This window comes from Colletotrichum orchidophilum (assembly GCF_001831195.1).
Source record: "Colletotrichum orchidophilum strain IMI 309357 chromosome Unknown Scaffold_79.1, whole genome shotgun sequence".
Classification (NCBI taxonomy): domain Eukaryota; kingdom Fungi; phylum Ascomycota; class Sordariomycetes; order Glomerellales; family Glomerellaceae; genus Colletotrichum; species Colletotrichum orchidophilum.
The window spans coordinates 1-236298 of NW_019173035.1; the positions used below are offsets into that span (position 1 = coordinate 1).

Below are 236298 nucleotides of genomic sequence, written 5' to 3' on the forward strand. Positions count from 1 at the left end.
TGGGGGGGGTGCGCATATTGAAACCATTGTGATCATTTTCCCCTTCCGCTGGTTTTTTTTTTTTTTTTTCTTTTCCCGTTTGGAACCAAAACTTTGAGAGAGTTCGTCGGGACACTGTTTGTCATGTTTCGCCTCGGGAAGTCTGCGGCAAGTCGGGAAGAGAGGGCTGGCGTGGTTGCGGCTCTCTATTACTCCGCACTTCCAACGGAGCTTCAGCAACCTTACGTCAGTCCCTTTTGCTGGGGGTGTCTTTTCAGTATCATCACATGTCAACTCAATTGCATTTTTTGCTGATTGCTGTTCCCCCTCCCTCCGCCCCCTCCGCTTGCCCCGCAAAATTAGAGCTGGCTCATGCTCATTGCTGCTCATGCTTCCTAGAGGTGTGCTGATGCCGCATAAAGAACAAAGTAACAGATTTCCCGACGAAGGAAACGTGAAAAACCCTCTCCCGTGTTTCCTCATTGGACTTGGTTCTCGGCAAGTCGATTGCATGATCGATCGCTTTGCTTGCAATTGGAAAGATTGCCATGTGTTGAGGAGAAGCTTGGCCCTTGGATATGACGGCGTTTGTTCGTTTCGGCCTCGGCGTTGAGATTGCAACCTAGAGAGCAATCATGTGAGGAAGTTCCGGGTATGGATCATTGTCAAAATCAATGGTACTCGTCTCATTATTCTGCAAGCACATTCCCAAGCCAAATTATAACCAGAACGGCCTCAATTCTTATTCATCAGAATACTCACTTTTGAGATCAGGGTTGTCCAACTCATTCCAAGAGATAGAGGCTTAGTGGGGCAACCCAAACGTCACGGCCTCAAACTGGCTCCGGACCAAATGCCGGGCTGTTCAGGCCGACATAGGGCCGTATCGGAATGGAATCTGGGAAATTCCTTTTGATGCAAGACGGAAGTAACACGTGCTTCAGCCAAGAGAACGTGGAGGAGCCCTAAACTTTACATCAAAATCGAACGTTGACATGAGAAGGTTATCAACCAATGATGTGTTCTGCATGTGAATGTCTCTCGAAACACTTTTGTTTGTAGATATGATGTACCCAAAACAGGACGCCCGCGATTGGCCGAACCCTCTCATGAACCCAAATCGCTCCCAATACTTGCTGGGAAAGAACAGAGGCCAGGTGCCAGGTAACCGAAAAGACGCCGTTACAACGCAGTAAGAAAACGCCGTCACTGTTTGAACAACGGTTGTAGCCCCCATTCAACAATTTCGCAAACACCACACTCACCCCCCCGCCCGCTAATGCAAAAGGGAGAGACAAAAAAAAAATCCCAACAAGAAGAGTACATATTGATGAAACCGGGCGTCATGCCGAGTAACTGGGCGGGTTCGGGTCCGCGTACACCATGGTGGCCTTGAGGAAGACAAGCACCTCGTACGCCGCCTTGGCGATGTCGAGCCCCTTCTTCTTCCACTCGGACTCGTACCACAGGTTCTGCAGCATGTTGTCCGCGACGAGCGTGACAATGAAGCGCACATGGTGGTCTTCAGCCGTCCACGCGCTCTTGTCAGGGCGGTAGACGATAAACTTGGCTTTCCTGGCGTTGAGCGCCTCCCGCGCCGCCTGGGCCGTGCGGACCTTTTCCGGCTCCGGCACGGCGCTGGGACCCGTGACACCCGTAGGCCCCACTACGCCCGCCGCGGCGGCGTTGGCGATGGCGCGGGAGAGGAAGTCTGCGTTGAACTCGTTCCACGGTCCGCGGACAAAGTTGCTGTCTAGCCAGTCGTGGAACTTGGCGGCGTCTTTGAAAGGGAGGAGCTCGAGGAGGAGGCGCTCGTGCTGGGAGGATACGCGGGAGGAGAGTGGGGGGTTGGGGGCCGGAGCCGCGATCCGGGTCGGCGATGTGGGCATGGCGGCGACGGTGCCGACAGCGGGGGGATTAGGGACCATACGGGGCGTTGCAGGAGGCGAGTCGAGGCGCTGGTACGGAAGTTTTGTGATGGGTGAGGTGGATTGGGTTGTGTGCCTGCGTGGGCGTGGGATACACATTGATGAAGATAAGTTTGACTGGCGGCACCAAGGGCTTCAAAGCTAAAAGAGGTAGATGATACGGGTTAGGAAAATAGCAAGCGACTACATGCAGATTGTGGCTGTACAGAGATGGGCCAAAGTCTGCCTGGCTATGCTCGGGATGGCCCCATGACATATATGTCTCTCTTTCAGCCATACCTTACGTTGGGGGCAGTCGTTGTCCACCGAATATGCCTCGTTTCCGGGGTCCTTTTGTTTTGATGTCAATGCAGTATACCAGTCCCGTTTCGTTCCATTTCAAGTTGCTGCCTGAGAGGCTTTCTTTGGTACGAACGAGCGCTGCATCGGAGAATGGATGGAGGGATGGTAAGGGGGGATTTGCAAAGTTGTTTTTTGGACTTTTTGGAGGGGCTTGCCTCTAGGCAACAGAGCTGAGGTGCAGCGCTGGCGAATCAGGAGTGCCTGTTCCAGGTGCGCTGCTCACGGCGCTTACGCGGCCATGAGGGAGCCAAGCAGTGAGATGCGCAGCGTTTGTCTGACCATTTGCATCAAGGCTGGCTGGTATGTGATACTATCGAGCGCGAGAAATGTAGCATGGCATACGCTCCGGGCTTTGATGCAAGTGATCCTGGGTTGGATTTGGTATTTCAGGCGGCAGTAATTCTTCAGCCGCCGAACTGGAGCCTTGGCACCCAGACACCAAGGCAAGCCACCTTCACTCCATGAGAAAGTCAGTAGACTAATTGCAAGCGAGAAGAGGTTGGATGGTAGCTCCTCTCGTTTAGATCTACGGCTATCCAAATTCACTCGAATCTCGTAGTCAGCTGTGAAAGCAACCGCAGCATTTGTCATTCTCCGCGAGTGATGTTGGTCTAATCCTGTATGCCCGCGTCGAATATCAACTCCTATGATACAGCATTATACTGGAGGTTCTAACCTACCAAACAATCGTTATAAAGACCTTCCAAACATGAACCAGGATTGGAGCAGATAATTAAATGGTGAAGCAGAGTAGCTGTTGGATGAAACTGTCTCTCACGGATATAAACTTTGTTGGACATTCAGGTGGACTAAAGTTATAAGTCGGAGTGGTCGCTGCGGACGCTAGTACAGGGATCAAGAACGGGAAGCAAGCGTCATGATAAACGAGGCCATGATTGAGTTGAATGTTGAATTGCTCCAGAATAGCAGTTTTACCCACTCAACAAGTTATTTTCGGCCTTGAGAATTAGTCCATTTTGGGTTGCAGTCCTGGATTAGGGATGCAACGACATCTCCAAAACGCCGAGCACGAAGTGTCATGGGTTTGTGTTTGGCAACTATCGACTCTCAAAAATATTTCTGTTATCTCTGTTCAAGCTGAATCGGCTCTTCTTCTCAGCAATGAGTGAGGTGGTTGGTCAATTTGGCGGCTTCGGTTGGCATTCACGCCCATTGGGCATCCGATTTTGAGACCTAGAAAGATCCCGAGCACACGGCAGTACATGATGACAGCCGGAAATAAAGCTATAAGAACTAGATTAACTCGAGTGAGATTCATAGCGAATAATCACCAAGCAGTCATATGTCGGTTCTGGCAGATGGCAGAGCCTTGACATTCTTCAAGCAATGGAGAATTATGGGGGCTGGGTAGCGAGGTTGAGGTTGTCACCGATGACTCACCGCCTTTGGCAGAATCAATGGACCCACTGAAATTTCTCTCGCCGACCAGCGACGAGCTGCAACTCTAATGAGCCAAATCGACAACGGGCCCAAAGTATCATTCCATTGTCGCATGACTGTATGTTGAAGCCATACCTTCGAGGAGCTATACGCCAAGGCACACGCTCTGCGAGCCGGCAATCCTGCATAAAGCCCTTATCTTCACGCCTCCAATCACTCCAATTGACGGATCCTTCAGTCGTCCCTCTCATTCACACGGCCTACAGAAGCAGTGCGCCGCCACTCATCGGATTTTACAGCAACTCAGCTACCAATCGTGATACCACCACCTACACCATGAGTGGAGAGGAGCAGATTTTCACCTACGATGGCAAGGACTACAAGGGCGTGACCGAAGGCAAGGCCACCATCCTGGTCCCCGCGGAAGTCAGCGACAAAAAGGGCCAGCAGGTGTTTTACAACCCTATCCAGCAGTTCAACCGAGATCTTTCTGCGCTGGCCATCAGAGTATACGGCGAGGAGGTCGTCGAGAGGAAGGCTGCGCAGGCCGCGAAGGCTGCTGAGGCCGCAGCCAAGCGCAAGGACAAGAAGAGACGACGTGCGGCTGCAGATGAGGGCACTAACCGGCCGGCCAAGGTGCAGGTTACAGACGACGGCAAGGCCGCTGAGGTTACCAACGGCGGCGAGACGCAACTCGAGAATGGAGTCAATGCCACCGGCACTGAGGCTCAGGCTTCTGAGGCAACTTTAACCGTCGCCGAGGTGCCGGCAGGAGCCACGGAAGCCAAGGATGGGCAGGCCGAGGGTGACGACGCAAAGCCTGTGCCTGAGAAGGAGTCGGCGCCCCCTCGCTTTACCATTCTGGACGCCTTGTCGGCCTCTGGTCTTCGCGCGTTGCGCTACTCCCACGAGTTGCCCTTCGTGACGTCGGTGACCGCCAACGATCTGACCAAGAGTGCGATTGAGTCAATCAAGTTGAACATTAAGCACAACGGACTGGAAGATAAGATTGTGACGAGCCACGACGATGCAATCGCCCACATGTACCGGCGCATCGCCGATGACCTGTCGAACAGAGACCGGTTCGGCAACCCCAGCAAGGAGAACAGGTATGACGCGATTGACCTGGACCCTTACGGAACCGCCGCGCCCTTCCTAGACGCTGCCATCCAGGCCGTTAGAGACGACGGTGGCCTGCTTGCCGTCACCTGCACCGACGGCAGTCACTGGGCTGGACACTGCTACGCCGAAAAGTGCTTCTCCCTGTACGGAGGTGCTCCCGTGAAGGGTCTTCACTCGCACGAAGTGGGCATTCGTCTGATCCTCCACGCCTTGGCAAGCGCCGGATCAAAGTACGGGTTGACCATTGAGCCGCAGCTGTCCCTCTCCATCGACTTTTACTGCCGAGTTTTTGTCAAGGTCCGCAAGTCCAAGGACGCCGTCAACTACCAGGGCGGCAAGACGATGATCATGTACAACTGCCCCGGGTGCTCGGCCTGGGAGACGCAGCCCATGGTCCGGACGCGCGCTGCGCCCAAGAAGAGGGAGGGATACTTTTACAAGCACGGCCTGTCCCAAGGACCCCCAACCGACTCACACTGCAGACACTGCGGTTCGAAGATGCACATCGCCGGCCCCATGTACAGCGGCCCCTTGCACAACGCCGAGTTCATCCAGCGTATTCTTGACATCTTGCCGACGGTCGACAAGAATGTGTACCAGACGACTTCCAGAATCGAGGGCATGCTCCAGACGGCTCTCGAGGAGTACCTCCCGGGCCCGGAACCAGCAGAGGACCTTGACCCCAAGGACAAAGAGCTGGCGAGAGTGGACCACTACCCCTTCTTCGTCATGCCTTCGAGGTTGGCCGGTACGCTAAGCACGCAGCAGCCGCCGGATGACATGTTTAGGGGTGCGCTCAAGCATCTCGGCTATCGCGTCACCCGCAGCCATTGCCGTCCCGGAAGCGTCAAGACAGACGCGCCATGGGACACGATTTGGTTTGTGATGCAGGAATGGGTTCGCCAGAAGGCGCCGGTGCGCACAGAAAAGATCAACTCGCACATGCCGGCGTACAAGCTGCTGGGCCTGGACAAGGCGGACAAGGCAGACAAGGCAGACACCAACGGAAACGCCACGGAGGTAAAGGAGGCCGATGCTGATACCGCGGTGGAGGCGGCGGCGGAGCAGGAAGAGAAGACTGCTGACGTCGAGATGAAGGACGGGTCAGGGGTGGAGAAGACAGAGCACAAGGGCGAAGAAAAGGTGTCGGAAGAGGCGTTGCGCAAGACGCTCGTGTTCGACGAGAACCTCGCCAAGCTCGGCAAGCGTAGGGAGCAGAGAAAGTTGGTTAGATACCAGATGAACCCGCGGGAGAACTGGGGCCCCATGACGAGAGCGAAGGGCGCGTGATGAGCGGACAGGAAGAGAAGCACAAAAGCATGTCGGTTTAGTCAAGATGAAGCATTACGGAATACCACCAGTCGAGGCCGCGCAGTTCGAGGTAACCCCGTCCTTTGCATTCGCCTCTTTCTAGAATCGGTGACTGACGGGAAGTCGTGTCAGAGATGCACTGGACGTCTCCGCTGTGCCTGCCTCGACCTCACTCTCGGCGGGTAGGTACCTCCATCCGCACCTGCCTGAACAAACGACACAATAGGCACACCTGACGGCCACTCCCGCCTTCCCGCCGTCTCGTACCAAGCGGGCACACCTGAGCAATTGGAATTGTTGTCAACCACCACTTCGGCGACGAAATATAGCCCTCAAACCGCGCTTCCTCTATCCCAAGTTGGAACCCTTGCGGTGGGATGGCCGAGTGGTCCAAGGCGACAGATTTAAGCTGACTAAGCATCAGTACTCTGTTACTCGTGAGAGTGCGCGGGTTCGAACCCCGCTCCCATCATTTTGACGGTAGTGTTTTGGTTCAGCAGGGTGTGGGTGAGCTGAGTCAGTAGCAGTCCTCTGTTACTCGTGAGAGTGCTTGACGTTCGTGTTTTGGGTCGGCAGGGTGTGGGTACTTCTTTTGCGCCAATTTAGATTTTGTGCGACAATGCCAAGTCGCACAGAGTCGCTGCGTACGTTGGCTGCGTAGGTAGCCGGCCTTGCCCTGTGGCATCATTGTTAGGTACGGGCGGCGTTCCGGCGGTCGATTGGTCGGTGTCCCGGGCGGTGGCAGCGGAAGGGCGGTCATCCGGCCCCGGCTGACGAGGGCAGGTTGCTGGCTGCTGGTTGCTGGCGCTCGCTACAGGCGGGCGCTGTTTCTGGGGCTTTGGTGCTCCCCACCCCCCTTCCCCCCACGCCGGCGTGACTCCGAATCCCTCGGGTGCGCTTGCCGTTCGCTTGGTGCGCACTATCTTACGAAATAACGCAATCGCTGGCTGTATGGCACATTTCCCCGGCAATCTCATCCACAGCACCAGCCACAGGCATTCAAGAGACGATTTGTGAGTGAGGTACCTCGGGGTTAAGGTGGCAGGCACGACTTTGGGATAGGATTGCAGCAACGCTCTCGCTTTCTGTGCATCCGGGCTTACTCTTAAGACCACGCAATCTCACTGGGTTGGAATAAGGGACTGTAAGGTAGCTTACGGCCACCTGCCCGAAGAGGCCTCGCCTCGTCTTGGTCAGCCAGCACTATCCCGAGTTCCAGGTGACCGGCTGCCTGCCTGTGGTTGCACCTCCAAAAAGTCGATAAACCTCGAATCAAACGTCAGCCCGTATATCACCGTGTTGAGACAGCTGGCAAAGAAATCTAGATGAGATAGATTGCGTATCTTCGGCAGGCTGTAATTACTTGTTCCTTTTTCCTTCTGGATTCACACGCCAACATGGTCGTCGTGGACACCGCAGGGCCTCTGGGTGAGCCCCGCGCCCACGGCCTTGTACCCCGCCACGCTCGCGATGCCGCCTTCATCGATGGCAAACTGGTCTTCACCTCTCAACGCGGCAGCGAGTCCCTCCGCGCCGAGGAGATCCTTTTTATCATTCCCGCGAGCAGCCGACCGGCGTCGGGTCCCATCATCTGCGCCCTGAGGGAAGACCCCGAGGCCAAGGAATCCCCTTATCAGCTCGACATCCTGCTCGTCGAGGGCGAGCTGCCCGCGGGGCTCACCAGCAGCGGCCTTCTGCTCCCGCAATTCCCGGACCATCTCGCCCCCAAATCGGGAGCCCACGATGTACACTTTATCGTCTCTACCATGGCGGGGCTGGGACACGCGCCCACGTTCTGGGATGGCGTTGTTCAGCCTCTGCTGCTGCTTGCGGGTCAAAAGACATCGTCTGGAGACCTTGCAAACACTTTCGCCGCCTCGGAGGGGCTGCCTGCTTCTTCCCAGAACGGCTCTCGACTCCCTGCCAACTTCAACGTCCTGGTGACGGAGAATGCCGACAGCGTTCGCACCTTTGCAAAGGAGAGGTGGGCCGCCAGACAAGCCGCCTCGAGCGAGGCCTCACCCCGAACCGAGACGATCATCCTTCTCAGCGGCGACGGCGGCGTCGTCGACCTCCTAAACGGGTGCGAGGAAGTAGAATCCGCCACCGCCCTGTCGACCATCGCCCTTCTACCGCTCGGCACAGGCAACGCCTGCTTCCACTCCCTCCACCAACCCCTCTATACCGAGACGGGCCCCTCGCACATGGTCCTCGGCATACGCACACTCTTCTTTGGCACCCCAGCCCCGCTGCCCAGCTTTCGCGCTTCCTTCTCTCCGGGCGCCCGGCTAATCTCCTACACGGCCGACCCGGGCCCGCATGCGCCGGGCGATGCGGCGCTCTCCCGGCACGACACGAGCGTCGACCACCTGTTCGGCGCCATCGTCGCCAGCTACGGCTTCCACGCCCAGCTGGTCTGGGAGAGCGACACGCCCGAGTACCGCAAGCACGGCAACAAGCGCTTCGGCATGGTCGCGCAGGAGCTGCTAAAGGAGAGCCACGCGTACGTCGCCGCGGTCGAGGTGCGGGGCCCCGGTGGCAACGAGCGGAGGCGCGTGGAGCGCGAGAGGTTCGGGTACGCGCTCGCGGCCATAGTATCGAACCTGGAGAAGACGTTCACCATTGCGCCTGACAGCGGGCCGTTGCAGGGGCGGCTGAAGCTGGTGCACTTTGGGGCCGTCGGCGGGGACAAGACGATGGAGATCATGATGGCCGCCTACAAGCAGGGGTCACATGTGGGCATGAGGTGGACGAATGCGGAGGGGAAGGAGGACTATGTCGGGTACGAGGATGCCGAGGAGATTAGGGTGACGATTGGTGAAAAGGATCCGCGTTGGCGGAAGGTGTGCATCGACGGGACCATTGTCGAGATCCCCGAGGGCGGGTGGATGGCTGTCGAGACGCTGGAGAGGCCGCTTTTCAGGATCCTTGCTGATCGGTCGGTGTTGTAGGCTTATAGATGGGCATGAGAGGCGTGTGCGGAAGAGTGCTAGAATTATTGGACGAGTGGCGATGGGATGGCGGGCAATGGATCTTGACAGTAATGACTCAATACTTTCCTGCTGATAATACAAGACGACAGATTGGCTTTCATTAGTCTTCTCGCTATCGAAACCTGTCTTCATGACAGTGACTCTACGGTGTAGATAAGAAAGCGTTTAGGTCTCGTTGCAATGACTGAAGGACCTGACCGAGACGCAGAATTGTCAACTGTCCTAAGGTGCAGCATGCCGTTGATCGCCTCGAGCGAAGGCAATTGCGGTTTGAGATGCAGGGGATAAGAGATGTGACCAGCCAGGGACATGAAGACGACAGACAGGTGCGAAGCGTTGGATTCAATGTCACTCCCTCCACGACCAGGAGTTCGACAAGTACAAGTGATTCAAAACGTCAATCCCCATGTACGAGAGCTGCCCAATTACCTTGGCAGAATCCACTTTCCTAGGCCCAACGCCCCGTCGGCGGGATCCTCTCACGAAGCAATGGCTTATATGGCTCCGACAGCGGGCCCAGTGGCGCGGTAGCGTTTGCGAAATGCTATCCGCTCGTGTATGAAATCGTACGTCGAGCCCCAGGTGCAGGGCCATGACTACGATCCTCAAAGAATGAAGAACAAGTTTTGACTTTTGTTGGCCTGGGTCCTTGAGAAACTGGGTCCTCGAGAAACATCGGGACAGTGTCCGCATACCGGGCTCCCGGGCGGTGTGAATGCTGATCCAACTTGGAGGCAGAACATTGCGAAAGCCAGTCTATCGAATGTTGGTGAACGGCTCAATATAACTTTTCCTTCGTTACTTAGTTTCGTCTTTGCTCACCGAGCTACCTCGTGATCTCGAATCGGAGGCCAGCAACACCAACAATCGCGGTCGAGCATGTAAGCATACACGGCACTTTTCCAAGGCTATCAATAAATCAAGAAAGCATTGCATAGGGGATTCAGACAGTGACACAAAGCTGTCAAGGATCGAGGCTGCCATGGGTCCTTTGCTAGAGTAAAAGCTCCAACATACTCAACTAGATGACATGGGCCAGAAAGTAAATCAAGCGATAGTTTATAGCATGACACCAACGTCCTAGAATTTGTGCTCCATCGCCCTCGAGACATCCTATAAACGTCCTCCAGGTCAGTGGGAGAGACCATGTAGCTCGCTGATATACTCAGAATGTCAGACAAATGCGAGCTCATCTGACCTTCGAGTGGTGAAGGTACAAGTGAACAGAGCCCGCTCCAGAAGACGAGCCTGCTGGTTTGCGAATAGCATACTGATTGAGTCGACTCTCTATAAAGAACAACTCTATTATCATAATCTTTGAGCCCAATTCTTCAGGTGAGAATAATAAAAAAGAGACAAATGTAGTACGTATTAGGTTTATGAGCGCTCGACGTTTGTGTATAGAAAGTTGCCATGCCATTGTGTTACTTTGCAGGAAGGGCTTATAACATGAACGACTAGAAAAAGGAAAAAAAAAAAAAAACCTTTCAATCATTGAATTCATGTCATTTCGTGCCCGCCACTACACCAAATAAACATGCTTCGATGATGATCTTTGACTTGACGGGTGTCTTATGGGTCACAAACAATACTGTGTATGTTGGTCGTGGGTAACGTCTACATGTCAAGTGATAAAGAGTCTTCTCAGCTTCCTAACGGTCCGTTAAGCCCAGTTCATCGATGATTCCAAGCTCAAGATACTCTGAGATGTTGGGTAAGAGGGCATGGGAAGCGGTGGATAGAGTGTTTGCTGGTCTGGCACTCGCGGCCAGCCTTTATAGGACTCGAATGCGCCACTGGATCTATAGGACTGACTTGCAGCTCCGCGAAACATGGTCAGCCCGTTTCTTTGTTGGTATATTACATTTCATGATCCAAAACATAACCGCTTACGAAAAGTAGAGATAACCGTGCGGTACCCTATGATATTGTCCCCAGAGTTTGAGAGGCTGGCTGCAAGGCTATCGTCAACGAGAAGTCCTTGACCGTCCGCGAGGTCCCTATTGACCTGAAACGTCTTGGATTCTATGACCTTCTGGCTTACGGTTCGATTTCTTGTCTTTTCAGGATGATGATGCGATACGAGTGTATATCGAGTAGTATAGTGACACCTCAGTAGGTTCTCGTGTCCTTGCGTTATGGATAATTCAATTCGCTAATCCTGTATACAGTCAGACTCTCAAGATGAGGCTCAATACCTGATTCGACACAAAGTTCGAGAGATTTATGAGTAGCTGTACTTAAGTTTTGGACAATAAAACTAATGACCAAGCCATCCGGACAAAATGCAGCATCGAAACACCCTCTGTTGAACGCGCCAGTCCCTCACTTCGTAAACATGTCTTTCCTGTCTTGCTAATTCAGAGTGACCACAACGTATACAGAGTTATAACGAGTGAAAAAGAAACGGAAAGCACTAAGGAGCTCTTGGTAGCCTTGATCGTAAGAACTTGTTTCGTCAGAAGAGTTCCGACGTTGTCTAGTTTCTTACCAGGATGACCGATTTTTGGGGAAGATACATGTAAACATGATATGGGGTAACCGGGTCTTTTTATATTGATCGGATGAGCAACCGTGATGAAATACTCGCTCGCGGCGAGGTGAAAAGGCATACAGAGCTGGAAGGGAAGCTAGCTGTTTGCCTCTGTGTGTGTGTGTGTGTGTGTGTGTGTGTGTGTGTGTGTGTTCAATACCTCAAACTACACGGTTGCCACATTAGGGCCGGAGTTTTACACTTGCGACTTTTGCACTGCTACGAAATGGCTGGGATGGGTTGTGATGATGATACTGTCTACCTTCTGGCGCGGATGTATTTTACTTTATAAATCTGCCTCCTTTCCGGAGGAAGAGGAAGGGCAATTGTCTTCAAAAGGCACAGGGCGGCGAAGCTCGTCATCGAGGCATATATCCATCGAGCATAGTGATGAGAAGCCGCAAAGCAACGTGGATTCAACGATGGCTTGGGGCATGGCACGATTTACTTCTTCCCGTTGTACTTGTCCCGGTATTTTCTCGAGAATAGCCCCCAAAACGGTAGTCAATATGAAATGCAGATAGTAAGAAGCCTGAAAAGTTCAAGATGCAAAATCCGGGAGAGCCCAATCTCCTTCTCAAGCGAGTGCGATCCATACCAGTAAACAAGCTTTAAAGAAGCTTTCCGCCACCTTCCGAGCCCCATCAAAACTTCAGCAAAAACTCAACGACATGGTAACGCTTGTGGAGCCGAGACAAGACCGCTCATGGAAACGACTGAAAGGCCTAGCGGGTTCGAAACGCTAAACATCACAACGCTTCCCCTTCCCATACCATTGGTGGCGGCAATGTGGAGATTGGGACCGATGTTCGGCCTTGATATTTCCTCACATCAACCCCCCCCCCCCGGTCGAGTAGCAACCGTGCAAAATTCAGATCTCGTACGGAAAGTTCTAGCAGCCGAAGTCGGGTTTCTTGAGGTATCTGATAACATTCCCACAGCGGACGCAAAGACGTCTTCGAACCCCCTTTTCGGGTCCCCTGATTTCACTCGAGACACAAGACGAAGGAAGGATGTTTTACTCCCAATGCCAGGGAAAAGGGATGGGCATTAAGACACGACGATCAAGACCCATGCCGTCGCGTGCCGGCGCCCGTAGACGGCATTGGGACATTCATGCCATTATGATGGGGGAATCTCTGATCACATACAGCTGCCCAAAACCTTCAAAACAGGGAGCCGGCACCCGCAAGCTGTTTCGCGCTATTCCCTTCGTCGCCAATCTCCCAGCCACAGCAGAAACGTTGCATTCCTCGGCAAGAGGACTGGAGGCGAATGGGGGCAAAATCTCCGTCCTCGGGCTTGGGTCAGCCCGTGAAGGAAAAAGCAAAGGGGATGGGGTTAGCAAACCCAAAGTGGTAATTCGTGACGCTGCACGCAGGCTGTAAATGCCCGCTGCTGTGCACCCCTCGGGCCGACGATATCATCGTCAGCCACCATCCCTGTCGCCCCCTTTGAACAGGCCTGGATCGTGAGAGTGGCTGTCCACTTGAGTGACTGCATGGCCACTCTTCGAAAACGATGAACAGCGACTCTATATCGTATATAGATGCCATAAGGTCGCTCGTATCTTTGGTGGCTGCGGGCGATAAAATAGTTCAAGCACGTTACCGGGAACGACACCCAGTAGGAAGTTCCTGTAGTAATCTGATACCCATAGAGCAGCATCATCCACAGATTCGGTGCAACTGCGCGAGGCAGGGATCTGGCTTTGCGTTCCCAGGAAGTATGAGATACCTACATCCCTGAAGCTAAAGCCACAACTCGGGCTGCGGGGTTTGGTACGAATGATCGTGGCATTCAAGGAGCGGCAGGCGCCTGAGAAGCGCTGGAACTGGAAAGAGCACCCCGAGCTAACGACGATGAAGGAACGGAATGGGATACAGCCTGAAAAGACTATCCACCCTAGACACAGTGTGGCGGCAGTTGCCAATCTCGTTTGCGGAAGGAGCTTGCCGCTTGCCGAAAGACGCGGAGACGCGTGGCCAAAGTAGAGGATTCGGTGAAAGACCAAGGCAAGATGGTGGGAACACAGCAACGCCAGCTTAGATGAAGGAATGTTACCATCATGCGGTCGATGCCATGTCAGCGGATGACGCTGCGGTGAAGGGATTAGAACCTGTGATCTGCATGTAGTAAGACGTAGGGAGAATGGCGTCCCATTCCTCCCGGGAGCCGTGAGCGCAATGTGCCGGGCTCAATGGTAAGACGGGAGGATCTCTAGCTATCCGTAAGGCTGAGCAGCATAGAAAGTTTGTACAACACTAGGTAGCCATGGATCCAGTTACATGTGGGGGCAGGGGGGAGGGGGGAATGCTTAATAGACGCTGACGAGAGACGCGCTGCGTGAATGCTATTGGAATGCTCTGTTGAGTGTGGAATTTTGACAAAGTATTCAGCTGTTGATGACGGCGAGCAAAAGAGAGGGCCAGCCTGAGACGGTGAGCCGGGCGCGGACGAATGATGTTCAAGCAGAATGACACTGCCGAGACTTGGGCAAGGCTGGAAGTAAGACACGGGGAAAGGGAGAGGGCTGACTACAGCGCAAGGGTTTGAAATCTATGACGCTTAGAAAATGTCATTCCGTCCACGCATCTGTCCAGGGCCGATTCTTGGTGTGGAGTGGATACGGCGGCTGATGTCGAGATGGGCGGCTTTGGATAGGGAAACGGAAGAGATTGGAAGCCTGATCTCGTAGTCAGAGTCCGAGAGGAAGTCTGAGCCCAGGGCAGTACGGCAGCAATGGAAGTGACATGCCTCCACTTGACATCGGATCATCCCTTTGGTGTTCGGTGAAGGTACACCGCGCCCGGACTTTACTTGCTTGGCGCGCACTGTGCACCCTGCACCCTAGCGCGCCGTTCGTCCCATCCACTCTCCCGTCCAGATTTCACCGACTGTCGACGACGTGTCTCTTCTGGAATTGTTGCAAATCAAGGCCTGATTTTAGTCATCTTAACGTGGCCCACAACGGAAACGCCGTGGTATCTCAACATTTCAATGAGAACTAGCCCGGTCGAAAGCAGCCGCGCTTGCAAGATCTGCCGGCAGAGAGATTCCCCTCAACGGGCGCCTTCACTCGAGCCAGGCGCGCGCAGGGTCTGGTCCGGGAGAAGCCAGCCCCTCACTCCACGAATGGAATGAAAGACAGAGTGACATGCCGTCTTGTGCCGTCTCTCGTGCATCCTTATTCCCAATTTTCGCCCCCTTTCCCATTCAAAAATTATGACTCTTCTGAGCAGAGGGGGCATGAGACAGGTGAAAGCGAGAGACAAAATTATGGCACGCGGGGGTTGACTTGATAGGTATCTTAGACATTTTCTGCCTCTAAATCTAAAGTGGAGATTCCTCCGGAGCCCTCCACCTGCCCACCTCTCTCCCTCCCGAGTACCTTGTAATCTTAGTCTCTTTCTCTCTCTCACTCTCTCTCTTTCTCGGTGTATGTCTCCCCCCTCCCCACAGTCAGGGTGCTAAAGCGAACAGGGACAAGCCAAGGACGCGGACACGCGCTGGCGCGCACAGGCTTTAGGCTTGTCTCTCGGGCTCCAAGACTAAGGTAAGGTAAGCGAAGCCCATTTCGTTCTCGGCTCCGTCCTCGTGCTGGCGCTGCAGCGCTTTCATCCTTTCTTCTTTTTCTGCCCGCCCGCGGGACCTGCCTTTCCCATCCATTCCCCCCCCCCGAAGGCTAAAACCAAAAGAAGTAATGAGAGGTTCCTTAGATCGCTCCCACCTCTCTCCACAGGATGTCACTCAAAAACCTTAATTGGACATCAGACAAAAAAAGTTGTGGAGCTCGTTCCTGCGCCTTGTCTGCGCAAAACACTACCAAGCCAACCTCGCTTGCACTCATGATCTGCTCGTAGGTGAGATTTGAGAAAGCGAGAATGGGCTTGCGGAAAGGGGAGAGCATTGGTAAGCAAGCAGCAAGGTAAGCAATGGGCGAGAAGCAGGCTCCGAGGATCCGAGGAGAAAGTGTGTGGGCCAACGAGACATGCATTTTCCGTCATGGCCTCGATGTTCGAGCGCACCCTTGGGTGTGGTCGCCCGTCAGCCGGGACACGCCCATATCGTCACGCAGTGCCTATGATGACGGGTTCTGTACTGTACCCTCTGGAGAGGCAGGGTTCGGAATTCAATCTTCTTGGTCTCACCGTTTCCTACCTGCACGTTTCCTAACTGCATTGCTCATCTATCGAACAATGAACAATGCTCATTCATCGCAATATATCGGATTTGGTAAGAAAAGGCATCAGCCGACATTACACCTTGCCAGCGCTTCGGATCGTGCATACCGCCATCTCCGCCCTTGCCTACAACTGTCAACCCCGGGCCATTCCGACCGTTTCTTCCTTAGCTAAGCCCGCATTCCCCCCTGTCTACCGATTTCTCCATTAATTTATCTCTCTCCCATGTCTTCCCTACGGACTTTTGTCACTTAATCCGGGCTCCTTTAACTATGAACAGGAACTTGTCTTTCTCGCCATTACAGTTTTATCAATCTCATCACATCATAACGGCTATCGTATATGATAGCAAGTATCCTTCACCGATTAGTGGAATTTATACCCAATCAGCTAGAAATCTGAAATAACCCAAACCCTCATCCGATCATAAGGAGCCAGCCCACCCAGTCACAGGAAAGCTGATCACAGGATATGCGCTCAAGGACGCGACCGACGCCGTGCAACAAATCTATCCAACCACCACCTGATGGAAACAAGCCCCTTTTCGTCACTTACACACCTCTCCCAACATGAACGGGTTGCCGCGTTTTGCACAGCCCAATAAGCCCATACATGAGCCCTCGCCTCGTCCTCCCAATCCAGCAGAACGGGGACTAACAGAGCCAAGAGAAGGAAGAAAAGACCATCAACTCCCATTTTCCCTGAAAAAAATCAAGTACACAATGCTTTCACTGCTTTGATAGAAGGTTACTCCTTGAAGTAAGGTAATCAAATAACTGATCCGCAGGCACCCGTCGGCGTCTCCCGCCCACGCGCATGAACCAACGGCTTCCAACATCATCACCGCTCAAATCTTCTCATCCTTCCCAACCCTCTCATTTTGCAAGTTTGCAAAGGTCGCGATCCCGTCTGCCACCCTCCTGAAGTTCGAATTACTCTCTTCCGGCCCTCTCCCGTCGTTCATGCTGTGTTCCGACAAGGCTCGTATGGAACCAGACCAGCGGGAATGTGTTCTAGTTTTATTTCCCAGTGAGTATCCATTTTTCCAAACCATTCCATTACAACCCCCCCCCTTCAGTTTTCGTTGGCTTCACCCCTTCCCTACTTTTACTTCCCCCACTCCCTTATCCTCTTCTAACTGGTTCGCAAATGTGACAGAAGGCCCCCAGAACACACACACACACACACACCCTGAACGAGAGAAAAGAGAGAAGAATTCTGCAATCAGCGGGCTCGCCACAGCCATGGCCCCAAACAATGCCAGTCCCCTCCCCTCCCCTTCTCCCTCTCTCTCTCCCCTGCCGCCCTCGTGAAACCCACCACACCTATACCACCACACCCTTTACTTACCCACGAACCCGTGGATGTGCCAAACCATACCACCCTAGCCCTTGCTAATTTCCACCCAATATTGATGCTTCATCTACCCGATGGCTGGCAAGCCTAGCTGGAAGGGAGGGGGTTTGATCTCCGGGCCAAGCCGACAGAAGCAGCCGTGCAGCCGTGCAGGGGGTTACCGGCAATGAGGAAGGGAAGGCAAACCGTAACAAAGCGACATTCAAGTTTGCTTGCCTTGAATCTTGCATTTTCCTATTCCTCTATGGCCTTGCTGGCAGCTTGAAAGAAGGGGGGGGGGTGGGGAGAGGGAAGGAAATGGGATCCTTGCCCTCCCCCTCACCCCAACACCCTATCTGTCTGCCCCTCGGGCTCTGCCCAGCCTCCCTCCTGCGTGTTCTGTCGCATTTCAACTATACCCGTCGTTGGATTTCTTCAAAGACGAAAAAAGACGTTCGCACTCTGTCCAGTCAGGGCCGTCCCCTACGAGTAATGGGTAGACAGTAGATTTAAAATCAGACTGATTCATGGCACAATGTCAAATCAGGCCTATAGAGTGCTTCGAGGCAGCATAGTTTCAAGAAGAATGGTAATGTTTGTTTCGGGGGGGGGGGGGGGTAAACGATGTCAGAATTTCGCCGCAAATGAGAAAATATGTGAAAGGGACAAAAGGTTAAGTTGCCGTGATGATCCCAAAATAATAAACAAACCAAGTACCTGGCATTGGCGCCTGCCGTTGCTTCCCCAGTACCTGGCCCTCCGAAATAGTCCCGCCTTCAACTTGTTATTCCATCCCCTCTCCCCGCCCAAGCGCTTCAACGTCTCTCTGTTTCTTTCTCTCCTGGCGCTTGTTCCCGCCCCGTCTTGCCCGTTTCCCTTCATGCCGTGGTATCTTTCTCCCTACTGCCCAACTCGATAGAACTAAATTTGTCTTTGTTGAAGCGAATGTTCCGTATCCTCACATTATTACAACACCGCTTGACCTTTCGAGAAGAGGAGAGAGGGGTTCCAACAGAGAAGAAGGCGTGAACGAAGGAAAATCCAAACCAGAAGAGAAATAAAATTCCAAAATAAAAACCGGAAACAATGCGCGACGGGTATCCCTAACAATGTCTGTCGTTCATCGTGTCCCCCTTGCCCCTGGCCGACATGTCTTTTTTCCCCCAAACTTTTCCTTCCCAAGATGTTTCATTGTCGTGTGTGCTGGGGGCAAATTTCCCTCGGTCCCATTTCAAACCACATTTGTCTTTCTCTTTTCCGCGCGCCAATTCGCCGTGATTCCTTTGTTTTGTTTCCCCCGCCCATGTTCAATGTCAACAGTGCATTCAGTCTCGTTCGGGTATCGAGTGGTGCCTTGATGCTTGTGTTGTTCCCATACGCCAGAATCTCGCCATCATATTTATGCCAAATTTTCATTATTTCTTCGGGAAATGAGAACAGAAGAGTGTCCGAAAGAAGAACAGCTGTTTGCTGATAAACAGTTTGCCCAATTCCTGCGGGTGGACCCTTAGGGCCGCGTGGTTCCCAATTGTACAGACCGTGGCCCAACATAGCAACCTTGATTTTCGCCAAAGCCGCCCGTTCGTTTTCATGTCATGTTGGAGACGTTGACACCGGATTGGGGCACCATGGTTGGGTAATACCCACCGGATGTTGATTTGCCCTCGAAAGGACCGCATCTTTGGTTCGACATGAGCGCCCCAGGCTGGAAAATGCTTGGCAGCATGGCCCCCTCCGGATCACGCTTGACTCTTTCGTGAAGCGGGTCGTAGGCTGGCGTCATGTGCGGTACCAAGTTCTCCTGCGTGTTCCGATTGTGGGTGAACATTTCCACACCGCCCCTTGAATCGCTTGCGTCGTAGATGTGGCCCGGAAAGTATTGGTACTCTTTCGTCGTGTCGATGGCTTTGGCGTCCTCCGGAGGTAGCATGGTCTCGAGCTCGGGATGATGTCGAGTCGACCCGTAATGAGTGCTTCCCCGGGAATCGAAACCTCCGCCGTAGCCGCTTCCCACCATGGCACCTGCTGGCCCAAAGTCGGACCCAATGATCGGGTTGTTTGAGTAGCCGGTGAAGCTCCCGCCCGAACCTCCTGGCCCGCTGCTTGTGCTGGCACGCCTCTCGCTCTGGTAATGTCCCGGAGATCGGCCGCGCACAATCATCTTGGCCGACTTTCGATAGGCGATCCGTACAAAGTTGTCCGGGCCTTGCGATCCTACGTCGGCCCATAACTCAATCAGAAGGTGATAATACTGTTGGGCCGCTCGCCTCTTTCCATTGTTCGCCGTGGCCTGCTTGAACTGGATGCGCTCGAAAGTGTGTTCCGTCTGGTACGAGTCACCGCCACCTTGCTGGCCGCCGAATCCCCCACCGGCGTCGTAGCCGATTCTTGATGGGCCCCCCAGCGTGTTATCGTGGGAGTAGAGACCCAGGGGGTGTGCTGCCATTTGAGGGTGTTTCGGGTGAAGGCGTACTTTGCTGGGCTTCTCGACGGGACCTTTATCTCTCTTGGGCGTATGCTGTACGAGTTCGATGACATGGGAGTCATTGTCAGCAACAACGGCTGAGATGGACATGGCGAATCCGAGAACCGAGTACGGCTGCGTTGAGCCTTGTTGGGTGAACTGCAAAGCTTGGCCGGGATAGTGAGGGGTCAAACTGAAGGAGCAGATGCAAGAAAAGTAGTTCCTCCTGTAGCAGGTCCAGTCTCCGTCAGACTGGAAGAAGCCCTTGTCAATGTTGCCGTGTATGTCAATCTTGACTTGCATGCCCCCTCCTTCGGTGTATTGGAGAATGCCGAGGGGAGTGATGGGGCTCAGGGGAGGCACGCTCGCCTGCGCCCTGGAGGAGGGCGAAGTGTAGTGGCCGGGATCCATTCTCAGAGCCGCGGGCGCTGTGAAGCCGGTGATGGGGCTGGATGTTGGCGAGATGGGGTGGCGCCGTAGAGCAGTTGGGTATGATGGGGATCTGGGCTGGTGCTCCGACACCCTCCTGAACGATGGCGTCGCCGGAGAATACTGGTCTCGAGTGCTGATGTGTGTGCCAGGATGGGGTAATGTTGTGGAGCGGTGGGCATGTGCCATGCCCGTTGAAGAGGTGCTACTGTCAAGTAAGTCTGTGAGTTTGGCCATGTTCTATCTTGACAGGACAGGATCGATTCCATCTGGTAGCATGTCGGAGGGGGCAACGGTGTGCGACCTACTTTGAGCCCAGGCGAGGCCTGACGTCGAGGCTGGAGAAGACGTGTGAGGCGGCTGGATGGTAGAAGCCGCCGTCAGCGGAGTACGGAGTGGTGTTGGTTATAGGTGGATTGAACAGGTTTAAGAGTGTCGGCTGTTGTGGAGGGCCATCGATCGTCGACAGAGAAGCATTTGCGTTGTGTTCGTATCTGATGTTCTCGTCAGCCCAAGTGGCTCCCCGAAAGAAGAGGCTTGTACAAAGCAAAAAGGTTGGAAGCCTGGCACGACAACTGCTGTACCGCATCCGCATGCGAGACACAGTGTCAGTGCTACCAGCTCGTCGTACTGCCAGCAACGTGTTGCACAACGGCCAGCGGATACTGGATCGGGTCATGCGAGGACACACCACCATCTCGCGGCGATAGGCGGGAACGCCTGCGGATTTCTAGTCGCACGTTGGTTGCCAGAAGGCAGTTACCCACGCTTGCCCATCCTTCGCCGCTGCAAAGATCAGATCTCCTTGTCTCTGTATACGTCTTTTCCGCGTCCAAGGCACGCCAAACCATCAGGCTGAGCCGAGAACCGACCAGAAGAGAAGTTTTCGAGCCAAAGAGTCTGTATCTTTGGTAGGGCTCTCAAAGTCAAGAGTGCGATTGCCAAGTCGGTGGTGGAAATCTGACCAGGGCTCCAAGTAATTGGATACCTTGAAGAAGACCAGAACCGACCAGGCCTGCACATCGCAGCCCCGAGAGAGAAGCAGAATCCGTGTTCCAAGCGGACCCAGACAGAAATCAAACAAGGAAAACGTTACATACCGCATGTCATTGCTGGAAGCTGCTTGCATGTCAAGGTAATCATACCCTGTCGACGGTTCGAACTCCTGTTTGGGCGGTATCACTTGTTAGATCATGGCTTTTCTTCCTGGAAGAATGAAATGATGGGAATAAGAAGGAGATCTCGCAAAGTGATCTGGATGATGTGCCGTTGCTGGAGGAGTAGCCGGGGGGAGCTGTGGGTGTTGCGGGGGGGGCGAGACGCCTCAGGCGTGATCCGCCACAGACAAGTAGACAGAGGGGACAAGCGAGTGACCTGCGGCACAATCATGGGCGATAGTTAGCTGGGCGTGCCAAAGAGAGACATCTTCCCACAAGGAGGTAACATGCGATAAACTAGCTTAAGAATGAGGTAGAAGAGGGAGGGGGTGGGTGCTGGTATTGGGGCTGACCGGTCTGGGCCTGGTCGGTCTCGTTGAGCCCGACCGATGAGGAGACGCGGTGGATGCAGCGGCGGCAGACAAGCAACGGCAGCGGGAGCAGCAGCGGAAGGAGAAGGGGAGATGGCGGAGGGGAGGGGAAGGGAGACGGGGAGTGACTGAGAGACACAGAGAGACACAGAGGGAGAGAGGGTATGTGTGTGTGGATGAGTGAGAAAGAGAGAAAGAGAGAGAGAGGCGAAGAGAGGAGGCAACATGGGAAAGACACGGTACAATCCAATACAATCAGACACCACAGTGTACTTGCTTGCATGACTTGCAGATGAGCGAGCCTGCCGACAGGCCAAAGTGATAAGTCGTGCAGAGCAGACACACACACACACACACACACACACACACACACACACACATCTGCACGCATACATTGCTCTCTCACGCTCTCACGCCCGGGAGGCACACCTCATATCAACCCAAGAGCGAGCGAGTGAGTGAGTGAATGAGTGAGTGAATGAGTGCGAGGCGCCACGATGCCCCCCCTTAGCAGCGCGCCTTTGGTGGTGGTGGTGGTGGTACCAATCGTCTCCGAGTCTTGTGCTCCTCGTCCCATCAGAAGGGCCTATGGAACTCTTAGGTCCCAAGGAGAGAGCAAGGAAACGATAAAGCACAAAAGCATGCGACTGGGACAATTGCATGCGTGTTGGTTGTCCTGAATGGGCTGCCCAACGTGCTCTGCTCTGGTCCGTCGAGCTTGTTTTTTTCCCTCTTTTCTTCTTCTTCCTCTGGCCCAAATGTAATTCCAAGGGGAGGCCGGTGATTTGAGATGGCGAGGGAATTAAAAAAGAGAAACAAGACCAACTCAAAGTGCCGTCGACGAATGTGTGCAAGGCAGGAGAGACATAGAAAAAGCAATGAGCGCCAAATCGCGTACGCACCTTTTCGCGAAGCCTCACTCGGCCCGCTTCCTTGCCTGTCCGTACTTCGGGACAGGATCAGGCCGTCGGGACGTGGCTAGGACGTGGACGGTGGACCTGGACCAGCCCTCGACTCGCTCGCCCTTCCTTGCCTGCGCCACCCGTTGAAGGCGTTGTTGGTTTCTGCGCGTCTGTCTCGCCCGTGCTGTCCTATGTCCTATGCTTGTCTTGTAATGTCTTGTCTTGCCGTTAATGCTAATTTGTGCCGGATCGTAGTGCGCTGATGAGCTAGGTATGCAGATCCGACCCCGGCCGCCGACGGATGGTCGGAGTGTTTTTTTTTTTTTTTCCCCCCCGATTAATCAATCAAAGGTGATGAACATGCCGGTCCATTGTTGCTATTGTTGTTGGTATGTTGCAGTAGCAGCCGTAATTGTTGCTCGTCTCCCGGTGATAGGACACGACGTCCGTCGTGAAGTAAAGAAATGGGAGGGAAAAGGGAAGGGAAGGGAAGGGAATGAGGGGAGCGTGGGAACGAAGCCCAAAAGTGACATTGCAGGGGTTGTTCGATCGGGTAAGGCAGGATAATGGATAAGGAAAGCAAAGCAGGCGAAAAAGGGAGGGATTCCGAAGGAGAAAAATGGATTACGGATACGGTACCTTGGGTAGCTGTTGAGGATTCATACGACGGTCGTCGGCGGCGGCGACGAGGGGTGTCGCGCCGTAGTAGAGGGGCGGAGATCTGGTGCTGATACTGGCGCTGGTACTGGTGCTGGCGCTGGAACAGCGCTCTCGTCGCCCCAGTTCCTCGATCCTCTATTTCGACACCGCAGTTGTCAGCACCACAATGTTCCCATCCAACATCCTGGTTTCCAAACATTCCACCAAATAAGCCAACCAACTTGCCCGCCTTATCCTCTCCCTCTACCTGCGGTCTCGAAATCCAGACGGACTGGCTCGCTCCAGCTGCTCTCTTGTCCCCAATACTCGCTCCTGGCTGGCTTCCCTGCAAAGCTTCAAGACCACTCTGCGTAGTTGCTCGGCTTCTCGACTCCAAGCAAAACACGTCCTGGAACTCGATCCAAGACTCGGCGCGGGACTATGGGGCTTCGATACTCACCGGTTGACTCTCCAAGAGTGCCCCTGTCATGCCAGGGGTTGCGGGCAGCTCTTTATCCTGCTTGACCTAGCCAATTCCATTCTGCCGTCAGCAACGGAACCGACTTGCGTCTCTGTCAGAAACAAACGTGGCCGTTTCTGTTGACCCATGAACGAATCCCAGCCTGGCTCAACAACATCATCGACTGCGTTAGGATACCGCCATCGACCCACGGATAAGGCAAGAATTAGCATCGCGCCGTCAGAGCTGTGCCGTAATCATTGACAAATGCTCTCGTTAGATTCAAAGCTTATACAGCACACATCAAGCTGCTGTCTTTCCCCGTCTGTCTGGTTGCGCATTCCTGGTTGAAAAAGGTCTGACTGGGTCGTCTTCTTGCAAACTAATCACCGGCGAACGCGGGCTCACTTACTCGCAGGAAGAAGAGCACGACAGATTGCTACACCTGCCACGAAGTTAGTCCTTGTTCTCTAGTGATAAATTGCGCCGCCGCTTCGGCAACAATGCCTCGCAGACGAGCGATTGTCCCCGTCCGCAATGGAGGCGAATCGGATCCTGACGCGGGGGATCCGGCAAGATGGGTCCTAGCTAACGAACCCTGGTGCAAATCTCGCTGGGTGGTTACCCTCCACTTGCCAAGGGCGGGCCCTTTCCGCAAAAAAAAAGTATGGTAATAGTCCACGAGAAATAAGAGGTGCGGCTAGACTTACTCAACGACGATTCTCTCACGGGCCAACTTCACAAGTTGGTCAGATGGCAGACTCGTGTCGGCTAAAGTCTTATCTCTCCAAGTATCGGATCGGCTTTCGAAATAAAATGTTGTAGGAAGTTGTGCAGAGAGTATTCAGTAACTGAATCGGTCGATACCGCTAGCCGCTATTCGATGTAAATGGTGATGTCCGAAGCAGCATCTGTTCTTGAGATGCAGTTGACCAAGTCGAGGAGTCTACGAGAGGCCCGAAAAAGTGCAGGATCTTGGAAGCAAGGTATCTATATACCCTGCCAGAAGAACCCCAGATGTGGCTGGCTCAAGATCGCACAGAGGTAGCAGAGATGGGTTGGAGGCTCAAACTGCGACTGACTGCTGGACACGGTCGCACAGACCAAGATAAAGCAGACAACTGAATTTCGCAGGCATGGGTTCTGCCGATGACCTAGGGTCCCAAGGTGCAAGGAATACAATATACAATATCGGGGAGAGGTAGGGCGGGGGCCTCCGCGCGTGAACAACAAATGGGTTGTGCAGTCTCTGAGACAACGGTAAAGAGACATTCAGTTGTGTGGAGAGCTCCCAGAACCCCCGGCCGACTTCTCGAAGAGACGTACTTTGCGTGCCTTTGGTGGTTCTTTTGCTAGAATACGATGCCAGGTGTGTAAAGCGGGTGCGCAGGGTTGGAAAACTTTCCAAGGCCAAGCCGTCAAGCAAAGGTACCGGGGACCGGCTAGCCAAAGTCGAGGTATTCTGGGCAGGGCGTGGGATTCTGTACAACTCGACTTTGCTGCTGGCCAAGCTCCTCAATGGCCTAGGTCCATGGGGTTATTCAGGCAAGCAAGTCTTTGTGGCCGTGTCTGAGGGTGCAATCAAGATGGAATGGTACTATCCCACTCATCAATCCGCGAGCTGATAATCGCTCAAGCCCGATCGCTACGGACACTTAGTCCAGGCAACGTTTCCATCTCCCTAGTCTGTACATGATACAGCAGATGGATTCAGGCTTAGATCAAGACATCCTTTTCGAACCAAGGAGCGGAGGATCTACTGGCCTGCATCTGCGTGTAGCCGGGGTAGTCGAGGTCCTCGGCTGGTGAGCGGAAGAGGACGCCTTCCAAGCCTCGCTGAGCTTTCCTTCCATGCATCAAATCTGCACCTACCCGTTCATCAAGGGCCTGGATGAAACGCCACAAACAACCCCTTCAGATAGGGAAAGGATTTGCCTTGGCAACAAGGTGGGCTATCAACGGCAGCTTGCAGTCGTCGTGAAAGCAGACCATGGGCGTTTAGCGGACAATCCCAGCCATTGAGATCCAAGTGTCGGCATGACGTCCAAATTCGACCGACACCCTGCTTTCGGTGTCGTCGGATTGGCTGAAAGAACTTGAATTGAAGCGATTTCGTTTTGGAGGAGCTCTGACCTCGTGTCATCGGAACAATTGTATGCAGCCAGAGAACTACAAGCTTGGGCTGACGGGGATGGCGGAGGCAGCCTCACGTCTTCTACGGATACAGCCACACCAAGGACACGTTTGGCAACAATCGTGGTCTTGCTGAAGATCCACCACGTAGCTTTCGGCCCTAAATCCGCCATGCGCCGCCATGCGTCCAACATCCTCTGGTGGCTTGTTCATGAGCACAACGCTCGAGCTCCCCAGAATCGAGCCTGATGAACCACGGGTAGACTCGACCTGGAGAGGCGTGTCTCGGCCGGCAGAGACAGGCTCGCCACATGACACGTGCGATGAGAATAGGGTTCCGCCTTAACCTGGCTGACAGGTTGCCATCGGACCATTTCTCTCCACGACACTGTGCTCCTAGGTTGTCTGCGCTTACTTTGACTAGCGGCTTGAGCTTGAGTGACCGTACCGAACGCCTCTACGAGCTTGGGAAGACCGAACTCATCATCCTTGGAGTCAAAGCATGACAATGCAGGATTAGAACAAACTTGAGCCGTGCCTCTTCGCGGGGATCCAATGGGATGTCGCAATACCCGAGAATGGTAGAAAGGCGGGCAAAGCTAATTCCAAACAGTTCCAAAGAAGTTGTAGACCGGCCAATCTCCTGCCTGAGGTCGTCAATCCTAATGTCGGGAAGATAGGCTCTGCACCTCGTGTTCACAAGTACGGACCCAAATTAGGCCAATGCGTTAAGTGATTAAGTCGTTTGTGCAGGTTCCCGTTGACTAGTCCGGAAAGATCTAGACAATTGTACCTGATGCGCGCGCCACCATACATGAGGCATGGAGCCAACTTCATTGTTTCAGAAGTCTGATTCCCAGGTCATTTTGGGCCACGGGACTGGCCGGTTGAAATATGGCCTGACATCCATGGAGAAGAAGAATCAGTCCAGCAGGGCAGGGTTTGCACGTTGGGCCTTTTGCAGCACACGGGCAGAGCCACGACCAGCACTCGTGAAACGAATTTCGACCAAATGAAAGCTGATGTATCGAGGGCCGAGGGCCGAGGCTAGCAAGCAGCTGGTCGAGGGTGGTCCAGTCACGTCGGATCGGGCCGCTCAAATTTGAGTGTGGCCGTTTCTTTGGCTCGTTTCAACGCCGCCGCCGCCGCTGGCAGCTGCTAATGTTGTTGCTACCGACGGGACGGCAGAGGTGTGAGGGTCGCTGACGATTGCTCTGTTGTGTTCGGCAACATGCCATCGACATGCAAATCATAATGCGCCCCCCGATGCGAATGTAGCTTATTTCCAGCACAATGTGCCGGTTTCTTCGTCGTCGCCTGCGAGATGAAAGTGTAAAGGGCACCATTTCCCCATGCTTTTTTTTTTTTATTTTGCCTGCTTCCAGAGATCAGATCTTGTGTGATGTGACGTATCACGGACACCAGGGTCCTCTCAGCGGTGGGCGGACACTGGCCGAACAGCAGGAGACTTGACGGCGGGCTTGCTTCAGTAAAGGGGCTGCTGCTGCTGTTGTTGTTATTGTTTTTTGCTGATGGTCCGGCGTGCAGAAAGCGAGTCACTGTTGCATGAGGCCACAGCAGGCCGCCGGGGGGTTGGGGTTGGGGGGGGGAGGGGGGTCCGTCAGTGAGGGTGGTGACACAAGAATTAGCCGGGTGGTTTGGAGAATTGCAGGAAAAGAAGGCAACTGGGGTTAGATGGGTGCAATATTTGGCTCCAAGCCCGATATCAAGGCCTTGTTGATGGCATGCGTCCGTAGAGTGATGCGCTCATTATCCAGACTGTGTCGCGACGTTATCCAGCATTCGTTGTGAGTGTGATCAGGCCTTGTATATGGAGGCCACGACAGCTGCACAAATTGAGCATTTGGGGGTTGGTACGGGTACGGGGTTGGTACGGTATTGGCGAACGATCCATCACCTGGAAGCCGAGTGAAACGAGCTGAGTATTGGCTTAAGTTTTGCATTGTCGTCTAGGCTCCTTGCTTTCTGCTTGACGAGCAGGACCATTATGTATACACGACGCACAGTAGGTGTCGGCATTGTGGGTGCTTTTCTCGTCCAAGTTGGCGACGTCGATATGTTCCAATGTGCCTTGTTGGAGCTCTTCCACGACAGAGAGCTATCGGTGAGGTGCTGCACAGTGGTCAGCAAGGAGCGAGGCACGTCAGGCACTCGAGGAAAGGAGAAAACAAACATGTACATGTGGTGTGGCTGGCAGGCTTGGTCGATGAACAATCGTTGACCATTGTGGTGGAGAGAGTCTGCACTGTCTTGGATTGGTGACGTGGAGAGAAATGACGGCAAGGGAGGTCGGTGGGGGTAGCAGTAGCTGAGGAGGTTCGCACGGTACGGTGTGGAAGTGGAGCCCCAGGTGAATGTATCGAGGAGCGAATGCGGGTTGCCATTGGTTGGCGGGAGTGTGCCTCATTCTTAGTCTTCCATGTCTTTGAGAAATTCCCGGCCAACATCGACCCAGGCGTGCCAGGCTGCCTGCCGGAACGAGCCCACTGCTCGCATACTGTGCCTTCATGAGTTCACGACCCGATGAGGCAAGGGCAGGTACCCACACCCATTCTGGTACCTCCTACCTTACTTTGCTGCTTTACTTTCCCAAGCTCCGAGACGTCTTCTTCTTCCACTTCAACTTGAGGTACAGAAAAGCTCAACAAGATATCCTCTTACCGTGGCTACCGCTGGAACTTCTTTCGGGCCTCATCCGATGCTTTAGGTCTCCGCTGGCTCGCTGCATCTCTCGCTGCCACTTCCGCCCCGAGGCTTTCACCGACTCTTCGATGGGACATTTACTCCTCAGCCATACTGCATGGCGCCGCTGTTGAGAACCTTTTCTCCCTTCGCCTCATGTTTTTGGCCTCTTTATGGCTCTTGTCTTGCTACACCAGTCGCTCTATCTCCTGCGCCTCGTTCTGCGTTGATGCCTCTCCGGAAACATTGTTTCGCTGGACAAACACCCATCATTTGGAGGTCGCAAGAACGCAAACCATGGCAACTACCTTTTGCTTCTAAGAACCATCAGACTTCATACAAATTCAATGAGGATTTTCGGTCTCGCTCGCCTCCCCAAACACTCTTGTGGATCAACCCGGCCATCGGCTCCAACAAACAGATATTACGGCTATGAGACTGACAAGCCCGCAGATAATTCCGACCACCTAGCGACCAATCTGGTCATATTCTCAACTACACAACTTCTTCTACAGCACCTGGACCGGGATCTCCTCATAACCATAGATACTCGGTATGAGTCTTGACCGGACCGTGTCCCGAGCCCGTTCCAAGTACTACTTTGTACCTCTTGGGTCTTCCGGGTACCGTATGACGGCTTGCCACATGTTTTATCTTTCAGCGCCATTGCTGCCAAGTTATGCTGGGACGAGCCATGCCTCCGGATCACAATCTATCGCTGACTATTTGGGTCAGGCGTCCGGCTGCTAGCAACAACCCTACGTCTTCTCGACCTAGCATCCCAGGAATGTCTCGTAGAGCGTCCTAGCAGGGCGACAGGAGAGCCAAACGGATCGCCTTTGTTGCGTGCCCGGTCGTTAACCCCTGCAAAGCAATCAAGCATACACAGAATACTTCGACAATGTGACAGCCGCTGCAGCGATTGCGACGGGGGGGGGGTTCTTTTTATCAGACATCTCGGTAACAAAGAGGCAAGTGTGCGGAGGGAGCTACCAAAAGTGTATGGCTCTACTCTCCGGTCCTACAGAACCCTCCCGCAAGATGTCGCGTTCGCGCCGCAGAATCGACAGGGAGTGTATTTCCAACAAGACTCTCATCAGCGGGCTTCCTTGTCTGAACAGTTGCGAGGCCTGGTCTGAGGCTGGAAGAGACCAGGTAGAACAAGACCTGGAAGGAGCGACAAATTGACAGCGGCCTACCGCGTCTCATTTCATTCGCCGCGGGTATCTAAGTCCTTACCTTGGCTTGCGCTGAGCCACCCCCGTATCTGTACGGCTCACGGCAGAAGGACCCGGCATGCTGGTTGCCTTGCGAATTTGTCAAAAAGGCGGTCAAGGTAGAAACATCTAGCTTCTGTTCTACGGAGAGCAGGATCTCGTCAGTTTCAATCCCTTGATGCCCATTCCTCGATACTCTGTCTTCGCCGCAATCGTCTCTCACGCAAGGTCAAACCAGCAAGCGTAAGCCCCTTAGGCAAGAATTGGGTTGGCCGAAGTGGAGTGAGACTGCCGGCCTACGTCTTGATGCGCCATTCCAACGACGGGAAATGCTCTGTGGGCTAAACACCAAGCATCGCGACCACCGGACATGCCACACCCCCTGTCTTTGCAGGATTGTACCCCTCGGTGCGGCAACATTTATTTCAAGTGACACCAAAAGGGGCGTTAGCCGAGAAGACTCCCGCATCGTCAAATTTGCCCGCCGAGAATAATCAAGGGACTGGCTGTCTTAGTGAGGATATCCGGGATAACACAAAAAGGATCCTATTATCATCTAATGGCTCTTCATTACCAGGCTTGTTCCGAAGAACTTCAGCGCGTAGTCGAGGAAACCAGATCTGGCTGAGTCGTGGCATAAGCAGATACCTTGGGACCAATGGCTCACATGTCGCAGATCGGGTAGCGGATGTTACGGCCTTGACCATTTCGGGGCTACACGGGCCACATGAGCAGTCTCCTGGGAGCCATTGCCTTGGGATCGTCACGACATTCACGGGCTGTGACTGCCCATATACCGAAAGGGCCCTTTCTAATGGTCTGCCTGGTGGTAGAGTTATCATCGCGTTACCTTTGATATCGAATCTGGCCAATGTCGGGACACAGATTTCCGGATTTGTTCGCTTTCTCCTTCCAGATTAGGACCATTTGGACTGTCAATCTCGAATTGACAAACGCACAAGACTCCGTCAGCCTACCTTTTTGCCACCAAGCCCCATGTTTCGTCTCCATGACTGGCCCCTGACCATGCTGTGTAAGGCGTCTTACTTCCCCGCTGAAGGCCTCTGTCACGACACAAGGGGGGTGATTGGCAAAGAATCGAGAGCGGTCGATCACCCAGGTCGCCCGCCCTGGTCTGCTCACAACCTCTGTCTGTGGGCCAAAAGCATGCTCCTGATCATTATATCGACTTGAGCGTACAAGAATTCCTAATTTGAAATGTAGCGCACCTGAGGAAAGTCAACAGCGAACACCGTGTGCATAAAAGACGCACGTTGTTCACCAGGCCAATTTCAGGCCCGCCTGTCAGGAGCCTGCCACGGGCTCTCGTGGATGCAACGTTGGACGGACCCTTTATTATAGACCCATGGATCCATCGGCTACCGGACCTTCGCGACGTCAAGGTAGTTGCTGCCACGCCTTCGACTTGGCTTGCCTACCTGGGTATCATAACAGCTATCGCTCGTACGCCAACATATAGGTCCGGAGAAGGTCCAGCCCTTGATGAGGTCAAAATGATGCGATATCCTCAACGGGCTACTGACTCGTGACCATGGTAGCCCAATGGGATGACATGAGGAGAGTCAATCGACAAAGCCAATTGTGTGGGTACCCGATCTTCGAGGCGCATAGCAAAATCCGCCTTGCCTACTTACCGCTGCCTTCCCACTAGAATTCATCGTTGATTCAAGACAGTTGTTGACAGCATCAGCTGAAAAGACAAGACAAATGGCCCTCTTTGAGCTCGGGTAGATACTAAATCGTCACACAAACACATTCTGGCCACGAGGACGCATTTGGCGAGCATAATGAGCTGTGATATCCCGGCTTCTTGCATCAAACCCGACATAATAAGCCAGTACCGGATAAAAGGAGGCTTGAGGTTCAAGGCGGTCGTCACCCTGACTTGGCGGTGGTGGCGTCCATGACATGCATTACTCATCAGTCACGTCCCATTCAAAGTTTTCACGCCATGAACTGTTGCTTGATATTTATCTCAAGTGACCTTTAGTGGCTTCCCTGATGTTAATCTTACTATGGGCCTCATATTGGTTTGTTGGCCGCGCATCTGAGCAAAAGTTGCGCCCCTTGTGCTATCCCAGACGTCAAGGGCGGACGCTCAGATGGCAAACAAGCTGCGCCAGGCTTGCTTGCCGTATGCGGTCGAGCTGGGTGTGCCTCATCTTAGCTGGGCTCAGGGCACGACACGCCCTGAAGGCACATTGTCTGGTGGGAAACGACTGGCGGATGTAGTCTTAAACTCTAAAGATGCTGTTAGGTCTAGCGGCAGTCGACTTTGCAGGGGCTTTCGAAATGTCGTAAGGTGATGATGGATAGAGACCGTGGGAGATGATTGGGAGACGAACACCCAAAACCCACCCCGTCAAGTCGGGCCGCAAAGGTTGTTGTTGTTGTTGTTGTTGTTGTAAAGGGGCCTGAGTCAATCCATTCCTGTATGTCCGAAGTGGGTCTAGCCACAAGGTCGTCAACATCCTGCCGAACGTCGACCGGCAGAGCGGATCCTGCCCGCGTCCGGGCCGGGGCACCGTCTGGCGCATCCGAACGCTCAGACCACGCTTTTGGCCAGGCCCTGAGGTGGAGAGGGCCCAACTCGATTCATTCAGTGATCAGGCAAGGACATTGGGGTCCGTGTCGATTCTGGAGGGGAAGCAGCGTTTTAGCGCTTGGCGGAAGCCGACAAACAAAACAGGGCGCATGCTTGTCCCATTGCAGCATGACGTTTGTAACGTTTCCCCCCTTCCAAGCCACGCTACGGCCCTATTCCGATCCTAAAGCCACATACAGCAATTGGTTAGAGGGATCCATCAATCCTAAGGCGAGCAACAACCGCCCGGGGAACGCGAGGCAATGACTCCGTTTTCCTCATCTCACCCCGCAGACTTAGCCGACTGACTGGAGGAGCTGTCTATGACTCACAGCAGAAAGTAGCTACGACTCATCTCGTTGTTGCTCCCGCTTACGCGAGGCGGATGCAAAAGGAGGCAACATTTCAGAGTACAGGGAGTACATAGCGACAAAGCCTCGCCGGCTGGAAGCTTGTTCGTTTTGCTCTCCGACGACGACGATCGACGATAACGACGACAGCCTGCTTCTCCGCCCCCCGCCTCGACCTCCCCTTGAAAGCCTCCTCTCACAGCTTTCCCCCTTCCATACCTCGGCCTCGACCTCGCCTGGGCATGACTAAGAAAAGGCATCAAGCGTTATACTCGAAGCCGCAGTCAACTGCCCCTTCTTCACTGGGTGCCTCAGCTTCAGCGTCCTCTTCTGCCCGTCAGTCCAACCCCACGCCCATCGCACCCCTCTCTCTCCTCTTTCCCATCCTTACTTTCCGTCTCACCGAGGTCCATTACGTGACATCGCTTTGGCCACTGACAATGATGCAACATAGAGAGTCAACGTAGGGGCGTTAACGAACTTTTGGCTGATCTTCGTCGATCATCCTCCCGTGCTACCCCGACGGCATCGGCAGCAGCAGCATCGGCAGCGACCACACCCACCGTCCCGCCCGCCCTCCGACAGATCCTCCAGATCCCAGAGACGCCCCCGCCAGCGCCCAGGCGTGTTCCAAGATTCGACGCTACAGGCCGACGAGTACCACCTGGCCCACCACCTCCACGCAGCTGGTTATCACGATCCAGCCATGCCCAGCGCGCACACGCGACCGCGGCCCACCGTGGCACCCAGGCCACGGAGGGCCTGCCTGGCACGTACGAGCCTGACAAGGGCAGCTTGATGGACCTCATCCTGCGAAGGATGGCCCTGAACTGGGAGCTCCATAAAGATTACGACCAGTACTACTTGCACACGCTGCCCAGCCGTGTCAGGGCCTCGTTGGCAAAGTATGTTGGCGTATGGTACGAGGGCGGCGCGTCCGCTGCAGACCTGCACAACATCCTGATCCCTCCTCCGGCGCACGAGGGTCAGCAGCCACTCGACGTCGACGGCCTTGTGTCCCTGAACAACGATGTCTATTTTCTCGACTTGACTGGCTCGGTGGGTCACTCGATGACCGTCAGGGAGTTGGCGGACGTCCTGTTCCCGCAGCAGCTGGCGAGCGCCGCCGAGGCCGTGCAGGATTCCTGGGACACCGCAGAGGCGCCGTCGCTCCCGCCGAAGCTCCTCCCCAACATCACACACCTCTGCCTCACCGTCGCCCCCAGCGCGCAGCAAGGCGGCGGGGCGCCCGGCGTGTCATGGAAGCAGCTCCTTCCGCTGGCAGCGAAGCTGCCTACGCTAACACACCTGAGTCTAGCGTACTGGCCCGAGCCGTCGCTGACGCCCAACGCAAAGTTCTCCAAAATTGTGTCGTCTGAAGGCCGCGCCGAGGCTTATTCAGGCACGGGGGCGTACGCACACACTCTGGATGATGACTGGTCCGAGGCTGTTATCCTGCTGAGGAAGCTGAGCAAGAGCCTCTATAGGCTGGAGTACCTCGACCTCACGGGCTGCGGCGTGTGGTTCAAGGCCCTCATGGCCAACGTCGACGGAGACAAGGTCGACTGGACAGGGCCATGGGGTAAGGTCTCAACCTTAAAGTTGAGGTACGGGTATGAGATAAGCGTAGACACGCCGATTGCGGACCACGAGAGGTTCCGTGAGGCGGCGCAAATGGCGAAGGCAATTGAGAAGTACATCGTAGCGCAGAGAGCTGGAAAAGGGAGGTTCATCAACGTGAACAGTGATCAGATAGAAGATGTGCAGACGTCATTTATGCCATTCATAATTTAGCAGGATAGAAAGTCTCACAAACACAAGTGAAAACACCATGGTTGAGCCCCTACATCCGGCCCTTCAACTTGGTGCAATCGAAAGCATGTTCTACGACTCTAATCATCTCGTCCGCGAGCTTGCCGGCTCGCATCCCACAGTTCTCTGAACTTCCCCTGTCTCCGGTTTAAGAGGTGCTGGGGGTTCCCGACTTCGACAACGCGGCCCTTATCAAGGACCACGACGCGATCAAAGTCGATGACCGTGTCCAATCGATGAGCAATGGCGATGATCGTGTGGTGCTTGAATTCATCACGGATGAGATCCTTGACCATCTGCTCCGTGCGAGCGTCGACACTACGTGAATGACTAGATTAGACTTTCACAAGCGAGTAAAAGGCACTTGAGGGGGAGAATATAGTCACCTGCTCGTCGCCTCATCCAGGAGGAAAACCCGTCCGACATCTTTCCTCAGAATCGCTCTCGCGAGGAAAAAGAGCTGCCTCTGCCCGTGACTCAACGCCTCCTCTACGAATTCGGCCTCCAACCCGCCGTTCTCGCGGATGGTATCCCAGAGACCGACACGGGTCAAGACTGATATGAGAATCGCGTCATCGGGCGCCACGCCTAGCGGGTCGATATTCTGGCTGACCGTCCCCGGGAGCACGAACTGGTCCTGGGTAATCGCAATGAGGGATGATCTCAGAGGCAGGAGCGGGAGGGCGTCGATCGGTGTACCATCGATGGAGATTGTGCCCGAGGTCAGGGGTAAGAGGCGCAGGAGGGCGAGGAGGAGAGAGGACTTGCCGCTTCCTGTGCGGCCTACGATGCCGATTTTCTCGCCGGGACGGATGGAGAGGGTGATACCGTCTAGGGCTTTCGTTGTAGCGGCCTGGCTGTTGGTATCTGGTTTAGTCTGGTCGTAATAAGCGACGACTTTGTGCAGCTCGATGGCCCCATGGGAAGGCCATCCCTGAATCATCGTGGTCTCTGGCATTGGCTGCTCCTGTCCCCCGACAGACTGAATCGTCAGCTTCCTCTTCAGAGCGTCGTTCCCGACCTCGTCGGGCGTCTCCTCGGCAAATTTCTTGATCCGTGCGACCGCGCCGATGGAGGTCTCGAGCGAGGTCCAGAACTGGATCAGCATCTTGAGCGTCTCGGTGAAGGAGATGAGCTGGACGAGGGAGACGCCCGTGAGGCCGACGGATACGGAGGCGCGGAGGCGGACGGCGAGGCCGACGACGAGGAGTGCGAGCGCCGTGGTCGTGAGGTCCAGGACGAGGGTCAGCCATTGCTGGGTGAGGAGGAGGATGTAGAAAGGACGCTGGGAGCGGTCGATTAGGGTGTGGGAGTGGGAGATTGATGGGGTTGTCAGGGCGTGGGCGCGGAGGGTTACTAGGCCTGAGAGGGTTTCGAGGAAGTGGGTGCTGGGGAGATTGTTCAGTTTAGGACATTTTTTGAAATGCGTGTGTTGGGGAGTTGACTTTGAGGGGGACTTACTAGACGGGAGCTTTTTCTTCGAGATCTAGGAGGCGGAGCTGGCGGGATGTGCGGAGGTAGGCTCGTTGGATGTAGTAGAAGACAAGGACCAGGACAGGAAAGCTGATGGCGATGTACCAGGAGGCAGAGGCTACGAGGAAGGCTTTGCCGATGCAGGTGAAGAAGCCTATCGGTTCAATTGGGTTAGATATTACCGTCTTACGTTATCGTGACGGGTTGGGTGTATGGCTTACTTGCGAGAGAAATGACCAGGGCCAGAGGAAGGCTTCTGTCAATCAGTCCTACGTCTTGTGAAAATCTGGGACGCGTCAGTTCGACATGCATGAGCACGGCGTGTAACGAAGCTTACCGGGTGGTGATGGATCCGGTGTCTGTTTTGGTGAACAGAGATAGGGGAGCGCTGGATAAGATGTTAACATCTACAGTCTACGAACGTAGAGCGACGGGCTACACTTACTGCATGACGGCCTTGAGGAGCCGCTGGTGTAGACTGATACCGGACTTTGAAGTTACGGGAACGAGCACGAACCTGAGAGATCGAGGCTATCAACTTCTCATCTTTCTTCGGCAGAGAACTGCAGACTTACCAGATGAGGACGGCAAAGCACAAGACGCCACTGACTTGGAAAGCAGCGTATACTCCGAGATAGTAGGCATCATATCTTGCGGGAGTTTCCGCCTGAGAGTCCGTCCAGAACTTCAACCACACGGCTGACATCATTTTTTTAGTATGCTTGTTAAGGGTGTCAACAGAGAGTAGTGGGGAGACAAACTTGGGAAAGTAGAAAAGAACGCCCAGGTCACCTCCAAGGCCATTAATATGGCCACGAAGGAGGCGCCAACGCTGCCAAAGTAGTACCCATAGATGCTCCAGTCGCCCAGCTGTCGTCTCTTGTCGTTCTGCTCTTTCACCACCCTTGCACTTTTCTCTATCGGGGCGTCGCTCGCAATGTTGTCTGCGAGCTCTTCTGGCTTGGGAGTACTTTCATCCTGGTCCTCGGTACTGTTCAGGATGAGATTTGAAACATAACCCTTAGCCTGTCGACACTCCTCGAAGCTTCCTAACTCTGATACTTTACCGCTCTCAAGGGCGATGACCATGTCTGACTGGGATAGAAAGCTCACTGCGACTGCTTATCAGCAACATGAATTCTTATCTGTGGTAATTGCTAGGAAGTTCATACCTGACTGAGTCGCGAGAACAATTGTAGTCGCCCAAGTTCGGAGAATTCCATGCTTGGCACCAAAGACGCGCTGGAAGACCGTATTGGCTGTGTGATTGTCCAATCCGCTGAAGATATCGTCAAACAGAGCAATTCGAGGGCGTGAATAGATAGCCCTGGCAAGTGCCTGTATGTCGTCAGTTGAAGAGCGCAAATCCAGGGGAGGGGCTGCTTACGACACGCTGCTTTTGACCTCCACTCAAAGCAATTCCCTTGCTTCCAATAAACGTTTGGTCTCCATCTGGTAACTGAGCGAGGTCCTTTTCAAGGTCACAGGCCTTCAAAATCTGTTGGTAGAGGTGCGCGTTAAACTCGGAGAAACAGATGATGTTCTTTCGAATGGTCTCATTCTGAATCTCGGTCAATGATGCCTATGTATTCTTGGCATTAGGTACACTTACAATAAGCCATGGGCTCTGCTCACACCAAGAAATGTGATCACTGGACAAGGCAACCGTCCCGGTGACATGTGGCAGCTCGCCAAGTAGACCTTTCAGAAGTGTACTCTTCCCGGATGCAACCGGTCCCACGAGCATTACGAGTTGGCCTTTCGATATGCTAAAGTCCACGGAATCAATGGTGGGAGCCGTTTCGAGCTTCCACGCCAATGTCGCTTCGTGCACGCGAACAGCGCAGGAGCCCCCTGACTTTGTGTCTGTTGAAACGAGTCCTTTGTCGCTCTCCAGATTCTGGAGTTGCACATCTTGAGAGCAGGAACCGGCCCCGTTTGACGAGCTGGATGTTGAGATCGACGGAAGATCTCGATACTCTGCTCGCGGCGGTTTTGACAAGTACTTTTCTATACGATGGAAGCATCCTAGAGCCGCGCTCATGTCGAGAACGACCTCAAACATCCAAAAGAGCGGCTGGGCTAACAGAATGATCAATGACAAGGCGGAGAAGAGCGCTGTGGCATCAAGGACTTCCTCATTCTTTGACGCTATTGTCGTGTACATGGCGAAGGCGACGACGGGGGCAATCATCAGGGGTATCTGGGCAACAGCGGATGTAACGGCGCCGATCACGCGAAAGGGTGTCGCCGCCCTCATCTCGGCGAACCGAAGGTCAGCCAGAGTCTGAGAGAGTTTCTGGGTCAGGCCAGACATTTTGATGCTCTTGATGTGGCCTATCATGGCCGAGGTGATGCCTTTACGAAAGTCAGCTTAGCACGCGCGAGATATAATGGAGATGATGCTGCGTACCAATACGCTTCTGGACCTTCCCAACCCAGATCACCTGGTACTTCTGAGCAGCGGGAGCAAGAAGGACGGTGGCGCCCAGCGCAAAAGCAGACACAATGATCGGACCAGACGCTGCGTAGCCGAGATGAGTGCTGAGAATCCATGTGGCGAGGGCGATTTGGATGGTGTTGGCCCAGAATTCGTGGACTTCGCGCCAAGCACGAATAATGGCTTCAACCTAAGACGAAGTTAGTATTGGGTTCAAGATAGAGGTCAAGTGCACGACTTACATCAGTCGACATCAGAGTCACAGCCGCAGAGTCGTCTCCTGGAGCGACACGCAGCTCTGTCGTCTTTGTGTAAATTGCAGCGACCAAGACTCCTCGGAGCATAGTCAGGGATCGGAAAGCGGCGTGCCAGTAGAAGCTGGACGAGATGGAAATGCCGAGGTAGATGAGCCCATAAGCACCGATGAGGCCGTAACCATAGTCGGCGGTCTCGGAAGGGTTCTGCAGAAAGTCGAGGAAGCGGTTCAAGACCAGGGGCTGGCAAATGGTGAAGCCGAGCAGGAAGAGCCTTGGAAGGACAACTGCCAACAACTGCCATTTCAGCGTGACGATACACGTCCTGATGAGACGATACTTTGGCGGTCGCGATGCTCCACCGGACCGGTCGCCCGTGGAGGACGGGGACGCCTTCCAATGAAGCCAGAACCTCTCGTTTAGCGCAGCAGCCGACATGGACCTGTCCAGAACGAACAGATCCAGAGGCTTCAGGAGACGACGGAATCCCGTCAGCAGCAGTGGTGTAAGCCACCAAAACAGACCGCGGCTGTAGATACCGCTGGTCTCCTCAGGGCTGTACGACCGACCGCCAGCCGACGACACGACATAGCGCGTCTTCTCCTGGGCTTCGAGGATCACGATGGCCGTCTTGCACGCAAAGGACGCGGCGAAGACGGCACTGATGGCGACGCTTAAGTGCGACAGCCACATGGTGCGGAGGATGGCTCCGTCCAGCACCAGGGACACGAGGATATGTGTATTCAAGAGGGATGAAGGCTTAAGGCTCTTCGAGTGTTCTATGTACGAAAGTCCGGCAAACATGATGCTGGCTGCAAATGACGCACAGGAAGCGGCGATGGAGACGGTTCGCAGGCGGCCCGCGTCGTGGTGCGTTACCCATAGACCGATAATAACCAATTGCAACACGGCGAGGAGGGCGACGACGGCCTGTTTTGTTAGACGCAGCGGGGTGCCGTTGACGGCATACGGAAGTTTGCCGAGGTGGTAGAGGCGTAGGGGCGCGATGAGAATGAGGAACGAGGCGGGAAGGATGGTAAAAAGGCATTGTTCAAACGTAAGAGTGAAATCGAAACCGTCACGACAATGCTGAACAATTGGCCCGAAGGCATCGTCGGCGGTAAGGGAACACTCGGCAAAGGTTGAGTTGGCCATGATGATTGTGGTATGCATTCGATGATGGCAGAAATGATCACAAATGGTTTTGGAGAGGTCAAAAAAGAGTTGAAACGAGAACGAGGGGATGGGTCAATTTAAGGGAGATTGAGTAGCACCCCGCTGCAAAGTAAGGCGAAGGGGACTTCCCTGAGACAAGTCTGTTTGAGGAAGGTAGATAAGCAGGATGACTAAGTTTCCATTGGCTAGCGGGATTTGTATCAGGAGGTGAAAAGATTAAGCTCAAGGCGCTGAAAAGTTGGATGTAGTAACGAAGCTATTCGCAATGGACCAACAGCATATGCTGCAGTTATGTCTGAACGTGGTCGCCCTCTTTGACCGGGCATGCCAAGAATGCAAAAAGTCAATCCCCGTTTTTCTCTCCATGGTAAATCCACAAAGTGGCGATCTAAGCTTGAATGAGTGCGTCCAGAGTCAAGGGTCAAAACAGAGTTTAGGGCTGGCCAACGTACTGTGTCCGTAGTACCTAGGGACTCGCACTCTGGACCGTCTTCTGGGGCCGCCGGTAATAGACAGAAAGCCTCCACAGGCGGTAAACAACCTCAGAAGCAGGACCCTTCAGGGTCTCGACTGGCTGTGGACGCTCCCAAACTTGCTACCACATCCCTGTCCGTCTCTTGTCTTGTTGTCCTCATCCAAACAGGTTTCCCAGGCGTCATCCGATGGACCACTGGAATCCTCGTGTGATGGTACGTACCCGACCGAATGATGTGGGTCCAAGCCAACGGGTGCCGCCGTCGCGATGACGCAAACTTCCAGGGCAGGTTGGATATGTACTGTTCTCTATCCACAACCCGAACACCAACCACACCCTTTCTCGCATGACTAAAATCCTTGGCCACGTCAGGCCCGACCTAGACTTGCTGTGTTGTTTAACGCCTCAGCAAGCAAGATGGTGTTGCCCTCCCTGTGGGCTCTTGCACTTGGTTGTTGCACACACGTTGCTCTGAGGACGACCCAACTACCGCCCTCCTTGCCCCCTGTGGCCTAATTTAATCATGGCTTTGCCCCCAGTCTAGGCAAGTGACGCCGATGGGCTCCCGGCCTTGTTCCTATCCATCGTCTCCATCACAGCATTCTTTCACGCCCACTCAGGGTCTCCTTGGTTGCATCATTGCCGGTCCGGGGTCTTGGATGATGGCTGGTTCGATGTGATTCACTCATTGCCCCCAGGCTACTAGCTCTACCTCTTTAAGGCCTGGATCCCTTTGCCGCCTTCCAAGTCGTTCAGTCGTGGGTATTTTTGATTTTAAACATCGCATCTCCAAGTGTTACGCAGCACCTACTACACGTCTCTCGACAAATCTCGGGTCCTAGGTTACATACACAAATATCTACCCACGATCCCTTCTCCACCAAACCAACTTTCTTTCGTTCAACCTCAATCAAACGAACTCCCGCCGACAACATGCATTTCACGGTGATAGTACCGTTGGTACTGTCCATAGTGGCATTTGTTCTCTCCTTCCTCGCCCTATTTGCCGGGCACAAGGAGGGATTCATGGAAGACTACGACGTCGTCCGTCTCAACACATCGACCCTGGGCCACAATCTTATTCCCTCTGCAACCAAGGAGGCCGACCCTGCTTCGACGACCGGCAGCTTCCTCGACAAGTTCATCGATGGAGTAGGCGATCGCGTTTCCGACATCCTCAACGACATTGGCAACGATGTTGCAGACCGCCTCGCGGACGAGTTGGGAATTTCCGAGTGGTACTCCCTGCACCTAATGGACGTGTGCCACGGCCAATTTTCGCCCAATGTCACGGCGCCCAACGTCTGGCTCAACGTCACAAACTGCACCCAGCCGTCTCCTGGCCGTTAGTACCTCTCAATAGTACCTTACTGTCTAACGTGACGCTAACATGAAACTAGCGAACGTTAACCTCACCAAGATGCTGGACCAAGAACTCGAAATTGGCCCTCTGAGCCTGAGCCTGTCTGATCTCAACTGGCCCGACACTATCGAGGACGCCATGGATAAGGTCAATAAGGCCCTTCTCGCCATATTTGTCCTCTACGTCCTGGGTATCGGCTTCTCGGGTCTCGCCATCCTCGGGTCCCTGGCTGCCTTCTTCCTCGGCTTCAAGAAGCGTATGACAATCACCAATTTCGCTTTTGCGTTCCTGGCAGTTCTCGTGCTCTTTGCCGGCAGTCTGGTCACGACCATTGGCGCGAAAGAGGGTGCGAAACAAATCACGGACATTGGCGAGGACGTTGGCATCTCGGCCAATGTTGGGCAAAAGTTCATGATCATTTCCTGGGTGGCCTTCGCCGTCATGTTTGCGGCGTCTGTCTACTGGGTTACGCAATTCTGCGCCGAGAGGCGGTCGCGCAGGACGCGTGGCTATACCGAGAAGCGTCATAAGAAGGGCGGCTTCTAGAGTGGAAGCAATTTTTGCAGAGTTGACTCGTGGTCCTCGCCAAAAAAAAAAAATAGGGGCGCCTTCACTTCACTCGAATTGAAGAACCTAGATACGATAGCGTTGCATTTGAAACGATACCTTTGGTCAGGCTTGCCCCGGTAGCTGGCATATCGCAGCAATTCCCGACATCACGATCCTTTTTTTTATTTTTTACTTGCTAGAGATACCATGGTTGCGATTTACAATTATCGGATGCATCATTTCATAGCAGTTTTTCTAGAAGCACATCAGTAAGGATGATGCCAATCAAATGGATTCCATAGTTACTTGAAGCATTCCCGGTCCATCATGGACGAGATTCTGTGGCTGCAAGTGTACCTTCCCTCTCAGTGACTTGACTTGAGTCGTTTCCAGCACCAAGAGCTCGTAAACTACAGAACCTTCCGACTTCAATCACAGTCTCCGATGCATTTGCCCTTGGAGGGACCCGCAACCGGCTCCGGCCGTCACGTAGCCCGGAATGCGGGGTACGTCATTCCTCCCCAAACAGGCAATAACCACCGTACCTGGTCCTTGATCCAACGAACCCAGCCTTCCATTAGTACCCATTAAGTGCCCCACACTTCGACTACACCTCACCTCAAGGGCACTTTGACTCTCAACCTTAACTCTCGTCGCACCGGTGCTTGGAACGCTCTCGCGGCTGTTGCATTATTTCTGTAGCTTTCTGTGTGTCCCCCCTTCATCTCACCTCCGAGTCCCAAAGAGTCTCCCTGTCAGGAGAGAGTTGTCGAGATGCCCTCCCTCCCATTCTCGGACCGCATCTCGTCCGCGGCGAACATGCAGCGCCGCAACGACAACGGCGAAGAGGAGTCCCTCCTCGGACGAGGCCAGCAAAAGGTCCGGCGTTTTTGGGATGGCTTCATCGACTTTGCCCTGCAGGGCAACATCCTCGAGATCGCCTTTGGCTTGATGTAAGCATCTTTCATTTTCATCATAGTTGGTGTGTGCATTAGCAATGAATCAAGGAAGCAAGAGTTAAGCTCTCACATTGGCAACGATTTTTCCGCGGTGCTATGTGAGGTTGTGACCAGCTCATGTGGTCTTTGCTGTTATTGAGAGGTCTGCCTGTTGACACTGTTGACAGCATCGCGGCCGCCTTCACGACCCTCGTCAACAACTTTGTGCAGAATATCATCATGCCGCCCATCTCTGTCATCTTCCCACTGAACCGCAACATGGAAGAAAAGTTTGCAGTCTTACAGGGCGGGCCAAACTACTCCCACGACAATAAATATACGACTCTCGAACGTGCCAAGGATGACGGTGCCGTCGTCCTAGCTTACGGGTAAGTGTAGTTTATTGCTCTGCGCGCCCGTCCCTGTTTGATTTTTTATCGCGTCAACTTTCTGCTTCTTCGTTTTTTTGCTATTGGTCCCGGTATCGGTCTTTGTGGCGTCCGTCTTCATGACCTCTGGGGAACAACCCCAAAGTACGCCAAGCCCGACGGTTCCTGACAAAATAGCATAGCTCGTTCCTGAACCAACTCGTCTCCTTCCTCTGCGTCGGCATCTCGCTCTACGGACTGGCCCACATCTTCCAGTTCTTCTCCCGAGAGCCGATTATTAAGCATACCGTTAAGTGCAAGTACTGCCGCAAGCGGATCAGCAATAAGGTGCGTTTTATCTCATTTCTACGGGCCATAAGCACCCTCCCAAATGAGACGAGAACCCGTTGAAGCTAATCTCTAGAGCATAGGCGCAACGATGCGTCAACTGCACTAGCTGGCAGGACGGCCGTGAGGATCATACTCACCAATAATGGGGTTCTTCTCTTATCTTGTTACATGGATTGTACCGGAACATGTCTTGTCTCGGACTGTTTTGTAGCACATGAAAGGTGGTTCAGCAGGTAGCATCATGAGTGTTGGTGTCCATAAGCATCGTTTCGGCATAGCGGGGTTGGAGTTGACAGAGTTCAGTGTCGCGGGAGTCTTGTTTATTATCACTTAGTATCCAAAGTCAATTCAAAAGTTTAAATTAATGCTCTACCGTTTATCGCATCTGTATGTATCTAGTCAACTTAACTTTGAGGTCGAATTGGCCTTTCTCGCGCTCTGTATTGGTGCCGCGCCGTCACCATCACTCCCTCGAGAGACCTCGCCATCTGACCTTGCTTTCTTCTCTTCTTAAACGCCAGGCATCGTTTCCTCGGGAATGCCCCCATTACGCCTGAAATACTGCTTCTGGGCGCGCGGCGACATGATGTGGCGGAATGTTATCCACGCCGCGCAAAAGATGAGGAGTACGCCGCCCACGCAGGCAATCGCGATACCAGCCTGCATTCCAGGGTCCATGCTGCCCTGTGTTCTGAGGAGGGAGGGAGGAGGGAGGTTGGGGTACCTTTGACTTGCGAGAAGGATTGAAAATTATGGGATTCGGCTGTAGGAGGCGGATCGAAAGTCACTCTGTCATATGCACGAGTGGATGGACTGATTATGCAGACGTTGGGGGAGCAAGACACTTGACCAGTAGTTTGGGAGACGAATCTAGGATGCCAATGTAGGTTTATTTCTACGTTGTTTCCTTTTCTTACAAATACATATTATCGCGACTCATTGCTCATCCTCAAAAACTTTGTTCTAGTAAGACAGCAAACAACGTCTCGGGTTTTTGGCAGCAAGACAGTCAAAAACATAAGTGTTTTTGACTCACACAAGGTCAAAGTGAGAAGGAACACGCTTAGGACGCCGCGTCAGCAAACAAAAAGTCAATGCCGGTGAAGGACGAGAATCAAGCAAGCCACTACCGTCAGAACAGTCAATATGCGTCAAGACAGCCACAAATCATTTGCCTGTTTCTGCCCACCCAAACGCACGATGCTACTCGACACCTCATCCGAAACGACTTTCCAGCCTCCCCCTCCAAGAATCTGGCTTTCCTCATATCTTAGAACATCAGAAGACCAACAACGACAACAGCACCGGCGAGCAGACCATTCTGGCCGCCCCGGGGTGCAGCGACGTTGTGCGTGGACGTCGATGAGGCCTGCGCGTTCGTCGCCGTCGCACCGGAACCGGACCCGGACCCGGTCTGCGCCGAACCTGTAGAGGTCGCCGTCGCCGTCGCAGTCGCAGTCGCGCCGGTCTGAGCTTGCTGCAACTTCTCAAGGCCGGCGGTGACGGTGAGAGGAACGTAGAGACTTGTGCCCGTCAGAGGCGAGATTCTCATTTCAGTGAGCGCGACGGTTTTGCCGCTGCTTGTCGCGACCGCATGGTAATCCAGGTAACCGTCCGAGATGGTACCGATATACTCGATTGATCTAGACACACAGAGGTTTCAGCAATTGCGGTCAAGTGTATTCGCTGGTTTCGGGGCCGGCGGCTGGCTGAGGACGCTGAGTAGCTGGGGGTTAGATCCTTACATTCCGCTGGCAGTACGTTCAATGTGAAGCTCCATGGTCGACGGGCCGCCGACGAGGGTCATGGCGAGACCGGAGGGGTCGGCGCGACATTGGTAATTCGTGCTGTTCGTTTGGCAGCTCACGATGTACGTCGTCGCGGTAGGATTAGCGGCTTTGATGGACGCGTCGTAGGGGTTGTTCCCAAAGTAAGGGTTCAGAACGCTGATTACGGACGTCGTTTGCGCCGTTGCAGTGCCCAACAGGGCGAAAAGTGCCATCGTAAATTGCTTCATCGCGAGTTATGGATCAATCCGTGGAAAAGGGGTAAATAATGATGCTTTCGTGAGTTTCGCGACGAGACATTATTTCCTTGGCTGGCCATCGCAATCATTTCCGGCAGAACTGTGCCGCAGGCCTGCCTACATGACGACGACTGGGCCCAAGAGACCATGGCCATTTGCCGCTTCTGGTCAAGCGTTCGTGTAATCCATCGTGCGTTGGTACGGAGTAGCGTGAAAAAGCAACAAGCCAAACCGTCAGGTTCCTGGCTGCCGTTGGCGAGGAATGTTCCGATTGGATCCCGCACTGACAACGTTGGCCGTCGTTCCGATGAAGAAAAACAACCAATTTCGATACTCGAAGCTATTACATAGTAGAGCAGGTTTTCCGCATCAAAAAAGACGTGAATTGCTTGCCGCGAGCTGATAAAAAGAGAAAACTCCTTGAGAAGCGGTAAAGACAGATTCCAGTGGTTGATCGCTATGGCACGGGAATGGTAGATGTACGGGTTGGAGATGAGTTTATTTTGACGTCTTTCGGTCTGCTACCTCGCGGGCTGCGGGCATGCCGATCCTTGAAACCTCGTTGATTTTGCTGCGTGCTTGGACACAAACGCCACGTTTGCAGGATGCTTCAGGCGGAAGCAGGACGAATCGGACGATTTATCAACATCGAAAGTCCTTGCAGGCTGAGCATGAGGTGATTAGATGGGACGAAAGACCGGACGAGAACATTGAGAGCCGAATTAATGGTCTACCGCCGATGTGCAGAAGGTAGAAGCGTCTACAGCGGTCTGCGGCGGTGGGTAACAACCGTATATTCCGCCCTGCCTAGCATGGATGAGAGAACTGTTTGTTCCGTCGGTGCAGCGAGCGGAAAGAGGGCCCCGAAGATCGCAGTCGGAGGCTCGGAGCCTATCAAACGGCGAATTGAGGGGGAATCGGCTCCCAGATGGACTCCCACATGGGGTCCGAATATCTCGTCGTGCATGTTGAGACTATGTTCAGGTTCCAGTGTATCAGGTAGCCAGGAATCACCTGAGAGAAACGTGCAAGTCTTCGGAGGAGGTTTCCGAGAAACGAAGTGGACACGAAAAAAAGTGCTGACCAAATGGGATGGGTTGAGTGGCGAGAGGGAAGAGGAGTTTGAGCTTTGGAGAGAGAATTTCTGTGTCAGCCGGGTTGTGGGCACAAAGGTCCCGAAGTGATGCCCAGCGTTAAAGATGGGATGGGAAGGTGCGGATGTTTTGCAGTGGTGCGCACACTGGAGACGAAGTTCCCAAAGACCCGAGAGTCGACACAGCCAAAGAAGAGTAGAGCAAGATAGACTTCAGGTACCTTGCGGTGTACGGGGTACCGGTAGTAGACTTGTTGATTAGTGATTACTTCCCAAGTGCCTTACCTAACTAGCGCAGCGGAGCGGGGACGAACGGGCATGACGGGGGCAGCCATCCCCTGCCGGTTCCTACCTGGCTGGCAACGTCCGGCCAGTCAGACGGCCGGTGAGAACTAAGACGACGTCTCCAGTCCGTGCCCACCCAGGTCTTAGTCTTATTATCTTTCAAAATTCGTGGCCTTGGCATTTCTTGGCTTCTTTCCCTTCCATCCTCTCATCGTCTGCCTTTTGTTTCCCTCGCCCAGTTGCGTTTTCCACTCGCCTGTCCTGCGTCCACCACATCCAGCAGCCATCCGTCCTCGGCCATCGGGCGAACCGCGGTGGATGCTACAGTGGCACACCCATTGACACACTCCCTACCTGTCTGGGTATCTCACGCATGGTCTTGCCAGAGTCCCCAAAAGATGGAGGCGCTCAGCTCGCGTTACACCCACTGGCTGCAATGCAGACCTGCTGGGTTGCCTTTCTGGAAGGCCGTTGAAGTCTCAACCTGAGGAAATCGCCGTTGCTGTCGGTACATTCGCGAGGAAGCCAATACCTTCCTTACCTTGAGGTATACCGAGACAAGCACAAGTCACGCTCTTCTCCCGTGGAACTTTGACCCTCTCACACACTCTGCGAGTCTCCAAAGGGCGCGGTTCCTTCTGGTCCCAAAGTCTTGGCTCTCGTCCCATTTTGCCAAAAGAATGCCAATCGCTCACCTACTCTCCCGCCCAGCCTTGGCCGGCAAGCACGGCGCATTGGCAAAAGATGCAAAGTCCGCAATCTCTTTCCGACAAGTCTCTCTGCTCACCTCAAAGTTGAGACGCTCCCCTCTGGTCGCAATACTGCTGCCACGACAGTAAATTACCCTCACCGGGACCCCTCCTCGTTCTCTCGGCCCTGTTCTCAGCTTGCTCTTTTAAGGAAACAGACCCCTCTCCCTGCTTGCTGACAGCTCCGGCTTTGCTGTCTTTGTATGTTATCGCTGCACCCGCGAAACACCCGCTACGACCGTCCCATGCTATAACAAGGGTCACTTCCCACCACCGCATACGACAAATCCACTCTCCGCCCCAAGGAACGGCCGACGGCCTCTCCCCGACCTTTCTTCCACTTGGATTGGGAAATCAACGGCGTGTCACCGAATCCCGATTTGGTCCCCCAGCTTCAACACCCGTCCCGCTAGGCTGGTCCGCTGCAGTGCATTACCTCCTCGCCTTGCCCGTCTCGGTAGCTTTCTGACCCATGAACCGCCTCCGGTGATTAGCTCATTGACGTCAAGCACTACTGCATCTTTCGACCGGCCCGATCTTCGTTCGATCCACGTTCTACGTCGTCACGATGAGATGCCCACAGCCTTTCGTCGCTCTGGTATCATTTTGTTTGCTTTCCTCGAATGCCGTCTTCGCCGATGATACCACCACCGTCCCGATCTACCTGCCGCATTATGACGCGAATAGCTGGTCGCAGCTGCGGGGGAGCGTAATTTCAAGTGTACGAAGACTTCTGAAGCTACTTGAGCTCCCCTTTGTTGTCATTGCTATGGTCTAATAATTGAGTTTGCTGTAGAATGCTAAGGAAACAACGTACACCATTTTCTGCGCGCCACAAACACCGCCCAATTGCGACCTCGCCGTCGAGTTCCCCTTCATCTTCGCCGAGGGCGAGAACACGCTCCAGTTCCACGGCACCAAGACATCAACTCTGTAGGTTACCGGCCCTCTGCGGAATGTACGCTTCTTGCGCAGAAGTGAGACGGCTAACCGCGACGTGGGTGGACAGTATCGCCGACCTGGGCTGCACATTGAGCGGAACGACAGCTGCAACATGTTCAGGGTACTCGAGTCTGAAAAGCGGATACGTCAACGGCAAATTAACGGGACCGACCGAAGTATCGTGGACTTCAACCATAACCGGCTCCGAGGTGGAATGGGGCATTTTGACCTTGGCTGAGGAGCCTGCGGCTACAGCAACCCCAGTGACGACCACGACCGCCGACGATTCGAACTTCGATGACTTCTTATACACGGACAGCCTCTCCCCCTCGTTACCAGCCGAAACCAATCCAAGCGCTGCCCCTCATTTTGACATCGGCTGGGCTCTCATAGCCTCATTATGCAGCATGGCCGTTGCCGCTTTGGTGGTGTAATCGGCGATGTCTCTACACGCGCAAAATTCCCTTCCCAGCGCATACCGCACCCATTACAGCTATCACGATTGATTTGCTGCTCGAAATTTGGGGGGAAAGACGAAAGAAAAAGCGGCATAGTCATGGAAAGGAAGCATATGAAGCAAACCAAAATACGAACGTGGATCTTGGGACAGCGGAGGAAAAAAAGGTGATATGACGTTGGAGTTTTACCCTCGTGTCATCGCAAGAGGGGGACAAGTGGTGGAACGTTGCCGAGGCCAGTTGTTCCCCCCTTCCCCCCACAGAGCTTTGCTATTTCTCGCAATTTGCTCCCTTTTGGAGTTATACCCCGTCTCGGCGTTGTACTATTTACGATCAAGGGCTCAACGGCAAATACAAACATGAACCGGAGGTGAAGGAACGACTTCTCGTCCCATTATTTTGTGTGCAAGCGTCTCGCTACAACTCCCTGTCATTCGTCCGACCGAGAATACGTCTATACGCCTCTCTCGTCGTTTCAAACGGATAAATGCTTCTGGCAGTCACACGTGAGACAAGGCATCCGCCAAATTGATCGGCAGTCCTGCATTACGCTCCGCGCATGACGATTTTCGCGTGGAACGCGGATATTGTTCCACTCGCACCCTGAGACGGCCGTCGATTCTCAACAAAGCAGCAAGTCGACCCGCATAATGTGGTATATTTGATTCATGAGCATGAGAAACTATGAAGGGGTATGGTTCTTCATGTGAAGCAATGCTGCCATTTTCCAAACGCCCGGAACGCCCTTTTCCCACTTGATTTACACAAAATAGAACTGCCAAAACAGCAACATGGCGCCAAGAGTGTCTGTGTATGTACATTTGAGAAAGATGTTCTCTGCGCCACTATGCTTTGGAACAGTGATGGGGGGCGTGTCCCCCGTTGAGGTGCTCGTTGAGTTGTCGACAGAGTTTGTGAGGCTGGCACGATGCCTGTCAGCGTCGTTTTCTCCCCCGCTGGTTGATTGTTGGCCATTGTGTCGGGTAAAATGCAGGAGAACGCAAGGGTTCGACGGACGGGTTTGCCACAAAACCTACTGACTAACGACGAGACCCTGGATGATCTCGAGTGCGCTCATGGTCTGGCCGAGGCCGTAGCTGCCGTCGTCGCCGTCGAGGTACCACCTTTGCCCGCATATCACGTTGCTCGCCGTGGCCTCGCATACTCTGGCCGCGGCGAGCGCGCTCGGGACCAGGATCTCCTTGACCTCGGGCAGGAGCTCCGGCATGACGGTAGCCGACTGCCAGAGGAAGCGGGAGAGGTACCCTTTGAAGCTCTTCATGTCCGTGTTGCATGTGCCGACCGGCTCGCACGCGGGCTCGTACATGATGTTGGTACTGTTCTCGGCGGGCGAGAAGAAGCTTTTGCGCGCCGTGGCGAGCATTTTGGTCGCGCGGTCCCGCCAGAGGGCGTCGCCCGTGTGGTTTGCCATGACGGCGGCGCCGTATAGGTAGATGCCCGTGGAGTAGGTGAAGGAGAGGTGATTCGTCTTTGTGCAGTTGTCGCGGGAGTCGGCGCCGTCGTAGACTTTGAGGTCGGCGTCGAGGAATCCCACGGCGGCGGACCAGTCCCAGACGTAGGTGGCCCAATCGGCGTAGCGCGAGTCGTTGGTCGCGGCGGCGAGCCGGGCGGCGAGCTGGAAGAAGCCCCCGTTGCTGACGCTGTTTTTGTAGTTTAGGCCGTTGGGGTTGTTCTCGTAGATTTGCCAGAGAAGCCCGCCGCCGCAGTGCGTTGAGTTCCAACGCCCCGCGAGCGAATTGAAGATGTTGCGGCCCATTTGGAGCCAGGGGGGCGCGCCGGTGGAGGCGGCGGGGTCCGGGAAGCCGCGCTCGGCGGCGGACATTACGACGAAGCCCCAGAAGCCGAGGTCATCATTTCCTTCTTCGAGCTCGTGCTCGGGCGGCATGAAATCGTGGTTGGGGCCTGTGTTGACCTTGGCTGTGAGGGCTTGGGTGAGGACGTCGTTGTAGGTTGGGTCACCGGTGTAGTGGAAGTAGTCCATCATGATGCCCCAGAGTGCGCCGGCTTGCCACCAGTAGTATGGGTCCGGGAGGTCGCCGACCATCTATAGAGGAGGTGTTTTGTCAGCCGTTGTGCTGGCATGGAAGCTGTCCCCTCGTGTGAAGACCTGTACTGTCCCCGTGCTGGGGATTTAGTTTGTCATACCTTGGGATCACTGGAGACATTGCCGCTGTAGTAAGACATGGCACCGAAAGCGAGACTGCCAGCAATGGCCTTGACGGAATCTTCGGCTCTGTTAGCAAAACTTTGAGCTTGTACACGGATGCGACGTTGACAACAACCTGCGTTACTTGAATCGAGTGTCTTGGGCGATGTAAAGGCAGAGACCGCCGTGATAACCACGGAGGCGAAGAGGGCTGTCTTCACGAGGACCATGATGATACGAGGAACTCTCTGCCAACTTGCGCGGGGTAGGTAAATGTTACCGTTCTGTTAAGAGGGTGATATTTCGATGAGTCGGCGTGTTTATCCGCCGCCCTTTCACAAAAGAGTGTCTCGAATACACAAACAGATACTGCTGTGTTAAAGAAGGACAAAGTGTGAGAGAAACAGTATCCCCCCAAAAGAGTGACGGTTTAGTAAGAAAGGTGAGAAACAAGCAGCGCAGCAACGAAACACCGTTCACCAGAAGCGAGAGAAGTTTGAGACGCGAAAGTAGCGAGACGTCGAATAATAAACAGGAAAAAAAAAATCTCCGATCTAAATACAGGGCAGCCGAGGCGTTCCTATTAATGAGTAAGGAACGTCGCAACCAAGGGGGGTTCGGTCCCGGCGCGCGGTTCGTGAGGTGGCACGGATAGAGAGGGTCGAAGGGTGACTTAGAGGAATAGACGGCAGCTCCGGCCAATGGACTCGCTGACTCTTGTTCGATTTAGCCCACCTCGTCCCATGTTCTTCTCTTTTAGACTTCTTGACAGCTGCTCGGGAGTCACAAGGCCTCGCTGCTTGGTTCGGACAGGCGCAAGGGGGAAAAAGTCTCCTTGCCCACGTAATCCCGCCGTTCCCCTGACCCTAGGTTGGTCCTTTGGGGCGGTTATGTGGACAGGGGGTTTGACTGGGCATTACCCCCATGTTTTGAGAAGCGCGGCGGCTTTGGTCAGGCACATACACGTTGCTGGATGCTGCCACTAGGCTGAAGAGCTGAGGGAGGGGGTGTTTGACTGGTCGTTGAGGGGGCCCAAGGCAGATCCAAGTTCAAAAAGGGGAAGTTTGACGGGACCAGAGCCGCCGAAAAGGGGGAGGGGGAGCAGATACGGGAGAGCGGGAGAGCGGGGTGTGGGCGGTTGTGTGGTTCTCAATGCAAGCTTACGGATACAGTGAACAAACTTGCATGAAGAGTATTTTGAAATGTGATTTGACGACCATGTTGTACCGGGATAACCCCATGCCGTGGCCCCTGGCAGATCAAAAGAGGGAAGACTGCGGGAGTTGCTGTTCAGTGTTCTCTGGTTCAGACCCGTCAAAGGCCAGCATCACCAGGTAAAGATGTCGGCGATTGGGTCGGTGATTGGGCGCTTGTTTTGAGGGGATGATCTACTTGAGAGCCGCTAGCTCGGGTTACCGTTACCTACAGCTCGACACATGAAACAGCGACGGCACCCAGTTTTGGCCTTTGCCTAATGGAGAAGGGCGGGGTGGCTGCGGTCGTTGCCAACCCATCGGCATCCATGATTTCTGAAATGATTAAAGGAACGGGGGTTTGTTAGTTTGGGAGGCGCCGTGCCGATTGCCGGGTCTCACCAACGACGTGGAAGGAGTGATGGATTGGTCCTCGACGGCGCTTTTACTGGCAGGTCTTTTTTCGAAACCAACATGATCGATTGAGGGAAAGGCAAGGTAAATTGGCTCCAGCGAAGGCCCAATTTAATCAGCATCAAAGACAACGTTGTCCCACTTCTTATCGACGACAGTGTTCGACATACTTGTGACTCAAATAATATCCAATTCGGACCTGTTCTATATCAAGGTACTCGGTCAGTGTTTCGACTCAGTGTTTCGATACCGGGTTGACGTCCATCTTGGCCTACCATCCTACACGCCGTCACTGGATTAATCTAACTTCACCAATTCAGTTCATTCCATCTCCGTCACAGAGGTATCACCTGGAAACCAAGAAAAGTACGTAGATAGAGGATATTTCTCTTCTTGAGGCGTATTTAATGAGGTCACGTAATGAGGTGGAGCCTCGGATGCTTGAAGCCATCACGACAATCTCACAGTCGTGCCTCGAGACCTGAACACTGTACGTAGTAGGAAAGTGTCATTTGTGAGGCTTGAAATGTAAGCTCATATTCTGGAGAGTTCTGTCGCGTTGAAGAAGACTATGCAATTCGGAAACGAAAAATAGGAATGAAAAAGAAAAGAACAGCGGCCCAGCCGATGGTCGATTGTCGGAGACTTGATGTAGTACGAGAGCTTTATCGGCTAGCTAAGCCTCCAGGACTTTTAGTATCACTCACACCAGTCCCGGTGATGTTAATTGAATTTTTTAAAACGGTTGACTTCACATAAAAGCCATAAGAACGAACAGTCAGTCAATTTCCAGTCCCTTTTAATAAAAAACCCCAAAACAGAACGGACCAGCCGAGGTTCGAATGCAGGAGTCCTGAAAGGTACCAGAGCTTCATGGACCAGTTAGAACTTCACGGCCTTCGAACCCCTCGGCCAACAGACCCGGTGTTTCTGTTAGGATAGGAATACAATTCGTCCTCTATATCTCTTCCAGGCTGTTGCCCAAGGTTATAATTTGATGCCGTTCCGGCAGGTGCAGAATTTCAAGTGTCAGTTTCAGGACCGGCAAATTTCCGGTGCCTTCCAGATTGGTCTAACAGTTTCTTTGACAAGCCTAAATACATTCTGAATAACATCAAACCTGCTCTGGTAGGGCACAGAGGAGATATGAATGCTTCCACACACCCCGCTGTGAACTAATTTAGATTTCTTTCACTCGCATCTGACATTTCACGCGCACTAAAAGACTGAGCTGAGGAGAGCCCGAGAATTTTGGGGATTCATATGCCGTATGGTGTTCTCTATAACCTGTAGCAAATTCGATCTTCTCCAGAATCATTGCAGAATACGGTAATAAACCACAGGGCAGGCATTTGGCTGGGTATACATGCATCCGGGTAACGCGACAATAATCTCTGCTTAATCATATCAAGCAACCCAGCTCCGAGAGCAAATACCTTTTAACCTGAAAAGGGGGAACTTTACGCCGTCAGGGGTGCCGATTCGGTAGGTGGTTTCCTTGTAGGTAGATGGAAATCAAAGTGACTCGATACAAGCTTTATGAGCGACCCGTCAATCCTTCACGTGAATCACATCAACTGATGGTGTGTATGCTTGATCATCAAAACAGGCGTATTGGACTAAGAAGCAACTTACACGCGCAAATATAATGTCCCATTGCTCAACCCATACCCCAACATCGCAATGTCCGGAATCATCCAACCCATCATCCACATCAACGATTACTCGGGCACGGGGAAGCTGACAATCGCCCGAGCCTTGGAACAAAAGCTCGCGCCGAGAGGCCAACTTTCTGCTCATTGAACCGGCCGACGCCGTGCTGAGACGCACCGAGCCCTGCTACCAAGATCTCCGCAAGGCCAAACGCGGCACCGTATTCGCGGCCCTCGCAGAGTGTCCGTCGACGCGCGATTTCATCTATACTTTCATCGACTTCCAGTCGAGCGATGCTGTGGGTTCTGCGACGTGTGCCCAGTTTCTCGGAGCGGCGCACGCTCGTGGTTGCGCGCTCATCTCTGTGATGCTGGAGTGTGATAAGAGCGTCAGCTTGGAGAGGTTGACCAGCGCCGAGCGACAATCGCACTGCAAGATCGTCGATCCCGGAATCCTGATTGCCTTCTGGGCAGGGGACCACGATCCATCGTTTTGCAGCAAGTGACTCGGTCTTTGTCCTGGACCTCAATGCCTCGCAAAGGGCCCTGGAACAAGCAGCCGAGGAGATCCTCAATCATGATCTACGCACACAAAAGTAGGCACCGACTCTAGAACATTGGATAGTCTTGTGCCAGTTACAAACTTCAAATCGTTTCGACCATAAGTACCTGATCATTATGTCTGTATGATTTTACACCAACCCATGTCCTGACCGAATACGTTCAATGCCACAAAACTTTTTTAGCGTCTTCTATCATCTATCAATGCCTCGTTATCGAACCGTCATCTATGCAACCACCCTGTTCGCCGCCGTCTCCTTCGTCTCCTCGTTCGGCTGCCGTCCAGTACCGCGGACCTCGGCCAGAACCTTTGCAATGGAAGCAAGGAACCTCGTGACCTCGTCCTCGGTGCCAATCGTGATCCTCAAACACCCCAGACAGCCATGCTCCTTGCCGCGGAACCGGACGACGACGCCCTTGTTCTCCGCGAGGCGCTCGTACGCGGCCAGCGCTGTGACGTTGTCCGGCTGTCCCGCCGCGTCCAGCATCTCGTACAGCAAGAAATTGCTCTCCGTGCCGCCCCGCAACCTGCCGACGCCGGGGATCTTGGGCAGCTCGGCGATGATGCGGTCCCGCTGCGTCAGAATCTTGGCGCGGTTCGCCCTCATGACCGCCAACCCCTTTTCGGACACGGCGTATTGCGCGAGCGCGCTGGTCGGGGTGGAGATATTGTACGGCGCCTTCATGGCGTTGAGGAGGCGGGCGATGGACGGCGAGGTGAAAGCCGCACCCAGGCGGATGCCGGCCATGCCAAACGCCTTGGACAGGGTCTGCATCACGACGAGGTTGGGCCACTCGAGCACCCACTCCGCCATCGAGCTCCCCTCGGGCGCGAAGTCGATGTAGGCCTCGTCAAGGATGACGACGCCGTTCCAAGTAGGGTGCTCCAGGACCCGCTGGACGTCCTCCTTGGCCAGGACGGAGCCGGTCGGGTTACCCGGCGTGCAGAGGTACACGAGCTTGATGTTGTTCCCCTCCGTGTTCAACTTCTCCAGGATGGCGTCGGTATCCATGCCGAATTCCGGCGCGGGCTTCAGCGGCACCTTGACGATGCTGACGTCGTTGATCTGCGCCGAGACGGAGTACATGCCGTAGGTGGGCGGGCATGTCAGGATGCGGTCCTTTCCCGGCACGCAGAAGCACCGCAGCAGGGCGTCAATGGCCTCGTCGCTGCCGACGCCGACGAAGAGGTTTTCGGGCTTGAGGTCCCTCGCCGTGTGAGTGTGGGTGTTGCGCAGGCGGCAGAGGAGCTGCTTAAGCTCCGGCTGGTGAGGGTCCGGGTACCGGTTCAGGCCCTGGAAGTCGATGCCCAGGTTTCCGGCCTCGAAGTCGGGTTGCAGCGACGGCCCGTAGGCGTTCTCGTTGGCGTCGAGGAGGACGTTTGTTCCGTCATCCTTGTAGTCGCTGGAGAAGATGTTAGAGCGTTGCTCATGCGAGTTGTGAGCGAGTTCTGTTGAGCGCGAACTTACTCTCTTGCGCAGCGATAAGGCTCGAGGGCCAGAATATTCGGGCGCGCACATGTTTCGAGGTTGAAAGGTGACATTCTGACTTGGATTGCTGGAAGTATGTTTGATGAGATGCTGTCAGTATAGCGAAGTAGACTGAATCCTTATATCACCAATCTCTCATCTTAGAACAATCGTCGACGTCGATTTGAGTCAACTCTCGGCCACTATAAAATGGATCCCGACAGCCAGGCCCGCCGACCCCGGAGCCATATGTCGGCACCTGCCCGGACCTAAGCGGGTCAGGTAAATCGGCAATTGGTCAATCAAAATGAGCTTTGTTGGCTCTGGCGTCCATCCGAAAAACTTGATATGTCAGGATACACACAGGGTTCTCTGCATATCGGGATACATGTGTGCGGTAAACCTGTTAAAATCCTGATCGTCATGTGTTTTCATCTCGGCTCAAATTAGGCATTCCGAAGCCGTGGAGCTCGGCGTCGGCTCAGTTTCAATATGAATTTGAGGAGACCGTTGAACCCGCAGTGATGAAGCCAACCCATGATTTCAAGCCGTCAGAATATTCGCTAACCATTCCAACGTGAGAAATGGATCGCCATGCTGTGGTTTTAAGCTTTCCACAGAACATCATTCTTGATCTTAAGCTCAAGCTGAATGCATAAAGAGTAAGCACTTAGATTCCCCGTCTCCCACAAACGTACAATTGGAGGTAGATGTGCCGTCCGCGTGTCATCGGAAGGTCGCCCTCATGCATGCTGCTAGACCGGTTTAAAAGCTTATTCTGATTTCCAAGTCAGATTCAGTCTCATCTTCTCGGTATCTGACACTTTCAAAGTATATGGACAGTTGAACCCCAATCTTCTTAGCTGATTCACCTTTCCAGGCCAAAAAATTATTGACATCAAAGCATGTCGCAACATATTATTACTTGCCAATCCAGACTCATACCCCGCTGCTGGCCCGGGGTCGCGGACCAACTGCCAACTGTCATCGTCTGAATTCAGGCTGAATATAACCACGCCAACAGCACCTTCTTAGGCACGCAACAAGGACCGATTTCCAGCCAGCTGTTCTGCGATCACGGCAAGATCGGATGCGAGTAGACACCGACTAGGTACCCCGCACAAGTTTGATTCCTCCCTATGCAGGACGAATCAACGACTCCTCAACTCTTTGGAGCAAAGGGTCCTAACGTCGTCCCTCGCCTGCCGGCCATAGCTCGCGCGCCGGAGGATGGACCGATGTGACGACGACTATGGAGCTCAACAACTTCTTCCCCAACTTACCCCTCGTCCATGATCGTGATGGCCCTGGTCAAGATCTGGGGAAATTACAGAAAGCTGGGTTCTTTTCTACCGAACTCCGCACGACACGGTTCGTCACCGCTTTTCCGCTCTACACGGGGGAGAGGGGAAAGCTTCGGGATGAGCGGTACTATCTACGATCCAACCCATTTAGTAGGCGGCCATTCCCCGTCCGTCTCTGAATCGGTCGAGCTCCCCCCGCCTCTCCGATTCTAGTCTCCCGGATGAAAGGGCCAATTGCCCGTCATGACGCAAAAATACGAGGCTATGGGGAACAAATATATGAAGGTCAACACCCGGATGACGAAGTTACGTATCTGGCGATGGTCTTCCTCCTGGTCTTTTACCCTTCCTGGCGTTTCCAAAGTGTTTGTCCGGTGACTAATTGCATCCATCGTGTGTAATACTGTTGCAATGCTTTCCCTCGTCGTCGCAGCACTGGCCTCTGTGGCTGCGGCCTCCCAATGCGGTCTCAGGAAGTTTGAGAATTTGGTGGCATTCGGCGACAGTTACACCGACGAAAGCCGGCTCTCATACTTTACCAACCACAACGGCACTGCTCCCCCAGCTGGCACTCTGCTGCCGCCGAGCAACTCGACCGCGAGCGGTGGTTATGCATGGGGTCGGATCGCCGCCAACTTAACGGGAGCAAAGTACTATGGCTACGCTGTCAGCGGCGCTACCTGCTCCAACAAGATCATATCGCGAGACTATGCAGCCATCAGGCAACCTTTCCCTTCGGTCCTCGACTACGAGATCCCGGCTTACAAGGCCGACACGGCGTTTAAGACCCTTTTCCGGAATAGAGAGGCGGATAACACCGTCTACGCACTATGGATCGGCACAAATGACCTGGGATACGGAGCTTTCCTCAGCGACACCAACGCCGCCGGGACGACGATATCCACCTACGTGGACTGCATCTGGGCGGTGTTTGACAACATCTACGAAACGGGCGGGCGCCACTTTGTCCTCCTAAACGTTGCGCCGCTGGAGCAGTCGCCGCTCTACGCCGCGACGGGTTCGGGGGGGTTCGGGGACAGTCAGTTCTGGACCAACAAGACGGCGTACAACACGACGGAGACGCAGTTCAAGATGCTCGAGTACAGCACGAGCGTCAACACCATGTTCGACTACGGCGCGCCCTTCCACCTGCTCGTCAAGAAGCGCTGGCCCGGCGCCACGTTTTCCCTCTTTGACGTCCACACATTGCTGCGGGACATTCACGCCGAACCCGCAAAGTACCTGTCCTCGCCCGCGAACGTGACGGCGCCGTACCGGACCTGTGATCCGGTGACGAGAGATTGCGTTGACTCGTCGGAGCCCAAGTCGAGCTTTTTGTGGTACGATGAGTTGCATCCTTCCGAACGCGCAGGTAAGTATAGATTGCTAGAGGGCTCACTCTTTTGTGGACGGTTGGCTAACGAGGAGCGATATTGAAAGATGAGATTATAGCTCGAAATTTCATCGACGTGGTGTACGGCAACTCGACGTACGGCACTACGTATACGTCGTGAGCACATCGTATCTGGTCAACTAGTTGGGTGGCTCATCCTTCAGGAAACCTATGGGTTGTAATAATCTTTGAGGCCAGATCATTGGATCATAGAATGATGGATTTAGTATGCGTGTCGTAAGAGAACAAAAGTCGGCGTGTAATGGTAGGCAATACAAGGAAGTCGAGAACTTGGCAGAGAAACAAACAATAGCAAGCCCCATCCCTACTGGTCCTTGACCTGGTCTCAGGGCGTCAATGTAGCTTTCGCTATACCTTGCGAGGTGCTTCATCAAGCGGCTAGCTTGAATGCCCTTTCTTTCTTTCTATCCGTACATCCACAGGTATTCATTGCAGCTCGCCTCTGCTCGCCTCTGCACTCACTTTTCACTCATGGCGGCCCAAGCAGGCCCTTCAGTTGAATGCCATCTAATAGTACCTAAGCAAGTGCCAAGACAAGAACAAACGCAGTCTGTTCCTGAGAGAGCTCGAGCGCAAGACGGGGAGGGGAGACATGACCCCTGCTGGCTGCAGGCACACCCCTGTTGAAGCGGATGGGGATCTCGGAGAGTGTTGCTGGCGTGCTGCATGGGCGCAGTCCAGGGGAAAAAAAAAAAAAAAGAAAAAAAAAAAAAAAAAGAGGGCGCCGCCCGCCCGGCCCCCCCGCACGCGACAGCAAGAGAGGGCGGGGGGGGCGGGGGGGGGGGGCGGGGGGGGGGGGGGGGCTGCAGGGGCGAGGTAAAGGGAAAAAAAAAAAAAAAAAAAAAAAAAAAAAAAAAAGAGGCAGCTTCGCGGCTTCGCCTCGGCTCTTGCAATGGAACTCCTCCACCGCTGATGCCTTGCGGTACGTACCTTGATCCCTTCCAATTCCCAAGCACCGCAGCACCCCAAGTTCCCAGGTTGTTAGCCTCGGAGGACATTGCGCGCCCAAATTGCAACAGCCAAACAGGTTTCCACAGACCCCAGCGCGTGGCCCCCCTCCCCCTTCCCAGAATGCCCAGAATGCCCCGCCGTCTCTCAAGCTCCCCAAGGGCCCATGTTGGAAAGCAACGCAGAAAAATTCTGTTTCTGCCTTTCCACGTCCCTCTTGCCTACGAATGCCTGGTTGACACCTCACACACCACGACACACCGACGCCCCGATATCTCGCTCCCTCACACACGCGGCTCCCTCATTTCTCACACACCCAGATAATCGCTGGACCGCAACTGGACTGGAACTCTGAACAAGGTACCGCCGCCACACCCGTCCCCCTCACCGCACACCGCACACCGCACACACCAACATCGTGCCGTGCCGTCCTACGCCTGGCCTCTCTCTCCGCTTGATGCTCCACGCCCACCGTCACTCACACCACGGCCGCATCTGACATCCTCTACTGTCCTGTTTCCTCGTGTCAAACGTACGCAAAAGGTTGCTTTGCGTCCTGTCCCTTCGCTTCCTACCGCACCCTTCCGTGCCGTCTTGAACACCAGCCACCCACCCTACTGCTCCGCCCATCTTTCTACCTTGCTTTCTAAAGGTACCGCGAGGGACCTTGCCTACCTTATCCAACTCGGCGTCGTTCCTGAATCAAGCGGCAGCCCGGCGCGAGACCGCCACCCTCATTGCTCTCTGCTTGCTTTAGTCTTGTCTCACCGGCCCGTGTGGCACTCGCTGGCCCGTGGACGCTCCTCTATCAAAGAGTACGGATACCAGATCGGACATCATCAATACTCGAGCAATCACGCATTCCGCAATCCCTTCCCGCCTCATCTTTCACCGGCAACCTTTCATCTGGCGCCCCATCCCACCACGTCATCTCCCATCTACTAGTCCCCCGTCCTCTCTTACCGTACCCATCTCAGTCACATTGATCCCCTGGTTTCTACTTCTCACACCCCCGTGTGCTCTGCTCCCCTCTCTTACATACGCAGAGGTATAGGACAGTGGACGAGTACGGACGAGAACGAGACAAACGGGGCCGGCCTCATCCCAGGCACGCCTTACCAACCAGCCAGGCCACCGTGAGAGCAGAGAAGGGACTGCTGGATTCGTACGGATACCGTATGCATGGTCGTACCTTAATACGAAATACATCCCTCGCCGGTCAGCCGAATCAACCCTCTCACTAGGCCAAGAGTCTAGCTGTCAGTCACAGTCTACCTTATCTGAGAGACAGCCCAGCCCATTGATGGTTGTACCCCTGTCCCCCACCGCCCATCACGCACAGCAGCAAACGAGCCAGTCGTCCCGCCAGCCTAGCAAACCTGCGGCCCGGACAGGCCAGGACCACCTCGCCTTACTCCACGCACTCCCCGCCGCCCGCCGTCTTCTCTTGTTGCGGTCGACTCGACGAAACGTTGCCCGCTGCGGCCGCGCCTTTCTCTCACCTCCTCCGCCCAGCTTAGGCCAGCCAAGCACAGCCCAGCGAGACAATCAGCCAGCCAGTCCGTGTCTGACAGAGTCTCAAACCCGAGTCTATTGCTACAGTACGGAAACCTTACACACTCTTCTCGACTAGGCCACTTGGGACCCCCCGTTCGACCTGTTCCCTGGGCCCGTCGCGTCAGGCCCCGTCCCCCAAAACCATAATAATAATAATAGCTCCGCGCCCATCCTATCCCATCCCGTCCCAGCCATGTACGCTCCCGGCTACGGCTTCTCCAATGTCCCTCCGAACTTCAACACCGGCGCCCCACCTCCAAACCAGAACCCTCACATGCAGCCAGGCTCTGTCCCAACCCAGCCGGGCCAGCAGATGATGTACAACCCTAATCAATTCGCTGGTATGCCCGGAGGCCAGCCCGGCTTCGTCGGCGGTCCCAATCCCGCCATGATGTCGGGCGCTGGCCCTGCAGGCATGATGCAGAACGCCGGCATGCCACACATGGCTGCCAATGGTCAAAGTGAGCTGCCCCCTTCCTTGCCTGTCTCTCCCCGTGTGTGCCCACGTCTGTCATCGACCAGAGTCTCGTACCTGCGTCGCGCCCTCTGACGCTGCCTGTGGCAGCATGTGTTTCTCATCGATGATCGAGACAAAGATCGTGGTGCGACGAGAGAGCGGTTGTCTTGCAGTCACTCTGTCTTCATCGTCATCGCCGTCATCCACACGCGCCCGCCAAACCACACGGCACGGCAGCATCTTTCAGCACCTAACAACGGGAACACGCGTTTTCTAACATCATTGTCTCTACCAGTGGCCTTCCAAAACCCCTACCAGGGCAATCCTTACGGCGGCAACATGCCCGCGCCGGGCGGCCAACATCCCAACTTTGGAGGAATGCAAGGCTTCCCGATGAACGCGGCGGCCATGACACCTCAACAACAGCAGCAGATGATGATGCAGCAGCGCATGCAAGCGCAGCAGGCACATCAGCAGCAGCAGCAGCAGCAGCAGCAGCAGCAGCAGCAAGGAGGGGGACAAGGGAATCATGGAAACCAAGGCGGCATGCCGTTGGGCTCGACACCGCAAAGGCCGATGAGCGCGGCGCCAGGTGGACAAGGCTCTCCGAACAACGCGATGCAGCAGCAGCAGCAACATCAACAGCAACACCAGCAGCATCAACAGCACCAACCTCAACATCCTCAAACCCCTCAACACCAGCAGCAGAGCCAGCAACATCAACAACAGCATCACCAGCAACAGCAGGGTCAGCAACAGCAGCCGTCGCAGCCGCAAAGCCAGCAGCAACAACACCAGCCACAACAATCCCAACATCAACAGCAGCACGCCCAGCAACAGCACGCCCAGCAGCAGCACGCCCAGCAGCAGCACGCCCAGCAGCAGCAAGCCCAGCAGCATCAACAAAACCACCAGCAGCAACAACATGCGCAACAGCAACAGCATCAGCAGCAGCAGTTTCCGACATCGCAACCCCAACCACATGGCCAGACTCCTGCGACCTCGGCGCACCAGCACTCGGCTTCCGTTGCGTCCGTAACGACCCCGCAAACCCCGACATTTCCTCAACACAACCAAAGCGCGACTGCCAACGGCACCTCGTCCGTGTCAACGCCACTTAGTCCCGGTAGCGAGTCGCGGGAACAGGAGAGATTTTCACTACTGTTAGAGATCAACCAAGAGCTATTGTTCGAGTCGATGCAGTTGCAACATACTCTGAGCGAGTTGAAGAAAGAGGCGCAACCTTCAGGTGACGGAGATCAGGCGAGGAAACCGACCCAAGAAGAGGGGTCGGTCCAGCAGGACTACAGCCAGTGAGTGACCAAGGCAAATAGATCGTGGAACACTGAGAACAGAAAACTGACTTCTTGCTCCACAGTTGTATGCGACGCCTCCAAGCGAACCTTGCATATCTAGCCGCGTTGGCCGATCGGAAGGGCAATGTGCAAGTCCCTCCGTCGCCCGCCTACCTTTCCTCCCCGCCGCTGAATATGACACTCAAGATCCGGAATTCAACACCGCCCGGCGACATTCCCGAAAACAACCCCGACCCGATGACAGACCGCGAGGAACGGTCCAAATACCTGTCTGAACTGTACAGAAAGCTTCAGGCGCTGTTTCCGAATGCGGACCCGAAGAAGGAACCGCCTTTCCAGGCCGCGGGCCGTCCTCAGGGTCAACCGGGGCAGCAGGGACAAGGTCAACGGCCGCCGAGCCATCACGCGAGCCCCGCCATGGCTCAAGCTCAACGGCCCATGCAAATGCAGAACATGCCCGGAGCACACCAACCGCAGGGCATGTCTCTGTCCTAAAGAAGGCGCGGTGAAGCTTACATGATTGGGCCTCGGCGAATGGAAAATTAACTTGGCGGCGTTCGGGGACCCCAGGATGATGTATTAAAAGAAAAAAGTCACAGGTTTGGCGCGGGTGGCGAACTTTCCACAGGCGCACGTTCGAAGTTGGAGAGTCGTAGCTGGAAATTTCCGCTCTCAGCTTCTTGAGAGCTTGGAGCTGTACTAGGTGCACTTGCGCGGCGTTTGGTGGATTTAGAAGAGGCCGTCAGCCAAGTTTGCATAGACCGTATCATTGGAGCCGACGGAGTTGCGGCAAGTTGTGTTATATATATGTCGACAGGGGCGCATTGGCTCGAAAGAGCTCGAAAGAGGTGGATGAGACGAATTAAAGATTGGATAAATCAAAGGCAACCGTTGGGTCTTTCGTCAATTGTAATTGTTATGTGCTTGTTGAATCCTCGCACTCCCAGGGCCGGACATGTTTGGATTCGGGCCGGTGACAACCGACACCAAGACAGCTTCATCTACGGCCGTGCCATGCCATGCCGTTCCCGTGGCCTCGCAGGCATTGGATGATTCAATTACGGTGGAATTCAATGGACAACACCCTATGTGAGCGACAGAGGTCAAACCTTGATCGATATCAAAGACCCGTCGAGATACGCACCGCAACGAAGGATCTCAGCGATCTTGCCTACAATATCCTATTTGGGAAGTATACGTGTACGTAGATACTTGGTGACTGGTATTTTCCCTTGGAACAGGCCTGTCAAATTGGATCATGTATCCGTCCAGAGTTGCGCTTTGGCTCGGGTGCGACGTGCTCTCGGCCCCACGCCGCAAGGACGAGTGGCGTAGGGAGACTCATCTCCCGGCGGCAGGTTTTTTGATTCATCTCTGTCCTGATCCCGAATGGATGGCAAAGACGTCTGTGGGATCCAAGGCCGCGAGCAAGTTCACCTGTCTATCCTCATGCAGGTTTCTGGACTTGGGACGGAACCGTGAGGACCAGATTTGAGTGTCTGAGTGTATTCGTAGCCAAGCACACTGCGGTACGGAAAGATATCCAACAGGTCAAACAAGTTTTGCTGTGAAGCCAAGGTCCTTTGGCCCCCCCCTCCTCGTTGGGCTGGGCGTTGTGGATGCGGTTGGGTACTCGGTAATACCCGGCAAATGGCAGCAGGATCGAGGGGAGGAGAAAAGGCAAATCACGAAATGGTGGAATTCCGAATCGCACAGAATGGCGTTGGGTGGTCGGACGGGGACTTGAGTCTAAGTGACCCGCCGCGTGGAAGCTTGTTCGGTGCAGGTCTGCCGGAGCTGGGGGGACAGAGCGGGCCATGATTGGACTGTTCGTGGGCGCTAGCGGTCCTGTACCTTGCAGAAAGCGGCTACTTTTCTCGCGTGCCTTCTGCTGCTAATTTCGTCCGAGCTTTTCAAGATGATTCGCTGTGGTTTTGATCTTCCTTGGTCTGGCCAACCACGATTAGGTACCTAAGGTGGTAGTCATTCGCGGTTCATTTCGTTGGGCTGATGGTGCTGACGGTGCTGTTGATCTATTGACCGTTGATGCGAGAAATAGGGGGTTTTGGGACATGAACTGCGTACAAACGATGTGTTCATGGACGGGTCCAAGACGCAAGACGCAAGACGCAAGACGCGAGACAGAGACCTTGTTCGAAGGCCTTGGTGAGTGATGTAAACATTCCCAGAAAGAGGGCGAATGAGCGGGCGGGATATTCTGGCGTCGCGGTTTCGTTTGCCCCCCGCCCCTTGGGATTCGGGAAATTGAATTCCCCTCTCTCGCTATCCGGCTCGTATGGAAATGTTGTCATCAACCAATCTCGGGCATCGCGCCGTCCCCATGCTACGTAGCGTAGTATATTTGGATGTTTTTAATTCCCTCCATGGCACCCGGGCTTGCATAGTGGTATCTTACTACGTAGGCATACGGTACGGATGTACCACAGCAGGCAGCATCTTGTTTGCAAGCTCCCTTCCTCTCGTGCCGCCCTGTGACCATTTAATTCCATCCATGATGTAGTGTAGAGGTGTCTGGGAAGCGCGCAAGTGGAAGAGTCCACGGATTCCCTTTGACCGCCCAATTCATTCCAGACCAGTCGAGATTCGCCCAATCCCCATTGCCAACGCAACCCAATCTCATCTGATCATCACCCGTCCTCCCTCTCCCCCTGTCGCACATCCCGCATTCTTTTCTGTCCATCAGTCCATCAGTCCAAGATTCCAAGACCACCACCACCACCACCACCACCACCAAAACCGCCACCAGGCCCTTTGGATCTCCCGGACTGGAAACAAAGCCTCTTGGTATCCGCGGTCATCTGAGGTAAAGCACACTCGAGCTTTCGGAGCTATCCCAATCCACCTCTCCGTGCTATCCGCGCTAGAGACGGCGACTCTTTGGCCCTAGCAACGTCTGCATCAGTTTTTAGGTCCGCCCCGTCATATCTGTCTGAACAGACGACAGCTGCACAAACTGCTCAGCTGTGGCTGCTCTGTACGCCCCGGTCTCCCCTTGCCGAGCTCACATCTCCCGGTGGCATACCGTAGGGCCTGCAAAACGAAGGTGCCGGGAACCAGAAGGAGACAGAGCGGCCCTATTCACAACCTAATTCACGCCTGCATGTTGCTGCTGCTGCTGCAATCTGCAAGAATAGACTGTCAGAGGCTGCAATCGCTAATCCGTCCAACCCAACCTGGAATCCACCCTGGGCCGCCCACCCCAGCGTTTCAGTGTCCTTCGCCCCTCGATGAAACGACAAAACCACAGGAGCACTTGACGCGCCTACAGGCCAATCCCCTCCTGTCGCCATCCAATCCTTTCTTGATTCTTCCCAGCAGTCTCCCTCCAGTTCCCATTGAATCCCGAAAGTCACCCTTCGCCGTCGGCTGATCTAGGAGGCTTACCTACTCAACATCCCCCGACTTCGCTTGTTCAAGGAGGCGTCCCTTTGTGGATTCCACCCATCTTCTTTTCCCGCTGCCGTGTCGTTCGTTACTCGATACCCCCTTGCTCTCGGTTGAACAAGGAAACCGTTGGATGAGAGACTTCGGGCCCAAAGCCACAGCCAGTCACTTTGTTGGACACATTCGCACCGCGTCTTGTTCTCTCTGCTTGCTTGCTGTGTTACCGCTGCCAACCTTGTGCACATCCCTTGTGGCATTCGACTCTCCTGCCGCTCGCGCTCCCCCTACCGGTACACATTTCATTGGGTACGAAAGTCTCTTGGCTCGCGAGGTGCCCACTCAACTTTGAACCAAATCGAACCTCGAATTCGGAACTTGTCGAGGCGAGATTGGCCTGCGATTTTATGAGTCTGGGAAATAGCGCCACGGCCGCGCGCACTCGTCGTTGACCGTCCTACCTTACTGTAGTAACCCCCGCCGAGTCCACATTCCAGTCACTACTGCGACTGCTTGTTGCCAAAACACCAATCGACCACTCGGCGGCCTGGCCATGAACCCAGCGCTGCAGCAACGGGATGACACCGACCACAACACCGAGCTGACGCATGCCAAACCCGACACGAGACCCGCCGCCGCCAACGACGACGACCACCGGGAGACGACGCCCAAGATGTTGGCCCACGATTCCATGGTCACCGTCAGGCTTTCCGAGCCGCCTACCCTTACCCTCGACACCAATGTTGGCCCCAATTCGCCCCCGAGGAGGAGACCTAGTACCGTGAGGATTGAAAAGCTTCCTTTTCCGACAGAGATTTCAGAGGCCAAGGCCCGGGATGAGCAAGAGGACGAGACCGACCACACGCAACCGAGTAACCCGACGACACCGTTGCCTGTCACGGACGCTACCCGGAATCTTCAAGACGAGCTAGTGGATTGCGAGAACGAGGCCGAAGAAGAGGGAGACCGTGTAACTTCACTGCCAGCTAGGGGAACCCTCCTCGAAACGCCCATAGACCTTAAGAGACCCGAGGTGGACGAAGAAGAAGAGGACGAGGAGGAGGTGAACTGGGACGAACTGCAGAAATCCGAAGCACAAGAGCCTAGAGACGCGGATACAGACAGAGTAAGTGCATGACGTGATACCTCCAATAGCTACTTTGTCGAGGCTTACAATTCCTAGTCTACAGCCATGTTGCTGGCTATGCTCGAGCAAGAGAACGATAAGCTGGCTACGAACCCCAAGACCATCAAAGTCCAAGCAGTGGAACAAGTAACCGCTTCCAATCGTCCCAGACCTCCATCAATGGCACAATTACGACACATGGTCCATGGGCCAACGCCCCCGGCCTTGCGATATTCGATGCTCCCGCCGCCGCCAATGACCGACCTCGAGTTTTATGCTGCATTGGTTAAGGATTATCAACAAACGGCAGCTCGCTTGCCGACGCTTCTATCGAACAAGATACGCAAAGGCATTCCTCCCCCGCTACGAGGTGTCGTATGGCAAAGCATGGCAGGCGCCAGGGATTCCGCACTCGAGGAACAGTACGAGCGATTCACGGGCGAATCGAGTCCTTACGAGCCCATTATTGGCAAAGACCTCGGTCGGAGTTTCCCTGGAGTCGACATGTTCCGCGACCCTGAAGGCGACGGACAACGCATGCTTGGGAGGGTGCTCAAATGCTTCAGTCTCTACGATACAAAAATTGGCTATTGCCAAGGGCTGGCATTTCTTGTCGGCCCTCTCTTGATGCACATGCCCGATAAACAGGCATTTTGTGTTTTAGTCCGGTAAGTGTCAAAATCCCAAAAAGCAAGCGCGGCCGACCCTATCCCGATTTCTTGGGAAAAGGGGTCCGAGGAAAAAGAAAAACAAGGTTTCGAAGCAAATGCAAATGCAACGTCGAGGCTAACATTGGGATGGGCAGATTGATGGAACGATATGATCTGCGAAGCTGTTTCCTGCCAGACCTGTCAGGGCTGCATGTACGCATCTACCAGTTTCGAGAGCTTCTTCGAGAGCACATGACACCAGTGTCGAACCATCTGGAAGAACTGCAAGTCGATCCGGCCTACGTTTCACAATGGTTCCTCAGCTTTTTTGCTGTAACATGTCCCCTGCCAATGCTGTTTCGCATCTACGATGTCATCTTTGCCGAGGGGGCCCCGGAGACTCTGATGCGGGTCGCCCTATCCCTGATGCAGAAGAATCAGGCCCGGATTTTAGCGTGCACCGAGCTCGAGGATGTCATGCAACTTCTCCTTTCGAGGGGTCTGTGGGATTGCTACCATTACAACGCAGACGACTTTGTGCAGGACTTTGTCAGTTTATCGGGCGTTGTTACCAGAGAGACATTGCTACAGTTGGAGCAGGGGTACCGAGACGCGCAAATTGCTAGCGCTAATGCGGCGCGTTCCTCCGACGTGACCACTGCAGCCTCCCGATTCCTGGGCCGCATTTGGGCTTCCTCCACCATCATCTCCCCGAAGTCCTCCTCCACCCTCAGCCCGGGCCTCACCGCTCCGTCACGGCCTGTGAGCATGCTGCGCAGGAGCACATCGAAACAGAGCCTGGCTTCCACCCTCAATTCGATGGAAGCCAGCTCCGTCAGCGTACTCAGTTCTGCATCCACCGATGCGACCACCGTGTCCCGAGATTCATCAAACACTGACAGCGCATCCATCCGCGAATCGACCCCCATCCCTAGCGGCAAGGCCTTCAACAGCGGCAAGAACAACAAAGAGAATGCATTACACACTCAAATCGAAGACCTCCTCACCGCATTGACCGAACTGCAACGAAACCACGCATCACTCGCAAACGAATTACAAAAAGAACGGGAGCAGCGCGAGGACGACAAACAGGCCGTACGGTCGCTTCTGGAGGGTCTGCGCAAAAAGGCCAGCAACGACTCTGTCAGTACCAATGCGAGCATCGATACTCTCAAGGCGACCGATGACCCCGCAACTGAGGAACGTGAGGGAGGCCAGGGAGATGTGTCCGCTGCCAAGATCGGCGAGCAGGATGGCCCCTCGCCAGGGGACCTCTCGCAACTCCTCGATAATGTCGAGCAAAGATTCGGGCGCCACGGCAGCGGCAGCGTCGAACGCAGGATGTCCAGAGGCGAATCAAAATCGCAAATGCAACAGGAATTGCAGCAACTCAAGGACCAGCTCGCTAGCGCGGTATCACAATCGCAGGACTACAATCGGAAAATGCACGACCTAGCACAAGAAATTACTACCCTCAAAGATCAAGTGCGGGAATCCCACTCGCATACACGTATCTTGCACCAGGACAAACAGCGACTGGAAAAGCAAATCCACACCATGAGGGCGCGGGCATCTGCCGCAGGCGCGGAGAGTAATACTCAGCCCGATGGTGATTCGCCTGTGAGGAAGAGTTCCGCCAGTGGTGCGAGCGGCTTGAGAGAGTTGAAACTGGGTAGGAGCAAGTCAACCCCGTCTCAAGCTGGATCGATATTCGGCAAGCGATCATCATCAATGCCGAAGCCTCACGACTCGACGCCGCCACCGGCTACGCAGGTGCCGCCCCCTCTACCGGCTCCGCCACCGACAGATGATCAACACGAAGCTTTATTGTTGGAGCTTGTGCAGGCCAAGACTTCTGAAGCTATTGCTAGGCAAGAAGTCGAAGAGACGAAACAGAAGCTTGAGAGCCTCCGAAAGGCATATAGTCTCGTCACGGGAGAGACATCACAACCACAGCCTGCGGTAACGGCGGCAGGAACGGCGGCGTCAGCCGCCATGGGAGTCTTTGGTCGCCTTACGGGCGCAGCGGCAGAGCCCGCCAAATCTGCCACGCCGACGCCCGCCCCAGCAGCGGCTCCCGCGCCCGCGGCGGGGGGATTCTGGGGTTGGAGGAGATAATCAGGAAGCGTTCGACTTCTTTCACAACCACATCGGCGTTCCAAAACAACAAATTAGAGGAGCATTCGGATCATCTAGACTATTTTGCATTCTGGTTTGTGCGACGGGTACCAGACCCCTATGCTCGCTCGCCACACGTTGATAATTGCATTATCAATGAGAAGGCGAGACCGTGGCTTTCTGCATCTGTGGAAGTCAGCCTGCTCCACGCCTGGTGGAGCATTTTTCTTCTTCTTACTTCCGGAACGAAACCCATTGCATGGCATTGGCATTCTAGACTGTTTACTCATTTTTATTCTTTTATTCTTTCATTCATACCATTCATGGCATCGGAGTTGAGGAAAGGCACAGCCGGACCCCGACGGCGAGAGCGGACGGATTTCGTCTCCGCCCTTTATGAAACTAGGGATGTCCGTCGGCCCCATTTGTTTGTTTTTAACCCCCCTCCCCCTCCCCCTCATGAGCAGAGGGACTGGAGTTTGTCGAGGAGAGGGCTTTTGTCAATTACAGATAGTATCAGAATACCAGTGGGAAGAAAACAATTCACGAAGGATAATAATCAAACACCATGAGTTGACGAGACGTTGCAAAGTGAGACTGGCCAGATGTCCTCTTCGTGGTCCCTAGCCTTTGGGCGGGCGATTTAGCACCCGGAAGAGTAAGGTACTAAGCTAGCTACCCTTATCAGTAGTCTATTACTGTGGGCAAGCCCCCCATGTCCACAGGGACGAATAAGGCGCGAACCCCTTTTTCGCCGACCCGTTTTAGCAGCATCGTGGACCCCAATGTTGCATCTGCAGCAGTTTTGGGGTGCGCATGGCTTTCTCCCCATGTCCCCATGTGCCGGGGCCCTAAGTGTGGCGGTGCAATACTACGAAGCAGAATTGACTGACTTTCTCGTAGCGTCTCTGGTTATTGCATGTGAAAGCTGCGGCGCATACAGTGCCTGGGAGACTGGGATATTGCTGGTTTGGAGGGGATGTTGCTGTGGTAGTAAGTGGATTTCGGGAGGATACGCCGAAAAAAAGGCTCTTTTTTCCTGCTTTGCTTTTTTTTTATATCGTTGTCTATGAGACAGATGGGTCACTCACTATGCGGGAGGGTGGAATATGGACAGGACTCTTTTCTGTTTGGCGTTTGGCGTTTGACGTTTGACGTTTGCGTGGGCATTGGCCGAGACATTTTGGCATGGGTTTGGAAGATCTTTTCGTGGCTAGATGAAGCAGCCACAAACAACTACTACTCCTCACTAGATAATGAGGGCACACGCGGACGAAGAGAAACAGCTCTAGTGTCGCTTGTCGCTTGCCATGTTAAAACGTCGAGTGACAAAAAAACTTAGTCGTCTCCTCTGCAAACCTTTTTTGGTACCTATCGTCTAGCTACCGGTGCCGGCGTTTGGCACGTGTAGGAAGACGCTGAAGCACGTGCTCCCCCGAAGCCCGGGGCATCGGATCCGGTCCACGTCCGGGTGGTCGGACGGCGGGGAAGGGGGAGTGTCGACGGCCGGTGAGGCTAGAAACCTGAATATCGGGGAACACTTGATGGGACCCTGTGGCTTGCATACGTCTGTCTGACAAGTAGAGGAAGAGAAAGGTTCGTTTGATGGCTTTGGCTTCTTTTGCAACGGTGGACTGGCGCCCCTTGCCCGTTGTCCGTTGCCCAGACCCGTTGCCGGGTATAGTGAGCTGAGATAGCTATATGCTACAAAGCCTGGAAGTGATGTGCTGGCAGGTGGCTAGCTGTCAAAAATCATCGGGATACCCTGGGTCAGAAGGTTGAGCGTCTGAGCAAGGGGTAAGAAAGCTCTGTGAAGTCTTCAAGTTTGGGAGGACCAAGATCATATGTGATATTGTGAATTACGTGGTTACTTGGGGGAGTAGGCGGGCTAAAAAGTGTGGACGGGCTAGACGGCAGGGCTAGGGAATCGGCGGGAGTGTGTGTGGGTAGCTTGGGAAGCTAGGACCAAGCTCTCCGTAGTCTCGTGTGCTTATTACTTCTCGTTGACACTTTTTTTTTTGCGTGTTCCTCCAACCTCTTTGGGCAATGTATCACGAACATATCAGCGAAATGCCATCGTTTCAGGATTCCCAGGATTTTCATTGCCTTCCCGGTCGCTTCAGCCGCTGCGGTCACTGGGTGGGATAGTGGGCTGCGAATCTAGACCTCTGGGAGAGTCTGAAAGACAAGAAAAGGTTAGGCAGAGGAAGAGGGAAGAAGAGCGAGAGAGAGATGCAGGAGCACGTCACATGCTGGCTGCATAGCTAGCGCCCAACGAAGGACGCTACGCGGTGGGATGACGCCAAGGCGGAGGGGAGGGGATGGGGGGACTGACACGATACATCGTCATTGGGTCATTGGGGGTGGACGCGGCGAATGTTTGTATGGCGGCAAGGCCCCCAAGGGGTACTGGACCTCTTGGGAAACCACCCTTGGCAGGTAGTCAATGGGTACCGGGCGATTGGTTGCTGTGGCATAGCTTTTGCGTCATCAAGTTGGAAACAAGCTGGGACGAGTACTAGCCACACCCCGACCCCCGCCCCTCTCTCTCTCCGTCTGCACCTGCGTCTGCTGCCTGTGCTCGCCGTCTCTCCACCATGCAGTCATGGGTGCTGGAGCTGGAGCTGGTACCGGTATTCATTCGTACGTACTCCTGCTCTGCCGCAGCACGGTAGCTGTGAAGATGGTGCAGGACAGGCAGTTAGTTAAGTGTGAGTAAAGGGAGAGAAAGGTCCCTACGTGGGCCCTCTCCCGGCTAGCAGGTCCTGTTTGGGAGACAACGGCGTCACTGCTTCTTTCCAGACGGGACGGACTGATGGAGTTTCCGTTGCTCCCAAGTCCCGCTGGCTGGCCCGTCGCCCGTCGCCCGTCGCCCTGGGCCTGTCCTGGCCTGGCGTTGGCACGGACACTCTCAGTGGACTCTGCGGTGCTCCTTTCTTCTCGATCTTCATTTGCATCACTGTCACCCAGCAGCAGCAGCACCACCACCACCGGGCACACACACACAAAGTCCTTTTTTTTTTTTTTTTTTCTTCTCCCCCTTCCGTTTTTTCCCTGGCCTCCCACCTGCTGCCAGCTACTTTACCCACCCACACACTCACAAACACACACCCTCACCTCTCCGGTTTACACCTCTGCCTGAGCTTCCAGACCTACACATCATTACAACAAAACACCTGGCCTTCCTCACCTCTCTACCTACATACCTGCACACCTTTTCCTATCTTCAGATCTTCTCCCTACCCAAGCTTCTGCCACCTGCTTCTAACAAAGCTACTCTCTCCCATCCCACCCAAGCTTCGATTTATTGAATCGCACACCTGGTAGCTTTCGAGCAACTCAGCCATCACACGACACTTCCATCAGCACCTGCCCGACCGCAGTCTTTCGTCTCCTCAACAACAACACCACACATAAATCGCCATAACCTCGCAGCGATCACAGAAGATGTCTGACTTCCCGGACGCCCCGACCGCGGCTCCTTCTGCCAACGGTACTTCCTACATCCAGGCCACCAAGGAGAGTAAGGTACGTTATCGCTGCTCCTGAGATCCCGCGATTCCCGTACCAGATCTGCCTCCGTGGGAACCTCCGACTAACTTGTGCGAATAGTGTTTCAAGCTTTACTCCCCACCTCCAGCGAGGCCGATAAGCTAACAATTTCCTCCCAGACGCTGCCGCTGCCTACCAGCAGGTCGCTACCGGTACATCTTCCTTCCCCACGTCTCCCATGACGTCTTTGTGGCGCATCGTCAAATGCTGACCAGAATTCTCCCTTCCAGGCCCGGTCGCCCAGAGTGTTAAGGACCAGTCCGCAAAGACCTCAAATGAGTTTGGAAACCTCGCTGCCTCTCGCAAGACTCCCGCCAACCCCGCTGCTACCGGCCAACCCTTGACTCACTACCACTCCTTCTTCTTCGAGCTTATCTCGTGGAACAACCCTCGTACGTGATAGTTCCGGGTTCCTTCTATGGCCCCGATCCCGACTGACAATCACCCCGCAGGTGCCTCGGCCATTGCCTACTCCTCCATCGTCGCCCTCATCTTCGCTGCTCGCTATCTCGATGTCTTGCGATACAGCTTGAAGCTCACCTGGATGGTGCTTGGCACCACCGTCCTTGCCGAGGTCGCCGGCAAGCTCGTCCTAAACAACGGCCTTGCTACCCAGCTCCGCCCCAGACGCTACCACGTCATTCCTAGAGAGACGCTCGATGCCGCCATAGGAGACGTTCACGAGCTGATCAACTTCTTCGTGATTGAGGCTCAGCGCATTGTCTTTGCCGAGAACATTGGTGCTTCTGCTGCTGTAAGCTGCTCGCGTGACCTCTCCACAATTATTGACATCATTGAGGCTGACGCAATTTCTCGCCGTAGGCCTTCATCGGCTCCTTCATCGCCTATTACCTCGTCAAGATTGTTCCCTTCTGGGGCCTTTCTCTGATTACCACCACCGCGATCTTCATGGTCCCTCTCATCTACACCTCTAACCAGGAGCTCATTGACGCCCAGCTCCACCGCGCCGGTGAGGTGATCAACCAGCAGACCAACCAGTTCCGCACTGTCGCCAGCAAGCACACTGCCGAGGCCACCAACATCACCAAGCAGTACATGGGAGACTACACCGCTAAGGCCCAGCAGCTGCTTGGCCGTCGCTCTGCATCCCCCGAGGCTGTTTCCAAGCCCGCTCCTGCTCCTTCCGCTGACACCGCCATCCCCTCGGTGGAGGAGAAGGACTTCCCGTCCGCCCCCAAGGCTGACTTTGAGAGCACCACCACCGAGCCCGTCGTCCCGGCCGCCGACGAGAAGACCCCCATGGTTGCCTCCTAAATTTCTCGTTCGATTGGTTTTCTGAGTGTATACAGGCTGGCAATCATACGCGGGTTTCGCGTTATGCCACCGGCTTGACGACAACGGAACGACTCACGAAGAACACGAACGGGATTATGCACACCACTTTCTCTCTGCAACTTTATCGGCGTGGTAAGGTTCGCGAGTTGGTTCTCTGGAGTTCAGTTGCACATAGTAAGCAACGAAAAGGATAATATCAGGTGTCTCCAAGCGGAGGCAAGGGTCGTTGAACGGATTATCGTGTATGCATGTAGTGTATTGGCTTGTAGTTCTCTCTTCATGGCACACGGCTTTGGCGAACGGGGGATCATCAGATTGTCTAGGGGACGCAAAGAAACGAGTTACCTCTATCCTGGTCTATGGTTAGTGAGCGCGGCATACCCAATCGCAGTCGGCAGTAGTTCCTGAAATTGTTTGTACTGTACATGCTGGACGATTCCATGTGACGGCGGTCTATCAAGACTGCCTCATCGTTGGTGAGTATGTAGAAGATGAGACATGCATGGAAAGGAATATGTCGTCCTCGATTTCTTCAACGACAGTCACGAGCAATCACACTTAGATGGCTAGATGAGGCCGCCCGTTCGACCCGCAGTCCCTTACACCCTCCTTGCTTCCCATCTATCCCATTCTCAATGGTGTCCGTGTCCTTTACTTCGCTTTCCACTTCCGCTCCCCCCCATATTTCCTACTTGAAATAGTGCGTAAGAGAGATTAGAGAGGCCTGCCTGCCTGCTATTGTCGCAGCGTTTTACCTACCCATCAAGCATTGAATCAAAGGATATGTTTTTTTTAACGGTGTCTTGAAACAGGGTCACCATAAAGGCGAGATACAAATTGCAGCAGCACCGAGATCGACTCGAGAGACGGGTTCGACGGCGTACCTACATTACCCACTTGCCAAGCTGCGGCACGTCATATCGGGGGACATGCAAGTTTTTGTAATACGAGTCCGGATTCCATTCTTCTTACAGCGGAGCAAGCGGTATTGAGGTATACACCGGTACATGGGCACATACTATTACCGCCCGGGCCTGTCTGCGGCTTGAAAGAAAAGGAGCGAGAGGTGCTGTTCCCCCAGCTCTCTGCAAAAGAAAAATAACTGTGAGCAATAGAATAGCAAAGTAGAAAGGTAGCAGCAGGGAAGTCTGCCCTTTCGTAAAATCAGCCGCCGTTAACCACTCCCCCTCCCTTTTGCCGACCCTGATCCAGTATACACAACACATATACGCTCTCACGCGTCATTGAAAACCAATCCACTAATCACTATCATCCATGTCGAACGGATCCTCGCTCTCGTCGACGGCCATCTCGTCGCTGTCGTCGTCAATGACATAGGTAGGCTTCGCCTTCGCCTTTGTCGCAGCCGCACGCCCAGGTCTGCTTCGGGCAGCGGGACGGGGCGGGGACTCGGGGTCTTCCATCTCAACATCCTCATCCTCGTCGTCGCTCAGCACGCGCTTCGTCGCCTTCTTGGCGGCGTAGGCCTTGGCCGCGGGCGATAGGGTGGGCGGCTTGGGAGCCGCCTTCGCCTTGGGCTTAGCCTTGGGCGCCGGTGCTGCCTCTGCGTCCTTGGCCTTGTTTTTCGCTCCCGCTGGACGACCACGAGCCTTCTTGGCCGCAGCAGCAGCAGGGGCAGCCTTGGTCTCCTTTGCCTTGGAAGCCTTGGCAGCAGGAGCACCGTCGTCGCTCAAGAAACTGTCAATGTCGTCGCCCTTGGTGAAAGTCTTGTGGGGAGATGACCGAGCCAGCATCTCGTAGTTGGTGTCGTCAACGCTATCGTCGTCAAAGTTCCTCGAGGCCTTGGTTTTAATCTTGGGCAAGGTGGATTCGCGCCCAGCGTCAGGACGATTCATGGCGAACAGACTAAGTCGGCCCTTCTCAGTCTCCGCCTTGGGCGCGCCGATTCCGCGGACCAGAGAACCGATATCTCCAATGTGGTTGTCCTCTACCTCGGACTCCTCAGACTCGTCGTCGAGGACGTACTTGGACTTCTTGGTAGCAGCAGCCCGCTGACCCCTGCCGTTAGCAGTGGGCTTTGCGGGCTTCGGCTCAGGGGACGCGCTCTGCTCGGCAGCACTCTGGAAGGCGTCTTCGTCTTCGTCAGACAGATCGTCAATAACGTACTTCTTTGTCGAAGCGGCTCGTTTGCTCTTGGGTACAGGCTCGGCCGAGGCGGACTTTGATGCGGGCTTGTCGCTGGAGTTCTTCTTGCTGCCAAGGTTCTCAAAGTCGTCGTCGTCGTCGCTATCCAACTCTTCGACCTTTGGCGAAGGCTCCTTGGGTGCAGGCTTTTTGGTCGCTGCGGGCTTCTGACTCTGCGATGAGTTGTCCTCGACAGCCGAATCCGCTGGAGCAGAAGTGCTCTTGCCAAGACTGGCAAAATCTTCATCGTCGTCATCAGAGTCGCTCAGCTGGTAGATGGGCTTCTTCTTGGTTGCTGCTGCTCTCGGTCGAGCTGGTTCAGCCGCGGCAGAGGGCTTAGCCGCGTTCTTTCGACCACCAAGAGCAGCAAAGTCATTGTCCGAGAAGGCGTCCGACTCGGCATCCTCTTTCTTTGGCTTCGTCTTGGTCTTCTCGAACATGGCGACAAACCTCTCAGCGGCCTTCTCAGTGACCTTGGGGGCAGTCTTTGCTTTAGGCCCAGGACGCTTCTTCTCCCCGGGTGCGTAGTCATCATCCTCCTTCTTGGTCTTTCTACCCTTACCAGCGCCAATCTTCTTCGACACACGCCTACCCAGTCTCCGAATGTTGGTCTGAATTTCAGCGTCCATGGCCATTTGGGTATCCCACTCGGCCACGAAGTCGTCGAGATCTTGAGACCAGAGGTCCTTCTCACTAAGAGCAAGAAGTGCATCATGCTCGGCCTTCTTGTTTTCAATCTGCTTCTGAAGTCTTTCAAGGCGTTCGTAAGTCAGATTCCAGATGGGCATCTAAAAAATCCTTTGTTAGCGACAAGGTTTTGACAGCTTTGATCAGGGGACACCAACAGAAAGTAAGTAGTCGTAGCCGTTGGTCTGCTCGTCGTTCTCTTCTTCTTCACCGCCATCATTGCCCTCCATATCTTCGTCGGTGGACTTCTTCTTGACGTTTTTGTCTTTGTTTCTGGGGAAGGCCTCGTACTTGCGCTTGGCAAGCTCCTCGACAAGGACCTGCTTCTTCTTCTTCGCAACGACGAGCTTGCCGTCGATGATTTCCTTGATGAAACGGGCTTGTTCAGAAAGCTTTCTGAAGTCCGAGTGGTAGACACTCAGCCAATGCTTCTTGCGCTGGGCGTACATTTCCAGACGATAGTGATAAAACTCCTCGAGTATGTCCTCCACCTTTTCGTACTTGCGGATCTGGCCATTGGTGTCAAAGGCGACCAGGTTTGAGGTTGCAACCTGCTTGGTGAGCTTGAAACGCTCCATGAGACCGTCCTTTAGAACGTCGTTGGTATGCTTGTCATCCATTTGAATAACAAAATGAACGTTCTTGTGGTCGTTGAATTCCTTGTAGTCCTTGATCCAAACGGGGCCTTTAGTACCACTGATGACTTCTTCGAGCTTGGCCTTGAAATCCTCTGTCCACATACGGATAGGGAGCTCAGTGATGATGACTTCACCAGTCTTCTCATCAAGCTCGCAGATACCATTGAACTTGTAGCGGTCTTTCTCGGATTGCTCAGGGGTGCCCTTCCAGCCACGGAACCACGGCATCATAGCCTGGAACACGCCATCCTCGCTATTCTCAGGATCTAGGCGACCCATGCGTCTTCTCAAGTTGTTGACAATATCAATCGGGTGGTAGTTGGGAATGGAAGTACTCCAACCAGTACCGATACCGTCGGCACCGTTGCAGAGGATCATGGGAATGATTGGCGCGTAGACTTTGGGCTCAATCCTCTTTCCATCTTCATACTGGGGCTCCAAGTTGGGCTCGTCGAGGGCAGAAAAAATCTTCCTGGCAAATGGTGACAGTCTCGTGTGAATGTAACGCGGGCTGGCAGCATCCGAACCACCGGCAAGTCGAGAACCAAAGTTTCCGGAGGGCTCCAGACAGTTGATGTTGTTTGAACCCACAAAGGTCTGCGCTAGACCAATGATGGTCTGCTGAAGAGACACTTCACCGTGGTGGTAGGACGTCTGCTCAGAGATGTAACCGGCCAATTCAACGACCTTCTGGTCCTTGACCAAGTTCCTCTTGAAACAGGCAAACATGACTTTGCGTTGACCAGGCTTCAATCCATCAAGGACCGAGGGAATAGATCGCATGTTATCAGCCATGGAGAAGAGGATGAGTTCCTTGTTGACGAAATCGCTGTACGTGATGGTCTTGGTTGACTGGTCCAAGAAAGTACCGGGAACAAAGTTACCGAGCCACTCTTTTCTGGCGTCCGCCTTCTTCTTGGAGAAGGCAAGGTCAAATAGGTCAACCTCCTCCGTTTTCATCGTTTCAAACTCCTTCAGATGGTCATCAAGGTTGGTGAAGTACACCTGGGCGTCTTCGTTTGAACTGGTACCCAGACCCTTGAAGTACTTGTAGGACCACCGAGAGAGGTCATTCCTGTTGCTCTCCTTCCACTCCTCATATTGAGGTTGGGTGAAGAATGACTTGAGACGTAGTGGCTTCTTCGGGTTGGGTCCTTGCCAGACCTTGACGATTGGGGTAATGAACTCCCGGAAAAAGTCAGGAATCTGCAGCAAGGACGGGTACTGAACTTGCAAGAAGTTGATGAGAAGACCCTTGATATGAGAACCGTCGTGATCCTGATCGGCCATGATCATCAAGTGACCGTATCGCAGACTCTTGGTGTCAGTGTAAGTCTGCTTGTGCTTGAGACCGAGGAACTGCTTGATGTTCTGAATTTCCGCGTTCTTCGTAATCTGGTCGATCGATGCATCTCGTACGTTCAGCATCTTACCACGAAGGGGAAAGACTCCGATGCGGTCAGGGTCCAGAATCGCACGACCGGCAACAGCCAAACTCTTGGCAGAGTCACCTTCCGTGAGAATGAGCGTACACTCATGGCCATGGCGAGTGCCAGCCAAGTTGGCATCAACTAGTTTCGCGTTGCTGATGCGGGATCGCTTGTTACCATCGCTCTTGGCCATCATCTTGTCTGCCTTCTTTTCGGCGAAGTCGATGATGTTCTGGATGGCGTCTGATTTGGCGATCTTCTTTAGGAATTCCTCAGTGAGCGAACACCTGCTACCAAACTGGCTGACCTTGGTGGTCATCTGCTCCTTTGTTTGGGAAGTGAAAGCTGGGTTGTTAACAAGACAGTTGACGAAGATGAAAATGTGATTGCGAATGTGGTTCTGCTTGAGCGCGTGGCCCTTCTTCTTCTTGTCGAGGGTTTTTAGCAACGAACCAGTGATTTGATCGGCAACGTAGTTGACGTGTGTACCGCCTGATGTGGTGGCAATGGAGTTGACGAACGAGACTTGCTGGAAAGAGCCGTCTGACACGGTGAAAGCAATCTCCCATCTAGGGTGGGCATCGGTCTTGTCGACCTCGACAACAACCTTGGGCTCGACGCCTTCCTCTGCACCACGTTCCTTGGAAATCGCCTTGGCGTACATCTCACAGTAGCCCTTGAAGGCGAGCTTGATGTGGGTGCCGTTCAAGAACACTTTGATGCCGCGAACGGTACCAGCCATGTCGTAGACGCGGCGGTTGATGAGAGCCTCAAGATCATCGTCAATACCGGTCATGCTAAACCGCTTGAAGTCAGGCTTGAACGTAACCCGGACAAAGTCGCTAGTCTTGCTGCTGGAAATCTTCGCTTTGCCGCATTTGCTCATGTTGTCGGTCCAGACCTGCTTGTATCTCTTTCCGCTGTTGGAGTCTTGGCACTCAAGAGTGAACTGCTCACTGAAGACGTTACAAAGCTTGGCACCGTAACCGTTGCGACCACCGACCGTCTTCTTCTCGTCGTCGTCGTAGTTGGAACCAGTCAGGAGGTGACCGAAGATCATCTCGGGGATATAGATCTTTTCCTTGCCGTGGATCTCGACCGGAATACCTTTACCGTTGTTCTCCACAGTGATCTCGCCAGCTTCGCGGTCCACAGTAATCTTCATGGTGGTCATGGTAGCATCGCGCTGCTTGTTGTCGGCGGCGTTGACAAGAATTTCGTCAAAAATCTTGTACAGACCCGGGACGAATGTGACTTTACGGTACTCCATGAGCTTCGTCTCCTTGTTGAAAACCCACATGGGCTGTTCGGTGGGTTCAACGGATCCAATGTAGGTATCGGGACGCTTGATGATATGCTCCAGCTGGGTGAGCTTCTGGTAGGTATCCGTGGCATTTTTCTTGGTCTTTGGCGCGGCAGGCTCCTCCTCGTCGATCATCATGCTGTCGTTTTCAATTTCTGAGAGGGGTTTTCCACTGGACTTCTTCGCAGCGGGAGCTTTCTTAAGCTTCTTGGCGCTAGGGGGGGTGTTGGAGAAAGTTGAGGCGCCATCTTCTTCGTCGCTTTCGGGTTTCGCGCGCTTCTTGGGTGCGGCCTTGGTCTTCAGTGTAGTTTGGGTCAACTTCTTCGCTGGTGCCTTTTTGACGGCGGCTGCCTTCGCCTTGGGCTTCTGTGACGGATCAGTACTGGGTCGCGAAACGATCCGAGGGGCAGTCTTGGGCGCGAAAGAGCTCTGTTTGAACTGGTTGGGGCGCTGCAGAATGGGCATCTTGCCGGGTGTTCGGGAGGAAGCAAGGTACAGGAAGGTCTGACTTCTGCTTGGTATTTGGAATGTGAAGGAAGGGCTCGCGCAAGTATACGGGTGGAAGTCGTGAGGAATCTTTTCGCGGCCGTGGTTTGGTTTGCGACAAATGAAAGTTCGTCAAGATGGAAGGTGATCAGAGCAGTTGCGGCGCACCACTAGATCTGGGTATAGCCCACAATGAGAGAGCAGGCGCGACGGCGGCTCTTTCCCCGGGTTGCGACGAGAGGCGAGAGTGAAGTGAAGGGGTCCCACCAGAGACAGGAATCTCATCTGCAGACTTAAAAAAAAAAAGAAGCAAACATACCATAGGTGCAAAGTCAGACTCCTCTCCCATGCTAAACACCGACGCTTCATCGGATGACATTTTGTACAATATGCGCTCCCCGAGGCGCGGGGAGGAACACGAGAAATTTCGGAACGCGGTAGTGGTCGGTACACTTGGTGATTGTAGAAGCGGTCGAAGAATCGCTCGGCGACACAAGGACGAGGGTGCAAGAAGATTTGTTCCAAAACGGCTAGCTGGGCGGACCAGGCGCGCAATTGACACGAAGGACGGCGAGAAAAAGGAGATGGAAGAGGGGAGCGAGTGTGCCAGCTCGAGCAGGGTCTTTTTACATCGAAAAGAGGGTATGGTGAAGAGTTGTGTTGCGACTTTGTCGTGTAGCTGGACCGGTTTGGCGGGACTGGATTGGGCGAAGGACGATTTCTTGTTGTTGGTAGCAACCCCTTTGGGATGTTGATGTTTGGCCCCTGGCGCGAGTAAACAAATTGGGGACCTGATGAAATGGAGTCGCGACACAGTCCTGGCTCCTTCTGACTGGACAGCGTCGGGGCCTTTCCCTTTGTTTTCTGCCTCAGGCCCAAATGCCTCCCACGGTGTGGCGCCAGAGTCCCGGCGCGAGCGGGGGAACAGGACCCAGATAAGATACCTCCGGCATCTGCCACCTGCACGCTCTGCCCCGCCGTCTAATTGAGGCGTCGCAGAGCGGTGGCACTACCTACCTTGGGTAGGTACCTTGGAATTCCACCACAGACCAGACGGGCGGGAGGAACCAGACCCACAACCTTAAGCCCAAGACACCAGCGAACACGCATGGTCAATCTCTCCAGCCGGTTATTCTCGTCGGGTTGCTAAAGGTTGACGACAAACGCGCAGATACGCGCGAATGATATTTATCGTACAAGTTAATAAATTTCCATATCATTCAGTTGCGGTTACACGCAAAATTCATCCCATGGCCGCTCGATCATCCTTTACGTTCCCATGCCCATCTCCAGTCAGTGACATAACACTGCCAACACTGCAAAAACGCCTCTCCTTGCGCCCTCTCGTCCCTCAAACCCATCGTCACTAGAACCCTCAAACAACGCGCCTCGTCTTTCCTGTCTCAACCTCGTAGACCCAGCCGCTAAGCGTAACACTATCCGGCACCAACTTGGACGCCTTGATAAAATCAATGTCCTTCTTGACAGCCGCATCCAGCTCCGTGAAGGGGAGGAAGTCGGGAATGCGGCTCGCCGCCTCGGAGGAAGCCTCGGCGCTGACAAACAGGTTAAAACATGAAAGACTAGATTATGATGCCCGTATAAAGTATAGTACTCACCCGAGGTTCTTCTCAACAAGGCCAAACGCGTCCTCGTTCTTGAACGTCAGCATGCCGCAGCCGGTGTGCTTGACGAGGACGATCTCTTGAGTGCCAAGGAGCTGTTGTGAGATGACTATGCTGCGAATTGCATCCACGGCTGAAGCGCCGGCCTGTATCGTCACGATGAGCAAAAAAGGCGTCGACTCGATGAAAAGACTTTCTGGGAATCTTACGTTACGAATGACGTGCGCGTCGCCCAACTCGATACCAAAAGCTCGCGCCGGATCGATTCTGGCATCCATGCACGTAAGAACGAGATACTTCTTTGCTGGCGGGAGGGCCAAATGCCCCTTGTCGAAACTCGACGAATACGTTTCCGAGGCGACCTCGACGTTCTTTTGGATTGCGGACATGGTGGGCAAGATGATGTGTTTCTTTGTATAATGTGTTTCTCTGTGGACTTATTGCGGGTTACGATATGAGACGTGGAAGATTTGTCTTGCTTCTCCTAGACTGTGGTATAATAACTGGTACACAAGAACTGTCTCGGGATTGTCAGAGGAGGGATATCCCTAGCTTTACATATCCCTCTCGTCCCCCAAGCCCGACTTATCATCCTGTAAGTGCTGCGCACGAGATACCGCGGAAATCCTGTGGTATCTGATTGTGGGTATATGGCGTGATTCGGCCTTTGTGCACACCAAGTGGTTCAACCAACGAGCTTCACCGTCTTCGTATCCCAAGAGCAATAGTTCGGTCCCGGCTGGGAAAGGTGAGAAGGTACCGCCCGACTACCCCGATTTCAAGGTGGGGTTGATCGTGGCACCGATCGGCGTTATTGGTAAGCTGTCGCTCCGTCACCAATCTGTGTGCCAAGTATCGGCCACGCACTCGCGGCACTCTGCCTCCACGACGCTCTTGATGTGCCGTCGTCCAAATTGAAGTGGACCCCGCTCAAAGTCAGCGCCGGTGTTGCATCAACCCGAAGAGCCGTCACCGAGCCGCTCCGACTGGCCCACAACCTTCAATTGCACATCGGGTCACCTTGAAACTACGGTGTCGGGATCTCGAGAGGTCGGTCATGTATGCCATCAAAACCAGACTCTCACTCGATTCTCAAATCCCGTCCTCGCCCGCACGGGGTCAACACACGACGTGGGCGGCCTCGTCTTTGTCATCACTATCTAGAACAGGCCATCCTCAACGCTGTGGAATTGGGGGGGTAGCCGGCTACGTCGAGAGCTGCTTATAAAAGAAAATCTGATCCTTGAGCTGTCGTGGAACGGCGGGGCTAATGCCGTAATTGGGGATTCTGCCAACTTCGACGTATCCGAATTTTCGGCAGACGTCCTCTGCTGGGCTACCGACCTCGGTGTCGAGCATCTGGGCATCTCGTCAGCGGTAGCTTCAAGCTCGGATTATTGCTCTGATTTCTTACCAGTAGCGTTCGTCTCATTCGAATGGCCTCACCTTCCAGAGCACTCATTAAGATCCTGGCGCCACCACGCCGACGGAACTTGGGGCTGATGAGAAGCTTCTCGACAAAACCGCGGAACGGGCCCGTCTCAGAGTAGGGCATGGAAAGCATGACCACGCCCATGAGCTCGGTTCCCTTGAACTTGGTGCCCGGATCGGACTCGTCGAGGAGGATCAACATCATGCGGGTGCCTGCAGTCACCTCTGCTATGCGATCCTTCCACCAGCCCAGCAGCTTCTCGTGTGACAGAGGGGGCAGGAAAGTCGCGAGAGTCCGATCCGAGCTGATACAGCCAGCATGAAGTGCGGCCAGGTAGGGAATCAAGTGGGTGTGATCCGCCGGTGAGAAGATGTACGGCGTCCCCGAGTTTGAGGACATCTTGAAGGGGGTCCTCCTTGCCTTATGCGTGCGCAGAAAGTGTGCCCCTCTGCCGTCTCGATGAAGTATTGTCTACAAGTATACGGCAGAGACTGTACCCTGGCTGGATGGCTTAAAGATTGCGCAGCTCGGCCGGGCCAGGACGATGTGAGAGCTAGTAGAGATCGACAATGCAGGAACGGCGAAATTTATCCTCTGACCCTGACGTGCTAGTGGGAGCTAAGTGGTGATTAGATGCACGCAGTTCTCTAGACCTGTCATGAAGTATCCCCAAGTCAGTAAAGAGAATATTGGCCTTCCTTGAGTTGGCGCAGCGAGGTCGTGTGGATAAGTTGACGCTGAGTGAGGGGAAATTTGGCAAAAGCTCACCTCAGCTTCAAGAGACTAGACACAAGACGGGGGTGTGAGAGGCTCAGTTGCGTGCGGGATATGTCCGTATGAGTCAATGACTTCAATTGATGTGATCAAGACTCGCAAAAGTGTCGGGAGAGGCGAGTGGAGATGTGGGCTCCCGAGATCTGGACGTTGAAAATATGAGCTCCACGGGGAGGAATTATGACAGACGAGAGTGAATTCGGGCAGGGGAGGTTCTTTTTTCGATCCAATAATTAATTAGTAGCTCTGTGCCAGTTGGGGCCAGTGTCTGTCTCACAGGTGGGATTGTTGGCCCAAGCCCACAGGCTGAGGTGGCCGCTACGAGGGAATTCCCGGCGCAAGGGGCAGCAGACAAACCGCACCCCCGCGTAGAAGGATGCGACGGATTGTGACAGTGCAGCCAAGCACCTGTGGCACCTCCCTTATATTGCAGCGACATGTCCACTTCAGGAAGCTCGCTGATGGTCTGCCCTACATGCCTGGATGGCCATTGGCAGCCGCAACGGCCCCAGGTTCAATACCTATGTCTCATTCATCAACTTCTTACATATCCAGCTCGTTTCTCCACCAGACTCGGCTGTCCGATGCATTTTGTCCCAGGAGACGCACAGCACGTGGCTCAGCTGCAGTCCAACCCCTGGATGATCTGTCTTGGAAGTGGGCCAGACAAGGTTAAAGGCTGATGCTGAAGATAACGCAGGCCAAGTACGGACGCCGAACTAGACCCGGTCTCTTGACTCCCTTCCACCTCGCTCGACAAAAGCCTTACCACCAAGCGAAAGAGGGAACCAGAAGTGACCGAGCTACCGCCTTCCAGTAGAATATATTTGACTTTGTACTTCTAACGACGAAATATGTGTTAGTATTCAAAGAGAAAAAGAATTGTGTCTAATGAGGCGATTCGTAAAGCGCTCCCAGACACCTCTTCGGCTGAAGAGGCCAAGCAAAAGTCTCCTAATTGGGTCAAAGATGCACAACGTTTCCCAGAATGACAAAGTAGTCGAGGTCCTCGGCTCCTGTAACTCCAAAAGACGCGAGTCCAGGTAAGATCTTCTCGAATACTCGATTGCCTCTGTTGCTCTTTGCAGCTCCCCCATCTCCGCGGTCAGTCTTTCCATCTCGGCCTTCCATTCTTGTCCCACGGCCTCTACCTTCACCTTCACCTTCTTCAATTGCGCAATCTTGATTACGCCGGCCTTCTCCTTGCCCTTTTCTTCCAAGTCACCGTTGAACTTCTTTATCACCTCATCCATCCGACGCTTTGCCGTATCCGGCTCTGACCGAGACTGCTTCTCCAGGCTTCGAAGTCTGTCGCGCAAAGACTTCTTCTCCCGTTCCATTCGGATAACCTGACCTGCGTATACCCGCTCTTGGTGTCATTATACCTCTCGGTTCTCAACTAGTAGTGCTTCCTGTTAATTCATGAGGTCCCTCACCAATGCTTTCTTCTCTTCTTTGTTCTTCTCAAAAGCCATCTGAAGAGCCTCATTCTGCGCGAAACGGGCCTTTACCTGTTTCTCGTGCCAACCTCTGATTTCCTCCTCAGATTTTACACGTTAGTCTGCTAGTTCATGGTTGAGCGCCATACCAGCCGTCGTTTCCACGACATCGAGACCTTGGTCCACCAACAGGGGGCAAAGCAGAACCCTCCCTGAGCAGGTCGACGGCGGATTGCTGTGTGTTGTCGGAGCGCCGAATCTGCGAGCCCTTACTCTTCATCTCGCCCCACCAATCAGGCTTGCTGAGAAGCTGAGAAGCTCCCGCTTCCTCTGCTTTCCTATGCCGACGTCTTTCAGCTCACGCACCAGTCGCAACGTCGGCGATATGACGTAGCCGCTTCCCTTGGGCGCTGAGAGGCACTTGGCAATAAGCTTGAGCTCATCCCAAAAGGTCGTGACCATAAGAACGTTCCCAAAAATGCTGTCTCCGAGCAGATAGCAAAAGACATCAAAGTTTCTCTGAATTCCATTACTGGCTCGCTCGTCCTTGATGCGATGAAGATATTTGATCCTGCTGAGGTCGAGCTTGTTCTTGTAAGAGGTGCTCAGGGTCTCTGCAGAACATCACCATCGCCTCAGTGAGTTTCGTCAAAGCCTGTTGTGTCGAGGAATACGAATCGATGTTCTCTAAAGTTTACTTCGAACATTTCGGTCCTCTAAGTACCTGAAGAAAGCAAGGTTGGAAGCATATGAATGGGTATAACAAATGATTTGGCTTAAAAGATTAAGACATTTTCCAACGACTGGACCTGCATCCTTAAGTCCGGCTGCATCTGTAAGATGCTTTAAGAAGTTCCTTCTCCCTGCACCGGTAACGCCCATGATAGCGATGAGCAAGATGTCATCCGGCGCGGCATCGTTCTTTTGATCGGCTGGGGCCATGTTCGGAAAAAATTAGCAACATAAGTAGTTCCAAAGACTAATCCACTGAAAGACAGGGGTGAGGTCGGTCAGATCTCGTTTCTTTCGAGTACACTGAAGTCAACAGATGTGTTGACAAAAGCGAGTCTTGGAGGAACAGGCCGGTCAAGTTTATCTTCAAACCACATACAAACAGCCGCTATCATGCCTCACGACTCCTTCGACTTTCAAGGGCTTATATACACCAGACATTCCAAATAATGATAACTTTCACATGGTCTCGCCGGTGCCGGCTGAAGCGACACTTCAAGTCCAGCTGGGCTGAATCTCAGACATTCATGCGTAGGTGCCAGGCAGCGGCGCTTCAAGCGTGAGCCGAAAACTGTTCCACGCCACAGATTATATCGTAGAGGCATTGGCCCACATCGATGACACCTGAGTCTCCATGCAGCTGAATACTTGAGACCTACAGTGCCACTGTGAATCATACCAATACTTAGACAAGATCAGCCTCGACTACTCACGAGTCACAAGTCTATGGCGACGAGAATACGACCAGAGCGCGAAGTGATCTTCGAAAGATAGAACGCCTTACACCTTGTCACTCATGGTTCAACGACGCAGACTTCAGGGATATATAACCCTGGACGAAGTTTCCTGGCGCCGCCTCCCACGGTTCGAAACACTGCGAAAAGGCCCCTTCTCGGATTGCTTACCACACCGAGAACACTGGTGACCTTGACCATGACGTCTGGGGCTATCAGACTGAGTCAGGCTTGAAGAGCTCCTCTTGTACAACGGTGATGACACTTACCTGAAGCGCAGTATAGGTGATACATTGATACAACTTCCTGCTGGAAAGACTGCCAAGGACATCGTGACAGATTACCTCGGTGGCATGTATGCAATATTTCAAGCCGCGATTGAGGAGAAGATGAGATGGGGAAGTCTTCTGCGAGACTTTCCGATGGATGTTTGGCTCATAGTTCCAACAACGTGGTCTGAGACAGCGAAGATTCTTACATAGGCTGCGGCTAAGGAGGCAGGTTTTGCGTCAAGGCCCATCGATAAGAGCATACTTATACCTGAGCCAGAAGCGGCGGCACATGTGGCTCTAAGAATCAGCGTGAATCATGTGCATTATCTCGTCGAGATAAGAAACAAACACATTTGCTATTACGGCTTGTTAGCAGCATGCAGGAGGGAAGTGGTGTGATGGTTTGCGATGTCGGCGGATGTACACTGGTAGGTTGGTTGCTTGCCCTGTCAGCTCGATTTACTAAAGACGGAAGGAAACTATGATGTACAAAATTAAGAGGGTATTATCTACTCTCAGACTCAAGGGACTTTGGGTCGGCAATGGAGGCAAGTGCAGTGGGACATTCGTCGACCGCAACCTCTACGAGTTTCTTGCCAAACGATTCGGAACAGCATTCGCCTCTCTTCCCTTTACTCAGACTGGCACTGGAGTGGAATCTGCGGATCAAATCGAAGACAGGAAGAGGGACTTTATCGTTCAGCGTGTCAGCAAGAGGCCGATGAAACTTGGCCTCCGGATGGAGGGCCTGGGAGCAATGTCGAAATTGGCGGATTACTACGAGGCTCAGTCTAAGGTTCTCTTGGCCAGGCAAGACAAGGCAAACTCTTTTTGATCCAGTGGTGGAGAAGATTTTGCAGCGTGTGACTGATCAGGAAAGTTGGACATGGAATGAGGCTGAGAATACCATCAGCACGATGGTTTGGTTGGAGGCTTTGGGTCATCCCCATATGTCAAAGACAAATTGAAGAAATGGTGCGGGAATCGGCACATCCGACTAACAACTCCTGTGAACGGAGCATAATGCTTCAAGAAAATCAAATGAAACTTCTCATGATACTGACTTTATATTCTCAGATGGTCGGCTATTGCATGTGGCACATTCTTGAGAGGCGTGGGAGGATCAATCATCACTGAAAAGAGGTGCAGGCGCCACCATGGATGGGCACATGCTGACCGAAAATATTGTCCGAAAGAGCATCAGGGATACGATGTGAGAAATTTGGACCGACCCATTCAACCAAGTGACTTCCTCGACAGGATTTCCGCGGTGGAAAATTGGTCAGGTAAGTGCATGTCGCAAGTCAAATATTGGAAACAATATTCACAAGATTCAGAATGACATACTCCAAAACACGCCCGAGATCAACAGCCGTTTTCCCTGACAAATAATCGGCCGCTCAGAACGAACGACATGCTTCCACGACTTATATGCTTGTAGCTTGAACTAAGCACATGAGACAATAGAGAACGATCGTGGGTGTTCTTGATAGGATCACGCTTCTGTAAAGGTAACATCGCTGATGCAAGTGCAGGAGTTGAGAAAATCGGACAAGTGGAGTACACGAGTGACGATCTTTGTATGGAAAGTGACGGTGGAGTTAAAATATATTGTGGAGAAGGGGCAGGAGAAGTACGAGGTTTTCATGCACTGAAAATCAAGATGAGCGACGAAACTGGCCTTCTGGTCTTCAAGATCATGGCCGGAGAGAAAGAGATCAAACAGGCGAAATTCACCTTTGCCAGAACATGAAAGTCCAGAGGGGCGGATGAGCCAAGCACTCTGGCATGTCAATAGCGCGAAAACTTACTCTGATGTATAGTAGACACAATGGCCCGATTTCGATCTTCAGAGTCTTTGAGCGACAATATATAAATGAAGTGCAACCCGTATAGGTCTAGCTGTCCAATGTCTCTGTGTTAATTGATTGAATCACCCGTTCATAGGGCACACCAAAACTGAGTGAGTCTCAAAATGAAAGAGCGTAGATAACTCATACCTAGGCCATTCGAACCCAAAATATCAAGTGAGGTAGGATAGTTAATTAATGCCTGTCCTGGGACTCCCGTCCTGTTTATGGATGCAGGGAATGCAAGCCGGCCACCCACTCACGGATGCTCGGGGCACACGGACCATCCGCTGGTGTCGTCTCACCTTCAGCTCCCTTCACCGCATCTACCTGAAGTGTATGGTGCCCGCTTGCTTGCTGGGGAAAACGTAACGTACCGACCGCCCCTCGATTTGTGCCCGGGATACGGATATGGCACTTCGTTCTCAGCTTGCAGTTGGCTACCTCCCCTCGCACTATGCACTTGCCCCTCTGACGTCGCTCTCTGGACCCTGTTTCATCGCCGCCTTTACCTAACACCAACTCCGAGAGTTCCCCTCCTCGTCCAAAGCTTCCTTCAACGACACTCACGTAGTCGAGAACTCTTACAACTCCCACTTTCTCTGTGACACCCATTTTCATTTCCAACCCTCCGTTCTTACCCTCCCATTTCGGCCTCATACGAGCTCAACAGCAGCTCCCCGCCGCCATGGATCACATCTTCCGCAAGGTGGAGCGGGGCATCGAAGCCCTTTTTGGGGATGAGCGACACGCCCACACTCACTCGGGCCACGAGTGCCACGAGCACCATCCCGCCGCTCACGCCGAGAACCGATTCCAATCTTTTTCTCCTCAGAATACCGGCAATGCCAAGTGGTATGTCGACGGATGCTCCTACTTCTGGGCTGTTTCGGAAGCTATCGAACGTGAGTAAACACCACCTCAGTTAATCGTTATCTTGTCCCTGACTGTGTGAGCTTCAGAGGCCCACGAGAGCATTTACATTTTGGATTGGTGGCTGAGCCCGGAGCTGTATCTACGCCGTCCTCCCTCTAAGAATGAGCGTTATCGCATCGACAACCTGCTCAAGGCTGCTGCCGAGAGAGGTGTCAAGGTTAACATCATCGTCTACAAGGAGGTCGAAGCCGCCTTGACCCGTGAGTGATCCCGACTCTCAACAGTCATCGGAACGCCAGACTAACAAGTCATGACAACTAGTGAAGTCCTCAGTAAGTCAACACCGATTACATCGATAATGCACGCCAATAAACTCAAGTCATGCTGACATTCTCATCAAGCACACAAGGACATACCTGGAAAGCCTTCATCCCAACATTGGCGTGTTTCGACACCCTGACCATGTGCCCACCGGATACGACTTCCAGGCTGAGCTCAAGCAGAACTTCGCCAACATGAATGCCAATACCTTCACCCTGTCCAAAGCTTCCGGCGATGCCATCAAGGCCATCTACGGTACGGCGACCGATGGAGTCACCCTGTTCTGGGCCCATCACGAGAAGCTCTGTCTGATCGATGGTAAAATTGCCTTCATGGGAGGTCTCGATATGTGTAAGTAAAACTGCCAAGCATGTTGGCCATTCACTAATAGTATGACAGGCTTTGGCAGATGGGACACCAACAGTAAGCCGAGACTACCTCTAATCCCCTAATAGGAGACGTTCCTAACAGAAACAGGTCATCCGATTGCGGATGCCCACCCCGGCAACCTGGACGCCGTCATCTTTCCCGGTCAAGACTACAACAACGCCCGCGTCTACGACTTTGCTGACGTCGACAATTGGGAGCAAAACAAGCGTAAGCCAAGCCTGGAACATCACCTACTTCACTGTGCTAACATTGAAGCAGTCGACCGTACCAAGAGCTCCCGAATGGGCTGGTCCGATGTCAGTCTCAGCTTAAGCGGTCCTATTGTGGCAAACTTGGCAGACCACTTCGTTGACAGATGGTCCGTATAAGAGAGCTATCGATTCCAATGGAGGTAGAGTCAGCCACTAACTATGAGTAGGAACTTCATATATGGCGAGAAATATGGCAAGAAAAACCCTGGAAAGTACCAGACTCTTGGAGGAGCCGCCGCCAACGCCGACGCTGGGAGAATCGCCGAGAACGAGACGGAAAGTGGTGGTTTCTTCGGCGGTGGTGGCCACACCAGTCACCTCTTTGGCAACATTTCTGACCGTATCAACCGAGGGATCAGTCGCATGGCAATCAGTGACGACAACCAGGACGACGGTCCTCGTAGAGTCGACCGCGGTGACCGTGCTGCCAACATCCAGCTCACACGAAGGTAATACAGAGAGTCTCTTCCTATCGAAACAAAGTACTAACGGACCACACGCAGCTGTACGCAGTGGTCTGCTGGCCACCCAACCGAGCACTCGATTGCGAATGCCTACATGCATGCCATCACCAATGCTCAGCACTACGTCTATATGGAGAACCAGGTAAACCGCCCCCTTTCTTTTACCTCCATCCACAAATCACTCTAATACAAAAGTAAGTTCTTCATCACGGCCACCAGCAAGGAACAGCACCCCGTCACCAACAAGATCGGCCGCGCCATCGTCGACCGCATCATTCGCGCCCACCAAAACGGCGAAAACTTCAAGGTCGTCGTCGCCATGCCCGCCGTCCCCGCCTTCGCCGGCGACCTCAAGGCCGACGACGCCCTCGGCACTCGCGCCATCATGGAGTTCCAATACAACTCCATCTCCCGCGGCGGGTACTCCATCATCGAGACCCTCCGCTCCGAGGGCGGCATCGACGACCCCGGCCGGTACATTCGCTTCTACAACCTCCGCAACTACGACCGCATCAACACCTCGTCCACCATGGCCGACGCTGAAGAACGCTCCGGCGTGCGCTACGAGGACGCCCGCCGCGAGCACGACGACGACGTCGGGGCCGGCTACGGCGACCGCGGCCAGGGCTACGGCACGCGCGGCGACTCCCAGTACGAGCGCTACCAGGAGGCCGCCTCCCGCGTCTCGGACCAGACCTGGGACACGGTGTCTGCGTGCTACATGGACAGCGGCCGCGACCTGCACTCCGTCCCGTGGCAGGGTGAGCCCGAGGCTGAGCTCGACGCCTTTGTCAGCGAGGAGCTCTACATCCACTCCAAGCTCCTCATCGCCGACGACAGCCTCGTCATCTGCGGCTCCGCCAACCTCAATGACCGCTCCCAGCTCGGCACCCACGACTCAGAGATTGCCGTCGTCATCGAGGACCCCACCCCGATCGAGTCCGAGATGGCCGGGCGGCCCTACACGGCCTCCAAGTTCGCCACCTCTCTCCGCCGCCAAATCTTCCGCAAGCACCTCGGCCTCCTCCCCGACCAGCCCTGCGACCGCCCCAACGACAACTGGACCTCGATCGAGCGCGGCCCCAACGCCTACGACTGGGATTCCCCCGCCGACCGCCTCGTCCGCGACCCCATGTCCCGCCAGTTCTGGGAGCTCTGGGAGAGTACCGCCCGCACAAACACCGAGGTCTTTTCCAAGGTCTTCCACAACGTGCCCAACGACCACGTCCGCACCTGGAAGGACTATGACGACTTCTTTTCAAAGTACTTCATCATCCCCGGCGCCAAGAAAGAGGACAACAAGGCCGAGGACGCCGACCGCGGCAAGGTCGAGTACGGCCACGTCGTCCGCGAGGAGTTCCCCGGTGGCGTGCGCGAGCTCAAGGACTGGCTCAACCGTGTGCGGGGAAACATTGTCGAGATGCCCCTCGACTTCCTCGTCGACGTGGACGACATCGCCAAGGAGGGACTGTCTCTAAACAGCTTCACCGATGAGATTTACACGTAAAAGAGAGGACTGTAACGACCGTTCCATTCTGCACGTACACAAATGTAGGAGAACTGAAATGAAATAGAGACGATGCAACTACAGAAACAATGACTGGATGAAGTGGGTGGAACGTTTGACATTTAGAGCAGGAGGAAATGAATAGTCTTGGGGTGGGATTCTGCAGCCTCTTTGGGTCGAAAGTCTCGTGTGTAACAAACAATCAAACAACAGCTTCTCGTCCGACTAGAATATCCCTAGTGAAACTACTCCTTAGAATTATGAACCGAAGTGAATCTTAGCATCAGGTCACATCAAGTCACGTAATCGACACATGTGTTGGCAGTTAAATATCCATGCAGACCATGCCGGCGAACTCCCTCCACATCAAGGTGAAGGGCCTCTCTGTCCATCCATGAGTAAATTGTCAAAAAAAAGACAATGCATAATCTGTCAAAGTGGTTCATAGACGAGGGCGTTGTATTGTCTCCTCCTCATCCTCATCCTATTCCACCACCGCAGCCACTGTCAAACGTAAGGAGTATTATACAGACCTCTAGGCCCTATGGGCCAATTCCCACCAAAGAGACACACAGCTGGAAAAGGAAGAAAAAACTAAAAAAGAAAGGTCCCCGTCAACTCCGTGAGTATTCACCTCAATGCTTTGGGTTTTTATACGTCATCTGCTTCCCTCGTGGACGCGAAAAAAACAACAACAAAAAGACACGCACACACACTTTTGACGTCAATGTTCCCCAAATCGTCGTAGCCTCATTCATGGCTTTCCATTAGTCCAACTTGCCAAGATCATGCTGTGCAGGGCAGCGTTGTTCCTCCAGTCTCCTCCATTCCTGTTCAAGCAAGCCAAACTTCTAGTCGACCTTGCCGTTGCCATTGGGCCCCAATAGACCCTCCTTCATCAGCTCCTTGTTACCCCACGATTCTTCCAGGCGGAAGTGACCGCCACGGCCCTTACGGGAGCGGCTGCGGAACCATGAGAAGGCTCCAAATGCCAGGCCAAGTATGCAGCCCATGGTGAGGAAGGGATGCTCAACAAAAGTGACACGAATGTCGAAGAAGATCTTCTCAAAGCTCGAGATGGTGAGCTTGGGTTTGATTTTGGGCGGCGAAGAGACGACCTTGTTAATGGTCTCCAAGATCGAAGTCCGAGATAAAAGGATGTTGTTACCAGTAATAGTGGTATCCCAGTAGCGGCGGTTCTAGATGCCAAGTCAGTCTGGCTGCTCACATGTGTGCATCATGATTGTACTCACATCCTCGTCGTTGATAATGACCCGGTCTCCGTCCTTGGCATCAATGCCATACGTGGTGCGAATCCATCTCTGCCAGAAAACACTATCAACCCAGGCAAAGCCAACCTGCTTCCGGTCCGACTTGTCCATGTTGATGCGAATGGCTTTGGCTGCGCGCAACGCACGCTGGTCGCCGCGGTCGTCGGCTTCATCAATTCGGAGTTGCTTCGCATCTCGCAGTTCTTGCCTTTCGTGCTGGAAGAGAAGGATCTGCTTATCCATCCACTCGTTGGCAGCACTCTTCAACTCGCGCTTGGCTCTGAGGAAGCCTTCCTGGTCTTCCCTGTTGACGATACCGAGGACGACAATCTTGCCGTCCATGATCTCGCGGGCATTGGAAGCAGTCATCTCGGGAACAATCGGGAGCCAGACCGACTTCATCCAGTTCAAGACTTGGTGAATATCGCGCATCTCCTTCGGTGTCAGCGGCTGGTAGTATGTGGGGCGGCCCTCTCTGGAAACGAGCAAGCGAGGCCAGGTCGTGATCTTGTAACGAGCGAAGAGAACGGGGTCCTTGGTCTTCACAAGCTTTGCCTTGCCAATAAGGCTGAGAGGGATGCGCTCGAGGGCCATGAAGTCCTCGGTGGTGGTAGCATGGTCGTAGAAGTAGATGAAGATGACCTCTTCCTTCTCCTCGAGAACTGCCAGGGACTCGGCATCCACATCCTGTACCCCCTCGCTGATGTCGATGGCTTTTTCCGCGTAGTGAACGAAATCGCCGAGACCTCTCAAGCCATCGTACTCGACACGCTCGCCACCCTTGAAGAAGAGGATGGTGGGGTAGCCGCGAAGATGAACGTCCTTGCAGAGTCTAGTCTCCACATCACAGTTGACCTCTCCGATGTTCAGACGACCCTTCATCTCCTTGGCCAGTTGCTGCCAGTTAGGTGCCATGGCCTGACAGTGATGGCACCAGGGCGCGTAGAACTTGACAAACCAGGGTTCCTGGGTCATGGTGACCAAGGTCTGGAACCTCTCAGCACTCAAAGGCACAGAATTGCCTTCCTTGTTAGGTGTGACTGTGGGCTTCTTCGCGACGGCCTTGGTGGGAGCGGCAACGGCCTTTTCGGTGGTGCTAGGCTTTGCGTCTCCCTTGACGTCGGCCTCGGCGTCATTCGTGGCATCAGTCTTTGCGTCGCCCTTTGCGTCACCCTTTGCATCGGTTTCGCCCGCAGGCTTATCGTCCTCTTTCGCAGGGGGAGCCTTTGGAGGGGCTTTGGTCGCTTCCTTAGGCGGCGTCTTGTCTTCAGCCTTCGCGTCCGTCTCGGCGTCAGCCTTGACGTCCACAGGCTTCTGCGAGTCGTCTTTCTTTCCGGGAGCCTTTTCGGGGGAGTTCTTGTCACCAGGCTCGGGATACTCGAGGGTGCGGGGCCTGGACCCAGGCTTGGCCGCCTCCAGATACTTCTCGAGAACGGGGCTGATCTGGTCAATGTCCTTAACACCCTTAATCAACTCGACCAGCTCCGCATTCTTGTAGAGGATGGTGCTGGGGTATGACGCGACGTTGTGGGAAGCGCAAAGATCGAAGTAGGCTACGCAGTTAATCGTGGCGAAGCGGAAATCGTAGAACTCGGTAAAGGTCTTGTCCTCCTTCGAGTGGGGCTTCGAGGTGTAGTACCACTCGTACAAGGTCTGATATATCGGCGCATAGTCTATGCAATGCGGGCAGTAAGGGCTATTCCATCATCAGCAGCTGCGCGACGGATGGGTGGGCGATAGCATGATCGGGTACCTGTAGTGCTTGACAAGCACAAAACGTGAGGCTTTGACCTCCTCGTCGAAGTTATCCGGCGTCAGCTCGAGTATTGGTGGCACTTTGATGGAGTTGAAGTAGGTGTTCTCCCGTTCATCCTTCTCTGTCTCTGCCGCTTGAACCCCACAGAGGAGGGTCGAGCCCAGAAACAGGAACAAGGGGGATAACCTCATTGCCGCGACGAGGTTACACCGCGTGAGTGCGGCGACTTTGAGCGAAAATAAGTAGCTTAGTTTGTCGGATGATGCCAGTAACGGCTGAGCAGACGCAATCAAACGAAAGGGCGCGGTAAAGCGCGATTGTGTCGTCAATTCGCAAGCAAAAGGTGCAGCGTCAGATAGGTGTGGATCGAATCCGAGTCGCGATTGAGGTCGTTCGAGGGGTTTGCGAAGGGTTAAGATAAAAACCTTTTAGATCGCCGGAGACATGGAGGGTAGAAAAGTCGAGAAAGAAGCTAATGTTCCTTTCTTCGTCTTGGGTCAAAGCCCCCCGAAAATCGTCCAGCGGCGGCGTCGAACGAAGAGGAAAAGAAAGGGTGGTGGCAGGTTGGTGGTGCCTTGCAAAGGGGGAAGCCAAGCAAAGGGACCAGCAAAACGAGCGACAGGACTGGCAGGTCAGGAGAAGACTGTGTGTCAAGATTCTGTAGCGCGGTCCAGGTTCTGGTTCTTGGTCCGGCCGTTGCACAGCCAGACACGGAAATGGGATTACTGCCTGGTAGATAAGGCAACAGCGGATGCTTCGTTCGTGTCGCCATGTCCTGGGTGCCTGGATGGGGTGAGGCCGCAGTCTCCACTCTCCGGGCAGTCACCCTGAACCACCTCAACCCAAGACTCCCCAAGCCTGGCCCCATCCCGTCCGTTCTTGGTGTCCCGCTGGCAGGCTGGCAAAGGCCGGCTGGCGGTAAGTGGAGAGTGTGGGAAGACACCTGCGGGAACTTGAGGTGCCAGCTGTCCGCCTGCTCGGTTTGTCCCCACCAATATTGGTTGACTTTGCCATTCAAAGCTCGGCAAAGTTTAATCTCGCATCTTGCTTGGGGCGGCAGCGGGGCGGATCCGGATTGCGATAAGAATAGAATGCTGCTTATCCATCTCAGATCGCCATTTTAAATCAAATGTTAATTAATCACCCGTGCCACGCAACAAACTCTGGAACACCATGGAGGTTTGTTCCAATGGCACGTGCGGATCGTCATAAACCCAAGCTCAGGGCTTACATACACAACGGTACGAAAAGACCCTGACCCCAGGGCACTTAGTTGTCTGATTCTTGAACCAACATGAAGGTTTACTAGACCTGTGTTCCCTTTTTGCTACAGCTGGGTCGACGACTAATCCACATCGTCACTGCTACTGCTTGAAATCCCGACGGAGCTGGTATCATCGACAAACAGGAAGCCCCGCTCACGAGTTCTTGGGGTTTTCATGCGTTTAGAACCCAGCAAGAAATCCTCACGATTGCGTTCTCGTAAATCTTCCAAAAAGTGTCTGAAAGCCAACCACTCGTCGAACGTCGGCACCGTCTCGCCTGGTTGTCTGGAGTCTTCCTTGCCATACAGCCTGGCCGTCATAATTCTCATTGGGGTATCGCCAGCCGCGTTTGCTTGATCAGGATTCACACCGCGAATACGAGCATCGCTCAAGACGTCAATGAGCTCCTGGTTGGCACTTTGGGCCGCGAAGTGGAGCACACCGGAACCATTTTTGTCTATGGCATCGAGCCTGGCCCCGCACTGGATCAGGAGCTCCAGCAAAGCTGCGTTCCGCCATAGAATCGTGTCATGGATCGGTGTCCGGCCTTCAAACCCGGCTTGTTTGGACGGTACGTTGAGGTCCATGCCGGCATTGCAGAGCAGGTCGAGAGAGCGGTCCCAGTAGCACCTCCTCGGGTCCCAACGTGCGACGTTACTCGTGCGGCGAGCCCTATACGAGAGCGGGCATACCCAATTTGTGTCAGTCTCAACTACTAAAGCACTTCCCTTCTGCAGCAGTAATTCCACGACGCCGGGGTTGTCGAACGCAAACATGATCGCTGTCTCTCCTCTGGAACCACGGTAGTTGTTGACCTGTGCATCAACATCTGCGCCTGCCTCAAGAAGTGCGCGGGTCATCCTCACTGAACCAAGAGGTTCGTATCGCGCGGCGTAATGTAGTGGTGTCCAACCGCTCCTCGTAGTCGTCTTGAGACTGGCACCACGGTACAGCAGCATATCGAATGAAGCGTAATCGGCCAGAAAGATCGCCCAGTGCAGTGGACACCACCCGTAACTATCCAGGCTATCAATGTCAGACCGAGCTAGTGTGATTGCGTCTGACAAAGATGTCGGTATGGCCCCGAGAATCGCATCGTGTATCAACGATGATGTCCGACACTCTTGGGAAAACGTCAATTTTTCGAGCATCTGATGATGCTCGGGCTTAAGAGACTGAATTTGATTTTGTTCCACAGCATAATAGAGCAGACGAGAGCGTGTGGCAGCGGTCCTAACACAGGTCAAACCCGAACCCAGTGCGGCACCGGATATGGTTGGCTTACCAGCCAGTAACGTTCTCAGCATGCAGTGGCCATCCTTGCTCGATCAGAAATTCCGAGAGCGTCAAGTTGACGTCGCGCAGCGATAACTAAAGAGGGAGCCATTCGTAAGATCATAGGAATTGCTTGGTCTACAGTCATTGAAATACATGGACGTACCATAAGAAGAGAGTTCCCATCCTCATCTACATCTGTCGGTAGTACAGTTGAGTTGAAGATTCCTCGTTTTACATAATCGATATCGCAGTTATAAACAATCGATGTCAAATGATCTCGTGGGACTAGTCGCGGAATGCGGAGGTAGATTGAAGAGCCGGCCCCAGTCAGAGTGTTCCGGGAAGTAGCGACAAAGAGGGCACGTAAGAGGAGCCATCTGGGGAAGAAGTATAACAAGCGCGACGAAGCTGGTGATCCAGAACACGCCTGGAGGTTGCATTTTCTGGGCCTCAGCAGTGGTATGCTGTTGTACTCGAGGAAGAAGGTCCCAATTATTAAGCGTAACCAAGTCGGTGTCTGTAGCTTAGAGCGATGATGACATTGGCATTTGCAGTACGATGTGCATTCCCGGTGAATTGACGCTTGCACTGACAGAAAGGGACTACCACCGGTCTCTACACAGCGTGGACCGTTGCTAGCCACGTTGGAAGACTGGTCTCTACGTTGCAGTGAGTCCTCTGATTTGAGAGCTTTGACATACATCTGGCCGAGTGAGGCCTTTATGTCTTCGATACCGGCCTGGTTAATGAATTGCATCTCTCGATTAATTCTGCGTTCTTCGTGCAAAGCCCGGAAAGAGTTTTCGATGAGCTGACGAATTTCGAGCATGACTCTGGCTTGATGAGAACTGTCCGTGGTCAACAACCCGCTGAACAGCGCCCGTCGTTGACGGTCAGCTTGGACGTACCTCTGGGATGAGACTAGAGCAGAAAGGCAGAGCATCAAGGAGGCCCTGGTATTGGTTGCCCTGTACTTCAACTTGGCAATATTGCTTCTTTCCCGTATCCACTTCGACATTGAGACTCGAAGCTGCCCGCTCATCTCATCGCCGTGGTTCGTTCCCGTGAGACGATAACACAGATCCAGGAGCTCCTCTTGAATAATTTCCAGACTCTGCTTTAAAGCCAAGGTTGGAGCTATATTCAGCGTGGGAATTGCGACATCTCCCGTCTCTATCTTCTGAAGCGGGCTCTTGACCTGTTCGATGACAGCCTGGAGAGTAGTCAGCTCGTCAACGAGCTCAGAAAAGTCCGCCGGGGCATGGCGAAGAGAAAGGAGTATTTTGACCCCTTTTCCAACAGCCGCCGATGCCTGTACCAAAGCGATGATGCTTGCGGTGATGGAAAGAGGATCCATTTCGAGCTGAGTGCGGGTAGAGAGGATGGAGAGGAAGCATGATGGCACCGTCGACTTGAAGTAGGCAAGAGTGGGGGAATGCAAAGATCATCAGCTGAAATATTAGCTGAAATTTTTCGACGAACCATTTTCACTGAAAAAGTGAAGCCGGCCAAATTGGGATCAATAGAACGCAGGCAGTGCTTGCAGGCGGGAGCTCAACCTATCAAAACACCGCCAGAGCGGCCCGCGGCCAAGAGAGGGAGGGGTCAAGCTCGAAAGATAGCTTGACTTGCCATTGCATTCCATCGACGAAGGAAAAGTGCACGAGGGTGGAAGATATGCGGCAGGCCGAGAGGAGACGAGTTGCATAGGTGTGTTGTTTGCTGCCACAATTGACCTACAGCAGACGCATTACAAGCTGGGAGCGACAATATCACTGGGCTCTTTCTTGTTGGGGTTTCACTTACGGTCACCAAGACAAAGGGCTGCTTTGAGAATCGCCAGGCTCAAATGTCTATTGCACGTCGGCTACCTAGGATTCATGTGTAGCTTAATTAAGGTAGGCAACTGGAAATACAGTAGGTTTGGTTGGCTTTTAAATGTTTCTCGGTACAGAGGTAAACCTGAGGGTTAGACACGCCTGACGGCTGTGTACTTAGGGAAGGTAGGTAAGGTAGGTACCTAACCGGATCTGAGCCGTGGCCACCTGCCTAGAGCAACAACTCGGCAAGCTCCCTCCTTCCATCGGTCATCATTACGACACCTCGACCACCGATTCATCCCAGTTGGTTTACTCGGACTATTTGAGTCAAACTTTATACATTCTGTTAAATGATGTAACGACCGAACATACTGCACCCGATCACTCGTTGACTGATTTCTCACCATGGAGCGAGCATCCAAACGGCAGCGGCTTGCCGAAGACGTGAACGAACCGGTGCCGGCGGCCCAGTCAGATGATTTGAAATCCCTGAACCGACCTGTAAGTCCTCCTACGAAGAGGAAATCAGGAGGCCTGCGAATAAAATCACCTTTTCAGCTGACAACAATCCGTGATCTCCCCGAGGCTGCGAATCGTGACTCGGTCGGTCTCGCGGACATCCTGGGCGATCCTCTGATTGCAGAATGTTGGGAGTTCAACTTTCTTCATGACATTCACTTCCTCATGAGCCACTTTGACGAGGATACCAGAAACCTTGTGAAAGTCCACGTCATCCACGGTTTCTGGAAAAGAGAGGACCCAAATCGTACAACCCTTCAGGTAAGTCGACCATGACCATCACAAGGCACTGAAAAGTTCTGAATGCTGATATCGAAAAGGAAGAGGCAGAAGCATATCCAAACGTTGAGCTACACGGGGCTTTCATGCCTGAAATGTTTGGCACGCACCATACGAAAATGATGGTGTTGATTCGGCATGACGACTCGGCCCAAGTGATCATACATACGGCCAATATGATTGCCAAGGACTGGACGAATATGACCAATGGTGTTTGGAGATCACCAATTCTGCCACTCCTTCAGGAAAATAATGTTGAGGATGCCTCGCCGGATAGCCATCCTTTTGGGACGGGAGAAAAATTCAAACACGACCTGCTCAGCTACCTAAGAGCGTACAACGTACGCAGACCAATCCTTATAGCCTTAGTAGAGGAGTTGCGCAAATACGACTTTTCGACTGTACGTGCAACACTCATCGCTAGCGTTCCCGGCCGTCACCCCGTACACGACACTTCACAAACAACCTGGGGATGGCCCGCGCTCAAGAGAGCCCTGCGCAATGTTCCGGTCCAAGAAGGAAAGTCTGAGATTGTGGTTCAGATATCGTCCATCGCTACTTTGGGGCCCACCGACAGTTGGCTGCAGAAAAGTCTTTTTGATTCTCTCACCGTATCCAAGAACAACTCCCTGAAGACACCCAGACCGACATTCAAGGTCGTCTTTCCCACGGCGGACGAGATCAGGCAAAGTTTAGACGGCTATGCTTCTGGAGCATCAATTCACACCAAGATCCAATCGCAGCAACAGGCGAAGCAACTGGCATACCTTCGGCCCATTTTCTGTCACTGGGCGAACGATGCTCCTCATGGCAAAGGTTTGGTGACAAACCTCAACATAAAATTACACAACTGACCTGTCATAGCATTGAACGACATAGCAGTAATCCAAGAATCCGGCAGACAACGGGCAGCACCTCACATCAAGACATACATTCGCTACGGCGAAAATTCGATAGATTGGGCCCTTGTCACGTCTGCCAACATCTCCAAACAAGCGTGGGGTGAAGCAGCAAGTGCATCGCAGGAAGTTAGGATTGCATCGTGGGAAGTCGGAGTTTTGGTATGGCCTTCGGTCATCGAGGAGAAAGCAACTATGTTGGGCACATTCGAAACGGACATGCCACCCAACGACGCGGGCGATGGCGAACCGGTAGTCGGGCTGAGGATCCCGTACAACCTGCCTCTTCAAAGGTACGGAAAGGACGAGATTCCTTGGGTGGCATCGGTGGCCCACGATGAACCAGACAGGTTGGGGAGAGCGTGGGGTGCTTGGGAGACCTGAGCCCTTACTGCGCTTGTCACATGTGACTCTTCTCGACTTTGGTATCATTATATTGATCCTCGATTCTTGCTCGGCATGTACTCAAGCAATGAAATCATTGATAATCCATATCAACCCGTGTCGTTTCTCATGGCCGTTAGAAGCATGCATGGGGTAGCGTTTACGCGCCGACGGCCTCGGGCTCCTTGTTGGCATCGTAGCCGTACTTCTCCTTGAGGGAGTTGACGAGGGCGACGTACTTCTCCTGGGCCTGCTCAGGGGTGACGTTGTCGTCGACGACCTTCTGCCACGCGCTCTGCTTCGCCTTGCCCTGTGACGCAACCGAACGTCAGCTTCCATCACGTGCCAATTTGGTTAGGGAGCTCGGTTGTAGATGTGGTGCCACTCACCTTGAGGTCGAAAATGCCAGGCTTGGGGGCGCTGGAGATGTCTTCGCCAGTGCTGACCTTGTAAAGGCCTGTGTTTACCCTCGAATGTCAGCTTTGAAAGGAGCCGAGGTAACTGGGGTTTGCGGGAGGCGACGCACCATAGAGCTCGAGGAGCTCGTCGTTTCCGGGCTTGGAAGTAAGCTTCTTGCTGTCGGAGACAGCTTGCTTGAAGGCTTCGCTCTGGGGGGCAGACATGTTGATTAGGAGTCTTTGGTATAAAGCGGTTTCTGAGTTTCGTGGTTGTGTAGTCGCGAAGTTGTATTCGGGGGAGGGATTGTTGAGCGCTTCTCAGTGTTGGGAGGCAGAGGAAAGGGTTGGACCTTTGGCGGGGTTAAAGGGAGGTCCCACACACCCGCTTCATCATATGCGCGGGGCAGCTGATGCTGTCATTGGGTCGGCCCTTGCACCTTGTACCTTGGTCCTCTTGCACCGCCACAGGTGATTCAGGTGGTCTATTGCCACAAGCCTGCCAACCCCAAATTGATGGGGTATCGGCCTAATGTTAAGCCGCCTTCTCCGCTGCTTGGACAAGTCAACGAAGCCGTTCGGAGCATTGTACAATCATCCTCAAGCTAATCCGACGGTCAGCCTTATCGGTAGCGATGGTTAACCTCTCTCCGCCGAAGGGGACATGCTCACCACATCCATGGTTGGCCAGAGCACAATCTGCCGGCATCTTCCCTCGACCTGCCGCCTCTAAAGTCGACGTTAACCGTTCGGCCGTGCTCACGGCATTCGGCAGGAGTTTGGCAGTTCGTTGACTTAGCAGCCGCCCAGTCCAAAAAATGACACCCGAGCGCTTGATCTCACCAGGCTGGCATCGGATTCTGCAACGATACTCGTCTCTTCAAGCAGAGATGATGGCGGGCGTCTGAATTACTCCCAGTAACTACTCAGCATGGCTCGTGTCTCAAGCGGACCACAGCAACTTGGCTTCATTGGCCAAAGCACGGCTGGTTCTCTTCAGAAGGGGACTCTGGAGTCTAAAGTCGCACCAAACGGGCTGGTCCGAATTGAACGAATCGGGAGTGACAACTGCCCTCGGACCCGACATGTTGCTGCATTTTGAAGCTTGCTCTAGAGCTGTGGACGAGGATAGGATCTGGTATTCATTGTGAGGAAACGTTATGGAAACGCAAATGATATCAACAACCCCTACACCATCAGCATCCCAACCTGGACCAGCCTCGATGCAGCAACCCGCCCAAGCTCAACCTTTGTTTTCGTCTGTTCTTTTTCCTCGTGCATACCAACATCGTCGAATGACAGTCCGTCACATCGTTGTCTGGGCGTGGGGAAAGCCGAACGGACAACGGGGGATCGACAGGCCCGCCCATCCAATGACGGACAGTCCAAGGCTTTCTGTCTGACTTACCAACCACATGTTGTGTTACCAACCTGCAAACGGCACGGACTTTGAGACTGAAACCTGCCCGAAAATACTAATGGCACCAATTCGCGTCCTTCATTACCGCAGCCTGGAGAGGGGACGCGTATCCGGACACTTTGAGATGGGAGGGGGCGCATCGGATACATGCCGCCAGGCTATATTGAACCTCGGGCCCGAGCATGCTATGAATGAGAATAAATACCAGACATGTCGCAGCTTTTGGCTGAGGAAAATCTGGTGGGCTGAAGTTACTCAACATTCCCTTGATCCCTTGAGAACCCATCAACGCGAAGCAGATATTTGTTCGACAACGTGACGGATACCTTCGTTTACTTCCGCCAAGGAAGGCGGTTGTCCCACTTACCACCAATATTCAGAAGGATAGGTACTATCTGAACACAAATTAGCACAAGAGAGAGGCAATATGGTCAAAACAGTCGTCGTTCTCGGCGCCGCATATGGCGGCCTGGCCGTAGCTCATCGTCTGCTAAAGTACACCCGCCAGAAAGAGCCGGACCTTAGAGTGATCCTGGTTTCAAAGGTGAGAAACTTTTCTAGTCTACACTATGATTGGCACACATCAAATCTTTGAATATTCTTGAAATCGGACGACCTCGGCAGAAGCAAGGGGCGCCACCAAGCTCAGAGGCCTGTGGGGGCGGCGTAAGGCAGTTGCAGACAACGACCCACAGTTCAGCTTACCTCGTCTTATGGGAATCGAAGGAGTCGGGAATGATGAGAATTGCGAGGAGGATAGTTTGAATATCTCATAAGAAATCAGTGTAGGGAAAATATGGGCAAGGCTAATGAAAATGGCAGACCACTCATTTCTACTGGAACATGGCGTCCGTCCGCGCTATTGTGCCCGGCATCGTCAAAGACGAGCAGGTTTTCCAGCCAATCGAGCCCGGTTTCGCCCACTATCCCAAGGAAAGCTTCGAGTTCGTCCTCGGAACCGCCACGGGACTGGACGTGGCACGCAAGTCGGCCCTCGTATCGACCTCATCCGGGCCCAGGTCCCTGCCGTACGACTATCTTGTCCTCGCCACCGGCGCCCGCTCCGCCTCCCCCGACATGCCATGGAAATCGGCCAACACCCACGAGGAGACGCAGGCCCTCCTTCACGCAACCGCCGAAAAGGTCAAGGCCGCCAAGCACATCGTCGTCGCCGGCGCGGGCCCCACGGGCGTCGAGTGCGCCGCCGAGATCCGCTTCGAATTCAAGGACAAGGAGGTCCACCTCCTGTCCGCCAACGACGAGATCCTCGCGGGTGACACCATCGCCCGGCCCGTCGAGAACGAAATTGCGAGGCTGGGCGTGCAGGTCAAGAAGAACGCGCGCGTCGCAAACTCGCGGCCGTTGCCGGATGGCAAGACTGAGGTCAAGCTCATGAGTGGCGAGGTCATCCGGACGGACCTGTACCTGCCGACCATGGGCCTCGTGCCAAACACTGAGTACCTGGATGCCAGCCTGTTGAACGATCGCAAGTACGTCAACGTGGATGAGTTTATGCGCGTCAAGGGTGTCGATAACATCTGGGCGTGCGGAGACATCGTCTCGTACCCGCGGGCGGGCTTCATGGTCACGGATAAGCAGGTGCGTCACATCCCCATCCTCTCTTTCTTCCACCCACAAGGTGCCACGATGTGGTTTATAAATAGACAAACGAAGCACTAACAATTCAAACTACAATAGGCCGCCGGCGTAGTCAAGAACATTGAGCTCGCGATCGACGCCAGGGACCAGGTGGTCGCGAAGGGCATGCCCGTCGACGTTTACGTTTGCGCCACAGGTCGTAGCCGCGGCGCGGGCCGCATCGGCTGGGTCAAGGCTCCCTCTCTGATGATCTGGGCCGTCAAGAGCCGTAATCTCGGGATGCCGATGGCTGTGCCGTATGCCAATGGCGGTCAGTGGTAAGCAGAAGCGGTCGACAAAGTCAGGCTCGCGAGGGTTGGCTGTTGTAGTGACGCGATAGGGATTTGGTGCTGGGGCGGGCATTTGGAGTTTTGTTTCATGTATCTACACTCATACATTCTATTCAAATAATACGATACGTCCTCAAAGAGTAGAAATACACATCTCGGATCCAGTCCTTGTCCCGATGCTCACGACTCTTGTCACACCCTTCTTCTTTTATCCTAAGCACCGTTCTCATCACCCATCAGCCCTAATAACTCGCGAGGGTCACTACCGGAGAAGAATGATCGCTAGGACGGAAAAGAATGAACACCCAGTGGCCTGAATCCGCATGCTTTATTTATCGATCCCATTGCCTTCTATAAAGGTACAGTCTTTACGCCTCAAGGCCATTGCCTTCTCCTCATCTCATCAATCTCAGCAGGGGAATGGCGAATATTATGATTTTACATGCACATAGGATATGCGTAGAGATGAAAGCAGCTCCCTGAATTGGACGCAGAAAAGGTACCCGTGCCAGATCAGGCTCATCCCTGCTCCCCCTTTGGGAAGAAATAGAACGGAATTAAAACACTACCCAAGCAAACCGCCCGGCACCTGAAGGAGACGCTGTCAAATTTGGATTTCTCTTTCATCTTCATCTGCTGGACTTCTCATCCTCAATCTCCCTCCGCAGCTGGTCGAGCACGTGCTGCCGCGACGAGAGATGCGTCTCCAGACCCTCGACCTGTTCCTTGACCGTCTGCAAATCATCTGACACACCCTTCAAACCGGCACCGCCGCCCTGGCCCTTGCCGCCGCCGCTCTCGAGGTCCTTCAGCTCCTTGCGCTTGTAGTCGAGCAGCTGCTCAAGCTCGCGCTTGACGAGGGCGGGCTTGCCATCGCGCTTACCGCCCTTCTTGCGCTCCACATCTGCCTCAATGCGGGCCATCTTCTCGTCGAGCTCCTGCAGCTGCTTCTTGAGGCGGACCTCCTCCCAATCGTCCGTCTTGGCCGTGGAGAAGTCGGTGCCGCTCGATTTGAAGCCGCTACGGCCCAGGCGGGTGAGGTACTGGTCGCCGAACTTGGCCTTGCGGCCCGTCGCCGTCGAGTCGTCGGCCTTTGTCGCCCAACGGGAGGCGCCGGGCGTCTGGTTGTCTAGTTGGTAGTCGATCTTGTTACGCTCAAAAGAGGCGCGCAGTGAGGCGGGAACGGTGCGCGGGATGCGGAAGCCTTCGTGGCGGTTGTTCAGGATATGCAGGAAGGCGAGGCAAGCGTCCTTGTTGATGGAGGGGCCGGCTGAGGGGTTGATGAGGTTCCAGGCCGAGCGGATGTCAGTGTCGGGGACGTCGAGAGATTCGTAGAGGTCCTCCAAGGCAGTGACTATAATAAATGCCACGTTAGAAAAAGCAGTATGCCGAATGTGTGCGCGCGCAGTTGAACCTACAAGCTACCTCTCCCCGTGCATCCCGGTTCTCTTGGTATATCGATTCATACTTGGATTTATCCGCTGGACTCATGTACCAGTCGAATCCGTCCTTCAACCCCGGCGAGTCTGGATCGTCGTCAACCTGCTCGAACGCCACTTGCCTCCCTGTGAGCGCGCGATTCGCCTGAACGAGATGTGCCTTTGACTCAGGAACGAGCCAATCGGGGAGTGTCGTTGGGACGTCTGAGTATTCCTGTTCATCCGAATGCGATTAGCATCTCTGTGACACCCTTTCCCCATGCAATATCCAATTCAAGGCAAACTCACGCCATTCAAAATATCGAAAATGACTCTCATCGCAACACAAAACTCCTCAAAATCGAGATTGCCATCGTTGTCGACGTCGGCGAGATCCCACACCCTCTCGAGCTGGTTGTCCGTCAGGCCGCTGTTCTTCAGCACCGGCGCGGCCTGTTCTCCCGTCAGGAACTGGCCCCCGCCTGTCCGGGTGGAGAAGATGTTCCAATACGTCTCGATTTCTTGTGCTTCGATGCGAGGAGGAGCCATGACGTGCGTATGTGTAGATTTGTTCGTGTATACGGGGAGATCGTCGGTGGACCGAGGTTGACGGAGGGGGGGACGAGGGCCGTCTTGAAAGTCGAGCTTGCTCGGGCCTCGCTCGTATGCGTGGCGGGAAATGCGGTGCGCAGACGGCTACTTGTCTTCACTGTTTGCTTGTGAAGCAGTCCGACGGGGTGTTGGGTGTCTCGTGAACCGAAGATGGTGAGGTATGGCCGGAGGGGTGTCGTTGTTGCTGAGTGAATCGTCGTCAGGCCGCGTGGGAGCTCGGCCAAGGATATGGATTTGGGGTAATCGGCGGTTTGGAAGTGGGAGGCGGTGCTTCTGTAACTTGGCTGGGCGTGCGCTCGGTGAGGGAAGCTCGGTGATGCAAGGTCGACCCACAGGTCGCAGTCACTGACCCCTGTCCACTTAGCTCATCACCGACTTACATAATACTGGCATTCCTCAGGGACCTGCTCAACGACACCTCCTTAACCTGGAATTTGATGCAGCAGTTGTATCACGGATCAAAGCAGCCATCATTTCGAGCAACCATGTGTGTTTCTACTTTACAAGCTATCGTATTGGTGGGTATCTCAACATGAACAAGAGGTCATCCCCAAAGCAACCTGCCCAAATTCCAAATGGGTATTCGTCGAACCAGTGTCATCCGCAAGCAAACTCTGAAGTTGCGAGCAAAATAAATAAGGTATCCGAAGTCCAGAATTTCCCAATGGTGGTACTCAAACAAATCCTCGAGTGGGAATTTCATATGCAACGAAGACGCAAAGTCATCATTTTTGCGAAAGAAATAAGAAAAGAATTGAATGATGCAGCAAGAAAGTTCTTGCAACCCAGGAGACGTAATAGACGTATCTCTGGCTTCTATATTCGCCTTTTCCGCTTTAGTGTTGCCTCCAAGTAGGCAAAAATTTTGTCCGAAATGCAATTCAACGATCCTTCTTGTTAGTCAAGCTAGGGCAGGCTGTCTTGCGGTTAAATACGCTTTTCAATACCGCCGGGTGGCTCCATAGTTCCGCTCACAAGGCCGCCTGTTGTACCGGTCGTTGCTTGCTCGTTATTGCTGTGCTGCGCGGTGGCCTTCTCGACTTGGATCTCTCTGCGAATGCTTTCGGTAACCCCAGGGAATTGGCTACTTGCCGCGTTCGACATCCCGGGATTCTGGTTGTGAGAAGCATATTTACTTGCCGGCCACGATGCCATGTTCATAGCCAGACGCTCTCTGGCAAGCTGCATAGCTATGTCGGCACTATATCCTCGTCCAACCATCTCCAACGCATAGTCCGCGCCATCTGGTACCGCATCCCAGAACTCCTCATAGCTTTTGTACTGAGGAGGGAACATTCTACCATGTTTGTCCCGACTAGGAGGTGCCGGTCGAGGGGCTTGGCTCGAATTGTTGGTTGATACAATATTTTCCGGTGATCGCTGGGAAGACGCCGGGTTCGGGGCGGGCGCTATGGCTGGCATGGAAGAATGGCCCCATCTTCCGGTAAGGGCGTGAGCATCGGTCTGTGGCTTAGGTGCTATGGCGCGAGGAGAATAGGCTCCAGGAAGCGATGCTTGACGCCTCTCAAGTGTCAAAGGCGCCGCGCCAGAGGAGAAAGACGTTGGCATACGCCCTGCACTAGGCATTTGACGAACACCAGATCTGAAGTCGGGTCCATGGTGAGCCTGATAGGTTGAAGGTGCATTGACAGATTCCGAGACTGTCGTCATTGTCCCCTGAGGCTGCGACACTTGGTTTGCAAGAGGCTGAGTCGTAGTAGTTTGGCCCTTACTACTGGATGACTTGATTGTCTGCAAATTGATACGAGGTCTCTCAGCCATGGCAGTTGTGGACGCCTGAGGGGCGACTGACTCCGGGCTAGTAGTTGGGTTGCTTGCCGGAGGTGTAGCAGCATTAGAAATCTGAGAACAGTTCGCAGCGGCCTGCAAATCCGCCGCTTGGTTTGCAGCCTGTGTGGCAACAATATCCTCAGGCTTGGGATACTTGCGAGGGCGGCCTCGGCCACGTTTGATAGGCTGGAGTATACCGTTACGGCTCATCTGTTGCGGACCTGCAGGCTGTTGGGGCTGAGTCTGCGGAGCTGGCGTGGCCTTCTTCGGCTTGCGGGCTCTCTTAGGTTTGGGCTTGTACTCTTCGTCGCTGTCATCAGCCTGACGCTTGCGAGATGGCTTGCTAGAGCTCATCGTGGCTGGGGACTCAAAGCTGTCCTCGGGCATAGTCGGAGATTTGTAAGTGTTATTGTGTCTCTGGGGAGTACCAACCGTGTGTCTTGCAGGAGTATTAGCCACATCAATGATCTGGCCGTGGCGCTCTGAGCCTACAGGTGGGGGCGCAGATTCGTTGTGGAAAGCGGTTTCTTGCTGGGCCTTTCGAACTTCAGCATCCTTCAACTCGAAACGAGGCTGTTGTGCTCCAGAGACTGCAGAGAGGGTATCGGTGCTTGTCATCAGATACGGGGGCTCGGTGTAGGATTTGGCGTTGGAATTTCCTTCGGAGTTGTCGTGCTGATGGCCGGCCTCCTGGGCAACACGCTGGTGGGTGGTCGCATAGGAAGTGGGCTTCTCTCTTAGCTCAGGTCCAAGTGACATCTCAGCGAGGTACCACTGGGGGAGATTGAGTCCGCCTTGAGCTGACTTGTAGATGGAGGACTGGAAGAAATCGAATCCGGGTTCAGCAGAGCCTCTGGGCTCCACCTCATCCACACCAGCGAAGATGCTTTGGGGTTCCGCTGAGCTCGCGCCCTGCCAAGTTGGTGGGTCATTAGGAACCTGCGCCACTGGGAGATACAGCTTCGACAAGACCTTAGTTTGATCCACGTCGGGCTCAGGATGACTGGGGCAAGGTAGGAGACCATTGGCTGGAGATAGCAGTCCTTCGAAGGGAAATACGTGATTGACCGGCTGGTTGTTGCTTTGAGCCTCAGAGGAGGCTTCATGCAAGCGGCTGGCCGTGTTCTGTACATGATCGCCTGGAAGTTGGTGTTCCTCAGGTTGATCCTGCTGTTGTACCGCAGTGGCCTCAAGACCGCCATCAGTTGTAGGCTCAAGGCTCTCATTTGAGACAGCAGGACGCTTCGGGCGCATGGGGACGCCCGTAGGCTTGTACAGCTCATCCATGTCGAGATTTTCAAATACCCACGCATACTGCTGGTGGTTAGTGTTATTTTCACCTCAACTTCAAAAGCAAGAGTTGGTGCCAGACAACGTTGATATCGAGAATGATATGTGGTCCATAAAGGGATGCAATAGAATGAAGGAATAGGCTTACCTGATTATTTTCACCGACGATTGGGTTTCCATGAAGGCACGCTCGATCTGACTTCAGGTGGGTGCTCGCTGAGTCTGTAACTGTAGGAGTGCCGTGCTGTTGGTGTTGTCTTTGACCGTCAGGATCTTCAGGATTGGTGGTGAGCAGTGTGTTCTCAGGGCGACCATTTATGGAGTCCAGATGGGGGAGGTAGGCTTGAATCTCCATCAAGCGGTTAACCAATTCCTGGTCTGCCGGGCCGAATTGACCATGCCACGGTTGAGGCTGATTGTTGTGAGGAGCATCGACATTGTTCAAAGTCAAGTCTCTGTTTCCCTTATCCAGGATAGCTATGCAAGTGGCCATGATTTCAGGCTCAATTGGCAGCACGTGAAAGTCCCTGGAGACGCCACGGCATCCATCAAGTCCTTTGACATGCTCGCTTTGACCTACTTGGTTCAAGTAACGGCACCCCTGCTCATACTCGTGATGCTTGAGAGTATCGGTGGGAAGGTAGGGTCGATGGAGAACCTTCATGCCGTCGCTAGGTGGCAATCGGCCACTAGTCAGCTCAAGCAGCTCAAAAACGTCAATCTCATCTGTCATCTTGGCCCACGCTTTGATCTCTCGATGGTACTGGACATAGGACATGACAAATTTGATGACTTCCAAAGTGGTGAGCTTGAGATTCTTTGCGGCAGAAGCAAAAGTCTCAGCTTCACAGAGGACCTGGAACAAGGCCCATTGTGCTCCATGGCTGACTTGGGACCACTCAATGATATAACCATTTGCTGGATTGCCTTTGGTGCCAAGCAACCCATCAAAAGGCTCAGGGCTGCCCCAGTCGATGCTGTTTGTCGAAGCCATGTGGAAATCTTTGAAGCTTTCGCCTCTCTGGAGCGCTCTTCCGTTGGATTCATGCGTTGTGAGCCATCCAGTCGCATTCTTGTCGACGCCTTTGATCTCTTGCTCATGGCCTTCATCTTCATTATCTAGCTTTTGTTAGCAGGATGCTTGACTGATATCGAGTAAAAATACTTACCGCCATCACTGAAATCTTCAGGAGGCGGGTTCCGCTTCTTCAACCACAGATCAATCGTCCCGTTGTCCCTTGCCTCAGTATATTCATCACCCAGACCACGCTGGTCCAGAGGAATAGTCGGGAAGGAGGCGTAACGCGCTGCGTTAGGGTCAAAGACTGGGTCTGGGTGAACCCAGGCCGGCTTCTGGACCCCAAGCGCATACGGCTCCTGGTAACGACCAACCTGAACCAAAATAGTCGATCGTCTCAAGGCTCGCTTCCTATTGCCATCTTCCTCCATTGTGTAATGAGTATTGCGCACGTGATACTCAAAGGATGGCGGCTTCAGACGCCAGCAGCGAGCGAGATAGAAGGGAGGGGGTGATGGTTAATGATCGTAATGAGAGTGCAATGGTAAACAAAACGTTGGTGAGAGTAAGGATATTCAGCGCTGCTAAGAAAAGGGTAACGCTGGTTGTAATTGTGATGAGTGTGAGAGGAATGTGATAGAGGTGAGATGAGAAAGAAGGGCTTCCGTGAGATTTGAAGGGTGTACTGTAAACAGAAATATTCGACAGTTTCTCACCGGGCATCTCACATAGGTGAGTAGGATGGATGAGGCAGGAGCATTGGGGTACCTTAGGGTGAAGATAAGGCAGTCGCTCCTTCTCTTGATGGAAGGTTCGGGTGCAAGTTGAGGTAAGGTGAGGTGAGGTGAGGTGAGGTCCAGTAGCTGAAGGTCACTCTAGGCTTATACATCCTGGTTAGTTGGCCTTCGGTAGACTTGGTTTCATTGACCCAGGCGTTAATTGTCTATTCTGATGATTGAGTAATTGTGCTGAGTGTCAAGTGAAGATAGTATCCGGTTCGTCTTTATTTGCGTCCCTTCGATCTGCATTTCTGTGAGAAGTGTGAAGAAGGGCACTAGAATAAGCCATGGCATGACCTAGCTGGAGGATTAACAACTCGTATCTGCGTTCAATAGAATGGTTTGATTGATATAGTCACATTTGCTGTTTAGACTGTTCAGATCATACCTGGTTGTAAGCGACCTTTTGCTTCATACTTGTTCACAAGACGAGAGAGCCTCTGAATGGGTATGATTCAAGACTACTTTTGTAATGGATTATAAAAGTGGTGAAACAGGTCTAAACTGAAAACTAGAGTCGTTGCCGACTGTAACGGGTATACTGACACCTCGGACGCCTATCCATGTTCCCAAAGCCAAATTCTAATCCCCCTCGGTGAATGCTCTCAAAGAGACGCTCTACAACGGCCTTCCCGCTGATGCGAATGCTCACCGCCTGATCCAATGCCTCTACTGCAATCTCTTCGACCCTGATACCTGATAGAGATATAACCAGAGACCGCCTGTAATGTCTTCCCCCCCCAACATCATCTGGCCGCGACCCCTACGAGACCATGTCGGGATCACGAAACGGAACAAATTTGCTCCTGTCCTGATACCGCTCGCGGTCCGCAGCGAATGTCTCATAACCGCCGCCCTGCCTGTCCTCTTCGTCAAGGGTCGTTTCAATGCCACGCTTGCTTCGTCCGCCGCTGTTTCCACTCGACTGGCCGGCTCGAGGAACATCTCTCGTCGCACTGAACACATTTCTCTGGGCATTGAGAATGTCTTCGTAAGTTCGTAGCATCCTTTTTCCATCCTCGTCAAAGTTGGCGGAGAACCGTTGCATGGAGATGAATTGCACGGTGGATACCATGTCCTTTCCATACATGTTCATAATGTAAGCTGCAGCGACAAAAGCGGACCGATCATTGCCTGTTTCGCAAACAAGGAGGATCTTGCCGCTTCTGAAGTTTTCCTCGTCGATAGCCATCTGACCTTCATGGACAGACATGGCTTGGCTGCGATACACGTCGACTAAATGACTGTTGATCTTTGTCACCACCTCTGGGAAGCTATGGATCAGTTCAGAGTTGTCCAAGACGTCCAGGTACTCGACGTGGATGCCGAGCTTCTGAGCTACCTTGTCGACACTCATGAGTCGAGCTTGAGCCATCCTGGAATGCCGTGTTACAATGATCATGGTGATGCTCTCCTTAGCAAGCCAAGCTTCGTTGCGGGCAACGGATAACGGGCCGAGGTAGAGGAAGTCCAAAAGTGTCTGTGCTTTGCGTCGAGCCTCGTAGTTCCAGCCGACTGATCTGTCTGTGGCAGTCTGACTCTTGTTCCGGGTTATGATCCTGAGGTCCTCGCCTGTGAGGCGCATGGCATCGACATTGTTGAAAGAGGGGACAAATGTAAAAGTAGCGGCGCCTTTGGCAAATGTCATGGGAATGGGTATGTAGGGAGGGCTGGGGGGCCTGTTGCTATATGGAGCTGTGGCGATGGCATGCTCTTTCGGCTCTTCCATGTTGATTAATGCTTGATGCGGGGTTGATGATGATAAGTAGTCGGCGGTGCTCCGGAGGTGTGTTGGCGATGAGGGGTGTTTTGGCGAAGAGAGGTGTTTTACTGTGGGAGTGCAGTACGCACTGACTCGAAGCAACCTGAACAGAGTGCCTTTGTTCGCTGTTGCCGACGCCGTGGTGGCACGAACGCAAGCGAAGACTCTTGAAAATTTCGTTCAGCAAACCAAGAGAGAGGGAAAAAAAAAGCAAAGTGCCGGGTATTGTTCTGGGTGAATTGGGAAAGCTTGTGACGTTGGCTGAAGCGGTAGTGGTTTGGATGATGTTTATGTAAAGTTGAGAGGTGGAGTTGGAAAGTACAGAACCCGCCGGTGGGTTGCAGTAGGTAAGGTAATGGAATGGAAGGTATCGAATCGGCAGACTGGGGGCGAGCTTAGGCCCCCTGCGCGGCGTCTATACCGCCCCACTCGGCAGCCTAGACCCATGGATCGGAAAGCGCTAGAGGCGACCTAACCATGTGTCAATCCCAGCCTATTCCGATCCCCAGAACCTTGCTGGGCAAGTGGAATGGTAGCACGCTCAGTGACATCGCCCGAGTATCCTCAAATGACCATAAGTCTGGGACCAAGAGGAACAAGATCACTCGTGACAGTTACAGACTTGAGCTGCAATCACCGTGCTGGGCAGGCCTGCATGCCTCTGCTCTGAGACGATAGCTACTTGCATCTTGGGACCGGTCCCATGCAGCCAGCCAGCCTGATTAGACGCTGCCGCTTCGTCGCACCGCAGAGCTCTTTGGGCAACTGGAAGGACTTTCTAGAGAAGGAATACCCCGCCATGCAAGGTAAACACCAATCCATGTCTGGGCGACTCATGCAGGTACCTGTCTGTCTTAGATGATGGGCCTGTGTCAACCCCCATCTTCCCATCTCACGGAACGACCAAGAAACGGCAACTTGTCTTGCGCGAAAGATTGTGTCAGGTTGAGGCTTGATGTGCGTCATTTCCCATTCGCTAGGAGAAAGAGAGAAACCATGGATCAAACGCTGATCACTTCGTATCAACCATTTACTGCATTGATTTGGTCTTAGTCACACAGGTCTAACGAAGTCACTTCCGACAGTGAAATGCTGGAGGATTTTAGGATAGAAGAGAAATGCCTCATCGTGCTTCTAGCTAACTCACCTTACCCGCTAATCTCTCAGAGTCCTATCTTTTGAGCGGTGGGTTCACCCACCACTGTCAGTAAAACTAGTTTCTGGGTGTTTCATAAAGTAGGCTGAGCTGCTCTCGGACATGGATGAACAACACTATATTTTCTAAACACAACGGTAGTAAGTTCAACTTTCGGCATGATAACGTGCATCTCCTGCTTTGAATATGCCGGATAGCTGCAGGATCGTAGGGCTTTTTGACAATCACATATCATTGATATCGCAGGCGAACATTGTGAGATATATGTTGGAGGTCCATCGGAGGAGAGCCATCATCTATTCAAAAACATGTAGTGCATCATAACTAAAATCATGCGTATGCGTCACTCGTTCAGCTAGTTACAATTCCTCAGAGACAGTCTGGTCCTTCTTCTCAAGAGCGGCAAAGTCGGTGAAGCCGAGCTCGTATACGAGGCCAAGAGTCATCTTGGCGTGCTCGAGCATGTGGTCAAAAGACAAGTACTTGATATTGTCATCGGTGCTGTGAATATGCTTGTCAGAGTCCTCAAAAGCAGACTCGATGACAAAGGCGGAAGGGTAACCGGCCTTGCTCGCAGAAGCATGATCGGAGCAGGCATAGCCGCACTTTGTCTCGACGTAGGGAACCTTGCAGTACTATGGATATGTTAGCATAGGCTAGAAAACACCAAGGGTCATGCTGACTTGCCTCGACGATGACCTTCTTGATGAAACCGGTCAATCCGGGATCAACAAAATCGGTAATGACACCAACGCTTTCGGGCTTTCCAGCATCAAGCGTTCCTTGCACGAATCCGGTCATGTCCTGTTGGAGCATGGCCTTGATATCACGTCCATCCTGCTCGTAAGACGAAAAGATGGCCTGGCTACCCAGAAGGCCGCCCTCCTCGGCGCTGTACCAGTGGAACTCGATGGTGTTGTCAGCCTTGCCGGAGATGACATCCTTGGACTTGAGAAGGGTGCGGAAAGCCTCGAGAATGGTCATGGAGCCACTGCCATCATCATCGGCACCGGGTGCAGCAAGAATGGAAGGCAGCCACAAATTGATGGAGTCCTGGTGCGCACCGATGACGACGGTGCTGTTAGACTTGCCCGGAATGGTAACAATGATGGAGCTCTGTTGCCATGTGTGGGGGAATGCCTCGGCGTAGACGTGCTTATCGGCGCCGGCATCCTTGATGATAGTGTTGAGCTTAGCCAGAAGCCATTCGGAGGACTGGCGGCCGTAGTCAGACTTGAAGTAGCGGGTGTGGAAGCTTGTGAACTTCTCCAGATTGGTCTGAATCTCCTTCTTGTCAAGGTCCTTGATGAGAGGCTTGACCTTGTCCTGGAGGCGACACTTTTCGGGGAAGACGCTCTTGGTCTTCGAATGAAGGCGAGTTGCGCCGAGGTCCTTGTGGTCGGTGATATCGAAGAAGCGATTACCGTTCTACAGAACTCAAGTCAGAATGCGATATATAACAGCGGCGACGAGTGATACCATACCCTGCGAAGCTCCCACTTCTCCTCCTCAGTCACCCAGCGAGTGTTGCCTGGGGCGAGCTCAATTAGGTACTTCTCCGGCTCGGAGCCGGCGGGATACAGCTGGACACGGTTGATCTCCTCCTCGACAACGAAGCGAGCGCCGACCGAGTGGGCCAGCACAGCAAGAATCGAAGCTTTGGCGACCTTCATTTTGAATCGTATGGGAATGGTGATGGTTCAATCTGGGGATGATGCGGGAGGTAGGCGGGTGGACGTTGTTGAAGGGAAAGATGGCTGGCGTCATCTGGGCTACCTGGGGTAGGTACATAGTAGATTGACAGGTGCCTAGGTACGAATAGGTAGGATAGCTAAGCGTCAGCGGGTCTGCGACAGCTCGGGAAGGTCCCACGCATGCCCCGCGGGTTGCCTGGCCAAGCAGACGCCACCAATGCTTGCGAGCGGGTACCTTACCTACCTTACGGAAACCTACCTTGAGTATCCGTACGTGCCTCGGATGTCCGTCAGGCTCAATTGGATAACCTGACCCACTTCCTGGAGCTCTTCAGTTTTGGCGGTTTCTTCGTCTTCATGCACATCTTTAAGTCACCAACATTGCCTTACTGATTAGTGCCGCTGCAAAGCTTTATTTCTCTGCTCCATGAATCAATTCTGAAACAAAGCATTTACTGTGGAAAGTCGCAGCAACTGCAAGATCATGGTGCAAGTGAGGCTCAAATTTGGAATGAACTGACTGACAGCTCTGACCAGCAGGTTCCGGCTCGGCGAGCCAATCAACGCAGACTTCTGTCTTTTGATTACCCTGAGGTATCCGTACTTACTTACCTCTATACTTGGCTGTCACGTCAAGATTCTCTAGAACCCGCCAAAAAAGAAACATGCAACACCAGGCATTCACCGGTCGTCTCCGACCCGACTACTACTCTGGCCCTCGCTGGTTTATCTAGGAGAGAGCGGACGGGATCTCGAGTTCTCCAGTGGGTGTGGTCGCATGTGCTAGAATTGGCATCTGGGGAAGCCAATCCAAGATCGCACTGCCCGCACTTCTTGCCCATGGAGCGCGTCGGAGCGGGTCTTTGTGCTCCATAATGTTGCGGACTCGGCGCCTGGGTCTGTTTGAGGGTCGCCGGAGCTTCTGCATACTCTATAGTGTTTCGATTCTTCACCCACAGAATGCTAAGACAAGACCTCTAGCCCCCCTTTCTCTTTTATCCACGGCCCAGGGTTGAGCACAGCATGAGGTGGGCTAATCAGTACGAAGACGCCGTCACCCGTACATGGCGTTGTGCCGTCTGGGGCGCTTCGGTGCGAATCGGACACCGGCTACCGACTTACCTCTTTAAGCTCGTCTGAACACAACGTCTACCATGTGTGACAGCCGCTACAACATGGAGTCCTGTCCTTCAACATGAATAGGCGAACAGACGCCGGGCTTGGACCTTTCCTCATCCTCAGGCAGCCGATGATATCATGAGGGGAGCAACCGCATGTTCCCCAAGCGCATCCCCGCCGCGTGTATAAAGTGCTGGTTGCAGCCAGCGCACAGCTAGTGAGACTACCTGCATGTATCTTCCTGCATTCGTCCGACCTTGGGAGCCAAGTCAGATAGGTTCGCGATTTATCTCAATAACCTCCCCCGACCTAGCCATCTCACGCTCGTACCATCATTACACCAATCGAAGCTCAATCCGCACGATCGACTTCTGCCGACAAGATGGCGGGCTCCAAAACTGAAAAACCGAACTTTGACTTAATCAAGCGCGGTGTCAAAAAGTCCAATGTGCCGGGCACTCTCACCTTCCTTGGCCTACGCGGCCTCGACCCCTTCTTCCAATACAAGCTCGTCGCCGGCGGCTGGGGCGCCGCTGCCCTCGCCAAGATTGGCGTGAACACGATCCCTCTCAACGTTGCCGCCCTCTCCACGACGGGCATTGCCATCCTCGACGACCTCCACCTACCCCTCCCGCACCTCATTCTCCTGGGCATGTCCGTCGGCTCCTTCGTCAAGCAGGCCTACTGGCTCGTTGGCATCTCCGCCGAGGAGTTCCCGCCGGGCACCGCCGCCACCGTGAGCTTTTACAACTCCCTCGTCAACAGCGCAAACTCCCTCCTCATCCTCGCCGCGTCCACCTCCGTGCTCACATCCCCGCGCGACTTTCCCGGCACCGCTCTGCCGTACCAGGTCGTCCTCGGCAGCGTCCTCTACGGTGTCGGCATGTTCCTCGAGACCGCCTCCGAGTGGCAGCGCAAGCAGTTCAAGGCCAAGCCCGAGAACAAGGGCAAGGTCATGAGGGGCGGGCTCTGGAAGCTGGCGCGCCACATCAACTATGGCGGATACGCGTTGTGGAGAGCCGGATACTGCATGGTTGCATCTGGGTTTATCGGAGGTACTATTATGGGTGTGTGGCAGGCGGTGGATTTCCTCACGCGCGGAGTGCCGGCGCTGAATGAGTACTGCTCACAGCGATATGGTGAGCAGTGGGTTGACTTCAAGAGAGAGGTGCCCTGGGTTCTGCTTCCCGGTATCTACTAATTGTGCTAGACGGGATAATAATCATGTTTTTGGCACGCGCAATCGCTCTTGACCTGCTTGGAGCAGGTATGACCTGACCGCGACAACTGATGCGAATCCTGAATAAAGAAGCGTGTAATTGAAGTCAACTGAAAAAATATTTCTTGAACTCGGATGCTTTACATACAGAGACCTCTCGGTCGAGATGTGTGAATTTCCCGTAAATGCTGACTTGCCGTTGTATGTTACCAACCCAATGCTCTTGGAAAAGATGAAACAGTGCTCGAGAAAGAGACGATGCCTAACGCTACCCAGCCAACGGGCCAAATGGGTGAATGCTTCTCTCACGTAACGCTCGCTCACATGCTGTCCTCCATCTGCCGACTGCGGACCTTGGCCCAGTCGTCGCGCTCCTTCTTGCCGCCCTGCTGCTCCAGACCCATGCCGCGCTCAACCCACTCCTTGCTGCCCATGTGGCTCAGACGCGAGAGCGCCCGCGCAAACGCAAAGGCCTCCTCGTCGCCCGAGAACAGCCCCGACATGCCCTTGATCGAATCGATATTGTGGTCAAGGTCTTCCAGCAGATGCGCCGCCGCGTTGTCGCTCTGTCCAATCTCGTTCTTCTTTCCCTGCTTCTCAAGAGACTCTTCCAGCTCGGCGCGGGAGACGAATAGCTCGGTCAGGGGCTTCTCCGTCGTCAGGACCAGTTTCGCGTGTGACTCATAGACCGCGTCGATGAAGGTGATGAAGCGTCGAGCCAGATCACGCTGGCGGTAGGTCATTCCTGGGATATCGGTGATGACAAAAGCATCATAGTTGCGCACGAGCTCGAGGTAATCTGCCGCCGACGTCGCCTTGCCGATGAGCTCGTCAAAAGTGAACCAGGCGCAGCGGCCGCTCACGCGCGGCACGTGGATCTCGCGTCCCCAGACATTCTGCACCTCGGGATGCGGCTCCGGGTTTTCGGGGTCGCCGAGGAAACGGAACCACTTCTCGGCGTGGGACGTCGCATGCGCATCAAGCGGCGTGTGGTATACACCGGAAGGAGGTCTTGGGATCTTGCGATAGTCTGTCGGGGAGTCTAGGTTGATGACGTGGAGCCTGCTTTTCAGCAGCTTGATTGCCGGAACGAAGGACTCTCGCTGGATGCCGTTCTTGTAGAGTTCGTCGGGGTGCCGATTCGATGTCGTAACGAGTACGACGCCATGCGACATGAGCGCTTCGAGCAGTCTGACGACGCGTTAGTCGCCACTGTCCCCCACGCTTCGGGCCAAACTTCCACTTACCTTCTCAGAATCATGGCGTCTGCCACGTCCGTACACTGGAACTCGTCGTAACAGAGTACGTTGCCCTGCGCTGCGATCTGTGCCGCCACGAAAGGAACGGCATCGACGTCGTTACCGTGCTGCATCTTCATTTTGTGTAGCCGCTTGTGAACATCTTGCATGAAGTTGTGGAAGTGAATTCGCGTCTTGGTCCTGACGGAGCTCGGCAACGTGTCGTAGAACAGGTCCATGAGCATCGTCTTGCCACTACCAACGTCTCCAAAGAGGTATAGACCGCGGGGGAGGTTGCTCGGGATCGCTCCTATCGTAGCCTCGGCGGCCTTTCCTCCGCCAAACCATGATCCGAACATCGATTTCGCGGGCTTCAGGGACTCAAGAGTCGGTTGCTTCACTTCGGGCGCATGGTAGTTGACCAACTCGTCGTGGAGGTGTTGGAGGCTCTGGATGATACCTGTCCCGCGTCAGCATGTGATTCTCGCGATGGTGGCCCTGGAAGCGCAACTTGCCCCTCTGGTGCTCGTCGTTGCGCAAAATGCCGCTGTCGACTCGGCGGTCGTATTCTTGTATCGGGCCATGATTGTCTTTTGTGGCTGCCTCCCATTAGCCCCTGCGCCACCGTCATTTTTTTTTTGGTATTGCCGTTCTGTTCCTACCCCTGTTTCCCTCTGTTGCCGTCGCTACCGCCGATGCTGCCCTCTTCTGCCCTCCATTTCTGGTGTGTTGTGTGAGAATACTCGGCGAGGGGCGGAACCTTCTAGCGCTTGTATTGTTTCTGCTGGCTAGGCAAGTTGTGCATAAAGAGCGTCGAAGGGCGGCCTGCTTTGTGAGGCCTCGGGTTGTGGCGGCAGAACCGTTGAGCGATGCGCCAAGTCGGCGGAGGGGAAGTGAGTATGCAGCTGCACTGCGCATAGTGGCCAGTGGGAGGGGATCAAGGTTAACAAAAGTCAAAGTCTAGGGGTATCGACAAGAAAAATGCATGTTGCAAGCATGCGCGCGCTGAGATGATGTGCTGTGTCGGAACAAACCAAGCCGCTTTGGATGTCTTGTGCGATGTGGGAAATCAACAAAAGTAGGCTGGTCGTCCGGTAAAAGATACCAGAGAAAATGACGCTATTGCCTGCCGCCGCCGGCTCTCACAATTGGCGCCCGGATTGACACGGTGGAGAAGAGGCCTGTAAATTGACTGTGGAGGAGCCGAAAGATGCCGAACTCCGGACCATGCCGACTTCGGTCTGATCAATTGGATGGCTGCTGCTCACCACAGGTGAGGTTTATTCGGTGACACTCAGGCCATGATCTGACTCCGAGTTCATCTCTTTTGTCTGAGAAGTGGACGTGCACTCACTGAAAGGACTGAAAAGTATCTTCCCTAAGAGCTGTATATATCTTTACAATAGTATTCTTCCTGTTTGTCGGGTCTCTGCTCTGTGTTTTGAAATTACTGCTTCTGCCTTTTTTTTAAAAAAATAAAATAAAACAGGCAAGGCTCATATTATCCTTGACAACTTATGAAGCAGGTTCTGCGAAAGATATTGATAAGCACACAGAAAATGATTCATTCAACAGTTCTTCCTCTTTTAGTTTCTATACACACGTCCAACCAGGGATTTCAACGAGACACCGACTCTGCCCATGCACATTGTGGCATCTTAAGCCGGGTACAGAAAAGCCAAAGCTATCCTTGACCAAGTCTTGCTGGGGAAATATCGAAATACAAGAAGTGAGTAATGAACCAAGAAATCAGGCTGTTTCATGCCATTTGTGGCGCATCTCGCTTCTGGGGCAGGGCAGGTGGAAGCAGGCAATCCAAGCCTGCTTCCACATTTGTCTCCATTCCGTGTGCCAACAGAGCCGAGATGCCTGCCTGAAGCCCATGTCAGCTAATCATTTCTATGGACAAATAGCACTAGCTTTTGGATTTCCCACGAAACTATAGCTTGAGGAAATGCGCCCTTGCGGTTCTGACGTGGCTTGGTATTTCTGGGAACGCTTGTCTCAAGGAATTATTAGGGAGCGGGCCCAGGGCTCCTCGAACCATGTTATTTACCAAAGTGTCAAAAGGCAAGCAGTTTGAAATTTCATGATTCCTCAAAATCTATGTTCGTCTTTTTTCATACACAGCCATTGAAATGCTATCCGCCTAATTAGGCACAAGAAAACAGTAAATACAGGTACGCGTGGCAAGGTCAAGCTTTACAAACTCCAGGCTCTGAACTGGTGAGCTTGGAATTCACACAAACCCCCACTATCTTTCCAGCATACCTTTCTCTTCTATTCATTGAATCATAAGGAGGATATAGACAGAAATGGAAGACTTTATATTTCTACTGCTTCGTCCACTACTGTACCAGTCTGCGCAAGTCAAACTCGTTGAACACTCACACAATATTGCTCATACAGCACTATTTCCCCATTCCTTAATCTTTATTCAATCAAATTAAATTTTTAACGGTCTGCCTCTCTGAATGGCACGGCCGGGAATCGAAAAGGGGGCTACCAGGCTCGGACCCTGACAGTGGTATTCCAGACCGCTTCTAACAGCTCTTGCATCTCACGCACGCCCTTCAGATTAGGAGTCTCGCCGTCATTCATTGGGTCCCATGAAACCGCGAATATTCTTACGAGCGCACACGCAAGTGTGAGGAGCCCCGCAATCAAGAGCGGATGGGCAGTCTCGCCGATCTTGGTCGGTCAGGGGCGGGCAGCACAACATCGCGACGTTGTGCAACATCGCTAATGCAGCGGGAGGGGGGAGGGGTGATTTGCCATAAGCAATGGATTCGGATCCTTCTTTCTCATGGTGAGCAGAGAAGAGCATCTCTTGTACAGATTGCAGCTGGTTCTGGCTCGGAGTGGCCGGTGCCTAGAACAGGGAGGCTGTGGCTTGGGAAGCGGTCTGCCCGCCCCCAGCCAAGGTCTAGAAGTTTCTGGGCTTGTATGTCTCTACAATATCGGCAATTTTACAGAGTAATGCCTGAGTAGAGCTGTAGTAATTGAACGCCCGTATGTTTGAAGGCGGGATGGGCGGCCGTTGTTGCTTCTAGATGGGGAAACCTTCTAGGCCTGGAAGTAAGCCTTATTATCGCATGCTATAGTGTCAGATTCCAACAGCATACACAGCGACCGAGATCTAGAACACTACAAGAAGAGGGTAGTTGGCTGAGTCCAGACTCTCTTCAAATGTGCTGTGGCTCAATACCTGGTCTGAGTCTACCTCTGCGAAAGTTTACGACGCGATCCACGGCCAACTTCCTGCGCCTTTCATGGGCGTGCAGGACGCTGATCATAGTCTCAGTCACAAGATTCTTCTCAGAAAATCGTGAGAGGATTATGGGTTTCCATAGATCCAAGGCTACCGCCGTGACTACACTGTACTTGAGAAGGAGCTTGGGTCGCGTCAGCCCTCTGTAGACTGCAGGACCACAGGCAGTATCACACTAGCTGCTTTCGCTTCACCTCCCCCAGATACAACATACGTAGATACGTAGACGAGGTCTAACATTCAAAGGTCTGCTAGTAGCTGTTTGGCACGCAGTCCTTGGATACGGGAGCCTTTGGTCACTGCCATTGCCACCGGTAACGAGGGAGCCTCCTAGGAGCGATAGGTGGAAAACACAATATGCCATCAATCATCCCTCGATGCTCTCGTCTATCTCGTTGGGTTAGATCATTTATGTGCCAATTCCTTTCTCTCCTGGAATTCGGTGTGGAGAAGAAGGCGAGCATCAGCGATTTCGTGACGCATTCGATGCTGTTCGGGGGTCAGGCTCTCCGCCGCTCCGTAACATTTCTCGAGGCTGCCACGTGGGTATGTGATGGAAAGGATCTGTTTCTTGGCTTGATGAAAATTGCCGTAGCTCACAGCAGGGTAAAGAATCAAGTAAATCCAAGTGCCGCTGGGTGCTTCCAACACTGTCCATCTCACAACAAAACATACCATGTCTAGGTTGCTTGCTATGATCTTTTTGAGTCTTTAGCGTTAGGGAGCAATCCGTCTACTGTTCCTCTATTTGATCAACAAAATCCCTGTCTCCAGATACCAGGTAATCCGCGCTCACTGAGCTCCCACTCATCTTTAGGTACGCACGGATGAAGTGTCGCCCCTTGTTTTCGCTCCAATCTCCTTACTCTAAACAGTGTTCGTTGTTCTGCTAGAGACAGACTCATGGGGGAAGCGGCATTTCAGTAGTGTTCACTTCCTTGCTTATGTGTATGAACAAGTGGTTTGTCGTACGAGTGTTCATGGGCTTGTAATAATGCCACCAATCAGTCACTTGGCTCTCAGGATTTTGATCATTCAAGGGAGTCGCCGGACCTTGGGGACATAGTGCCAGATCAAGAAACTACGCTTCCGTCCAAACCGAAACCGCTTTAGCACCGACTTAGAGTCGTGCTTGGTACATCACACATCGAAGTACGGAAGCAAATCGTTACAGCGCGCGATGGTCAGCATTCCCGGGTTTGCCACTGTTCAGCGTCGATACCTCACAACAAGGCGTACTAAAAAATGTGAGAAAGATAATGGTTCTTGGCTGATGAATACGTTTCTACCTCTTGTCAGCGGCTGATTGAGGCCTCAGAAGCCCGAAGTCCGTGATGTGGGGAGAAACTTCCTACCCTGCCCGAAGATCACCTTCTCAGTCGATAAGCCGGGAGATTTTGTCTGCCAAATCTGTCAACACAGCCGGCTGACGCTCCGTAGTGAGTTCGAGGCAAGAGACCTGAACGAGGACCTCTCAGACAGTGTCCCTGCGATTTTGCCCTGCGGGCACATGGCAGGAGCTCAGTGTCTGGAGATATGGCTCCAAGATAACAAGAGCTGTCCATTTTGCCGTCAAGAGCTCATTTACAGAAATGCGGGCACCAAGTACAAACCCGTCATCTTTTCAGCCAAAATATAGCCCTTACGCCGAACACAATACCAGATGGAGGTAGCATACCAGAGCTATGTTATGAATGCTGCAAGGCTGCCATTTGGGTCTCTGCTGATGTGCGATGTCGAGCTTGCGAGCACAGGTTCGTGCAGGCAAGGAGCAGATACTTTATGTCTGAAAGCCAAGCAGACGCCATTATCTTGCTACATAGGAAAGTAGATTTTGAGAAGGTGATGCTGGAGGAGTTTTGGGAGAAGGCTATCACGGGTTGGCTTACCCGTTGGTAGAAGGGACTCTGAGGGGAGGGGGAGAATGCGCTGATTAGAGAGCCAACAGCCGAAGGCAGGTCTGATGGGCTGCGGACCAACGGAGTAGCTCCGATAACTGTCAACGGTCCAGTGGCTCTTGGACAAGACATGCGGTGAAAAGGGTCTCGGATAGCGCGCAATCGTGGCAATCGTGGCTCCCTGATGAAGGCTGGCGCCGAGACGTCTTCTCTCCAGATTTTCTTTTCTTGGGTCACCTGGCTTCGCATGCTAGGCATCCAGAACAGGTCAGAACAGGTCGCAACCGGTCTGGTCGTGACCCCGGCCCATGCTGTTGATGGCGAGGTCCGATACACATCTCCTTCGATATCATGCTCGCCGCCGGCAAAGAGAGGGCAATTTTGTATGAGTGAGGTTGTCGCCTACCTGGAGTTATCGACTCCGATGCTGACAGGTTGCGAAGCATTGCTGGATCGATGAGGGCCGGGGTGACGATCCGGAGGTGTGTTATAACAGTTGTCTTCAGGATATGGCATCCACAATAGCGATCACGCGTTGGCGGCATGGGCGGAGAGGAACGAATGCAGCAAAAGCAGGGCTACTGCATGAGCTCCGCAGCATCGGAACGCATCCGCGAGGCCGTCAGAGTGCCAAGACATTGCGGATGCACAGACACCACAGATCCAGGGCATTATCCGACGTTGACAAGGGCCCGCTGACCGGGGATCCAGTCCTCGGAGCGAGGTGCCGGCGGGGCGGAGAGGGAGGAGGCGAGACCATGGGCGAGAGCCTAGTGTATCGGTGCGAGAGGAGGGCTGGGGGCGAAAAACAAGAATTGGCACCCCGAATTCTGTATTCGCATCCGTAAAAATGACTGCAAAAGAATCTTGAGAGCTCACTAGCCACAATTGCGACTGGCGTGCCACAGGTTACGGCCGCTGATCATCCGCACGAGTGGATATGGCGTTTCTTATCCGTACACAGCCGTTTGTCGTCAAACCGATGGTGAAGAAGGAGAAAAACTAGGCAAGACTGGGCCCTTGCTGGGTTTCCGAGTTCAACCCGAGCCCGCGTGGCCCGGTCGACGGTCACGGTGCGTGAGGTAGGAGAAGAAAAGAAGACGGCTGGCTGGAAGTAGGTACGATTCTGGAAATAAGCAGTGGGTCCCGGACGTAGCTTCGGACACTTTGCTCATCGATTTGACGATCCTTAGCGCCGACCTTGCCCCTCTACCTTCCCGGTCAGCCTGGAAGCAAGCACAGGCAGGCCGCAGGCGCATGTTGATGCCCCGGAGCGAGCCCCCATTGTTTCCCAGAACTGCGACTCTGTGAGTGATCGTGAGGAAGGTGGGGCTGGGAGTACTTTGGGCATCCGTATAAGGTACCTAGTATATTGTGCCGATATGTAGCTATCTGTAGACTATACGAATGCATACCTTGGCACGCAGGGGTCAAAAACACCGCCGGCTTTCGTAAGCCCCCCGGAGCAAATTGTCCTTTTCACGCGTAAAAAAACAATATATATTTCTGAGATGTAACGAAAATACTGCAGCTTTTTCTCTATACCTATCCTTGATTAATACTGTAGGACGTTTAGGTCTGTTTGGGTGCTTCTTTGGCTGGTTGCTGATGTCCTACATAGGGAGCCTGACGACCGGCGGGTAGTTTGACCCCCGCGTGCTTGGGTTACATGGGGAAGGGTACCTTTACGTGCCACTACCCTAGGTACCTTGCCACGACTAACCCACATAGTAGCCTCGAGCCGCCTGGCGCTTGTCGGAAATCATATCTCGAGTCCTGGAGGTTGGTTGCTGGACCCTGGTACCCAGCTGAAGCCGTGGCGTGAGCGCCTCTGTCTTGCCGTGCTCTATCCACTTTTGTGACCTACCCGAACTCGATCGCTCCATCGAAACCTGCAGAAGACACCACGTTGGACCGGATGGGTGAGGCAAGACTAATACTAATGTAAGCAAGCACCAAGCACCTCATCGCAAGTCTTGCCTGCCGGCTTCAGCTCCGCTAAGCACTATCTAGCAAATCACGTCTAAGACAAGATGAAGACCCTGAGATACCGGCTCGGCGCCTTTTCCATCATCCTCAACATTGTTCGAGACGTTTGTTCAACAGCCGTGGCGACGGGCCTCAAACTGATCTAACGGCCTGACAGGTAGCATTTCTGCCCGCCTTGCGCCCTGCTCGCCTTCGTTGGCCAGGTCGAGACCCACCTCAGTTACGAGCCAGCTATTCTTGTCGTCATGGTCGACCATCACCGTTGTATCGTGACACCAAACGACATGCCCTGAATCCTCCAGTCGATCAGGCACAGCAAAAAATCCATGATTAGTGATGCCTGGGCGTAGAGACGTATCTGTTTTGCAATGCTATTCGTTGGCCGTTCCCACCTATCATCTCCTCGCGCATCGCCACCAATTTACCGACGACCTGCAAGCTAAAGAACGAGAGCGTGTTCAATCGACTTCCAGGTCGGCCTCTCTCGTGGTGTTTGCGCACACCTACCTTAACATCATAACAAAAGACCTACCCAAACCACCTGGATAGCCTTGCTCCCCGCCAGAGAATCACCATCTCCGCGGGACCTCCGACGTCTGGCACACTGCCCAATGACAAGTCCGTCAAGAATCTCGGCGTTATCTTCTGCTCTCGATTCTTCATCCCAACGTATGTCTTGCAGCACCCGGATATTATCTTCGAACCGTTCCGTCAACGGGAGGGGACTCGTCACTCACACCCCAAGAAGTGGGTAACCAGGTTGCTCAGCACATCACGTTGGACGATCTGTGGCTTGCTGCCAATGGCACGCCGGTATTCTTCCCCGTTCAAGCTTATCCTCTCAAGCGGCTGTTGAATAATTCGCATCTGTCGTTCCCCGTTGAAAGTCAGGCATCCCGCGCTGTCCTCAGACTTCGCCCCCGGTCCCAGCACACATGGGGGCGAAGGACGCTCCAGCCCGGCTAGGAAAAGCAAACAAGACGTCCAGGGCCGTCGCTGCCTTCGGCTACGGCATCCACGATGAACCCAGACTGGTACCGTTGCACTGGGACCAGCATCCCTCTAAAGTCCCAACGCCATGCTATGAGTGACGATCCCCAGTCCATATTGGAGCCCTTTTCTTCGAGGCACCGCGACAGCCGAAGAGCAAGCGCGCGCGCCTTACGGCATCATCGTGCACGGCTCAGAGGAGATATCACTGGCCAAGAACACTTAGGAACCGAGTCCATATTGCCAAGACCCTCTGTACTGGTGGCTTTCTAGCGTCCAAACCCCCAATTTTCGGTCGAACCTGTCGGTCAGGGTCCACCGACAGACGCGTGTTTTTGGGGTCACGGGTGGCTTTCCACATTAGGAGCTCGCTTGCTTCGGCTATGTCTCCCTCGGCGGTAGTCTTGAACTGCGAGAGCTCAACCCATCTGAGAGATCTTGTCAACGCTCCTTTGGCTAATCAACCCCACAGATGTATTTCTTGATCTCCGATGGCTCGTATTCCTCATGGCCAGACCAACACTCAACCTAGGAGTGCTATGTCCTACAGTTCCATCCATTGGCTGCGCAAAGACCAGCAAAACCTCACGGAAGTCAAGTATCGGGGATCCCGTTTGGTCGGCTGCATTGCCTCCTCATCATGCCTAGTGGCTTGGGGTCCGGCCTGGCCTCTTCCTGGACGATACCCCTACCACCTCAGCAGGAGACCTCACAATCCTTGCTATCCCCCTCTGTCGGACCAGTCTCGGCCAGGGCAAGTCATCCTCCACAAGTCCTTCAAATATGTTCAGGCTGTCTTTGATTTGCCGGCCCGTTGCGCTTTCTTTTACTGCAGCAATATGCCAGGCCTAGAAGCCCTTGGTGTGGCCTCGCCAGTTGATACTCTTGTTCACATCCCCTTATGCCCTCCCGATGAAACAAGCGTCAGCTAAGGCTCTCAAACCCCACAGTTTTTGCATATGATAGGTGCCCAACCTCCTAAGACATCTAGTTGACCTCCAGTCGGATGTTCCTTGAAGAGAATCCCCAGTCCCTATTCTGCCATCCACGATCACCATCATTTCCTTGGAAGGTAACAATTCCCTAAATTTCGAAAAAAGTGCGTCGTTTTCAACCCGCATAATAGCCAATGGAAGCGGTTAGTGACCTCTCGGTTCCAAAAGAGCTCGACATTGAGCTCGACGTGGGCAACTTCTCCTCCAGCCGAGGGACAACTTACCAACCCTTTCATCGTAGGAAAAAGAGAGGAATCGCATTCGGGATAATCAGCGCCGTTCGAGGGCTCGAAAGAAAGAGTACGTTCAAGAGATTGAACAACGTCTTCGGCAATGCCAACTCCAAGGAATCGAGGCTTCTGCGGAAGTGCAGCAGGCGGCGCGCCGAGTTGCAGAGGAGAACCACAAGCTTCGGCAACTTCTTCATCATCTGGGCTGGGGTGACGAGCAAATTGAACAGTACATACACACCGGCAAATTTGGTTCTCCAAGTCACCGTGGCCTACATACTCTAAACACAAGCGGCAGCTTGATCCCCGAGAAAGCGACAGAAATATTGGAAGGCCTTCTGATTCCACGGCGGCCACCCTGCCTCGATATCCAGATGCCAACTCTACCACCAAGCAGACAGACCAGTCCGGACCGGACTCTTTCATACGGTCCTACGCCAGACTCACCGACCGAGGAATATGGCTCTCCATCAGAATCTGTCCATCAAGTTCATGGCTCGGCGGTCGTTTCACCAACAGACTTTGGCCCTCGACAGGCCTACGCTCAAGCCGGAGACATGAAAAACCGAGATTACACAAGCCATCACCACCGCCCACAAACGGTCGAGTGGGCAAATACCCACCAAAATCAGTCTACCCATGGTATGTCATTAAATGTTCAGGGATTCGGGACGAATCAAACACTCGATTATCATCCGCCATTCCCGGAAGCCGATCCTTCAGCAGGCATGCTGCCTTCGCCCTCCATGCCGTACACCTCGTACCAGAATATTCACCACCAGCCGCCGGCGTTCATCGAAGCTACCACTGGTCACACTGGGCATATCTCCGTTGCCGACATGGATTCCACCATGGAAGATCGCAAAGCGCAGTACAGAGGAAACCCAGACGACCACCCTTGGTCATCCTCAGACCCCTTTGCCAGATCGCAGTACAATACGCGACACAACTGAAGCAGATTTAAGACTTCTTTTGGGTTCTCAATGCAATTGTAGACCCTTCTAAACCACACTTTCGATCGCGACGACGAAGCCAAAAAAACGGGTTGAATCGACAATGGGCAATGCTTAACTCCAAGTCAACCACGAAGACTAAGCCCCATTGGAAATCTATTGATAGGATCGCTCAGTGGTTTTGAAAACCAACCCGCTGTGCCTCCTTACTTCTTTTGGGGTTTGTACATGGATTGTTATGCTTCTGTACACAATCGACCACAGCCGAGGTTGGTCAAAGGAAATCAATCTATTGTGCTCTACCCATGTCAAGGAGACTAATGGGAAGGACACAGAGCACAAAGGCAACCAAGGCTTGCGAGAACGTAGCCTTTGGCAGGTGCTGAAAACGTTAGATTCTCTGGGATTGAGACCGAGGACGTTCACCTCTGCGCAATGTGCTTTGTGCGAAAGATGCGCATAGAGTGGGTTGAGAAGTGGCGTGCCGGCGACCCGTTGAGCCAGTCTTTTGCCGTCCAAGAAATGCCAATGCTCTCGTCAAAGAGCTCACCGGACACAACATTGAGGGATTGATAAGAATTGTCTTTAATGAATCTAATGCCCACGGTGACCACTGGCTAATTTTCTCTTCTTTTCGACTAAGATCAATTCTGTGTGTCTACCCGACGAATGTTCAGCAGCACCTTGCCCCAGTTTGCTTCCCTCCAAAAATTTTAGGTTATTCGAAAATCAGATGTCAGAACGTTGCACTGTGGACAGAATGAATTCGATGGCAATATTGGCCACATCACAACGAATCGAGTTCGAGAGATGTCTTGCGGAAATCACAGCGCGCAACGGGGGTCACAATTCCGACGTTATAGAAGTTCTGCAACGTCTTGCTAGTGAAGCCGAAGACGCCAGCCGCATTTTGTTGGGCGTGCAGGGAGGGGACAGTGGGGGAGCATCTGATACTTTGCATCGTATGCTAGAACAGCAGATCCTGTTGATCACGACACAGCTCCAGGAGGTCCAGGAGAAGGCCAAGAAATCATTGCTACCAACGCCGACGTCTATTCCGCCGCCGCCGCAAGGACACAAACAGAAACAGAAGCGCCAGTACTGGTCATATCCATCACCACGACCTGCTAGAACGCCGAATTGGATCCCACCATCAAGTCGTCAACCCTCCGTATCTAAGCGGTCTACTAGTCCTGTGCCGAGTAATACGACGGACCAGTCGAACCCATCTAAAATTCAAAAGCCTCCAAGCCATGAGATTAAGGGATTCCCTCCTCGGATAGCAAAGAAGGTGCGTCAAGCTACCCGGGCTTCGACCCCACGCCGGCGCACGTCAGGACACACGGGACGGAAATCTCATGAGGCACTAGACGAACAGCCTGAGGAGGTCCGTTGCGGTCAAGCAAGTGTAATATCTCCTAAATGGAGCAGGTTCAAGCCATGGCTCACCGCGGACCATAAGTACTCGCGTCCAGCACTCGAACCTATATTTTTCAAAGAAGACCAGGACCCTTCGGCCCCTCGGAAACCGGGAGATGTGAGCGGTGCGATACACCTCCGCAGACAGCTGGATAAGCATGAGGCTAGATTGGAGGCGGCGAACGTGGATAAGTGGATGAAGGATCTCAAGTATGAAACAGAAAGCGAGGATAAGGGCGAGGTAGAGGGCGAAGGGGAAGGGGAACGCGGCAAGAAGAGGCCTGGGGACAACGACTTGTCCCAGCCAACTGCCAAGAAATCCCGGTCTGAGCTTCTTCGCGGCGTGCAGGGTGGTGGAGGAGGACGGATAAAGAGGTTCATCAACTCAATGAACCCCTTTCGGAGCAGAGAGCCCAAGGATCCAGATGGCGGAAACACCGCCCCCATCACTTCCCCGAGCAGGGAAGACTGGCCAGAGCTAGTAGAGTGTGTCATCTTCGAGTACGCTTTGAAGCCGAGAGACACGTTTGGCAGCGGAGAGGAGGACTTGAGGGCCTTGCACTACCGTGACGCCATTGCGGAGCTCATTCGGCTGGTCGAGCAGGCGCCGCACGCGATCACGGCCAAGGATCTCCCCACGCGCAAGTACCAGACCAAGAAGTTCCAGGAGCTTAAGGCAGTGTTGAGCAAGATCTGGACCACCGCCCTTTCGAAAAGAAGAATCCACAAGAAGCTCGCGCAGCTCCAGAACGAAATAGAGGCGATTGAAAAGGGATCTTCCCTGCTGAGGGGGAGGGCCAAGACGGGGCGTCTGATGGAGGCGAGCCAGGAGACGGCACATCTATACGAGCTCCTGGATAAGCAAGGCGATCTCAACGACAAAATATTCGTCTTTGGCGAAGAGGGCGCACAAGTCATGGCCGACTGGCTCGTGGAGACGAAGAAGCGTGTACACTTGGAGCTGGAGTTTGGGGGGAGATCGCAGATTAAGCCGAGGAATTTCAAGATTGCTCACGACGGTCGGAGGTATGGAGAAGTGTGAATCGATTGACGGCTTCCAAGGCCGGGAAGAGAAGGAAACTAGGTATACTGGAGACAGTGTGCGTCGCGTCAAGGAGTGCAGACTGCATACGGGTCACAGTAATAGTTGGCCTGTGGAATATCGTTAGAAATTGCATTGTTCGTGCCGAGGCTTCAAACTCCAGTGGCGCTTATCCAACCTATCCCGTACATGTAAAGATGAGGAGGAGGAACACGCAGTGCGCCCAATACCGTTCACCATTCCGTTGTCTTTTTTCGCCATTTTCAAATTAAAATATTTGTGCCGTTTAAACAATAAAACGCTTGGTATCGTCAGAATATCTCGCCTGGAGGCCCAGTCTGACTACAAGAAGTAGTCCGCCACGGGCTTCTTCGCCGGCATTCCCCTAGAATCCTGCGGCGCGGCTTGGAACACACGGTACCTCCTCGCGGGCCCGGGAAGGAGAACTTGATCATCGGTGCCCCGAATGTTGCCGTCACTGCGCCCCCTTTCACCGTTGCTGCGCGCAAACACGCCTGTGCCAGAATTATCCTCCGCCAGCTCGAGTATCGCTGCTACGTTGCCGCAGCGGTAGCAGTAATTCGGCGCTGACCACACCGTAACGATGCTGGCATCGAACATCTCCTTGAAACCCTCCATGACCAGCTGATGAGCGCGCGCAATGAGCGACAGGTCGTTCTTGTGGTTGAAGTCACGAACGATATCGGCGCCGAACAAGAAGCCTGCGCCACGCGGCGACAGACCCCAGCCGTCGATCTCGTCCGGGTCGGACCAGAGCAGATCGCACATGGCTCCCTCGTGAGGAACTTCTTGCTTTCTGTCTAAGAGACGGATCTTGTCTACACTGTCAATCAACGGGGACAGACCACCGTGAACACAGAGAATTGCTCCGGCAGGGTTGCCCAGGGATCCTGAAGAGCTTCCCGATGCACCGCTACCTGGGGGACCTGTCTTGTCGTCGCCGCCGGACGAGGGTGCGCCGTTGGGGCTATTCGTGGGTTGCCGTTGTGGCCGTCTCTGTCGGGGAAAGCGGCTCATAGTTGAACCGCTCTGATCGCAGACCTCAATCTCGACATCTTCGTCGATAGCTTCCTGTCCTGGGGTGGAGTTGAAGGTGTGTGATGCGCCGAGAACGATCGCACCGAGAGCGAGATAGTCAAATACGTCGCAGCAGTACCGCCAGACGTTGGCGGAGCCATACTTTCTCAGGCATTCGTCATAGAAACCGTAGACGGTGGTGATTTGGCGGGATTCGTGATTGCCTCTGATGAGGGTCATGCGATCAGGGTAGCGGACTTTGAGACAGAGAAGAAGGAGGAAGGACTCGAGGGAATAGAAGCCGCGGTCGACGAAGTCACCTGTACCAAGAAAGCTGTCAGCATGTACGAAGGTGCGGTGAACCAGCGAAAGGTCATGACGGCATACCCATGAAGAGGTAGTTGGTATCGGGAACATCGCCGCCTACACGGAAGAGCTCCATGAGGTCGTGGAACTGGCCGTGAATATCGCCACATATCTGATCCCATGTCAGCGTTTACTCGGCCGCACCTGTAATTGGAGACCTCATCGTACCGTGACGGGAGCCGTGACTGTGACAACATTTCCTTCCTCAATGAGCAGCTCGCGCGCCTTGTGGCATAGCTCTCGGACTTGCGCTTCGGGTATCGGTCGACAGGCGCGCAGTTGCGCGATAGCTCTATGCCATGTGTGAGCGTCTTTCTGCCATATACAGTTGGCACTCACCGGTATACTCACTTGTCGAGATCGCTCATTGCGGAATCTGAGAAGGGTTCCCTGGTCTGGGTCGCGGCGCCCGAGGCCGAGGACTCGCGGTATCGAGTTGGAAATGATAGTATTGTTCTACTTTATAGCATGTCGCGCAAGGTATTTCATTCGTGAGCAGCGCGGTCGACCGCAGCTACTTCGTCTTATGAACGCGGACTGAGCACTTGTGCGCGATCAAGACTTCGAGGATGGGATGGCGTCAGGAGTGTTCAAAGACGTGCATGGTTGATTGCCCGTTAGCGGTCACTGGTCGTCCACGAACCCCCAATTCGAACTTCCAATCGCGCCGGGATCTGCAAAGCGGATAGATGGTCAGTGCGTGACATGTGGGTTCCTGTTGGTGTGCATTCGGGGAATAGACCAGGCTCCAGCTCGGATCTTTAGTTGTTGCGATGACCGAAGACAAGATCCTCAGGCATGTATCAACCGTTGGTTGGCATGTCACGTCGCCCAGTATGGTCCCACTCCGGGCCGCCGGAATCCAATCAGGAGGCCTGCATATTAATTCGGTACATTAAGCTTCATTGCAGGTTTGCGAAGTAACCCACTCGTTGGCCTTCGTCGCTGCGCATCTTAAGCCTTCATCACAGGACCGCCTTCGGACCCGTCAACCTGTCGCGCAAGCATGGTGCTGTCATAGGTGAGAAACTCTGCTCAATTGGGCTTTTCCGATTCGTTCCGAGTTCGCTAACGCCCAATGGCATGCGGAAGATCGAAGCCTCCTTTTCTAAACACCAAAAAAAACACGCGATCATGCCACCGCACCCCCTCCACCCGCGGTCACGCATGACCTCTTCTCTCTTCGCAACCACGGTTGTCGCAAGCTTCTTCGTGGTTGGCATGCCACATCTGCTGCCATGCCCCGCGCCGAGAGTCACGTACGCCGACGGGGAGATTGTGGTTGGCGAGGACGGCCGGCGAAGGAGGCGCCGTCGTCGCGACGCAGCCCCAGAAATCAAGGACGGTGTGGTCAGCTTCAATCAAGTGGGTGACGAGGAAACGATACGAGCAAGAGAAGAGCGACTGAGGAGGGAGTGCCCTGTACCGAAACCAGGTGGCATTCTGGGTGAGTGGTTGGGATTCCACGGGCCGAGCAAAGCGGATGACAGCAGAGCGGAGAGGTGACGACAACAGATGAACATATGTACAACTCAAAGATACCATTTTCCATCAACTATGTGGTCCCAACGGCATTGGATATGTGATGACGATAGACGACTTACTACACGGAAGATGGCCGATGTGACGAACAAGGAATCATTCGGCTAAACCCGGAGGAAACGGCAGAGAACACCCCTTAAGCCACAACTCACACCATTGTCCATCGTGAAGGGCTGGGAATAAAATTCGCATTGGTGTAGAATGGAAGTCACCAATCTGATATCCCTCGAGGCCGCCGGGTTCCAAAAGGCCCTTGCTCGAGCAACACAACACGGGCCTACACATTGATGCCTCAGTTCTTGCCTCAAGTGGCGGTCTCGACGATAGCCTCGACCTTTCAGCTCTCGACCCCAGGGATACAACAGTGTAATGTCAGCTGCCTAGCCTTCGAAAAACACTAGTTGACGACAGGGGCCCCAAGTGCCTGGACTCTCTTGGGCTGTGTCGAGACCGGTGATGGCAGAAGGCTTCACGATGCACAGGCTCAAAAAAACCTGCTCTCCATATATGCAGTCGCCGTATGACCAATTTTCAATCATTTCTTGCTTTCCAGCTTATCATGGGGGATGTTTCATGACCCAAGTGGTTATTGAGGCTCAGGATCACGCACGCAATAATACGCTTTTGACTACAGTACTCGAGGGGCCTGTTGGCCGGGGCTTGCCAAGTCTAAACAAGTAGTCGTCTAAAAAAAAAAAAAAAGGTTATTTTGGACCAAGTATCCTTGAAATGTAGGTGCAGTTCGCCGTCGCAGAGTTACATCAGCTTCATCCTTGCAAGCTCTGAGCCTAAACGGCTGGGGGTGGCCAGGCAAGTCGCCTTGGTGACAGCTTGAGAGCCTTTCGCTTGAGGATTTTGACCACAAGAAGCCGAAAGTATCTTGAGCACTTGGAAACTTTTGCATGGCTGATTCCTCCGAGCCAGCGGGAGGGATGATTCTCAAGATCGCCGCTCATCTTCAAGCTTGAGTTCTGTTTCCCAGTAAAGTTCTCATACCCCGATTTGACTCATGAACTGCCGTGAGCTCATTGCGCATGATCTTCCGAATATTTTCACATAGGATTCGCCTAGCCTCTACATTGAGGCAATGCCTGCGTCGCTAGGGCATAAAGCTCGAATATTTACCCCGGCTTTCTCATGTTCCGTTCACGGCCGGGCGATCGTGGGGATGAGACATCGGAAGAGACTCAGGCAGTGATCCGTGCTGCTAGGTCACATCCTTGTTTCCAGCCCGCAACCTTAACACCCGCTTACAGCATCTGACGCAAGGAGCCCGTGATGGACGCCTTGGCGCAGAGGGTGCGGGTCACTTTTTGGTCATTCTGTCTAGAAAAGCACACGAAAGACCAAGCCTCACAATACTTGGAAAGAATACCAAGGTTTTCCTTTAGCTTGTCAGCGGGGCGGAGGTGTACCGCATGGACGGCTTGCGGTCTGATCACGGAGACGCCAAAAAACGGCTCAGATCAGCCGAAACAGCCGGAGGACGCCTGGAGTCTTGGGGCATTCAGCATGGCAGTTTAAAGTTGGGGTGATGAGTTCCATCTGCTCTCTACCGGGGTACGACTGAGACCGGCTTCAGCACACCCATCGTATGCCGGTCATCGACTGTGTACTTTGGAAGGTAGATGCCACCAACCGCTGGCTTCATGTTGTTACGCAACTGACAATCCCGGATGGCATCTGTATCATGGGCCTTGATAGATGCCATCTGATCAGTAGAAGGTCTGGGCTGGGGGCGCCAGCCCAACATCCGGGCCTGGTCCACATAACGACTTATGCTTAATGACCTTTCGGGAGGTTGGAAAGTTAAATAGACTCTACTCTCCCGAACGAGCTACGTTTTGTTACTTCTCCCTTCTCTTAGGACAGTGTTTTGCTTCAAAGTTTCAATTCTATTTTTCAAAGAGCTGCGCTCTGTTTCCGTTCATTCTCAATTTCTTTGTCATTCCTTGATACCCAATGTGAGTTCTCTCGCTCTTAACTGTATGGGAGCGCAAGCTGACGAAAATTTCAAGTTTATACCTTTTTGCCTTCACGATACTTATTCCAAAATGAAGTCCTCCATGATCCTTCTTATTGCTACCGGCCTGGTGTCGGGTCTGAGCATCCCTAAGCAGCTGGACACCCGCCAGGCCGTCGTCCAGGCCCCAGCTGCTGCCCCCGCCGCCGCACCCGCCACTGCTCCTGCCCTAACGCCCGCTGCTCCGGTTCCTGCTGCCCCCGCTGCTGCACCACCTGCTGCCGCTTCCCCCGCCGAGGGCGCTGACACTGCTGCCGGGGATGCGAAGAAGAAGGCCGCCGAAGATGCCGCCGAGAAGGCTGCAGAGGATGCTGCAAAGAAGGCGCAGAATGATGCTGCCAAGCAGGCAGAGAACAAGCAGAAGGAAGCCGCCAAGGAGGCCGCCAAGCAGGCCGGGAAGGCTATGCAGGACTACCAGAAGAGCAATAATAACGACAACAAGGGGAACAACCGCAACAACAACAAGAACAACAAGAACAACAAGAATAACAACAATAACAACAATAACAATAATAACAATAATGACAACAACAACGCCAACGCCCTTTTGCTTCAGAACATCCAACTCCTCCTCGCCGCTATGAACTTACAGAACGTCAACGTCCAGGCTCTCGCTCAGCTCCAGGCGCAGCAGCAGCTTGTGATGCTCGCTCAGCTTCAGCAACTCGCCCAGCTCAACGCTGTGGGCCTCATCAACCAGGTTCAGGTCGTTGCTCTCATGCAACAGGGTCTCGTCCTTGGTGGCGTCCAGCTCGGCGGCGTCCAGGTTGTCAAGATTCAGTGAACTCATTCCAGAATTCAGGGATTGGCCTGCAGGGATGTTAGTGCGATGTAATCGATACACCATCGGGCTCAGATAATGGCCAATCGTCGGTGTTCAGCACCGGGGGCGCCACTATATTGTAGATGTCTCATGCGTGAGCAGGTGCAAGGGAACCCGCGCCGCGTGACCGGCTGGCTTGACATCCAAACTGGGCCGTCTCGCCTGGAACTAGAGATGACACTGGTAGCCCTGCTTGATTTCCTCACTGCTGGGACAAAAGGGGGGTGGGAATGGGTTACGGTGCAAAATTCAACAACTCTTGTTTAATCAAATACGTTCAGTATTTTTTATATTATGAACATGCAACCTGCCACAAGCTTCGAGTTTCACTTCTAATTTGATGCGTTGTCACAAACTTTGCTGATTTCGTGAGGGGTTCGTCTTTCAGGCGGGGGGTGGTGTCCTTGTTTAAACGCCAAAATTTTGACAGCAGCTTGACTTAAGCTTATAATTCGCGAGTCTTACTTGCAAAGACCTACCCTGGACTCAACACTGATGATCCCAAACAGAGCCACTCAACTGGGATGACTGGCTTTTTTTTTTTAACTCATTTGCGTCTATGTAACTTGGCCAAACAGCATTTAGCCTCTACACGGAGAAGGACTTCGCTGCGAAGGGATTAGTCAAGTTACAGACTGACATCTGAGTCTGTCCACCGCCTCACTTTGGCTGCCGCATCACAATTTGACAGCAGTTACGGTATTGAGATGCGCTCGTCAAACGCAAATCCAACCCTCCTCTTCCCGGAAGCGCTGGACATCCGGAATGCGGGGGAGAACGTCCAAAGGAACAACAGGGTGACGCTTGCAATCCTGTCCCGCCTTTGTCAATGCCGTGGAAGGAAGATGCCTCATCGACGAAAACCTGCGACACTTGGAGGGGTTCGGGGGTTGTAAGCCGAACAGGGGGATCCGATGAGGGTTGTGGGATGCATGATGATACTGATAACAAGAAGAACAGTTGCACTCTGCGCCCGGGCCGCTTGTCACGGACGCTAGAGATGCTGACTTGCTGGAAGAGGAGAATTGCGGGGCTAACGTCATCCAATGAAAGCTTTGTACTATGCTGCAGGGGCCATCGAACGGTCCGAGGCTGAAGGACGTCCCCCCACCGACACGGGTTTAAACAGCCACTAAACCTTAGTTGAGCCGCTCCGACGTCAACACCAAGATGCTCCTCTCTCGATTGTTTGTGTTGAGTCGTTGTCACGACTGCACCAATCACCACACTAACTGCTTCCCCCACAACGCGGTAGCCAATGGCCCTCTGGCCCAATGCAGCGCCGGCGAGAGCTGGATCCTCATACGATAACCCAAACCCAACTTTATCCCGTCTTGAGCCGTCAGAGACCCCAGCAGCCCAGCTTCAGGATGCTCCAACGCACCTGTCATCACCCAATCAAGACCCCCTCCATCACAATTTTGAAGGTCTTCGGATGACACTCCTGCCATCGCAGCGACGTACCAAGTCGCTGCATCTGGCTGGCATCACCCCCCTTTACACTGTCGTTGTCTTCCGGCTCCGTCGCACTATCGACGGATATCCCAACACCGCCTTCACAAACCCTGTGATCAAACCAGGTATTCACCGCTCATTCCCATCATCAGATCCTACGAAGTAGCTCTCGGTTCCCTGTGTAAATCTCATAGCCTGTTCCAGTTTCGTTCCCTCGCATGGTCCACGGGAAGACGCTGGAAGGCCCATATGCCGGCTTGGCGATGGCTCGGATGATTTTTTCGCACCATCAATCCGTCGGCCGAATAGCTGCGGAATCCTTCAAGTAAGGTTACTTGGGCATGCGTGGCTTGGCCCACGGCGCCCTGACCTTGGATTGCTTTCTAATGTCGACTTTGATTAATCGCTCTCGTCTGAATCAACCTATCATCAGGTGCATACATCTGTTCACTATGACTGTTTATATCATAACAATAACCTACAGAGACTGCAAATTGAACTCAAGGGCCCATGAGGCAAATCTGAACGCGCTTATGTTACGAGATTACTCTCTTGGTCTATGCGGTGCTCTGCTTGGACTCTCACCCATTCCAAAAGAGGTCGCTAGATCGAGCCAAGGGTCACATCGCTCCTGCCATCCGACTGAACGTCCTCTTTCCCATGATATACGCGTCCATTATGACCCCTAGTTTCGATGCCCCTGTCAAGCTGTTTGATCCAACATTATTCCATACCAACGACATTGAGACTCTGATACGCGCCGGATCATTCGCTCACGACCCTTCCGAGCGCAAATCGTACCTTAACTCACCTTGGCCATGACTCGAACTCCTCATGCCTTGCTGGGGAGCTCAGATGTCGACATAAATCACTCTTTGCTACTGATATCTTGGCTACTATCTTACCTACATATAAGACATGTCCTGCAGCGGGCCGCAAACATTACCTCATACCCCTACACCCACACGCATACAATTCAATCATCCATCACGATATCAATCATTCCCTTCAATCATTCTCTTCAGAGGTGAGTCTCATCTAAAGACAAGGTGAAAATGCGCCCCACTAACTCGCGATTAGCTGTGCTCCTTCTCTTCACTCCTTTCCGTTCGTTCACAATACAAACCACTCTTTAAAAGACATCTAGAGCTGTGCTCTCTTCATACATAATACCTCTTTAATCAACCCAAATACATCTCAACCAAATCATTCCAAATGCGCTTCTCGACCGTCATCCTCTCAACTCTTGCCGCCTTTGCCACCGCAGCACCCACCGGCACCATCGACTCAGTGGAACCCCGCCAGAACAACAAGAACAACATCGACATCGGAAGCCTCAACAACCTCCAAGGCTTCCGCAACCTCGACCTCAACTACCTCCTCGCCCTCAACAACCTCAACCTTCAGGGCCTCGGCCAGCTGGGGCAGGTCAACAGCCTTAACCTGGGCGCCTTCCAGAACCTCTTCGCCGCTCAAAACTTTGACCTCAACGCTCTTCTGCAGCTCCAGCAGCTCTCCACCGTGTTGGCAATCCAGCAGCAGGGGCTCTTTGGCAACGTTGACCTAGCGCAGCTGAACCTCGGCGGTCTGAACTTGGGCCTCATCGGGGGCATCGGACAGGTCAACCTGGGTCAGTTTATTGACCAGGGATTGGTCGGCCAGATCAGTCAAGTCGTTCAGCAGTCTTCTGGTAGGTTGCCCTGAAACTCGAAAGTCTGGGGTTTTGATACTGATAATGGCTTTTCTTGCAGTCCTTGTCATTGGTAAATAAATCCTCTCTCTACACCTGTCTACATAGGATAAGGCGGAGCAAGGCACAAGCATGGAAGGATGAAGATCATTATCCTTAGAAAATGGCGTTTGAACTCTTCTTCTTAATGAATGACACAATATATTTGATTGAATCTACAAAGCAGGTGCATGGTGTAAATAGAAACTAGAATCAAGATGGCATGTGTGAATATAGGTACCGACGCAAAGCGATAGTGAAGAACCTTCAACCCAGTCCACTTTGGCTTTGCAAGTAGTTTGACTTAGATTTTGGCATACAGTGGTCAGAGCAGTCATAAATTAGCCGCGACGTCTGGTGTTTGGTTCAACTCATATAACCAAACCAACAATCCCCAGACTTAGTAGGTGATATTGAAGAACGGGAGTTGCAACCCAAGTCTCCACTCGATATGCCAAGAGCTACAGGTGAGGCTCAAGCTTTGTCAACCATATACACTCAGAATTCACAAAAATGTATGGAATTAGCCAAACATAAAATCACTTTCATCTAGGTTTTGAAGATCGTGCAATCTAAATATCCTGGGGATTTGGTTGATAATGACGCTTCTCCAAATGGGAAAACTTTTGTGTTCATCTTCGTTCAACTTGCTTAGGCTACAATCATTGAAGTTTACAGATACAGATGACGTTTCTACTAGGCATGTACATATAATGTGGGTAGTGCTTTAATTTCTACCTACGGTTTGACATACCTCACGATGCACAGCAATCCTTCGAAAGTTATAATGTCACCTTCTGTACCATCCTCCGCGGATTCTTGGAGACTCACTAGGCAAATAAAACTTTGCCGTCACAGACGCATCTCCGCACTTGTATTCTTAGAGTTCCTACCTCATCTGAAGCATGATGCCATGGCAAGCAGACGGTGCAGACGGTATAGACGCGAGCGTAAGAAAGCAGAGATCGGCTGGGCAAACAAAGATGGGAACGCTTTGAATTAGGACTTGATACCAAGAGGACGAGGGCTAGGATTCAATAACCCCCCTTTGTTCGTAATAGCCATCGCTTCTTACTCAAAGGAGGCTGCCATCACTTAAATTTGCCCCCCGCCCCCCGCCCCCCGTGTTAAATGTTCAAACTATTGTCGATGCGGGTTACTGTGGCGTCGACAATAACCGTATCACCAGGCCTCTTCTTAACGACGTCAACAAGTATACTGCTCCATCACTCCGTTGTCACTGACTCTACAAGTCGACACTGGGTGGGTTATCCAAACACGAAGCATATCCTAGTTGCTCAATTCCACAAGTGATCACCCAACGGCTTGGCCTGTATAAAATGAAAGCCCCGAATCTACCACCTCCTCAAGAGTCGAGATCGCGAGTGGCATGTCCCACGGACGAGAGATTGGACGTAAAACTCCAATCACACCGGCAAAATCTGGCTCTGAATCTGTCGTTTTGTGGACATTGACGGCCAAGGTAGTGCGGAACCCAAACGCCAAGAGCTGCTACTCACCAACAATGTATCACCATACTATCCTCGTCATAACCTTGCTTGTACTCTCTTTGCACACACGATCGGATAAAAAGGCAGTGAAAGCTCTGTTGTTGCTTGAGGTGCGTTCGACCCCGCGATGTCTGCGTGGCACGCGTGACAATCCTAGTCCTCTCGAGAAACACCACAGCATCATTCGCCAGCTTGTGGCACCAGTCCATTCTACAGGGTATATGGAGTTGCCCTCCTCGAAGGAAAATTTCAACACAGCTTTCATCACCGCGCCCTAGGTTCTGCCTGGTTGTGCTCTCTTCCAACATTGGCTATTACAATTTGTTTGTCATTGAGGAGCACGTGGAATGTCTGTACGCGCGCACCTCGATATTGTAAATTTTGCGCATGATCTGATTCGTACCACAATTCCACAAGCACACATCCTGACAAATGGAACACCTCTCCAGAATTTGTTGCACCAATCACTAGCATTCTTCCCCAGTGGAAACCTGCACGGAGAGCCGGAGCTGGCCGACCTGCATATGTGGAGAGACGGGAAGTGAAAAGTCCATCCAATATGGGATCTTGGCGGAGCCCCCGATAACATCTCTCATTACCTTGCGACTGCCGATCTTGTATGAATTTTTTTTTGTGGAATCATACGAACTGGAGGTCCGTCAATCCAGGAGAACCGAATCGGAGGGAGATTGTAAGACAAGCGGGTGGAAGCGTTTTCCCGATGCTCGGCGTTTTGGAGACGGTTGCCTCTCGCCGGAATACGAAATGCATTGGCATCTTGGCAAGCCCCGTTGCGGAGACAAGCAAACTAAAAGAGGAAAGGAAAAAAAAGCAACTGTAGTGGCTGAGACGAGGTCGTTGCTGCGGGAATCGACCTATTCGGCCCCTTCTTTCGACGCTTCTGATGCGGTCGCCATTTATGGCAGGCCCGCCAAGTCAGATTGACTGGGAATCATTCCTGTTGGGTTAGAAATGAAATTTCGTAGGCGTAAAATGAGGCTGACCTCTCGCAACGGGATGGCGCAGCTCGGGACCGAGATCCTAAACAAGATTGTTGAATTGCGATTGGACTGCCAGCTCTTTGGAGCTGAAAGAAAAAAGCCTCGTCAGACTGGCAGTACGCATGTACTTGCACTGCATGTACAGCTTGAGGAAGCCAGCCAAGGAGCTCACACGACAACACGTGTTTCATATCCTCTCAGAAAACTTCCTTGCATCCTTTCTACTTGAAATAAAAAATTTCGGCTCTGGCGTTGTGATGAAATCTCAACTGAAGCGTGCTGCCGCACGCGCATACGTGACATACCGAGCCCGTGACCCGGCCCCGGGCCGGATCTCTCAGCTCGCGCCCGACCGGTCGGGTGGGACCGAGGCGGACGTGATTGGATTACCTTTCGCAGCCCGCACGAACGGAGCTGCAGGCGAGGGGCGGGGGAAGCTCTAAATTTCTGGGAGAAGGATGCGTTGCATGGGGCCTAGGGGGACCGTAACTTGCAGGTGATTATCGGGGTGCATGCATGACAGAGTTTCGATGCGGATTGAGTCGATCAGCAAAGGAGAACGTGGCCGCGAGAAAGCCTCGTAGCCGCAGACGACTATCCCTGCCCTGCAAACGCGATTCGCCCTCGCGGGCAACGTTTCTCGTCCGCTGTTCCAACATTTGATGATGAGAAGACGAAGGAAGACTTGCCAGCCCTCGTTGAGGTTTGGTTGAGCGCTCGTACGACGTCCCGTGGGATGACCGTTTAGCAGGCCATTTGGCATCGCCAGCGAGTCGGGCAGACGCTCAGATGAACATGGCCGCGCCTAATACCCCGCTAAGAGCTCCCTCGTGGCTGCGTGGCAACCCCGCTTGCGCCGCTTCCGGCGACAAAGCCTCTGTTGGGCGTCTGTTAACCGAAGCCAATACGCCTGTTAAGCCACTGGCTCAGGTAGGAGTACAGCGACGAAGGTTGGGTTAAGGTCATATGCGGCGGTTCAGGGTACTTTCCGCGAATCCAGACACCGACCGCAACGATTCAACTCATCCAAGCGTGACCTTCATTGTCGTATGTACAGCCAAGTACGAAAGAAACTTAGTCAAGTGGGGGAAGGCTCATGGGAACCGCCGCTGGTTCTGCTAGTAGACGGCATACGCCGGCCAGATTGAGATCGACCCGCAGATGTGGGAGCGGCTACGACATCGCCATTTTCGACCCTTAGGAGATCTGGCCCTGGACACCTAGGGACTGTGCTAGGGTAACCCATCCGGAAACGAGGCGAGGTCTGGTCGAGAATCTGGGCTGCGAAGCGTTCACGATCAACGTCGCTTAATGCCAAGCTCCATGTGTCGATTTGCTTCATGGTGGCGGGCATTTGCGAACAAAGAACCGCTGCTAGGAGTATCCACTGCAAAACTTCGGCTCTCGTAGACGCAACCGAGCCATAGTCAAAAAGATGGGCGGTTTTTGGACCCTGAGCGATGGATGAGTGACGTGGGGAGGCAGGAAAAAGATCGCCTCATAGTGCAGGAGCTCCGAGATGAACAGAGCGTCCATTTCTTTTCTGACACACAACCATCCCATGGTCAATGGCCACGTCCTCTGCCACGGCGACACGGATGCACTGACAGTCGGAATTTTTGCGTAGGAGCAAGGCAACAGAATTGAATTGTGGGGAGAGCTGTCTCTGGAGGAAGGCTGTGCGTTTCCATACGCTCATCCGTAGTCTGACCGTCCGAGCTCGAGGTGTTGAGAAAATAGGGGATGATCTGACGTACGGCGCATTGTCGATGGGCCGGCAGGGAGCGGGTTTATGCAGTGAGGCGGAGAGTGTTATGCAAACCAGCGGTTGGTCTCTGGCGCTAGTGTCCGTAGCAGAGGTTTCCAAGGCTGGGCCAAAACGATAATAGTCAGGATGTGCTGTACACAGTATGTTATTGGTTTTTTAGGTACTCACTGCTGTAGGGGCTTGTTCATGGCAGGTCCAGGTGCAGCTGGACAGTTCATCGTCCCATCAGTTGCGCGCGTGAGATGGATTGGACGGTGTGCTTTGCGTCTGCATGGTGGTTGCATTCTCGCGAAGCCGGTTGCAGCCAAGTCAGGTACGGTTGCATGAGGTGTGGGATGAGGTTTAGGTTCGGTTGGTTGGGAGGATCGAGATACCTGCAGCCCGAGGCCGAAGTCGACTGCGATGTGCTGCAATTGCATCACCGGCCGTACACCAACGAGCTTGATCTGTTGCAGGAATCGAGCCTTCGCCATTTGCTAATCCCTCTGCTCGTTCCGGGCTCGCCTAGACCATGAAGCAGCGTGGATGGCTTTGGTCGTGGATGCAGGTCTCGACTACGAGTTGATGTCAAATAAGAGAACAAAGAGGGAGAGACATAGGCAAGAGAGGGTATCGGTATAGACCGGATGACAGGAACAAGAGCCGAAACGGGAATAGATAGCGCGATGCGGTTCAAGACCCGAAGGCTGTTGCAATCGCGCTTCGTAGCGGCTACCTCCTTGGACCAAAGGACCGAGTCTTTACCCCAGAGTCCAGGCATCAAGGTGGGGTGGAAATCTCGGACGAGAACAAAGGGGACGGGCGAGAAGCCTTGTTGCTCACTGGAATGCTGAATGTCGCCAGTGATCAGTCTCCGGCCTGGTTCGAGGTGTTAGCTCCCAAGGAGGGAAAAATCTGCCACTTGGCGCCTGTGGCTGTGGCTGGACTAGCACGTCACTGTCCGTAGACGCTACGAAAACCAAGGGTCCCAGCGCGCCGAACACGGCGTGCTGCAAACCCACGGAGCAGAGTTCAAGGTTCATGACCTGACCCGTCAGCGTTGCTGTGCTGCTGGTCACGATCAACGTCAAGATCGAGGTTGGCTTCGTGGCGAGGTGGTTGAGGGGTGAGACCGTGAGAAGATCGTGGACAGTCTGAGCGGGCGGATAGACGGACAGCCTCTACCTCGGGAGGTCAGTTGGACTGACCTTGGACTGGTGGAATCAAGAAGATGTACTTTTGAGGTACTTCTGGAGTTCCACCACGATACGAAGGGTGGTGTTTGAGCGTACCTTACATTTCCTTTTGCAAGGGAGTCAAGGTGTGTGTAGTTGGACAGGCAAATCAATGGGTCTGGAGGTTGCCTCTCCTTGAGGCTGACCGCCTGCGGTGAAGAGATGCCGCCTTTTCCATCCAGAGGCTCAGAGCCCACACAATCGGATTGTCGCATCAGATGTTGTCTTGTTGGAGAATGGAGAAGCGGATGAGAAGAGATCCATCATCCACCAGGCAAAGTGACAGGTCACAGAAGGCGTCCCCGAAATGCGACGAGGTAGGTACCGGGGCCGCATACGTGCCTGGTTGGTGAGTCCACCGCTGCTCCTCTCACCTCGTCACCTCGTTGTACCTCCTCCCCATGGGTACCCTCAACCATCTCAAGTATTCTGGGTGCTTAGGTAAGGCGGCTTCGGTTCACCCTAGCCCTCACTCTGGGAGTCTGGTGTACTATTGTAGGTACCGGTCTTCTGGCTGGCGATGGGAGAGACCCAAACAGTACGTTCCTCGCTCCGTCACCAGCTCAGCCCAGCTTCCTGCGGGTCCTTCGGGCCTACAATCCCCACCCCAACCCACTGGACGAACACCCTGTGACACCCGCATGAGCACTCGCTGAGTCTGTCGTCACCGTGAGCCAGACCAGCCAGACGACACGGCCGGGCTGTCCCTGGTTGCTGGTCAGGAACCCTCACCCCGAAAAACAACACACTTGCAAATAAACGCGCAACACACGACACCAGTGACCAAAGGGCAAGTTGTGCGAGAGTTTCTCCTTGGGAACGCCTTGGGAGTGCAGCAACGTTTGCTTGGCTTTCCCGTATCCATGTGGTCCATCGGAAAATACCACCAGTCAGGATACAATGGATGGCAATGGCACCATCCGATCGACCATCCGTGTGACGAAGCCGCCGTTCCTGGATGTGCCTGGTCAAACAGAACTGGGCCGCCTGTTTGAGCCTTGAGCAGCCTGTCTTGTTTTTCTTTTCCCCGATTCGATTCCTTCTCGGATAGGCAACGAGGCATGGGGGAAACGGAGACACGGCGACTAAGAGCTGCCACACCTCATGGATGCTTTTGCATCTGATTGACAGTTGTAGGCTGTAAGCTAGGAGATGCTCATGACGGGTTTTGGTGGATGCTCTTCAACTCAGACGACAGAGACAGGGCGAGCAAGATCCAAGACGGGATGGCAGCATTGGCACTGGCATCATCAGGATGGGTTGATGAGGGGACGCTCGACCAGACCAATTGCCGTCCACACGTCCAACGTCATCATGTCATGCCATGTACTGGCGTTCTGAGGGGAGAGAGAGGAGGACATAGCTGGGTGTGTTATGATCTGAGGTCAGGGAATAAGGTAAGCCAGCAAGCATCATCAACAAGACTGACTGCGGCCTGCCTTTGCCGCCCAGGGTGCACATTGCGCAGGACGCACGCGAGCGTTTCGTCTACATACCTAATACTATGGCGGAAAGGAAACAAATTTGCCAACGTCGACGCAATATTCCCGAAGCCGGGATGCCTGTCTTGCGTTGCGTCAGCCACCGTCACTAACTAAATATCTATCGCCGGGGCGGATACACAGAGCTGCGGAAGGCGACCGGGTATCACCGCTGCTGGGTAAGGCAACCTGTGTGAGCGTGGTATTCTTGTCTGACTCTGGCAATCCATACATATCAAATGGGAATTTGAGTGATGAGGTGAGATGAGTCTGCTGAGTGCTCATGTCTTTCTACCGAAAACTCGCGTGTTTGATTTGCCATGACCGGACGACACTACTCCGTGCGGATACTCGATAAACCATGCTCATGAATGCGGGAGAAGGGGATTCTTTCAGACTACCTATAGAAGTATATCCGCAGAGTGACTTATGTGGTTGTTGGGTTTCCGCGCCCGACTGGCCATTTTTGCCGCATTTTGTCACCATGTTTTGTGCCCGTATTCCCAATTTCTCGCTTCTTCTGCGTTTCCCGACCCCATTCGTTGACATTGTCCACATAAATTCCCCCCTGCCCTCGTTCTTGCAGATACGCTAAAGAGCCGAGGGGGAAAAGAGGACCATTGCCGGGGTTTCCTTCTCGTTTCCCTTACCAAGTTGCCGTTGTACCCCTGTCTTGTTGCTCTCTTTTCGGCCCTCGTCCATGTCGTCTTCAGTCCTCACCTACGGATTATCCGTGCCGTCTATTTCCTTCACCACTCGCCAGCTACCTTACCGAAAGCAAAGCTCCCGAGATAGGGGGGTGTGTGAGAAGAAGGAAGAAAAAAAAGGACACTCAGAGACACCAGAGAAAACGCCAAACCTGATGATCCCGCTCAGATAGCACGCTAAAAGTGAAGGAGTGAAAGAAAACTGAGTTGCCAAAGAAAAGGTACTCAAGAGGTACATACGAAGGGTACGGATACTCTGTACAGGGGGGGCTTGGACACAGAGCATACCTTACCTTACAGAGGGAGACTCCCCTTCCGCCTCCACTAACAAGCGCTGCAGCATCGCATCAACACGGACCATTTTGCACTATACCTCCACCCACCAATCCAGTCCCAGTTGTTCCGTCCATGTTTCTCGTCTCCAGCGTCGTCCTTCCCCCCAGGCCCCCCCAGGCCCCCCCAGTCCACTTGGTGCATCGCCCACCGCCGAAATACCTCCCAAACTCCAGCCAGCCCGTCCGTCTTCCCGCTCCTCGCGACTCGTTTCCCAAACCCGACTCAGCCTTACTTCACTTTATGAACCCTGCATAACTTACAACTACGGCCATCTGGATTTCTCGAACCCCCTTTCTGATGTACTCGGACCTGGTAATCCTAATCCCAGTCCCAATCCCACGCCCGTCCATCATCCACCATCTACTACATATACCACCCCGACCTCCCTCCTCGATCAAGCCTCTCTTCTTGTACTCTCCCACTCACCTGTCCAACCCAACGTTGCGTAATCACGTACCTTACGACCGAGTACGAGTTGCTGCCCTAATCACACACCCGATTACAAGCTGCATACGAATATGAGCAGCACCCCCTACTGCCCAGGACCGAGGACAGGAAAAGCTGGCTTTTACGACTTTCACCACCCACGACCAACACGATCCACCAACAGATAATTTTACCCGTCCCGCTGCTGTTATAAAACGGAAGCCACTTCGCATACACATTCCACACAACCAATATCTCAGACCAAGAGCCGCGGGCACAAGACACACGAGACAAGATGGGCAACATGGCGAGACAGGTTCAGAACACCGACTACTCGGACGATGAATACGGAGCCGAGGACGCCTACTTGACCTATCGTCCGCTCTCCAACCTTCCCACCCCGCCACCTTCATCCAGGAATTCTTCCGCCCACCAGAGCCCGAAAACGGCCTTGGAAGAAGGCGACATCCTGCAACAGAAATTTCTTGGTAAGTACAGCCGAATTACGTGATGGGGATAGGAGCTTGGACAACTCTCCTCCGTGCGCTCTAACGCTCGTTCGTTCGATGGGGTGCTCCAAATGCAATATATCATATGCAATGCAATGCTAACCTCTCCGCACTTGCAGGCCCCGCCATCCATCTCGTCAACCTCGTTCCCACGTCAGCTTCCCTCACGACCCCGTCGGTGCCTCTCGTGCAGGCCATGCTCAGCCGGTCCGGGCTCCCGCTCCAGACCATCGCCCTGGCCGTCTGCATCCTCGACTCTCTCAACTCCAGGTTCGCTTTGAGCTGGCGTCTGCAGTGCCCCCTGCTCGTGGATGGCTCCTCCTACAATAAACGCCACACTCTTGGCCACAGCCCTCTCCTGGACCGCCGGCGTCAGCAGCAGTTGCATATCGACTCTGTCCAACCCGAGCTCATCATATTGTCTGCCCTCATTATCGCCGCCAAATTCACCGACGACTGCCACGACTCAACGTCATACTATTCCACAAATTGGGGCAAGGACACTTGGTCGTGCGAGCAAATCAACGTGACGGAACGTTGCATCTGTGAGAACCTCAACTACCGCATTAAGCCCTTAGTCGACGATGAGGATTTGCTCGCCGACACCATGGTTGACATGCAGCTGGCCGCACGGCACTACAACTCGGCCCGCCCCGTTCAACCCCACGAGATGGGGCACAGCAAGAGCAAGAGCATGACCATCAGTACCGCCGTGATTGGCCTGGGCCTACAGCTCACGCCCGTCGACACGCCCAAGTCTGAAGTTGAGTCATTTGGCGACGAAGTGCGTGCAGCTCTCGAGAAGACTTCCTTTGGTGGGGATTACATGTCTCTGACCTTTTCTGGCAACGACATTGGTTTGTCTCCAGTAGGCGAGGAGATGTGACGAAGATTTCAAACAACGTGACGAGGGGAAGAAGAACAATCAGCGAGCGAGCGTTTCTGTTTGACTGTCATGGTAATTGATTTACATGCCCCGCGGGATGCTGAGGACATTCAGTTGAACGGTATATCTGCATGAGCCTTTGGCTTGTACATTGGGGGCAACATCTTGTTTCAAAGCTTGACTTTTTAGGATACCAAAACCTCGGCCTCGATACGGGCTCGACGGGTATGCATCTTGTAATTTCTTGGGCGATTGGTTGGCTGGCGTAAAAGGCGGATAGGATTCATCGGATATGAGGATCAGGGTCACGTCACTGGAAATCATGGTTATCTTTTATCATACCCTATTTGGTAATGTAGTCCTGGAAAGACAACATTAAGTTTCTCACTTCTATACTCTGGTCCATTGCAGTGATTCAGTGTGAAGTAGACTCTGTGCACGAGTGACGCCATCTTTACCCTACAACAGCAACAATAACAACATTTATTGCAACACCAAAGGAGGAGCATCCATCCTGCTTTAGTCTAGGGGCTCAATCTGTTGATAGTCCACTTGTCCTCCTGACCCTCAACCTTGTCATACACGAACCTGTCATGAAGCCTACTATCCCTTCCCTGCCAGAACTCAACTCTATCCGGCACGATCCTCAACCCGCCCCAAAACTGAGGCACAGGAATCTTCTCCTGCCCCGCAAACCTCTCCTCAACCTCCTTCACCCACCCCTCCAGCTGCGCCCTCCCGTCATCCGCCTCCCCTTCCTCCTCGCCCTTCACATCAGCCCTCGGCTCAAGGACCTGGCTCTGACGCGAAGCCCACGCCCCGATCCGGCTCCCGCGCACGCGGGTATCGTAATAAACCTGGCTCTGCTCCCCGCTCAACCTCTCAACGACACCCTCGACGCGGACCTGCCTCTGCAGCGCCTCCCACCAGAACGTCAGGCTCGCGTGCTTATTGGTCGCGAGGTCGGCTGCTTTGCGGGAGGTGCCGAGGTTCGTGTACACGACGAAGCCGCCGGCGGCGTCGAGTTCTTTCAGGTAGACCATGCGGGCCGAGACGCGGCCGCTGGGGAGGGAGGCCGTGGAGAGGGTGCAGGTTTCTGGGTGGGAGACGGCGCGGGTTTCTTGGGCGGCTGTGAACCAGGTGTTAAATTGGTGCGTTGGCGAGGTTGGGTGGAGGGAGGACAGGGAGAGGCGGGAGAGGGTGAATTGGTCTGCGCGGGTGTTTTGGGCTGAACCGGCGGGGGCGACTGGTCAATGTCAGTTCTGAGTCCATGGCGGGGAGTGATCCTCCTCCTCCTCCTCCTCCTCCTCGTCAACCCCCTTCATCATCCAGCGCAATCCGACCAAGCCGGTTGTGGTGGGTTGGCCTTTCTCTCCTCATCATGGCTCTCTCGACGAGACGGTAGGCAGGCAGTGCAGCACAAGCAAAAGCAACAAAACCTACAAATGAGCTTCTCGCTCTCAGGAGGCGGGTGCAATGCCATCTTGAGAGACCTTGAAAATCTATACGCGAAGCCGGGCCGCATATGCAAAGGTGAAGATCACTTGCTGAGTTTGCAGTATGCTTCTCGTTTGCCAAGCTTTCCTTGTGTACACACTTTCGTCAGCTGATGGAGGGGTTGAGGGGGGGTTGTTTGCCGATGAGCAAGCGGAAAAGCAACTCACAAGGAATGAATGGTTCTACAGATGGTTCAGTTCAATGCAGCTCGGAGGCCTGCCACTCAATGTTGCGAGGGAGGGGTGCGGTGTTGAATGTGCGCACCGGTGAGTAAGAGTGAGGCGATTTCCGTGTTTAAAAGGCTGCCTGTCATGATTTCTGGCCGGACCAGACTTTCTCTCATGATGCTTGCATTTGAGTGAGGGGCAAGGTGTGCAGCCAGAAAATGCCCCACATTCCGTGGCAAGCACCTCATCTCATGCTGCCCCAAGACAGCCGCAGAATGTTCCACCCATCCTTCCACTCACACTGGATTGCAGGCGCAGGCGCAGCCGCTCAGCGCGCAGCGGCGGGAGAGCAACGGGGGGGATGGAACACCTGAGAACGGGGGTTCCATTTTGCGGGGCTACCTTAGGTGCGGAGCAGGGGTCAGCCCAGCTGTCTCCGATCGGACCACTTGATGACTACACCCTCATGACAACGGAGGCACTTCACACATAGAACGCACAAGTATAACACATATATACACGCAAAACACACACGCAACGCAACAGGCCAAACAAAAGTATTTCATTCCGTGCATACGACGGGGGGGTATCATATCGTAATCGTCATCCAGATACGCTAAATACGCAACGCACGTAACAGACGTACGCAACGCACTAGACGCACTGCCCAAAACATGTAAGAATAAAATAAAAACAACCTCTAAACCCCCAAAAACATGAATCCCTCTTACACCACGTCGCGATGGCGCGAACCAACGGACGTCTGACGGCGCGTTTTCTTATACGCCAGTTTTGAGGAATAGTTGCTTCCTACTTTGTGTGTGTCTATACTATTATCCCGAAAAAAGGAATAGCCCGAAAACCTAAAACACCAAACTGTTCTAAAAACTTTTTTGCACGTGTGCTTCTTTTCTTCTCAAGTCCAGGTTCCCCATACAAATAGGAAAGAAAGCCAAAAAGAAATTGGTTCACCTCTATGGTGCCATAACCAACGCAAGCAAAGCCATGCGGCAGTACAGACCATATCTCATCTATGCAAATTGTCAGCACTCTGTTCAAATCTTCAGGGGGTCAAACGACTTACCTGTCTGAAGTAAGCCGCACGCTGGTCAGTATCAACCTCCGGCGCAATCTCCTCGTTCCTCGGCAGAGGGTGCAGGATGCACATGTCTCTCTTAGCCGACTTGAGTGTGCGGTTGTCGATGCGGTACGAGTTCTTGACCTTCTCGTAATCCTCCACCGTTGGGAATCTTTCCTTCTGGACACGAGTGCAGTAGAGCACGTCGCTCTTGGCCAAGATCTCGGGGGTAAGCTCCTCAGACTCGCACAGGAGCTGGCCAGACTCGACCAGGAAGTTGCGCACATCAGCAGGCAGGGCGAGTCCCTTGGGAGAGACGAGCTGAACCTGCACACCGTAGTCGCGGAGGAGGTAGATCAAGGAGTGAACGGGGCGGCCGTAAAGCAGATCGCCAACGAAGGTAATAGTAAGACCCTGGACGGTACCGAGCTCCTCACGAATGGTGAAGAGATCCAGGAAGGCCTGGGTGGGATGCTCCTTGCTGCCGTTGCCACCATTGATGACAGGGACGGGGGAGTATCTCTTGGCAATCTCGACGCTGTGCTCGTCAGGGTGGCGGAGCACGACGGCGTCACCGTAGCAACCGAGGGTACGGAGAGTGTCCTGCAGAGACTCGCCCTTCTGGACCGAGGATTGGGAGGTGGCAATGGCCACGGTGCGGCCACCGAGTCTCTGCATTGCGGCATCGAACGAGGCAGAAGTGCGAGTCGAAGGCTCGTAGAACAAGGTGCAGAGAACGCGACCCCGCAGAACGTTCAAAACACCTTCGCGCTGGACGCCCAAACGCATCTGTTGGGCCACAGTGAAGAGGTGGTGGAGGTCAGCACGGGTGTACTGGCTGACAGACAGGCAGCTGTGGCTCTTCCAGGACGAAGGCTGCGACAGGAGGTCCTGAAGCTTAGAGCCAACGGCCGGGTGAAGAGGCGCGGGAAGGCCTAGGTCCTCGAAACCACTGTTGCTCTTGTTGGGCAAGTAGCCGTCGGTGGGCCGAAGCTTCGTGGGCCTGGAAGTGTTGAACAGCGACGGGCGACGGTCGCGGGGACTGTCGGGGTTGGTCAAAGACTGAAGCTGAGGCTTCATGGCAGGGGACATGGGCAGAGCGCCGTGAGTGGACATGTCCTTGCCAAGAGCAGGCAGAGCTAGCAGCTCGCCATCCAAGCAAACGGTCTGGTCCTGGAAGGTCACACGCTGAACTGAACCGCGCATCGTGCGACCAGCAAAAGGAGACCAGCCGTTCGTGTTGTGCACAGCATAGGGACGGTCAATCTCAACCTCGACGCTAGTTCCAACCTGCTCGTGGAGCTCGAAGATCTCCTTGGGGTTGTCGTAGAGACGAGCCTTGATGTCGTCGACGGTCAGCTTGCCCTCAGTAACGGAAGTGAGAAGCAGAGGCAGCGCGTCAGCGATGCCAACGGAGGGATCAGCGGTCTTGCCCAGAGAACTGGCGAGCTGGTAAGGCAAGCTGCCAATAGAGAAGACATCGATCGTGCTCAGGTGAGCCCAGAGAGCGTTCTGGTCGACCTTGGTAGGGAGCAGAGCACAGTCGGGGAAGTCATCCTGCGAAAGGTAGAGCGAGAAGATGGACACGTCGCAGGTGACCTTCAGGCCCTTGGCCTTGCTAAGGGCAATGAGCTTGATGTCATCCTTGGTGGAGACCGAGGTGACGTGAATTCTCCGGTTGTGCAGGCTGGCCAGGAGAAGGATGGAAGCCAGGTCGGTGAGCTTGGCATCAGTGACGATGGGCTTGTGCGCGGGCCACTTGTCGAAGTGGGCAGTGACGGCAGCGACCTTGCTGATGTTTCCAGACAAGTGGTTGAAGGGAATGAACAGCGATCCGACCTCACCGGTGACATGGCTGATCCGGTCAGCATTGTCAGAGGTGGCAGTGACGGAGAAGTTGAAGTCGCAGAATCCCCCCTGCTTGCTGCTCTGCTGGGCTACCTTCAGGGTGACGGCGTCCGTTATCGAGCCAGTGACACCAACAGGCATGATGCGGACCATGCTGAAACCGGCAGAGATCGAGGCCTTGGTGACAGCCTGGAGATCCTTGCTTCCGGCAGTGGCAATGCCAGGTACGAAAGTGGCGACATTGATCAAGCCAGGCAGAGAGATGGTGCGGTGGCTGGTCTGGAAGTCACGGCTACCAACCTCGAGGCCGAAGTGGCGGGCAATGGCTTCAACGAGGATCTTGGCGTTCTTAACGTTGGTGACAAGAGGAACTTGGTAGTCAACAGCCATACGTCTGGTCTGGTAACCCTTACTCATGTAGTTGGCAGGACGACGGTACTTGTTGTTGGACGGCAAGTTGATGTAGAGATCAATCATGTTCTTGGCCAAGTGCTGCGTGAGAGAGAACTCGGAGCGCTGGTCCTCCTGCTCGTTGGCGAGGACTTCGAGGTACTGAACGGGGATGTTGTGTTCCTGGAGGAAGTCGGCAGTACCGGCAGTAGCAAACAGCTTGTAGCCAAGGCGGGCAAGTTTGTCAATCGCGGGCAACATCTCCTTCTTGTCCTTGTAGGAACCGATGGACAAAAGGATATTGGCTTTGGGGATCTTGAACCCGGTGGACATCAGAGCCTTCAGGTAGGCCTCGTACTTGTCGACACCGAAGCAGGCAACTTCACCAGTGGAAGCCATCTCAACACCCAAGACGGGGTCGGCGCCGGACAGACGCGAGAAACTGAACTGAGGAACCTTGACACCGACACAGTTGGGAGCAATGTCGGTGGCAGGGTAAGCCTCGAACGGCTTGCCGGTGATGGCCTTTGTGGCCATCTCAATCATGTCGACGCCCATGACCTTGGAAACAAAGGGGAAGGATCGAGAAGCACGAACGTTGCATTCGATAACCTTGATGTCGTTGTCCTTGGCGATGAACTGGATGTTGAAGGGTCCAGTGACATTCAGAGCAGCACCAATCTTGCGAGTGGCCTCCTCGATTCTGGCAATGGTCTCGGGCTCCAAGTCCTGAGGGGGCAAGATAAGGGTGGCATCACCGGAGTGAACACCGGCGTTCTCAACATGCTCGGAGATGAAGTGGCCAATGACGATACCATCCTTAGCAACGGCGTCCATCTCGATTTCCTTGGCATTCTCAATGTACTTGGTGATGACAACAGGGTGCTCGCGGGAAACCTCTGCAGCCTGGGCCAGGTAGTTCTCGAGATCCTGCTCAGAGTAGACAGTGTTCATCGCGGCACCCGAGAGAACATAAGACGGTCGCACCAACACAGGGTATGAGACAGCGTTGCAGAACTTCTTGGCCTCATCAAAGCTGGTCAACTCCTTCCAGGTGGGCTGGTCAACACCAATGGTGTCCAACATGCGAGAGAACTTGTAGCGGTTCTCGGCGTTGTCGATCATCTCAGGTGAGGTACCGAGGATCTTAATGCCGGCACGGTGGAGCGGCAGAGCAATGTTGTTGGGGGTCTGTCCACCCATGGCACCGAGGACACCACTAGCATCTTCCAGCTGATAGATATCGAGAATGGATTCCAAGCTGATGTTTTCGAAGTAGAGCTTGTCGGCCTCGTCGTAATCGGTGCTGACGGTCTCCGGGTTGTAGTTGACCATGATGGTCTTGAAGCCGTCCTGGCGCAGGGTGCGAATAGCACGAACGGAGCACCAATCGAACTCGACGGAAGACCCGATGCGGTAGACACCAGAGCCCAGGACCATAATACCGTGATCATTGAAGGACACATCACTCTCGGTAGCGTTATAGGTGAGATAGAGGTAGTTGGTGTGGGCAGGGAACTCAGCAGCCACGGTGTCGATTTGCTTTACAAACGGCATGATGCTGGCCTCCTGTCTCAGAGAGCGCACGGCAATCTCGTTGGAACTCCAGAACTTGGCAAGTTGACGATCGGAGAAACCGAGTCTCTTGGCCTGGAGGAGGATAGCAGGAGATTTGGAGATGTCGCTGGTGGTGTAGTTGGTCATGTTCTTGGCGAAATCGCTCAAGCCCTTGAGCTTGTTGAGGAACCACTTATCGATCTTGGTCAACTCCCAGATCTTGTCGACGGTATAGCCAGAGTGCATGGCGTTTGCAATGGCGAACAGACGCTGGTCAGAGGGGGTCTGCAGCTCGTCATCGATGGACATCAAAGCCTGAGTCTCGTTAAAGCCCAGGTTGTGGAAATCGATGGCGCGGATCGCCTTCTGAATCGCTTCCTCGAAGCTCCTGCCGATGCTCATGACCTCACCAACACTCTTCATGGAGGATCCTAGCTGAGTGGAGACACGGGTGAACTTCTTCAAGTCCCAGCGGGGCATCTTGACGACAACGTAATCGAGCGAGGGCTCGAAGCAGGCGCAGGTTGACTTGGTGACGCTGTTGGCAATGTCTTTCAGAGGAATGCCGAGACCAAGCTTGGCGGCGATGAAAGCCAGGGGGTATCCGGTGGCCTTCGACGCAAGGGCTGAGGATCTCGACAATCTGGCGTTGACTTCGATAATGCAGTACTCCCTAGAAAAGGGGTTCAGGGCATACTGAATGTTGCACTCTCCGACGACACCCAAGTGACGAATGACGTTGACAGCCGTAGTACGGAGCATATTGTAGTCCTCGTCAGACAAAGTCTGAGAGGGAGCCACAACGATGGAATCGCCGGTGTGGATACCGAGGGGGTCGAAGTTCTCCATGTTACACACAGTGATGCAGTTATCCTGGGCATCACGAACGACCTCGTACTCAATCTCCTTCCAGCCCTTCATACTGCGCTCGATGAGCACTTGGGGACTGGCGGCAAAGGCTTTGTTGCAGAGATCAAGAAGCTCGGCCTCGTTGTTGGCAAAGCCACTGCCGAGACCTCCAAGAGCATAGGCTGCTCTGACAATGACGGGAAACCCAATGTCCTTGACGCAAGACATGGCCTCGTTAACGTTGCTTGCGGAGGCAGACTTGGCGCACTTCTCGCCTATGGAGTCCATGCTGCGGGCGAAGAGCTCACGGTCCTCGGTGGTGATGATGGTGTCAATGGGCGTACCAAGAACTTGTACACCGAGCTCCTCGAACTCGTCCTTGAGCTGGATACCGACCTGCAGAGCGGTCTGTCCACCAAAGGTGACATAGATGGCATCGGGTCTCTCGTATTGAATGACCTTGCGGACGAACTCTGCATTGACGGGGAGGAAGTACACCTTGTCGGCAAGACCCTTGGAGGTCTGAATAGTCGCAATGTTGGGGTTGATGAGAACAGTGTAAATACCTTCCTCCTTCAGGGCCTTGATGGCCTGGGAGCCAGAGTAATCGAACTCTCCAGCCTGTCCAATACTGAGACCACCGCTGCCCAAAATGAGGACCTTGCGGGGGTGGACACGGGGGTGAAGGCGCTCGTTTTCCTCGATGGTACCGCCGGGAAACTTGACTGGAGCATTGAGCAGCTTGGGGTCGGCGACGCAGTCCTCGATTGTGCTGATGAAGACATCAAAGAGGTATTCAGTGTCGCGAGGACCGGGTGTGCTTTCAGGGTGGAACTGCACACTGAAGTAGGGCTTGGATAAGTGGGCAATACCCTCGTTGCTGCCATCGTTGGCATTGACGAAAAGCTCTCTCCAGTCAGACGTGAGGGACTTGGAGTCGACGGCGAAACCGTGGTTCTGGGAGGTGATGTGGCACTTTCCGGAGATCATGCTCGTGCAGGGGATGTTGTGACCTCTGTTGCCGAACTTCATCTTCTCAGTCTTGGCGCCGGATGCACGGGCGAGCAGCTGGTGTCCCAAGCAGATACCAAAGACCGGGGTCTTGGTCTTGTCCATGGCAGCCTGGATGTTCTTGACAGTAGTCTCCAACATGGCCGGGTCACCAGGTCCGTTGGAGAGGAAGAGACCATCGTACTCTTCACCAGCCTGCTTCGCCAGGTCGTGGTTCCAGGGGCAGACCAAGACTTCAACGCCACGCTTTAGGAAGCACCTCAGCTGGTTGTACTTCATACCGACATCCAAGCACAGCACACGGATGGGCCGGCCGGAGGGGTGCTTCTTTACGGCAACGCTCGAGGGGGGCTTATACAGCTTGGGAGCCTTGATCGACACTATAGCAGAGAATGAGCAAAGGCCGGACCAGAGAATGTCGGCGAGACTTACCCTCAGCTACGAGGTTCTTTTCGTTGGGATTCACCCAGTCGACGGCCTGGAAGTCCTCGGTGGAGAAGGACGCAACACCATTGACATGGCCATTGGCGGTGCCGTTGGTCAGGGTCTTCTTTTGCAACAACAAGCGGCCCAGTGTGCTGCCCTGTGACCTCAGGCGCTTGGTGAGTTGTCTGGTGTCGACACCGTAGATGGCGGGGACGCCCTGCTCCTTGAGCCAGGTGCCGAGAGACGACTCTGCTAAGAAGTGGGAGTAGTCCTCGCCCGAGTAGGAGTGGGCGACGAGACCGGCGATATGGATCTGGGAGGACTCGAAGTGAGCGGGCAGGTCGCCCAGGAGCTCGTCAATGGTCTCCCGCGAGGGAACACCATAGTTGCCGACCAAAGGGAAGGTGATAACCAGGATCTGGCCGCGGTAGGAGGGGTCTGTCACCGACTCCGGATACCCCACCATTCCAGTCTGGAAAACGAGCTCTCCGGCGATGCTCTTCTGGGCACCGAAGCTGTAGCCCTGATAGACGGAGCCATCGGGCAGCTCCAGAGCCATGAGGCCCTCGTCATCGGAGCCGACAATGCGGGCCGCGGCCGGGGGATAAACGGTGGGCGACATTTTCGGTTGAGGAAGGAGTTTCTTCAGGGTGATGCGGGGCAAAAAATGACGGGTGAAGAATCTCTCGCAGGGAAGAGGGCCTAAAGCAACGACAATGTGAAAAAAAAAGAAGTGCTAGAGAAAGTGGCAGCAGCGAGCTCGTCAGAAGAGTCTCGTAGGTTGGTTCGGGAGCTTCCCAGCGATCATCTGCCACGATAGATCTTCGGGAAGTTATGCGAGATTCTAGACAACCATGGTCGGAGAAAGAAAAGAGGAAAAAGAGAGAAGGAGGAAAGGAAGAGCAAAACAGCAGGACCCAAAGACTTTTACCTTACTCCGACAGTGAAAAAAAAAATTCGTCTGGTTTCCCCCCTCCCCTGGGGGAAGAATTTAAGAGTGGATTGACCAATGATACAGGCACAATCCCTGGACGGTGGAGTCCCGGCTATGTTGACACAGATCTGCAACTGAAAAAAATACGGCTTGTGCTTCACCGAAATCGCAGGCGGTCAGCTGAGAGAGGTCTAGCGCCATCGACCAAGTGGACAGAAAACGGCAGAAAATGGCGGTAGGTTTGGGACATTACCGCTTCTAGCCATAGAGCGGGGGAATTAGCCCCGCGTCACCAGCACCAATGCCACCAGCAGCCCGCCCCGATGGCTGAGGTTGCAGAATTTTGTGAGTCTTGTCCCTGCAGAAATTTCTTTCCTCAAGTTCACCTAACCCCAGCTTAAGTGGTGAAGAAAGTTGTGAGAAGTGGGAGAAAAGAGCACTTGGACGTTGGCTGGCCACGAGTGGATCGGCGCTCGTGAATCACTTCCACAGCTGGCCGTGTCACAATTGGAATGGAGCGGGCTTCTGCAAATCCCTGGTACGTCTCCCAGTTGACCTTGCAAATCGATGCGATCGATGTTGTTATTTATTTCGAGGGCACAGAGCCGTGAGCTTATTAACTTCCGGTAATTACAGCTGGCCTGAAGAATTTTTGTCCCAGTCGAGTGGGCTTACAAGCTTGTTACAAGAACACTCGTTATTGAATATAAGTGTGGGAAAACTGAAAGTGACATGCACACACCGGTCAAGGTGAGAGCAGCGCTCACCTGTTCTCACCTGGCCATCGCCGATGCCGGTACTGAGTTTTGGGCGGGGCATTCCTATCGATTTGGGGTAGGTATGGGCAGCTGTGGCAACGGCCCTCTGACTGCTGAAAAATGCTTCGAAATCATCGAAACTTCGCAATTGGTTTGGTGATACCTCATTTTCCAAATACATCTTACTTTAAATCATCATCTTGTATTCATTCTGCTCTTGCCAGTCCGCCAAGAACAGTTCTGAGTTGGTTGTGGCCGCTCGTAGAGTTGTAGACGGATCTCGTCTCAACGAGCGAGAAAGCCATCGTCACTGACATTGGACAAGTAGACGGTGGGATTCAGGCAGTGGCCATCGCTTTTCAGCGCGGCGTTTGGAGTACAGCCCCGTCTTACCAGACACCATTTTGGAGCAATTTTGGAGAAAGTTTCGGCACCATGAATTAAGCTGCGGATACCGCGGATGATGGTCCATACTTGCAGGCGCCATACGTTATATAAATGTCTTACACTGCTCGGCTGGAATGGAATGTACTCGCTCAGCACCTTAGTTGAAACAATGGAGGACTCAGCCGTGTCAGCATAACAAGCAGGTCAAGTGATGGAAGCCGACATTCCAAAAGACGCCAAAAGACTTGAGTGGGAAGCAGCTGAGGTGAGAATCACCCGTCTTGGACACTTCTAATGAACCCCACGGATCTCACCCAGCCCATCATCTCTGACAGGGCAGCTCCCCTGCAAGCAGGCAGGACAGCTCACTAGTCTCGGAAGAGCCTGGAGCATGAAGGTTCGGCCGGGCCAGTTGGAGCCAAATGGAACCAAAAATGGGAGAAAGAGAGCGGGCAGGTAACAGGTGGCTGGCAAGGTGCAGTGGTGCAGTGGTGCATGGGGAGGCTTGTTGACTCGTGAGGCTTGTGCGATGCGAGGGAATTTGCAAAATTTCCTGTTGCCGGGCCTGCAGGTTTGCGCTGCGGTGTGGCCGGTCAGTTGGTGAAACGCATAGAGTTCGCGATGCTGGCTTGGGTCTGGCAGCCTCTACCCTGTAACCGTACCTAGTATAAGTTCAAGATCTGAATCGACATAAATCGCCGATGACGGTATTGGTCTCAATGTAGCCTGGTATGATGGGTGTTTGCTACTGAGATACCCTGCATTGCTTGTCCTAGTTGATGAGAAGCTCACCAACCCATCCCCGCCAGAAAGATTCCGGTGACCACGTGTAAGTGCCAGCTGTGTGAAGGCGTCGTCGAACAACTAAGTCAAGCGTAACACGTAGTGAAATCAAATTGTGTGTGTAGCTGTCTTGAGGAGCTGTGCCTCTGATCGTTCTCGGGAACCAAAACAGCTCAGGCGGGAAGCACCCCCTTCCCGTTCTCTAAAGGCGGGATTGAGACCAAAAAAAAAAAAAAAGGAACTGGAGGAGTAACATTGACCAAGAACGACGATGGTGTGGAGGCAAGACCCCGGTGAGAGCAAAATCCCGGTGGTGTCCCCCAAATGTAGCGTCACACCCTGGCCCAGAACAGGTGCCATCTGTGCATCTGTGTGTGTGGGATGCCAATGGCGGTGACGGCCCTCACGGGCCAATGAAGCGACGGAACGGCTCGATGTGCTGCTGATCCTGTCTCTGGGAGGAGGATGCAACTCAAGCTTCACTATTGCAACTCTGGGGCTCTGGGGGTGTGCTCGCTGACCGACTCGCCCTGTTTCTTCTGCGAACTGGCTAGTTTTTTCAGGCTAGCGGTGGAGAGACTGCTCGAGTTGGTTCTTCGAGACTGTGACTGTCTTGGACTGAGGATACCGAGTGAGGCGTCGTGATTCAACGTTGGAAAGCAATGGAGGAGAACCGAGAATCGACCCATGACAGGGGCCTAGCCAGTCAGTCCCCAAGCGTCATGTCTCGCATGTCAAGTGACAAGGCGCGGCCGCAGATGCAACCCAACTGCCAGGTGGAATCTGAAAAACCGAGATTGGTTCACGCCCTGGCCGGCATCTTCAGGAGCTCTTGGGTCTGCCTTGTTCTTCCTCTTCTTTCCATTGTCCTTTTCTTGCTTCCCTGTTGCTGTCAACTGCAATAGGCTGCCTGTCTCTGTGCTGCGAAGGGGGGGAAAGGGATGCTACAGATATTGATCCGGACAACGTCGGGGAGGGAGCCGCGGACGCAGGCACCTGTACCTAAGGTATTTGTCTGGCGGTCGAATGTCTCTCATCTGACAGACCGGCACGGGAGTCTGAGTGTGTCGGGTCGTCGGAGTGTCTGTGTCTGGCGCTTGTGTGTCGGGGGTTCTCCTTGTTCTTCGTCCTAACGAAGTCATGCGGTTGCATGTCTCGCCCGTTTTTCGTCTGATGTCGTCGGTGCCGACTTTTCTCGTGTATGTGCGTGCCTTTTGCAGAGATATGGCTTAATTGGCATGTTATTAGCATGCATCTAGAAAGTAACAGTACAGAGAAGGTATTGATTCAGAGAACTTGGTACTCTGCATCCCTTCCCCCTTTCTCTTTATTGTCCCGTAGCCAAACACGCCCACCTGCACCAAGGCAATTAGTAGTTGGTGTGACGAGGACTGTGAAGACTCGGGTGGTTTACATACTCGTGCTAGGGAGGTAGTTTGGCGTTAAAACGTCTAGCCTCGTCGATGGATCGGCTTCCAGGGTAGCAAACAAATGTTGACACAGACATGGAGCTCCCCCGGGCCTTTTTTTGATTGTGTCATTTCGCATAGCGGATTGGCCCCGGTCCGTACCCAGTTGCGGTGCTGCTGCGATGCGTGAGTGTGGGCGTGGGCTTCACCTTTCCAGGATGCGTCGGCCAGGGTGAGAGAGCACTTGCAGCCGCAACACCGCAGCAGGCTTGAAGGGTCCTAAAAAGATACCTTGAGGTAGCTACCTTACCTCAGTAGGCAAAGCAGGATGCAGAGGTGGGCGCATCTTGCCTGACGCACTTTGCATTTCGTTTTTCTGAGGAAGGCACTCACTCCAGTCTCCATCGCATTGGCGTGGCGCATTGGCAGCGTTGGAACTCTCCACTTTTTAGAGGCCAACTTCCCATCCCCAGGGATCTTGCACTAGCCCATTCCTGACTCTCGAGCGGCCCAGGCGAGCTCTGGATCTTGGATGCCCCGTCACTTTGGCCACTTTGGCAGAGCGAGAACTACGACATTTCGCGACGCTACAACTCCACTCGGCCCCCAGTAGCGCGCCGCGTTCCCTTTCCTGATCCTCATCTGGACACTCAAGCATTTTCAGGTTGTCAGTTGGGAACTTGGTTGTAGGTGTGCAAAGACTGCTAGTGGTGGGTGGTAAACGGTCTTGAATGGCCACCCCCAGACTCCTTATCGCAGACCATCCCCCCTTCGCTGTGTCGCTATCGTCTCCGGCTGTGATTTCTCGGCCTCGCTGCTGGCGTGCATTTGCGACTGGGGTACGTCCGTACATACCTGCATACCTAGGTACACAATTGCCTGGGTTTGAATACATACATAGGAAGGAGGTGAACATCATCCCATACTGTGTACACATCCTGTTACTTGCCTGTTCCTTGCCTTCCCGTCCCCTACCGGCGTCGACTGCCTCATGCAGTATCACTCGCTTTTTAGCACTCTACCTGTCCGACTATGTACGCTAAAAATCGCATCGTCCTCGTCGAATCTCGATCCGCGCTCCACGCGCCTGTTGCTTGCCTTTGTCTCTTCCTAACACTGGCCTGCGTCCCTTTTACTCTTTGCTTTCCAAGCGTCTCTAACCTCTGGACCTTGTCACCTTGGTCTTCTTGTACATCCCTCCTCCCGGTCCAAAAGAAAGGCTTTTGAGCCTTGGCCGGTTTCCCCACAAAACAGTGCATCGATTTCTTCGTCTTGACCACGGGGAACCCTACACCAGCCTCCCGACCTGTCCACCTAGCACTTTCTTATTTACCAATGTGCTCGGCCAACCTATTGAGACCGACTTCACTTCCTGCTTTCTACTTCCTACCCTCCGTCGACTTGCTTTGGCCTGGTGCTGCTTCCGACTGCCTCGTTCTCTAACGCATCCACCGCAAACCGACTCGAAACGAACTCCTGCGTTTACGCGAATACCAAACCCCCCACCCCTTCTCCTCGCGCTCTCTCGACTTGTCTCCTGCCCTTCCTCTATGGCGCCGTAGGACGCGATAGCACAAGGCGGCGGGCTGCATCTCATCCCCATTGGACCATGTTTTCCTCTCTGCTCCGACCCAAGCAGAGCAATCGCAGCCGTCGCGTCGACCGATTTCACGACAGGCAATCCCCTTCCCCTGGCCCGGCCTATCGCCACTACGTCGGCGAGCCACCACGACGCGCAACCGGAGACTTCACCGAGGCTGAAGATGACGACGAAGAGGAGGAAGATGAGGAGGACGATGGCCTAGGCCAGTCAGGGGATGACCATGACAATGTCGATGACGAAGATCATATCCAACGCTCAATGCCTGTCCTTCCTCTCTTCTCAGAGACATATCTCGGTACAAGCTAACCAGAAGCCCTCCATGGCTACCCCTATAAACTTGTAACCTCAAGCTGACGGTAAACTTGCAGACTCTTTACCTATTTATAGCATCACCCACGCGATTCGCATCATCGTACAGACCCGTACCGAAACCACGTTAACTTGGGACCAAATACGCTCCCCCCAAGTCTCCCAGTTCCTGGTAAAGCCCATGCAACAGCAGATCCGGACCCAGCAGTTCAACCGCGCCACGCTATACTGTCTCATGGCAAACTGCCTGCAGTTTAACAAAGAGGCCCAAATGTACCCAGGTAACGCTGGTAATAGCTCAACCAGGGCTCTGGTCTGCGAACTGTTGGCCCTCAAGCTCCTGAAAGAGTATAACACCCGCGAGCTTATCGATGCCCTTTCCTACGACTTTTACCCACTCCAGGGCCTTCCCGGCGCCCAGCCAGCAAACGCCCCGAAATCGGACCCAAGATACAAGGCTCGCCTTACCGCGGCCCGGACTTCCACACTCGAGGTTGCTATTCGTGCTTCTGCCAAGCACTTTCTCGCACACCCCCTGGTGGTGCAGCAGTTGGAGGCTATCTGGAACGGAGCCATCAGCTTTTACTCGTCTGCAGACAGCTTGCACCGCGAACCCCCTCCTTCGCCTGGTGGTCAGGGCAAGCCCGATGCCAGAACGCCGCTGCTTGGTGGGAATGGTCAAAAGGAAGGGGGGCACCAGCCAGTACCCGGAAGAAGGAGTGTTGTTCTTTATGATCCTCGACAGGCTTCTCTCTTCAAGCTCTCACGTCTCCGCGTGCCACGTTACAGGTTCTTCCTCTCGACGCTGTCACTTCTCGTTCTCATTGGTCTGTTCCTCGCCGTCCTCGCCCAACGTTCAGCCCGGATTAGCTCGCTGGAGCTGATATTCTGGTTTTGGAGTGCTGGTTTCATGCTAGATGAGCTTGTCGGGTTCAACGAACAGGGGTTCTCGCTTTACATCATGAGCTTCTGGAACGCTTTCGATTTGGGAATTCTTCTCTTGTTGATTGTCTACTACTTCATGCGTGTCTATGGGGTCTTTCTCGTGGACGCAAAGCATTGGAATGACTCTGCCTACGATGTTCTCGCAGCGAATGCCATCCTGTTGCTACCCCGTATCTTCAGCGTGCTGGACCACTACCAGTACTTCTCCCAGCTGCTCATTGCGTTCCGCTTGATGGCTGTTGACCTTGCGGCCGTTACCATCTTGATTCTCATCTCGTGCAGCGGCTTCTTCGTCTTTTTCACACTCGCTGACGGCAACAATAATGCTGCTGAAATCGCCTTCAGAATTTTTCAGCTCTTGATGGGCTTTACCCCGGCCGCTTGGGAACTGTGGCCAGGATATAACTGGCTCGAGAGGGGCCTAATGGGCTTCTTCCTGATCATGTGTCACTTCGTCATTGTGTAAGCCAGGCCATTTCCTTGCTAAACTTTCTAGCTAACAAAACCAGCACGATTCTCATCACGGTCTTGACCAACTCTTTCATGAAGATTGCCTCAAATGCCAAAGAGGAACATCAGTGAGTAGTCAGACTTGCCCCGTTCGGAAATCACTTCTAATATATTCAGATTCCTCTTTGCCATCAACACAATCTCCATGGTCAAGAACGATGCGCTCTTCTCCTACGTTGCACCGGGAAACATCTTCGCGTGGCTACTGATGCCAATGCGCTACTGCATGCCAATGAAGCATTTCGTCAGGCTGAACAGAACAATCATCAAGGCCACGCACTTCCCTCTCTTGTTCTTCATCTTCCTCTACGAAAAGTACTGGCTCGCCCCTTCGATGTATGAGCCCACGGATCTTGTCGAGAATCACCACCACCATGGCCGGGACAGGACAATCTCCTTTGCCGACCCAGCCAGCCGATCTGCTCTTTTCAGCCCCAATGTGCGCGTTCGCGAAGAATCCATTACCGGGTACCAGAAGGATCATGCTTTGGAAGAAGTGTTCCGACGAGGCCCTGGCCTTGCGACTCTGCGAAATCAGCGGCGGAACGAGCGAAAAAAGACACAGCATGCGGTCCGAAACTGGATGGATCGCAATGACGAGGAAGAACCTTCCCCTCATCTCCAGCTTTCCCAGTGGCCGACTCTGGAGAATGGCAGCACCAGCGCTCGGCCGGACTGGCACAGACGACTCAGCCTCTCGAGAGAGCTGCGGACGCAAAGATCTCGTCAGATATCAGATGTCAGATCTGCGGCTAGCGACCCAGCGGATTTCATTTCACAGCCTGCCATCGGTTCCTTCTTCCGAAACATTGTCGCAGCAACCAAAGCCAAAGAGGAGGAAGAGAATCAACAAACAGACGCAGATGGCGACGATGAACTCGTCACAAACGATGAGGAGGAGGAGGAGGAGGATATCGCAACCAATGCTGGCGACAGCCGTCGGGGCCCCGTCATACACCAAACGTCGATTGACGATTATTTCAATTCCACGCCCAGAACAAAGGGGTTCGTGCCACCCCCGGCATCTTCTTCATTGGGTTCAAGTGGCAGGCCCTCCGTGTCGGTCACTCCTCGCTCCGCGCGTCGCATGCCGCACAGCCGGACGATGTCAACGAACACAATTCTGTACGCGCCACAAGAGCTGCGTCGGCCGCCTAGCTCATCCTCTCATTCTTCGCCCGATCCGCCGCCTACTCGTGCGCGTGTGCAAAACGGTCGCCCTGCGGTGGTTGAACCGGCCACGGCTAGCGGCCATCGTTCCCCGCGCCGGCAACAAACGTACGTCACGACTACGCGGCCAAGACCTATCATGCCACCTCGAGATGCAGTGCAGACGGCGCCGAATCGAGCAGCTGTTACGGGAATCGATCAACGCTTACGCCCGAATCCCCTTAGACGGTTGTCCTCGGTTGACATGAGCATCTTGTCCGAAAATATCGTACCTGATGACCCAACGGGGGGCATGCCTTCGAGCTTCCAGACACAAATGGCCATGGCTATGATGAAGGATGCACGGCTAGGCGGCGCGGGACGAGGCCAGGATGCTGGTGACAGCAATCGGATGAGCAAGCTCGTCCTGGCACGCATGAAGACTCTGGAAGAAAGTTTCGCGGATGTTGCGAGGGAGTTACGCGGGCTGAAGACAACCTCCAACTCGACAGCTCCGACCACTCGCCGCAACTCATCAGGTGAGGAGCTACAAAAGGTCGCCGGCCTGACAAGCCCCGAAATCGCCAGACAAAAAGAAGGCGGCGGCGACAGACCAAAGATGGTGAGAAGGACAACAGGCAAACGCCCGGCCAGTCGCAAGAGCAATCTGGGTCCTTTGGACAAGCCAAAGAGTAAGGGCAAGGAGCCGGCACACTCGTCAGGCGACGAGTCTGACAGTGAGGGTCCGGGTATGGGTCCGACGAAGCGAAGCTCAATGTAAAATGGGGAGTCGCGATTTGATTTTGCTGGGCATTTTCCGGCGCGCTTTACCTCGGTCATGGTTGGTGAATACCGGCATCGCATCGCTGGGGCGTTTGGAACCACAGACTTCTCCCATCTGGAGGTTGTTGTATTTCTGCTTTTTCCTGCCTTTCTTGCATGTGTTGTTATTTCGAGGCATGCCGCCTAGACATCGTGAGCTGGCTGCGACTGCATTTGGACATATGGATGGGGTAATGATTGGTTGTTTTTTGATAAAATCTGGTCTGGTTGATCAGAGTGCCCATCCCGCTCCAGATTCTCCGAGTCTCCTGTATTCACACTTTACATGAAAAGTCAATTTGATCATCGCCCCGACTGGTTGTGTCCCACTTGTGACCTTCTTGTACTGCAGCCGTTGCGGCGCGTTGTTGGGGTTTAGTGAATCCGTAGCAATTCATTAAAACAAGTTATTTCATTTCCTTTACCGAACCATCCGTGTCTCGTGACCGTTTGGGTATATTGTTTCCCCTCCTTTTTTTTCTTTTTCCTACTCCCAAACTCGGAGAGTTTTTTGTACAGCGTCCTTTAGATCCCGCCACCGCTCCTGTCAACGCTGACGTAGTACGGATTGCTCGAGCACTGGTTTTGTTCGTTCGTCCGTCGGGACAGGGCCGTGTATCTGAAGCTAACGGCGACGGCTGTGACGGCCGCCGTGACGACGAGGAGACCTCGATGGCGTCTGAATTAAGGTCAGTTATGATGTGATTTTCAAGGAGGAATTTTTGACCGGGGAAAGGTATTGACGGCTGCTAAGTGATGAGGGAGACGTACATCGCGGGGCGGATATGAGGGGCTGGCATCGGAGTTTTGGGTTGCATATTGGAATGTATCTTTGGTAGATGGCAGGTAGTTGGGAATGGTGATATAGATATTTCACGATGGATTACAAGTCAAAGTGGTGTTAGTAAGTATGGGCATACCAACGATGTTAGAAAATCGAGGAGTGGCTCTAGTTAAGTAGAGAACTCAACGTACTTGATAGCCAGCTCTTAGCTTCCCCAGCTCCCCGGGCGGGCGGCGGCATACGTGGAGGGGGAGGGGATGGGGCATTACACACACACACACACACACACAAAGTGTTTTTGTTGGGGAAGTATGGGAAAGATGTCACTAGTGCCGCTTCTGGTGCGTGTGTGGTGTTCAAGAAGCTTGGGGATCGGACGATTGGCATGGGAGTCTCTTTGCTTACTACCTAATGAGGGGCCCAGGGATCAAAGAACTGCGGCTCGGATCAGCAGAATGTGTTTGTAGACCCTGCTGAAACTGGGAATCCCTGTGAGATTGGTAGGTTGCTGCTGCGAATAGGGAAGGGCGGAGTGCGAAGTTGGAGTGGGCGGAGTGTGAGTGGGTGGTGTGTTGGTCTGGAACTGTGGCAATTGGCAGTTGTGGACCTTGTGGCACGGTGCTTTGCTGATGGTGGCGTGTTGAATTGGCGGGGAGGGAGGCGGGGACACGCGACATGCGGGACACAGGTGGGGACATCTGGGGTCAGGGGGTGTGATTGGGCAGTCTACTTTGAGAGCTTGGCCGGTGCTGGATTGCATTCCGAGCCGAGACCTTTTCATTGGGTATTGTCTATCCTGAGGATGGGGTTACGAGGAGGTTTGGTAATGGGCGGTAAGTATCCAAAGGGAGACGGAGGGACGATCATCTCAGATATGAGGGGGGAAATGACGAGGCACTTCAGGCGATGTTTAAAAAAAATAAAAATAAAAAGCTGGGGGAGGGTGCAATGGGGACGTTGAATGCACATTCTTTCCTGGACAGAAGGGAGATACATTTTGCTGCAGCAAGCTGTGTGTAGACCGGATGATCCTTGAGACGGCGTCATCTGGCGGCACGTGTGTGCAGCTAGACACTAGACGCAAGTGCGCGTGCATGTGTGATGCGGAAGCATGCGCTGGTTTGGATGTTTGATTTGGTTTAGAGTTGGGCCAGGTTTCAGCCGATGGGACGTGGGAGCAACAATCGGGAATACCTGATTAGAACGCTGCTGTGATTTGATAGTAGTCTAGGAAGTGCGGCGGAGGTAGGAACCGTGCGGTTACTTCATGGGAGCTTTGAGCGGGTCCTTGGGGGAGGGACGATGGATGTTTTCTGTTATGGAGTGCGACGTGGATTGGACGGGGTGATGATGAGTTTCTGCAAATCGAGTGGCAATCGGGAAATCATGACGCAGGGAAGCATCCTGTCCCTTTTGTCTCCCTCTCCTCTTTCGGAAGGGAGGCGCTGGGATGAAAATGCATCAGTGCGGAAGGATCCCTTTGGCAGCGGGCAAGCTACAGAACAAGCTTTTCTGCGGGAACGTCCTATGTCTGCCGCGGCAATTGATCATGGGGTGAGTCAGGTTTGGATAAGCTTATCAACTAAGATTCATGAGTGACCGAAACTCTCGGAGCCCATCTGGGAATGATTTCAACACGATCCATCAGAATGTTACTTTGGCAGCCTACCTTATGGTACGGACGGGTGGGGCCGATGTTCGGGGTCTCCTGCGGGTATATTTGACCGAGTCCGCATCGGGGCAAACGCCTGACATCAAATTTACTCTACCTACTGCCCACGCGTGCCTATCTATCGTGGGCGATATGAAAGCCAAGGACGAGATAGAACGGACAGATTATCTGGCATCTCTGTTAACATGACAATCAGTTCAACAAGCTGGTCTGGGGTCATTTCTCCAGTATTTTCTTCCAAAAGCAAGTTATCTCGGCCAAGACATCCCATCATACTTCCACAGTCACAATTACAGAACTTGTCCATTCTCTCCCTACTCCCAACAATCTGGCTTGGACAAGATCATGTCCCAGACTACATCCTCTCAAAGGAGCTACCACAACTTTCCCCAAGCATGCTCTTGGACCAAGCCCCCATTCCTTCAAATCCTATTCAGTCCTCCTGTGCGCCCCTAGCCTCGAAACAATCACAATTCCACCCAAACCACTTCGTCAGCCGTCTTCCCATGCCATGGAGCATGATTGGCACAATCTTCAGCACCGGATGCGGCTTATGAAAGATGATTGCCCCCTTGTCTCCGCGATCCGACCCGGATCCTAGCTCGAAACGCACTGCGGAACCGCCGTTGTTGCTCGCCACGAAACCGGCATCGCACAAGGCATGTACGAAGTCGTCCCATGTGATATTTCTCGGCCTTGTCTGAGATTCGGGGTAAATGAGATGAACTACATCTAGGGTGCGCTGGGAGACGCGAATTCGCACCATGGGCTCGATCGAAAAGGTGACGATATCAAGAGAGCCTGGGTCTTCAACCGCAGGAACAGTCGCGAGCGGGTTACCAGGCCGGGTCTTGGCTTTCTCTCGCTGATTCGTCTGGAACAGACCAGACCGAAGTGATCCCTGTGCAGCCGTGGATATGTCTCGGAATGTGTCGCGGGCAGGCTCCTCGTCCTCGGTCATTTTGGCCATGATCTCTTCTGCTTCCCGAACGGCCGCTTTGAGATATTCAGGCTTGAGATGTGCTTCCAACACACCCATCAATCCTTCTATTTCTTCCCCTTCAAAGTCATTTTCTGCGAGATTTTCCCGAACCATGGTGTGTAAATCTTTGAAGAATCCTTCCACAACGCTTCGTAGAGTCTGGCTTTGCCTCAACCATGCCTCATTTCTCGGACCGCTCGGGGCTTTTTGTCGATAGAAGCCGTCAATGAGACCCTTCCCTGCTTCGAAGAGCTTTTCCTCCGGAAGAGGCTTCACACCATGGCGCAAATGTCTCCAGATCCCGCGTTTTTCGGTCTGGATCACTTCTTTCAGTTGTCTAAATTTGTTCTGTGGCCGGTGGAGGCGCAAAGAGACCAGTCACTCGTGCATGGCGGATAGGTTGGCCAATTCGCGCATGAGCAAATTATCGATGCGAGCTGCTTCCTTTCTGTTGCTCTTGGAAAGATGATCGTCAATCATAGCAAAGAGCATTGCGTGATCGAAGTGCCTTTGATTGTCAGGCTCGCCAGTCATTTGCACGAGGCACCAGTCGAGCGGGTCACTCTCTAGATGCTCTTTCGTGTTCGGCTTCGAGTATCGCGTGATCTCCCGAAGCATCTTTTCCAGGGACACTCCACGTTTCTATGGCAGGGTATAATGTTTTGACAGACCTGGAGCGAAGGGTATCAGGCCTTTAATACGACTGCTTCGATGATGGACTTGGTTGACGAGGAAGAGCTCCAATGCACCTAGTGCCAGGTTGTATTTGCGAGGTATTGGCTTGCCGGGGTGTGTGCTGTCTGCGAACCTGGCATGCATGCCCCGCGCATGCTGACATTCAATCTCAACCCAATGCCACCATTAATAGCTTTGAATGTCAATATAGATGTATCGGGCAACCAATTTTGCCGCTTCCTCCTCACCCGCAATCTGAAAGAGTGTAGTATTAAAGAGATATTTGATGTGTTGACGAAGGTATGCCGAATCGCACTGGAGTTCTGTCAGATGGTCAATTACCTCTTCCTTGCGCGTCTTTGCGAGAGACACAAGGTAGTCCATGTCGAGTCTGGGTGGAGGAGAGAAAGCTGGGTAAGTATAGGGCGACCAGAGTTCGGCCTCCCCAGGGTGGTGGAAACCAACCAAGGTCTGCTCCCTCCACTTATCTGTCCTCCCAACGACAATTGTGGTATCAACACCCTCGAGAATCGCATCGGTGATATTTGAGAGAGTCTTCAGAAGAAGAGCTTGAGCCTCCAGGACAAGCCGAGCGCGCGGGAAACCCAGTGTGTATCCGGTGTGAGCCTGTCCTTCTTCCCAATCGACAACATCTCCGTAACGAGTTCCGGACATCACCACACACTTGGGAGAGAAATCCACGTTGAAGAGCCCAGCGGCCCAAGGCAGCTCGATTTGACGACAGTCAAGCGGCGCCCAGTCCTCTGGCGTGTACATCGTTCGATAATGGAGCAGGGCGAACAGGACAGCCGGGCTCGTCTTGAGTACCTCGACATTGAGCCACGGAAGCAAAAGGTGACGCCAGTTGTGAATTGTACGAGCCTCCAAAAGATCCTTTTCCTCGCTGTATCCATATCGTGGAATTATCCACTGCAGCTCCTCGAGCTCAGGTACAGTCTTGTTGAGTAACTCGCGTCGTTTTTCTTGACTGCGCTTCCGCCAGCGGCTCATGATAAGGTCGGCGTGGGAGCTTAGACGATCGAGGATATGTTTTTTGCTCTCTCGAGCCTCTTTGACGTATGAAGACACGATTTTCAACGCAGTTGTATCTGAAAGGCCATAGCGGTAGGAGTGACTTGGCTGGATCTGCTCAGCCACAGTGTAGTATCCCACCTGACAATCAGTGCAGTCATGTGGCGGTGGACTTATCAACTGTGTGACTTCCTCTAGGTTAGCCTGCCGACCGCTCCTTACTGGAAGGAAATGGGGGCGCAAACTCGTCATATTTTCTGCTTCTGGGCTACCAGTCATCGCCTGTCGGTGTAGGTCCTTGTGGAGTGGAAGGCGGAGGCGTATCCTTGGCTTCGATGTGGTTGCACATCCGATAGCGCGGACGTTCCGGAAGACGATGAGAGATAAATCTTTTCTGCCAAGGCGAGAAGAAGGGAGAAATTTTGATGTGGGAAGCCCCAGAAAAGTGCTTGGTTTTTCAAAGATCGTAGATGACCTTCATCAATGGTAGCCAGCGCAGCAAAAAGTTGACGTAGGTGGGATCTAGACATCGACTTGGGTTCCTTCCTCTGGCCTCTCCGTCAGGTACTGTATGACAGTAATAAGAAAGCCATCATTAAAGCGAGTAAACCTGTAGCTTCCGAAAAAAGCAAATCCTATAATATATATATATATATATATATATTGGCGCAAAATGACTTCCAATCCGTATGCAATTTAACCCTCGGTTAGGGTTCTTGTTGTCCACGTACCCGGGTAAACGTTGAGAAGTGTGAGTCTCCACTGTTCACTCAAACAAACCACGACACCAAGCTGTTCCAGGTTGAACAGTTTTATTACTTCTAGCATGGGTATGTATGTGCTTTATGTAATGGTAATCAATGTATGTGTTTTCAAACAAGGTGAGCAAGCAGTCGTAGCTGAGTTCGTGATATTATGCTTAGAAATGTATGCTAGCCCTCCGTTTTGACATGAACTTGGCCACACTGCCATGCTATTTGCAACTCGAATTTTGAGCGCGCTCTATGTATTCTTCATAACCATGGCTGAATTTTGATGCACAGTAGATCAGTAGGTACTGCACTCTCAGGAGATGGGATTGACGTCCACCTTGAAAGGAGCCGAATTCTCTTTGTCATGCCGGCCGGTCTTGGAGTGGGACCAAATGATTCGGACCTCCACACAACGACGGCCGGAACGGAGCTGAAAGACACTGCCAGTACCTCACCTTAGTAAGAAACCTACTTACTTACAGCTAGCTACCTAAGCATACAGCAGCACCCGCTTCCCCCACTTTTGGCCAATCGAGCAGGCGTCAGCGACATCGAGTATGGCTCAAGCGTCGATGGGTCTTTGGACTACCTTAATTGTCTGGTTCCTCAATTGGCCGCCTTGCAACAAAGAAGCTTGCAGCGGAGACTTCCATCGTTGTTTCCGCTGTTTGGTGCAAGTCCTGCCCAGGGACCCTGCTGACGTTGCGTGGTTTTGCCTGCTTACTTAGGTAGGTAGGCGGGTAAGGTATTTGTCGTCAAGTCCATCCCGCTTCAATCCTTTTTTCATTCTTATTCCAAAAAAAAAAAAAAAAAAAAAAGGACCCCCGAGTTCGATGTCCGCTGATGGCCGCCATTTGCCCTCTTCTTCTTCTTCTTCTTCAAAGAATTTGCTGACAGCCAGTCTGTCTTTTGTTCATATTGCGTGTATCAAATACAGACCACGGAGAGCTTTGTCCATCTTTGTGGAGGTACTTATGTACCGGACTGCAGGCCGCAGCTGTATCCCTGTTGTTCACAAGGTGTAAGCTGAGCAGGATCAAAGCAACATACCAGGCATTTTCTGCACCTGAAGTAGAGTCACTCGGGTACTCAGGTCACGAGTTGCTAATGCCTGATCTTCCAGTCGCCTTTCTTATTCCTGCAGTGCGCTCTCCCCCCATACCCAATGCCAGACCACTTGCGCCTTGATACCTGGTAGAAATCCACGTTTGTTGCCCGCATACCTCCCGAACCCGATCTCATGTCACCACAGCTAAGGACCTCCCCTCCATCCATGCTTCTATTCATCTTTCCTCTCAATCTACTGTCAAATCTTCATACCTACTTTTCTGATTCCATCACATGCCTAATACCCTGGATCCACACTTATCCGGTATCGCAAACAATCAAGCGTTTCTCACGCCCGAATTCCCTTCAATTATTCTGTCTTCCACACGCTCGGTAGAAAATTCGTGTGGCCAGGGCGTGGCGTGGCAGTCAGCGGGCTCTCGAACCGTTCTTAGTGACATCTGACTCCCGAGACCTTGCTGCCTGGACGAGGCTACGCATCCCCGCCAAACTTCATCTTTGGGTGTCCAAACCACGAACTGGCGGATTTTCTGCCTGCCCAGCGATACTTCTGACTCTTCTCCTCAGTCTTCGCCGCTCAGCGATTTTCTAATAGCAGAGAAGTCACAGATAGCTTCGCTACCTACTCATACCCCAAGGCCGTCAATCTCTCGCTCGGTTCAGTGACGGCCGCGATCTTTCAGCTCGCCAATATCTCGAGCTCAATTTCGGTCACCCAGATCCCAGTCTCATCGCAGCGATGAGTCTGGACGGAAATCAAGCACCGCCAGCGGCTGCAGACAACGACTGGTCACCTGTGGTCATGGACTGGTGGGAGATGCCCCAGGACGAACATCAGCAAGATGACCAGGGCGACGCTCAAAACGAGCCCGCTCGCGGAATCACTTACGTTGGGGGGCCTCTCCGAGAGCCCCTGATTGAAGAGACCTCTGATGCTTTGGAACCCGCTAGAGTTGTCGATATCGCGCACCATACAGATTTTGTTGATGTCGCGCAGCAGAAAGTCAATACCCGTAGACCACCGCAACAAGGATCTCGCTCTAATGAGAACAACATGCCACACAGTCAAGCTCGCCGATACTCTCAGTTTCTTCTCCACGATATCCAGAATGAACTCAACGAAGGCGATACCCTGATCTTCGTCGACTTTCCGGCCCCTATGAACACTGCAGACAGCGTTGATTGCTTCATATACGCATGGAACTCAGTTCGATTCCGAATGCCCTCCGAAAAGCTCTTGAGCACTGGTTCTTCCAAGTTTGCTGAGATGCTTAATCCCACCTACCAATTCCGTGTTCAACGTCGACGCAAGATTGCTAAGAATCTTCCTCCTGGCATTAAATACGTCTTGGATCTTACGCCTCCTTCCGAGGGCGATGATCTCGTTTTCCAGATGACCGAGGCTTCGCTGACACCGGGCATCATCAACTGGTGGACAGCTTTTGACAGACATGGTGTAGACGATTACGTTGTGTCTGGCCATGATGATGTCTGCTCTTGCTGGAAGGAAAACAAGGCTGACAGCCTCAACATGTTCATTGACAAGATCTCAGCGAGCGAAACGACACGCGATGAAAACAAGGAACGAGACCCCGAGATGGAGTACGCCATCAGTTCGGCCATCAGAGAGAGTTTGCGCGAGGTTGTCCCAGAGAATCGCCATACCAAAGAGAGGGGAGAGAGGCTATATACGGAGAACAAGGGATTGGCCGCCAGGGTTCTGGAGAAGAAGTCTAGAGGAGACTACACTCCAGCCCCGATTCCCTCCCACAGACGGATCCCGGACTATTGTCCGATCCGTCATCGCGTCAACATCCTCCGCCTGATGTGCATCATCGCTAACAAGCGAGTTTTCATCGATTCGGCATCTCGAGTTTGGACGCTGGTTGCAGTGGGGAAGATTTTGGACTGCACCACTGTTGTGGTGAGTTCTCTGGCTGCCCATGTCGACTACTATTATTGACTGACATGATGAACAGCGCGATCTGGTTCTCCAGTGGATCACCAGTCCTAATAACACCTCATTCATCGAGGTTTTACCTGAAGAGAGCCTTCAGCTTGGTGTCACCCTCAAGCTGGACCACATCACCCGCTCAGCATTCCGAATCTTGGTGAACGAGCTTGCCCTGGAAGAGGCCGCTGGTGTAAACGGTACGCCAAAGGCAGCGGCCTACACTGTCTTCGGACGCAAACGCCACGATCCTGGAGACGATTTGAACAATCTGATCCAGCACGCAGCCAGAGCAATGGTGGAGCGTGTATCACGGCCTGTCAATCAGCTGGTCAGCGAGACCATCTTCGATGACTTGCAGATTCCGGAGTGGACACGATTGCAAAATCTCATCAGCATGCTTTCGAGCTGCCCCGATGAACCCGTAGTCTTCAGAGCCAAGATCTCCGCGCTGTCAGTATCAATGTCGCTGAAGAATCTGTGGGAAAACCCCGTGGTTTATAAAATGCTCAAGAAGCCTCTTGACGCCGATGAACTCATCAAGATCGACGACCACCGAGCTAGTTATGTTGACATCCACAACTTCAACCGCTTTGAGATCATCTACAGCCAGTTTAACAATGTTCAGAAAGCTTTGTGCACCTTTATGTATAAGGCTGTCGGCAACAAGCCGACATCTTTACCTAACGTGTTCACTTCAGGCTCATCAGGCCAACTGAACATCTACAAGTTGACCCAGACCATGTGGAGTCACTTGAGAGAGGTTCTCGATGAGCACCCCGAGTTCACTAGAGATCCCGCCTGGATTGCAGTTCTGAACCTGCCTCCTCGCGGCCTGTCATTAATGATGCTGGCTGCTCGTCGCGACTTCTTTGGCTCAGCTGGCGCACTGAGACACGCGTTCGACCCCCATGCTTTCCAAAAGCCGCTCCAGGACTTCCTCCAGCCATTCTACCAGGAGTGCGTCCGAGCCGACTTTGAGATCCGGATGAACCTGACGCCGCACCTACTGCTCAATTTGCACCACAACGAGCTGAAGTTTCTGCCGCTCTGGGCCGGCGGTAACGACGACGGTACCGGAGGCGTCTTCGAGCACTCCCTGCCACCCGCTGACTATGGACCAGCGGGACCGGGACCGGCCTACCACACCGGCCTCACGATCCCATCGGATGCCTCGAGTACTTCGGGTTCGATGAGCAGCGTCTTAATGCAGCTTCGCCTGGATGGAAGCGGGAGCACCATTGGACCTGGTAGCGTCGATGTGCAGGACGGCATCTCGACCGTCTTCAACCCGAACAAGGTCGTGGCTGACGATATATCGATTCGCACAGAGTCATTCACGGATGGAGACTCGGATTACGGCATCGCCAAGCTCGCTGTTCCCACAGACGACATTCGTGCTATGGCCCTCAATGAGACCCCCGACCAGTCAGACACCGGCACTAGCATCAATTTCGAAACCGACAACGACGTGGACGACGAGGTGATGACGGAGATTGGTCCAGAGGAAAGTCGCTCCAGAGAGCACACTCCGGAGTACGTCGTTGGGGGCTCTAATGCTCGCATGTCGCTTTCGTCCCGTGAAGGCCGTTTGCCTTCCGCCGAGCCTTCTTCGAAGAGCACAGCATCTTCTTCCCTTCTTGACGACGACGATGATTTGGTTATGGTTTAGATCACCGCATTGGAAATGGAGGGTCATTGAACGGTCATGGATAAGAAGATGTGGACTTGGAGTTTGTTTAGGGCGTTTTGGGGGAGTATCACCAGTTTGCATTGAGATTGCGAAGGCGGCAGATCACACTGGTGACAACACAGGGTACAAAAACGGGTCTACGGTTGATGACACTGGCTCATATGTAAGTCAGTACAGATCAGTCCAGATTAGTTTGCGAACGGAGTAGATGTTCATTATGCTGTATTGAACATAAGAGTTCTGCAAACCTTTGCCGTCTCACCATAATGTGAACTCCCAAGGTCGTCGTCGTATTGTGCGTGGTGGTATCCTCCCTTTTTTTGGTGTATGCCTCAAACTCCTCCAATTACGTACTCCATCCGATTGCCCTATCACATTCGCTTTGCTCAGCCCCTGTTCAGCGTGTTGCCTGAGCCCTTGGGATTGGCCTCAACAAACTCATCCCACGCTCTCGCCTTCATCGTCTCCTCGTCCGCCTTGTCAAAATCATCTTCGTCAGGCTCCGGGCGGTGCCAGCTCGCGTCGCCGCCGCCCTCGATGATGCCGCCCCGACGCCGCTCCTCGTCGAGGTACTCATCAATGCTCATTGTGGGCAGATTGTGGCCGGGACGGAAGACATCCTTAGTCATCTGTTGCCGGTTCCCGACCAGTGTAAAAGGCTGCAGCGGCTTGCCCTCTGTGGACAATATGGGGCCTCCCTGCCCGAACATGCTCTGCAGCCGGCGCGGGGGCTCCAGACGCTCGCTGTAGCCGGCATTACCACGGTCTTCGGTGCGGCGACGCTCGTCTTCTTCGACGGATGTCGGTGAGGGCATCAGGGGCACCGTGGCCTGGGCCAGAACCTCCAGCTCGCGGTTGATACCCTCGAGGCCTTGGAAAGCCATGTGAGCCGAGTACGCGACGTGCGCGAGATGCAGGTCCCGAGCGACCTCGTCGTCGCCGTCTTCGTTCTGGTACCGCGGGTTCCGGCGCAGCGTCTCGAGGCGGTCCTTGAGGGCCTTTTCCGACTTGAAGTTTGCAATCTTTGCGTCGCGGCGCTTGGCAGGGTCGTTGGTGCCGAGGGTCGAGAAGGCTAGGGGTTCGTCGGTGTAACGCTCGTAGAGCATCTTGTTCTGGTCGGTCAGGAGGTCGTAGGAGTCGAGGGCGCCGAGGAACGTCTCGTAGGCTTCACGAGCGCGCTCAAGGGCGACGCGGCGCTCAATGGGTCGGCGGGAGGGGAGCTTCTGGTGCAGGTCGGCGAGGTGGTATGTGATAAGGAGGTAGGGGAGCGAGGAGGTGGAGAGGTCCTCAAGGCACTCGTTAGGTGAGAAGAGGGCGGCGCGGGAGATCAGGTCGAGGCATGTCTCATACTCTGCGATCGCGGTTTGGAGATCGTCCAGGTAGGTCGGGGAGGAGGCCTCGTAGGAGTTCTCGAGGGTGAGGCGCTTTCTCTCGGCCGAGGTGAAGACAGACTTGAGTGTCTGGGGTTGATCCTCGTCTGCCATGGTCGCTGTTCGAGGTGTGGTTGTTGGATGTTGAAGGTGGTCGTCAGGAAGGTCGTTCGTCACTCAGTAAGGTAAGTAAGTGGTGGGGAGGGGTGGAGGGGTAGGGAGAGAATGATAATTGCGATGGATTGCAGAGAAGATGAGGAGGAGAGTTGCGAGGGAAGACTTGTCGCCCAAGGCAAATGGGGTTATTATCAAGCTGCAGCGGCGATCAAGGTATTGCAGACTGTGGCGCGTGATGGTTTAGAAGCTAGTTTGGATTCTACTGCAACGGTTCGCTTCTTTGCTACGAGAAGAGCCCATCAAAGAAATGGCGCCAAACGTTATGTTCCACCTTCCAAATCCTTGAGTGGCAATTTGCATTCTCGGCAAGGGTCCTTATCTTATCTAAAGTACTTCACTCACAGCGGGGGGAGCTGGGTGAAGGTGGGGTAATGACAGGGGTCCCTGTCGGCAGAGCTCTCAACCGAAAGGTAGGTAGGGTGAGAATGAGGTGAGGTAGGGATGATTTCGACGTCTTACAAACAGCACCCGGGGCTAAGTTCAATCTATAGACGACATCCAGGTGGTCTTTTCTCTATTTTTGACCTTATTTGGTCTTTTCCTCACGTTACACGAGACCCACACCTCGGTCTCATACCTTCACCCCTACCCTCCACCTGAGGTACAGGCGAACTGAGCCATGGTCCTAGTGAAGAACGTCGAGTGAGAGCCCTACTTGCCAAGGAATTCTGTATGGATTCTAAACAATTAGCATCATGTCAGATTTCAGCATGGAATTATGGACCATGGGACATTGATTCGTTTGCTTGCCTCATGCTGCTTGCCGCACCATGCCAACACAAACTGGGGAAGGTGTCCTGCTTTAGCAAGTCGGCAGTTCCTTTCTGTTTCCATTCACATAATTCCAGTCTTATTCCTAGACCTAATCCAAACATTCTGATTCTCATTCCTGCTCTTAATATTGGGAATATTCCGCATATTCAGAGCGACCGGTCTGGTCTAGTTTCATCATGAACATCAACCCGGGCTTTCGACTCGATTGGAATTCTTTACAATGAGTCCAATCCCTTCGCTCCGAAAATCTTCCTTTCGACCGCATACCTGGCTTCTCTCAGTACTAACTGGACAGACACATTGAATGTCAGCGCCGTCTAAGTTAGGACAAACCGGGCCTTTCGTACCCCCAGACTCTCAAATCAGCCCTGCACTTGCGCCCTGTCTTCCAAATAGAACAGATCAAACTTGCATCAGTCATAGGCGGGGCACACATGATTTTACTCTTTTGATTCTCTGACGTCTCTTCTCACCTCTAATCAACATCCTCGCACTCTCACATATCGAAACGATCCTTTTCAATCAGCGTACTTCAACTCATTCTTAATTCGACTCGTCACAAGATAACCTCATCTTTCGATCGAGGCCTGTGAACAGTACAGTCTGAGACATTTTGGGTGGCTTCTTTCCCAACTCTTCCAGCCAGGCTGGCACTTGCACCTTCCATTCTCACCTCCAAAAATCGCGGAAGGAAATATCAAATTTCCTCTCACCTTCTCGTAGCTTTTCTCTTTCACCTTCCCACACCTTACCCTCCACCACTTCCACATCAGCCCACCACCTTCGCCTTATCCACCACAACAGCCAAGACGCAGAGTTTCGAGGAGGGACCTCTCTTACTAGGAGGTATTTCTTTCTTTAAACAACTTGTACTGTAAGTTCTTCAGGCTCTTATACTCACGTCCGTTCCCTTATGTACTGTTGCGACTCCCTTCTGAAGCTAGCAGCAAACTTGATGACTGGCCTTGTCTTTTTTACATGTTCCGCATCACTACTGTGATAGGAGAATAAAATGTACTACAATTTATTTCTTTCGAAAAGGAGCCACTCTCTCCCAAGTTGAGTCCCATACCGGCATCACACTCATCTCTGCTCACTCCCTACGCACCGGCTTACCTACCTCTTCATTTCTCACAGTTATCCACTAATACTACCTGAACTTGTCAAGAACGATATCCGGGAACAAAGATTGATACCACACAAGCAGCCACGCGATGATGGAAGCCTATAAAAGCCAAAGGCTCGGGGACCGGCCGTCTGCTTCAGGTAGTCTCGTTGACGGCCTAGAGGAAATTAACTTGACTCCCCGTTACCTGGAGCCATTACAGCATGCCCAGGAAAGCCACAAGCAGCCTACCACGACCGAGCTGGGAGGCATTTCCCCAGCAACAGATTGTTCTTCCAAGCCAACCTCTCCAAGCTACTCAGTTGCGGCTTCCTCCTGCCGCCGAGGTCCCATTTTCAACACAGACGATATCGAAGAGCAGGACCACCCTGACAAGGATGAAAACGACGATCAATACGAGGATGACGACTATCGTCGCTGGAGCCTTAACCCTGAGAAGCCGCGGAAGATCTCAGAGAAGAAGCGTCAGGATCACGCCAAGTTTCAATCTTGGGTCGAATCGAACCAAACCCAGGTGCTTGAGGCAGCCTCGAAGACGTCCAAAGGCCCGACTCGTGAGTCTGTTGCATATTTGGTGAGGGAGAATGAGAACCGAAGGATCATCCAGACTCCTCGCGAGTATCAAATCGAGCTTTTCGAAAGAGCGAAGCAGAAGAACATCATCGCAGTCCTGGATACTGGTGCCGGCAAGACTCTGATTGCCGCCCTACTGCTTCGTCACATGCTCGAGAAGGAGGTCGAAGACCGCGCACTCGGAAAGCCGAAGCGTATTGCCTTTTTCCTGGTAAGTCTTCATTGCGGCTAGCGACCGTACTCAAATTGACACATACATACACAGGTTGACAAGGTGTCGCTTGTCTTCCAGCAGCACGCGGTTCTCGAATGCAATCTAGAGCACAATGTCGCCCGCTACTGCGGCGACATGGTTGAAGAAATGTGGTCCAGGGAGTTCTGGACCGAGCAATTTGAAAAGAACATGGTCATCGTTTGCACTGCGGCGATTCTGCAGAAATGCTTGGTGCATTCTTACATTCGCATGGACCAGATAAATCTGCTCATCTTCGACGAAGCTCATCATACGAAAAAGAACCATCCTTATGCGCGCATCATCAAGGATTTCTACATCAAGGAGCCTGAAAAAGAAAAGAGACCTAAAATTCTTGGCATGACTGCGTCTCCTGTTGACGCTCACACAGACATGAAGGTTGCTACTGCTCAGCTGGAGTGCCTCCTTCATAGCGAGATTGCAACCGTCTCTGAGGAATCACTGTCTATGAATCCCAACATGCGGAAAATTACAGAGAGAGAAATCCATTATACAGCTCTTATGAGGTCGTTTGAATCGGATCTCGTGCAGAAAATACGGGCTCTTGTTCGCAGCAACCAGCATTTTGACAAGGAGCTGCAATGGACAGATAACGCCATAGTTGAACTGGGTCCATGGGTAGCTGATCGCTTCTGGCAGCTTTTCCTCACAGACAACACGATTGCACGACTGGAAAACAGAACAGACATCACATATTCAGGCTGCGATGGTAACGGCAATCGGACAGCTGCTGTCCAGAAGCTTCGGGATGTCATCAATGGCCACGGATTCAGGCCTGCTACACTATCTTTGGATGATGTATCCAGCAAAGTCCTTCAACTTTGGGACGAACTGAAACGTCGCTACTCTGAGCCGACTGATTATCGGTGCATCGTTTTCGTGGAGATGAGACTCACTGCAGTGCTGCTCGCCGACTTGTTCAAGCAGGACGGCATGAAACTGCCGCACCTCAAGCCGGCCGCACTCGTCGGTAGCCAGTCCACTGCGGGCCTCGCCAGCATGTCCTTCAAGGAACAGCTCTTGAACATCACAAAGTTCAGACGGGGTGAAGTCAACTGCATCTTTTCCACTCAGGTTGCCGAGGAGGGAATAGATATTCCTGCCTGCAATATGGTCATGCGATTTGACCTTTACAAATCCGTCATCCAGTATATTCAGTCAAAAGGACGCGCCAGACAACAGGATTCAGAGTATCTCTCCTTCATCGAGATGGGAAATGGAAGGCATAGTCGAGCGGTGGCGCAGGCTACGTATGACGAGAATATCCTTCGCCGTTTTTGCAGCGCCTTGCCAGAAGACAAAAAGATCATGGGAATAGATATCAACGCGAGTGTTATGCAAGGAGATTTGCACTACCAGACATACACCATCAAGGAGACCGGCGCGAAGCTGACGTGGATGTCTAGCCTTGAGGTTTTGGCCAACTTCGCGTCTTCGCTGCGCCAGTCCAGCAATGAAGTCTTGGCGCCTGAGTATGTAGTAACCAACCAAGGACAGTACTTCATCGCTGAAGTTCAGCTGCCGACGAAGTCTCCAATTCTAAGCAAAACAGGAATGCCACACAAGAAGAAGCAGGCTGCCCGCTGCTCTGCAGCATTCGAGATGTGTAAAGAGTTGATCAAGAAGAAGTTCATCGATCTCAACTTACGCCCAGTTTTCACCAAGAAGCTACCCGCAATGCGGAATGCCCGTCTAGCAATCAGCGCCAACAAAAGGGCAGAGTACAAGATGCGTAACAAGCCTGAAATATGGTCTCGAGTTGGTCCTTTTGATCAACTGTACGTCACGATCTTGGCTCTCGGCTCGCCAGATGCCCTTGGCAAAGAGAAAGAGTCAAAGCCACTACTTCTCCTCTCTAGAGAGAAATTGCCCGATCTTCCTCCTGTCCCTCTGTTCTTTGGAAACAATCAGCAGTCTGATGCCATGATAGAGTCCCTGCCGAAGCCAATCAAGGTCTCACAAGAGGATTCAGAGCTTCTGAGGACCTTCACTTTACGTGTTTTCAAGGACATTTTCAGTAAGGAGTATGAGGCTAAAGTATCCGACATGCCTTACTTTCTCGCTCCAACCACTCATGATCATTTTACCGACCTTCAAAATGCAGATGGAGCTAAGTTGGTTGATTGGAACCACCTTCGAATGACCAACGACAAAGAGTACCTGGATTGGGATGACGGCACCTCAGATGAGTTCTTCAAATATAAGCTCGTTATCGATCCTTACGCGGGATCCCGCAAGTTTCGCTTGAGGGGAGTTCGCAGGGACTTGAAGCCGATGGATCCTGTGCCCGAGGGCGTTCCTGACCCTGGCCACAAACCTTGGCGTGACTCGGCAGTGGAGAAGAACATCAAAGAGTACAGCGTGAGTCTCTGGATGAAGAGTCGTCAGAAAAGGACATGGCGCGATACTCAGCCTGTAGTCGAGGCTGAAGTGATCTCTTTGAGACGCAATCTGCTTGACGACTTTGTGGAGGTTACGAACGAAGAGTCCACGGTTTGCTACCTTATCTTGGAACCCTTGAGGGTCTCAACTGTAAGTTCCATTCCTCTTAAGTAGGAGCTCGTCATCTGACATTTACAGTTACCTTTCGAGACAGTCGCCATGGCCTTCACCTTTCCTGCAATCATCCATCGTATGGATCAGGTCATGATTGCCCTTGACTTGTGCAGACTGCTGAAGCTCGATATTCGGCCAGACCTAGCCCTCGAAGCTGTCACCAAAGACTCCGACAACAGTGACGAGCATGATGCGGAGAAAATCAACTTCCAGGGTGGAATGGGGAACAACTATGAGCGACTGGAATTCATTGGCGATACCTGCTTGAAGATGGCTACAACCATTGCCCTCTTCACCAACAAGCCAGACCACAGTGAATTCGAACACCATGTCGAGCGAATGCTGTTAATCAGCAACCGGAACCTCTTGAATAAGGCTATCGACCGGAACCTACAGGAGTACGTGCGATCAAAGTCGTTCAGCCGTCGTAGCTGGTACCCTCAAGGCCTCCGTCTAATTCGAGGCAAGCAAGGAACATATAACGCCAACCACGCTCTTGCGGACAAATCCATCGCCGACGTCTGTGAGGCCCTGATTGGCGCTGCCTACCTCACTTACAGTGGTTCAAACAACTTCGACATGGCGATCAGGGCTGTCAGCGCTATGGTGAATGACAAGAGCCATCGTATGACCTCATGGGCAGACTACTACGCCGGGTACAACCCTCCTCCGTGGCAGTTAGCGGATGCCACCAAAATGCAGCAGGATGTAGCCCGTCAGGTCAAGGAGAAGATGGGTTACGAGTTCAAGTCACCCGCGCTACTCCGTAGTGCTTTCAGGCATCCATCATATCCTCAAGCTTTTGAGCCTCTGCTGCCAAACTACCAGCGTTTGGAATTCCTCGGCGATGCCCTCCTCGACATGGTTTGCGTGGACTTTCTCTACTACAAATTCCCTAACGCCGATCCCGAGTGGCTCACACGCCACAAGAGTACCATGGTCAGCAATCGCTTCTTGGCCTGCCTCTGCGTTAAGCTGGGTCTTCACAGACACATCTTAACTGCTCAGGCCTCTTTGCTGAACCAAACTCAAGATTTCGTCGCCTTGCTTAAGATTTCTGAACAAAACGCCAGAGAAGAGGCTCAACAACAAGAACCCAAAGAAGCTACTGAGGGAAAGATGAGCGATGGATCTGCTCAGAGTCAGCAGGTCAAGGCCGCAGAAAACGCCTCGGTGACCTACTGGCAGCATATAGAAGACCCGCCCAAATACCTCTCCGATGTGGTAGAGGCGTATATCGGCGCCGTCTTTGTCGATTCTGGCTACGACTACGGTCAAGTCCGCGCCTTCTTCGAAGCGCACGTCCGCCCCTTCTTCACGGACATGTCGCTCTACAGCGACTACGCCCTGAACCACCCGGTCACCAACGTCTCCCACATGTTACGCAACTATTTCGGCTGCGATGGGTGGCGTCTGATGACCAGCGAGGTCGTGCCCCCTGTGGAGGCGGGCGCCGGCGTCATCACCGACACCCAGGTCCTCTGCGGCATCATGATACACGGTCAAGTCTGTTTTCACGCGACCGCTGCGAGCGGCAGGTATGCCAAGGTTGCGGTCGCCAAAATGGCTATCGCGAAATTCTCCGACATGGACAGGCAGGCGTTCAAGAAGGAATTTGCTTGTGATTGCCAGGGCGTGGAGGGTGAATGTGACACTGCTGATCATGGTATGGCCGCCTGAGAATAGAGGTAAGGACTTGGAATCGGCTCTATGGGAAGAGTTTGGAAGGGATCAGGAGGGAATCGAGGTGGAATGTCGTCGACGGCAGAGATATTGCCAGCGAGGACAGAAATAGTACAGCGTGATGAAATCGACTGAAGACCCGTTTATCTCTTCACCACCCGGTTCCCTACCAAACACGATTCACTGTAGCGAATCACATAAATAAGCATCACTGCGTTAGGAGGACAGCAGAATCGTAACTTCGAGAGAACAGTCCAGCCCAAGTTGATTTGGCTTTGAAGATAGACTAGACGACGAACCTAGTCCACAAGTCCCCTCTGACCTTCAACTATCCTCTATCCTCTCAATTCGTCTCCCGCTTTTGTGACCTGCCGCAGTCGCCTCCTACTGCAGTCGTGACCATCCTCTTCCCCTGCGTTTCTTCGACGTTTCCCCCATTCCATAGCATGCACAGCGTGTCGCGGCTATCCAACGCGAAAAGTTTCGAACGCTGTGACTAATAAAGGGAATTCGTCTTAAAAAAAATCAGACCCGTGTTGAAACTCCTAGCTCTTTGGTTTGGTGTATGGTTCTCCCAGACCTTTTTTTCTCGTTGGGGAAAAAAAAACATCATGGTCCGTTTATTTCGGGGGTATCGTTGAGATATATGCATTTGCTCCGTTGCTTTCCCGTCCTGTCCGTTTCCTCTTCTTGACTTTTGGTGTGTGGTGTTGCGTATGTGGTTTTTGGTTTCACCTCATGCGTTTACCGCTTAAATGCCGTGGATGAAAACATGCCCGACGTGAAAAGTTTTTTGTTGAAAAAACAAAGTTGACCCCCCTTTTCCCTGTTGAAAACGCCGCTCATGATGCATACTTAAGTAAATAGTAAAGGGGGTGTGTTAAACACAAGTCAGAATGAATCGTTATTTAGTTCGCCGCAACTGCGGCAGGGACGTTGCCGTTGTTTTGTTGTTCTTTGGCCGCTCCGTTGGTCTGAGACTCAGACGGAATATCGCTGTATTCCTTGACCTCGAGGCCCTCGAGCAAATCGAATAGAGCTGTCTTTTGGTGGAAGTCGTTGTTCACTGGGTATTGTTAGCGTTACTGTCAGATAGGCTCAGACTGACGAGCAAGACTCACCGATGTTGATGAGGTACCACTCATTCATGATACGCTCAACAAGGGTTCTGCTGGGAGACCCAGCCTCGAAGCAGTGTGCCCAGTCGATACCCAAACGGAAAGCCTCGTCCTTCCAGGCCATAAAGCTGATGCCCTCGACGATGGTGGGTTGGACAATCTCCTTGCCCGGGAATACACCCCACGTAACGGCGTTGGGGCTGTCATTTGAAGCGTTGTACTTCAGGTTACCAGTCTTGGTGGTGGCGTAGTACGTCATGTCAGGGTTCTTCTCGACGCGAGCAACGATCTCCTTATACACATCGGGGTGAACGAGGAGTTCAAGGTAGGCCTTCTGGTAAACGTAGCCATTTGCCGGTCCCCAGCCGTGTACTGGATGGGACGACTTCACACCGTCAACGGCAGGTTGAGAGTTGATGGTCAGGAGGCCACGCTTATTCAGTCCAATGAGCTCTTCCCGAATAGGATCAGCTTCACTTGTCAGGGGTGCCTCACTCCAGGGTAGTGAGTCCAGCTCAGTCTCAAGGTAGCGGACAAAGATGTTGGCGATATCCTTGACCGACTTGGGCTCACCCCACTTCTTCCTGTTTTGCTCGTTCGTGCCGGTCAAGCCAATGCCGTAGGCATCCAGTTCGCCGAAAGCGGGAGATCGAGAATCACCCCAGCGTCCGTTGGGAAACTCGTCCCAGTCCTGGGTTCGGAGAACGTAGGACTTGTTGCGACCCTTCCAGAAGATGGGGCGGACATCCTCCTCTCTACGCCCGTGGGCCAGAGACTGCTTCCAGGGAAGGGCATGCTTCACGGGGCGGTCGCTCGTGGGCATCCAGTTGAGCTCCTCGAGAACCATTCTTGTGGCTTGAGCCAGGTTCATGGTATAGAAATGCAGGTGATGAATACCGGCAGCAACAATCTTCCGACACATCTCGGCAACAAGGCCTTTTCCAACCTCTCTGACCGCAACATCGTCGTTCTTGATGGGCTCTAGAGCAGTCATCCACTCCTCGGGCACCTTGCAGTTCATGTGCTTGGCGCGGCGCAGGAAGCTGGAGTAGGTGGCAATGGGCATGATACCCGGAATGATGGGGATGGTAATGCCGCGCTCGCGAACCTTGCCGACCCAGCGAACAAAGTTGTCGCCGTCGTAGAACATTTGTGTGACAATGAAGGTGGCACCCATATCGACCTTCTCCTTCAAGTGATCTAGCAACTGCTCCTCATCCTTATTATCATCGCAGCCCTCGGGGTAGCCAGCAACGCCAATGTCAAAGTGGTCATGGTACGTAGCACGGATGTGCTTGACCAAGTCCTTTGCGTAACGGAAGCCGTCGTCGGTGGCCTCCCACTTCTCGTGCTCTCTCGGGGGATCGCCACGCAGGGCAAGGATGTTGGTGCAGCCGGCCTTGTAGGCCTTGCGCAAAGCATCGTTGACTTTCTCCATGCCCATGTCTGTGCAAGTCAGGTGCATGCAGGTCTCGAGACCGTAAATGGATTGGGCCTGGAGGACCATCTCGCAGGTGAGCTCAGCGATGCGGCCGCCAGCACCCCATGTAATGTCGATGAACTTGGGACCGAAATGGTACATGCGTTCCATACGATCGTAGAGGTTCTGAACACCCTGGGCTGTCTTGGGAGGGAAGTACTCGAAGGAGAAGGAGGGCTCGCCCGTCCTCTGGGACTCGTCGAGCATAGCCTTGATATGCATATTGGCGATTGTGTCGGTGGAATTTTTCAGGTAGTTCGGATTGGGTCAGAGGTGAATAATGGCCGCCGAAGGGCTCGCTAGACTCGCCGGGTGCTGTAGGCAAGCTTGTCAGACTCAATTGACTAGAGTGATCAGAGACGAAGGGTAAAATGAAGGGGAGCGGACGGCCTGTATGGGAAAGTGAGGTTATTTAGAAGTGGCGTGAAAATGCCGGAGGCAAGGGGGATAGCGAGGCAGAAAGGCTAGAAGTAGCGGGGTGGAATGGCGGGCGGTACAAATGGAATGGTGGAGGGGTAAAAGGCGCGTGTTTAAGGAACGCCAGGAGAAAAAGTCTCGACATTGTGAAGCAAGGGAAGATAAACTCACCAAACAATCTCGTTGGCTCAAGCGTATGGTACGTGTCTCCTAGCACCGGTCCCCGGATCTGCGCGGTAGACAAGTCCCAGAAGTACCGAAAAAGGAAATAAAAAGGCAACTGAAGGGAATAGGACTTTGAGGTATGAAGGGGGAAAGAAGTTTGGGAATTTCACAACATCGGCCGAGATGTGCTACCCTAGGAAGTAACAGGCCGGGGGAAGAGAGGCGACGCTTCGGAGGGAAGGGAAAAAAAAAAAAGAGGTACGTAGACGTGGCATCCAGTTCCAGATCCCCCCAGCCCACGGTCTTGCTGCATTACAGCTCCGAACAAGGAGGGAAGCATGCACGACAGAGACCAATGATTAGCGACTGCCCCTCCATTTCGTTGAGGCACACTGGTAGGCAAGTAAGGTACGGATACCGCACCGAGGACCGTGAGTCTTGAGAGTGACTCTGAGTGCCCCCACCTTCCTGGATTGACGAGGTGGTGCCCTCAGTGACCCTCCATCGATGAGGTGATCGTCCCTGCCCTGTGTAACTGCGGGGTGCGGCAGAAAAACTGTCATGTTCCCAGGTGCTTTATAAGGTAGCTACGATACGAATACATTGGGTTTGTTGAATTTCCATCTTAGTCATTAAATTCCTCCTCATACAAATGAGCCCTGACATAAGTGAATCTCATCTCCAAGGAGGTTCCTCCTGGCGAAGACTCATCGCAATGACTGCAGTGTGTGTCTTGGTGGCATGTGCCTGACGAAAGGACCGGATACTTTCTTGGCCGCCTCATCCCTTCACCGCCAGACCGGACGACCTACACTACGTCAGGTACACCCTCTCCCAGCTCATTGCTCCCCGACACCACACACACCAACCAAGCCCGCCGCTTTCGCACCGTGGGAAGTTTATTCCGACCAGGGCCTTCCCTTCCCGCCCTCAGGTCCGTCGTCGGCGATCGGCCACTTCCAGCCTCTGGCGCCTCGCGCGCTCCACCCGCCTCCGACTGTTCGTCCTCCACAGGACCACAGATGATAGCTCCTAAGTGCTAAGCTCCATGGGGGTATGTGCTCCATTTCTCCAGATAAGGCACTGCACCCTCTTGCGACACAGGACCTTAGCTGATCTCTGTGTTTTAGTTTCTACCACGTATTACGTGATTACACACGGATGGGGTCCCTCGGCTGCTGTGATTGGTGCATCTGTCGATGAAACGGCCGCAACCCGTTGCTCAGTTTCTCTCGACCAACAAACGTTTCCCAAAATCTCGGGAAGCAGGAAACGGGGACCGGGAAAAACGGGAGATCAAAACACCCATCCCTTCGCCCAAACTATAAAACAAGTCGGCCGCACAGGTTTGTTGGGCAGTACATCCCGGGAACCATCTTAAATGACGTCCGCTGGTCACTCCCGTGCAGTAACCATCTTGGCAAAAGCAAAATGTCCTGCAAAAGAATGGCATTCTGTGTCATGCCTCGACTGGTTCAAGTTGGTCCATGGGGAGCTTTGAATACATCGGTCATCTCAACACCCCGTCACAAAGCGGCCGACGTCCCCGGATCACTGCAACCGAGTCCGACCGTGACAACGGCCCAAGCTCCGAGGTAACACGCAGCACAGTACGCGATGCTTTCCAGATCGGCCACTGACAGTTCATCATTCCTTTTCCTGCGGGACACTGTCTGAGTGATTGACTTACTCCCACACTTGCTTCCAAGCGAGGCCAATAAGCTCCGGCCAAGCATCTCGCTTCCCGCGGCTACATGCAGTAGCCCGACCGCCCGTCTGCTGCATGTCGCGCATCTAACCTCAGTCCGGCTGCGCATGCTTTTTTCTGGGTACTCTCACTCATCGAGACTCGAGAGGATGCGAGTTGGATGCCTGACAAATCTCAGCTCAACTCGGCATTGATTGTGGCAATAGACCTTTGTCGAGTGAATGGAGCCTAAATATCTCCCGTCTGGTTGTCAAATGTTCACGAGTGAGTGAGAAAAGCACCAAAGGCCCTGTGGCCTAGATTGACCCTCGGCAGTGCCGTAGTGCTAATGCCAATAGTATTGGTTTGACTCTTGGTTTGCCTCCTGGTCGGTCTACTGTTCTATGCAGGGCGCTTAAACGGCATCGGTCAAGTCGACCACACTGCCTGGCCGCATCTGCAATGCCTCGGCACCCCTCAACGACCGCCACTTATTGCTCTGTGCAATCACACTCCTGTCGAACAAGAACCACCATCTCTCGAAAAGGACCTGACCTACTTCCCAGCATGACGCATCGTACGGGTCTCCGCCCCAGATACGAGCCCCTTCACTTGAATCTTCGAGGTCGTAGGCAAAGTTGACCAGGCCCAGCTGGCCTCGTGCTGCGGGCGGTCTCGCCCCGTCAGGGAGACTGAACAGGTTGATGATCCGATCGCGGACGCCCGGCCACGGCAGGAAGTCCATGATCGGATGATGAGGCACCAGGACCTGAGCCGCCGTCGGCTTCCACATCTCGGGCAGCTGCTCGACCGGCGTCCCCGCCCCTAGGTTGAACGGCGAAGTCGCCGCAGGATCCCACATGACAGACTCCGAACCTAGTCGAGTGGCTACCCGAAGCAGTCCAGTGAGAAGCTTCAGGTCGCTCAAGGGTAGAAGGTAGCTGTCGGGAAACTCTGAAGAGGAAAGCGATGCGCAGTCCATCAGGGAAGCTGGATCAATGGTCGAAGGCGGACTGGGCAGGACCTCCGTCGCGGTCTCGCCGTCTGGGTTATGGTCGAAAATTGGAGGGTTTGCACCATACAACAGCTCCGATATTGAGTTGTCGTCTGAGAGATCGGCGTGCCACGCCGTAGATGCGTCCAGATTGAATTCCACAGTAGCGCCATCTCGTTCACTGTTCACTGGAGGGCGGCGGTCTGCAATCTGCTCAATCGGGTCAATGGCATCAGGAACGGGTGGAGCAGCACCAGCAGCAGCAGCCAGAGAGCCGTTGTCAGCGCATGTCTCAGACACCGAGCGCTCTGGGCCATCGGCGCGTCCCTTTTCCCTGGCGAGGCGGTCTTGTCTCTTGCGTTCGCCTGCTTCAGAGTCAGCCTCGATGCCGTCGAGATGTGACAAAGGCGCGCCACCAGGGCCATGTGCAGTACAATGTAGAGGGGAACTAAGGAGGTCGGCGAGGCGGTGAAACTCACGGTATCTACGCTGGGCCAAGACGTTCAACACCCGCTTTCTTTCCGGTGCATCCTCCTCGATATTCGGCACGTCCAAGACGGGAGGTGCCTTGGGAGGTCTTTGCCGCATCCTGGAACGGTTGTTCGTCGAGCTCATTGTCCGCCACTTCCCAGGGCTATTGTGAGTGATGGGTAGGTTCTGATGCGCTTAGAACCACAAATGTTCACTGGTGATTTGAAGTGGATATTGGCCAACAGTGAAGTCATTCGTGGAAAACAATGTTTATTGAGCTCAGAAGCTGACGGTGAGGCGTAAGCGTGTCGTCGAGTGAGGAGGATGCGTGTACAGTGTGAAGACGTCCGTTATGTTAACTGTCTAGGCATAACGGATATGGGCATGGCGTGACTGTGGCCTATCACCTAACAATTTCCCCCCTTACTTGCGATATGTACTGTTTTGCACACAGTGCCTGTCCAGTGCAGTCCACGATCTAGCCTGCGACAAGCCACTTCCGTGCTAAGAGAACTAGAAAGATGAGATGCTCTACTTGCAATGCTTGTACTTCGTCGAGGCCGATACTTCTGTATAGCCCTATATTCATGTATAACTCTACGACTTTCCGTACTCTTGCCCTCGTCTCGAACCGTTGTGGAGAAGACCACTGAGGAGACACAAGATTTGGAAACAAGAGAAAACCTCCAAACGCATGGGAAGGTCACAAGGTGGAAAAGATTCATTTTAAGTGATGAGATTATTTTCGGGTATACAAGTCAAATCCAACAATGTCAACTCCCCCTATCCGTTCCGTGATCCTATCCGGTTGCTTTTCTTTTTCGAGCTCGTTCAAATCGGCGTCTACACATTCTTTTCATACTTTAGTCCATCATTCGAACGTAATCAATCCCGATTCCTCCGCGAGGTAGAACTGCAAGATCTTCTCGTCAATGGCATGTCAGAAAACGCAGCAACTGCGTCACCGCCCGATGGACTAGCACGCAGTTCCCGCGCCACTTCCGAAATCCATTCCCATGGCCACGTCAAGGCCCTCCAAGTCGGCCGCGCTCAGGTCAAAGTTCATGTCCTGTAGGATATCGTTCATCTCCGCATCCGAGAGCGTCAGGTCCAGGCCCGAAGGTACAGCGGGGGCGGGTGACACTGTCGGTGCCGGCGTAGGCAGTCGTCTGGGCTGTGGACGAACAAGTAACGGCGGCTGCTGCTGCTGACCGGGAAGCTGGCCCCGCGTCATCATCCAGCCCTTGAACTTGCCCAGCAGAACAGGGTCGTCCGCGGCGGTCTCGGCAGAGTTGAGGATAATCCGCGCCTTTGCCCGGATCGCCTCGTCGTCCGGGAACTGTCCCGTCAGAGTGATCTCCGACTCGACAAACTTAACCAAGCCGTCCTCGAGCTCGCGCGCGCAGAAGATGGTTGCGGGCTTGGGGTAGCGCGTCTTGAAGGTCTCGAGATACTTGTTGGTGATGCTCGAGTCCGTCTGGAAGATCTTGACGTTCCGGATCGGCACCTCCGTCGTCTTCTCGCTGAAAGGCGCCATGTTGCCTTTGGGGAAGGCGTACGGGGGCGCGAAGCCTGTGCCGCCTTGCTCGAGGGACCAGGCGTCGCCGGGCGGGAGGCCGGGCCCGGGCTCCGCGATAATGCCAACGTCCCTCTTGAAGCGTCGCAACCATTCTGCGTTGTCGGCTGCGGTTTGGTTCCATGGATCATCACTATCAGGCAATTAGCACGGGTTTTACATTTACTTTTTAAATTTACGTCCCCAGAATGACTTACTCATCGTAGAGAATGAGCCGTGCTTGGAGCTGCAACTCAGCATCTGACGGCGTATGTCTGTTGGGGTTGTCTGACGACATGGCCGCCAAAGTATACTTTGTCAATGTACGTGCCAGACGGCGGTAGCAGTTTGCGTCGTTCAAGAAGAACGGTCCTGTCTTGACGCCACGAGGCAGGGAAGCCTGATCAGCCGGCAAATACGCCGCGGCCGTCTCGGCAGTCAAGAAAGAAGGGATCGGGTTGCTCAAAGTGTTGGTAGCTTGGAAGCTCGTGGGCGAGACACCGGAGCCCGAAAGCTGGAGTGACTGTTGGCTTTGAGACTCGGGCGAGGTGGTCAAGGTTGATCCCGAAGCAGGAGTAGGCTGATGGCGTTGCCTGAAGGCGGCGAGCCAGTCGAGGTTGTCGGCGGCGGTCTGGTTCCAGCCGTCGTCGAACTCGTAAATGACCATCCTGGCCTCTCGCTGCAAGGCTGCGTCGTCCGGTTCGACCCCCAACGCCCTCTGCTTGTCCACAAAATCTGCCAAGGAGTGCTCCAGCCTGCTGTAGTTGTGGATAGTCGAGTCGATCTTGGTGGTGTCTGTCGACCGCTCATTCACAACCACAATGTCCTCGGTTCTGGGAAGATGGGCTCGTTGCCGAAAGTTGGCAAGCCAGTTGGTCGAAGAGAAGATACACCGTACGAGCCAACTGGCAATGTGATCCGAGGGACTGATGGAAACTTCCTCGACACGTCCAACAATCTCAGCCGCCGTTTGTTGCAGCTCATCATCCATAGCGGTGAGCCCAAGGAGCCTCTTCGCTCTGACGAACTCGTGAAGCTGGTTCTCCAAAGGACAAGTTTGGAAAATGGTATCCTTGGATGCTAGTTTCAAAGAAGACAGCCTATTTTCAGCCGCCTGACGTATGGGACCGTATTTCGCTGATAGTTTGACTTCCTCGTCTGACATGATCAGATCACGCAGCCAGGAAAATTCGGATGAGATTTCCCGGATCGACAATATTTCAGAGGCGAAAATGATACGACAGGCTTCCAGTTGCATCTGACGGTCGTCTGGTAGGGTTTGGTGCTTATCGTAGTGGTTCTGCATGAAGTATGCCAGCTCGATCTTGATCAGTTCGTACGCGTTGCGAGGGGTTTCCGCTGGGGAGCCACTGGCTTTGTATGGATAGGGCGAGTTGCGCTCATTGTCAATGAGATCTGTATTACCACAAGTTAGACTTTGGAAGCTTATCTACGGGATAGCTGAGGGGTCGGTGCATACATGGCGGGATCGAGTTCTCGACCATCTCGAGCACCGGTGCTTCAAAACCCCAGTCACCCTTCCAATCCGCCATCGTATTTCCGTCACTACGGTAATGGTTGGCGATGTGTTCCACTCGTGACCCCCAGCTGTCCAAGACCACGCCACAGAAACCGCATCGTGACCGAATCTCTGGTGTGGCGACCTTCCAGGCCTTCATGGACCAGTCGACAAACTTGCAGTCGTGGACGAGGCGCAAGTGTTGGTTCAGATGATCCTTCCGGTAGAAGCACCTCTCCTGAAGCAGCCGCTCCTGACATGCTGAATGATTGTGGCTCTCAATATGGGCCTTGTCGGGGTTGGCCTCCCCGCAGAACACACAGGCGAGCTGATTTGTCGCCGGGTTGAGTGCAACCGGTCCATCAGGGGCACACACCCACCTCTCGAGGGAAAGATGAAGAGATTTCTCGTGCCGTTGCCAGTCGTGCTTGGTCCTGAAACTTTCGGTACAGAATGTACATTGGAAGGTTTTGGGAGGAGCAGCGAGAGCGGTCTTCTCTTCAACCTTGGTGCCGACTCGCCTCCTGCGGCGCCTACGGCCGCGGTTGAAGGACCCGAATGAGCCAAATGAGCCACGGGAGGCATGAGAATAGGCGGACGCAAACGAGCCGCCGCTGGAGTGGGAGGTTCCGTGGGAGGTTCCGAGAGAGCTGGCCGAGGAAGCATTGCAGAGTGACTTGCCTGATCCGTCGTCGGTGAAGTTGAAGCTGTATGGGCTCGTGAGACCTGGAAAAAGGTTAGCTTAATGCTACATGATGATACGCCAGACCCGAAATATCATACCTGATGACGAAGCTCCAGAACTGGACGCCACGGCGAGAGCAATAGCAGACACCGTAGCGGGTTCGTTTTCCGGCGGGGAGTCAACCCAACGCTCCAAGGGATTCATGTTGCGCACTCTGCCGTCCGGTGCAGGAGTTCCCCGCCTTTGAGGAATGTCAATGGCACCGCTGTAGCTGCGCGGGTGAGGTGAAGTGGAACGAGGGGCCTGCGTCTTGCCCCTACGACGAGCGTTGGCAAGCCAGTTGGTAATCTGGGTTTTGTTGAGGCCAGTCTGACGCTGAAGCATCTCTTTCTCTTCGTCACTCGGATAAGGATGGCGAGTGTGCGTCGAAAGCCAGTTTTTCAGAATACGGACAGATTCGCGCGAGAAACGGGCACCAACTTTGGCCGGAGTAGCCGTCTTTCTCTGTGCTGCCACGACAGCCTCATCGGCTGCAGCGGTCATGCCTCTCAACAAATCTGGTGTCGATGTCTCGGGCAGGCCAGCAGCAAGGACGTTATCCTCGAGGACACCACGAGGATGATCACCCATCGCAGGCCAAGTGTTCAGAGACAACATCAAGTCCATGGAGTCATCTTCTTGAACGGCGCGGGGGTGGTCTCCCATGATGGGCCAGGGGTTTTGGGATGGGATGGCATCAGAATCGTCGAGATCAGCCAGGCCAGGCAGATGCTCAGCCAAGCTGCATTCACTCCGAAGGGCGACGCACGAAGTACAGTACGACTTGAACTTTCCCTCCTTGATCTGCTTGCATGAAAAGCCGCCAAGGATGCAATTGTTGCAAGGAGTTTCGGGAGCGAACCACCAGTCCTCCTGGGCGCTGGAGAGTTGCATGTCGACCAATTCGAGGGGGTTGCCACCAGTCAGACCAGCTCCTGGTGCAAGTTCCCCGGAAAAGTGCTCTAGGGCGACAAATCCAAAGTCGTCGTCGTCGGCATTCTCCAGTACCAGGTCCAGATTAGGATCGGTGGGTGGCACGTCCTGAGTGGGCATGTTGAAGATGTTGCCCATTTCGGTAGCGGCAGCCTCCCAGTTGACGAATTCGTCCATGTCTTCGGGGATGGTTGTCATGGTACAGACTGGCCCTTAGTGCAGGGCGCGGACTGATTTGGGCACCTTTCTGAAGGGCGTGAATGGCATGGAGAGACGTCCTGCAGATGAAATGTAGATCGATAGGGCGCGGTATTGCTCAATGCGTCGCGTCGATGCCGATGCCGATGTCGATGTCAATGGGCTTGTCAGTCGTCAGAGAGACGGAAGGGCGTTGGTGAGCCCCGCCCAATGTAATCTTTCTCACGACAAGTTACAACCGAGACGGTCGAGATGGTAGACCGACCTTTGGAGTTGACAAATCCAAGTCCCACGGAGGCAAATTGGCAAAAAGGTATAAGAAAGAAAAGGGTACAAGTCTGGACAGATGAATTCCAGGCGACGAAATCTTTTATTCAAAGGCTATCCTCCAGCTCAGAAGATCGGATCAAGCCAGATGGACTCTGGCGTCGAGGAGCGTCCAAGTCAGAGTCACCTATGGTTGGCTCGCCAGACCCGGATTACAATGGGTCGTGTCATCAGAAGGGCGCAAGTTGGCAGTCTTTTGACAAGTTTACTATGCACACCCTTCGGACGGGGGGAGGGATCACCCCCCACATCTGCGCCTGCGCCTGCGCCGGCGTCTTCCATGTGCGTCTGCGTATGGGAAAGGCTGGTCGCATTTGGCGGAGGGGTTGCGGAGTGAGGGTAAGCAGTAGTAGCTGAGATAGGGCGCCGTCGGTTGGCCGGCGGCTGTTTATACCACCGTGTGATTTGATTCAGTGTAAACACATTGTCGAGATTCAGTGTTCTCAGACATGATGCTGCTTTAGACTCAAGCTCTATGGACTTATATAAGGTCGTCAGTGGACATTGGAGGAGGATGCTGATATCGCAAGTACGAAGCAATCCTGGGGGACGTTGGGACGTTGGTCCTGGCACAGCATGACAGGGCAATTTCCATGGTGCTTTCCAGAACCGTCATGCCGATTCTGCATCTCCGAAGTTCCATGTGTTCGCAAAGGATGCACTAGACTTGTCGCCCTCAGCTGGTAAGCTGCAGATCAGAGCATTAAGCTCGCTTTCTATTTGGCGACTTTGCCTGCGTGCCGGCGCAGGTCATGTCGCAGCCTGCCTATCTCATGGCATGTTCCGCTAGTCAATAGGTGTCGAAGACAGGCCCGTCTGACGGTGAGAGGCCGTTCACACCCAAACTCGTAAGCTGAACGCCACAGCCAACCTACGGGCGTGTTTCTACACCTTCGCTCAGCCAATGTGTTGTCCTCCCAAGGCTCCAACATGGTCCTGTGTAACCTGGATTAATAATCGACCCGCCTTCTGCAGCCATCCACCCAGCCAGAAAAGCGCATTTCAAGCCTCGAAAAACTGCGCCGGTCTTGGGGACGTACTCGCATTCCCGCCTTACATCCATGATCTGCGATATCTTTAAACTTCGGTAGATGCGCTGCTTGTGAGTGGAGTAAGACTGCTAGAGTCGAGGCAGGTAACCATCACAGAGGTCAAGTCACGATTCTGGGGCAGAAATGGGATCTAATCACTGCACCTGACGGACGCGAAGTCGCCAGTTTCCCATTCTCAGGTGCTTCTGTCAACCGAGACCGACACCATGGGAAATTGACCCAACAGCGGGTGCGGTCCTAAGCCGAAGCCGATTCCGCATTCTTGCCAGGCCCCCCCGACGGTTTCTCCGCGCTCTCATGTGGGCATGCAATGCTTGATTGCGAGCCGCCAGCCAGCCAGCCAGCCGCACCCCGACCCGACGCTGACCGCCCGTCTGGGTGAGTCGAGATGCGAAACCACCCCATCGGTCCAAGTCTCGGCGTGCGCTAGACCCGGAATCCTCACCCACTCCGGACCCCAGACCCCACTGCCGTACACGGTACAAGGCAACCACGAACAAAGGGACCTGTTTCCCTTGTTAGACCCTTTATCGGCTGCGAGGTCGGAGGAAGTTTGGGGGGGGGGCGATTCAAAGCTTGTCACAATCGGACGGCGTCAGGACCGTTCAGCCGACCGAGATGGCTTACATCGGTCTGCAGCGGTTTGAAGTGGATAACTCGGCCGGAAGGATTTCTTGGATTGAAAACCAGTTTGATGTGTTCACAATTGCTCATGGGAGACCCCTTGAAACCTCATCAAGAAAGAAGCGGATCCGGCGGGTTCGAAAATGAACGTGAGTCCATGAAGAAGAGCTGGACCGAGGTATTTCCCAAATTGTTTTAACCGTCAACTTGATGCAGTGACTCAGACACGAGTTCATTGGACAGAACACAACGCCAAGGTAAGTTGCCCCATACCCATCCAGGCTATTGGAAGTACGATACGGATACAATATCAACGGTTATAGCCAACAACTCGTCGAGGCCATCTCCACACACTCTACCTAGCAGCAAATAGCGTCAACCGCTTTTTCAAACCATACATCCGATGAGGGATCCTCAATGTGGTCCATAGCAAGCTTCTTCAGCAACTCCATCTGCTTGTAATCCGCAAGACCAATATTGTGCTCTTTGAGGGACGGGTTGAACCGGATGTACCTCGTATTAGCATGCTCCGCCCTCTTGTTGAGCGTTGTCATATGCCTCGAAAAGTCTTTACCCTTGGCATTGGTGTTGGTGGCAAAGGCCATGACCGTTGTCGCGATCGCTGGAAGCCGGAACCAGGAGTCGGACGGAGAGTCGAACTTGGTGTACCCCGTACCGAGACTAATGACGCAGGAAACCTTGGGCTCGGGCTCACCCGGCTGGACGAGGTCGTATCTGGCATACCACAGCTGGTCGATGGGATTGTTGTTCAGGAGTCCTCCGTCCCAAAAGGTGAGTGACCTCGTCTCTGCCGTGGGCCACTTGACTTCGGGGAAGTACGTCGGGGCCGCGGAGGTGGCCCTCGTCGCATAACTCATTGTGATTCCGTCCCTGTTGTCTCTCATGATGTTGTTGGCTACAGAAGAAACATAGTTATTGTTGTCCTTGTACGTCTTCATCAGAACCGTTTCAGCTCTGTCTTGGGCTGTTGTGCACACAAGCCTTGGTTTCCAAGCATTAGACTATTACGCACTACGGGACCTTGAGGGATTTCTCTTACATCTTGCCAGCTGCCGGGTGTTGAAGAAGGGCCTCTCCTTTCAACTTTTTGTCGATTTTGTCCAAGCCGTGTTCTCCTACAACCTGGTTGATGGCCTTTATCAAGGATGCGTCGTCAAATCGAGTATACTGGACAAGCATCTTGCTGTTGTTTACCCAGGATGAGATTGTATCTCCGAGCCAGTCAATACGCCAGCCATGGATCTTGGGCTTGAAAACGTCCTCGGCTATGACATCGTACTGTCGGATAGCCTCGGTAGCCGTCATGCGCAGTCGAAAGAGCATGATGCCGATGATGCCCCCAGTGCTCGTTCCCGCAGCGAGCTCAAAGTAGTCCACAGGGCGTGGCTCATCAGGCAGCGCTTTTCTCTCCTGGATCCGGCGCATAATCTCCCGCAAAATGACGAGGGATAAGACACCACGGACGCCGCCACCATCGAGGGCAAGCAGGCGGGCTCCATTGGGATGTTGGGTTGCAGGAGTGCCGACCATGGTGCATTGCAATGACGGTAGCTATACTCTGGAAACAACAGTGCTGACCTAGGGCAACGAGGTCAAAATTTCCGTGGGTGACCCAGATATCCCTATTTATATTGTTGGCCCTGAACTTCTACTTGCTTTCTAGCTTCTCATGTGAATAAAAAACGTAGCTGGGGAGAACCCGCCTGGGGCGAAGCGTCTTGCGTTGTTATTGAGCTGTGCTGAGACGGACCATACCGAGCTTCTGTCCCGCTCATCTGCGTACGAATCGCGTTATTACTTGAAGATGGGCAGGAATTTAACAAGTCTTGTTTTGAATCTCTGAAACACGAAGCAAAGACAATCTAGTTTCTGCATGCTCTTGTCGATCAAGTTGAATACCTTTCACATGTTAAACAAGTGGAATGTTCGTCCGCGAAATCACCAATAACGGGTTTCAGCTCCTAGAGAGGGAACGGCGAGGGATGGCGTTCAACCCAGCATCCCAGAAACCAAAATGTCTCACGAGAGAAAACATAGATGACAGTTCTGTATTAAAACTGGGTGTGCCATGAGAAGAAGAAAAAAAAGTAGCTATGCTTCATCATACCGTCTCACATAATACCCTTCCTGCACTCTCAAAGCACAAGAATCCAAAGTGACCAGCACAACTTCCGAAAATTAGACCATAAGGCTGATATGACCACTTAAAGTTGTCTTTAAAAGCTCACCAACACATCCTCTGACGCTATTCTTCGCCTATTGATGCGAGTAGACAATGAAACTGGTGCCATTTGTTTTGAACGAGCCGCCAGCCACCCGATGCCTGATTCTGAAATCGATAAGGCGATGAGTCGGGAAAGTAGATACAAAGCACTGACATTATGAATTAAAAATTTGCACCGTATGTAAATCCTTTTTATGATTATCGTACTGTTCCAAACGTACCAATCATATTTTGTGAAATCATGTCGTCTTCGCCGTGATAAGATGCGCAGGGAAGGGAAAATCTAAAAGGCATCGTGGATCATAATTTCCTCCACTCCACATCAACGTCACGATTGACCTCCTTTTCCATTCAGCTCTCACGTTGCACCTAGTTGCCTTACAGGTGTAACTCAATCGCCTGACTTTGTGGTGTGGAGGCCGTTGCCCTCTCTGTAACGGCTCCCGACATCTGCCTGCCTAGTTTTTGATTTCCTGTCCGAGGGCTTGACCTTGTCTGACTAAAGGCATCATGAGACTTCCTCGTCGCAGCCTGCAGTGGGGTCGTATTGAGGGGCTCGACTTCTTTCTTTGGTGACCTGAATGTTCGACTGAGGCGTAGAAGGCAATGCTGCGTGGTCCGCAGAGCCGAAGAACGAAGCGGCGCCCAGAAAGAGCGTGCATGTGCTGACGGAGAATCAAAAAGCGTGAATGCTTGAAAAAAAATGTTTTCATGAGCCGTTGAGTTCTCGGCAGGCATTCTGCCTTGTCCCTATCTTAGGTATGCTGTATCCCTTTAACGCCCCAAAGTGTTTAACTAGTACACGTAAATATTTCTTCAATAGTGGTGTAGACCGAAGAATACGCCCCACGCTATCCATGCTCACAACCACCTCAAGAAAGCCACTGGCCTGGCTTTCTTTTCTATCAAAGACTCAGTCCATGATGGCGGCGTGGCATTCGGTTCCAATGTTCGGCGTCTCCAAGCCAGCTTTGGTCTGTTTTCCCGGCTTGAGGTAACAGTTCCCCGGCGCGTTGCCCTCGACGGCCCCCGATCTCGTCGTCCACAGAGGAATGAAGCTGACTCCCGTGCACGTGGCGTTGCCTTCAAACCCGGGCTCATAGTTGGTGAATGCGGCGCAGGCGTCCATGCAGTTGTTGAAGTTGGCGGTGAAGAGCGACATTAGGGGCGGGTTAGGTGCGTTGAAGTTGCCTAATGTGATGTTAGTAGTGTAAATGGAGACTGCGGAGGGGGATGTGCTGCTTACAGTACATTGTGAACGTCTTCTTGCCGAAGAAGTCGGTCGTGTATGTCTGGCCGGTGGTCGTCTCGTCCGAGTTGGAGCAGCCGTTGGTGAGAGCGGCGAAACCAGTCGCGGTCGCCGAGGCGCTCGTCACCGTCACCGTTGTCGTTGCAGCCGACCCGCCGCTGGTTGCGGACGCCGACATGGCCGCCAGCTCCTGGATAGCATTGTTTGCCCGGCTCGCCTCCACGCCGGTGCCCGCCGCCAGGCCGATGACTGCGGCCGCCAAGACTGCGATGATGACGGACAAGAGGAAGACGAGGAAAGTACAGCCGCAGATAGTCTTCCTGCTCTTCTGAGGTGCGGCGGTCTCCCCGGCGGCTGCCTGGTACTGGGTGCCGCCATAAACGGACTGGTCGACGCCGGAAGCTGGGTATCCGTACGTCGAATCCTCCCGCTTCATCGGCGTGACAGGTATCGGCTGTGGCGACGCGGAATACGACGGTTGAGGAGGCGGGTGGTAGACCTCAGGGTATTGATGCTGAGGCGCCAGCTCCGGGCCTTCATCGTACTGTGTAGCCATGATGCTTTAGTTTGGTGGATCAATGGATCTTGGTGAAGCATGAAAAAGCCCCAGAGATGGAAAACCAAGAGAAGGGAGCCAAGAGGAATTCACCAAGCGGGGACCTACCCTGGGAGCCATTTTTAAGTACTTTACCGTACTCATAAGGCGCGGTCAAACAGGCCAGAAAGGAGCCGGAGGGATTGGACAAGGTGCGGGACGGGAGAAGCATGAGCCATGAGCTGGGATCGAGAAGGAGGAGGAGGAGATCAACGAAGGAGCGGACACGGGTGGGAAGACATGTCGTCTAGCGTGCAGTAAACTCTGACCCCGGGCAGACCCCTCCGTGTTACCCATCCTTTGGGCTGATGGTCGAAGTCTCTTCAATGTCTGGGCGAGGGTGGTAAGAATGAGCAAGGCATGGCATGGCTAGCTTGCTCTACTGGCAGAGGGGGGCCAGGTACTGGGTCGGGACGCAATCCTTGATCAACCACACACTCGCGTAAATGATAGATGATGCAGGGGTCCCGGAGACCGGGGTCGAGACCACCATCTGTTGCAGGCTCTGGTGGATGGGATGGCTGGGTGCCGGGCCGGGGAGGAGAAGAAGAACATGAAGAAGAAGAAACTTCAAAGGGGACCGTCGCCATTGAGCTGACGGGCTGAGCTTGCAGGGTTCCAGTTGCCTACGTGGGCGCTAAGTCTCTCCTCTCAAATTTGCCGTGGTTCGTGGGATTTTGGGAAGAAACAAGCAGCAGTCCGTATCCGTAGTGTAAAAGGGTCCGCGCTTCCTTTGCATGGGTTAGCCGCGAGGAGTACACCAAAAGTCGTCCAAAGCCCAGCCACGAAAGCTTGACATGAGCCTTGTGTGCCGCGGGTATGTGAGCAGGAGCGAGCTGGGCGCAGCACAGAAGCACCGCCTGTTTTGATTTGTTGGCCACATAACTTCTGCGGGAGAGACAAGCGTATGATACCATGCAGGCGAGCGGATCGCCCAGGCAGCTCTTATGCGCTCTACTTAGTCGGTAGGAGATGGGCAAAAGATAAGTATCTAGCCCTCTCTCCTCTTGAGAAAATCTGCATTACAAGGGAACTTGCTTCATGGATTGGCATCAATGGTTTCCCAGAGCACTTTGATCCGCAGAAAGGAACCATTGAGGTGACAAAGTCAAATGCCGTCCCGGTTGGCAAAGCAGAGAGATTGGCAAGTAAGTACGGATAATAGCATCACGACATGTACATTCTGCTTCTGGGTTGCTAGTGCTTACCAGCGGTGGGACACGGTTTGACAAGGGGTATCCATGGATGCTACAGGTTTGTGGCACTAGGTACGAGACTGCGGGCTGAATTTGGAGGTTACAGTTGATTGCCTGTTGCAACGCTGAGCGTACATTGCCAAGGTCGCTGGGGACAGACATCTCGTCAACGATCCAATTGCTTGTCAAAGACGGGCAAACGCGAGCACAGGGTTCGATAATAGAAGGTTGAATGAAGGGACAGGCTAGTAAACGTAGTCACCGCGCCGTTGCGGCGCCTTACTGAGTCTGGTTCGTTTTTAGCAGAGGGCTGAGGCGGCAAGCCTTTCCCGTAGAAGGAAAGGTGGCAAGCCGCACACCAACATTGCTGGGCTGGGTTGCCTCGCCCGCCGTTACTCAGGAACTCGCGCTTCTTGAGAGCATACAATGTAGGAGTCGGGGGGTTGAGTGGCCCCCGTTGCCAGGCCGGTTGGTGTAGTGTAGTATACTATGTAGTGTGGTGACCACGTTCGGTATGGAGACCCGAGACCCGCAGGCGTTTTCGGACGTTGAAGATGTCCGAAATCAAAAGATGGAGTATTGCTCAGCGGTGAGATGCAGAAGTTTTGAAAAGGGAAGTAGATCAACAGGCGATGATACCCTGTAGTCGGCGACCTGGACTGGGGGTATGGCCCACCAAAGCCCGCAAGTACATTGGAGGACATGGACTTGGAACTTCGAGATGCTTAGGTTATTCAACGTTTCGCTTCGTTAGCAGACTGATTGATGAACCTTAGGGGCGCCTGCACCCATAGTCTTTACAAAATCCAAGCTTCACGATCTAAGAAATAAGTACAGGAAGCAGCAGAATGAAGAAAAAAGCTTCTGGGATGACCCTGCCGAGAGTCAGCTCAGCTTGGCCTGAGCTCATCCCATCCCCTGGCACAGTCTCATCCTTGAGCAGGATGGCCCCGGCGGCGCGACTAAGCTTCTTTCAGCTGTACGAAGCCACCGTCCAATCGCCTGCTGGAATAGCTGCTGGGATTCCCAACCGCCAAGCAGACTACAATTTTGGTAATTAATTAGCAGCAGGAGGATTCCAACATCCGCATCGGATCGGGGGGACTGGTCTCCACCGAGTGGACCCCGACCGAGAACCGACTGCTCTCCGTGTCTTATTCAGTCTTGCTGTGTCATCCAGGACCTTGTTTGTACACAGTAAGAGCTCGGCCCAAGGCTCTTTCTCATGATATCGCTGCACAGTAGCAGTAGCAGTAGCAGTAGCAGTAGCAACAGATGAGGCTGCGCAACCCAAGCTAGTGCTATTGTTCCTATGGTTCATGTCTGCCCTGCCCAGCTTTCTCGGTCCAGGCGAGCCCATCTATGGATATTCCCTTGAATATCGCCTGGTCTCAGACGAAACTCGGCGACACAAGCAGCTACGGTTTTTGCAAAGACGCTTCCCCCCTAATTACTAGGTAGGCAATTAAAATATTACATGATGACAACCGCCTTCATTCAAAATCATCAAGCTGGAAAACGTCTTCGGCTAACATTGTAGATTTCGACTTGGGCCGGCGCGGATGTTTCTGGCGGCGTGCTTTGAAAGCTTCGTATTGTTAAATCAGCCGTAATGACCTCAGCATCAGCTGGCAATTCCAGGGCTTGTTCCTTCATCACCGGACCCATGAGCATATATCAATTAAGCTCTTGGTCCTGCACCTTGACATCGGGCCCCTGTCAGGCACAGTCTTCCCAATGGCTGGAAGAACAGCCTCCTCCGCCCAAAAGTCCCTTTCGGTTGGCGACCTCTGTTGGTTCAAGGCAGACTCACTGATCCTGTAAAAGTTTCGACCGATATTTTTGCCAAGTTTCATTGAAAACTTGCTTTTAAGAAGCCGGTTCGTCGCCAAAAGCTCATGTTGTTCTGTAAAAAACCAACACCTGCAACTCACACGCGCTTACGCGCGGCCATTTAGAGCAACATCAAAACCCCCATTCGACAGATTCCTTTTTGCTGGCAATGAATGATGTCGTTGCTGCTTTCCGCCGTCTCGGCGATGTTGGCGCTTACCAACGCGCAAACGACTGCGAAACTGACTTCCAGCGGGAAAATGGCTTCCAACGCGCAAGCTCCTCGCGTCCCATCCTCCGCTCGCCAGTTCTTCGTCTTTGACACTCATCCGACAGGGAGTCTCGAAGCATCTGTCGTTACGTACGATACTTCGACGGCAACATACCAAGTCGCTTGCCCGACGGGTGATGTGGGCTGCCAAAAAGAGGGTTACTGGCCGGCGAACATCACTCACATCGATGGCTCCAGCTGGATCGGACGCAACACGGCCACGTCCGGCATCGAGAAATGCTGGAACGGCCGTCTTGGCAGCGGCGGCGGAGATGTGCTTAAGGATCAGTACCGGCGGTGCCACGTATCGACGTCAACTCCTTCGCTCAGCACCGGGACGATGAACGAGGAGCTGCCCGTCAACAAGTGCTTCGTGGAAGCGCGCTCTGTCGTTGTGGCCATCACTACAGGATTAGAAAAGGTCGAGGCAGTTCACCCCGATCCTTCCTGAATCCAAGTGGGTAGGGGCTTGGGAAGCATCGGTTTTGCTGTCTGCTTTGAGTGCTTTGAGTGCGACCGGAACGTGTTCACATTTCACCAGTCCTGCGCTTTACACCGGGTCTCTTAATGCCGGGAGCTCGACTTCGTCATTGTCGTTGGAGACGGGGACCGCGACGGGTACGGCAACGGGTACTGCAACAGCTACTGCAACAGGCACGGCGACTGGTGCAGCCTCGAATCTGTTGACGCTGCTCGGAGCAGCGCTTGTGGGTTGTGTTGCTGTTAGGTAATCGGCAAGCCAATGTGATGGGATGAAAGCTGCGATGAAGTAAACTATCATCCATGTAGCAGATCAAGACATTGCACCTCCGTGCTCAGTCATCGTTGCTGCTGATCATATTGAGTACCGCTGGGTGCCAGAGTTCAATCTACCCCACCACCCTTTTACAACATCCGAGGAACAACAAGTTTGTGTACGCATGTGAGCTTCGGCCCCGGGAAGATGGAATGTCGGCCGGGCTTCCTGACAGCTTTCTATCGTCGGAAACGGTGCGCGACTCAACAGGCCCATGACATGACAACCTAAGGCGAGACTGGTTTTATTACCCCGCCTGTTCGATGCGAGTGCTTCGGGAAGCCTCTGAGGTTGGGCCATCGGCCTTCCTTTCGATTGCTCCAGGGACAGGGATTAAGCTTTCTAGGTAGTTCCCTCTGCCCAGTTTCAAGACAGCTTGAAACCCGTGCCGTCAGTAGAGTTGTGCTGAACACGTATGCCTCCATTCGCGAATATCAAATCATGTCGTGCTTGCTGATTGGCCCCCGGTCCTTTGGGTTCAAATGCAACCGCTTTCGCCCGGCGTGCCTCGTACGTTGGCCAAAAGTTGGGAGTTGTGCAGCACTGCAGAAACAAGGTAAAGATTAAGCTTAACGGTGGTTTTGGTGTTGCTTGTAGAGGTCTCGTTTTCGTAAACGCCGTATTAGAGTTGGCGTCTCAACAACAACTTGTATAGAGTATCCTAAGGTAGGTACCAAATTGATTAGTGCACCGTACCTGCAGATGATTCAACTCGAACCTCGGTTGCCAATGATTGATAAAAGCAATCAAGGTTCAACTCCGAGTCGAGGCAAGCACGCAAGGTAAGGTAGCATGCCGGGTGGACCTATATTGCTTACCTAAAGCCAGCAATTGCCTGCGACTGGATGCGGAATAAGGATCGGAAATCAGCTCCGGGGCCCTAGTTTCATGCATGTCATAGCCAATGCTGTGAAGATCGATCCGCCTGTTTCTCTATTCATATATTTTGAGAATGCCGTGTTCTTTTGTTGCTCTCCTGCGTACCTTGCTCTTGGTAGTTGAACCGAGGCGGATGGTCACACGATGAGTGACATCTGATCTGGTGCACTTGTTTGCGCTAGTAGTACTCTGTACGCAGCGTCCAGAAGAAGGCCTGTTCCCGCATTGGCTAAGCCCTGATCAGAGCACTGACACCCCAGATGCTATGGAGGCGAGGGAAGGAACCTATAAGGGAAGGAAGAGGAAGGTTCCTCAAGGAGGGGGAAGACTGTAAAAGCACTGAGGCTGAGGTGGTCGCAAACAGCCAACCTGCGATCCCAGTAGGGTACCTAAGGTAGGCACGTGGTGAGGTAAGGTAGGCAAGAGCTCTCTCGAGTCTACCGGCCACAGATCCCGGATGGTGGGTGGTGGCGCCTGCCAAATCCCGGGGGGGGGGGGGGCATTTCTTATTGGCATATTTTCTTTCCCGTGCCTTCCCTCCAGTCCTCTAGTCCCCCTTCAGCTTCCCTTCTCACCTCTCGACATTCCTCACTGCCTCTTCGAGTCCTCGCCTCGCCTGATCTTGCCCTTCTTTCTTGCTTTTCCCGCCCCGAATTTCCCCTTTTTTCTTTAACCCCCTCCCGATTCTCCGCCTCCCCCCCCCCCTCCCCCCCCCCCCCCCCCCCCCCCCTCTTCGAGTCCTCGCCTCGCCTGATCTTGCCCTTCTTTCTTGCTTTTCCCGCCCCGAATTTGCACTTTGTTCATTAACCCGTGGCCTCTCTGGATTCGCGCTCCAATTCGATCCCCCTACAGGCTACTTGCGCCGCTCTCGAGTCCCCAGTCGTCGTCTCCCCCCCCCCCAAGAAAGAGCAATATTTCATTGGGCGTCAGGTGCGCCGCAGCTCAGCGTGCGATGCGACAAGCCATGTTTCCTCGGCCACAGCTCGAATAATGCATTGCGTACCATTCTTGTTACCGTCTCGCCGGCAATCACCAACAACTGAATCTTATCCTGCCCACTCCGTGCCTCTCTGCTTCCCCCCATCTCCAACTCTCAATCGACCCCGTCTCGGGACCAGTGCTCTCTGACGAGCCCCGCGACTGGACGTAGGACGGCCATCATCCACCGCCCTCTTCCACGTCTCTGGCGGTTTGGGCTGTCTAATTCGTCCAACCCGCTCAACCAACAACATCTCTCCCCGAACGCCGCTGAGCAACGTCAACCCAAGGAAACAACGGCACCCGACCCTGACTTTGGCAAAAGGAGCTCCCATCCACCCCCAGCTCGGAGCTCTCCACCGATCTACGCTTGTTATCGTTCCCGTCTTCCCCCCGAGCTACCTACCTACCTTAGCCCCGCCACATACCGCTTCGTCCTATCTTCCACAACCCCTCCCCCCCCCCCCCCCCCCCCCCCCGCCTCATCCTCCTCCCCCCACCACCCCCCCCCCCCCGTCCCCCGCCTCCCCCGCGCCCAGCCACCCCCCTCGCGCCCCCCCCCCTCCCCCGTCCCAAGCTTTGTCGCAACTACCCACCATGCCTACCTACCTCTGCCACGGCTTTCGTTGGGATCGTCGAAGCATTCGCGTTTTTGTAGTCGTCCAGAACATAGACGATGCTGCCCCCGAATGGATCATTGCGCCAAACTCGTCTCCCGCCATCCTCGAGTCCTTCTACTCCCTCTTCGACTTCCTCCCCGAACCCACACCCGACGAATCCGAAGCCCAGCGTGACAAGAAGAAGCGCAACAAGTCCAAAGCGTCCAAGGCGGCCGCACTGCGTAACGAATATGATGTACCAGCCTCGACCGTGCCGCCAGAGGAGGATGACGTCTTGCAGAACGATTGGAGTGCTGTCAAACTGCTCGAGGAATACGATCCGACTGATCTGAGCTACGTCAGCCGTCCCTACGCATACGTGGCCGACCACGTAGTACGCATCGATCTAAGTAACTCAATAACGGAGGAGATTATGCGGTACGAAGAGCGATTGAGCGAGACCAAGGCGATGGCTAGCGCCCCCAGCGATGAATTCTACAAGGCCAAGAAGAGCTCGTCAGGGAAGAAGGCTGGCTGGTTCGAGAAGCTAAGAGATCAGCTTCAACGAGGAGAGGATATCCGCTGGTACATTGTGGTCTGCGGCGACGAGGTGCGCGATTTTCCCGAAGACATGGTTGCGGCAAGGGCAGAACAGGAGGAGGTGGAAAGGGAGGCGGAAAACGCGACACCCCGGCCCCGCGATCGAAGCGCAGGCCCTTCAACCTCGAGAGGAGGGGCATCCCCCCGTGAGTACATGTCGAGTGTGCCAGCGAGTCAGTTTGCAACAGCCATGTCGCCGCAACAGCTCTCACCAAAGGAGGCGGGTCTGCCTTACGGGACGCTTCCCCAACATCCCAACATGGTTGGCAATTGGTCGGAAAAGGAGACACCCACACTACAGACCAAACCCTCCATGGACTTGAGGCCAAAGACACCCAAGGGCGGCGGCTTCAGAAGATTATTCGGGAAGAAGGGTGATGATCCATGACATTTATACGCTCCGTAGAGAGCGTCCTCTAGGCGGCTTACCACAACATAAATCTGTACTTGTACCAATGTACCGTGTGCTGTCTGTGTAGGACAAGCCACGGCATCCTCCATTTTCAGCGAATCAGTCGCACGCCCACGCGGCAATGCAGTAGACACGGGTTCGAAGCTAAGGCGTCTGCTTCAATAATTGACTACTTTATCGAAAACAGACAAGGGGAGAAGAAGAGATAGTTGAAGATCAACATCTTGGTCAAATACCCCTGTTCACTTCGATGCCCTCCCGCACACCGTCCCGTCACAGCCGTCACCCGCAACCCGCAATCCGCTAAATCCAGCTGCAGTGACACCTCGGGGGATCCCCAGCTTCCCCTTCCGCTAATAGCGAAACAGGGGTCAGCTTGCTGTAGTACGTCACTGGTCGCTGGAGCTATCTCAAGCATTCTTCCGCCGTTCCTCGTATTTCAGCAGCAACGCGCCCAGCTCACTCCTCCAAGACACCAATTCTTGAGCTAGCTCCGTCAGCAACGCCGACCTCCAATGCGGCGAAACAAACACCTCCATGCATTGCGGACTACGGCCTGCGAGCCAATAATCTGCACACCATCCAATTCTATGACTTGAGTAGCTTTACCTGCAGAACGTATCCCCTAGGTCTTCGCGCGTCCTCGACTCCCACGCGACGCATGACGCTCCTCCCCCTGTCGTAATGGCCGAATTCTCGAGGCTTCACACACCTAGCCGTTCAAACCGCACCGGCGAAGCGTCACCATCCTTTGCGCAGACTACGGCCGAGTTCAATCTCGACAGCGATCTTGACCTCGAACCAGATGCCGACGATGACGCCGAGGACCTGCATTTGCACGAGGCGGAACTTGGCGGCGGCCAGGCCTATGAGCTCAAGACCTTAAGGGCATCGCCTGCACAGGATACTGATGACGGATGGGGCGATGACGAGCCGTCGCTACGGAGAAGAGCGAGCAACAGCACCGTCGCGAGCTTTCAGCTCTACACCCCTGACGAGGAGAGGGCTGTCGTTCGCAAGCACGACCGCAAGCTGGTAGTCTTTGTAGCGCTGCTATTCATGCTCAGCTTTTTGGATCGATCCAGTATGACGTATCCTGTGTCACGCCCATGTGATTTTGCGACTTGCTGACGAGCCTTCCTCTGCAGATATTGGCAATGCGCGCATAGCTGGCATGGATGAGGATCTGCAGACGAATCCTCCGTGGGATGGCTGGTATGAGTGGACATTGACGGCCTTTTACATCTCATACATCTTCTTTGAGTGGATGTCGCTACTATGGAAGCTCATTCCTGCCCACATCTACGTTTCCATGATTGTCCTCTCGTGGGGACTGACCGCCTCGCTACAGTCTGTCTCCGTCTCTTACCCTACGCTCATCTTCCTTCGGGTGTTGCTGGGCATTGGGGAGGCTGGCTTCACAGGTATACCGTTCTACCTATCCTTCTTCTTCAAACGAGAGGAACTGGCATTTCGTACGGCTGTTTTCATATCTGGTCAGTATTGATTAGCTTCAGATGATGGCTTCAGTCGACTGATTGTGAGCAGCCGCACCACTAGCAACTACATTCGCATCGTCCTTGGCTTGGCTCATCACCAACTATGCAGAGGCTGGTCCCATAGCCCCCTGGCGTCTATTGTTTCTCGTCGAGGGCTTTCCATCAGTTCTCGCCGCCGTGGCAGCATGGCATATCATTCCCGACAGCCCAGATACGGCGCGCTATCTCACTGTCCGGGAGCAAAAGGTGGCCCGCATTCGTCTTCGGCGCGAGAAGCCGTATCAGAAGGAGCGTGGATGCAAGAATTCTAGCCATCTCAACAGTCGTGAAGTGTTTGCTGTCTTGGGCGATCCCATGGCGTTGCTAACCGCAGCCATGTTCTTCCTCACCAACATGGCATACTCCTCTTTGCCCGTATTTCTCCCCAAGATTCTCACCGAGATGGGCCACTCTCGTCTCGCATCGCAAGGGCTCAGTGCACCGCCTTATTTTCTGGCTTTTCTTGCCGTACTCTTCACATCACACTTGTCTGATCGTGCGCAGAACCGATCCATTCCCATCGTACTACACGCCCTCGCATCGGCTGGCGGATATGCCGCGCTTGCACTGGCAAAGCCCTTTGGTCTCTCGCCGCTGGTGCGGTATCTCGCAGTATATCCGGCGGCCGTAGGCTTCTTTAATGTCGTAACGCTCACCGTAGCATGGAATATCAATAACCAAGCGTCTGAGAGCAGGCAGGGTGGGGGGTTTGCCTTGATGCAGATCATTGGGCAATGCGGACCGCTTGTGGGAACGAGATTATACCCAGATAGAGATGCGCCGTTCTATGCGCCTGGGATGCAGGCCTGCGCTGGTGCGATGCTCGCCGTGGCCATCTTGGCGCTGTTCCTAAGGATTTATATTTCCTATTTAAATCGCAAGACTGACGCTGCTTGCGCCGTCAGTAGCGAGGCCGAAGAAGAGGAGGGCTTGGTAGGATCAGGCGGCCGCGGAAAACCGGCCAGCGAAGGGTTTAGATACATGCTCTAGCGACCTTGGAAGGGGATAGCATCATAAGGAAGTATCCGTATCCCAAAGCTGTGCATACCTTAATCAGTTGGAATTTGTGAATGCTGTTGCAGATCAAGGCTTGGGATGAACCTGCCGCCGCCGACCCGCTCCTCGATTAGACATGTCCCAAGAGATATGATCCCTGACGAAGATTCAACGCGGAAAACGTCAATGGTGCATGGGAACTGTCAAGTCTGATATAGCTCGTCCCATATTTCTCCAAGGACCGAGGTGTTGTACCAACCAAAACCAAGGAGACTAATACTACCTGATGGTGACATGCCGCGACCGGCGCACGGGCCCTATCTGATGGAGACCTCGGCTCTTTTTCGCTCAACTGAAGCTCTGAGAACATCCACAGCCATGATGAACCGGGTCCATCAAAACTGACATTGAATCCGAAGTCGCTCATTTCAACAGTACGTCATTCAGTTGACCGGCAAGTCTACAGACTCGTTGTAGACCGCAGTCTCAAAAAAGTAAGAAGGATTCAAATTCGACGCGTAAGGAGGAAAAGGCCCAGCGATGAAATCGGCGAACCCAGATGTGCAGCACTTCTTGGGCATCCCCTGGTGCGCAGCGCACCTCAACGAGCCCGACACGGTCCGCGACACGGCGCCGTCGCGATTTCCCAAGCAAAACACGGAGGACCAGCTCTTCTCGACGACGTTGAACACGGCTGATACGATCGCCGCGTACCTGACCTTTTATAAGCGGCCGTCGTCATCATCATACCTCTCATCAACGTCGTCAACGGCGGACCCTGCTTCTCTCAAGACCCCAAACATCCCCCAAGATGACGATACCGGCATCTTGGTCCGCCAGCTCAAGGCCCTCCTGACGCTGCGCAGCGGCGTAAACGGGTACCCGGACGTCTCGCACGGCGGCATCGTCGCGACGATCCTCGACGAGACCATCGGCCTCGTCTTCCCCGTCAACAAGACCAACGGCCTCGTTCCAGACGCAGCGTATATGACGGCCTACCTCAACGTGACCTATTTGCGGCCCGTCCGGACGCCGCAGACGATCCTGTGCGTCATCGAGGTCACCAGGGTCGTTGGGCGCAAGTGGTGGATCGAGGGGAGGATTGAGGATAGTGAGGGGGTTGTGCTGGCGAGGGCGGAGAGTTTGTATGTGAGGTTGATTGAGAAGCTTTGAGTGAGGGTGTTGATTCGTTTTTCGGTTATGAGAGATTTGAGACGACAACCATCGTATGCGAAGTCGGATTCGGGAGAGTAGTTGCCCGACTCGATCATTGCGATTGGGATAGATGGCCGGTATACTTACAGTGTTTACACATGGACTGTCGAGAAATTGGTGCTGACTTCAGTTGCACAGCAGAGCTCAATCTATATTCAAAGTACATAACACATCTTGCACGACTGGAGGAGGCCATCCCCGCTAGAATAAGGTAGATCACGTATTATAGCAAGAAAGGAAAAAATGCCCATATTCAATACTCATTTGGCATATCTTTCTGCCTCTATAGGCTGTGTGGCTTGCCTTATTCTGGTTCGTACGACGCGGGAGGCTTTCGTGGCAGTCATCCAGACTGAACTGCACTCTACAAAGAATCTGCGAGAAAGAGTAGGGGTGTCAAGTATTCAGGTAAATTACCTAGACATCTTTCCCTTTGATGCTTAGCTAGTCTATATCTGCTCTTGAGTGCTTTGTCAGTTAAAATCTGTCAGTAAGTCATCTCACGAATCCCCGGGCTGTGGAGGCTTTGCAGCGAGTTCCTTGTAGAGTAGGCATACGGCTCGTCTATTTTATAATACTCAGAAACATGTACACCTTCATCAATCAGCCGAGCTCTCGATGAAAAGTGTCTTGTCGCAATGTTTCCTACTGCAATTATCGACATGGTGATAAGCTGCAGGATGTTGGTTTTTTGAAGATGTTGTCCCCCGCTAAGAGGAAACCAAAAAATCTGGTACGCAGTGCCGAGAACAGAGGCATGCTATTCACCCAAAAAATGTGAAAGTCTTCAACACCCTCGAGTCACGAAATCTGTGATTATGAAGTCCGAGAATCTGGAGCCGGGGAGGGGGGTCCACAACGTCCGAAGCAGACCGTCCTCCCACTGGTTGGAGTGAAACCACGCTAAGCCGATTGCGTCCGACCTTCTCGAACCTCTCATCGCAGGATCCACCTAAAATTTCATCCTTCAGCTGTTCGTCGACTGCATCGACATCTCTCACTCTCATAGAGATATCATACACACCAAATAGTGGGCGAACGTCGCTTTTTCTCAAGAAGAGTCACACATCAAACCTCGAGTCTGTACAAACCTCATTCTTCGCGGAGGACAGACACCGCGCCAAGCTCAGCTCTCACAGCTTGACCGACCGACCTCTCACTGCGTCGCCAAATCTCGCCTCATCCCCATCTCTCTCTCACTCACCCTCACCACCAAAGCCATGGCTCCTAAGCGCGGCACCGAGGGCGCATCCTCCAAAGACGCCCACCAGGTCAAGAAGCGCAAGGGATTCGGTCCCAACACCCTCCCCGAGGGCCCATGGCGCAGAAAAGGTCAGCAAACATGTCACACGTCCTCAATCTTTTAACGACCACCCCCACTAACCTTTCCTTTTCAGTCGAAAAGAAAAAGATTGAGCTCATCCACAAGGCCAAGATTAAAAAGGCCTACGCCAAGATCAAGGAGAGGGAACTAGCATTGCGGGATACGTCCTCAACGGCACAGCAGCAACCGGCTGCCGCCGCGGCGCTGGCAAAGGACGTCTCAAGCGAAGACGAGCTTGACTCTCTACAGGATCCCCAGAGCAAGACTGGCTCTCCCGCACCAACGGAAGCAGCAACGGCTTCAGAAGTAGTAGATACACCCACAGACACAACACCATCCTCATCATCAACATCAACATCACCAACAACAACCACCCCGCAACCCTCAAAGGAAGAAATCCACCCCTCACGCGCAGAAATGCTCGAGAACGACGGCGAGGCCCCCAACCCAAACACTATTGCCGTCAAGCGCAAGCACGTCAGCGGCAACGGCAACGAAGACGTGCAAGGGACGGAGTCACAAGGCGATGCCGCGAACGAGGACGCCAATGGCGGGGCCGACCGCTACGAACCCCGCCAACAACGCCGACCCCGCAAGCCGGGCTACTACGAGAAGCAGATCGCCCACGCGGAGAAGAAGAAGGCAGAGGCCGAGGCCCGCCGCGCCGAGATCCAGCGCCGTCGCGAGGAGCGCGAGCGCAAGACAGCCGACCGCGAGCGGTTCCGCCGGGCCATGGCCAAGGCTCGCAAGGGCTCGGAGAACGGCCAGCGGAGGCTGGGCAGGGAGAGCGCGCTGCTGCTTGAAAAGGTGAGGCGCATGGTTGGAGATTCCAAGTGAGCAAAACAAACAGAGCAGAATGGGTCGGGGAAAGGTGGGAAATGAGCTGCATGCAGTCTGCCCTCGTTTTCACACACACAGCTTGATAGATACCACATTGTACACATCACACTCTTAGGCACAACGGTTTATAAACGTTTCGGCTTGGCTTTATTCAGATACAAAGGATGGTCTGGGCCATCCACGAGATATTTGCAGCGTCACTAAAACTTGGAATACCACCTCGCCCACAATGACTTTGTTTGCAAGTAACATGCTCTTCAGCGTCGTGCTTGATCATCCTCCTGCCGCGTATGAATCGTCCTACTCCTAGTCAACTGCAGAACTCGCCGCAGATTGAATCATCCTCTACACTTCAATATTGGATGAGGTGGAAGCGCGCTCGCAACGAAAGTGAATACGTCCCGCCGGCCCTGATTCCTAAGCCTCCCTTCGAGAACCATGAAAACTCCTTTCGTGCCCCGGAGCAAGAAATGTGGATATCTTGAAAAGTTCCTAATGCGGAACTGAATCCCATTGTATGGTCATGACGGCGTCCGAACAACTCGAATCCAAATGTAGTAATAAAAACCGCCAGGATGGGGCTAGGTATCTCCGAACCAGAATGATTGAATAGAAAGGGGTCGAGGGCGTCAAGTCGTGGGTGCGTTGATATGTACATGGGATTTCCAACATCATTTTGTCCATCCAAGCCAGTTTTTCAATCGGTAAAGATGGTGTGACTGTTTTCGACGACAAACTGCACAGCCAAGTTCTTGGCGTGCATATCTGTCATCTCGCGTTCCAGGCTTGTGTCCCGCATAATCGTTGGCGCAAATACCACCGCCAAATTCTTGGGAGACATCTATCATTTCAATTAGCTCAACTGCAAAAGTGCACGAGTAGATTGAGAAGCTTACCAAATTCTCGGGCTCCCGCTGAGCAACCCGCGCCAGATGGAACATCAGGAACTCGAGGCAGTCACGATGTCGTTGGGGCATCGTGCCGAACACCTTACGAAGATGGTCGCAGCGTTCAGTCTGGTCTGCGATGGCTGCCAAAAGTGTAAGCCCATGACGTCAAAACTTGTCTCGATCAACTTACCATTTGACTCCAGGACTCTGTCGTATACATCATACGTTAGCAGCGGCATCGGCAGCTTTCTGAAGTATTGCTTCAACACGCTCGTCACCGCCGTGATGTCCAGGCCAGGATCTGAGATGTCGTAATCTTCGCTCTTGTCGAATCCTTCTTGAATCATCTTCACTTGGGAATTACCGCCTGTCTTTCGGTAGATACCTTCAATATCCATGCCGCGAAGCTCAACCTCTTCAATGCAACGTGTCACTACGCTGGGGATGGTGCGCCTTTCGTAGTCGGCTCTCTCGGTCAGGTCTGAGCCGAACAAGGTGGTAGGCGCCTCCGCGATCGTGGGCGTCGACACATTGGTCGTAGACATCGACTTCTGATTATTCTTGTTCTTGAAGAAGCCAAATCCTTGTGCTTGCTGTGCGCCCCTCTGCGCGGCAGGGCCAGGAGCCTGGGTACTGGGTGCTTCCACTTGAGAAACAGTCATATTGTATGGCAGGCCAATACTGTCACCTGTCAGACCCTGATGCGGGCCACGTTCGCGATCCTGCTGGAAAGCTACCACGGCACGGTTGACACCCTTGGCCACGCTTCCTGCAAGGCCCTTGGACCCCTTCTTCCAGTTGAACTTCTTCACCTGTCCCTTCCTGATGTCGACTACCGTAGGTCGAGCCTCAACAACTGGCTCATCCGTCTCATGAACGAGAGTCGTGGTCATGCTCGCCGAGTCGGTAAGGTTGAGGTTGGATGATGAGAAGACCTTGCTCTGGCTGTAAATGCCAAGTCCGTTGGGAGACTTGAGTTCGCCTCCAATCTGAGACTTGAAGCGTTCTTGGATCTGGTGAGTCAGATCGTTGTTCATGTCCGCCAGCTGGGCGTTCTTGGAAGACAGCTGCTCAAACTCCAGTAGGGCGCGGTCCCTATCGGCCATGGCTTGGTTCTTCTCATCGACTAGTTCGTCGCGTTCCTCGTGAAGTTGCTCGATAGCTGCGCTCATTGCCTGCTTGACCTTGTCGAGCTTCTGCACGAACTCCTTGATTGCAGAATCCTCCAGATCGCGAGGGTCTACAGGTGTCTTGGTCTCCTTTGCACGTTCGACGTACCCGGCGAGGACTTCGAGCTGACGAATCATAATCTCAGTCTGAGTATCCAACACCGAAACTGTCTTGCGCTTTTCGATGAGTGTCTTGTTGAGACGCTTCAAGTCCTTCTCCGTGTTGAATTGTCTCTCCAACTCGGCCACACGGTTTTCTGAGTTGCGCAACTGCCTCTTGAGGAAAGCCGGGTCGTCACTCGAGTGGAGGGAAATAGGGCTGCTGATCTCATGTCCGTTGGGGTCCTCAGCGATGGGGGTCTTGGGCCAGCGAGGAGACGCGGTACCACGGGTGGTCTCGCTGATACTCCTCGTGTGACCTGTGACTCTATGAGGATGTTGAGGCTGAGAATGACCACCCTCGGTACTGTTGGTGCGTCCGTGGCGGACAGCATTTGACACACGGCGAAGGATGGACGATGAATCTGCGTCGGTGCCGAGTATTCTCGCCATGTCCTCGTCCATACTGAAATCGCCACCCGCACTCCATCTAGGCAGCTTAGGGGAGACCTTTCCTTCCTCGTTGACATTCGCCTGATCCTTTGCAAGAGATTTGGCAGTATTAGCAGGTACACCCGGCGGTTGCGGGGGTGCTCGAGGCTGCATGTATGTATCGCTGAGCTTGTGCTCAGTCATGTTCGGTCGCGCAGCTGCGAGACCCGATAGGCCTGTCTCATCATGTGTATTGGATCGTCCTAGAGGCTTGCCGTTTGCTATGAGAGGATTAAAAAAAAAAGTTAGGTCGGTGCGTCTTGCATGACGATCAAACACGGGTACGGGATTAACATACAATTGCGGGAGGGAAGCTCTTTTCGAGTAATAGATTTGCCAGCAGTCGTGTCTGTTCGCGAGGAAGAGAGAGAGTCCATCGAAGGACGCACCTCGCCCTCATCACGTTGTCTCGAATCTTGAGACGATCGGGCCATGCGTGGAGGTGAATTGGACGATGGTAAGTTGGGGAACGGCTCCTTGTCCTTACGTAGAACACCCTCGCTGCTCTTGGCGCTGCCGCTCTCTGGGGTCAAGGCGGCCGAGTGCGAAGCACTTCTCGGGCTAATAAGCTTCTTGCTCTTGGGCGCTTCTTGCAACTTGAACTCGTCAATCGACGGCGAAAGCTTGCCGGTTGTAACCTTTTGCGTCTTTTCGTCATTAATGACCGACGAACGCCCATCATGCCTCGAAGATTTCGAGGTCTTGCGCAAAGGCAACTTGACTGGTCCGGATTCGTAGTCAGACGAAGATTGTCGACCTTTCTCTTGGAAAGCAATATGGGGGGTTGAGGATTGGGATTCGCCCTTTTTATCAGTGCTGGCCCGGGGCACACTGAAGTAGTCTTTATCCTGCTTCTTGGATATGCTGGACACGTTCTCTGATGTCGATCGTGGAGGTCCGTTCGATGCCGGGTTGTTATCCAGTGCAACTGGGATAAAGAAACCGTCGTCACCGCCATTAGCATCGGTATTGTTGTTACTTGGGGCATACATGGCCGAATTGCGGTTGTTGCGGTAGTTTGCAGCAGGAGGACCCAACCCGCTTTCCCTGGTGGGCTCCGAGGCACGCTCAGGAGAACGCGAAGGCCGAGTGCTATTCTTTGACGATGAGTCGTTTCTACCATATGCCGGTCGCGGTCTTGGAGAGAGCTCGGTCGGAGTCTCCTTATCGGAATCGGGGTCAACTTTGGTATCATGGAAGGCGTTCGGAGGAATAGCATTGGGCGGCAAGGCGGGTAGCGATTTGTCTGTGATCATGGGGGAGCCGTCCTTCTCCTTCGACTTGGCCTGGGCTGCCGCTTTGGATTTTTTCCTCCGCCTTGCCATGAGCGACTCATGACAGCTCATGCAGAAAATGCCTTGTGAGGTTCGAGCATATCGCAAGTTCTCGATCTTGCGCTTGCAGTTGCGACACCTAAAGCACGTTGCGCAGAAGGCCTGGTCTCCAGTGAGAATGGCGAGGTCTTCGATCTTGTTGTTGCAAGCACTGCAGCTGTAGGTGCAGTTGTTACAGATGAGCGAGCCATCGCCCAGCAGTAGAAGGTTCGCATCGGAATCGAGAAGGGTGCCGCAGGTGTTGCAGCGGAAGCAGTTGAGATGCCATCGGTTGCCAGCTGAACGGGGGGGAGACTGATTAGCTTGATTGAACTTGGAGACTGCCGACGGTGCCATGGCCACAGAGGACATCATAGCCGCAGAGTGAAGCCAGATGATGCTGCTCAGAGCATGTTACAGAAGCAGAGAATGGGGCAAGGAAGAAATGAGGAAAGAAGCAATTGGGGGGACATACCAAGTTCGAACGCTTTGCCCTCTTCTAGGATCTAGTCGGGTAGGGTACCGCCATCAGTACATGCTTGCAGAATAGTCAGAAGTAACGGGGTGGGCCATCGTACCTCGCCGCAGCCTTTGCAAGGGAAGACGTCGTCAGTATCCATGGGACTCTCCAAGTAATCCTCCACAATGGCGGTCATGACAGGCAGAGCGTCCTCTTTCGCAGGACGTCGTTACGACAACTATCTGGCGAGCAGGAAGTCGACTTTGTCGCCGGTCATGAAAGCAAATCGGGAGCAAAACGATCGATAAGCGAAGGATCGACTATGAAAAGCTGTATCATGGACGACGAGGGGAGAGGGTCGGTCGCCAGGCTGTGCGGTTCGTGCCAGGAGCTCGATAGGAAGGGCGTGTACGGCGGGCAGCGTAGCTCTGAGTGAATGGCGCTTCGAAATGGGGTGTGTGCTCAGAAGCGTGATAGCAGCAAAAGCAGACGGACGGACTGGAAATGAATATCGAGGTGGTTACGGGAGCGAGGGGTGTGAGCGGTGTCGTCGTGGTAGCGCTTGTTTGTCTTCGTCTAGAGGGTCTCGAGGTAGTTCGCCAGCTAGGATGTGAGAGGTTGCACTCGAGGGCTCGGGGCCTTTGGGGGTGCCAAAAAAAAAAAAAAAAAAGAGAGTAAAAGAAAAAAGATATGGCGCCGGTGACCCAAATCAAGGTTAGTTGAGGTGAGGTAAGGCAAGGTAACGCGGTGAATGGTGAAGTGGGAAAGGACTTGATCTCGCAGACGAGGCGAGAGCAAAGCTGGCGCGGGCTTGTCGAAACGGGAATTGTGGTGACAAGCTAGGCCCTCGAATGGTCAGTTGGATGAAGAGGTGCGACGACGACGTGGAGGACGAGCGAGACGATGGCAAGCCCTGGCTTGGCCCGTGGTATCGGTCTAACAGCGACGGGAGGGTGAGGACCGAACCTGGCGTGCCTGAGAGAGGGGTGGACGGGTTCAGGGGGCTGTCCAGGCCCTTAGAAAGATACAAGGGAGTTTGATGGGAGCTGGAGGGCTATAATGAGGGAAGGTGCTTGCTACGCGCGGACCTTGCCTTAATGGCGGATCGCGTAATGTGGAAGATAGAGTGCTAGCGTGTAGGAGAAAACAGAGGGGGGAAAGTATGTAGTATGTGTGTTTGTGTGTGTGTGTGTGTGTGTGTGTGTGATCAAGTGAGGAAGGGAGCAAGCAGGATGAGAGAGGAGAGAAGGTCAAGGAAATGTGCCGTCGTCAAGACACAGAGAGAGAGGGAAAGACCACTGGTGGACGGCGGTGGCGCTCGTCGTGGAATTTGGGGGGAGGACTCTGGATGGGACGGGAGACTGGCAGACTGGAGGTGGAATCGGGATTGGTACTGGATGAGAAACGGGGCTGGACGGACGGGAGGTGGAACGGGATGATGGGACACACACGCTGGCAGATGTGCGGTGCTGCGGTGCTGCGGTACGGAGGAGGGGGGAGGAACAGGGCGGGAGGGATCGGTACCTTGGAGTGAGGTAAGGTACTTCCTGGTTCCGTATCCTTTACCCCCCTCCCCAGGGCAAGCAGCGGGGTGTCTGGAGCCAAGCACTTTCCTCACACAGTAGACGGTAAGCCACAGTTAACTTTCTTTGCCAGACTGATTAAACCATACGGTCTATCCAAGACGTTTCTGGCGAGGTGAGTTGAGAGACCCAGGTACAGGTACTGTTAATGTAACTTACAGATGGTCATTTGGTCAATTCCGACCTGTGTGTAAGGTATGTACGGATATCATGCAGGCATCTCAGGGCAGACAAAGTTCCACGTGCCTAAGCCTGGACTCAGGAGGCACATTTTCGTTCCCACAGGGGTAATTGGATTTGTCTCTGTCGCAGTGCGTCTGTTTTACGTTGAGCCACCACACTTGATGGGATGAAGAAACAAAAAGAAAATATACGAAGGGGAGAGGGAAGAGAGCCAGAGAGAAGACTGGTCACAGTTATTATTGTTTTTGTTGTTGTTGTTGTCTCTCAGGCATACGATTTGGAAACTCCCAATCTGCAGCTCTTCATTGTTATGCTCCTCCAAGCAGTGCCGGGATAGAAGAATGAAAACTGTACATGACACCTGTCGCCAGATCAGATAATCGTATGGGTACGGAGTATGGACACCACACAGCCAAATGTCAACGGGACATGAACGAAAAGAAGATGAACAAAGGACCCATCCTCCTTCTGTGGCACAAACAGTGGAACCCCTCATCACTCAAACCCCTCCACTCCATATCCTGTCTACTGCTGGGGTCATCTCCCGGCGGCGGAGCGAGGGACTCAAGGGAATAAGACGAGGGTGGCTTTGGTTTCCGCCAGGAACCCAAGCCTGCTCACTGGCCACTGGCAGCACTGAGACTTGGCCAGGGGCTTCCGTTCCTGGTGCCCGGTGGTTTGCATAATCGTACAGAGTACGGATATCCGTGACAGAGTAGGTACTCGATCCAGGGGAAAGAAGACGTGGGCAGTTCCTGGGCAGTTCCAGCATCCAAGGCCAGGGACAGTAGTACAGCAAAAGACATGCTAGGACATGCTGGGACATGCTGGGCAGACGACTTGTGCATCAAGCTTCAGCACAAGTGCTTCTGTATCTGTACACAGGCAACGGACGATGCTGACCACCGGCTATGTGAGCCCGACGAGCGTCGCGCACATTTAATGAGACTCGCCGCCGCTTGTTTCGTGGGACCGACTCCAGATGCACTCATCGAAATTGCAATTCGTATTGTCAACAATATTGAATTTCCAGACTGATGAGGATGAAGTGGGTGGGCCAGACGGTAATAAGCCTGGGACTTTAGGCGGTACATTCGAGCAGCGTCTCCGGCGACTTACACGCTCAGGCCCATTGAATAAGAACCGAACGAAGCACAGGAGGTAGGCGAAGCATGACAACGACTATTCGTACATCGGCGGTACTCGCTACAGCAGCCCAGAAACAGCAACAGCTCGTCGCCAATCTTTTCATGGGCCACCAGCAGCGAGCACCTGCAGCTATCCGGCAAATATCATTGCGGGCCTCGGGGTGCGGTTGCTTGGTGCTCGATAAGTTGATCGTCCCATGCAAACATATGATTGCCATCGTCCGGCCGTCCACCCCATCCGTGGGACCTGTGGGAGACGGAGGAGCTAGACTGAGCCAGGCTAGATGGTACCTAATGAGAGGGCCGTTGCACTTGCGACCAACGTGATAAAGTAAGCCGTTCGGCCAAAACACCAGTTCACGCCGATAGGAATCGAACCCAACTTAACCTACTTAGCATACATCCGCTTCATAGTGATAGGGCATTTGCATTCCCTCTCTCTTTTTTATTTTTTATTTTATTTCGCGGGTTGCCAGGTAGAGATCTCAGATGATAATCCATGACTCTCTGGCTGCGGCCAAGTATGCGGACGGTGATATGTTGATGGTCGTTTTCTGAACAGAGTGTCCGGAAGCCACAGTACTTGGGATGGCGCAGGATGGGATGGACCATGGTTGGGAACTTCTCTGCAATGCAACGCGGAGCTGCAGCTCGTGACTTGGGTCCGCCATCTCGAGCAACCTTTATTATTACTGTTTATTTTTTTGGTCTTCGCGCTGCACGCACGTAAAAAGTGCGGTGTACCTGAACGACATCTGACGGGATGTCCCTATTCGCCGTTAGCTGCAGGTCCAGCTGAGGCACGGTCGAGGCTTGGGAGACCAGCTAGGCCCTGCCGGTGATCCGTTCGTACTTCCTAAGTTTCTTTGGAATAGCTCCGAGAAACTGTGTGTGGTGAGCTGGTGATAACTTGAAGATTGGGTTTGAGCTTGATAGCAGCAATGACTCGAATGAGACACGAGAGTTCGAGGTGTCTCTCCCAGAACCCAATCGCCGACCTTTGAGCACTCCAAATCCAGTGCGGGTGCGTAAGCAAACGAGAAAAACAAAACTTGTGGTTGATGAACCAAGGCACGCCACGCCGCACCTTGGATCATAGGGCGCATGGTATCACCCGTCTCAGAACATCAGACGACGACCAACACGGGCTGATACGGGCTGATAGACACGCGACGATTTGAAACCAAGTCGTTTCTGGTTGCCCATGGCTCGGGCTGTGGCTGTCACGTCCACATCGTGTGTCGTTCCGGCAAGGCGAGGCAAGTCCGGGGTTGACGTGAACCAGCGGGACGCCAGAAGATCTAGGTACGCATAAGAAAGTCGTCAATACTACTCGTACTCTCCTTGTGACTTGTGCGGTGAATATCATTCAATTTTCTGTAACCGCTGTGCCGCCTTTCGTGTAAGCCTGGGGAGGAACGAGGGAGCTGCTCGGCTGTTATTCTGGCCCTTCTGATCAGCGGCCAAGCTCTGACCCCCTTACAGCCAGCAGCTTGTAGCTCAACGACACCCCGGCTGTTGGTGTATTAGCACCTGGCTCGAAGCTATAGCCTCAAGAAGAGAGCAGCAGCAGAGGATAAGCATGGCGGTGACCTTTGCGTTGGAAACGCTCAGTTCGAGGGAAGAAGGATGAAAAGGGCTTCCGGCGGTAAAGACGATGCTTCGAGTAGTCGAATGGGACGAAACCCCGCCGCAGCACACTGTAGGGATGACTGGCTGTCAGTGGTTGTCAATCGAGCTTCTCACGGAGACTTTGTCGGATAGTGCCTTGCCAAGTGTTACGTAGTAGACGAGGAAAGAAAGGGGGCATTTCGGGGGCTCAAATCAGGGTCGAGTCTGCAGGGACCAATCCAGTGGCAGTCGAGGCTGGAATCCCAGATGATTTCCAGGTTGATGATGGCAGCGTGCGGCGCAGATATGGACTCTGTGACCATGTACAATGTAAGCATGAGATGCCCTGCGGTACGTATCTTTCCTACTCCTCGTCGGAGAGTGGGAATCCAAGGTACCTTAGGTAGGTACCTTACCTTAGGTAGGTACCTTACCTAAGGTAGGCAGGTACCTTAGGTAAGGTAAACCCTTGAAATATAGATACGTATCTCATCTAATTGAGAATGCAAGACGAGTACCTAGGCGTGGAAGGCACAAGTGGGTATTCTGAGCAACCTACTGTTTCATCTAAACGCCTCTCCGCTGCAAACGCCACCAGGTCGATCCGGATCCTTCTCCTCTCGCTTCTCTTCACAAAAAAAAAGAGGGACAGTCTGAAGCCATCTGCGCAACTCTGCCGCTACTCCTCGTGATCCATGCAGTCGATCCTCCGGGCCCAAATACGGATACCTACTAATTACCTTTCTGTTCTCCATTCTGCAATTTGCGAACACATCGGCGCGGCAAAGGACAACTTGTTGCCGTGAATGTGGTCTCATCGCATCATTTGCGCCGCAATTCGAATGAGCCGTGGATCCGTTGATTTTCTGTGATATTCATGAAGAGACTTCTTCGACCAAGCTACCAAATGATACGCCTCTAGGCCAGCAGAGCATAATCTCATTCTCGGGTCGTCGGAGTCCATCAGTGGATCGCAGGCCAACGTCGTCGTCAAACGGACTAGCGGCCTCGGTGGATGGAGCAGGTTTGCTGGCAGTTCTTTGGTTCCGATAATCCTGATTAGCAAGATTTGACCCTGCAGCACACGCCTACTCATCCGAGATCTCGGCTGATATTATTCACTTTGGCCTCGTCAGCCAATCGTCACATCCACTGTAACCCAGGCCTGGACGTCGATGTCTGCACACGCTTGGCTCAGGATCTTCTTCTAATCATCAAGGCTGGATGGTTGCAATCTTGGCGACAAGCAGACGATGTGCTTCAACAGCTCCCCGCCTTCATTTCAAACCCCATTCCCATCCGCGCCAAGTTGGTACCCAGCCCGCACTCTGAAGTTGTGTTAACCCTTCCTACGGAGGTACATTTCTTTGATACCCCCAGATCACCGCGATTGGAACGAAAATCAACACCGTTAGGTTTCAGACCCTCAGTACGGATATTGTTACCACGTCATCCTGGACCTGGCGGAGTACCTTACTACACCGCTCTTGGTGCAGCCTATTACTCGGTTGCACATATGGGTTCTGCAAAGTTGCCGAGAATCCCTAGCCAAAGCACTGAAGACGTTAATTCGCGGTCTTTTTCGTCTTTCATTGTTTGACTCGAATCGAAGTCGGAGTATGGCGTCAAAGACGACCGCAAATCTGTTCTATTCTGTCTTCAATGTCGTGATCGGCATTTCTATAGAGCAGGCGATCGAACTGGCATTTAGACCAGCTTCACGCAATTAGGACTGCAGAAACACCGTGGAATATCGTCTGAGCGGATTTTTATTGAACGCTCTACTCTGTTTCACTCTCACTCTCGACAGGGAGCCCACGTCGATGGGAACGGACGGAGATGGAAACTCTCGGCACCGTCAGTTGAACTGACAGCTCCGAAGCCCTCGCCAACGTTGGCCTTCTTGCTATCTCGATCTCGATGGAGTATTCACTTGGTTCTCTACGGCTGCTCAGGGAGTCGTTAGTCTCCTACTTCTTTCTCGATGGTCCACGAAGAACACCATGCAACGGAGACTCACGGCCCGGAAGGTGGAATTGGGAATCCACTGATGCGCTCGCTAAAGACCCCATGTCCGTTCTTCAACAGCTGCATTGGGCCCCAATGCTACGCTGTCAACATTTCCCAACTGGTTGATTGCAACGTTCTAATATGAACTCTACGTGTAGCATCTGAGGGGATCTTGCCAGCCCAACTCGATTTAAAGGCGACTTCGGGTTATCAACACAGCGAAGATCCCCACCCAGCCGACTCTCAATCGTTCGATCGCAGAAGCCCATCCAATGATCCAACCCTCGTCGACAGAGACAGGCATCAGTTCACGATTACAAGCTTTCGACATGGGGCCCGCCAGCCCTCACTCCCACCGCTCATAATTCCTAGATTCCACAACGCGAACGGGATGCCGCAGGGGACCGCGTAATCCTCGGCCTCTCCAGGTGTGTTGTCCCTTGCGGAACTCGAGCATTCCCGGCACTGGTCGTCCATGGCACATCCCCGAGGGCCCCAACCTCCCAATCGTCCGTCCAACTCCAACTTTGGGCATTCGCATTGCCGATCACGCTGGTTAGACGAGCTATTGCCCTCCCCCTGGAGCACTTTGGACGTTTGCCAAACCTGCGCATGAATTCCGGCAGGGGGACAGCACATGGGCGTTACGGCGGGAGGCTTGATGGAACGTGGCAATCGCTAATTCCAACCATTGTTGGGGACCTTGACGCACGTTCTCGGGTCGTTGCTAACCATCAATGCAATGTTCCAAATCCTCGGGTTCGCCGCGCATCTTCAGTCGGCCGGCCAGATCACCCAGTGAGTTGGAAAAGCTGCCGCAGTCCCGGAGAGACGCGTTCAAGGATCAGCACGGGCGTCGCCCATGCGGCCGGCCTCCCGATTTCGACTCTGGATCCCAGGACTATTCAATGCCGCCGCCCGCTCAGTACTCCCGGCAGCCGTGATATTCTCCGATGTGCATCCCCGGCCTCACTGCAGCCAGAGTCACCGCACGCCGTACGATTCGATATCGCCGCAGCGTGAATGCAGATTACCTCAGACCAAAGGTGGCTGGGCGACAGAAATCCTGAGGACAGCACAAAGTTAGAAAAACATATCTGTGTCTATAAAAAAACATCTTCCCCAATATTTGGGGGGGGGGTCGCCTCCTGGAATATCCTAGCTTCTAGACGATCCGCAGTCAACGGCACCCGTTGGAGCATGACCCAAATCCCCCACGATCCGGGGAAGCCCGCGAGCCCGCCTGCGGCAACATCCATGCAACTGCCATCAATGCTCTCTTCTTCTCTCCATCTCCCTATTTTGCTTTGGTCAAACAGTGCTCAACTAAACAAACCCATCAAACAGACTTTCCCTGACAGATCCTGCGCCCAGGTCCTGCGCCCCGGTCGTGGCCTGATGGTGATGGTCTTAGTCAACCTGACGCAAGTTTCTTTCTCTAAGCCAAGCCAAGCCATCCCATGCTCTTTTCTCGACGGATCTGATATCGAAACCAATCCACTATGTTGCTCCGTCTCCCTCCCCCCCACCCCACGCCCCCCGCGGCTGGCGGGGGGGTCGCGCTGCTATCAGCTTGTCGCTGCTGGTTTGCGTTTTGTTTATCAGTGGTTGTTTGATATCATGCGTTCACATATTACGATTATACACGTCACCTTCCTGTCCCCCATCTTTCTGTATGATGCTTGAGATCACTAAAGATATAAGGTAAAAAGGGGGCGCTCTTGCTGATTGTTCGTTTTTTCAGCACTTGTGGTGTATGGGTACCGGATGTTCAGCCCATTTC

At 53.5% G+C, this 236298-nt stretch overlaps 67 protein-coding genes across 67 annotated transcripts; 33 read left to right on the forward strand and 34 right to left on the reverse strand.

Annotated features, from left to right (window-relative positions):
- Positions 1–1322: 1322 nt before the first annotated feature.
- Positions 1323–2006, reverse strand: CORC01_08959 (uncharacterized protein; the record flags this gene model as incomplete). Its single annotated transcript, XM_022620589.1, has 1 exon — positions 1323–2006. The coding sequence occupies one exon, from the start codon at positions 2004–2006 to the stop codon at positions 1323–1325; it is 684 nt and encodes a 227-aa protein (XP_022472836.1).
- A 1980-nt stretch (positions 2007–3986) lies between these two features.
- Positions 3987–6062, forward strand: CORC01_08960 (N2,N2-dimethylguanosine tRNA methyltransferase; the record flags this gene model as incomplete). The annotated part of the gene is made up of 1 exon (XM_022620590.1): positions 3987–6062. The coding sequence occupies one exon, from the start codon at positions 3987–3989 to the stop codon at positions 6060–6062; it is 2076 nt and encodes a 691-aa protein (XP_022472837.1).
- A 1418-nt stretch (positions 6063–7480) lies between these two features.
- Positions 7481–9034, forward strand: CORC01_08961 (diacylglycerol kinase catalytic domain-containing protein; the record flags this gene model as incomplete). Its single annotated transcript, XM_022620591.1, has 1 exon — positions 7481–9034. The coding sequence occupies one exon, from the start codon at positions 7481–7483 to the stop codon at positions 9032–9034; it is 1554 nt and encodes a 517-aa protein (XP_022472838.1).
- Positions 9035–18716: 9682 nt separating this feature from the next.
- Positions 18717–20872, reverse strand: CORC01_08962 (NDT80/PhoG like DNA-binding family protein; the record flags this gene model as incomplete). Its single annotated transcript, XM_022620592.1, has 3 exons — positions 18717–20226; positions 20330–20557; positions 20640–20872. 3 exons carry the CDS (start codon positions 20870–20872, stop codon positions 18717–18719), a joined length of 1971 nt encoding a protein of 656 aa, XP_022472839.1.
- A 547-nt stretch (positions 20873–21419) lies between these two features.
- Positions 21420–21776, reverse strand: CORC01_08963 (uncharacterized protein; the record flags this gene model as incomplete). Its single annotated transcript, XM_022620593.1, has 1 exon — positions 21420–21776. One exon carries the CDS (start codon positions 21774–21776, stop codon positions 21420–21422), a length of 357 nt encoding a protein of 118 aa, XP_022472840.1.
- Positions 21777–23075: 1299 nt separating this feature from the next.
- Positions 23076–23580, reverse strand: CORC01_08964 (uncharacterized protein; the record flags this gene model as incomplete). Its single annotated transcript, XM_022620594.1, has 2 exons — positions 23076–23246; positions 23551–23580. 2 exons carry the CDS (start codon positions 23578–23580, stop codon positions 23076–23078), a joined length of 201 nt encoding a protein of 66 aa, XP_022472841.1.
- A 5670-nt stretch (positions 23581–29250) lies between these two features.
- CORC01_08965 (uncharacterized protein) lies at positions 29251–29726 on the forward strand (the record flags this gene model as incomplete). The annotated part of the gene is made up of 2 exons (XM_022620595.1): positions 29251–29562; positions 29619–29726. Coding segments are annotated over 2 exons (420 nt in total), but the record flags the coding sequence as incomplete, so codon positions are not given.
- Positions 29727–32800: 3074 nt separating this feature from the next.
- Positions 32801–34352, forward strand: CORC01_08966 (tafazzin; the record flags this gene model as incomplete). Its single annotated transcript, XM_022620596.1, has 2 exons — positions 32801–32894; positions 33013–34352. The coding sequence occupies 2 exons, from the start codon at positions 32801–32803 to the stop codon at positions 34350–34352; spliced, it is 1434 nt and encodes a 477-aa protein (XP_022472843.1).
- A 98-nt stretch (positions 34353–34450) lies between these two features.
- Positions 34451–39692, reverse strand: CORC01_08967 (uncharacterized protein; the record flags this gene model as incomplete). Its single annotated transcript, XM_022620597.1, has 13 exons — positions 34451–34688; positions 34757–35758; positions 35832–35997; positions 36065–36129; positions 36181–36231; positions 36289–36360; positions 36419–36542; positions 36605–36955; positions 37016–37181; positions 37231–37404; positions 37456–38201; positions 38257–38473; positions 38526–39692. 13 exons carry the CDS (start codon positions 39690–39692, stop codon positions 34451–34453), a joined length of 4539 nt encoding a protein of 1512 aa, XP_022472844.1.
- Positions 39693–41121: 1429 nt separating this feature from the next.
- Positions 41122–42097, forward strand: CORC01_08968 (SUR7 protein; the record flags this gene model as incomplete). The annotated part of the gene is made up of 2 exons (XM_022620598.1): positions 41122–41533; positions 41589–42097. The coding sequence occupies 2 exons, from the start codon at positions 41122–41124 to the stop codon at positions 42095–42097; spliced, it is 921 nt and encodes a 306-aa protein (XP_022472845.1).
- Positions 42098–42874: 777 nt separating this feature from the next.
- Positions 42875–43900, forward strand: CORC01_08969 (large conductance mechanosensitive channel protein; the record flags this gene model as incomplete). The annotated part of the gene is made up of 4 exons (XM_022620599.1): positions 42875–43053; positions 43227–43427; positions 43610–43754; positions 43838–43900. 4 exons carry the CDS (start codon positions 42875–42877, stop codon positions 43898–43900), a joined length of 588 nt encoding a protein of 195 aa, XP_022472846.1.
- Positions 43901–45027: 1127 nt separating this feature from the next.
- CORC01_08970 (uncharacterized protein) lies at positions 45028–45759 on the reverse strand (the record flags this gene model as incomplete). Its single annotated transcript, XM_022620600.1, has 2 exons — positions 45028–45400; positions 45503–45759. 2 exons carry the CDS (start codon positions 45757–45759, stop codon positions 45028–45030), a joined length of 630 nt encoding a protein of 209 aa, XP_022472847.1.
- Positions 45760–48478: 2719 nt separating this feature from the next.
- CORC01_08971 (uncharacterized protein) lies at positions 48479–49286 on the forward strand (the record flags this gene model as incomplete). Its single annotated transcript, XM_022620601.1, has 3 exons — positions 48479–48631; positions 48707–48843; positions 48920–49286. 3 exons carry the CDS (start codon positions 48479–48481, stop codon positions 49284–49286), a joined length of 657 nt encoding a protein of 218 aa, XP_022472848.1.
- A 1057-nt stretch (positions 49287–50343) lies between these two features.
- Positions 50344–51707, reverse strand: CORC01_08972 (glycosyl hydrolase family 76; the record flags this gene model as incomplete). Its single annotated transcript, XM_022620602.1, has 3 exons — positions 50344–51375; positions 51477–51556; positions 51623–51707. The coding sequence occupies 3 exons, from the start codon at positions 51705–51707 to the stop codon at positions 50344–50346; spliced, it is 1197 nt and encodes a 398-aa protein (XP_022472849.1).
- A 2957-nt stretch (positions 51708–54664) lies between these two features.
- CORC01_08973 (uncharacterized protein) lies at positions 54665–55242 on the forward strand (the record flags this gene model as incomplete). The annotated part of the gene is made up of 2 exons (XM_022620603.1): positions 54665–54667; positions 54841–55242. 2 exons carry the CDS (start codon positions 54665–54667, stop codon positions 55240–55242), a joined length of 405 nt encoding a protein of 134 aa, XP_022472850.1.
- Positions 55243–55524: 282 nt separating this feature from the next.
- CORC01_08974 (histidinol-phosphate aminotransferase) lies at positions 55525–56840 on the reverse strand (the record flags this gene model as incomplete). The annotated part of the gene is made up of 2 exons (XM_022620604.1): positions 55525–56701; positions 56767–56840. 2 exons carry the CDS (start codon positions 56838–56840, stop codon positions 55525–55527), a joined length of 1251 nt encoding a protein of 416 aa, XP_022472851.1.
- Positions 56841–58481: 1641 nt separating this feature from the next.
- On the forward strand, positions 58482–59584 carry CORC01_08975 (acetyl esterase; the record flags this gene model as incomplete). The annotated part of the gene is made up of 2 exons (XM_022620605.1): positions 58482–59442; positions 59511–59584. 2 exons carry the CDS (start codon positions 58482–58484, stop codon positions 59582–59584), a joined length of 1035 nt encoding a protein of 344 aa, XP_022472852.1.
- A 2598-nt stretch (positions 59585–62182) lies between these two features.
- CORC01_08976 (uncharacterized protein) lies at positions 62183–64257 on the forward strand (the record flags this gene model as incomplete). The annotated part of the gene is made up of 3 exons (XM_022620606.1): positions 62183–62450; positions 62742–63759; positions 63825–64257. The coding sequence occupies 3 exons, from the start codon at positions 62183–62185 to the stop codon at positions 64255–64257; spliced, it is 1719 nt and encodes a 572-aa protein (XP_022472853.1).
- A 3460-nt stretch (positions 64258–67717) lies between these two features.
- Positions 67718–71058, forward strand: CORC01_08977 (TBC domain-containing protein; the record flags this gene model as incomplete). Its single annotated transcript, XM_022620607.1, has 3 exons — positions 67718–68290; positions 68348–68958; positions 69096–71058. The coding sequence occupies 3 exons, from the start codon at positions 67718–67720 to the stop codon at positions 71056–71058; spliced, it is 3147 nt and encodes a 1048-aa protein (XP_022472854.1).
- Positions 71059–74505: 3447 nt separating this feature from the next.
- On the forward strand, positions 74506–75885 carry CORC01_08978 (uncharacterized protein; the record flags this gene model as incomplete). The annotated part of the gene is made up of 5 exons (XM_022620608.1): positions 74506–74581; positions 74730–74762; positions 74841–75002; positions 75063–75364; positions 75433–75885. 5 exons carry the CDS (start codon positions 74506–74508, stop codon positions 75883–75885), a joined length of 1026 nt encoding a protein of 341 aa, XP_022472855.1.
- Positions 75886–77165: 1280 nt separating this feature from the next.
- Positions 77166–82574, reverse strand: CORC01_08979 (topoisomerase IV; the record flags this gene model as incomplete). Its single annotated transcript, XM_022620609.1, has 2 exons — positions 77166–78839; positions 78897–82574. 2 exons carry the CDS (start codon positions 82572–82574, stop codon positions 77166–77168), a joined length of 5352 nt encoding a protein of 1783 aa, XP_022472856.1.
- A 1396-nt stretch (positions 82575–83970) lies between these two features.
- CORC01_08980 (carbonate dehydratase) lies at positions 83971–84609 on the reverse strand (the record flags this gene model as incomplete). The annotated part of the gene is made up of 3 exons (XM_022620610.1): positions 83971–84151; positions 84215–84366; positions 84430–84609. 3 exons carry the CDS (start codon positions 84607–84609, stop codon positions 83971–83973), a joined length of 513 nt encoding a protein of 170 aa, XP_022472857.1.
- Positions 84610–85426: 817 nt separating this feature from the next.
- Positions 85427–86051, reverse strand: CORC01_08981 (acetyltransferase; the record flags this gene model as incomplete). The annotated part of the gene is made up of 2 exons (XM_022620611.1): positions 85427–85579; positions 85635–86051. The coding sequence occupies 2 exons, from the start codon at positions 86049–86051 to the stop codon at positions 85427–85429; spliced, it is 570 nt and encodes a 189-aa protein (XP_022472858.1).
- Positions 86052–87292: 1241 nt separating this feature from the next.
- CORC01_08982 (uncharacterized protein) lies at positions 87293–87766 on the reverse strand (the record flags this gene model as incomplete). Its single annotated transcript, XM_022620612.1, has 1 exon — positions 87293–87766. The coding sequence occupies one exon, from the start codon at positions 87764–87766 to the stop codon at positions 87293–87295; it is 474 nt and encodes a 157-aa protein (XP_022472859.1).
- Positions 87767–90084: 2318 nt separating this feature from the next.
- On the forward strand, positions 90085–90438 carry CORC01_08983 (uncharacterized protein; the record flags this gene model as incomplete). Its single annotated transcript, XM_022620613.1, has 1 exon — positions 90085–90438. One exon carries the CDS (start codon positions 90085–90087, stop codon positions 90436–90438), a length of 354 nt encoding a protein of 117 aa, XP_022472860.1.
- Positions 90439–92141: 1703 nt separating this feature from the next.
- On the forward strand, positions 92142–95262 carry CORC01_08984 (uncharacterized protein; the record flags this gene model as incomplete). Its single annotated transcript, XM_022620614.1, has 10 exons — positions 92142–92358; positions 92416–92589; positions 92651–92661; positions 92731–93001; positions 93050–93073; positions 93128–93247; positions 93299–93398; positions 93459–93740; positions 93795–93897; positions 93955–95262. 10 exons carry the CDS (start codon positions 92142–92144, stop codon positions 95260–95262), a joined length of 2610 nt encoding a protein of 869 aa, XP_022472861.1.
- An 851-nt stretch (positions 95263–96113) lies between these two features.
- CORC01_08985 (thioredoxin) lies at positions 96114–98480 on the reverse strand (the record flags this gene model as incomplete). Its single annotated transcript, XM_022620615.1, has 3 exons — positions 96114–96461; positions 96516–98229; positions 98287–98480. 3 exons carry the CDS (start codon positions 98478–98480, stop codon positions 96114–96116), a joined length of 2256 nt encoding a protein of 751 aa, XP_022472862.1.
- Positions 98481–99634: 1154 nt separating this feature from the next.
- Positions 99635–102189, reverse strand: CORC01_08986 (uncharacterized protein; the record flags this gene model as incomplete). The annotated part of the gene is made up of 4 exons (XM_022620616.1): positions 99635–100580; positions 100840–100925; positions 100996–101209; positions 101426–102189. 4 exons carry the CDS (start codon positions 102187–102189, stop codon positions 99635–99637), a joined length of 2010 nt encoding a protein of 669 aa, XP_022472863.1.
- An 868-nt stretch (positions 102190–103057) lies between these two features.
- On the forward strand, positions 103058–104733 carry CORC01_08987 (tyrosyl-DNA phosphodiesterase; the record flags this gene model as incomplete). Its single annotated transcript, XM_022620617.1, has 3 exons — positions 103058–103432; positions 103492–104266; positions 104315–104733. 3 exons carry the CDS (start codon positions 103058–103060, stop codon positions 104731–104733), a joined length of 1569 nt encoding a protein of 522 aa, XP_022472864.1.
- Positions 104734–104893: 160 nt separating this feature from the next.
- CORC01_08988 (acyl CoA binding protein) lies at positions 104894–105356 on the reverse strand (the record flags this gene model as incomplete). Its single annotated transcript, XM_022620618.1, has 3 exons — positions 104894–105043; positions 105123–105190; positions 105260–105356. 3 exons carry the CDS (start codon positions 105354–105356, stop codon positions 104894–104896), a joined length of 315 nt encoding a protein of 104 aa, XP_022472865.1.
- Positions 105357–106975: 1619 nt separating this feature from the next.
- Positions 106976–108468, forward strand: CORC01_08989 (uncharacterized protein; the record flags this gene model as incomplete). Its single annotated transcript, XM_022620619.1, has 3 exons — positions 106976–107092; positions 107371–108147; positions 108247–108468. The coding sequence occupies 3 exons, from the start codon at positions 106976–106978 to the stop codon at positions 108466–108468; spliced, it is 1116 nt and encodes a 371-aa protein (XP_022472866.1).
- A 637-nt stretch (positions 108469–109105) lies between these two features.
- Positions 109106–110443, reverse strand: CORC01_08990 (uncharacterized protein; the record flags this gene model as incomplete). The annotated part of the gene is made up of 3 exons (XM_022620620.1): positions 109106–109830; positions 109895–110129; positions 110204–110443. 3 exons carry the CDS (start codon positions 110441–110443, stop codon positions 109106–109108), a joined length of 1200 nt encoding a protein of 399 aa, XP_022472867.1.
- A 990-nt stretch (positions 110444–111433) lies between these two features.
- On the reverse strand, positions 111434–115036 carry CORC01_08991 (uncharacterized protein; the record flags this gene model as incomplete). Its single annotated transcript, XM_022620621.1, has 3 exons — positions 111434–113611; positions 113736–114706; positions 114757–115036. The coding sequence occupies 3 exons, from the start codon at positions 115034–115036 to the stop codon at positions 111434–111436; spliced, it is 3429 nt and encodes a 1142-aa protein (XP_022472868.1).
- A 1111-nt stretch (positions 115037–116147) lies between these two features.
- On the reverse strand, positions 116148–117113 carry CORC01_08992 (dual specificity phosphatase; the record flags this gene model as incomplete). Its single annotated transcript, XM_022620622.1, has 1 exon — positions 116148–117113. One exon carries the CDS (start codon positions 117111–117113, stop codon positions 116148–116150), a length of 966 nt encoding a protein of 321 aa, XP_022472869.1.
- Positions 117114–118661: 1548 nt separating this feature from the next.
- On the reverse strand, positions 118662–119975 carry CORC01_08993 (peptidase family M28; the record flags this gene model as incomplete). The annotated part of the gene is made up of 3 exons (XM_022620623.1): positions 118662–118937; positions 118996–119730; positions 119787–119975. 3 exons carry the CDS (start codon positions 119973–119975, stop codon positions 118662–118664), a joined length of 1200 nt encoding a protein of 399 aa, XP_022472870.1.
- Positions 119976–121497: 1522 nt separating this feature from the next.
- CORC01_08994 (uncharacterized protein) lies at positions 121498–122316 on the forward strand (the record flags this gene model as incomplete). The annotated part of the gene is made up of 1 exon (XM_022620624.1): positions 121498–122316. The coding sequence occupies one exon, from the start codon at positions 121498–121500 to the stop codon at positions 122314–122316; it is 819 nt and encodes a 272-aa protein (XP_022472871.1).
- A 338-nt stretch (positions 122317–122654) lies between these two features.
- On the reverse strand, positions 122655–124490 carry CORC01_08995 (AFG1-like ATPase; the record flags this gene model as incomplete). The annotated part of the gene is made up of 3 exons (XM_022620625.1): positions 122655–123525; positions 123582–124032; positions 124235–124490. The coding sequence occupies 3 exons, from the start codon at positions 124488–124490 to the stop codon at positions 122655–122657; spliced, it is 1578 nt and encodes a 525-aa protein (XP_022472872.1).
- A 4016-nt stretch (positions 124491–128506) lies between these two features.
- Positions 128507–129515, forward strand: CORC01_08996 (uncharacterized protein; the record flags this gene model as incomplete). The annotated part of the gene is made up of 5 exons (XM_022620626.1): positions 128507–128597; positions 128675–128734; positions 128897–129066; positions 129267–129368; positions 129453–129515. The coding sequence occupies 5 exons, from the start codon at positions 128507–128509 to the stop codon at positions 129513–129515; spliced, it is 486 nt and encodes a 161-aa protein (XP_022472873.1).
- Positions 129516–131750: 2235 nt separating this feature from the next.
- Positions 131751–132122, forward strand: CORC01_08997 (uncharacterized protein; the record flags this gene model as incomplete). Its single annotated transcript, XM_022620627.1, has 2 exons — positions 131751–131942; positions 131994–132122. 2 exons carry the CDS (start codon positions 131751–131753, stop codon positions 132120–132122), a joined length of 321 nt encoding a protein of 106 aa, XP_022472874.1.
- Positions 132123–132849: 727 nt separating this feature from the next.
- Positions 132850–133898, forward strand: CORC01_08998 (uncharacterized protein; the record flags this gene model as incomplete). The annotated part of the gene is made up of 2 exons (XM_022620628.1): positions 132850–132952; positions 133063–133898. The coding sequence occupies 2 exons, from the start codon at positions 132850–132852 to the stop codon at positions 133896–133898; spliced, it is 939 nt and encodes a 312-aa protein (XP_022472875.1).
- Positions 133899–134658: 760 nt separating this feature from the next.
- CORC01_08999 (uncharacterized protein) lies at positions 134659–136359 on the forward strand (the record flags this gene model as incomplete). Its single annotated transcript, XM_022620629.1, has 1 exon — positions 134659–136359. The coding sequence occupies one exon, from the start codon at positions 134659–134661 to the stop codon at positions 136357–136359; it is 1701 nt and encodes a 566-aa protein (XP_022472876.1).
- Positions 136360–136701: 342 nt separating this feature from the next.
- Positions 136702–138131, reverse strand: CORC01_09000 (calcineurin-like phosphoesterase; the record flags this gene model as incomplete). The annotated part of the gene is made up of 4 exons (XM_022620630.1): positions 136702–137717; positions 137785–137875; positions 137932–138055; positions 138115–138131. 4 exons carry the CDS (start codon positions 138129–138131, stop codon positions 136702–136704), a joined length of 1248 nt encoding a protein of 415 aa, XP_022472877.1.
- A 766-nt stretch (positions 138132–138897) lies between these two features.
- Positions 138898–139269, forward strand: CORC01_09001 (uncharacterized protein; the record flags this gene model as incomplete). The annotated part of the gene is made up of 1 exon (XM_022620631.1): positions 138898–139269. One exon carries the CDS (start codon positions 138898–138900, stop codon positions 139267–139269), a length of 372 nt encoding a protein of 123 aa, XP_022472878.1.
- A 2090-nt stretch (positions 139270–141359) lies between these two features.
- CORC01_09002 (uncharacterized protein) lies at positions 141360–142112 on the forward strand (the record flags this gene model as incomplete). The annotated part of the gene is made up of 1 exon (XM_022620632.1): positions 141360–142112. The coding sequence occupies one exon, from the start codon at positions 141360–141362 to the stop codon at positions 142110–142112; it is 753 nt and encodes a 250-aa protein (XP_022472879.1).
- Positions 142113–144821: 2709 nt separating this feature from the next.
- On the forward strand, positions 144822–145310 carry CORC01_09003 (uncharacterized protein; the record flags this gene model as incomplete). Its single annotated transcript, XM_022620633.1, has 1 exon — positions 144822–145310. The coding sequence occupies one exon, from the start codon at positions 144822–144824 to the stop codon at positions 145308–145310; it is 489 nt and encodes a 162-aa protein (XP_022472880.1).
- Positions 145311–154074: 8764 nt separating this feature from the next.
- CORC01_09004 (uncharacterized protein) lies at positions 154075–155174 on the forward strand (the record flags this gene model as incomplete). Its single annotated transcript, XM_022620634.1, has 2 exons — positions 154075–154267; positions 154408–155174. 2 exons carry the CDS (start codon positions 154075–154077, stop codon positions 155172–155174), a joined length of 960 nt encoding a protein of 319 aa, XP_022472881.1.
- Positions 155175–155698: 524 nt separating this feature from the next.
- On the reverse strand, positions 155699–156699 carry CORC01_09005 (pyridoxamine 5'-phosphate oxidase; the record flags this gene model as incomplete). Its single annotated transcript, XM_022620635.1, has 2 exons — positions 155699–156420; positions 156618–156699. The coding sequence occupies 2 exons, from the start codon at positions 156697–156699 to the stop codon at positions 155699–155701; spliced, it is 804 nt and encodes a 267-aa protein (XP_022472882.1).
- A 1113-nt stretch (positions 156700–157812) lies between these two features.
- Positions 157813–164619, reverse strand: CORC01_09006 (carbamoyl-phosphate synthase; the record flags this gene model as incomplete). Its single annotated transcript, XM_022620636.1, has 3 exons — positions 157813–157869; positions 157923–163951; positions 164004–164619. 3 exons carry the CDS (start codon positions 164617–164619, stop codon positions 157813–157815), a joined length of 6702 nt encoding a protein of 2233 aa, XP_022472883.1.
- Positions 164620–169877: 5258 nt separating this feature from the next.
- On the forward strand, positions 169878–173565 carry CORC01_09007 (integral membrane channel protein; the record flags this gene model as incomplete). The annotated part of the gene is made up of 4 exons (XM_022620637.1): positions 169878–170166; positions 170240–171587; positions 171635–171703; positions 171753–173565. 4 exons carry the CDS (start codon positions 169878–169880, stop codon positions 173563–173565), a joined length of 3519 nt encoding a protein of 1172 aa, XP_022472884.1.
- Positions 173566–174131: 566 nt separating this feature from the next.
- Positions 174132–174424, reverse strand: CORC01_09008 (uncharacterized protein; the record flags this gene model as incomplete). Its single annotated transcript, XM_022620638.1, has 2 exons — positions 174132–174285; positions 174378–174424. The coding sequence occupies 2 exons, from the start codon at positions 174422–174424 to the stop codon at positions 174132–174134; spliced, it is 201 nt and encodes a 66-aa protein (XP_022472885.1).
- Positions 174425–176495: 2071 nt separating this feature from the next.
- CORC01_09009 (uncharacterized protein) lies at positions 176496–177158 on the reverse strand (the record flags this gene model as incomplete). Its single annotated transcript, XM_022620639.1, has 1 exon — positions 176496–177158. The coding sequence occupies one exon, from the start codon at positions 177156–177158 to the stop codon at positions 176496–176498; it is 663 nt and encodes a 220-aa protein (XP_022472886.1).
- Positions 177159–177422: 264 nt separating this feature from the next.
- CORC01_09010 (uncharacterized protein) lies at positions 177423–178730 on the reverse strand (the record flags this gene model as incomplete). Its single annotated transcript, XM_022620640.1, has 2 exons — positions 177423–177686; positions 178062–178730. The coding sequence occupies 2 exons, from the start codon at positions 178728–178730 to the stop codon at positions 177423–177425; spliced, it is 933 nt and encodes a 310-aa protein (XP_022472887.1).
- A 2580-nt stretch (positions 178731–181310) lies between these two features.
- CORC01_09011 (uncharacterized protein) lies at positions 181311–184194 on the forward strand (the record flags this gene model as incomplete). Its single annotated transcript, XM_022620641.1, has 2 exons — positions 181311–182495; positions 182551–184194. 2 exons carry the CDS (start codon positions 181311–181313, stop codon positions 184192–184194), a joined length of 2829 nt encoding a protein of 942 aa, XP_022472888.1.
- A 407-nt stretch (positions 184195–184601) lies between these two features.
- CORC01_09012 (TAP42-like family protein) lies at positions 184602–185699 on the reverse strand (the record flags this gene model as incomplete). The annotated part of the gene is made up of 1 exon (XM_022620642.1): positions 184602–185699. The coding sequence occupies one exon, from the start codon at positions 185697–185699 to the stop codon at positions 184602–184604; it is 1098 nt and encodes a 365-aa protein (XP_022472889.1).
- Positions 185700–187753: 2054 nt separating this feature from the next.
- CORC01_09013 (RNase3 domain-containing protein) lies at positions 187754–192724 on the forward strand (the record flags this gene model as incomplete). The annotated part of the gene is made up of 3 exons (XM_022620643.1): positions 187754–188446; positions 188501–191020; positions 191069–192724. 3 exons carry the CDS (start codon positions 187754–187756, stop codon positions 192722–192724), a joined length of 4869 nt encoding a protein of 1622 aa, XP_022472890.1.
- A 911-nt stretch (positions 192725–193635) lies between these two features.
- CORC01_09014 (methylenetetrahydrofolate reductase) lies at positions 193636–195547 on the reverse strand (the record flags this gene model as incomplete). Its single annotated transcript, XM_022620644.1, has 2 exons — positions 193636–193793; positions 193849–195547. 2 exons carry the CDS (start codon positions 195545–195547, stop codon positions 193636–193638), a joined length of 1857 nt encoding a protein of 618 aa, XP_022472891.1.
- Positions 195548–198009: 2462 nt separating this feature from the next.
- On the reverse strand, positions 198010–199176 carry CORC01_09015 (uncharacterized protein; the record flags this gene model as incomplete). Its single annotated transcript, XM_022620645.1, has 1 exon — positions 198010–199176. The coding sequence occupies one exon, from the start codon at positions 199174–199176 to the stop codon at positions 198010–198012; it is 1167 nt and encodes a 388-aa protein (XP_022472892.1).
- An 859-nt stretch (positions 199177–200035) lies between these two features.
- Positions 200036–203988, reverse strand: CORC01_09016 (uncharacterized protein; the record flags this gene model as incomplete). Its single annotated transcript, XM_022620646.1, has 4 exons — positions 200036–200768; positions 200833–202030; positions 202095–202859; positions 202917–203988. 4 exons carry the CDS (start codon positions 203986–203988, stop codon positions 200036–200038), a joined length of 3768 nt encoding a protein of 1255 aa, XP_022472893.1.
- A 450-nt stretch (positions 203989–204438) lies between these two features.
- Positions 204439–204897, reverse strand: CORC01_09017 (uncharacterized protein; the record flags this gene model as incomplete). The annotated part of the gene is made up of 1 exon (XM_022620647.1): positions 204439–204897. A coding segment is annotated over one exon (459 nt), but the record flags the coding sequence as incomplete, so codon positions are not given.
- Positions 204898–206350: 1453 nt separating this feature from the next.
- Positions 206351–207542, reverse strand: CORC01_09018 (uncharacterized protein; the record flags this gene model as incomplete). The annotated part of the gene is made up of 2 exons (XM_022620648.1): positions 206351–206993; positions 207052–207542. 2 exons carry the CDS (start codon positions 207540–207542, stop codon positions 206351–206353), a joined length of 1134 nt encoding a protein of 377 aa, XP_022472895.1.
- A 1607-nt stretch (positions 207543–209149) lies between these two features.
- CORC01_09019 (uncharacterized protein) lies at positions 209150–210041 on the reverse strand (the record flags this gene model as incomplete). Its single annotated transcript, XM_022620649.1, has 2 exons — positions 209150–209427; positions 209483–210041. 2 exons carry the CDS (start codon positions 210039–210041, stop codon positions 209150–209152), a joined length of 837 nt encoding a protein of 278 aa, XP_022472896.1.
- A 3328-nt stretch (positions 210042–213369) lies between these two features.
- Positions 213370–214394, forward strand: CORC01_09020 (uncharacterized protein; the record flags this gene model as incomplete). Its single annotated transcript, XM_022620650.1, has 3 exons — positions 213370–213810; positions 213958–214046; positions 214280–214394. The coding sequence occupies 3 exons, from the start codon at positions 213370–213372 to the stop codon at positions 214392–214394; spliced, it is 645 nt and encodes a 214-aa protein (XP_022472897.1).
- Positions 214395–216630: 2236 nt separating this feature from the next.
- On the forward strand, positions 216631–217620 carry CORC01_09021 (uncharacterized protein; the record flags this gene model as incomplete). The annotated part of the gene is made up of 1 exon (XM_022620651.1): positions 216631–217620. The coding sequence occupies one exon, from the start codon at positions 216631–216633 to the stop codon at positions 217618–217620; it is 990 nt and encodes a 329-aa protein (XP_022472898.1).
- A 708-nt stretch (positions 217621–218328) lies between these two features.
- On the forward strand, positions 218329–220172 carry CORC01_09022 (major facilitator superfamily transporter; the record flags this gene model as incomplete). Its single annotated transcript, XM_022620652.1, has 3 exons — positions 218329–218728; positions 218793–219140; positions 219205–220172. 3 exons carry the CDS (start codon positions 218329–218331, stop codon positions 220170–220172), a joined length of 1716 nt encoding a protein of 571 aa, XP_022472899.1.
- A 546-nt stretch (positions 220173–220718) lies between these two features.
- Positions 220719–221351, forward strand: CORC01_09023 (thioesterase superfamily protein; the record flags this gene model as incomplete). The annotated part of the gene is made up of 1 exon (XM_022620653.1): positions 220719–221351. One exon carries the CDS (start codon positions 220719–220721, stop codon positions 221349–221351), a length of 633 nt encoding a protein of 210 aa, XP_022472900.1.
- A 1262-nt stretch (positions 221352–222613) lies between these two features.
- On the forward strand, positions 222614–223554 carry CORC01_09024 (uncharacterized protein; the record flags this gene model as incomplete). Its single annotated transcript, XM_022620654.1, has 2 exons — positions 222614–222725; positions 222791–223554. The coding sequence occupies 2 exons, from the start codon at positions 222614–222616 to the stop codon at positions 223552–223554; spliced, it is 876 nt and encodes a 291-aa protein (XP_022472901.1).
- A 700-nt stretch (positions 223555–224254) lies between these two features.
- CORC01_09025 (RhoGAP domain-containing protein) lies at positions 224255–228176 on the reverse strand (the record flags this gene model as incomplete). The annotated part of the gene is made up of 6 exons (XM_022620655.1): positions 224255–224398; positions 224454–224587; positions 224638–226428; positions 226506–227819; positions 227996–228026; positions 228099–228176. The coding sequence occupies 6 exons, from the start codon at positions 228174–228176 to the stop codon at positions 224255–224257; spliced, it is 3492 nt and encodes a 1163-aa protein (XP_022472902.1).
- Positions 228177–236298: the final 8122 nt, after the last annotated feature.